The sequence below is a fragment of the Catharus ustulatus genome, chromosome 13 (genome assembly GCF_009819885.2).
Source record: "Catharus ustulatus isolate bCatUst1 chromosome 13, bCatUst1.pri.v2, whole genome shotgun sequence".
Classification (NCBI taxonomy): Eukaryota; Metazoa; Chordata; class Aves; order Passeriformes; family Turdidae; genus Catharus; species Catharus ustulatus.
This window is the reverse complement of record NC_046233.1, coordinates 2,473,522-2,761,879: the sequence shown is the minus strand read 5'-3', so window position 1 is coordinate 2,761,879 and position 288,358 is coordinate 2,473,522. Positions and strand designations below refer to the sequence as shown.

At 42.8% G+C, this 288,358-nt stretch overlaps 1 protein-coding gene across 8 annotated transcripts; it reads left to right on the top strand.

The window, feature by feature from the left end:
- The first annotated feature begins 89,343 nt into the window (after positions 1–89,343).
- CHL1 (cell adhesion molecule L1 like) lies at positions 89,344–224,576 on the top strand. 8 transcript variants are annotated; one of them, XM_033071976.2, is made up of 30 exons: positions 89,344–89,619; positions 89,879–89,955; positions 122,025–122,105; positions 163,561–163,750; positions 165,628–165,733; positions 167,303–167,493; positions 175,186–175,308; positions 175,979–176,149; positions 177,980–178,027; positions 179,806–179,926; positions 182,691–182,875; positions 188,679–188,810; positions 189,443–189,580; positions 191,236–191,347; positions 192,016–192,182; positions 193,610–193,775; positions 194,938–195,062; positions 197,147–197,248; positions 197,457–197,654; positions 198,835–198,905; positions 201,775–201,997; positions 203,186–203,301; positions 203,458–203,662; positions 203,879–204,001; positions 205,943–206,122; positions 212,874–213,035; positions 213,651–213,782; positions 214,530–214,602; positions 216,513–216,669; positions 224,367–224,576. In XM_033071976.2, the coding sequence occupies exons 4-30, from the start codon at positions 163,660–163,662 to the stop codon at positions 224,424–224,426; spliced, it is 3,678 nt and encodes a 1,225-aa protein (XP_032927867.1). In that variant the 5' UTR covers positions 89,344–89,619; positions 89,879–89,955; positions 122,025–122,105; positions 163,561–163,659; the 3' UTR covers positions 224,427–224,576. The 8 variants fall into 8 exon arrangements, with proteins under 8 accessions (XP_032927867.1, XP_032927868.1, XP_032927872.1 ...); XM_033071977.2 differs by lacking the exon at positions 224,367–224,576 and adding an exon at positions 122,384–122,545 and having other exon boundaries at positions 89,345–89,619; positions 216,513–221,463; XM_033071981.2 differs by lacking the exon at positions 224,367–224,576 and adding an exon at positions 215,340–215,343 and having other exon boundaries at positions 89,345–89,619; positions 216,513–216,599.
- Positions 224,577–288,358: the final 63,782 nt, after the last annotated feature.

The window sequence follows — 288,358 nt, the reverse complement described above, 5'->3', positions numbered from 1 at the left end:
AAATAATTCATGGAGCAAAATTACTGTCCCAGAAAAAGGCAGTCTGTTTCATCAGCCCTTTCACACTTTATTGATTAACACATATAATTTTTTAATGTGCAACATCGCTGGAGTTTTGAAGAATGGGGAGTTTGTTGTTCTCTTTCACAGAATGCTCCAGCAAGGACTTCAGGAAAGCTGGGACAGCCATGAAAATATTCTTTCAGGCCAAGGAAAAATAAAACAGCTACAGTGGAAATGATGCTGTTATGGAAACATTTTAAGTTTCACCAGGTAATAAGAGAACAAATGTCAAATTATGGCGAAAGAATGATGATGAAGAAAATTGAATTATTTGAAGAGTTAAGTGCTGGATGTGCAGCCCCTGTAAATCCTCACTTTTTCTTTCCACTCAGCCTGATTTTTGCTGGTTGCAAATTTGCCCAGCTGAGGTGTAAAAGGGAAACAGGAAGAGGGATCTGTGATGGAAAATGGAGAGAACACTTTCAATTCCTGCATATTTTCAAGACTTAACAGGCATTTTAAGACTCTGTCCTTAAAATCTGCTTTAAGGCCAAGCCCCAATAAACCATCAGCTTCTGAACCTTGTTCCTAACTTGTCCCTTAAACCCCTGCTGTGGTTTTTGTTTTGTTTTGTTTTTTCCTACCACGTTTTTCAGTTTGTTTGAGGCTCTGAATTCCTGAAGAGGAAACTGCTCATCTTCAGAGTATTTGAATTTTTCTAATTTCTAGGCAGAGTTGAATTCCTGTTATTCCAGTGGATCCTCCCTGTCACCTCTGCTGTGGTTCCTCATCCCACAAATCCTCCTGGAAGGTTTTCTCCTCACCTGGCCCAAAATGTTCTTGATTTTTAATAGAGCCCGACTCCTTTGGGCTTCCTGGCACTGAGCACTGGGCAAGTTCTGAAAGAAAAAAAAATTTAAAAAATATATAACCTACTTCCAAAAGTCTGCATTGTGTGAGAAATTATGGCAATTGTTCTCCCAGGTGTTAATCAGCTCTTTTTGATGTGGTGGTTGGAACTTTTGTAAAGAGAAATTTCAAATATTTGACGGTGACTGCCAGCAGATTTGATACAAACCTGGTCAGGGATGAACTGAGTGTTTCACCCAGAAATAAAGGAAATTTTTTACAGGGAGCATTGAGTTTGTCAAATTTATAATGCAAAAATTAGATATATTTTGGGAGTGTCAGAAGAAGTGTTCCTAGAATTTTCAAAACCCAATCCATACCTGTTCTGGAGCTGTTTTAATTCAAAATTAGTATCCAAAATATCTATTGAAGGTTGTCAAGATTATCAACAAAAACCTTGGAAGGGCTAAAATGCTTTCCTCTGATCCAACATTAACTTTTATTCTTTCTTGCAGAATATTTTAGAACTTTTATTCTAATATAAATACAATAATGCTAAACACACCAATATTTCTTTACCAGTTATTTGAAATATTATAAATGTATATAAGTGTATAAATGCTTGAATTTGTGAAATTATTGTAGTGATTCCATTTTGATTGATGAACATGCAGAGCATGGATTCAGACCCTTTATTTTCCTAAAGGAAGAACACTGATAAATTTTAAAGACAGATTTAAAAACTGAGGGATTTTTCAGTTAAAAAAAAAAAAAAAAAAAAAAAAAAGAAAGATACTTTATGTATCATTCTTTGTATTTTTAAGCAGACACTAAACAGGGTTGTACTTTATTCCAGATGCATCTAGGCAAGTTTCCAGTTAGGTATTTATTTAGAAAAAAAGACATTTGATTTACAAGGCCTCCAGGATGTGTTCCACTTCATGAAAAGAAATTAATGTAATTTTGAAAGCTGAAGAAAATGGCTGTAATTGCAGTGTGCTTGTAATGGGATTCTTGTGACAAAGCAGCTGCCAGGTGATGCAGAACCCTGTGCAAAAAGACATTTTGTGAAATGCATGGTTCTGTTGTGCTGTGTGCTTTTACTCAATTCCCAACCCCAGCCCAGCCCTGAGTCTGGCAATAATAAAATTCTGCAGGAAAAGGAGCAGCAGTTGCACATGAGCCTTGTTGATGTTGCATTTATGACTCCATGATCTGTGAGGTTATAAACTTTTGGTGGTTTAGCTTGTTTGATTTGAAAAATGGGAGCAATATTTTTACTGCAGTTTTATTTTGTTCAAGCATGGTCTTGCAACGAGCTTCTGGAGCCTGCACTGAAAACATCAGTGTGTTTGTTAACTTTTACTAGAACTTGGTTTTTTACTTTGGCTTCTTAAAGCTTTTACTTACCAAAAGCACTGCAACTCATATTGACAATTACTGACTGACTTACTTCTGCTAAAACTTAAATTTACACCTCTGCTTCATGTGTAAGTAACTTAACATACTTTAATCCATCCAAAAACTTCAATTCAATCCCTACACCCTAATTTCTGTCTAAAAAAATAAATTAAAAAAAAATCTAATTCACTAACTCCACCAATGGTCCATTGGTTTATGGCTTTGTGATCACATCCTACCTCTCTCTCCCCCATAAAATTTGTTCCCTGACCAGCTGTGAGATTACTGGTTTAGGATCTCTATTATCCACATTATCCATTTATTATTGTAATGATGTCAGAGTTTAGGATCTCTATTATCCATTTATTCTTGCAGTGCTGTCAGGGTTTAGGATCTCTATTATCCACATTATCCATTTATTCTTGCAGTGATGTCAGGGTTTAGGATCTCTATTATCCACATTATCCATTTATGATTGCAGTGATGTCAGGGTTTAGGATCTCTATTATCCATTTATGATTGCAGTGGTGTCAGGGTTTAGGATCTCTATTATCCACATTATCCATTTATTCTTGCAGTGATGTCAGGTTTAATATCTCTATTATCCACATTATCAATTTATGATTGCAGTGGTGTCAGGGAGCTGCAGTTTGTGCCTCTGGAGCTTTTGGCAGTCATTCATTTCTGCACTGCAAATTTCTTTTCAATCATGCCAGGACAAGCAGCAGATGAAAGGTAAATATCTGTATTCCACTGCTGGACTGGCAGGAGCTCCCCTCCTGCTGCTGCTTTTTGGGATTAAGTGCTGGTTTATTCTATCCTGTTAAATAACTCAGAGTTAGAGGCAATTCTGAAGTGCTGTGGTGACTTTGATTACCTTGCAATAACCAGAAGTGCTCCAGATTTTGAAGAGCAGAAATTGGATGCTCTGCATAATTTTTCATTATTTCACTTAACTTTGATCAGGCTCTAAAGGTGGAATGAAATGCAAAGTGAATAAAATGCATGGAAGCATCAAATATTTCACGTTGTGATGCAGGTTTGGAACATTTGGGGTTTTTCTGAGGGTTCCCTGGCTGGGGAGCAGAGGCAGGATGGGCACAGAGCTCTCTGGGGTGGCTGCTGGGGAACCCTGCTGGGAATTCAGCCACACCTTCAACAATCCCCAGGATAATCTCAGCTTAAAAATGAATTTTTGGTACATGAATTTTGATCCAAAATACTGAATTCTATTGTTCCACTCACCAGAACACTGAGCCAGCCCAATTCATTAATGAACAAACAAATTTTTTCTTCTTTTTTTTCTTTAAAAAATTACTAATACTTGGAACCTGTTGATATTTCGTTGGCAAGTTCAAATATCAATCCATTTCTGCCAAGAGGTTTAACTTTGTTCTTATTCTGAAATTGGAAAATTTCTGCCCACATCTCAGCAAAATTTACTGCAAGTGAGTAAAACATTTTGGATCTTTAAAATGCTGCTTCAACTCAGACCTGAGTGGAAACAAGGAACTTTTTCTTCCTTCCAAATCTTGTGTTGTAATGACAGTAAGATGTACCCAGAGGATTTTTGGTTCAAAGAGGTTTTCCCTTCAAGTTTTGGATTGGTTTTGGGTTTAGCAAATATAAATGAATTTTTTCAAGGAGAAAAAAAAAGGAAAGTTACTTAAAGATGGGAAGAGAAGCATTATGGGACTGAGTTGGTGTGTTGTTTGAGAAATCATAATAATAATTGAAATTAGATATTTCTGCTGAAGAAGAACTGATTAAAAACCAACTATTGCACTTGATCAGATCCTAGAGTTTGACACAAAGTTGGCCAGAAATTCCCTCATTATAATGAGCATTATTCTCAAGAGATTCCTTCTGAGCTTTAAGAAAATGTAACAGGTATTTGAATATAATAACTAGTATGTTTAAAGAAGGGAGATTTGCTGGAATCTCTTGGTTAGAGCCTCAAGCAGCTTTATGAACTTTCTGTGAAAATCCTAATGGGGAATTCACTTGCTGGAGTTATGGGCCTTGATATTTTGAGTCAGTGATGACATCCAAAGTAAAAAAAAAGTTACTAATCCTTGGAATTTGGTTTAAAAAATCTATCAACATAACTAACAAGTAGTTATGGTTGTGTATTTTACCTTTGAGAATTTTTAAATGCTCCTGGTCATTCAAGGAGCAGCTGTTAATTGGGGTATGATTTACATAAAAGAAGAAAACTCGAGTTGTTGATTTATGTTGATAAAATCAGTTTTGGCAGCTGTTTTATTCCTTCTTTTGTCAGAAGTTTTGCTCACCACTTGTCACATGGAGACAGAGAGAGGACAATAAACATCTGTAAATGATGCTTTTTTGTAATTAAGTAATTCAGAAGGCCCCATTTGATTGAACTTCTAAGCTTGGGTTTTTTAGTTTTGTGTAGTTGTTGCTTTTTTTTAGTCTCAATGTGGTTTGACAAGATGAATTCTTACTTTGTAATTATGTCTGTGCTAAATTCATTTTCCACTGATCATAATTCTTGAGGGAAATCTACTGTGTCAGAAGGAGTTTTCTGGTTAACAGATATAACCAGAGCTTGCTTTGAAATGTGTGAAATGTTTCAGTCCAAAAACAAATTAAGAGCATTGTGATTGCATATTCAAGAAACTTCTCCAGCATCACATTTCATAAGGAGTTCTAGTTTGAAATCTACTGTCACTTGCAAAAGGAGATGTAAAAGAATGAGAAAACATCTCTGGCATCACACAATTATATCTAAATAACTAAATTTATCTTAAATACATGAAGATTATAGTTTGCAATCTGTCAGGGCTCGTCTCTGTAACTGAGGGACATATTTAGTTTCTGAAAAGCAAAAAGCTGGTAATGACCTGTTTTTTTACACCATCAGTGCTGAAGGTTTTTCTGGTCTGAATTTAAATTTTGATGTAATCAAGTCCTGTTCTTTTCTGAAAATCTGTGACTCTGCCACCCCTCAGCTGGGCTGGCTCTCTGGGCTTTCCTCTTCTCATCCTTCCTTCCACAATCATTTCCTCCCATCCCTCTCTGCTGGAGCCCTGTCCCAAATCTAATTCTTAAGAGCCTATCAAGGAGGGATTATTTTATATATTGATTTATGTATTGATGCTTATACATGAATATTTTAGCTGATACAAATGGGAAAGGATTACATCAATTTAATTTTCTCCCACCACCCCATTCATTCTTGATGCTCTTTAGAACGTGTCAAGCCAGCAAACATAATTCTTACATGGGTCAGAAACATCTCTAGAGCAGCTTCATGTCTGAAGCCCTGGATATAAAAATATTTGCTGCATTTGTGACCCAGGTGAGCAGCAGCAGCTCTGTCCTGGGCTGGGCTCCAGGACAGCTTTTCCAAGCCATTCCCAGCTCCCTGCAGAGCTCTCCTCACTTCTCCCCAGTGCTGGAAGCTCCCAGAGCTCTTTTGTCTTGAGCTGGCTGTGGTTTGGCAGAACATGTTTTATACCAGCTGTAAAGCCCTGTGGAGTGGTGCTAACCTGCTCAGCTGTCAGGGAACTCCTATTTCACAGGGCTTTTAGGTGGCCATAACTGCTGCTCCATCATTTATAAAATAGTGCTGGGGCTAGGGGCTGGTTATGCAGCTTATATATGGACTCAATATTTCCAGAGAGAGTGGCTGAGATATCAATGCCCTAACCATGCAAAATGACAGGACACCCATCATCATCTGGTTAATCCTCTGCTGATACTGTGGAATGTTGGCCTTTCTCACTGTCTGTGAAATCAGCAATCAAGAAAATCTCAGTTTTCCCCCCCCTCTGAATGAGACAGATCAATCAGTTCAAACTGAGGACAGCGTTCTGTACAGCAGAGAGAAAAGAAATGTTTGCAAACTAAATGGATGGCAAATTTCTCTGTGTTTTATAGTCCATCATAGCCCAAAATTGAAGTATTTATGGCTGGTGGTGGGGGAAGCAGCCAGGGAAGCAGAGTGCACATATTTCTGGGAAAGGGAACATAAAGAGCCTGCCTTGGAACACCAAATGCTTGTAGACACTTTATTTTTGAAGCTTTCAGCTCACACATTTTGAGATCCACTGTTTCATCACTGTGTGAACCAAAGAAGACTGTCAGTGTCTAGACTGCATCTACACAGTCGTGTGTCTCTTGATTAATGGCTGGAATCTGCAGATGAATTGCTGGGATTTTGTCCTTGAGAGCAGCAGGAGGAAGGTTGACAGCACTGAATGGTATTTCTTCCTGTTAGACACGTTCCTTGAAAAAACTGATCTTCTTCTGTAGTTACTGAAACAGTATTTCTCTTGATTTTATTGCCCATTTCTGCCTTTTCCTTGAATAAATGTGATCCTTTGCTGTGATCCCCTCAGCCAGGCAGAGCAATCCCACCAGCCATCAAATCCCCTGATTGGAATCTGGGACAAAAATCTCTCAAAAAACCCTGAAGATTTATTGAAGAATAAAATCCTTGAAGCTTCCAGCATATCAGAAACTGGCACTGCAATGGTAATGGTGGAATGGACAAAGATTGTGTTGCCTTTCCTAGCCCATAAATTTGTCCAAGGAATAAAGCCTTCCTTGCAAGCCTCAGTTAATCAGGGTTTTTTAAGCACTGTCTCAATATTCTGAGGGCTTTATTTCTTCAGGATGAATATAAATCATTCTCCCAATACAAGCAGATTTCAGTTAAATGTCACATTCAGATGAATTATAATGATCAGTGACAAAATACACGACAGGAAAAAAAGTCTGGAGAGGAAAATTCGTATAATGAATTGATTCCAGGCTTGTGTTTTGGAATTAGGTGGCCAAGTAGGAAAGAGGAAAGTTAATCTGTTCTTCATGATGGAATAACTGGTTTGATTCCAGGAAACCAGGGAAGGTGTAAATAAAAATCACTGAATTTCTAAGCATTTACATCAAGAGGAGGGCTGTCTTTGTAAATCTGCTACCACTAATATTAGTTAATATTTTTAGGGTTGGTTTGATTCAACCTTCTTAAGAAAAAAAAAAACAAAACAACAAAACAATTATAGTTGTTTTTTTCCTTGATAAAATTAACAGGCAGAGATCAGTAATGTTTAAGTATTGATTTTCACAATTGTGTAGCCAAAAACCTTTTCTGGATAAGAGATATTTCAGAGTACACATGGAAATACTCATCCATTTGGACTGAATTAAGAAGAAATAATTAATTTATAGCTCTTCCACTCTGGTCTTTTATTACTGAAATGTCACATTAAGAAACTTGTAAGTCATTGTGTTAAATACATGAAGCTGGAGGGAAAAATAGGAGTTGGTGGTTTCTCTGTGCTCCTCTGAGAACACCCCTGTGAGTAAAGCAATTGTAACACAATTGTAAAATCTTGTGCTGTCTTCAGCCAAGAATAGCTGCAGATACTTCCCCACATATATGAATTTGGTAAAATATATGAATAGGTAACAAAATATGGATAGAATGGTATCCATATTCCAGGGAGAGAACATTGTCCCACGTTTCAGACAGGAATATTTTATGAAATACTTACGATTTAATGGGAATCCACTAAAGGGGGTCAGGCAGAAAGCCACAGATATTTCTGCAGATGTTTTGGTGTCAAATATGACTCAGGAGGAGACCCAGGAAAGCTGCAGTTCTAACCAGAGCTCTCCTCTAATTTATAACATCTTTGTGGTGTCAATTCCCACCCAGCAAACAGTAATAATGCTCTCAGATGGAAGATTAATGAGCAGAATTCATGCACCACTGGGCTGGAAATGGGATGGAAACCTGGGGTTTGGGCACTGCAGTTACAGAAAGGAGAATAGCAAATGTTCTTGAGAATGTTGCAGTCTGACTTAGAAACTTTTACCAAAGTTGCTGCTTAAAAAAAAAATAAAATAAAAAAAATATTTCTACTCATGGATTATGTAAATTTTATTTTACTTAATTATGTGTGTGAATATGTGACAGTTGTGCACCAATGTCCTGCCAGGACTTTTTGCCTCCCAATCAAACATTAATGAAGCAAATCACTGCTCTGGAACTGCTTATCACATCTGCTTTTAAATATTTCAAATTAAAAATAGACTAGAAATGTATTTTCCATGCTTCCTAATGATGTTCTCCCTCATTGACTCTCGTTTGGAGTAGAAGTTTTGAGTGGGAATTTGAAAATTGTGCCATTTGGAGTTTTAAGGGTGAAATGCTGGAGGTGGGGACATTTCCACCTTGAGCTGCTCCTCTTACATTCCACTCATCTTTAAAAAAATACTCAAGTGGATGGTTGAGCATGCTCAGAATTTCTTAAACTTTTTTTAGCCTTTCTCTGCATATGGAGAGAGAATAAATAAGGAAACAAATTTTTCATTTGGTCTTAGAAAATGTGACCCTCCTCTTCTGGATCCATTTGGGTGCTGTCCAAGAGTTCCCAAGGCAGGAATTTCCTGGTTAATGGGGATGTTATGGACTCTGGGACTAACTTTGGCTAAATCTGGAATGCTCCCCAGCTCTGGGAAGGCAGAAATGTTTGTCCTTTATTGCATCACTTTTGTGGATAATATTCTGCATGGTGACAGCTTATTTTCTTTGGATTTTCGTTATAAATATTCTGTCAGAGATATTTAAGAATCTTATCAAGGTTCAGTGGGCTCCATAATCCCTTTATACTGGAATCATTGCTCAGTAATAACCAGACAAGCAATAAAGAAATCAATAGCTGCTCCAAAAGCACAGTCTGTGCTATGAAAATCTGCTTTTCCTTCTCATAACACTAATAAGGATGGTGGAGCTGATTTTGGTAGCTCTGTCCTGCCCATCAATCACAACTTTCTGTGCAAGACAAACTCACCACAAGCTGCACTGGGGCAGGAAGATGGGAAAGGGGAGTTGTGCTGGTGTAAACCCCTGTCTGTTTAATTTTTTACAACATTTGAATCAGCAGATTTGTTCTTTTTGCATGCAAATGGTTCTGCAGGATGAAAATCACTCACTGAGAGGTTGCACCTTGCTTTCAGCTGAATTAAAGAGCATTAAGTGAAAAAGATTGATCTTTTCTTTTCCAGCATCTCAAAGGCAGCAAGATCTCCACCTGCTCAGAGTTTAAATGGCTGCACAGATTTCTGCAGTGTCAAGAAAAGGAGTGAAGGAAATAAAAACTAACTAACTAACTAACTAACTAACTAACTAACTAACTAACTAACTAACTAACTAACTAACTAACTAACTAACTAAATAAATAAATAAATAAATAAATAAATAAATAAATAAATAAATAGGAACCTAAATCCCATGTCATTCCCACCTCCCATTCTCCCAATGCCCAACCTGGCCTTGGACATTCCAGGGATCTGTGCCAGCCCTGCCCACCCTGCCAGGGAACAATTCCCAATATCCAACCTAAACCTCTCCTCTTTACTTTAAAATATTTTCCCTCTGTCCTACTTAGAAGGCAGCAGGTTTTAAGGGCTACATAATTTTAACTGCTGAATAATGGAAGAAAAAGTCTGTTAATTTTTTTGCTATGTGTTGTTCTTAATCAAATTGATTTCTTGCTTGAAATATTAACCATTAATTTATGGTTAATACTGAGAGGGATAAAGTTTTTTCCCTTGTCAAAATAAAATTTGTTTCTAATAATAATGAGGTTGTCACTTTTCCTATTTTCTCTTTGCTTGCTCTCATGTTTCTCCAAAATTGATGTTTTCTGATTCTATTGTTAAATACAAAATTGAGCACACAAAAAAGAAAAATCAATCTCATTAATTACATGGCAGCTTTGTCCAGAATTCATTAACAATAATGTCTTATTTTCCAATGTGCATTCTACATGCATTATTTGCATTCACAGACATCCATCAACAAGGGGAGGCTGAGATGGGACATGGAATAAAATGATAGTGACCTTCTTATGGGTAACAGAATTCAGATAAATGGTGAAGTCACCAGTTCATGACAGATCTCAGGCTCTCAGTCCCAAACTGGAGATCCAAGCTTTGGCTTTGGGACAGAATTCCAAGGGCTCATTTAGAGAATTCCTGTTGGCATCCTTCAGACAAATCACCCTCAGCAAAGAATATTATACTTAATTTTTTTTTCTCTTTGTGGAGGTATTTTTTTTGTGTGGCTCTTTTTGATTTGGTTTTTGTTTTTTTTTTTTTTTTTTTGGTTGGTTTTTTTTGTAGGTTTGGTTTTTTGTAGGTTTGGTTTTTTGCATTGATTTTGACCTTTCCTTTAAACACACAGTACTTGATATTTTATTACATTTTTAATTTTTTGTGAAATCATGTGAATAGCGGTGGTAGACGTCCAAACCCATTTTCCAGGTGCCACAATCAGCAGGAGAGGAACCAACATTGCAATAAATAAAGTAAATTTGCACAGTAAATTTTCTGTCTCTGTTTTGGACAGAGTCAGAATGAACAGTCAGTGCCTGAATCTTGATATTTACAGACTTGGGAATTTTCTCAGGGGTGTTCTTGCAGATTTTCCTGATTCCAGGGTTATCCTGGAGCACATGAAGCTGCTGTGATCCCTTCCCAGGATCTCACCCTGAACTTTCTGAGTGCAGTGACAAAAATGCTCTGGCAGGTGAGAACTCAGTCAGAGGCTCCTCCCCACTGCTTCCAGGACCTGCAGCATGGATCCTCTGCTGGCTGGAACCATGAGTTTAAAAAAAACATAAATATTTGGGCCTTAGGTTTAAATATTCAAGGAATTCTTAGGCAAAGACCCAGGGTTTGTTTCCCCTTAGTGCAGATGCCAATATACTGGATTTTTATTCCCAGTATCCACTGTCCCCTTTTCCTGATTCTTACTGTTTACTATCCATCTTGTGTACTATTTAAATTAACACATGTTAAATGCATGTTAAAAATATTATCTTTATATTTTACCCAGATCTATGCAAGGAAAAGCAGAAATACTTTTGGTTCCATGTTGATGTGATTGTGACATAAATATTATGGACTCTGTCCCATCTTCAGAAACCAAATTCCATGGAAAACACTGAATTATATTTGGTAGAACTTTTTGTAAAACAGCTCCAGACACCACATTTTGTGAGCTTCCTTTAAAGTCTTTCTAGGAGGGCAAAATTCCTTCCTTCTTCTTGCAAAGATGAGATTTGAGTTACTAATGATAACAAATAGTCACTAATAATGGTCACACATGTCTTTTCTTCAAATGAGTCGTTTGGATTTCGAGACCTTCAAATTGTTTGATCTCTGATTTACCCAACAGCCACCAAGGTTAATGCTTAATAAAGTCAGATGCCCTTTTAATAATCACTTCATTAAAAGTGAGCAGCAAAAGGTACATTAAATTAAAGTGTTTGTGATATGGGATCAATTTGGTGGAATCCCAGAGGCCTCCCTGTGCCTCATAAAGAGCTCTCCACTTTGAACACATCCATAAGTGACCCATGGAGAATTTCTGTTCTCTTTAATTTGAGGAATTTAAATTGCTTTTATTGCCTCCAATGGTGGGAAGTACTGAATGAGGGATAAATTGTCCTGGAAAGGAATTAAGCTGTGGGTGTACAGCTTTAATAATTGATACCCTTGCAGCATTCAGAAAATGAGCTATTTGTAAATGGGAACAAAATTAATAATCCTATTCCTTAGGAAAAAATTTCCTTTTGCCTCCTATAAGTGGGTGGGATTTGTAGAGGCATGAATGAACATATTCTGGATTATTCATGAATTGAGGGGAAGGATAAAATCCTGATTTCTTGGCCCATTCTGAATCCTTGCACCTTATAATTATTTGGATGAGGCTCTAAAAGCTTTTAGTGCCCTGCTGTTTGCTGATTAGCTGCCTCCAGGTGTTACAGTAGTTTTGCTATTTAAAATAAATAGGAAGCAAAACTAAAAATATTTTTAATGTCTATGGTGATCTTGTGGTTGCTGGGTTTTTTTTAAAAAAAAGTAATTCAAAGATGCTTGTGAATGCTTAACAGAATTAATGGGTTTTCATAGCTCTATTCTCAATTAAAAATATGAGGATTTTTCCTTGTAGCTGCAGGTTCCTTCTCTTCTCTTCTCTTCTCTTCTCTTCTCTTCTCTTCTCTTCTCTTCTCTTCTCTTCTCTTCTCTTCTCTTCTCTTCTCTTCTCTTCTCTCCTCTCCTCTCCTCTCCTCTCCTCTCCTCTCCTCTCCTCTCCTCTCCTCTCCTCTCCTCTCCTCTCCTCTCCTCTCCTCTCCTCTCCTCTCCTCTCCTCTCCTCTCCTCTCCTCTCCTCTCCTCTCCTCTCCTCTCCTCTCCTCTCCTCTCCTCTCCTCTCCTCTCCTCTCCTCTCCTCTCCTCTCCTCTCCTCTCCTCTCCTCTCCTCTCCTCTCCTCTCCTCTCCTCTCCTCTCCTCTCCTCTCCTCTCCTCTCCTCTCCTCTCCTCTCCTCTCCTCTCCTCTCCTCTCCTCTCCTCTCCTCTCCTCTCCTCTCCTCCTTATTCCTGTAATTAAAATTATTCCAGGTTCTGGCCCATTTCTTTTGGATATTTCTCATTGCCAGACCTGAATAACCAGACCTTGCTTTGGCCTTTTACATTTTCCACTCCCTCAGTTATGACTGGGAGCTGTAATTTATCAAAGGCACAATGAGAGGTTATCAAAGTCTTGTTTCAGTAGAAGAAAGAGGAACATTACCCTCCAGAGATAAATCTTTCATTAAACTTTACAAAGACCTTAAGCAGTTTCTACCCTATTTATCTTCCCTGCCTTTCTTCTTCATGCTCCAGCTGCCAGTGTTTAGAAAGCAGCACAGGGCAGGGAGCCAAAACAGGAGCAGATTTCCCAGCCAAGTGGAGAAATTTCCCCTTCCACAGCACACATTTGACTTCATAATTAAAACTGCCTTAACTTCCAAAATTATTATTTTTCTGTGTCATGAGGCTGTCCTGTGCAAGACTGATATTTTTAGAATGCAGAGAATGTCAAAGAAAATATTCACAGAACACAAAAGATTGATTTGGTGAGGAATAAACTATTGTTTTTATTTGTCTTGTTTAGGAATTTAATGTCATTTGCCATTTTGTCAGGTTGATATTGGAATATTAAGGAATTGGATAAGGAATAACCTTCACTAGAACTTGTTCTACTCTGGCATCTTAAACCTTTTACTTACTAAAAACACTGCAGCTCTCACTGAAACTTACTGACTTACTTATTACTTATTTATCCTAAAACTCAAACTTACACCTAAACTTATACTCAAACTTATTCTTTTACTTAAACTCCCATTCTATGTGTGGGTGGTTTAACATGTTTCAGTCCATCCAAGGGTTTTATTTCAATTCCTGCACTCTGGTTTCTGCCTGGAGGATTCAGGCAGCCCTTGTCTCACTGACTCCAACACCAAAATGATGAAATATTTCATGGATCTGTATCTTACCCCTGTGTGGGCTCTGTAACAAGTGTCTGGAATTATATTTCGTTGATTAATTGGTTCTGTCATGAAGTTGTATGAAATTACATTTCTTTTCAAAGTCTCCTCCTTTTCTCTGTGAAACAGTGATTTATTTAATGGCTGTAATGTACCCAGGCCAAATCCATTTAATGTTGTTATATCTATATTGAAATCCCCTAATTTATTCATAAAAAAGGTATTCTCCCTTTTATTGAAGGATTTCAGTCAGAAGATAAGTGAAGCTTGACCTCTGCTACTGCAGTGAACCTTTTCAAAATGTTTAATAAAATTTAATATTTAAATATAGAAATATTTTGTTTTATTTTCCAAAAAAATTCATAAGGATCAATGAAGAACAATGGATATGAAGTTATTTTCAGTCCAAAATACCACATGAGGAATTCCAAAGGTCTGAGAAGGGAGGTTCAGGAACCTTTTAAAGTGAGAATTGTTCTGTGGGATTTCTCTGTGGTTTCCATTCTCCCCAAATTCAGTCCTGACCTTGCAGAACTCGAGCAGCCCTGGATTTGCTCAGGATTTCAGGGAGTTTGGGCAGGGCTGGGATTTTGGAGCTGTGTGAACTTTACCTCTGGTGACCCAGAGCCACAGGAGGGGTAAAATAATTCTGACTTTGTTTGCAAGCAGCAGCTGCAGAATGGTTGAGATGAAACCTCTCACTTCTCTTTTTTTTTTCCTTTTTTTTTTTTAAGTGACTTTAATACATTTTTATAGTGTCCTTGCATTAAAAAACCTTCCAAAATAACATTTCTGCCCTGACTCCTGCTCTCCCTGCTCTTGCCAGGATATTTCTGAGCTGGTTTTGGTGCCATTTAGACAAAAACATGTCATTGTGGGTTATTTATTTTCATTTCCTCCCCTAGCTTGCCAGGTTTCCTGGCCAATGCTCAACTCCTGAGTGGCACTGTAAAACCTTTTCTCTGTCAGTTGTTGCTGTGAGTGCTCCAGAGAGCCTCTCACCCCAAAGAGCAGGTAAAATTTGGGATATTTCTGGAGGTGCATCTGTCTGGGTGATCCCAGTGCCAGATTTAGGATTTTGGGAATGGGAGCTGAGACAACAGTGCTAAAATTTAATATACAGTGATGTGGTGTGGCTGTGCTGGTATTTGAATATTGTAAAAATCTGGAAAAAATTTAATTTGAAGAGGATTCAGTATGGAGGAGTGGTCCTTGTTGTGGGGGCAGAGGGCTGTAGTGGTTACAGCATCCTGGGAATTTTCATCCTGGAAAAATGATCAGCCTGTTTTTTTCCAGGAGAAGACACTCCTGATGGCAGCTCTGAGATCTGGATTTTGGGGAAGGTAACTCAGCTCCTGCCATCAGGGAATGGTGAATCTGGGATGGGGAGGGAGGCACAGAGTTCCACAGAGCCTGGCAGGGGATCTGTCAATAAAGGGAATTTCTGCAAATGGAAGGAAAACAATTATGGGAGATTTTGGGAGGTTTTTCTCCAAGTTTTCACCCATATAGTGCCTTGTTCCCAAACTCTTACAACAGCTCTAAGGTAAAGCAGGTTGTAGAAAACATTAAGAAATTTCTTTTTTAATAATTTCCCAGTACTTTACTATGGGAAGTTAGTGGCAGAGCAGCCCTGACTCCATCACAAGTCAAGAGCAGGGCTGTGAGTTTGCAGATTTTCCCCCAGGAGCCCAAAGGAGGAGGAATTCACCAAATCCAGCTTTGAGGCTGGGCTTTGTGGGAAGCTCCCGTTTATTTTCAAACATGAGGTGCTAACAGGGAGTGAAGCTTTGGCTCATTTCAGCCACTCCTTTCTGCAGCCACAGCTCCTTCCCTTAATGACTCCCAGACAAATGCAGCAGTTAATTAAAAATCTAAAGACATTAAGGGCAGTGCAATAATCCTGAGCCTGCTCTGAACCTTGTGCTGTGATGCTTTGCTTTAAAGTTTGCTACGTGGAAATATTTTTACTGTGGAATTGAATGTGTAAAGCTCAAATAAAGGAATAAGTCATCACTCCTCCAAGGAAGCCAACAAACTTTGTGTATCTTTTATTTTTTTTTCAATTGTAGTTTTTAAACTTAAGTCCTTTTTGTCTTGGTGCTGTTGCAGTGTAGAGTTCCCAAATAAGCTGAGAATAGTCTTGTGAATCTCTGATGAGACAGGCAGCTCTTTTATTTTTACCTGAAAGACAAAAAGGGCAGGAAGGCAGCAAAAACTTCAGCTGAGCTCAGAGAACAACTCGAAAGCTTCACATAATGAGCTGTTTAAATAATGTCACAGATTTTGCCATTGTCAAATTAGGCTATTTCTATTTTTTCATGCCTTATTTCACTTGTAGGTACCTAAAATATTGAAGGCTTCACTTACTGACGTCTTTTCATTGGGGAGGGGATTAACCTAAAATAGAGTGAAAGATCACAACAAGGTTGTGGAAGTTAAAGGTTACACAAGGGGGTGAAATTTCATTTACACCAACTAAACCTTCCTGACCTTTGAGGTCAATACGTTTATAGCTGGTTTATTCCACCTCACATGTTTTATTAAATAACAATGAGTGCTGGGATTTCAGACACCACAATTCCTCCTCCCTGCTTTGGTTGGCTGAGGTTTGTGAGAGAAGGACAAGGAGAATTCCCTTTATTTCCAGGATCACTCAGGAGGTGGAGACAAAGAACTAAAATTCCTCTTCTTGGCTCTGGGTATCTTGGTTTAAATCACCCGAACCCTGATTTTTATTTTGGGCTGCCTGGATTAAATCAAGCTGCTCTGGGGATGTGCAATTGTGGGGTTTGTTCTCCCTCTTGTGTTCATTCCCAACCCTCATTGCACTCAGAGCCAGGAAAAGTCATTTTTGAAGCTGTTCCTGCTCTAATTCTTCTTGTCACGGGTGAGAAAAATCGAGTCAAATTCTTGCTGAGTTACTTAAATTACTTTTCAAAACGAGATGTAGAAAACTTACAGGAGATTCTATTTCTCTGCTGAAGGAAAAGAGTGGAGAGCAGAAAGGGGAAGTTTCTCTCTTGTTAAGAATTTGCTCTCATAAAAATTTTCTGTCCATCCTTGTGTTTTTCATTTGGTTCCTGCACCACTAATGGTTTCTGGAAGTGAGAATTTACACAGCAAATGGAGTGCTCCACTGAGCAATGTGCTGGATGTCCAGAATTTGTGATGAATAAGATTCTCCCACATAGAATTACTTGCATAATTTCAAGTTATTTCAAGTTTACATTAATTATTTGGGATCTTTGAGAGCGCCATTTTATCCTCATGTATTTTCTTCTGTAAAATCTGGCACTGACCTGAATAATTCTGGAACTGCAGCCTGATTTTCTTAGGACAGGGGACATGGCAGTGATAATAATAAACAAAAAAAAAGATAAAATTAGTGGAAAAAGGCAGATATGACCATAAAGAATTCTCTGTAAATATTGACCAGGGTGTATGTAGTTCACTGCATTAAAATGAAACACAGCCCAAACCTTTTTCTGCTACCACTTTACTGACCCCAGCCTGTAAAATGCTCAGGGGTTGTTCAGGATCCCAGTTGATTCCCTCTGCTCTTTCCTTGAGTCAGAACATGAATTTCTGCACATCCTCTCATGTGTGCATTGCTTTTTCAAGCCTTGGAACATAATTCCTGTTTTTTCAGGTGGTGCAAATCCCATCAGGAGTGACAGCTGGTTGTACCCCGTGCCCCCCACGCTGGGTGACTTTTCCTGGAGTGATTTTCCTGCTCCCAAATCTGCAGCCTGGCAGCTCTCAGTGCTGGGTTTGATGCTACAGGTACCCAAGGCAGCTGGATTTTCACAAGATAATTGGGTGTTCAGATGCAGAGGTGAACTTGCAGACAGATGTGAGAAGTCCCAGCAGGTGCTTACCTGAATTCCTTCCCCCCTGACAGAGTTTGGGAACCTCCAGTACTGGAGTGATGGGAGAATGCAGCAGGAAAAGCCATGGAAGGGCAAAGAGGCAAAGCTAAAAAAGCAACCAGCTCATCAAGTTTTTATTAATTACATCTTTCAGGAAAGACTTGCCCTGCTGAATTAAAGAGAGATTTGATAAGTGCAGTGTAGGCAGCACGTGTGAGGGTGTTGGACGTTGAGGGGTCGGTAATTAATGATCCTGCATCATTAATGGGCTCCATCAGGATTGCAGGGATGGGCTTGCCTGGTTTGGCAGAGGACTGGAGCAGAGGAGGATGAGGAGGAGAAGGAGAAGGAGAAGGAGAAGGAGAAGGAGAAGGAGAAGGAGAAGGAGAAGGAGAAGGAGAAGGAGAAGGAGAAGGAGAAGGAGAAGGAGAAGGAGAAGGAGAAGGAGAAGGAGAAGGAGAAGGAGAAGGAGAAGAAGAAGAAGAAGAGCTTTTCCTGGTGAATCACCACTGCACTGAGGAACCTGCACTGTTCCACTCTGCAGGTGTGACACAAACCTGCATTTTCCCAGTCACAGAATCATGGAATGGTTTGGGTGGGAAGGGCCTTAGATCCCACCCAGTGCCACCCCTGCCATGGCAGGGACACCTCCCTCTGGTCCAACCTGGCCTTGGACATTCCAGGGATCCAGGGGCAGCCACAGCTGCTCTGGGAATTCCATCCCAGCCTCTCCCCACCCTCACAGACAAGAATTTCTCCTGCTGAAGTGACACACTGTGAGTTTTTAAAGATCTCAAAAACTCTGTTTAAGGCAAGTGGACATCAGAGTTTTATCAGAGTCCAACTTCCCAACAAATCCAACTCTTTACAGTATTTTCCTACAATTTCCATACATTTATCTTGGTTTGCTTTGTCCTCAAATATTCAATGTACTCTTCAAACTCCCAGTGACTCTCATCAGATTGCTTTGCAGGAGGAACTGAGGAACACACAGAATTATTTTGGGAAGGGAAATACTTTCTCTAATTGGTGCTGCAGAAGGGCCCAGGTTTATCAGCATATGCTTGCATTTGGGGAGTCTGAAGTGCTGCTTTAATTGGGAACTAATTTGACAAAGAAAAGGGCAGACACGTTGTCTAAATTAAGGAACAGAGAAATAAATATGCCTGAAACAAAGTCCTGGTGGTGTTTAAATTTAGTAGGAAATAAAGATATCCATCTCAGAATATTTCAAAGGTATTGCTGTGAAGTCCCAGCTGCATCACAGAAATAAAACACTTTGTCATAGCTGCACATCTCAACAGAGTGAGTTGCTCAGAATACAGAGGCTTCATAAATTGGATTTTTAGAAATAAAACATACTTGATTTAGAAATAAAAATTGCTATTGTGCCATTGCTGTGGAATATCTGCTTCTCTGGCTGCTTGCCAGGCACAGCCTGGATCTGAGCTCTGCTGGATGAGGAGATTGATATAAAATATATCCTCCCATCTCTACATTTACATGTGGAGGGGTGTGTTAGGGGGAACTTCTCAGAGAGTGATTGAATTATTCTGGTTTTGTCATTGATCATGTTGGTAACCAGAGCACACAAAAACTGAGGGTTTAATAGCTGGGTTTGGATCTCATTGGTATTTTATGTATTTGTTTTCCAGGCATCCAAGGCAAAAAGGATGAGAAGCAAAATTCAGAATAGTCCATAGGGCTGAGGTGAAATGTGGAGCAAGGCTGAGCCTGAGGCTGTGCTTGAATTCAGGATTCAGCCCCTCATGGCTCTGGAGTGGACAACCACACTCTTCCCTCTGTTTTTAAAACTCCCTGTATTTCTATGTTCACAAATCCTCCCACAAAGTTTCCTCAGCACTGATCTTCCCCCCATTTTCTCAGGAGGATGTTACCTCCTTTTTCTAGCCCTGATCTAGTACCAGAGGAAGAATTTTTAATTTGTTATTTAATGTGAAAAGTTAACTTGAAAAACTTGTTCTGATTCATCTTCTGTGTCCAAAGAAAGTCTCTAAAATGATCTAAAAGTAAAAATAATTTCCTTCTGCCTTTCCAGGTCTGGATTCATTACAGGAATTGATTGACTTTGAGTGGCTGTAGAGCTGCCAGTGCAGTCTATTAATATATTCACTCTGGAGAGGTCCTGCCCTCTGTTAAATAACCACTGCTGCCACTTGATGGGACCTGTGGCCTTGTCATGGGGAGCTAAAAGAGACCCTGGCAGAACAAATGTCAAATCAGCTCAGCAGCTGGGATGTAAATTGAGTTATTCCTCATAAATGATGCAGGTTCCAGCTGCCCAAATCAGCCTGTTCCTGCTTTTGTGGGGCCACTGCTTTTCCTGCAGGGATGTGTGGGAATCATTCCAGATTCTTGTGCTGTTGGAGATTTTGTGTGATGTCTTAATCCAGTCAGGAATAAGACCAGAACATGGAAATGAACTCCCAAGGGTGGTTGGCAGGGGACAGGAGGAGCTTGGCCACCTTGGAAATGCTCATGGGGTTGGGTTGATATTCAAGCTGCCATAAAGGTTTCCTCCACTCTAAGATCTGCAGAAAGGACTGAAAAAGTGGCTCACAAACCTTTCTTTTCCTCCAAAGCAAATGGCTGAGTGGGGTTCAGTCTCTTCTGCTGAGGCACAAAAGATGAGAGGAAATGGCCTCAAGTTGTGCCAGGTTCTCATTGATTTTTAGAAAAAGGGTTTTCACAGGAAGGTTGGGCAGGTATCAGAGTCAGGGAGGTGGTGGGGTCACCATCTCTGGAAGTGCTCAAGAGGCTTCGGAATGTGGCTCTGGGGACAAGGTTTAGGGGTGACTGTGGTGGTGCTGATGGACTCGATGATCTTGAAGGTCCCTTCCAACCTTGAGGATTCTGTGCTTGCTGCTCATGGTTATTTTGGAAGCTCAGTCATGGAAAATATCCTTAAATAATTCTGCATCAGTGCTGTGAATGCAGGGCATGACTGCTCAGAGCTGGCACAGGACCCCACAGCATTGCCCATTTTCCTTTTCCTTGTTTTCTAGAAAAGAAAGGTTTCAAATCTTCCAGCTCTTACAAACTTTAGGGAGAATGCAGACAGACACAGAATGCTTTGAACTCCCATAGAAGAAGGCTGTTAAAGTCAGCCTCTGTTATAAATTTATTCTGCTGTGGTGGCTGTGAATGTCCAAAGCCAGACTTGGACTAGATTTATGTGGAGTCATACATTATGCATCAGCTATTAAAAAAATAGAAAAAAAGAAAAAAAAAAGAAAGAAAAGGCTTTATGATTTAGCACTAAATTTTTAGAAAATAAAAATTCTGCTGAAAAAGGAGCTGTGCAACATTAAAAATGTCAGGCTTGTGATCAACACCTCCTCCTCCTCTCAGCTGTCTTTGATGCATTTCTGTTTGGCCTCATGCTGGTAGGGGTTGTTAAATTTACATTTCATGTCGGAGTCAAAAGTCAACTCCAAAAGCTGTGGAATTAGCATTTAATTATGAAACAGTTAGAAAAACCAAGATAAGTAGGATTTTGGTTTTAGTAAAATAAGAGCCTAAAATCAGTTTTTTTGTGAAAGGTTGATTCCCTGGGCTGTGTTGGAAAGGAGCTCAGCACCTGGAATTTCACTCTCCATGAACTCCACCAGGATCAGGGGGATGGAGCAGCTCTGCTGGGAGGAAAGGCTGGCACAGCTGGCATTGTTCACCTGCACAGGAGAAGCTTTGGGCTGAGCTCAGGGTGGCCTGGAAAGGGACACAGGAAAGATGGAGAGAGAGAATTGAGAAGGGATGGAGGGGCAGGACACAGGGAATGGCTTCAGACTGACAGAGAGTGGGTTTGGATGGGATTTTGGGCAGGAATTGTTCCCTGGCAGGGTGGGCAGGGCTGGTACAGGTGCCCAGAGCAACCCAAGGCCAGGTTGGACATTGGGGATGGGACACCCTGGGACAGTGGAAATGTCCCTGCCATGGGAATGGGATGGGATTTAAGCTCCTTCCCAACCCAAACCATTCCATGATTCTGAGATCTCTGAGTGTCTTTCCTAATAAAGATGTTTCATTTTAAATAAATGTTTGATAACATCATAAAAACTCCTTCCCAAACAGCAACAAGTGAAGATGCTCCAGACTTGGATCAGGTAATTCTTTAAGCACAAATGAAACCAAGACTACTCAAGCTGAACTTTAGGGCAGAGCTGGGAGCTGCAATGAGGTTTGGAAAGAGAAAAGTGCTGGGAGCTGCTGGAGCTTTGACTTGGAGAGCCTAGAAATAAATAGAAACCCATCAGTGCTATATTTCGTGTTTGACAGCACTAAAACTTAATTAAATGGTGTAATTTTCTTTTTAAATTACAAAACAGCCCATAAATTGGGTAATTGTAAAACATTTCCACCGTGCTGATTAGAAAACTGAATTCACAAAGGGATTTATTTTAAGCTGAAGGAAGAAAAGTGGAGAAGGGTGAGAGGACAGCAAATGTGAAATGTTTTGAGTGGGATGTGTGAGACTGAGCAGGTCCTGGTACCCCTGTGCTCTGTCAGCAGCACTTCCAGGGCTCTTGGATCTGCTGGGCACAGCTGGGTAAAAATGGTCTCACTGTAAACAGGGAAAACATGAAAAACTCACCTCAATTCTGCAAACAAACATCAAAACTCCAGGGTTTGCTTTGCCCCCACAAACACATCTGGAATTTTCTGGGCATTATCATCTCACAGTCCTTAAGGAACGAGCCACAGTCCTGTGGGCTGTTGTTTCATTTCTGGATGTGCTCCTCTGGATGACCAAGAAATACAAGGTTGAGGTGGGTCAGGCACCAAAGTGCAACTGTTCCCTTCAGTGACAGAACACAGCCTTGCTCCTGTGGGAATGCACAAAAACAACACAAACTACCTTTAAAAAGTTGGGTTTTTTCCTTGGTTTTGTTATTTTTCCTGTTTTTTTGGGGTTTTTGTGTTTTTGTTTTGTTTTGTTTTGTTTTTTCGGTTTTTTTGTTGGGTTTTTTTGTTGTGTTTTTGGTTTTGGTTTTGGTTTTTTGTTGTTTTTTTTTAGTAGACTTGAACACAAAGATCAGCACTTTATGTCATCTTCTTTGGATGATTTAGGTTCAGTACTAAAGCCTAAATCCCATTTTATAGACTCACCAGCCTGAGTCTCTGCTAACATCCAGGTGTCTCAAACTCAGCTGCCACAGCAGTTTCAGCCCTAATTTTCAAGGAAGGATGACCTGGGCCTGAAAAAAAGGGTTGAAACTTGTCTGGGAAAAAAAAAAATGATTAAAAATTGGTGTTGCTCATCTGTTCTGCATCTCATTTACTTACACTGTGCTCAGATGGGAACTTCAGGGGGTTCAAAATCTGATGAGCATCTGCACTTCAGGCAGCCCCTGACATCCAGATTTCCTTTGAAGCTCTGGGTTTTATCACTTTTACACTAAAAGGACATGATCCTGCCATCTTTTTTTCTGGAATTTTTAATATTTATGCAGCTTTGGGGTGAATTACAACTAAATAAATCCAGTTTATCTTTGTCTCAGATGTGCCTAACAGGGAGAAGGGTGAAAGTCTTATTTGGATTAATGTCCCACCAGTTTTGTGTGAGGGATATTTACTAATAATGTGTGCAAATACTGAGGAGAGTTTAAACAATTCATTGTGGAAATGACATGAAAAAAAAAAGAAAAAAAAAGAAAAATAACCTCAGTGTTATACTTTTCATTGGGAAGGTCTAGGAATTTTCTCTGCTCTTTGTTTAACATAAAGGAAAGTGATGTTGGATTTGTGACTGTCTAGAAACTTAAACTAATGAAAATAAAGCTGTAAAAAATTATGTTCCTCATATGTAGTTATTGGAAACCTTAACTAATTTCCAGTAGTTGTTGGAAAGTTATGCCACAGAGCAATTACTGCATATTTTAATGCTTGCTTCTAATTAATTTGTACAAAATATACTTTCTCAGCCTTTTTATTGGTGTGGCAAATTTACATTGCTTTTTTTTTTGCACCCTATATATTGCAGCTCATGTAATTACTGCTCCTCCTGCTGAGCAATTAGTGAGAAGGAGTCCCAAAATTAAACTAAACTGAGCTCCAGAGCTGCCTGTGAATTTCTGCTGGAGATCCTGAGCAGTGCCACACATGAAGACATCAAATCCTCCCTACTAAAACTGTAGGCTTCAGCTTTAGAGTTGCTAATCAATTTAATTGATTTAATAGGCTATTAATTGATTTAATAGGCTCTTAGTAGGCTACTTATCAGCATTCCCTAAGCAAGACTGGAGAGTCAAATCACTTCATTTTCTTTTAGTGCCCAAAGACTTTGAGCAGCTTGGATGGTTTTTACATCTTGCTGTGCACAAAAAATAAATCCATTTATTAGACAGATAAAAAATAGAGAGAGATTTTCGTTTCAACGTGTGTCTTTAAAGAGCTTGATTATTTTCCACATGTTTACCTTTCAGCTTTATGGTTCTGTTTTCCCCAGTTTACTGTCTGGTGCTTCACTGAGCATCTCGTGCAAGGGATTTTATGGATGCATAAAAGTAAAGCTGAACTACTTTGTTTGAACTTGTTATCTAAATACGAGCTGGCATCTCCTGGAAAATTTCAAAACCTTGCATTTAAAAACACATCTGTGAAAATCCTGGTAAATTTTATTCTCTTCTTGTGTTCCCTGAGTTTTGTGATGTGTGGAGAAGTCCAGGTCTCCTTTTGTTCCATCACATTATTCAATTTTCCAGCTGAAAGCCCCATCCCCATTTGTGATCCTGGGTTTCCACAGTGACATCCCAGATGGGGAATCGTTTTAAGGTGAAGTGTACATTCTGAAGAAAGATGAACTCCACACTCCACACTTGATTCTTCAGTGGTTTCAGCATAAAAAGAAATATTAAACCCCCAGAATATTTTAAGGCAGAGCTGCCCAGCTTTTCCTGGCTTCCTATGAGGAATTCTGCATCTCTGTCTCATGAGTCAGCCCAGCCTGGGTATCAATTTAATAAAATGCAGTTTATTGTTTGTTAAAACCAAGCTGTTATTTTAAAATTAAAGTTGTCTATTCATTCTTAAAGATGTGTTAAAAATGCCACCTTTATTTCAGAGCAAAGCCATGTATGAAAGTAAATTTAATTTTTTTAACATTAGTTTTTCAGTGATGGTCACTGACAGTGGATTTTGCTTTTGCAGATTCAGGAATATCAGGAATATCCCTGCACAGCAGGAAGTGGCTGTCACAGAAATTTGGGATAAAGACCCTGGGGATGTGTTGATTCAATCTTCTTGTCCAGGTTTATTGCTATTTGATTTAGCTCCACCTGGGGAGGTGAAGGTGTTCACACCTATTCCTTGCCTTGGGAGGTTTTTATTTGTGGAGATTGGTCTGCCTGTACATTAAAAATTCCCCATTCTGGCTCACCCCAAACCAGCCCAGAGTGTCTCAGTGGCTGACAGAAGCAATGGGAATGTTTTCATTTAAACCCCCTTTGATGGAAATTTGGGATTTTCCCCTTCCCAGTGAAATACAAAATACAGCAGTCAGTTCAGCATGGAGTGATAATAAAAAAAAAAAGTATAATCAGCCAAATATTGCTGCTGCTCTGGAAGAGGAGAGCAGAGGGACACAGACACTGCAGGGACCCAAACCTGGAGCAGCTTTTTGTCAGGGCCAGCCCTGGGCTCTCCCGAGACAAACCCAATGAAATTGCCCTACTGGAACAGAAAATTGTTTTGTTATTGCCCCAGTTCTCTCTGACAAACTGCTCTGTCTAATGAAAAGGATCTGCTTTCTCACTTAGGAGGGAAGTATTAATAACTCTAATTGCCAATTATTAGCAATTTTACACGATGCTGAGCACATAAGTACATTTTCTAACAGTCTGTAAAGAAGGACAGCATTACAGATAATAACAACACTAACTGTTTTCAGGCTGGAAAAGAGGATTTTTACAGAAATATTTGAGTATTTCACATATGGTTGTACTGGGATGTGGAATGAGACCAGCATTGGCATTTTCAGGACAGAAAGTGAGAGGATTCATCTGGTACAACTAAAAATTCTCCCTTTAAGTTCTTTGCAGCCTCACACGATTCAAAGTTAAGACTTGAGTGTTGCCTGCTGCTCTTCTTGATAGAAGCAGTTGTACAGAAAAAAACTGCAGGTAAATAAGTAATAATCTTTATAAAAACAGTTTGGCACAAGAATTTCTGCAGGGTAATCCCTTCAAGAGTGTTTGTTCTTATCTGGGGATGTTCTGGTCTTATTTTGCACTGCCAGGTTCCAGTTTCTTCACAACAATTCTGTAATGAGGTTTTGCATATAAAAACTGATTTATTATTTTTTTTAAAGTGTGTTCTAGGTTGGATAAGAATTGTCCTTTTAAAAGTTCAGATATCTAGTTTTTACTAGAACTGCCTGGTTTTGTGATGGAGAAAGGAGACAGAGTAATAGGTGTGGATGTATACAGAGAATCATGGAATCATTAATGTAGAAAAGAAGCTGGTTCTGCTGCCACACTGCTCCTGATAGTCCATATTCATTTATTTTTCTATGTCACAGCAGCAAACTCCACAGAACAGCGTCCTCAGTGGATGTAGGCTCTGACAGAATTCTTTCCTAAATGGATTTGCCCTTGCAGGGAAGCAGGCATGGGGAATTCCTCTGGAAAGTCATGAGCACAAGAAGAAAGTGTTGTAATCAACACTGAACTTCTCTCCCACCAGGGAAGGTTTTTTATCTCCTGTTTTCATCCAGGGTGCTTCAGAACCCCTCATTTATCCTCCAAAAAACTCCTGCACACAAAGTTTTACACGGATCTGATCTCTGTTTTTGGAGAATTGTTCCCTTGGAGCAGAGCACAGAAGCACCAGCCCTGATGGGCTTTGAGAGCTGATAATGTGCAAAGGACACTTTACAGCACACTGTTGTGGCTGTAGCATCCTCAGAGAAAAATGTATTTTGCAACACTCACTCAAGTCGAGGAACATTTCAGGAAAGGCACTCGTGTTCAATCAGATGAATAATTTATTTTGTATGGAAGTGCTGTATTAACATCAGGCATTTCAAAGGGGCAGAAAGGAAATCAGAGCTGAGTGCCTGGTGAATTTAGCCATTCACATGTCCACAAGTACCTAAATGGATTACTCAGGAAAATCAGCACTGCTGCTCAGACAGATTGGCAATAAATTCTGTTTCATTGCACTGACTGGGATTTTAAGATTTCAAATGAAGACTGATTAAATCAAGTGAAATATGCACGTGAATTGTCATTATGTGGATGGATACACCTTACTCCATTAAAATTGGATTTTAGATTTGCTCCACGCTTTGTTTTGCAGCTCATTTTTTGATGACAGTTCATTCCTCCCACATCACATCATAAATTCAGCTGTGTTTTAGCTTTGGATGGAGCAGGGGTGTGTGTGTGGGGGGAAAACTTTGTTTCTCTTTTCCCCCAATTTCCCTGTGTCAGTATTTTACACAAGGTCAATAACAAGCTCCAGTGTGTTTACAATTACCAAGAGGATGGGATTTGTTATTGTGCCCTGACAAATGTGCTGATGCTTCCATTATTTATGGAGAGGAGATAAAAATCGTGCAACGTTCTGAGACAGAAGTAAGGTGTGTGTGGTTTATATCTGTATTTTTGATGAGTTCTCTTAATAGGCATTGGGCAATGCACGGACCTGTGACTGTGGGATGTAAATTTTTCTTTGCAGTAAAGCTGTCAAAGCTTTGTGAGTTTTTTTATGACTCACATTTATGCAACTTGGAAAAAAAAAAAAGAATTTGGCTTCCTGTAATATTTAAACCCAGAACTGATTGGTTTGTAATGGTTGTGGTTTCAAGAGGTGTGAAACTAAGACAAACATATCCACTTAGTTCTGAGGGCACTTTTAGGAAAATTTTATTGTGAGAATTGAATTTTTTTGTTGTTTTTAAAAAGGGACACAATTCAGTTTTTAAAATCTCCATTAATATCTGTATTCCTGTGGCCCTTGGTTCAGCTGGAATTGCTGAATTACACCACGAGCCTGTGGGATGAGGACAGGAACAGAATCCACATTTGGGCAAAGTTTTAGAGCAGCCACCCCAGCACAGCTGTGACAACTGTGACACAGGACTGTCCCCTCCTCTCCCTGCTGGGACAGGGTGGGATCAGCATTTATTAATAATAAATGGTTTGATTGGAAGGGACCATCCCCATCTCATTCTCCATTGCTTTTCCCTCATGGTGTGACACTTTATTGTGATCAAAAATTCTGTTGTTGGTATTTAGAGAAGCTTTGGGCAGCGACAGAGATGGCAAAGCAGTCAGATAACCAGAATATTGAGATTTTAGATCATTGCTGCCTTTGCTTTGGGTACAGTGAGTGTTTGGTTGAAGGGTGGAGGTTAAGATGAATTAAGCAGCAATTAATGATAGCACAGACCATGCATCAAAAGTACCTAAATTAATCTAAATAAGAGTCAGCATAATAAACAAGACTCCTTTGACTTGCTAACAGCTCTTAAAGAAAACAAATAAAACTCAGAAGAAAATCTGTAAATTACTCATCACTACAAAACTTTCTATCCAAATTCTGCTTTTGCTGAGCAGGGATGGGAAGGGCTCTTCAAAGACTGACACAGTTTCCATGCCTTTCACTCTAGGAAATGCTATTTATTATTAAAAGCCTTTTTTGTTAGTGTAGCAGCAAAAAGGAAAAGCAAATATTCACTTTAATGAAGTTCATTACAAGTCTCTCGTACATGGAAAAGTTAGTGACAAACTGCCAGAGGTTATAAATATCTGTTTATAAATATTTAAAAAAAATCAGTCATTCAAGCATCTCCTTGTCATCAGCAAAGCAAACTCTTTAAATTTACAAAAGCAATTCCTGTAATAAAACGATGGTTCAGAGCTGCCATGAGTTCCTGCTGGTGATTTGTCACTTTGTGCTGACTCAGGCAGGGCAGTGCTGCTGCTGCCATTCCCTGGGATGCAAATCTGGCCTCATTCCAGGGAGAAGGAACATTTGCAATGAATATTCCTCACTCCTGGGCAAGCAGAGACTGCCTGGGACTGGAAATGAGGAGTTTTATCCTGCTTGGCTTTGTGGTGAATGAGGTGCCAAGTGAGCCCTGCAAATCCCAGGGCTAGCAAACAGTTTGGTACATCAGGAGTGAAGTGGAATGACAAAATAACAACTTGGGAGAGAAAAATCCTTTTTAAATTTTTTTTAAAATTTTTTTAATTTTTTTTTTTTTCTTTTTCCCTGCCCCTTTATTGCCATAGTGAATTTTACGTGATTTCAGGAAAACAAGGGAATTACCATTGCTGTAAAAAGTGCATTGAAATAGAATCAAGAATTCCACTTCCTATTTCTCACCCCCAGAACTCCCGTGGCAGCCTCTGCAGTTTCCTCAGACGGACTTGAAGCAATATTGCCATGAGAGCAATTTAAAAACTCAGATATGTGAGTGTAGAACCAGAAAACATCTGTCCTACAGTGCTGGATTTGCACAAGTTACTGCTTGGGGCTCAATCAAATTAAATCATGCAGTCACCTGAGTCATCCCTAAAGAAACCTGGGAATTGTAGTGCCAAAATAATGCTGCTGGAATCTGCCATGTGCAGCTGCCAGAATTACAGGGTTGTTCTGCTCACAGAATATCCCAGCATGGAGCTGAGCCTCCCACCCTTCTGGGAAATTTGTGACCACAAAGTTGCTCCAAAGCTCCTGGTTCCAGCTCTTGGGGCTCTTCCCCCAAAACTGGAAAGTGATGTCATTATTCTGCTTCTGCAGAAACCCTTTAACAAATCCAGCCTTGCCACAAAACCAAAGTTACCAAAATAGAATGAAATCTTGGGAATATTCCTCAGTGTTAGGGAAATTTTCTTTAAAAAAAAAAAAGTCCCTAGTGTTGTTAAGAAGATGGGATAACTCCAAATATATGGATTAAACCTTCAGGTTTAGATATGGAGGGATTGGTACAAATTTACAAACAATAAAAATATCCTCACATTTCACATCCTCACCCTGAGTTTTTGGTGTTATTTTAATTTACCTGCTTTGCTCCTGTTTTCAGTTCACACTCAGATGTGTTTGGGGTTTCTTTTTCACTTTTTAATGCAAGGGGACCTCTGGATGCTCTATAAAAAATGAGAGAGTAATAGGAAAAAAATAATATCTGTTTGCTGAGCTTGGGAAGGACAGGACTGGTAAAACAAGGGAGGATAAAGGTAAAATGCAGCAAATCTGATGTCCCAAGTCCAACAAAACGAGGTGGAAGCTGTGCCTTCCATTCCATTCGTGCTGCCAGAGTGGCTCTAAAGCCTTTCCTAAAGAAAATAAATGGAAATTCCTGGTGAATACAGGAATTAGGTGCACACAGAATACAAAATTTATGAAAAAAAGTGGGGATTTTATAAAAACCTGTATTGGGCAGTTCTTCAGCAGCAGAATCATTTCCTCCTGGCATCACAAGAGGGCACTCAGCAATTGCATTTCAGCATTTTCTGCCACATTCTGCATTTTCTGCCACATTCTGCATTTTCAGACACATTCTGCTTTTCCCTCCTTCAAAATAAAAGACAACACTCGGCTCCACACAAAGGTTCCTCGTGCGTCACGACAGGATTTGCTGCTGATAAATAATCCTCAGCAGAAATGCAAAATAAATGCTGTGTATAAACAGTGCTGCAATGTGGCACTTGGGGGAGTGAAGGAAGTTTTAATTCCGAATAACAGGTATTGATTTGTGTCTGATCACAGACTGGATGCTCTTGGGTCTTGGGAATGCTTTCCAAACATTGCTGCAGCTCATTCTCTGTGGGGGAAAAAAAATAAAATAAAATGTGGTAGAAAAGGGGATTTTCAGGGTTTGGAAATGAGGAATGTGTCGAGGAAAGAGGTGGGAGAGGCAACCTGGCTTTGGTGCTCCAAAAACCACTGAGCTCCAGCCCTGCCCCTGCAAGTGCAAACACTTACACAGAAACATTTAAAAATAAATACAAATAGTTAAAGAGAAACATTTAAGAATAAATAGAAACAGTTAAATAGAAACACTTAAGAAGAAATACAGTTAAATACATACATTTAAATATCAACGCAAACACTTAAATAGAAACATTTAAGAACAAAAACAGTTAAGTAGAAACATTTAAGAATAAATAGAAACTGTTAAATAGAAACATTTAAGAATAAATACAGTTACATATATACATTTAAATATCAATGCAAACACTTAAATAGAAACATTTAAGAACAAAAACAGTTAAATAGAAACATTTAAGAATAAATACAAATAGTTAAATAGAAACATTTAAGAATAAATAGAAACAGTTAAATAGAAACATTTAAGAATAAATGCAGTTAAATATATACATTTAAATATCAATGCAAACACTTAAATAGAAACATTTAAGAACAAAAACAGTTAAATAGAAACATTTAAGAATAAATAGAAACAGTTCAATAGAAACATTTAAGAATAAATACAGTTACATATATACATTTAAATATCAATGCAAACAGTTAAATAGAAACATTTAAGAACAAAAACAGTTAAATAGAAACATTTAAGAATAAATAGAAACAGTTAAATCGAAACATTTAAGAATAAATACAGTTAAATATATACATTTAAATATCAGTGCAAACAGTTAAATAGAAACATTTAAGAATAAATACAAGCAGTTAAACATTGAAGAATAAGTACAAACAGTAAAATGGAAGTATTTAAGAAGAAGTGCAGTTAAATATAAGCATTTTAGTATCCATACAATCAGTTAAATGTAAGTATTTAAGAAAAAAATGCAAATACATGCAGTTAAATATATACATTTAAATACAAATAAAAAGAATTGAATATGACCCAAAGAGCAAAACCCCCAGCTCTGTGCTGGTGCTCTGTGTTTTCCCTTCTACCCAAGGGCCATGGAATCACAGAACCCCTGATGATGGAAAAGTTATCCAGGATCACTGAGTGGTCCAAGAGGAAAGAGATGGGAATGAAGCCGTCAGGACAAAGTTTGGGTCTCAGTGTGTGTTTGGAGCTGTGTGTAAATTGTTGTGGCAGCATTTGTGGTGGGTGTGGAGCTCTCCAGACACCCCCAGCTCTGGAAGCCTCTCAGGGAATCCAGGAGAGGTGTCCAAAGGACAGGACAGAGGATCCTGTGGGACACTGGAGCTGTGCTGAGGCAGCTCCCAGAAATGCTGTGGCAGGACTCATCAAAAATTGCTCGGATGAACCAATTAATCTCGTTGAGATTGCCTTTACAGGGATTTTTTTGCAGGTAAATTATTTATTGGAGCACAGGCTGAGCTTTGCCTGAGCCCTGCTGTGCTCTCAGCTCTGAGCAGGGCTCCACTTTGAGGTTTTGCATTTCTCCACATCCTTTTTCCAGCTAAGCATTTGGTACTGAAGCATTTGGAGCTTTCTTATCTCTGGTTCCACGTGCCATGAGCTCTCCTGTTTAAATGAAGCCCCTCTGTTTTCATCAGAGGCTTTCCCAGTGCCCTGGCATCCTCTGCCATCCTCCTTCCAAGGGGAGTCCTGGGCAATTCCAGGTGCTCCAAGTGCTTCTTCCCTCTGTGCTATCATCAGGAAACAGAAGGTTCTTAGCTGATAAATAAAAGGTTGTGAAATTCTTGGCTGTTCAAGCCAAAAGCCAGACACAGCAAATCTACACCTGCCTCTGAGCCTGGCTTAGGATCCTTAGGGTGGTGGCTTTGCTTTAAAGCAAAGCTGGAGTCACAAACACAGATTTTTCTTACAGGGATGTTTTCTCCTTTTGTTAAAAGCCCATCATTCCAAATCAGAATTCAAACTTTATCACAAGAAGCCTGTTTACAGAAATTCCATCCTTCAGAGGAGTGTATTCTAAAAGGACAGATTTTCTGGGCAATATTCAGAAAGTACTAAAAGCCTGACCCTAGAAATGAGTGTTAGTGTTTTCCTTCCTGTGCCATTCCTATTGCTTTCAAATCAGCTGTACTCATAAAAGGATGTGGTTTCTCTTTTTAGGAAAGAAAGGGGAGCAAGAAGTTTATTTACACTGAATCATGTTAATGACTTAAAACATTTAATGTCCTTAAATGATCTGAAGTATTCTAGATCTGAGTTGTTTGAAGTCCCAGGTTTGTGCAATCCCCAAACCCACAAAACTTTGATGCCCTGCACAGCTGCAGCATCACAGATGGATGAATATACAAAAGATGTTGGAACTGTAAGGGCATGAACCACAGAAAACTTGCTCAACAAGAGTGCAGAGAACAGTGGGTCCTGTTGAGAGCAGAAATCCTGTGGTTACAGCGTGGAAATGCCAGAGCTGTGATGGGTTCAGTCACGTTGGGTCACTCCATTCTGATGGAGGATGTGTCATTTTCTTCAGGAAGGGAGCAAAAGGCCAGCCAAATGTTCAGGGAAAAGAACAATTCCCAGTGCTGAGTCATTTTGTGTCAGTTCTGAGAGCAAACACTGTGCTGGGTTTGTAGGTTTTGTTCAGCAGAGCATCAAACACAGGCACCAAAGGGCAGAGCTGGGGAAACACAAAGGTAAAAAATCAGGTGGGGAGCTGCCAGGGAAGGACTCATCCTTTTGAAACCACAATTCTGTGAGTGAGCTCTGCTGTGATTTTTAACTGGAAAAAATGAGAAATAAAAGGCAAACATCTGAATTGGCCAGAGGAATATTGCACAGCAGGTCTGCTGTAGTTTGTTTGGGAGATTTCTTTGTGACAGGGGAGAAACCTCAGTTGGTGACAAATGTGATTTTCCTGGGAAAAGCTTTAGTAAGAAGATGGTGAGAATGTGAGGAGAAAGAAAAAATCTAAATGGATGGTTTGCACCTCTTGGTATCTCTCCATATCCCAGATCCCAAGTGTTTGGCATGAAAAGTCTTTAAAGTTTGGAGTGTTCGCTTCACCCATGGCCTGTAACCCTCCAGGAGGAGATTTCCCTTCTCATGCAGCAGCTCATCAGTCCCTCAACTCTCTCCAGTTCCCAAAGCTGATTTCCCTGGCTGTTATAGCTAATAATAAATAAAGGAGGGCAAGAACATTGACTGGGGGAAAAGCTTTATGGAAAATTCTCATTTAGGCATCTGTGCCTGTCTCTTCCATGTGGGTTGGAGCTGCTAAAAACAAGGACATAGAAAACTAATTCCACCACACACTGATGAAATTTCCTTTAGCTTTCCTAGGGATCTTGCCCAGATTTGACTTCTCTTGCTCTAATTAGAGGCTGAGGTCTCCCAGCACTTGTTACACCTGCAATTATTGCCTGATGCTGCAATCTGGCAACTTTGGGCAGAGCTGTGGGAGCTGCTGCAGAAGGTTCCTACCAGCCTGAACAAGGACACCCAAAAAATAGATACCCAAAAGACTTTCCTACTCAAAATAACAGATAAACAGAGTGTTAGATTGATTTAATAATTGCTGCTGGTAACTCGGTGATCCTGCTGTTAAATACAACCTGGGAATGTTTCATGCCTTCAATAATCAGATTTTTTTGATGTATTTCTGGTACCTTCTGCAGGTTGTAGGAACCTGGCTTTAGGGCTGCAGGCTCCAAGGCTTTGGAGCTGTTTCCAGTGAGTAAATGGTGGGTAATTTAAAGGAATATTTGCAATTAGAATCCTCTCATTATGTTGTGTTTTACATCCCCAGTAACAAATTCCAGCCATTGCAGCAATGAACAAGCTCACAGCAGCATTTCCTAATAAAGATCAGGGAAATGAAGATGACAATTGCTTCCCATTTTTCCTGCATCCTGGCACGATGTGAAAACTCACAGTAATTTCACTGCATAGAAATCTAATTAATCAATAGATTGGAATTGCAGTTGCAGCAGCTACTAAAGTAGGGCTCAGGATTAATTTTTTCAGCTCAGAGATTCAAGCAGCCTTTCTCTTTAATTCTGCTGCGTATTTCAGCACACAAAGTGCTGCATCTAAATGGGAACTGGATTATTTAATTATTCAAGTTGATTAAGGTGGGTAATTAAATGCTACCACTAATATATTATGTACTTTACATTTTATTTCCATTAAAAGTGATTTTTAAGTACAAACTAAAAGGATTATTTGAGTTTCCAAATCCACTTTTCTCCTGCTTTTTCTGAATTGCCTGATTGCTCATCTCCCAGTATTTCCAACTTTGAACCAAGAATCAGAACAAACATTTATGGAAACCAACACAAATGCCCACATTTGCAGTTACTTTTTTTAGTAATTCTTTCACTCTGGCATTTTAATTCCACCTTTTCCAGCTGCCTAAAACATTGTGAGCAAATGATCCTCAGCAAGGCACTCTTAATTTTATAATTCATGTAATCATCTTTTTATGTGCCAATTTCTCTTTGGGTTTGGTTGGGGGTTTTTTGGGTGTTGTTTATTTTTGTGGTGTTTGTGTTTGGTTTTGGGCTTTTTGTTTGGTTGATTTTTGTTCATTTGTTTTGGGGTTTGGGGATTTTAGTTTTTGGGGTTTCTTGGTTTTGGGTTTTTTTGTGGGGTTTTTGTTTGGTTGGTTGGTTGGTTTTGTTTGGGGTTTTTTTGCATTTTGGGTTTTGGTTTTTGTGGATTTTTTTGGTTGTTGGCATTTGGTTTGGCTTTTTTTCCCCCTTCAATTTCTGCTTTCAGAGCAGGACAATGGAATTGTCCAAGGCCAGGCTGGATTGATCTTGAAGCAGCCTGGGATAGTGGAAGGGTGGAACCAGGTGTAGCTTTGGCTTTATCTGGTTTTTGATGTTTTTTCTCTTCCTCAGCTCTTTGAGCAAGGCACCAGGCCTGAGGGATGAAGTTTCAGAGAGGTTTCTGCATCTCTCTTCCCTCTGGAAGTTGGGAACAACCAGATAAATTTGAGCAACTTCCAGCCAGTGAGTCTCCCTGGCCACCAGAGGCTCAGGCTGTTTTGTAAAGACAGCACAAAATTGGGATGTGAAAATATTGCAAAGATTCCTCGTGTCTTGTATGTAGGGCAGTGAAATCCCTCCATTTTAAAAAAAACAGCATTTATAAAAAAAAAAAAAATATATATATATATAGAAAAACAGACTGGGATGGGGGGAGTGTTACACAGGGTTAGGAACAGTCCCTGCATCTGCTGTGGTCACATCTCCGTGCTGATGTTTCCTCCTGAGATTTTCCTGCTCTGGCACACAGCAGTGTGGTTTCCATGCAGGTCATTATGAACTCTTGGCATGTGGCACTCAGGATCTGTTTTGGGAAGAACATGGCAAGCTGGGTGCTTTAATAGAAGGCTGTGCTGCCTCAGGATTTCAGCTTTTATATTTTCATGTATTTGTAATCCTGCAGTTCTTTAGTGTGTCACTCCAAACTCCACATTCAGTGCTGGTGCTGCTCTCCCATTCTGTCAGACACAGCAATTCCTCTCCAGGCTGGGAATCAAGGACACCTCACTGCCTCAAAACAAAAGTGAGTTGGGGAAGCAAACTTGGGGTAAATTATTTCATTACCTGAAGATAAAATTGGAAGATTAACCCCCAAAATGCAAATGGACCAAACTTATAAAAGTGTGAAATCCCATGACCCATCATCCTTTTTTGAGTGCAGCCCTTGGGGGGGCTTTATCTGCCCAAAATGCACCCTTCAATAAATATAACTGGTTTTTTATTCCTTTATTTTTTACCTGGCCTCTGTTTTTAGGCAGTCCCAACAGCTACAGGACAGGATCCAGACCCTTCCCCAGGCTGAGCACCCAGCACAGAGCTCTCCCTGCTGCCTGCAGGGTGTTTGCTCTCATTGTGCAGGGCTCACCCCCTGGCTGACAGAAGCCCTGCTGACAGAATGGGCCCCATCCAAGTTTCAGGGCGGATCTCTTGAGCATGAATCGAGTTTCTGTTTGAATTTTGGCCCTCTGCGAAGCTGGCTGCTCATTTTGCTAAGGCAAACCCAGAATACTAAACAGGTAATTAATTTCTGTTCTTTGCCAGGAGTCAAAAGGCAGTGTTCCCCAGACATTGAGGACTGGTGAGGATTTTCATGAAGCTGAGCATTTAAAAAATATACAAGTAACTCATGGTAGAATTTGTATGCAAATAACATCACCAAGCATCACTGATATCCACAATTTATTTTATTAGCGCCTGTGTTTTTCTTCTGGCGTATTTAAAAATGCTCTTTGTGGTGCAGTTGTGTTTGTTAAGAGGTTACAAAGCTCTTTAATGAGGTTGGGGTGTCTGGCTCACTCCTACAGCAGTTTCCTTCTTGCAAATAGAAAGGAGTGAGGCAGGCAGGATGAGAAGGCACTGCCTCCAGGGATGGATGAGACCTCAACAACAGGAAGATGAACCAAGGCATTGCAGACTGCCCCAAAAACACCCCCATGATCTCATCCTGTTTGCTCTTGGCTGTGATTTTCTGTTGAAGGAGGCAGAGGGGAGGGGCTGTGGCCAAGCAGAAGAACAGAACAGAAGAAATGTCCCCAGCTGAGAGAGAAATCCAGGGAGCTCCAGGAAAGCTGGGCAGTAAAGGAAACCCTTGGAAGCAGAGCAGGAATTCTTGAGCTCTGTGATGAGAGAAATCTCAGGCTGGCTCAGGCCAAGGCTGTGAGCTGGAAGTTCTTTGCTGTTCCCAGCAAAGGGGTGGAGAGGAGCAAATAAAGATAAATCACCTTGTTACGTGCCAGAGTGTGCAGTTAAGGACTACTCTGAAATGGGAAATTAAAAACCCCAGGCTGAAGGAACACACAACACTGAAAAACTCATTAGGAGCTGTCCTGAGAGGAGCTCAGCTCTGATTCCTCCCCGATCTGGTTTTGCCAATAAAGCTTCCTGAACATCTGCCTGCTCCTCACCATCTGAGCTGCCACAGATCCCACCAGGCGTGGGGATTTGAGAGGATAACACAGATTTGGAAGCCCTGGACCTGCACGTGCCCAACTTTTTGCAATATTTTTCTGAGCTGACAAGACAAAGCCATTCCAGAGGGTCGGTAAAAAAAGGAGTTTTTACAGGAAAATCATAACTAGGAGAACTCAGACTTGCTTGGCTTCTCAGTTTAGGTTCCAGGCTGCTGTTTCTGAGGATGTGTTTCCACGTGCTCAACACTCAGGATGGTTTTGACATCCTCCAAGTGTATGTGGGTATTTTTAGGACCGTATTCTTTATCCAAAAAAATGCTCCAGTAGACATTTGTAGGCACCCCAGCAAAAACTGCAGCCAAAAAAGAAGCAAAGGCACTGCTGCAAGGCAGCATCACTCCAACCCCATGTGTTCAGGAAGCACAGCAGAATTTAAGCCAAACCCAGCTTATCTCTCACCATTTTTAAGCACTAAATGTCAGGAGAGCTTGGCAGCTGTCAATAGAAAGCATTTCCCCCTTCACAGTGGCCATTATCTGAGCTTTATGCACATTAAATTATTTATTAATTTGCCTTAATAGAAAGAAGATTGTCTTTTTAAACCCCCACTAAATATCTGATGGAATATATAAATTGAATTATGTCCGATATTGATCTGATCTTGTGTATATATACTGACTTCCAGTCACTTAAAATTAATATAATTGACTATAGAAGTGCCAGGCACGTTCCTGGAAGGCAGATTAATGATCTGGTGAAGTGATCAAGCACTTAGTGGCTTTTGGCTGATAAATCATTTCAGCTCCTTGATACGTAGGGCATTTAATTATGGTCATTTAACCACTGTTGACTGTTGTGCCACTGTGTAAACTAAAGCAATCAAAACATTAACTTGAGTGTGGGGTTGGAAATTATTGCAGTTCCTGTATGAGCAATGCTGCCAGTTAAACTGGGACAAATTTTGCTTTTTGAAGAAGTCTCAATTCAGAGAAGTTATTTCTTAATTAGCTATTAGTTTCAGAGGAATATGAAATATTTTTACCTATTTCTCTGCCCACAAAGCAGAGATGCAGGGGTATGAATTGTGCAATCACAAGCCCTGGAAAGGTTCAGAAAAGGCACCTGGGACATGGTTCACTGCTGGATTTGGCAGTGCTGGGTTCATGGTTGAACTTGATGATCTTAGAGGGCTTTTCCAGCCTTCAGGATTCTGTGTTTATATAAAATCAGGAATGGAATAAATGCATCCTGCCCCACTGGAGCAGCTGGGAGGAAAAAATTCCCTGGGGATCCCACATCAGATCTCCTGCATTGCAACTAAACCAGCTGTTCTCTGGCTGCTCAGGTGGGAATTTGGGAATGTTCCAATATTTTCCTAATATTCTTCTTTGGCAGGGTCCCTTGCAGTGAGGAACCTTGCAGTAGAACCACAGGCTAATCAGTTTTAGCCCAGAAACCTGAAGCCCCAAACAAGATTCTTTTCTCCCTGCTGGAAATCTCTTTTATCTGCAGAGCAGAGCTGGCAGCAGGTTTGGCTCTTCCCTAGGGAGAACCTCCCTGTGCTGGAGAGAGAAAATCCTCCTTCCTCCCTGATTTCTGTGTTCATGCTTGGGAAAATTGCCTGCCTGCTTAATTTTACTGTTTTCTTTCTGCTAATCTCCACCTTGGAAGGACTTTAAGGGGTTCAGAGGATTGGCAGAGATTGGTACCAGGCTGAGCCACACAGGCTCTGATTCTTGGTGTGTTTTAATAATAAATGAGATGAAACAGGGCTGGTGGCTGCAGCAGCAGTTTGGGGGGTCAGGGGGAACTTGGGATGCAGAACCCACCTGATCCCCTTGCCAGGGCTTTCCCTGGCCCCAACAACCTGGGTGTGCAATTACTGGGTGGAAGGGTTTAGGTGAGCTTTAAAATCTCTTTGTGCCCAAATCATTGCTGTTGTGCCACGTTTGGGGTTTTGGAGGGAAGCTCAGAGAATTGTTGAGATCAAGGGAGATTTTTTGTTCCCCCACAAACCACAGAGGCACTGCTGGAACTCCTTTTGAGACCAGACAAGGTGATGTCATTCTGCCCGGGTTTTGGGGGGGATTGTTTGTTTTGATGGGGTAACCAAGGTGCCAGTGGGAGGCTTTTCCCAGCTCCTCAGTTCCCTGTGGGAGCCAGGGCTGGCTCTGGCTGCTCACTCAGGATTTCCTGATGGCCCTGGTGCCTCCATGCAGCCACTGCCAGGCTCCTCAGTGTCCCTTTGTGTGCAGTGGTGGCCTGGGGTGACCTCAGCAGTGGCACTGGGCTGGCCCTGGCTGTCACATCAGGGGGAGTAAGGGCTGCTCCTCCCCAGCCCGTGCTCATGGGGCTCCTCTCCTTGGGAAAGCAAACCCTGAGAGGCTGCAGTGGGTTCTCAAAGCACCCACTCATTAAACTAGGCTTATTAATTAATTATTAACCTAGCAGATTTAGTTTTCTATTTTCATGATCTATTCTGAGTGAAAAGATAATAGAAATAGAAATAGAAATAGAAATGGAAATAGAAATAGAAATAATATAAATATAAATATAAATATAAATATAAATATAAATATAAATATAAATATAAATATAAATATAAATATAAATATAAATATAAATTAAATATAAATATAAATATAAATATAAATATAAATGTAGCTATACATGTAGATATAAATGTAGATATAAAATATAAATAACAATAATAAAAATATAAATAATATAAATATAAATATAAATATAAGTATAAATATAAATATAAAATATAAATATAAATATAAATATAAATATAAATATAAATATAAATATAAATATAAATATAAGTATAAATATAAATATAAATATAAATATAAATATAAATATATAATATAAATATAAATATGCCAAAGAGGCAATGCCATCAGAGCTCTCTGGACTTTGTGAGTCCAAAGCTGCTGAGGTTGGCCAGGATGTTTGGAGAGAGGCTGAGCAGTGAGGCCTCAGAATGAGTTTATTTGGTGATGTCTTGCCCATGAAATCCTGGGTTTCTTTGCTAACCTTTTGCCGTTTGCTAACCTTTTACCGTTTAGAAATGAGCACTTAGCACTTGGGTCCTGGTGTCACCAAGGTTATCTCTGACCCTTCTGGGTCCCCACAAAGATCTCCCTGTTGGAGTTAATGTGCTGAATTAAGGATTACAAATTACAATTAAACATTTGATGAGGGGGGAAACATCTCAGATCTTGGGGTGCGCTGAAATCAAGGCAGCCAGACAGGAATGAGGGGCTCTGTTGCTTTTGTGCTGCTTTAGGCCAGCCTTTGATGGCTTCTCCTCAATGGACGGGGGATTCCTGCTGTAAGCAGGGGAGGAGCTGCAAAAAGAGCGTGACTTTTGCTAAAATGTCATTGCAAGCTGTTGCTGGAGCAGGAATGAGGGAAAACAAGGCTGTGGTGTGTTCTTTGTTCTGTGCCAGCACAGCTCCCAGAGCCTGAGCAGGATTTCAGCCCTGCTGCAGTGACATTTGGAAATGAGAGCATGGCAAGGCCTGGGCTTGGCCAGCATAAAATGCTCTTTTTTAGGGTGGGAGATTAAAAAAAAAACAAACAAAAAAACAAAAAAACTGGCTTAATGGAAAAGGAGAATCAATCTGGGGAGGGGGTGGAAAATATAAAAAGGTTTAAGAAGCAAGACAATTTGGAAAGAGCAGAGCACGAATGCCAAATCACACAGGAGAAAGGGTCTTGCAGAGGTAGAATGAGAAGGGCTGGGAGGGAAGGGACAGGGAGAGGGGGAAACAGTTCTGGAATGGCACAGAGGCTTAGAAAGCTAAAATGAAAACAAAAGGCCAAGGGGGAACATTCACATGGATATAAGGAAGAATGAATGGCTGTAAGGCATTTGAAGAATGCCTCTTACAGGCTCTGAACTGAGGATCCTTTTAAATTTGTTTGTTATGAATTTTACCCCATGTCCTGTTTTGCTCTTTGGTACGAGGCTGTTGTGTGGAAAGTGCAGCCCCCATTCCAGGGAGTGCCATTATTCCCTGGGATTTTATTCCCTGGGATTTCATGGATCTTAGCACTGCTTAATGTCCCCTTGCATTCTGCTGAGGGAGTGACAGATTGACTGGGGGTGACTTTGACCTCCTGTTTGTGCACCAGGTCCCTCTGAGCTGTAACAAGGACAAACTCTTCATCTGAAAATTTTAAAATTGCGATTTGCAGACCGAGAGGAACAGCAGAAACAAACCCTGTCCCAGCAGCAGCTGCTCAGGGCTGGGGGCAGAGGTGAGCTATCACCTTTGTTTTTCCCTGCCCACCTCCTCCTGCCTAATGAGGCAGCAGCTCTTTGTGAGCACTGAGCTGCTCAGGCAGAGCTGGAGTGTGCTGAGAGCTGCCTCTGTGCAGGAGCATTGTCAGCAGGGCTGGGGAGGAATGCCAGCACATCCAGCCTGAGCCAGGGTGGGTCTGAGCCCTGGGGAACAGCCCTGGGCTCCAGCAGGTCCCACCTTGGGGGAAACACCTGAGGCTCCTCTGTCACTGCTCTCAGAGGGGTTCTCAGAGGGGTTTGCAGCCTTTCCTGTCAGAGGAGAGGGGCCAGGCATGGACACATGGAGTGATGCAGTGATGTCCTGCAGGTTTGGTTATTCTCAGAGGGGTTCTCAGAGGGGTTTGCAGCTTTTCCCATCAGAGGAGAGGGGCCAGGCATGGACACAGGGAGTGATGCAGTGATGTCCTGCAGGTTTGGCTGCTCTCAGAGGGGTTCTCAGAGGGGTTTTCAGCCTTTCCCATCAGAGCAGAGGGGCCAGGCATGGACACAGGGAGTGATGCAGTGATGTCCTGCAGGTTTGGCTGCTCTCAGAGGGGTTCTCAGAGGGGTTTTCAGCCTTTCCCATCAGAGGAGAGGGGCAGGTGAGCCAGGCAAAGACACAGGAAATGTTCATGGAGTGATGCAGTGATGTCCTGCAGGTTTGGCTCCTCTCAGAGGGGTTTGCAGAGGGGTTTGCAGCCTTTCCCATCAGAGGAGAGGGGCCAGGTGAGCCAGGCATGGACACAGGGAGTGTCCCTGGAGTGACACGGTGATCTCCTGCAGGTTTGGCTGCTCTCAGACTGGTTTACAGCTTTTCCCATCAGAGGAGAGGGCCAGGGGAGGCAGGCATGGACAGAAGGAGTGTCCATGGAGTGATGCAGTGATGCAGTGATCTCCTGCAGGTCTGGCTCCTCTCAGAGGAGTTTGCAGAGGGGTTTGCAGCCTTTCCCATCAGAGAGGGGCCAGGTGAGCCAGGCATGGACACAGGGAGAGTCCCTGGAGTGATGCAGTGATGTCCTGCAGGTTTGGCTGCTCTCAGAGGGGTTTGCAGCTTTTCCCATCAGAGAGGGGCCAGGCGAGCCAGGCATGGACACAGTGAGTGTCCCTGCAGTGATCTCCTGCAGGTTTGGCTGCTCTGTCCATTCTTGGGCAGCCCTTGGTGCTGCTGTGCTGGAAGGACATGGGGCACAGCTTCAGGGAGCCCTGCACCACTTCTCCATCCTCCCATTGTCCCGTGGTGGGGAGTGGAAATTTAGATAGAAATGGAATTCTTGACATTTTTCTGTCTTAGTGGGGATGGGAAGACATCTCTTCCAACACTATATATTAATAAAACAAAGGCTTTGACTGGCAATATAATTATAGCCTGGGTTGGTTATTGAGTTATTGCATTTTCTGTCATCATTTGATGTTTACTTACAGGAGCTGGATGTGCCTGCAGTGGCTGGGAGATTCTGTAACCAGCTCTGGCAGTTTCATCCCAGAGCTTTACACATTCACCCAACAATAGAGTGATTTCATTAAATGTGGGGTTTAAGTAAACCTCCAATCTGAAATTCGTCTGCTCTGACATTAGAACCGTGCAAAAACGAGACACATGGAAAACAGCAGATGAGATTGGGCTATTAAGAATAATTAATAAGGAATTTAATTGACAATTACTTAGCAAGAGTGATATTTGGCTTTCAAAGGCCATCTACATTTACGGTGCTACACAGAACAATAAAAAGAAGCAATCTGTTTTAGGGAATGAACATAAAGCAGGGGGAAATGCAAATTCTGGGGTCTTTTATCCTGGGGCAGTGCCCCTGGAGCAGAGCAGGTACACATGGAGGTGCACACACAGCTTCACAAGGCATCTCCTAATTGTTTCCTGCGTTTTGATCCTTTTGGGAGAGTAGGCAGAGCTTTTCGAGCCGGTGTTATTTACATATAAAAGATTCATCTGTTGTGTTAACAGGGCTGTGGAGTGTGAGCGTTTACCCACGGGCAGGTGACTCAGAGCCGTGGATAAATTCACTTTTCTATTCAATCCCTGTTACTTTGTGATGCCTGGGAGTATTTTTCATGTCTTTTTTTTCCCTGTTCGTAGTTTGAACACTGATCTCCTACGCTCTCCTTTGTTCCCATGCTCACATTATTAACACTTCCTCACCCTTTAGGCTTTCCCCCCCACTTTGTGAAGCCTTTAGAAAGGAAAGGGGCTAGAAATGAACACATTAGCAAAAGAATCTGCAATGGAATGAATGAAAAAGCAGCACCATAAGGAATCAGTAACTAATGAGTAGGAAGTAGTGTACAGTATGTCATTCATTTAGCCCTCCCTGCTCAGGGTAGCAGCAGATGGTGCCCTGAGGGACTTGGATGTTCCCATCCATGCTCCAACACTGCTAAAGAGGTGAGATGAGAAAAGGAGACGAGATGGATCACACCAATCAGCCCAGCAGAAAAATGATTATGATTACATAACTAATGACCCAGGGAATTAGACAATATCAAAAATAGGAAGGATGCCAATTTGTGCAGTGACACATCTGAGCAGCCAAAGCAGTGTGGGGGCTGTGGAGTGAGACTTGTGTGGTTCAGGAAGAAAGGGGGGCTCCTCATCAAGCCTTCAAAAATATTCCTTTTATTTGACAGCACTTTTCTCTGGATGCTGAGAAAACTCCACCACTGGGTATTGCAATGATTCTGACTAAGTCATGCACTTACACGTTCTCTTTTTGCCATATTTAGCTCAGCTGGAAACTTGTTAGAAGCTGGTTTTGCTGCTCCAGTTTTGTTAAACAGCTTTCCTGTAGGACTGTGCAGGGATTTCAGATCCTGCTGAGGAGTGAGGAGCTGCTGGGACTGTGAGCCATGGAAGTGTCCTCTGTAGGACCAGCAGAGCTCCTGGCACAGACCCTAAAAGGATGGAATCATGACCCTATAGAAAACTGAAACATCCCACACTGAAATATTCCAGGGGAAGGAATATTGCATGGAATTTGAATTTACTCTGGAGAAGCTTTTGTTTAGCTCATCTCCCTCCCCATTTCTGATCTATCATCTTCTCCAATGTATTGATTTGTTAATTGAAATGTCTGGATTGAGCCTGCTAACTCTTGCAGTGTGTGCTGTAATCCTGATTCCAGGATCCTGATGGTTGGTGCATATGTGCCTGCCAGCTACTCACATTGAAAAAGCTGATTTTGTTGTCCCACAGCTCAGAGGTCTGGCTACAAAACGTGGAGCAGCCCAAAAATGATACGAAATGCAGCTTTTTGCCATCTGCTGGAAAATGTTAATGAGCTGATGATCTCATCCTCTGTTTTAGACAGGTGTCCACATCCCCAAAAATGTGATGAGAAATGACATCTTTGTTGACAGTCTCATCAGATTAATTGGACTTCAGGAGTGAGCTAATTCTCACATCAAGAGGCTTGAGAACATACTGTGGGAGCTGTGTGAAGAACCTTGAACTCCTGCTTCTTGTGCTGTGCCAGATCATAGCAGCTTTGATGGCTGGATTAGGAAATCAATACCCACACATTCTCATGCTAATCCCTCCAGGGACCCTCATTAAACACCCCTCAGAGCAGTGTGTGCAGTCAGGAGCTGCAGCAGGGTCACGTTTCATTGGGGTGCTTCCAAACAGTTCCACATCAATGGGTTAAAATGGTAAAATGTATATTAAACTCCCCAAACCATGAATTTGGGCATTTGATGGTGTTGAAAGCACGAGGAAGGGTCAGGTTTTGGTGTGATGGGGAGAAACTCTGAGCAGTGATTGGGATCTGCTGGGTCAGGGGTTCACTCCTCTGCTGCAGGAGATATCCCTGCCTGGAAAACCTTCCAGGAGGTGCTCAAGTGCCACTTGAAAAATAATTAGAATTTTTCTCCTCTTGGGACACAGTTCTGTAACCTTTCCCCAATAATGGGGAAGAAGCTGACATCTAATTTCAGAATGAATATATTCCTGGCTAATTGATATTTTTTTTCTCTATTTTTTAGCTCACAAATCCTTTCCTCCTCACTGGGTGCATTTACAAACAGGAATATCTACTCTAAATAGATGGAGACTCCTCTCTAAGGCTGGACTGCCACACTTTTAATGTTGTCTCATTAAAACATTCCTGACCTTTGCCCATCTCTGTATTCCTTTTATTTTTTGCACCAATTCCTGCAGGCTTTCAGGCTTTTGAGCATCAGGGTGATGCAGTGACATCACTTTTCACATCACCATCATCCACCAGCCTCCATTCCTTGCCTTGCACAAAACTCCCAGTGCTGTTTTGGGACCATCCTGCCAGGACAAGTGTTCTGCTGGTGTTACATTTGCCTGAGGGAAAGTGGGGGGAAAATTATAATTAAAAAAAAAAAAAATCACTGAAATATCCTGAGTAAGCTCATTTCTGTTTTACTCATCGGACTTGATTTTCTGTAAGAAGTTGCTGACCCTGTAATTAAATAAATGGAATTACTTTTGTTTGATGCCATTCTGGAATTCACAGCAGTGATTCAAATCACTTAAATATTTAAATATTTTGTAAAGAAGAAATAAAGCAGCAGCAGCATTTCAGATTGGATATTTTAACCCCTCAAAACATTTTTGTGGACATAATAGTGTGTATGATACTGAATGTATCAGTTTTACTCCATAAATTCCTTGTTTTTAAAATTTTATTTTTTAAAAAATATCTCTGTGGATAAAGACAGCACTTTCACAGCTCACCTGAAGTACTGAGGTCCCCAAATGTGATAATCTGATTTTTTTTTAAGATTATTGACTGAAAAGAGCCAGTGGGGCTGCAGTTACCTCTGTTTAATGCTTTGTCTGGTGAATTACTTCCTACAGGATAATGACTATTGCAAGTCCCAGCTGAATGAAAAAAACAGGATTTAAATGTTTTGGGATTCCAGCAGAAAAGGGAAGGACAGCAGAAAGATTTAGATGTTTTCATTCTCCTTCTTTATCCCATCTCATGCTTGTGTTCATTGCTTGAAATCCATGGTCAGCCAACAGGAGTGATGGCAGAGGTTTTGGATTTGGGAGGATTTTTGGTTGGTTTGAGGGTTTCTTTTGGTTTGTTTTTTTGGTGGGGGTTTGGGAGGATTTTTTGGTGTGTTTGTTTTGGGAATTTTTGTGTATTTTAACTGAAATATTATAATGACTCATTATTCTAATTACTCTAACCACTAAAAAACCATTATCTATCTATTTAGAAAAAAAAAGCAGGTTATCCCAACACACAAAACATCTACAACTACAGTAATATTTGTTTCCAGGTTTAGTGTTCTTTGTAGCTGGCTTCCCTCAGCTTTTCCTGATGATGAAGTAAGCTGATTTTCAATATGAAGATGAGCATACTTTAACTCTTTTCCTCCTCAATTGCTCCCATAACCTCGTTTTGCCCCATCCTGATTTGCTGCAGCTTTCACAAGTCCAGGGGCTGCTGTGCTCCTTTTTTTTCCCTGTAAAATCTCATTTTTCAGTTTCCCAGGTCACTGAGCCCTGCACTGGGAGCTTTGCTCCAGCAGGAGAAGCTCATCCTCATCCCTCCAGGATGCTGAAGTGGGGCTGTGTTATCACTTTGGACTTCAAATAAACATCTTACAGAGTTTCCCTGACTGTAAATTATAATTTTTTTCTTCATTTGATCTCCCTGCTCTTTCTGGATCCTCAAAGCAGGCCTTGCAAGGCTCTGTTTAATTGATTATTTGGCTGTTATCTGTTTCATCTTGCATGATTATCAAAGGCTTTCTGGGCTGGCTTTGGAAGTTTGTTAGCAGAGGGATCAGCTGGATCAATAGCACAGAACAGAGATGTTAATTGCTTTCTCTAAAGCTCACTTTTAGTCCCCCTTGTCAATCTTGCATATCAGGATGGCGTGAACTCTTGAGAGACTCTCCAAATATGCTGCAAATTCAAATTAATTTTGTTGTTATGTGTTGTATGTGCAAGATTTAGCCTCAACTGACACAACCTTTGAGAGAAAAGCTGGAGTCTCTGGGTTTTTTTCTGATATAAAACCAGATTTGGGTAATCAATGCTGTTGCATTCTGTGTCAGTGAAGTGTTGGCAGAATGTTGAATAGAAAATAGTTCCCTGTAATTCTACCCACTCCATTTGTACAGGTTTCACAAAATTGCTTTTGTAGGGTCAGAGTGGGTCAGGCTTGATGGGTGTGGAACTGGTCTGGCTCTGGGTTTAAAGTGACTTATTTCCATGAACAGGTAGAGATTTACACTTGTTCCCAACCTGATGGAAATGAAAACATCAGAACCTTTAGAAAAGCTCTCTTGGTTTGCAGACAAGTTAAAATTTGGAGGTTTAAATCAGATGTTAGGAAGGAATTGTTCCCTGTGAGGGTAGGCAGACCCTGGAATAGAATTCCCAGAGCAGCTGTGGCTGCCCCAAATCCCTGGAATGTCCCAGGCCAGGTTGGACATTGGGGTTGGAGCACCTGGGACAGTGGGAGGTGTCCCTGCCATGGATGGGGTGGAATCAGATGATCCTAAAAGTCCCTTCCAACCCAAACCACCCTGTGGTGCCACAACTCTACAGCCTTCCTGCATGGATTATGTCTGAGCCATTTTTAAAAGTATTAATTGTATATTTTTCATGTGACATGTGAGAGAAAAATGATACATAAAGTTTCTAGCAAGCTGCATGTAAATCATAAAAGCTCATTGTTATCACCAGTGAGGAGCATCCATTTATGAAAGAGATTGTTTAATTTATTTCATGTTTTACTTCATGTTATCACCAGTGAGGAGCATCCATTTATGAAAGAGATTATTTTATTTATTTCCTGTTTTATAAGGAGATATTTGTCTGGTGAGATAGCATAATTGGGAGTGAAAACCAGCACATTATTTCAGGGGCAGGTGACAGGATGACAGAGAATTACACATCATTACATGACACAGAAATTTGTGCAAATATTAATGCAGAAGCAGAGAAAAAATGGGAAAAGTTGAAGGGAGAATGTAGAGGAACAGACACTGGGTCAGGTCATGGCAGCTTTTAGTGTAGTGCCAGAAATGTTTTAATGTGTAGAGCAGAATCAAATGGTGGTGGAGTCAAAGGAGAGGAGCTGGAGAACAAGGATGGGACTGGTTTGGAGCTCTGGGGTTGCAGGAATTCTCTTTCTGTCTGAATCTCTCCCCCTTCACTGCCATTGCAGACTCAGCAGGAAGGAATTGAATTCTCAGAAGTTTTGTTACATTAAAAAGGATGGGCTGGTTATGCTGCAAACCTTATAGAAGCAATATTTTAACTGGAAATATTAAAGTATGGAATAGATCACAATAACAATAACACACAATAATACATTTCAATATGCAATTACAATATGTGATTAAATCCTTTGGGATGCTGGCCTGGATTGGGAAATGCCCAGAGTCTGATCTTGCCTTCCCCTAACAGACCTGGGAATATCAACACAGCCAACACTGTCTTTTTTATTTTGTGTTGTTTAACCAACTTATCTTTGTCTGGATCCACAACAAGGGGGAGCTTTTAAAGCCACATCATCTTCCCTGCCTTTCCCCCTTTTCTCAAGCCTAGGTTTGAATAGAAATGTGTAAATAATTGGTCAATAACAGGAGGAGGCACTTGTGGCAATCGTGAGAGGAGCCCTCAAGGTCAGATCTGGAGATCTCCTGTGAAGTTTGGGTTTTTTTCTCAGTTCCATCATTTTTCTCCACTCATTTTTTAACTGTTGTGGGGAAATGGCAGATTGAATGTGTTTATATCTATTTTGTGTGTGTGTTTGTGCAGCACAGGTTGGGCACACTGGAGACACATCAAAGGCAATGATTGATTTGTAGACGATGACCAAACATGTTTAAAACACTCCTTGTTCTTGTAAATGATAATTGTTCCTTTTTTTTATCTATCCAGAATAAATTACCCAGACACAAAGTGTCATTAAATGCTCCTCTTTTACAGCTTACCACTTCCCCATGTCCAAATTTCAATATTAACACTGTGTTCCTTTGTGAATTGAGCTTTTATTCATTATATTCCTTTTTAGACTAATAGTTATTATTATGCTGCTCATACTTTAGCTTCAGAGCTAATTATAGTCTTTGGCTCTCTCCTTCTGGAATATAGATACTGATATATATTAATGCCACGTACCTTGCTCTCCAGCCAGCACTTATTTCACAAGGATGCTGTGATTTTCTCTTACACTGACTAAAACATCCCAATTTTATTTTTTCTTCTTTTTTTGCATTATCATTTTGCCCTGCTGAAAGGCATTATCTGGGAGAAATCTCTGCAAAGAGAGATCACACCCCTCCCTGCCAGGGCTGGAAATCCCTTAATGCAGCCATGTACTGTCAACTCACACATAATGAAAATGTCAATAGTGCTCAGATTGGAGCAGTTTAAGGCACTGAAACAGATGTAGCTCCACACAACATAAATCTATTGAGCAGAGAGGGGGGGAGACTGCTTGGTCACACAGCCATTAAAAAATGAAAATAAAACCCGGCTTCTAACTGGAATTAGCCCTGAAAATCCTGCCAGCAAATAATGCAGAGTGGTGAAGTGTGGCTCACAGAGTGGTTGGGGTGGTGGATTCAGGGGGATCACAGGGAATGGGATCCCAGTTCCTGCTCCCTGAATCCCCACTTCAGTCCTCAGCTTTCCTGCCCATAATACAGCAAAAAAAAAAAAAAAAAAAAAAAAAAAAAAAAAAAAAAAATTGATTCAACCTCCCCCTTGCTAAATCCTTTGCAGGCAGGGTGGGTGGGAGGCAATCAGACACAAAGAGCAGCTATGAAAGGCTTGGATAAAATGATGGAATCTCTTACACATTTCCCTTAGTGTCCATCCCTGAACCATGCAGGAAAACCTGAGCTCTTCCTTTCCTTTGGCATCCCTGAGTCTGGATTGGCTGCTTCAGATTTAGGTGGCTCTCAGTCAAGAAGCAAGGGCAACATCTGAATCCACTCAGGAAATTTAATATCCTTAAAACAGTGCTTTGAATTTTCATTTTTATTTCCTGTCAGGTCTTTTTAGATCAGTGTGAGTAATACACAGTTGGATAAGACCTGCAAAATAGTCACAAAATTACTTGAAAAGTGCTGTTTAATAATCAGTGGAAAAATAGCTCCCATGAAAGTGAGTGACCAAAAGGTCACACACATCCCAGGATTTATGAGCAGGGTGGTATTCACACAATTTATGCAATTTAGAAATTTCAGGGAGTACAGAGAAGACTCAGAGGATGGTGAAGTGGTTGGAAAATGTGCCTGTCAGTAGGAGCCTGCAGGTGCAAAGAGAATATTAACAATTCACCCAACGAGTCCCTGCCTTTCCCTGTGAGAACCCAAATGTGGATAATCAGCTCCTTCAAAAGTTACTGTGAGATGCTTGTCAGGAGAGAAAAAAGAGTCATAGTCTCAGCAGGCAATGAACCTTTTCAACTGCTGAATGTTTTTTTGTGGATTTTCTCTCTACAGCACTTTTCTTAAAGAAAATTATTCCACCTCCCATAAGATCTGCTTTGCTCCAGCAAGGATTTATTCAAAAAGCTTCCAGGACCAGTGAGAGCCTGTGAGGTAAAATTAATGGCTGAGTGTTGATATCAGCGAGGTTTCTGAATTACCTGTAGTCCTGGAGAACTTGACAGTGCTCCTGGAAATAGTTCAGGAAAGACTGGAGCAACATCCTTTAAATTGGATCTGAATAATGCTGAGGTGAGAGGCACTGTGGTACCTGGGTTTGCAGGGATTTTCTGGGCAGAGCAGAGCTGAGAGCAGCAGAGATCTCCTGAACCAAATCCCCCTCACCCCACAGCCTGGCATGCACTAAAAGGGAGCACTGAGCCCATTTTCCCATCCATTCATCATTTCCTCCCTGAAATCTAGGAGCTGTTTGTATTTACCTCCTCAGTGACTTATTCTGCATTCTTTATGATATTTATTTACCTTTGAAATCACTCTTAACTCAAAATCCCATTAATCCCATTCAAGGGCTGCCCGCTTTGTGTGGCATTGATATCCTGCAAGGACACCCAGCAAAGGACATGGGCAATACCTCTATTAATGGGAGATAATCTTATTAATGAGTGAAAAGAAATCAGCCTGCTGTTCAAAAAGATAACAATTGGAAGGGAAATTGTGCCACAAGGAAACGAAACAGCACTGGGAAGGTTTGCTTGTTGTCTGGAAATTCTCTTTTTGAAGAGTATTTACAGGACTGGGAGACGAAATGCCTACAGCACCCAATATTTCAGTGTTGTGGGTGGGATTTGTCCCTCTTAGGGCAGCATTGTTGTAAATTAGTCTTTGCCAGATGCTTTGTCTTGTGCCCTAAATTGCTGTAAAACCCATTAGGGTGTATAATGCACATAAAAGGGACAGAGGAGTTGCAGAATCACTGCGATAAGGGATTATGTGTTCCTTGATTGTTATCCATTAAACAAAAGGAATTTCATCATCCCACTCGGATCTTGCCTTAGATGCTGGTGTTTGAATCCTTAATGAAGATTAAAGGCTGGGGCTGCAATCTGCCGATGGAATTTCTCCTCTCTTACGTTATTGTTCATTAAATACCAGGCATTCCTTTGTGCTTCTGAAAAAAAAATACAAAAAAAAACCCCCAAAAATTACACAAAAAATAAAAAAAAAATTAAAAAAATAAAAAAGCTTCCAGGGAAGCACCTGGGATATTTTAAATCACCAATGATGGGCAGGGAGTGTCCTTGGCCCTGCCCTCACCCCACTGTCCCCCCCTCCAGAGGGACACAGTTTATTTATCAGCCCAGCAAAATGATGAATTTACTCTGAGATTCAAGGCTCCAGCCTGGCATGCACTGCATGGCTGTCTCTATATTGCAAATGCTTCATTGCAGCCTGGAGTTACTGGGGAATTACTGGGATTTCAATATTCCCCAAGAGTCAAGACAATATCACTGCTAACCCTGGGTGTGTGCACCATAAAACTGCAACCAAGCAAAAAAACTGCCTGTAGTATTTTATTTTTAGTGGGTTATTTTTATTATTTACACTCATGGTTTATTTATCTACTTGGTGTGGATTGCAGTAATACAAAATAAAATTTAAGAATAACTTTCAAAACTATTTCCCAGTACAATTTCTGTGCCTATTACCATTCTCCCATGAAAATCCATGTGAAATACACCCTGTTAAGAGTTTTGGTTCAGAGTTAAAAAGCTCAAACAATTGAATAGAAAACAAGCAACTGTGATCCATTTGCTCAGCTTTCCTTCCCTCAGCTCATTTTCACTTGAAGATCTGAAATTTCCTCCCTTACAGCCTTGGCACTGGGGTTGTTTAGCTCTGAGGGAATTTTATTTCGTGTCAGCAGCTGCTGAAGGTGTCACCAGCTGATTCTGAGCTGTCCCCACGCCAGCTGAGCTCCTGCAGATGGTGATGAAGAGGAGATGAAGAGGAGATGAAGAGGAGATGAAGGTCTGGCTCTTTTCAGGCTGTTTTTGAAGTCACTTCTTTTGGTAAAAAATTGATTCTGAAACTCGACAGGCTCGGATTTAATTTGTTCTGCAGACTGTGCCTCTCCTGTGCTCTGGTGATGGTGGAGAGCTGCATTTCCTTGTCTGGGGAGGAGAAACCTCTCCTAAACCCAGCCTGGGGGTGGCTGGCTCCACCAGGACAGGGGCAGTTCTGGGAATTGGGGAGAGAAGGATCCAGTTTGACTAAAGACACCTGGACAGACACTGATCCCATCCCCCTGGAGCCAGTGGGGGTTTCCTGGGCTCTTTTCCTCCTGAAATCCCTGCTCTGCTTGGGCTGAAGTGCAGATACCGAGTTTGACATCCTGGCTGGATGTGCTGGAGGAGGTGAAATCTGCTGTTACCTTTTCCTGTGGTTCACTTTTCCATGACTAAATTTTCCTTCTGTCTCTATTTTGTATTAGACCAATTTTAACTGTGCCCTCTCTGGGTACCTGTAGAGCCAGGTCTGACAGTGTCACCTGTGAGTCTGTGACACTGCTGCCTGTGATGATCTGGTGCCACTGAAATGGGAAGAAAATGTGAGGAGAATGCAGATTGAGCCACTTTCCTATTCTTTCAGGTAGAAAGCAGAAAATACCTCAGGGCTTTGTTGTTATTCTGTTTTTTCTGAGAGCAATATTCAGGGGAAGGTCTGCATCTGCTGAGCCCACCTCCTTTCCTCTCCCAGCTCAGAGCTCTGTTTCTTTGGGGAGACAACAAGAGTCTGAGGGTTGGTTTTATTATTAATTTAGAATCTCAGTGTGGTTTCTTTTCAAACAGAAAATCTCTCTCCATGCTGAATGATGCTGATGCATGCAGGGCTCAGAAAACAGCCCCGTGTCTTGTTTAGGCTTGGAAATTGGAAAAATGTCAAGATATGATGAGTGTGTAGATTTTCTGATTCTTTTTGTCGTGTAAGACCCTTGGAAGATGAGGTGTCGGAGCGATTTCATGCTGTGTGATATCATGTCATTGGCAGGGTCTCTTTGGTAATGGAATTTGGGTTTTTCAAAGTACAGAGGCTGCTAAATCAGCCTGCATGCAAAGCCAGGGTTTAGGGCTTGTAGTTGTGGCACTTCAATGAGAAGATTAAAAACTGATGTTAAAGGTAGTGCTGCTGCCTACAAGTGTCTCCCAGAGTACAAAAGTGTAGGACAGAATGGGCAACAGAGAAAAAATACCTTAGAAAGAAAATCTGGCAGCTTAGTATTTAAACCAACTCCATCTATAGCAGCAGGGTAAGATCTCTCACTCCACCTGAGTATCAGGAGGTAAAACTTGTGTCTACCCTTTATTTCATTTTGCTGCCTCTTAATTAAAAATCTTCTTTTTAATCCAAATGTAACCTTCCTCCGCTGATATTTAGTGGGTGTTCAGCTCCACAGCACCTAAGCTCCCATTCCCATTCCATGTTTGAGCTGTGTGAGTTTGTGCTGCCCTTGGGACCTGTTGCCACCCCCCTGCTCTGACCCCAAAGCAGGAATCTGTGGGAACCCAGGACATCCCTCTGTTTTCCATTGATGGTTCCAGATCCAGGCAGGGGCTCAGGAGCCTGGGCACAGAGCCCAGAACCCCTGTGCCTTGGATTTCTCTCTCTGGGAAAAACTACCACCCTTACATGAAGAATTACAAGTCACAAAAAATAAGTAGAATATAAGTTAGATTATTACAAGGTGAAAAAGTAGGTTTTTAAGATTGTTTCTAATAAGGGTCTGGGGTCAGGATGGAGGAACCTGGGTGTGTTCTGTCCTTCTTTCTCCTTCTTCCTGCATCCATCTTTTGGGTGATGTTGGCACTTTTAGATTGGTTTAGAGCAGAACCAGACTGTGCAATATAAGTGATAGGTATTGGAAGATAATTGTAAATAATGTTGATGTAGTTTATAGTATAAAAAGATAATCCCACCCCAGGGTGGGCAGTGCCTGGGGCTGAGCTGCTGAACAGACCTGGGCTGGGCAGGGAAAGAACTTTGAGATGAGATAAAATAAACACCTCTGGAAAAAACAGAAGAGTCTCCTGACTCTTTCTCTGGTGCTGGGGCTGGGACAAAGAGACTCTAAAACAGCACAGGGGGTGGGCTCAGGCTCTGGAGACACCACCAGCCACAGGAATCCTCACAGGCAAGCAGTGAAGGAAATTGCCATGCCCAGGAACACCAACACTGTTTTATTTTCATGGGGTTTCATTATTTTCATGTTTTATTTTCATGGGGTTTCACCTGAAGCAGGTCTGTGGCTCTTTCTGGTGATGCATGGCTTTTCCCTGGGGGTTGTTTTATTTTTTAATATTTGCTCATGCCCTGCAGATGGTTGTGGGGGCTTCCAAGGGGGTGGGCCAGGTGTTTTTCCTACACTCATGCAGAGCATCCACTGAGAGAGTTATTGCCTCACACAGCAAATGGATGAGGCTGGACTGATTTTTACACTCTGCAAATGAAACTGTGGGCTTTATTTGGGCTGGATTTCTAAGCTGAAATCCTTCATTCATCCTTGAATTGTGGTACTTAGATATTTCTGTAGAGAGCTGCAGCTGAGGTTTTCTAGCATATAAAATAACCCTTGAGGAATGATGGTACACAGTCCCCACCCCTGTGTGAGCAGATGAGAGGAAGAGGAAGAGGAAGAGGAAGAGGAAGAGGAAGAGGAAGAGGAAGAGGAAGAGGAAGAGGAAGAGGAAGGGGAAGGGGAAGAGGAAGGGGAAGGAGAAGGGGAAGAGGAAGAGGAAAGGGGAAGAGGAAGAGGAAGGGGAAGGGGAAGAGGAAGGGGAAGAGGAAGAGGAAGGGGAAGAGGAAGAGGAAGAGGAAGAGGAAGAGGAAGAGGAAGAGGAAGAGGAAGAGGAAGAGGAAGAGGAAGAGGAAGAGGAAGAGGAAGAGGAAGAGGAAGGAAAAAGTCTGAGATACAGAATATTTCTGTAAAATCCTGCAAAAAATATGCTGATCATAGGAATAATAGAGTATATTATTATTGTAATAGAGCATATTATTGTATTATCAATAGAGACTTTGTCACTCACACAGGAGCCTTCTCCCCTGGCCTGGGAGGGGACAGAGCCTGGGCAGGTTCCCTTCAGGAGCTGTGAGAACAGGAGAGAGCAGAGCCAGGGCAGCTTTGGGTCACAAAGAACAAAACACTGAAATCCTTGAGTTTCCTCTTCCCTCCAGCACTGCCTGTCCTTCCCCCTAACAATTTCTGACGGTCCCTGTCTGAGGAGAAGATCTTGGCAGCTGAAGGTCTTGCTGTCCCTTGGAGGCTGTGCTGGGAAGGGGGATGAGGAGGAGGGATGTGGTTCACTCGAGGTGCCCTAATGGGCACTCACAATCAGCTCTGAACGCATCAGTGCCCACAAATAGCCTGGCTGCCCTCATTCAGGGGCTGACAAAAACCACGGCCTCATTAACATCTGAGGGAGCTCCAGTGTGGAACTTTCCTTCAGATTTCGGGGGCTGAGTTGGGAAGTCTTTCCCTCTCCCACGCACACATCTGTTTGTGAGCTGGGGATGGATTTTTGGGAGGAGGGACACGAGGTTTGAATGCTTTAAGCACTTTTATTTGCCACTGAATTATCAAATTGACCTGAGCAGAGCTGGGATAACACCAGTTTTGTCACCATTGGGGTGGACATGACATATGAAAGGACACACCACATTTCAGAAGGCTAAAATCCTCTTTATTACAACAGCATGCTGTCCTTTATACCCTCTACAAAGTTTACACTTTAGTCACTGGTTACAGAAAATCAACATAATGTTCATTGGTGCAAAGCCATCAACACCTGTTTTTCACAAAACTTTTCTCAAAATACTCTTTCCAGCTGCAGGTTTCTTCTTACTTATCTTTTTCTCTCTTCTCTTCTCTTCTCTTCTCTTCTCTTCTCTTCTCTTCTCTTCTCTTCTCTTCTCTTCTCTTCTCTTCTCTTCTCTTCTCTTCTCTTCTCTTCTCTTCTCTTCCTCTTCCTCTTCCTCTTCCTCTTCCTCTTCCTCTTCCTCTTCCTCTTCCTCTTCCTCTTCTCTTTCTCCATACCAACAGCCTTGGTAAAATTCCTTTCAGCAATAAACCTTATCAATTAACTCTCCCTGGCTCACAGACCAGCTGTAACCCCTTTCCACCCAGTTTGAGGGAGCTGGTCCCATATTCCAGCTGCTGAACTCTGGGCCACAGCACTGAGCAAGGTACAGTGAGCTGGAATCTCAATTTGAAATGGCTGCACACAAGACAAGTTTAATTTAGTGGAAGAATGTGGATAACAAACTCGCCCTATTCACTGGCACTGAGATCCATGGGTTAGATGGATTTCATGTGTGACTAAATATTCATGTATGAATGGCAATGGTCTGAAATCAGAATCCTGCCCAGCATGGAGCTACATCTGAGTCCTCTCTGTAAATCTGAATTAAATAGGGAAAGCAGACATGCACTTGGGGAAAGTGCTTGTTCACAAATCAAGTTAAACATAAAAGCTGAATAAATGCTAAAAATTAGGTTTTGATGAGAAAGCTTTTATTTTTAACAAGGTCTGTGAGGAATTTTGGGGGTTGTGTTGCTGCTTTTTCCTGTAACAAAAGCGTTCACAAATTGAGGCAATTTTTTGAGCATGACCATTTATTTCAAATGAACGGATTAAAAAAGCTTTGGGAAAGCAGAAGGTGTGAGTTTAAATGCAGAATGTCAGAATTGCTGCTGTGAAATCTATAATTCAATCTTGCTTTATCATCCTAAGCAAAAGATGGATTTCTAGTAATGGATTGTCAATTTTAAACTGCGCTGTAGCTTTTTGTAATAAGCACAAGTAGCATCTTGTCAAGCAGACATGCAATATTTTCCCACATAAATATTTTCCCTTGCAGCATTCTGTCCTGGTGCCTGCATTTTTAACAAGAGACCACTCTTTGTCAGGGTATTTTCTCACATCACCCAACATGAGGGGTGAAGGACTGAGAGTAAAATGCTTTTGCAATTAAAATTATCCCGTTTCAGTTGAAATCGTCCTTATTGATGCAGGGCAGCCGCTCACCGTAATTTATTCAGCGATTTCTCTTTCTTTTGTACCTGAAGACAGGCCTTGCAAGTCAGAGGTTATAACCCTGCAAAAAGGAGCCAGTAATTACACCTGCCAGCATCTCCCCCTGGCCGCTGGCACAATCACCCATCAAGGATAATTGACAAGTAGCTAATAGGATAAGCTTTTGTTTCTTTGGGTTGTTTTCCCGTGTTTTCCCTCTGCTTAGCAAGGGGAAATCCATTAACTGGTGAGGAATGTGCTGGTGGGCACGCAAGGACTGAGTCCTTGAAGCCACAGGGAAGGGACAAACATCTTTAAGAGGGAGAAATAGATGTCTTTCATCTTCTCTTTGACATCTAAATTCCCAGCTCGCTGCCTGCCGGAGCTCAGCGCGTGTGGAGCTGCCCCAGAGGAGCTGCAGATGCCATATGGGCTCCACCTGAGCTGGGCTGGCCAACAGGTTTTCTCTGGGGCCAGCTCAACAAGGCACAGCTCAGGGGTTTTCATCCAAGGAGCCAACAAAGCAGTGGTGTCTGGGCAGTGGTGGGGCAGGAGGAGAGTTCTGAACCTCTGGGAAGCACAGAATTCATGCCCTGATAGCACAGGGTTAAAAATGTTTCTAAAATCATGGGAATTGTACACAACAGATTCAGGGGTGGAAAGAAAGGTTGGGTCTGGTAGGGCTGGGAAAGGGAACCAGGCCTGGGAATGAATGTTGAGCTTTGTCTTTATTGGATCATGTGAAACTGCACCTGTGGAATCATCATGTGATAAATAATATGATTGTTAAATGTGATAATTGTTTGGAAAATTGAATATATTTTTATTTTACTATAATAAGAATCATGAGAAGCAATGTAATGGTAACAAGAACCATGAGAAAGGATATTTGGGGACCTGATGGAAATCACAAGAATCCATGCTTGGATAAGATCAATGTATACAACAGAACAACATGAGTTTAGTAATTATTATATAGTTACATAATGAAAAGGGCATAAAAACCTGTCCCTCTGGAATCCATGTGCAGTCAGATTTGGGTTTGTACCCCTGATTCCCAGAGCTCTGCAATAAAATCACCTGCAGATACTCATTTGTGATGATGTATTTCTGCACTAACACTGGGACTGACCAGGCACAGCTCCTGCTTTGTTCAGGACTTTATGCTAAAACTTAGCCTGGACTTTAATATCTGTGACTGTGCCTTTGGAGACTGATGTGCTTTTACAATAAATAACCCTTTCAGCAACTACTATCAGCTTTAATAATTCAAAGATAACCCAGCACACAGGGTGCACTGAGAGCACCGAGGGGGATAACCCCACAGGGCAGCTCCAGCTCCTTGGATTGCCCAGCAGCATCTGCTCACAGCTTGGGCAGGGCACAGCACCCCCTGCTCGAGGCTGCCACAGAAAAGCTGTGAGTGCTGAGACCTGGGAAAGGGTAAAAAAGTCATGGGGAGAGGATCAATCACAGCTCAGGATGCCCAGTGGGATGTGGGGAATGAGGATCCCCAGCTGCACTTTGCGGGTTGCACACCAGCCTGAGCTGTGATGCTGCTCTGGTGTGTGCCAGCTCCTCCTCAGGCAGAGGGGTAACGGGCTCGTGGGTCTTTCCCCTCTCCAGGCCAGACTCACAGCAATTTCTCTGCATTTCAGTCAACTTTTAAAGATTAAACTGAACCCAAAATTCCCCAGGAAAGGGAGACCCTTGGAGGTCTGAGAGCAGCGTGAGTGCGGTGGGTGCTCAGTGTTTGCTCCAAACCCAGCCTGGACATGATTTTAACCCATTTTTCCAAATGATTCCCTTCCTGCATCTCCCCTCCCAGGCAGCTGGCAGTGCAGTGCAAGTGTGACATCCTTCATGTCCCTGTGACATCCTTGATCTCCCCCAGCTGCATTCACTGGAGGGCAGCGATGCTCTCAGATCCACTCCAGGGCTCTCCTAAGTGGCAAATTCCCCCTGTGCCTGTTCCCTGGGGATTTCAGGTTTGTTCCCTTGCAATCCTGCCCACACAGCTCCGTGCCTGTGTGCCAAGGTATGCTCACATTTCTGCAGGGATGGTATTAACTCACATTATTTGTGTTTAAAATATGCAAACCCGTTAAGTCGAATCACCTGCTGAATTTTGTTTCCAGACCAAATCTTGTTGCCTTTGAAAGAGCCCAAAAATTGGTTTTAAACAGCTCCTCTTAGTAAAAAAAATGAAATTATGAATAAGGATGTTTCAAACCCTTTAAACCATCTGGATGCTGCCAGCTTACCTATTGTGCCTTTAATTTAAAAGGAATGCTAAAATGAGTGCAAACACTGGAAATTATGGCTCTCTGTGGAATACTAATCCGTAATATTTGCATATTTCTGACATTTTGAAATTCCCCAGACTGTCATTGCTCCATGCTCCCGTCAGGGCAGTTTTGAGGACGTTCTGTGGTTATGAGTAAGGAATGAGAGCTGAGAGGAGCTCATCAGGGTGCTCTGTGTGACTTGGAGAGCCTCCTGTAATTTTGGGATTTGTCTGACTGAAATCAATACTCCATCCCTTATCATTTAGGGAGGCTGTAAGAACCATGCAGGAATGCAATGGAATTTTCTTTAACCATCCTCTTTCTGTGTCCTGTTTCACACTGGGAAGGACATTTATCCTACAGCCAGTTCCTAAAACCAAACACAGTCAGGATCAGGCTGCAGCTCTTCACAAAACACCTGGATAATATGGTCTGGAAACCATAAGGTGAGAATTTTTGGAACAACTTGAAATTTGTATTTAATGTTGGATTTTCCACAGTTTCTTCCGCCTCAGGTGACTTGACTAAAATGCTCTTCTCTGTGGATCACAGAAATATGGATTTTCTAAGAGGAGTCCAGGGTGGATCCTGGGAAGGATCATTCTGCAGTTCACTGTGAATGTGTTTTGAGGTGTCCATTTAATGTGTAACGAATTTGGGAACTGTGTTTTGGGGAGAAACCAGTGCTACCAGTCATGTTTGCTTCTCAGGTTGGCCCTGCTTGGCTGCACAGAGGAATCTTGCCTAAAAATCAAATCAAGAATAAATCAAATACACTGAATAAAAATCTGGAAATAGCTTTGCACAGATGTAAAACCAAAAGCAAAATGTGGTATTTTGGAGCTTACTCCAACACTAATTCCACCCTGCTGCAGGTATTCCTCATTTTACCCATTCATTTCCACTGCAGAATTACCCAGAACTTCTGCTGGGCTTTATCAGACCTCATCTCCATCACCCTCTCCACGAGCTCACAAGGATGTGACTCAAGAAATTAACGTTCTGATGCACTTCACCACACAATTGCCAGCCTTTATTTCCTTCCCATTAAAATCATTGGCTCAGTTTACAGCTGGCTTGGTTTTTAATCTGGTTTTTGCTATTCCTGTGGTAATGGAATCCATTCAATTAACACTCTGTTGGCTGCAGGGGAATACCAATCATTAAGCAATGCCTGTTTGCCCTGGCCAGGAATGGAGGAGGGGTTGCTTTTTGCTCTGTCAGGGGTAAAAATTTTGAAATTTGATGCTGTCAGGGCTTCATTTTTTTGAGGAATCCAGGTAATTATTTGGTTTCACTCGGCTGTTGGTGTGGGGAACCTCTGTGTGAGGATACTTGAGTGTAAAAGTGGCAGTTTGGCTTTGGGTTTGTATTTGGTGGTTTGGGTAGGGTTTGATTTTTTTTGGAGGGAGGGCATGTAATATATTGTTGGTTTTGGGTTTTTCCTGGTTGGTAGTGGGGTTGTTTTTTTGGTTCTTTTAGATTTTTGGTGGGGTTTTGGAGATTTTTTAAATTGAATAAACCTTATTTTGTAGAGCACTGGAGAAAATGTGTTTGAATTCTGCAGCCCTGCATTGTGAGGAGATGAATAGCATGAGAGAATAGAGCAGAAACCAGTGAACCTGAGGTAGACTTGAACTTTCTGGACTTCTTTTGTTGTAAGATTTCTTTTCATTCCCCTCTCACTTGTTGGCCAGTGCTCCTGAACTCGTAACAACCCCCTGAACAGGCTCTGTCAGCTCCTGGGGAAGCAGACCTTTCATGCTGCAAGCAAAATATTCACAGAATTTGACCAGGGTAGGAATTCTGCCTTCCCTAAGAGGGGAGAAATCCCAGGAGGGAAGAGCCAGCCCTGGGAGATGCCTGGAATTGGGGCAAAATTATTTGGGAATCACTGAGCATCCATCACACAACAAGTCTTCTCTGGCTGCCTCCACATCCTTCCCATACTTCAAAAATTATGAGGGTCATGGCCAATGTCCCTTTTCCATCTTTGATAGTTGTGTTTTGCAGAGAAAGCAGATCTAGGGGTTCAAATATTCTGGTATGCATTCATTCCATGGTTAGACTTGATCTCAGGGGTCGTTTCCAACTTAGGGATCCCATGGTTCCATGAAAACAGCAATAGGCTAGATAGGAATAAATGTATGTGGAATCCTATTTCAAATCACTGTTTTAGTAATCTTGTGGAAATTAAGATTTTTTTTTTTCCCTAGGGAAGAAAAAAACCAACAGACAAACTTAAGAAAATTGACAATGTAACGTAAAATGCAAAATAAGTTTTGTTTTCCCAAGTTCTGTTCTAGCCAGCCTCAATGCATAATTCACAGCAGTTTCACACTCAGCCCCATTACACAACTGGTGTGTGCTTCAGGAGGAAAACACACCAAATGTTTCCTATTTGCAAATCTCACAAAATCCGGGGTGATTTTCTGTTTCACCACAAAATAGGAGACCCACACTCCCATGGTCTTGAATTTTGTGGTTGGAATGTTTCATTGCCAGAGGGGAAAAGAAATAAAAAAAAAAGGCAAGCTGAACAGCCTGTTCAATTAAAATCAATGGAAATTTTCCCAGGGACTTCAGGGAAAGTGAACGTGGGCACCAGATCTGTGAAGATGGCTGGAAATGGTCCCTGGAGAGCTCCAAGGCAGCTTTGAACTGGATAGGAAATAAATGGGAAACCAAGTGCAAGTGGCTGCCAGTGGGGCTGTGATAAGGCAATGTGCAAACACTTCCTCTGATAGCCCTGGAATTAGCTGCAATTAAGTGGGATTTTGATAAGGAGCACATGGAATTTCCAGTTCATCGCCGTGAGCGACGCTTGTGCAAAATTCCTGCAGCAAGCTGAGTCCCTGCAGGAGCTTCCTGAGGCTGGCTGTGCGTACAAAGCCTGTGGAAATTCCAAACTTCCAAAAAGTGGAAGAAACTGGGGCATGCTGGAGTGAAATATTTGCCAAATTGGAGTTTAATGAGAGATTGGAAATGAGCAGGCATCGAAACCTCTGTGAGGAACAGAAAGAAGAAATGTGGAGGCTGGAGCATGGAGTGCCCCAAACCATCACCTTTCTCTTGTGGATGCTGTTTGAGGGCAATCCCTGAGCTCACCAAGGTCTATTTTGCTTTTATTTTAAGAATTATGCTCTGGTTCCCTTTGTGCAAACATCAAGGATAACAATCAGGTAGATGCTGGGGCATTTACACGCACCTTAAAGCTGAAACACATCATAAATGTGGTTCACACAGTAAATATGGTGCTAAAAGAAAAAGGGTTTTGTGTTTCTTCTCGCTGTCCCTTCATTTCTCCTCTTTCATTCTGTGATTTTGGGGTGGGTGAGGTGCTGTTTCACTCACTGCTTCAAAACCTGCTCTGTTTGCACATCCCTGCTTAGGCAGTGCCTAACTTAGGGGGTGGTGAGGAATCCCTTCAGGAATGCCCTAAAATACAGCCTTAATTAATTACTGTTCCAGCTGCATGGAAATGTGCCTGCCCCTGGCAGGCTGTGACAACTTTTAGAGAGAAGGAGAGACCCTGGAGAAGATGCTGAGCCTTCCTCAGAGAGGGAGAACATTCCAGGTGTTTCTTACACTTCCTTTACTCCCTGTGAAAAGTCACAATTTTCTTCAAAGATGCTGAGAAATTTATGGCCAACAACCCCAAAAATCTGGTGGTGTGGGGATGAGACCAGGCTGAGTGTGTGCAGTGGGAAATCCCAGCACTGAACCCAGCCACGCTTTACTTTGGATTTCTTTAGCATGAGATTAATATAAAATAATTCTAGAGAAGGAAAATCAGCCCCAGCACTTGGCATCCCAACAATTTGTACTGATAGCTCCAGGCTAACTATATTTTTTCTTGACAATTTATGCTGCTCAGCCCAAAGTAGGAGATATAATTTGTCTGTAGATTCATGGACAGAATGAAAAGTTGGCTTCCAACTGGATCTCAGGGCTCCACAGAAGGACTCTTGCTGTGGTCTGGTGCAATGTTGTTTTTTTATCATCAGATTTGAGCTCAAAACTCTTCATTATAGGCAGCATTACTTCAATTCCAATTTCAATGTTATTTATTGTTATTTGTAAAGCTATTATTTGGTGCACAACATTATTCCTTAGACAGTCAGCAGGTCTGAACATGAAAATGTTGAGATGCAAATTGCTGATATCTGGCACTGAATATGCATGTTTGAAACCAAACTCTGCTACTTGTGAATAATCATCACTCTTAGCTCTCAAATCTCCAACTGTTTAAAAGACAAAGTTCATTAAGTTAATTACAATTTCTTGATGGCAAATCATCTCGTTGGCAAAGTCATTCTCTATGGGAAAGCAGAAAAGCTGCAATGTAATCAGAGGCTGCTGCAGAAAGTGGTTAAAAAAGGCAAAATGATGGAAATTAGTGCATTTTTAAACTCAGGGCAAAGGCAGTGGGTGCCAATCCCAGGTTCTCTGTGTTTTTCCTTTTGTCAAACAATTGATTTTTGTGTATTGTTTTTAAGTCTACCACTACAATGGGTAATTCATCATCACTGGGAGATAGAAACTCAAGCAGTCTCCAAAAATAATTGAATTTTTCAGAAATTCTCTAAGGGGGTGAAAAATCCATAACAGCCATTAAATCCTGCTCTTTGTAGAAGGAATATGAAATATTACAATTATGTCCAAGAAGAGAAAAAAACCCTCTTTAATTCCAGTTGCTGAATCTAGCAGGAATAATTCTGTGTTTTGTTCTGCTGCTCTGCAGTTTCAATGGAATTTGAATGGAAAAATGTGATAACACATATCAAAAGATGTCATTTATAAGGGGAGAGAGGAAGCTGTTTAGGAATTCCAGGCTGCCAAATGCAGGAGATTACAGCCTTGATCTGGAGCAGTGCTGGGATCTGCACATCAATTGCTGCTCCATAAATGAGGAAAGGTTTGGTGCCTGCCCTGTTCTGGCATTTCTATGGGATCTTCCTTTTAACTCTGCCCAGCTCTAATTCCCAGGATTCACTGTGCAATTCCAGGCTGGGGGAAGGAGAAATATCCACCTTGGAAAAGGCAAAAACCACCAGCTCTTGGGAACATCACAGTGCAGGAACAGCACCAAGAGCACGAGTAGGATCCAGTTTTGGGATTTTATCAAGAAGATGTTTCAAGGCAAGTGTTATCAAAAAGGTTTCCAAAACACATGAGGGAATTAAGACAGCTTCTCCAAGATATTTTGTTCCTTTCCTCATAGCTGAGTTCCCATCCTCTTCAAAAATGGATCAAAATTCTATATAATTCTGGTGTTATCAGTAAGACTTGAGGTCCAGTGGTCATACCCTGAATATTTGCTATCCAGGAGGGAAATCAAAAATATCTGTGCTTCTAAAGGGCTCACAAAGATCAGGAGAAGGATCCACATTTTTGGAAATGGGCTGACACTGGCATGGGTTAAATGGGAAAGGAAGCAGATACTGAGGAGTAAACAGAGCTGTGGTAATTTATTACAAGCTGTTTTTTCTCTATACATAATAGCATGCTGTAAAGCAATAGATCATGTGAGATGAAGCCATAGCATGACAAGATGGATCATTTAAGATATTCAATGATGCTTTTCTGTGTACTGTTGTTATCCAAAGTCTATTAAAAAAGTATTGGACAGGATATTTTTTCCCATCACTCTTGTGGGCTTAGACCTGGCTTAGTAAATCCACTGCATCATTAGCTCCTGCCTGAGTTCAGCTTTTAGAACAGTTTACAGTTCTGAGACCATTTTATTGAAAATTGTCATTTTGTTGCTGTGTATTAGGGGAAAAAAACATTTGAGAGCAAAGAAAAGAAGTGCCTGTGTTGTGATATGGGATCCATACCCAGATCCAGTAGGAAAATGGAATTATTTGAGTTCAGGTACAACGATGTGATGTTGTGTTGGCTCTTGAGATGCTTCCCCTGGCTGCTGGGGGGGTTTGCTTTCTCCCAAAGAGGGTACAAACCCCAAACTGGATGTGGGGCAGGGGGGACATGATGCTGGAGTCTGCCCCAAGTGAAGGAGGAGCAGTTCCTTTTGGAGGGCTCTGACCATGCTCCAGGCTTAGCTCTCAGTGTGAACACACCTTTAAGGTAATAAATCACAGAATCCCAGTATGGCTTGGGTTGGAATCACCCATTCCACCCCTACCTCCCACTATCCCAGCCTGCTCCAACCTGGCCTTGGAGACTCCCAGGGATGGAGCCAGAATATGCCAGAATATTTATTTTTATTTAAACCCAGAGTTATTTCTGTGCTAGCCAGGAAAATATTCAGTGTGTCTGACATTATCTGTCAGATTTTATCCAAACCTGGCCCTAACAGTGACTCCCAGCTCTGGATTGAGGGACTGTCACAAAGGAAGGGTCACTGAGCTGCCACCCTCACCACCCCCCTCGGAGAAAGGGAAGAGTGACTGCCAGTAATACCCTTGGCTTTATGAAGTGGAAACATCTTTATTTAGAAAGGGCACTGGGATCATAAATTTGAGGCAGGGTTGATGGGGAGCTGGGCTATAACCCGAGGGGGGAAGCACTGCTCACTTCAGCCACCCAACACCAGCTGGGCTTGGATCCTCCACGGACAATCTGGGCTCTTCATTAAACTATGAACTCCATCTTTGCCTTTTCACAAATTATTTCAAGGGCTGTCTTGCGCTTTATTTTCCTGCTTCTTGTGTCTTGGGGTGTTTTGTGTTTCTGAGGTGCATTAAGAGAGGCAGGATTGTCTTCCACTGAGGAATTAGCTACCAGCCAGTGTTGAAAGGAGGATATAGGATTTCATGGACCAGCAGGCTGATGCGATGTGAAATCCTATTTTCTTATCATCCAAGTGTCTACAGAATTCCAACTTAATGTGCTTTACATTATAGGGTTGCCACCTGTTTATATTATCAGTAGTTTGAATATTTAAGCATGACACGCTCCATTTCCTACCAATTTGTCTGTATTTCCAGAGTGGATTCTCCCAGTGTTTCCACACTTAATTTTTTGTCTCCTTCCCCCCCCCAACAAAATGAGTATTGTGGCCTAGCATGACTACATTTCAATTTTCATTTAAAAATTCTATAGTTCACAGCACAGATTTAATTGCTCACACCCTTACCTGGTGTAAATCAACTCGAGCAGCATTAATCCTAACAAGATTTCTCACCAGCTGAGGGTCTGCTCCTGCGGATTTTCATGTCCTCAAAGCCGCAGAAGAGCAAATCTTCAAAAAGCATCTTTGAAGAAGGCTCTTTTTAGCTGAAAAATCACGTTTTGCCATCATGTGCACATTTGGGGAACATCATAAATCTCACGTGAGCAGCCCCCGGTTGCGGTGCATACATTGAAATATCTGAGGATGGCAGACACTGGAATATCTGAGGATGGCAAACACTGGAATATCTGAGGATGGCAAACACTGGAATATGTAAGGATGGCAGGGCACACCGGGTGGGTGGCTGGCTGTGAACACCCCAGCTCCTTGCATCATTCCTGCATCTGGACTAATAAATGGCAACTGCAGCTAATGGAGAACAATGAATCTTGGAACAAAGGGGGGAAATGGCGCATCTGCTGGAGGAAAGATGTGCCGAATACTGATGAGGAAAGAGATCTGGGAGTTGTTGGGGAAAATCTCTAAAGCATTCAGCTTAATGTGCAACTGCAGAGAAAAGGGCAAGCGGAGCGCTGGCTTGTAGTGCTGGGGGAAGGCAAAATAAATCAAAGCAGCTGCCTTTGTTTCCATCAGGCATTGTTTTGACATCACCCAAAGAGCTGAACTTTATTTGCTATTGGCCACTGTGGCTTCAGAAGAATGTGTTTCTTACTGGAGGGGATTTGCTGTGCACTAAAGTAAATTACCATCTTCTGCATTTCAAGATAACGCCGAGGAAGAAACAGAACTAAAATCAGCTCATTAAGAAGTAAAGCGACCACTCTGATTGGGGCAATTGTTGTCAGAGAAGAGCAGTCCACAACTTGACCTGAGGATCAACTTCAGGAAAAAGAGAGGATGTGGAAATATTACCTAAAACATGGTTAATTCAGACTGAGAAATAAGTGTTTTGTTGAAAATCTCATTTTGTGCAACTCTAAAACGATGTGTTATCACTACAAAGACAGCAAACGATAGAGCAAAATGTAACTGCTGGGGAATGAAAAGAGCAGAATAATGAACTCAGTGCTCTTATCTGCTTACCAGCATTTGGATTTTGTCATGTTTTAATTTTACAAGATTGCCAGACCAAAGGAGGGGCGATGCTTAACCCAAAACTTCCAGCAGAACCTGCAGCAGCTTTTGGGGGCCATTCTCTCAGCGTTGCCATCACAGCCCCTTGCATGGAGAAGTTGTTGATTCAGCCATAAATAATCCCTGCTGGTTGGAAACCTGGGCTGCAAAATTCCAGCTCAAATTTCACAGCACAGGGGATGTAAAATGAGACATAAAGGAGGTGTTTTAAACAATAATAATTTGTTCTATCTATGGGGACGATGGGGATATGGGAATCTAACACATTTTGTTATGGCCTCAAGTTCCACCAGGGGAATTTTAGATATTAGGAAAAATGTCTTCACTGAAAGGGTGAGCAGGCATTGAAACAGTCTGCCAGGGAAGTGGTGGAATCCCCATTCCTGGAGGGATTTAACAAATGTGTGGATGTGGTACTTGGGGCCATGGGTCAGTGCTGGCCTTGGCAGTGCTGGGGGGATAGAACAGCTGGATGTTAGAGGGCTTTTCCTGCTTTAATAATTCCTTTATTTTTGTTGGATTGGCAAAAAGATCTAGAATATTTATCATATTTTCTTCTTTATACACTTTGAGCTTTAAGTCCCTCCAAAACCCTCTCCATACAAAGAAAACTGAAGGTGTGGCAGGACAACAGCTCTGAGCAGCCTGGGTGGCTGAGCTGTGTTTGCAGTGACAGATGCCCTGATGTGTTCCCTCGTCCCTGGGCAACTTTTCACAGAATCCCAGAGTCACTGAGGTTGGAAAATCCCTCCAGGAGCATCGAGCCCAAGCTGTATTCCATCCCTGTGTTGAGAGATGAGTGTCACATCCATTCTTCCTTGGACACTCCAGGGATGGGGATCCTTCCTTGGACACTCCAGGGATGGGGATCCTTCCTTGGACACTCCAGGGATGGGGATCCAACCCTCCCTGGGCAGTCCCAATCCCTGATCCCCCTTTCCATGGGGAAATTCCTGCTGTGCCCACCCTGAGCCTGCCCTGCCCAGCCTGAGCTGTTCCCTCTCCTCCTGTCCTTGTTCCCAGATCCCAAATCCCCTCCAGCTGTCCCCACCTTGTGCAGAGCCACAAGGTCCCTCCTGATCCTCATTTTCCCATTTTCCATTTCTATCCAGCCCCAGAATCCCTCAGAACCTCTCAGCATCACCAACCACCCCCTTCTCACCTCCCTGTCTCTCCATTCCCTGTCTCAATTTCTGACTCTGATGTATTATTTTTCAGAATTACTCCAATTGAAGTCAAACAACGGGAATAAATTAGAGAAGAGTGGTGAGCTGAACAGTTTTCACTTTAACAGTATTTTAATAATCAGCAAAGTCACCCATGTATAGTAATGATAAATTGCTTTGCTACAGGCTAATATAAACTTTACAAGTATAATAAATATTTCTGCTTGGCCAAGAAAAGTGAAAAACTGGAAACTGCTTAAATATGTGCATCAGAATGAATGAAGATGAAAAACTGGGGAATATTTTAAAAATAGCTTATGTTTTTTGTAAATTAAATTTCAGCCTGCCTACAGAAACGGAGATTTGGGTCACTGATGTGTTTATGGTCCAGGTGAAACCAAGCAGATTTTGGTATCACATAGGTCCAAAACTTAGATTTATTTCTTTTCATGTTGCTGTTATTGAGATGGGATTACAAGATTCAGGGTTATTTAAAAGAAATATGTCCAGATTTTTCAGTTGGAGATTTGCTTGTGGCACACTGTGCTGTTGAATCAATAAAACCCACTTCTTTTTTTTTTTTTTTTTTCCCATAGGAGAGCTCTTTTTTTGGAGAGTTACAGATGTGATCCATATCAAAGACAGTATTTATTAGAGGCAGAATGAGATTTTGATAACAGCCCTGCAAAATTATTTGTTAGAAGTTCCCACTTCCCATCAGCAGCCAGGGGATGAAGGAATTTAATATTGGGTACCAGGAATAACCTGGTATGAAAATACAGGTGATAAAATGGTAACAAATTTTTGGGTCCTTTAATGCCATTTATGGTTGGTTGGAAGTTAAGGGGAGAAAATAAAAGGCTTCACCCCACTTGAAAATTGGGATTCCAAGCTGACTTCCAGCTGTTTTCAGTGCTTGTGACAGCAGCCTCTCACTCAATCCACAGAGGACATTTCCCAGCTTTATTCAGTTTTCTTTCCAAAGTTATTACATTTCTCTCCTGCTAGGAAACATCTAACTTCAGTCAGAGCATCCAGCTGCAACAGCCTGGTTCTCATCTGCCTCTTTTCCCCCTGGATGTTGTCAGTCACTTCCATCTCAGCAATCCTTCATCTCAGACATGTTTCATCCAGGCTTTCCCAATCCTTTAAAGAGATGCAGGTTTTTTATGACTTTAGAATAAATGCCAGGGCATTCCTGCATCTCCCTGTGTACATTTCCAACCTGTTTTTCTTTTCATCACCTCGTATTGATTTTTCCTGTGCATCTTTTGTTTTGCTTTGTTGGTACAAGTGGTGGATAGCAAAAAAAAAAAAAAAAAAGCTTTCCAGTTTCTGCTTCTGGTTTAATTTCTTCATCACCTTTTCCCTTCTTTCTCTTTGCATCCCAGCTCTGTCTCCACAGGAGTGACAAGGCACTGCTGAGGGTTGATGTCACCAGTATTTGCACTTCCTCTACGAGGGACAAATGTCACAGAAACAGGTGCAGAATAATCTTCTGCCAACACCATAATCCCCATTGTGAAAGATCTTTGCAAATTATAGCAAAGGATTTGTGTATTTTCCAGGTCTGGCCCTGGAGAAGAGTGGAATCATTCAGCTTATCCTCAGGACAAGGAGAGCTGGAAATCTGAATTGACCTTTGCATCTCAGCTGTAAGTTTGCAGTAAAATCTCGCTGATTGTCTCCTCCAATTTTGTTTTATATTTCCTTCTGTGTTCTTTGATACATGGGTATGACTGCTGGAAGTGCAATTCCTGTCAGGAATAAGCAGCATTCTGTCTTTGCCCAAATACAGGGAGGATGCTGGGCTGCAGGAGGGTTTTGGGTGCTCTTCTGCTTCACTGCCCTCTTCTCCTGACTTTTCAACTCTGCTGAAGAATTTCACTCATTTCTGATTTGTGTAAATGCTGAGGACAAAAATTATTCGCTGAGATGCAGCAGCTTTCTAATTCCTGTGTGGGTTTATAACAGATAAGACAGATCTGGGAGGATAAAAATGAGAGCAGGTTTGTGTGCTGGGGTCAGTGCTGGGAGGATGAAAATGAGAGCAGGTTTGTGTGTGGGGTCAGAGCTGGGAGGATGAAAATGAGAGCAGGTTTGTGTATGGGGTCAGTGCTGGGAGGATAAAAATGGGAGCAGGTTTGTGTGTGGGGTCAGTGCTGGGAGGTTAAAAATGGGAGCAGGTTTGTGTGTGGGGTCAGTGCTGGGAGGATGAAAACGAGAGCAGGTTTGTGTGTGGGGTCAGTGCTGGGAGGATAAAAATGGGAGCAGGTTTGTGTGTGGGGTCAGTGCTGGGAGGAGGAAAATGAGAGCAGGTTTGTGTGTGGGGTCAGAGCTGGTAAGTTAAAAATGAGAGCAGGTTTGTGTATGGGGTCAGTGCTGGGAGCAGAGCTGATCCCTTTCCCTGGCCCTTTTGGGGAGCCAGTTCTCTGTGTCTTTTGCAGCTCAAATCGACTTCAGTGCAGGAAGCAGCACATTCAGGAGCCCAATATCCAAATAAAGATGATTAAAGGGAGCACTGCAACCCATTCACTCCCTCATTTTGTAAGAGTACACACAGACCTGAACCTTGATTGCCAGGGATGCTCAAGAGGGACCTGCAGCCCTCTGACATTGTCTGTGCATGTCCTTGATGCTCTTGGGATCAAACCACTCCCTGCTCCTCCCTGGCAGCCTGGAGCTGCAGAGTGACCCAGGAGGTGCTGCCAGGTGTGGGGCAGTGCTGGTGACCTGATCCTGCCCTCCCAGCCAGGGGTCACAGCTCCCCCTGCTCCATGCCTGTGCAGGGAAAGCCACTGGTCACCCTTGGGGGATTTTGGTTTGGTACCAATTTGTGATGTGGTTTACCAAGAACACAAAATTTAGCCTTTTCTGTCAGCAAGAGGAAATGATTTTATGAAATTCTCACTTGGTATAAAACTCAGAGGACTAATTTTTTTCTTTATGTTGTCTCAGACAAGGAAGAATCCACGGATCCATTGCTCAGAAGGGAGGTGAGTTGTACCCTGCTCTCTCTAGAAAAGCCTCTGATGATTCTTCCAGTTGTTTTCCTGTTTGAAACACCCATTTTATTGCTCTGCTTGGCACAGCACAAGCTTTTCCTGACAGGGCAGGAAGAGATTCCCAGAAGAAGGAATTCACAATTTCCACCCATGCTGGGAACACCCCAGGTCCCTTCTCTGTTTGCACAGGGGAATGGTGCAGGCAGTGGGGATTAATTAGGATTGATTCCTGCTGTCTCAGTGGCACACATGGATTCTCCTATAATTGAGAGAGATTCCAGTGATGGAATTGAGCTGATTAGGCTGAACAAAGTAATGTTGCATCCACATGCATCCTGCCTCCTTGTAATTAGAATTGTTGGTCTTCCAAGAACAACTGGGAGTGGAACACCCAGAGCTAAAGGATTCTGTTATGTTTGGGAGCACAAAGCTCCTTCTCCAAGGTACTTCTGCTCTAAAAGGAAACTTAAAGGGGGGAACAGCAAGGGAGAGAAGGAGGTGAAGGAATTTTCTGAGATTATATCCCAGGATAGCTGCTGCGCTGGGTGGAATGGAAATATCCAGGATTTCTGGGTTTTTCTCACTGTGTTACATTCAAAGGCTTTAAGTCTGGAGTACAGGCAGCTTTTAATTTTATTTTTATGTCTCCCTATCTTTAAAAGCAAAACTAAATCTACTGGTTTGTAAAGGGGCATTGAAAGGATGTCAAACACCTGAGCAGGTGCATCCAGCCCTGAGTGATGTCACCTTTCTTTGAAAATCAGCAAATTGTCAGTGGATCCATGATGGAAACACACAAAAGCTGATATTTTATTTGCAATTTGCTATCTTGGAAGATTCTAGCAATTTTTATTTTTTTTTTCTTTTACCCTGAAGAGTGCTATCCTCAGTCCTGGACAGGTGAAATCTCATGGCAAACCTCCTTAAAACACAGATTTTTTTTCTTATTTTCTCCATGATTTATTGAGGTATTTGAAAGGTTTATGGCAAAAGGAGCTCTGCCATCCCACATTTACATAAGCTTCTTATGTCAGACAATACCTTTGTTTGTTCCTGAATACACCATGTATTTTTGCTCCATATTTAAATGTGTATTCACATCAGGGGATGATAAAAGCATTTGAAATTAAATGGTTCCTGAGTTAACCACAGCATCTTCTTTCAATTAGACCTTCATACATTATAATAATCCCTATTTTGAGATTATTCCACTATGTAAATGGGAGATTATAAGCAAGAATTCTGAGAAAACCCCTCTCCCCCACCCAATTAACAATTTATCCTCTGAATCTTTCAGTGTAACACCTTTCAACCCACTTGGATCCAGTTCTGCCTCTACCTCACTGAGTCTCACAAATGTTACACACTGATGAAACATTTCTGGGCACTGATTTTAAAACAGTTGGGTTTTGGCAAAATTTTTCAGTCCTCATCAGCACCTGGGATTCAAAATTCAGTCAGATGAAATATTAGAGGAAGATGTGTAATGAGCAGCTGAAGGAAGGGGATAAGGCTCCATGAGGATACTTCGATTTTATCAGTATTTTCTGGAAAATGCTCACAGCTGAATTTACCCTAAATACAAAAAGGTGTTTACATGCAATACCAGTCTGTGCATTTATTTTGGTTCAAGTCTGAGAGATACAGGCAAATATATGTATTTGTTAGAGATGCTGCTAAGTAGTCATGGCCCTTCAGAGCCCTGTGGAGGGGAAAAACACTCTGAGGATGTACATGATACTCTGCATCATCTTGGATTTCTGCTTTGCCAATTTATTTCTTTCATGCATCCAAACAGCTTTTGTTGGAGCAGCTGTAGACTGTCTCTGCATCTCCTGAGTGCTGGGTGTGCTGCAGAGGGAGGAACTGCCCTGCAGGAGAAAACAGCTCCAGCTGAGGCATGAGACTGGTCCAAGGTGGTGAGAGCCCCTCGTGGAGTCTGAGGGTGACTGGGAGTGAGGAGGAGTGGAGGAAGCAGCAGGAGCCACGGGGAGGGGATGAGACCTGGAGAGAGATTTTTGACATGGGCAGGCAGTGGTGGAAAACAGGGGATGGTTTAAAATCAAAGGGCAGGGATTTAGATTAGAGGTTAGGGGGAAATTCCTCCCTGGCACAGCTGAGCAGCCCTGGATCCCTGAAGTGTCCCAGGCCAGGCTGGACATTGGGGTTGGACAGTGGGAGTGTCCCTGCCATGATGTGGGACTGGATAATCCTTAAAGCCCTCCCAGCCCAAACCACTCTGGGATTCCCTGGCTCTGCTCTCTGCAGGTGTCTTGCTGACCCAAGGACTGGCTGGCTGTCCATGGCAGCTGCACAGGGACAGCAGGACATCCATCCCATGTCTCACAGGGACATTCTGGGAACGCCAGCTCACTCTGTGCACTCAGTGGCACGAGCAGCGATGGGACCACGAGACACTGCACATCATAAAACACCTCCTTCATCCTGTGCACAGCCCTGCTTCCCCAGCCCTTGGTGCTTTTTCTAAATATCTATTTAATGTCAGCTTCATTTGTTTTAATTCACTCCAATATTCCAAACCAGCAGCAGCTGAAACACCTATTTCTGCAATTAGTGCAATCTTGCTCCTGCATCACAATCTTTCCTCCAAGCTGCTGCCAGCTCTGAGCAGTGCACTTAGAAGAGAACTGGCTCTCAGCTGACTTCAGGGTAACTGGAAGTGATGAAACCCTCAGGAGCAAATACTGGCAGAAAAATACCCTGTAATTTAATTTTTAGGTGAGGGGACAGACAGTGGAATTCCAGATTTCACCTTTTCTGCACTGAAATCTGAGGTCTGGTGCAGTATTCAGTAATAAAAAGCTGCCTGTTCATCACAGGGCTTTGTTCTGTCACTGTGCCATAGTGACCCAGTGCTTTTCTTGTGGGCAAGTTCTTAGCTGACCACACCAAACCTTTGCATCTTCTCCAGCACTGCTCAAGGAAAAATCTTGTGTGTCCTGTAGGGAAGGACAATCTCTGCAGAGAAAGGTCTTCTCTTGGTTTTGTTTCGTGTCCCCAGGACAGCTCTGACACTGATAGCAATTCTGAAGGTCTGATGAATGGGGATTGATTTATTTGGGAAGCTTTGCCCACAGAGCCAGCTCTGCTGCTCATGGCACTCCTTCACAAGGGCTTTGTACCAGAAAGGGATTTTGGTTTCATCAACCCCAAGCAGTGCAGGGCAGCACAAAACCAACCTTGAAGAACCCAGCCTGACATCTAAAGAATTTGTGTCAGCTAAAAACCCAGGATCATTTCACAGAGCACAGTGTGGCAGAAGGAATGGTGTGCTCAGGGCACTGCAGCATCACCCAGTGCCTGGCCAGCCTGGCGTGGTGACACCTCCAGCCTGGCGTGGTGACACCTCCAGCCCTGGTGTGGTGACACTTCCAGCCCTGGTGTGGTGACACATCCAGCCCTGGTGTGGTGACACATCCAGCCCTGGTGTGGTGACACATCCAGCCTTGGTGTGGTGACACCTCCAGCCCTGGTGTGGTGGCACATCCAGCCCTGGCGTGGTGACACCTCCAGCCTGGCATGGTGGCACATCCAGCCCTGGCATGGTGACACCTCCAGCCCTGGCATGGTGACACCTCCAGCCCTGGTGTGGTGGCACATCCAGCCCTGGTGTGGTGACACCTCCAGCCCTGGTGTGGTGACACATCCAGCCCTGGCATGGTGGCACATCCAGCCCTGGCATGGTGACACATCCAGCCCTGGTGTGGTGACACTTCCAGCCCTGGCATAGTGACACATCCAGCCCTGGCATGGTGACACCTCCAGCCCTGGTGTGGTGACACCTCCAGCCTTGGTGTGGTGGCACATCCCCTGGGCTGCTCACATCCCCTCCCTCAGTGTGTGAGCTGTGCTGGTGGGTTCAGAGTTGTCACAGACACACAGATGAACACCAGTACCTCGTGTCAGCCCAGCCCAGAGCACACTGGTGCTCCCACTGCCATGGAGCAGCCCTGGCACCAGGAGAGGGCACCACCAGCCCTGACTCCCTCCCAGACTGGTCCAGGGCTGGGACAAGGATGGAATTTCCTCCAATCCTCCATTCCCAGTCCATCCACACCTCCCAGTCTGACTTGGACACGCTGTGGTTTCACCTAGCAGAGCTTGCAGCATCCTGAGCGAGATGGATTTTCCTGCAGGTGCTACTGAGTGCACAAATGCTCCTCTGGAGGCTGCCATTCCAGGCTGGCATTGATTGGGCATTGATTGGCAGCTCTAGCAGAGAGCTGAGGAGCTCCTTGGGAGGAGTGAGCTGCAGACAATCCTGCTCCTGCACAAAGGTGTGAGCTTCATCAGGGAAACAGCACTGGGAATTTCCCTGTCCTCTCTTCTCTGTCTGAATTGGCTTGAGATGGTTTTGCTCTCTGCTCAAACCTTGCAGTCTGATTTGCAGCCTTTGAACAGTCTGAGGCAAACTGTGCAGCTGAATAAAGAGGGAGGGAGCAGTGAGAGAACCAGGGGTGCTGGGGAGAGGCAAAGAGGAGCTGCTCCATGCAGGGACTGCAGAGAGGTGGGGTAGAAAGCCCTTGGGGACATTAATCATCTCTTTTGCCCTTTCTGCAATCAGACACATTTTCCTGGCCTGCTCACACCAGTCCATGTGTCTGCCAGCTGCCTCTTGCAAGCTCTGAAAGAACTCATTGAGTCTCTGAGAGAGCTGCCTTGGCTCACGGGCTCAGAACATCAGACTGACTCCACACAGGGCTGGAGCCCCAGAAAATCCACTCTGATCTGCCAAGCAGGGAACTGGAGACAGAGGTTTGGAGGAAGCCCAGATGAAATAACACACTTGGAATTATTATCTCCAGCCTTAGAGCACTGGGAGTTGTTGAATTTCCTCAGGTGTCCTTCTCCAAATCACCACTGTCACCCTGGAATGGGTTTACATTTTCAGGCCTTTGATCCTGCAATGTCAGGCAATGAATGAAATGAAATTTAAGAAAATGAAATTAATTGGAGAAACATCAGGAATGTCCTAACAAAATGTGCACCAGGTAAGGTTGGGTGTAATGAGGCATCCCCTCAGGCAAAACCTCTGGCACTGTTCAGCAGGGTGAAGCTGCTCATTCCTACAGGTGGGTGCAGAAATCCACACCAGCAGCTTTCCATGGATATGCCATCCAGGGAACACCTCTGTGATGGTGCTTGTGGCTCTCTGTGCTTATTTAATCCATCTCCAGGATAACATTCTCATCTTTATTCAGCTTTGAAGCTGCTCAGAGGGATTCCCTGTCTACCTGCCCTCCTGGCACATCCAGGATTTAGCTCAGCAGCCCTTGGACAGCCTGTTTCCATAACAACAGAGCAGGAAAACCTGACAAGCACTCGGTAGCTTCATGCAGGGCTGGTTGGGGTGGCCTCCAGAGGAGCATCAGGCTCCTGAACCCCCCCAGGCTGGGAGGAGACTCCAGAGAATTCCCTTCTCCTCCCACCTCCCTCCAGGGAAACTTCAATTCTGTCGAGGTGGGAGCTGGGATGAGCTCAGCTCTGACCCTCACATAAGGGGCTGAGGCCTTTCAGCTCTATCAGTTCATTTTTATCCATTATCCTTCTGCTGTGCATCCTCTTTCCCCCCTCTTCACTCAGTCCCCTGTGCAGATTCCAGGTACCTCCTGCTCCCTGGGGACCCTGAGCTGTGTTTAAGGAGCATCCAGGAGGTGTCTGGGAGCCCCAAGGACAAACTCTGGCCAGTGAGACCTTCAGAGTGCCATGGGCATCATGGAATCATGAATGGAATAGAATAGAATATAGAAAATAGAATAGAATAGAATAGAATAGAATAGAATAGAATAGAATAGAATAGAATAGAATAGAATAGAATAGAATAGAATATAGAATATGGAATATAAAATATAAAATATAGAATAGAATAGAATAGAATAGAATAGAATAGAATAGAATAGAATAGAATAGAATAGAATAGAATATAGAACATAGAATAGAATCCAATAGAATAGAATCCAATAGAATAGAATAGAATCCCAGCAGGGTGAAAAAAACCCCTTTAAGTCTATAAACGCACACTTGTATTGCCAACACCCCCCCATTCCTCTGTCATTGTTTGCACCAGCCCCTGCATGATTTCTGTATTTTTGGATCTTGTCTCAGGAGTGAGCACACAGCCCACAGAATGCTGAACTCGTGGTCATTACTGCAGCAGAAATAATAATAAATTATTCTGCAAGCAAAACAAATCCTGTGCAAATTGGACAGGGAAGATGCCACTCTAGCAGCTTTAATTTAAGGCAGTCTGGGGCTCTTCTCCTGGTTCAGAAGTGACTTGTTCCCTTAATGAGCAGGGGTCTCATTCTGATCTCTGTGTCCCAGTTTCACAGGGGTATCACTCCTCTGCTCATCAGCATCACTCCTGATTTATCCCAGCACTCAGAACATGCTCCTCTCTTACTCAGCTGTCCTTTTTTATTAATTCCTGCTTGTCTTTGCCCTCTCTGGCATCCATAACTCCGGAGGCACAAGTGAGAGCACTTACTCAGCACAGGTAAAAGGCAGCTGCCAATTAAATCCTGTAATTCATTGCCATTCCCAGCCCAGCCAGAGCCCTGGAGTGGGAGCAATCCATTTATCCTGTCCTTGGGTCACACTCCAAGCCAATAACCTCATCAGTGTAAACACCCTTAAGCTTCCTTATCCTCTTCATCACACTTTAATCCATATTTTACTTTCTCTTGCCTTTTGCATGCTGAACTTGCAATTTCTCCATGGCCTTGCACAATTTATCCCACTGACTTTGCAGACACCCCACAGAGTGAGTGCAAATCTCTGGCTTCCCACTTTTCCACCTAATCATTTTCTTTGGTGGACCAAAAAATAGATTTTCTGGGAGCCACATGAGCAAAGTTTCCCTGGTCATGAAGTGAACCAATGCTTAGGCAAAGATAATAATTTATCTTGAAGGATAAACACTTGCCATAAAGGTGTTGGGAAAATATTGTATTTCACCTCTCAGAGCAGTTTCTAACGAGCTGATACACAACATATTTTAAAGAGAAAACACAGTTCTTATCTAAGACCACTCCATTTTGAGCTATATTGGTCAATTAATATATTAGGAACCATCATAGGTGCCCCCAGGGGTTATCTTGGCTTTATTCCAGCAGAATTCAAACCCAGCCTTGGCTGAGTTGTCTGTGACCACATCTAGGCCTGGTTTAAAAGAGGTTTTGTCACAGCCCTCAAAACCTTCTCAGCCATAAATTTGCTGCAGCTTGCTCAGTGTTTTAAGTTCAAAAAGCATCTTTTAATGAGAAAACATGAGTCAAAACACTGAAGTGTAAATATTTCTCACTGGTTTTTCTTTTTATTTTCTTCCCCAGCGCATGAATCACTGGCAGCATTCACACCTCCAACCATTGCTTTGAATATTTCAGGGATTTTTGTTTTTTAATTTGAAGGCATAATTTAAAAAAAAAAAAATCATTCTCTCTCAGCTGCTCGTGGTAAACACAACTTCCTATCCCATTTCACATTTCAATGTGGAATATTAAAAGTGTTAGAGTGTTTCAGGTAATTCTTCTTTTTAAATACATAACCTGTGTGGAAATTGGAGTATATTTATAACTGTTTAGAGCTTTTTAACCAGCAGTGCTAATATTTAATTGAAATTTAAATAACATTAAACAGCAAATCATTCTCTGATGAATTTCTTGTGCCATCAACACCTTTGCACACGTGGTGACACTTTTACAGGCCATGCTAAAGCATCACCTAAGGATGGCACAGTGGGGGAAAAAATCCATCTGGGGTGGATTTACATCTCCATTCTGGCAGCAGAAGAAGCTGAAACAGCCCCAGATTTTGCCAGCTCATTGGTGTTTCTTGCTTTGAGAGCTCGGAGCTGTGCCAGAGAGCAGCGGTGACAGAGAAATTAAATTCTGCCCATCTGGAAACAGCAATCCAGGCTGTTTCCCATTGACCTCACAAGATTAATTGCCACTTGATAGCCTTTATATTCTAATTTTCCACCTAAGGGCCCTGTGGTGTTTCAGCTGCTGGGCCTGCAGAAATGCATCTTGGTGTGGAATTAAAACTTGTATGAGTGAAACAATTCAGAGCAGAGGGAGCTGCTTATTTTGAGGTCTTGTTTTGTCTTTTCATCCCTGATTACTCAACTTTGGAGAGACAGGTTGGCTTACAAGGATTTCCTCTCCCAGTGGTTTGTGTCAGGGCTTTTTGGCTTTACTTTTGCTGCAGCTGCATTATTTAACATCCTTCTCTTTATTTTCAGTCAGTTCAAGCTCTTGGCAATAAGGGTGGAGAACAAATTGATTTTCAAGAAATATATGAGGTTACATGACTGACTATTGCAAGAAGAGAAAATGCAGTCCCTTAGTCCCTTGCAAATTAGAAGATAATTAACAAGTGAAAGAGTTTTTTGCTTTAATTATAATTTGAAAGAAAATGGTAACTTCACCCTTCCAGCTCCCCCCACCAAGAAAATGTGTAAAGTTTTCTTACAGGGAAGGAAACTCATTTTAGCAAAGGTAAGAGAAACATCAACAGTATGAATTTCAGAGCTTCACAGAGGATTGGGTATGTCTGTCTGGAAACAATTCCTTTTGGGAAAGTTCCTTTGGTGCACTGGTGATTACTGTCATCCTGGGAAAATGATGCCTGGCTTACATTCCTGCCCAGAGGTTGGGTGTTGGCATGGGGATTTCTTTCTCTGCTGGTTCTCCAAGGGATGTGTGTGACTCCTCCAGTGTGGATTATCTGCAGGGCTGAGCCACAGACCTTGGAAATCTTGGTTCTGTCAGCAGGCAGAGAAATTTTTATTTATAGAAATATATAGAAATTTAATTTATAGATGATTGGATCTGCCACTTTTTAATCATCCCCCATTTGTGTTACACATGCATTTAGCACCAAAAATTAAAAAATGTCCTTTCTGCTGTGCATTTCACTACTCCAGTGTGTTTTACTGCCACAGAAACTCCTCAGAAAAGGCAGGTGGCAGAAGGACTGAGAGAGCAGATTCACCAAAGCTGAAATCTGGGAGCTGTCAGAGATGGTAGAGACACTCAGCAAAGGATCCAGGATGAATTTCCAGCTGATGGAAAGCGTCAGAGCCAGATTAACTTCAGCTCAGCTTGGACTTCATGGTAACTCTAAATCATGAAGTCAGAGTGTACCTTAGCAGGGATCTCAACACAGGATTTGACAGGGGATTTTGCTACAGCTGCAGCCACTTCAGAGGCAGCAAAGTCTCAGAACCAGTTTCCTTTTGCTGATTTGGATTAATGGGTTTCTTTTGAGGTCACCTTTGTGCATCCTTGGCTCATCCCAGGCTCCTCTTGGCCTGGATCTTGTGCTGAACTGGGCTTTCTGCCACTGCTGGGCATCAACCTTTGTGATCAACTGACTCAGGAACTTCTCATATTCTACATCCCTGAGTCAGTATTTTCTCCAGCTAAAAAGTATTTTAAAGAAAAATATCTGGTCTTGGGGTCATAATGGCCCATCACAAATTATGCTAAAAGGTTAATTAAACTCTCTGCTTTGAAAAGAAGTCACAAAATACAAAAGCAATAGAGACTTTTTATACCTATTCCATATTGTCTGCTCATTCAGTTATGGGTTGTGTAGCCCTCAAACAGATAAGATTAAACCTGTGGCTTTTAAATCCCTCTCAGATTTGTGTCCCACTCAGAGGGTAGGATCTCTGCAGGGATCCCAATCCCATTATTTGAATTCCTTGTCCTCGCTCCATCACATTTTCTGGATACTCTGGAAAAATCTCCTGCTTGCTCACCAAGGGTTAAAGTCACCCTGCACCACTTCGTTTGCTCTTAGATTTATCTGAAAGTTTTGGAAGTATTTATCTTTTTGATTTAAATATTGGGAAGAAAAAAAACCCAAAACACTAGACTGCCTGCACAGTCTATTGAAATTATTACTATTTATTATCATTATTTTAAAATATAATTCTGAATATTTGTGTAATCCCCTGCACTTTAAATCCTTACTTTCATTCTTGCCAGACTATCATTTTTGACTCACACTCATCATCTTGTCTTAGTGACATTTACAGTATTTACTGAGTGATTCTTATTTTTAATAAAATTTCTTGGTTTCCCATAACATGAATTTATATATTTGCATAAAAGGTTGAAGGATTTGCTTTTTTTAATAGTGTTTTCCTAATTATTCTATTTGATATTCCCATTGCTATATTTTTTTAATGTCTTGTCTGAAGGACACTGAGAAGGGATAAATCCTTTGTGTGCTCTGCAAGGTGAGAATTGCCAATTTTTTTTAAGAAGCCTCATGTTGTTGGTCAAGCTATCATTTCTCTTCTTACATAATAGTTTTGTATAACTGTTCACAGCCTGACTGTGCAAATAAAAAAAATTGCTTTAATATTGAATTATTTGTATGCTGTTGTTTCCTGAGCCCTCTAGACTTCCATAACTTTGTCTGTCTGGTGGAATTTAAAAGCAGTCTGCATTGTAATTGGAAAATGTGTATCACAGCTTGTAGTGTTTAGAGGCAAATTGTCTGGGCTGAAATTGCTGATGCAGGTGACCTATGGAACACCCTGAGAGCCACCAGTCCCATGAAAAAGGAACACAGGCAGCACCAACGGGTTCAGCAAACACCCAGCTGTTGTTTTGGGGTTTTTATATGGACTTTAATGCAGGTTATTGTAATAAAACTGCTCCATAAAAAATGGGAGAATACAAATGGCAGCATTAGCCAAGCCCACTGTCAGCCCCTGTCGTAGGAGATCATTTCCTCTTCTCTCATGAAAACCAAATGAAGCCCAAGGCAATCATCCTGTCCATGTGCCTCACGGTTTGGGAGGGGGTGCCTGGTAATTCTGATTTAGCTGCTCATGGTCAGAACTGTGATTGCTCGGTTTCAAGGGTAGCTACAATAATTCTGGAAATGTTTGTTGTTCTTGCCATCCAAACGGGTTTGATTCTCAGCTAAAAATGTGCCCAAACCATTTCTTTACAATCCTTGATTTTATTTTTTTGTGTTATACCAGCCTAGGCTTTTTGCTGTAGAAATTCTGTGGCATTTATGTCAGTTGACCTTGATAGGAAGAAAGAAAAGAAAAAAAATAAAAATATCACAAAGCATTTTATTCAGCAGTTGGTGAGCAATAGGTCACTGGAAAAACACGACAGTGGTCAAGGATTGTCCAGGCAAAGGCTCCACTCTGCACATCCCACCTCCACACTGGGCAGGGATCAGAACAACTGCAGGACCTCACTGCTGAGGTTTTGTCCAGTGAGCAGCAGCTTTTGTCCAGGAATAGGAAATCTTTATTGCTGGGCCCCTTTAATCTCTTCCACAAATGAACGAGATCGATGCCTTTGTCCTGACGTGAGTCACGATTCCGTTTCTCCAAATATTGCAGCTTCCTCCTCCTGGGCTTTGTGCCAGTCCTCACAGAGACCAAAGATGCATTTTCTCACAGCTGCTTTTGTGAGGTGCACTCACTTTTCCTTGGAAATGTCCTTGTTCCTTGTGGGAACCCAGCACATCCCTCTGGCTGCCCTGGATGGTTCCAGACCCAGGCAGGGCTCAGGAGCCTGGGCACAGAGCCCAGAACCCCTGTGCCTTGGATTTCAACCCCTGGGAAAAATTACCACCCTTACATGAAGAATTACAAGTCACAAAAAATAAGTAGAGTGTAAGTTAGATTATTACAAGGTGAAGAATTAGGTTTTTTAAGATTGTTTATAATAAGGGTCTGGGGTCAAGATGGGGGAATCTGTGCGTGCTCTGTCCTTCTTTCTCCTTCTTCCTGAATCCATCTTTTGGGTGATGTTGGCATTTTTGGATTGGTTTAGAGTAAAACTAGACTGTACAATATAAATGATAAATATTAGAAGATAATTGTAAATAATGTTTACGTAGCTTTTAGTATAAAAAGATAATCCCACCCCAGAGGCGGGCAGTGTGGTTGGAGCTAAGTAGCTAGTCAGGAAAAGAACTCTTAAATTAAATAAAATAAACCACCCCTAAAAACAACAAAAAACATCTCCTAACTCTTTCTCCAATGCTCAAGCTAAAACACAAAAGCTCTAAAACATACACAAGTAATCAACTCCATTCCCAAAAACACCACCACCCACAGTTCCTCTGCTCTGCCATCCTGCCCTGGCAGCTGTGGCTGCCCCTGCATCCCTGGAATTGTCCAAGGCTGGGCTGGAGCTCCCTGGGACAGTGGGGCTGTCCCTGCCTTGGACTGGATGAGCTCTAAGTCCCCTCCAACCCAAACCACTCTGGAACTCTATGGAAAATCAGGAATATTCTGTTGTGGCATCACTGGAGTCTAAACCATCCTTCCATAAATCCTGCAACAAAAGTGAGGACCAGTTTTGGCCCAGCTTGTGTCCAGGGAACCTTCAGTTATTTTCTGCTGAATGAAAAGTTCTCCAGAGCTCAGTCTCTGTCCTGCAGCAGAGCACAAACTTGTGTGGAGCTTTGTGATCCAGCTGGGAATTAAACCCAAATCCCCATCTCCAGCTGAGCTCTCTCATCTCCTGCTGTGCCTGTTTTTCAAGGAACAGAGACCACAACCTCCTTTTTTGATGGAAACATATGGAAATGTGTGGTTTGCCATAGGATACACCAGCCAGCCCACTCTGAATTGTTTTCCATCCTGATCTTTGGACCTGAACCCCCTGCCTAAATGATCTTTCAGATGCACTGTTACATTCATGCTCTTAAGTGTTGTGAGATTGTTTGGGGTTTTTTTGGATTTATTTGTTTTCAACTTAAACCTTGTTTCTTTCTTTCTTTCAAAAGGACTGTAGGAAACAAACTGGACAACAAGAACCAAATATTTCCCTGAATTTGAGCCCAAATCTCTCGGTGTTTGCACAGCAGACAGGCAGCTCACTGCATTTTGGTGTCAGATTTGTTGTTCCAGATTAGATCAATTGTCTGGCTGCAGTAGCAAACCCCCCTTGTAATGCACTTAGTCAGTTGTGAAATCATGGACTCAGTGGTGGGAAAACCAGAAAATTCTCCATAACCCCTCCGAGCAATCAATTTATGCCCTGAAGCATGAGATTTGATTACCATTGTTATTATCTTAGCTTGCATAGTTACAAATGTTATTAGCAGTCATAAAATTATCCAGCCTTAAAAAAAAAATCAGATTAGGGAAGGAAAAAATCCCAACATTTCACTCCAAGTTCTTTAAAGCCTGAATTCCTGGGATTGCTTGGAACTGCAAAAAGTGGTAGTTCCTTTAATTCACTTTAATTTTGCTGTGCTTTGATCACATGGATTTCTCCTGGACCCTTGTTAGGAGGGGATAGATGAGCATTTTCTGGCACGTCTGGAGCTTCTCTCTGGTCCAGACCCATCCAACTTCCAGCATTTCAAAGCAAAGTGTTGATGAGGTGTGTTTATAACCGGATCACTCAGATCTGTGATTAATAAACCATAAGTATCTGCGTTTTCTCTTCTCATCTGTGTTTTTCCTTTTATGATTCAAATCTTTTCCTGTGAACTCCAAGCTCCTAAAGCAGCTCAGTGCTTCTCAAGCTGCATCTCAGCTGGTATAACTTAAATCCTCTAAAAATTCAAAAGTCAAGGAAAATGCTGCAAAATGTTGCAGTGGGGCATCATTTCAAAATTTAGATGGCATCATGTCAATTATTTTAGCCACTTAATTTGTCCAGGACCAAACCAGATTCCCAGAAGCTTATCCCTTTTTTCTTTTTTTTTTAGTCCATATCAAATTGTGAAATTGTGGTTCTTGATATCCAAATACATTCCCATTTTTGCATATCTACCTATTCAGAAAATTGCAGCATCTTTATTGACGAGCTCTGCTGATGGGATATGTGCTGGCAATTACAACAAAATTAATTTCCTGCACAGAAAATCTGGCCAATCTGTTCTTTTGTCCAGAGTATTTCATGTGTTTTAAATGGCTTTTAGAGTAGGATTGGGAACCTTCTGAGCCTGCTATCAGACTCTGGAGCTGGGTTTAGAATGGTGGCCGTGTCTTGAAGGAGAACATTCAGGGAATCAGGTAACAAGTTAGATTTGGGATTGGTAAAACACACCCACTGTTCATTCTCACTCCTTCAGACAATGCCTGAAATAAATATTGAGGGTTTTTTTCACACTTGATTTCAGTCAATATTATGCATTTAATGTGTATTTTAAATATGTGATCAGTACCAGCCTAGAGGGAATTAATTGCTCCCAGTGTTTCCAGCAGTGTTGCTCTCTCATCCTCACATCAAGCAGAGGGTCTGATGAAAAGGGCCCTTGGTTTTCAGCAGGAAATCCCAAAATAAAGAGCAGTTTTGTGAGACACAGAGAGGACCACACTGAGCTTCTCTGTCCTTATTTCTGTTTGGTGCAGACTTAAGTGTGATGACATTTGCCCCATTTCATTGCCCAGTGAAACGTGAAGCACGATTGATTATGTCTATTTACACTTCACTTAAGGCAAACCTTAAGCAAACCCTATTCTCCAATAGATTTAGTTAGTGCCATGTTGTTATTATTAACAGGAACACATTTTATTCTGCAAGTGTGGAGCAGCCCTGGGGGAGCTGCTGCACTTGGGCTGTGCCATCAGCTGCTTCCTAGCAGAAGAAAAACTTTGTGCACAATCCTGTGTGAAAAATTAAAACCATTTAATGCTCTCCATATTCAGGTTAAACCTGAACGTGGGAGAAGACCTTGGGAAAATCAGATTGACAGAGAGGATTTAAAAGCTGGGAGATGAAGGTCTAAGGGGTGGCTGCATTTTCCCTCTGTGGCACAGGGATGCAGGGGTGGGCAGCCTGGGAAGAGGATTTGGCAGCAGCCCTGCCTCAAGCAGGAAATCATTAAATTGGTGCCTCCTTTCTTTCTGCCAGAGCCCTGCAAAAAATCAACCTGGGAACTCCTGGTGCTGCCCAGGCATCCCGGGTGGGGCTCAGGGCTGGCTGGGGAGGGTGAGAGTCACTGGCCCCGTTTTTCACTGCCAGGAGGGCAATGCCAGCTCTGCCTGGCTCTCCCTGCCTTTCCCATCCCTTATCTCTGCTCCCAGACAAGCAGCTCCCACCCTCAGCATTTCCAGTCATTGCCAAGGCTCCAGTGAATCCCCAAACCTTTGGATTGGAGTGAATCTCCCATGGCTCGTTGGTGCTGGCTCAAATGGGTTTTCTATCCAGGGCAGCCCTCAGACATTCCTCTGGAGCTGCCTCCTTGTCCATTTATTTCCCGAGTTTCCGCTCACAGGGCACAGGTCTGTTGCTTAGCTGTTGGTTGCTTTGGAAAGCAATGTGCTGTAAATATAACATTTTACTGTCTCTGGGTGGAACAGGGGCTCAATTCAGGGTCTGGAGTGGAGGGCAGCATCCAAAGGGAGGATTCCCAGTCCTCTGTGCCTGCTCTGGGCTGGGTGTTTGCCACACAGAAATCTGCCCAACTTCAGAGCTTGCTCAGCAGCTTTCCATGCATTTATATTGGTGCCAGTTCACTTAGGCCTAGTTTAAAATAGAAATTCTGTTAATTGCCTGACTCTGCATGACTGCAAACTTACCGTTGTTTTAACTGTTTTGCATTTACTCAACAAATATATTGAACTATTCTGCCCTTTTCCCTTCCACTTTTCAGATCTTTTTCCTTTTACTGCCATCTTTATAATGCCTTTCCTTAAATTTAATTATTTACTTCCCATCCAAAAGGCCAGCTCATCTACTTAAATCTGCTGGAGACAAACAGCACCAGTTGGCCAGTACATGCACAAATTCCAATTGCCACTGTCCCAAAAATCTTTAACCCAAATGCTAACAATCCCAGGGAGTGCCACTGGATTCGGTAGGGTGGGTTTATGGCTCAGTGTCCCTGAATGTTACTCTGTGATTATTGTTCATTGCATTAGGCAAGGCTCAGAGGAAAGCAAAGCCCCCAAAGGTCAGCAGAGACAGAATCGTCTGAGCAGTGCGAGCCCTCCTGGAAATGATGATGTGTGACCATCCCCACCGCTCGGGATGGAGTGCTTAAGACAATGACTGGCAGATTTGTGATGAGTGTCTTCACCAATAATTTAAAAATTCAGCCTGTTCCACGCAGGGCTCAGGGAATGAAGCAGCCTGGGCAGAGTCCGGGCGCTCAAGCACGCACGGGAAGCTGAGCTGGTTCTGTGGGCATGTACAGCACATGCAGCAGAAATCACACAGGGGGTCATTGGCCAAAAATACGAAAACTAAAAAAAACCCTACAACCAAAAAAAAAACCCAAAAAACCCCAAAAAACCCATAAAAAACACCAAAAAACAAAACAAAACAAACCCCAATAGCCAAAAAAAAAAAAAAAAAAAAAAAGAAAAGAAAAGAAAAGAAAAGAAAAGAAAAGAAAAGAAAAGAAAAGAAAAGAAAAGAAAAGAAACAAAAAAACCAACCAACCAAAAAACCCCAAACAAAACAATTAAAAAACCAAAAACAAACCAAGAAAAGGATGGTTTGGTGTTGGGATGATTGGGTACGTGAGGGTTTAGTAGGGGAGAGGGAGAAGGGCTAAACCCAGTTGTGGTTTTCCCAATCTTCATCCTTTCCCCTGAAAAGCAGCGACAGTTCTGTACCCGAGAGAGGGCTGAGCCCGGGCGGGGACCGGGCGCCTCCTGCTCCCGGCGGGTTTGCCGGAGCATCCCTGGCTCCTGCCGGGAGCATCGCTCCCTCTCCGGCCATTCCCTTCCCCTCCTCCCGTCCTGTTCTGGGCTGGCCAACACTGCGGGCTCCTCTCTGGCACCTGCCCGGCTGCGGGACGGGCTGGGAGCAGCCGGGAGCTCCTCTCTCCTCCTTTTCCCTCCTCTCCTCGCTCCCCGCATCCCTCCGGCTCCGGCGCATCCCCGCAGCAGCGGGGCCGGAGCAGCCGAGGGGGCTCGGTTCGGGCAGGTGGGAGCCGGGGCGGTTCGGGAGCGGTTCGGGGGTGGCCGTGGGCCCGGGGAGGCTGCGGGGATGGCGGGGCTCGTTGCCATGGCTCCCTGCAAGCTCCGCCGGAGGAGATAGCCATGCCAGTCACGGAGGGACCCTCTCCCTCCTCGTGGGTGTGGAGCGGGGCTGGCTTTGGGGTGGTTGCGCTGGGTTTTTCCGCTCCCCCCCCTCCTTCCCTCCCCTCCTCACCCCCTCCTTTTTTTTTTTTTTCGGGGTGGAGCGATTATTTCGGAGCGCCGGGACGGGGCTGCGGAGCTGCGGCCGCCGCCGGGACCCCTCCGCCCGCCCGGGCTCAAGGTACGGGGGGGACACCGGGGAGGAGACCAGGGGGTGTCCCGGTTCGCCCTGCCTGCCTCCCAAAGCGCCTTTAATTCATTATTATCGCTCCGGTTTCAAAGCTGGTTTTGCTGCTCTGCCGGCACCGCACCTGGTCCGGCAGCGGCGGCGCCCAGCGATGGGGACGGGGAGAGGGCTCAGCTCGGGGGGTCCCGGGGGGTTCCAGGGGGGTTCCAGGGGTCCTGGGGAGCTGCTCCGGACCCTTCTCCCCACCCCGGGGCCGGGCGGGTCCCGCACTCGGCTCCCTGGGTGGACGAGCTGCTGCACGCCGAAAGTTTCGGGGAGCGGAGCCCTGCGGAGCCGGGGGGTGCGGGGACAGAGCCGGGGGACAGGGGACAGAGCCGGGGGACAGAGCCGGGGGACAGGTGACAGAGCCATGATCCGGGGGACAGAGCCAGGGGACAGGGGATAGGGGATAGAGACAGGGGACAGGGGACAGAGCCAGGGGATAGGGGACAGAGCCAGGGGATAGGGGACAGAGCCAGGGGATAGGGGATAGAGCCATGATCTGAGGACAGGGGACAGAACCAGGGGACAGAGCCATGGCCAGGGGACAGGGGACAGAATCATGGTCCGGGGGACAGAACCAGGGGACAGGGGACGGAGACAGGGGATGGGGGACAGAGCCAGGGGACAGGGAACAGGGGACAGAGCCGGGGGACAGGGGATAGGGGATAGAGCCAGGGGACAGGGGACAGGGGACAGAGCCGGGGGACAGGGGATAGGGGATAGAGCCAGGGGACAGGGGACAGAACCAGGGGACAGAGCCATGGCCAGGGGACAGGGGATAGAGCCAGGGGATAGAGCCATGATCTGGGGACAGGGGATAGAGCCATGGTCCGGAGGACAGAGCCATGGGACAGGAGACAGGGGACAGGGGACAAAACCATGGCCAGGGGACAGAGCCATGATCTGGGGATAGGGGACAGGGGACAGAGCCATGGAAAGGGGACAGAGCCTTGATCTGGGGACAGGGAGCAGGGGACAGAGCCATGGTCCTGGGGACAGAGCCTTGCTCGGGGGACAGAGCCATGGCAAGGGGACAGAGCCATGGAAAGGGGACAGAGCCTTGATCTGGGGACAGGGAGCAGGGGACAGAGCCATGGTCCTGGGGACAGAGCCATGGCAAGGGGACAGAGCCATGGTCCTGGGGACAGAGCCATGGCAAGGGGACAGAACCATGGTCCGGGGGACAGAGCCATGGCAAGGGGACAGAGCCATGGCAAGGGGACAGAGCCCCGGACAGAGGCAGTGCCTGCTGGGCAATCCCGTGTTGCTTTAGGTGGGCTCAAGTTTGCGACCCCCAATGTCCTGCATCAGTGGCGAGCGCTTGTTTCTGCTTTCCAAATGATTCTGGAGAGGATTTTTGGGTGGTTTTGGTGCAGCACCTAAACAATTCCCGAAGTCCCCAGGTTTTCTGTTATTTTCTCTGGCTGGGGAAGCGATGTGCCGGTGCTGCCCTGCAGGAGAGCTGCTGGAATCTCTGAAGCTGTGCTGTGTGTTACTGATTTGTGCAGCACGATCAGAGCATCCCTGAGCCTGGCAAGGCAACCCGAGGAGATTTCCAGTAGTCACACACAGCAAATGTACGTGGGCTTTTCATCTCTCACTTCCATCATTGGATACTCATTTTGGGGTAGAAAGGGATAAGCTGTATTTTGTTGGATTATGTGCAGGTATTCAGCACCACCTGGGAATACTTTTGCTTGAAACGTGGTTTTGGAAAATTTCAGCAGAGCGGTGACAGGTGGCATTTCTGTGCTGCTGCCAAGGGTTTGTGTGGTGTGAGTGGGTTGCTATGTGCTGTGTAGCTCCCCAAATCCCATTCCATAAGCAGTAAATATTAAATATTACGATTTTAGACTCAGGTCTGAGGAAAGGAGAGGAGGTGAAAAAGCAGTACTTTAAATAAATATGTAATTTTTTGCCATTTATGAGCATGAAATGTTACCTTGCTGAAGCTGTGCTTGCCATCCTCTGGCCATTGCTTGCCACGTGCCTCTGCTTATCTTTTAATGTGAATATCAGAGTGCACAACTCTGTGTTAACACTTCTCTCCTCTTAAAAGTAATACATTTTCTTTGTCTTTCCAAAAACCCCCAAGCCAAATAAACCCCTGTCTCAATGGGTCATTACAATTTAGGAGATTCTGGGTCGCCAGTTTTTGGTCCTCTCTTAGGCTGAGCTTTTGCTGTCAGTGAGTCTGGCTTGCAGAAGAGCTACAAGTCCAGACCATGTGATATTAAAATAAGATGCACAGGATAGGACACTGAGATTTCCAGAAGGTAATTTCTTTAGAAATATTGCCCAGTGTATGTGAAATTATCGTTAAATATCTTTAGTAAAAAAGCACCTGCCAGCAATCAAGAAGTTGAAATTTTGCCATATGCAGCACACAGCTTGGAAATCAATTTGTTTTTAAACTCTTCCTGTTTATTATTGATTTTTATCAAAATAGGGATGGGATGAATCTTGAATATGAGGCTGAAATAAGGAGCCTGTACTTCAGCAATATACATTTAACTCAGTGAGTGCAATTATTGTGGGCTTTTAGTGTGAGTTAGTTCAGTAATTAAACTTCATGAATGAAAACATAACAATCCACTTCTTTACCCCAAGAAATCCAACAGATAAGCCTTCATTTAAATGAAAGATTGCATTCTTCACAGCTTGGATGTGTACCTCGAGTGGCTTGGACTGGAGCCACCTTGTTTGCCAGTAAAAATTTACTTTATTGTGTCTATTTGGGAGAAAAAAACGGAACAAAAAGGAATCTGTTCTTTGCATAAAACGATGTTGGGGACAGTTGCTTCTGTGATAAGAAAGGATCTGCTCCTTCCCCCAGTGGGAGAGGACAGGGACTACTTTAAATACTACTAATTAGTTCAGTTTATCTTGCACGCACTACAACGCTGTAGTTAGTTAATTATAGCTTTTCCCATTAACTGTGTGTTAAGAACAATGAATTAACGTATCAGACAGATCAAAAGAACATCTACAAAGTTTATCTTAGAGGAAAGAAAGTGTTGTTTTGTGTCAGGAAGTCCCCCTGGCTTTCCCAAGGCACAGATTTTGTTGGAATTCCTGAGCTGGTGCTTCAGAGCCCTATGAATGACTTGAATTGATCACAAACAAGTGACACTGGAGCTCTTGGTTGCTTAGCAACCCACTAAGATGCCACAATTTCTTTTGGTATATTTGTCCAGTAAAGTAGAAATTCAGTTTTGTTACAGATCATGGGTTCTTTGCTAGCACAAAGCCCACCCTATAACAACCCTAAATCACGGAGAATGAAAATTGATGTCCCAGCACAGAGGGTGGGAGCAGCAGGGGTATGAAGACAGAGCAGGAATCTTGTAACCACATTCTGCTGGTGATGTGCTCAGTGTTTTATAACAAGTTGCAATTGTTCTTTCTTGGTTAGACTCCTAAAAACCCCAAATCATTCATGGGACAAGTTCTATCAAAGAAATTCATCTAGCAGGTGTTGTTTGAATGGTTTCCCTCGTGCTGTCATGAGCTGTGAGATCCTGCAAGGTCTGTGGGGTTCCCCCATGCTCCACTTTGAAATCCAAGCTGGAATGTGTGGTTTGGTTGTGATTTGTCTCAATTATCATGGGATAATTCAGGGCTGGGGAGCTCTGCTGGGTTCTCCTCACAGCAGACACTGGGTCCCTACCAGATCTTTTTGTGTAAGGGAACAGCAGGTTTAGTACTCAAAGAGCAGAGGGAAGATAAATGTTGTCATGGTTATCTACCTGAAGTTGGATTCAATGAATTCTATTTTCACTGAACTCTGTTTTGTTCCCCTGGCTCCTGTGCTGCACATTAGTCCTGGGAGGGAATCCTGCATCATCCCATCCTCCCTGTGCTTCTGTTGGGTGACAGGGACAGGCACCAGCAGGGTGAGTTTGGGCTGGACCTGAGCCTGGCTATTCCAGGAGCTCCCTCTGTGCCCTTCAGCTGCTCATGGGCTTTTCATTCGTGGCCTCCTGAGCTGGAGCAAAGCCTGGCACTGCCTGTGGGTGCACTGGGGCTCCCAGCTTTGCTCTCCTTATCCCCACCCTTTGCTCTTATAGACAAATCCTCATCCTGCTAAAACTGTGCCTGGGAGGGCTGGGAGATCTGCAGGCTGGCATGGCAATCATTCTGCTTAAATAGCAGTGGCTTTCTGAAGGGTTTCTTCTCTCTGGATGAGAAAAAGGAATCCAGGTGCTTCTCTTTAAAGAACTTGAGTACTGGATAATTTATGGTGTATGGCTCTAGAGGGGATGTTGTAGCAGAGCCCAGGAGCTGCTAAACCCACACTGAACCAAATCCCAGCTCGTTGTCACTGTTCCTAGGCTGAGATTATTGCAGTTCATCATCTGTGTACTTGCCATTAATTGCCTCTCTAGGCTCAGACAGAATTAGGTGAAGAGCTTAGGTGAAGACCTGTGAGCTTGGCTTACTTTACTGTGGTTTTTTTTCCCTGTTGTTTCTGTGTAACAAAGTCAATGCTCAAAACTCAAGGTTGTTGTATTTAGTTTTGGGGTTTTTTTTCCTAGCTACTCTCTTCTATCTGTTTTATTCATTGATTTCTCTAAGTGCATTTGCATTCCCAGATGCTGATTAGTGATTGCCTCTGCACAATAAACAGATGAAGGTGCTTGGTAATATTTGGGATTTTTAATAATCAGGTTTCTCCTCCCAGCATGTCCAGGCCCCCTGCATGAAGCACACAGTGTGTGATGGCTCTGCTGATGGTGTTTGCTGGGGTTTCAGCACTCCCTGGCAGATGTTTCCTTCTTCCTTCATTGCACCTGGACAGACAAAAATTTTAAAAAATGCAGATGGAGAACAGTTTATCATTAAAAGTAGTGTTTGTTGTCACAGCTTAACTGGCTTGTGGTTTTCAGTGTGATTTCCAAATGCAAATCCTGTTCCATGTAAGAAGGACAAAAATTATTTTGCTTTCTTTATTAGGGCTTCTCTTCATATTTTCTTTGGACTCTTGCTAGTCTTTTCTACATGAAGAAAATTACCAGCTTGGGGTGGTTTTCTCCTTTTGTTTGTTTTTTCTCCCTTTGACAGACAGAGTTAAATCAGAGGTGTGGTAGGATGTGACTGAGGTTAAGGGAGGGTGAAGAGGAGCTTGGGAGGACAGGGACCAACCTGCTTGGATCCTTCCCCATCTCTGGCACAGCAGAATTGAGATGTCTGGATGCTGCCCTGAGCCTGGGCAGGGCTGTTTGTGTCACAGTGCAGCTTTTGGGGTTTGTTCACAGCCTGGGGCAGCTGCAGAGGGGTGACCTCAGACAGGCACTGTCCCCGTGCCAAAAGCAGAGCTCCCAGTGTCCCTGCAGCCAGGGAGCTGTGGAGAGGTGACACCTGCCAGGATCTTCATCCTCAGTGCAGCACCAAGGGAATTTGCATGGCTCTGGGAGTGCTCTGGGTCCCCAGCCTGGCCCTGTGTCACTGTCCCCTGCCTGGTGATGCTGCACTCACCTCCTCCTCCTCATCCTCCTCCTCCTCAGAGCATCAAAAGCAGCACCTGGGCTGCTCATTCCTGTTCCTGAGAGGGCTTTGAAGGTGGGATGGAGCCACATGAAGGGCTCTGATGGCTGGGGAGTCTCTGTGCCCTCCTGGAGAACACAAAGTGTGACTACAAACAAGCCAGGCAGTGAGAGCACAAGGCTGCAGTCCCCAAGAACTCCAAACATGCCAGCGAGCCAAAGCCCTCTGACCTCTCCATGCAGCTTAGTGAGATGATTTTAGTACTTTCAGAAGTCTCATTTCAAGCTTTTATTTTTTGGGAGGCCCATGGGATGACTCTGCAAGGTTTAAGTCACTATTCAGAACAGCAGTGTGGCTGGAATGAATGGGAAAGGCAGAAATCTACTCAGAGGATCAGGAAAAAAAAAAATAAAGGCAGAATTGGGCCCATCCACCTTTCAGTGCATGTCTGCTTTGGTGACTTTTGGAGTGTGACACAAGCAATTCCCTGTCAGCCTTCCCTGCTGGCTGACACAGAAGAGGTGGCTTTGAATGCTGCCTGCTGTGCTTGTGTGGCACTTGAAAGCAGAGAGGGCTGCCTTGAAGGAGAGCATTCCCACAGCTTTAAAGGATATTTGAAAAATGCAGCGCTATGTCCTGTCACGTGTTGTTCCAGCATTAAACCCGATGGAAACCTGGAACAATGTCTCAGTAAAAAATGCCTGGTGCCAGTGTGCATCCCCAGTGCTTCAGATAAAATTAGTTCTGATGAAAGATTGCTTTGTTGATATGGAAATTGAAATTATTATTGTGGGCCAGATTTTGTTTTTCTGTTAGAAAACCCCCCAATAATGCTTTCAGCTAAAGGAGTGATTAACTCAATGGAATTTTGCTCACAGAATGCACCATTATTTTTGCAGTTTATTGAAATCAGAGAATGGTTAATAAGAAGAGATTGTCTGTAGGTCTAGAAGCACCCACATGTTTTTCCCAAGGCTGATCTCATGGTTTGTGTGTCCATCACTAAAATCCTTCCCTCTGGGGCAGTTTGTGTTGGTTGTTTCAGGTCTGTATGTGCTCTTGCATCCATGCTTGTTCATCTCATTTTGTTGATTTTACTTTGTTAGGAAAATACTCCAGATCACAATCTCTTGCTGAGTTCAGTGAACTTATTACCTACAATTTGAGTTATTGTTTAAGTATTTTACTGAATGGCACAGTGGTTTATTTTTCACAGGTTATTCTTTCATATCACTCCACCAATGACTCTGTTCCAGTAAAATTTCATTGAGAGGATAGATTTTAGAGGATTTTTTTGTAAGTCAGAGGAGATCCTCTCTGATTTTTATTTATTTTTTTTTTATTCTCACTTTTACAGGAATAAGCTTTGCTTTGAGTTCTGCCAATGCATTGGCCAAAACTGCAATAATATTGGTCATTACCATCCACATTCCTTTGAGATAAATATTCCTTTTGTTGCATCTGGGAAGAAGAAAATGACAGAGAACTGAACTACTGCTATCTGCCAGTGGCAGATTTTATTGAACATATTTTCAGGATAAACCATGGTGACTTCCAGGCAAAGCACTGGTGAAGTCATGGCTCTGCTGAAATGGATGCTCAAACTCCCAGTGACCTCAGCAGAGTCAGGTTTTTGTCCCAGGAGCGATGAAAATCTAATTTACAGCCTAAGCAGTCTGAGGAGGAGGTGTAATGGCTCAGTCCTGACTGATACAAATGAGGGTGATTGAGTTACCCTGGCTTGGCCATCTGGGATTTTGGAATGCACGTGGGCTCTGCAGGCAGCAGAGTTGGGAGCTCTGTGACTCCAGTGCCACATCCCTGTGTGGTGTTTTTGACTGAGAACAAACAAGCAATGTGGATATTGCTGTTCCTGAGCCCCACAAATGCCAGCTATGGCGTGCAGGGTGAGGAGGAGCAGTGATTAAAGCTGTACAGAGCTAAGCCATACCTGCTCCACTAAACTGGCAGGGATAGCCCAGAAATCCACAGTAACTGCTCAGGGTTTAGCACCTGCATGACAAATGCACCTTTCTGTTATTGACTGCGTGAGGCTGGACTTAAGCTTCCACCTAAATCTGGGATTTTTATGATCTCAGCTGAGCCTGGGGAATTGCAGCTCCCTGCAGTGCTCACCCTGATTTTTGGCTAATTCCTGTCCAGACAGTGCTGGGGGAGGCTCAGGCTTGTCTTTTCAGCTCTGCATTATATCCCAGGGAATTGCTGGAGATGGAGCTGTTTGGGCTGTTGTACAGCACAAAGCTTTATTAAAGGTGAAGTGCAGTCGGTGTGGTGGTACCAGGAGGTAATCACAGGGTGACAGAGTGGCTTGGGTGGGAAGGGACATTAAAAATCATCTCATCCCTCCCCCTGCCATGTGCAGGGACACCTTCCACTGTCCCAAGGAGCCCCAAACCCTGTCCAGCCTGGCCTTGGGACCCAGGGGCAGCCCCAGCTGTGGCTGTGCCTCCTCATCCTCACCCTTCCCCATATCCCATCCAAACCTGCTGCTTCAGTTTGAAACCATTCCCCCTTGCTCTGTCACTACATGCCTTTGTAAACAGTCCCTCTCTATCTTTTTGTAATAGTTGTTTGGTGCTGCAGCCCCTAAAGAAAAGGGAATTTCTCCCATTTCCTTCCCTGAGAGCAGGATGCTGCCTTTTGGAGCACTGTACCTCATTATCCTGCCAGAGCAGCACATTTTCCCTGTCAGCCATTCCCCCTGTCAGCCATCCCTGTGCAGTGAAACCTCACAGAATTCCAGCTGCATAGCAAGAGGAAAAATTCATCTTTGGTGCATTAAATTATGCCTCGGTGTTTATTAAAAAAAAAAAAAAAAATAAAAACAACCATGAAAACCACAACAGGCAGCAAACCTGGAGGGTTATTCACAATCTTATAATGTGTACCACGAAAAAAATGGGAATAATCTTTGCATTCAGCAGATAAGCAGCATCCTCCCTACAAACCTATTCCACTGTGATCCTGCACAATGTATGCTGAGCTTGCCTGTGCACAGAGCTCCCTGAAATGGGTGGTTAGACCAAATCTTTTATCCCTGGGTAGGATATAGTCAGGAATGTTGTGTCTTTTCCCTGCTAATTACATAATGCAATCACTGAAAAGAATAATGCATGCAAAGTTTGGATGCTCAGGCAATGACAATCCATTTAACCATTTATAGCTTTATGTGTTTTATAATCCCTGAACCCAAACATCCCCAGAGAGGGAACGCGCCCTTAAAAATTTTAGGCCTTTAAATTAAGTGAATTTAAATTCGCTCATTTGCATATTTTCCCTTTCTTTGTTCTGCCTGAATGAGATATTGCTCCAGTAATTGAACTGTAATTCCAGCACAGGTAAATGATGTCAGACAGGCGAGATTGCGGGCGCTGCCTGCGCCGCTAATCCGGCAATTTGCAGCACACCTTGGAGAGGAGAGCCTGTCCAGTCCACTTAGGATCACCCAGCGTGGGGCTGCCTCTTGAAACTTCAATCAGTCTCTGGTGCTAAATGTGCTCCTGGAGCAGGGGCTCGAAGGGGGAGGGAATTCCTGGGAATCTTCTCACTGAGCTGGTGTCGTACAGAATTCCGGAGGGGTTTGGGTTGGAAGCGAGCTTGAAGATCATCTTGTTGTAGCCAAGCCCCAATGTCCAGCCTGGCCTTGGACACTGCCAGGGATCCAGGGGCAGCCACAGCTTCTCTGGACATCCTTTGTCAGAGCCTGCCCACCCCAAAAAGGAACAATTCCTTCCTGATACCTCACCTAAATTTCCCACTTTCCATTTGAACCCATTACTCCTCATCCTATCCCTCCAGTTCTTGATGGAGTACATAGATGTATCAAAGCTGGATTCTCCTAAAAATAAAATTTTACAGCTAAAACAGAGCATTGAAGCTTCTGAAAGAGTTTTCATGAGCAGGCTGTGGCCGTGGCTCTTTGGTGTGTGTTGGATTTGGCATCTCTGCACCTGTGTGACCACTGAACTGGGATGGTGGGCAGGAGTGTGGGAGGGAGAGGTGAACTGTCAATACCTGCTGGGAAGAGTCTTGGTTATGATCTTTGGGAAAGATTGGGTGATCCAGGGATGGTTTTGGCTCCATTATCCTGTGTATCTCCTGCAGGAATACAGGAGAAGCCCATGTGCCAAGGGGGGAGGCAGAAGAGGTAATAGATGATTGTCTGGAGAGCTTGGCAGCACTCCCAGAAAATAATGGGAAAGTTGATAGAGGGCTGAATTAAAATAGAGTTAAAGAATAAAGATAATTTAGGCCTCTCTGGAAAGGGAGGAGTTACAGATTTGATAAATGAGGATAACAGGTTTGTGTCAGAGTTTCCTGGTGTTAACTGTGAAATCTCAGTTAAAACCAAACAATCCCAACCAAGCTGGTGTGTGGAGTTAGCAGCAATCTTGTTCCATAGAATCAGGGAATGGTTTGGGTTGGAAGGGACCCTAAATCCCATCCATGCCAGCCCTGCCATGGCAGGGACACCTCCCTCTGTCCCAGGCTGCTCCAAGCCCCATCCAGCCTGGCTTTGGACACTTCAGGGATCCAAGGGCAGCCCAGCAGGCTGAAGGACAAATGGATGCTTTCACACAGGGATTTTATCTGAATCCCTGAGAGTGCTGGAAAGCCAGGGTCAGTTTTGGTGTCAACAGCTGAAAGAAAGGGTTTACAAACCTGGAGAGTCAAGGAAATAACCACAATATTGATTTGAAGAGTGGAGGAAATTCCCTGCAGTGAGAGATTTAGAGCTCAATCTGCTTAGCTCATCAAAAAGAGGATTGAGAGGGGACTTGATTACAGGGACAAGTATTTTCATGGGGAAAGCATATCCAGCTTTTTAATCAAGAAGAGAAAAGAAAAACCAGATCCAATAGCTCCAAGCTGGAGCCAGATATTTTAAAATTAGATATTAAAGACAATTTTTTTAAATCTGTGATTAACCACTGTAATGAACTGTGATGTGTTCAGATGGGGACTGGATACCTCGTGTGACACAATCAAACATGAGATGATATGATTTGCAGAGGATAGGAAAAAACACAACAGAATGTGCAGCACAGAAAGGTGCAAAGGCCTTAAAATCTGTGAGTGTTGAAAGGGCAGTAGAAGGAAAAAAGGGAGGAACTTACATGGGAAGCACAAAAAGGAGGAACAGAAGCACTGGAAGGACAAAGAAAGGAGTTTCAGAGCTTCTGTTTCAGAGTATGGAGCATATGTGTGAGCAAAGTGAGTTTTGGCATTGGGAGCACCTTGGGTGTTGGCAGAGCTGGAGTCATCTGTTTCCCAGTCAAAACAGCAATTTTGGATTCTGGGCTTTGCTAATGATGATAAAGAAACCTCCCATTTGTGCTCTGGGCGTTTGGCAGTGCTGTGGTGCTGAGGGGAGAGGATGGTGCTGCCAGGAGCTGGGATGGACCTGGGTGGGATCCCCAGGAGAGCTCTGCCACCTTCCCCTGGAGCAAGGGCATGGCCTGTGTCCCCAAGTATTGGTGTAATGTCCTTTGTCCTGTGTCCCCAGGCTCTGTGTGATGTCCTGTGTCCCCAGGCTCTGTGTGATGTCCTGTGTCTCCAGGCACTGGTGTCATGTCCCATTCCAGCTGTCACTGGGGTCTCTTGTGTGCCCCCTGCTTTTCTGGCACCAGTGTTACACGTACAAGTGTTAAAAGAAATTAAGAACGTCATACTTCTACCACTGGACAAAATTTTCAGGATGGTGCCTTGAGAGATTCCCTGGAGCAGAGGCTGGGCAGAGTTAAAGGAATAAAGCAGGGATTTATTTAAAAACTTCACAGGATTCACCTTGGGCAGTGCCAGAGCCTGGCCAGGGCTGCACCCAGGATGGACCCTGAGTCAGGAGTTTCACACTTTTATCAGTTCTGTTCCATTCCCATTTTGGGTTCATTGTCCCATTCCAGCTCCAGCTCTGCAGTCCCACCCTCCCAGATTCTCTCCTCCGTTCCCTGTTTGCACTTTTTGGGGCTGGAGCTGCAGTGTGTCCTTGGTTCTGGGCTGGGAAAGGATTGTTGTGTGTGCCTGAGCTGGGAGAGAGCCCGGAACACTTTGTGTGGAGTTCAGAGTCACCAATGCAGTGCACAATCTGGGAAATATGAAATCTAAAACTGAAGGCATCAAGGAAATCCTGCAGAGAGATCTCAGTGGTCTCAGGATTTTTGATGTGTTCTCTCTCCAAGTTCGTCCTCTTGAAGTTGTTTCACCAGAGCAGTGACTGAGATTTCTTTTTTTCCAAGAAACAAAACTCTATTACAGCTGCTTACAGTGCCTAATAATGAGATAATAATTAACTTAAACCTAATACTGTGTTTTTTCTGTGGTGCAGTGGTTCAGTCATGACTCTGCTCCAGGTAACTTTGATGCTGTTTTTTTTTTTTTTCCTGTGGATCTTCATCTATAAAAACTGAAACAGATGCCTTCAAGACTGTCAGGAATTTTGCTATCATGGGAGCTCTTTAGCCAGGACTGGAGATCACTTTTCCAGAAAAATTACCAAAACTCTTCTTTACCTCCACAGCAGAGAATATTCAGTCATGGTTATGTGGAGGAAAATCACTCACACGTGCTCTTCTTTTACAGCCCCATCCCAAAGGTGTTACCTTTGTTTAGAACATTTCCTGCATTGTTTATGGACTGGAAGAGAGTCACTATTTCAGCATCTTTTTTTGTGGAAATAGGAACATTTTCTTTGGACTATTTAACAAAACCATGAACTCTCTGTGATCAATTAGAGCTCCAATTTCCTGCAGCTCTGTTCCTGCCTTGCATGGCCTTGGCCAGTTTGCACTGCCAGCAAACCCAGTGTAGAACTGGGCTGGTTATGGCCATGTTCTCCTTGGGACTGGGAAAGCTGATAAATGGGAATAAACTGATTTATTGGGGGGAAAAATATGAAGCAAAGGATGTCTGTGTGTGTTACCTGTAAGGATTGGCTGGGTGGGCAGTAATTATTCCAAATTCCTGTTGGGATGCATCGACCTTGGTGATGGTTTTATCTCTCAGTGGACGTCCCAATAATTGTCTTTGCCTAAGGATGCCCTGGAAGCTGCTCTCAAATGAGAGCAGTCCTTCAGCATTTAACTCCTGACACTGTGACAGCCATTAGGAGCACAGAGAGGTAGGAATTACCCTATTCAATCCGATTAAAGATCCAATTAAGTTGGAATCCTCTCTCTGTTAGTAACAAATACCACATGACTCAACACCCTGGGAAAAAACCCAAACCTTCCTCCTTCCTTCCCTGAACTCTCATCACAATCAAGGAGCAAACTGTCCCTTAAAAAATTATTTTTAAATTTTACTTTATTATTTTATTTTATTTTATTTTATTTTATTTTATTTTATTTTATTTTATTTTATTTTATTTTATTTTATTTTATTTTATTTTATTGTATTTTACTGTATTTTATTGAATTTTATTGTGTTTTATTTTTTAGTTGAATTTAGTTTAGTTTCCCTTCTTCCCAAGCACTTCCAGTTTGGCTTCCATCCTGAAACTTGAGATCAATAGCCCTTATCAATTCTTCTTCTGCCTTGGGAAAGTATGATTATTAGCTTGCAATTCCTAATCATTCTCCTAATCATCCTGCCCTTTGTATCAATAACTTTGTTGTGTCAGACAGGTGGCCAAGTTAATGATGGTGATTTTCTGTCCTGTTCTAAACTTGCTGTGTCTGAATTCCAGTGTGATCATTGCAGGGGCTGTTTGACCTTGTTTCACCTGTTTTCATAAATACTCATTCCTTGAAACACTTCATCTGTGCATGAAATCCTGAGGATTCTTCTCATTCCTTTCTTAAAGGGACTTCTAATATTTTCCTTTTTTTTTTTTCCTCTTTTAATCTTTTATACATCTCTATTTTTTAAATTCAGTTCTACTTGGTGTCAAAGGCAAAAATAAATCAGCAGCACATCTAAATTGCTATTAAATATTATTAATAATTCTTTTAGTCCTTTCTAAGGCATTCTGTACAAAATCCTCATCTCACTTGTGTCTTGAGCACCTTGGGCTGCTGAGCAGATGTTTCCTATTGAAGTGATTTTTATTCATTTTTGTGGAAAGCAAGCAATCCAATTGAAACCCTCTTCTCTTCAGCCTCCTGAAGGCCAGGGGCTATTTGGTGAATTTAACTCCAGTTACATCAAATGAAACAAATCCATTCTGACCCTTGAGGAAACCTCATGTTTTAGATCATAGGTTGCTTCTAAATATAGGGATGGGAAATTAATGTCTCCCTGGGTGGATGATCCTTAACTGTCTCCTGCAAGGCTTTTCCAGTTTCCTTTCAACTCAGTGGCCTGGTCATTTCTGAACAGGCTGAAATTTAAGTGGATAAAGAGTTTAAAAATATATATTTATGTTTTTATATATGTGTGTGTGTGCACAGTTGGTTAAATTATTATATTTGTATGGTTGTGGACAGAATTGTTTAACCATGGTGGCAGTACATGGAAAATAAAATTATTTGGGAGATATATCTGTCTATATATCTATATACCTATTTATCTATGTATCTATATATCTATATCTATATATCTATATATCATCTATATATAGACATATCTATATATATTTATATATCATCTATCTGTCTATCTATCTATCTATCTATCTATCATCTACATATCTATATATTTACATATCTATATATCTATCTGTATCCTTATTTTTGTTTCAAAACCAGTTTGTGCAACAGGCAGTAGCTTTAGCCCTGGGCTTTTGAACCTGATATTACATTTATCTTCCCTGAAAATAATGAGAGTACAGCAACATCTGCTGTGCCTGAAAAGGAAACAAACACAAGTGAAGCAGCTGAATATGGAGCATATGAAATGTTTGGATTTATTCCTGAGCTATGAACTTTGAAATTTGATATTACACACCTAGATGGTGTTTTCATGAGTGTCCCCATACAAGTGCATTTATAGCTTTTATTTATAAATAAAGGTAAATGGGTTTTTGCCTTGTGTGGCTGCATGAGGAGTGCTGGAAAGCTCATACACTAATGTTTATTTCTTCCTAACAATTAATAATTAGGTGTTACCTGAGAGGTGGTTCACATTCCTTCTATTTTGGGATATTGTTTTATTTGGGTGCTTTTCTCTGAGGAACAACTTCATCCTGTTTTTGGCACTGGCAGTCTCAGTGGCAGATGTTATGACTCAGAGCAGACAAGAAGATTCAGATTTATATTTCCTTCTTTTTTTTTTTTTTTTTTTTCCCCCTAAGTGACTTGCCCCCAGGCATTTTTTGACAGGGAGGATATAATTTCAAATTAAATGTGAATGTGGAGACTTTCCAAAGCTCCAAATTGCAGAGATTTCTCAGCATGGCTCAAGGAGAAATAAAACTCTCCAATGCTGATGGGCTGCTGTGATGGGAGGGGGCAGCTCTGGTACCAAAATCAAATTTGGGCACAAGAGAAGCCCTGTCCATCACTGAGCTGCCTTCACTCCACTCTTTTAACAACTCCTGAGAACCTCAGAGCACAGCTGGATTTTCCCTTCTGCATTTCCCCTCTCACCTCCAGATGGTGACTGCTGATTTAACACCTTCATCAGCTGAGTGCCTGATTTTAACAGGAAGATTTTGGTGTCCAAGCGGCATTGCAGAGGGCCAGGAAGGGCTTTTTGGTGTTTGCCAAGGTGTTTGCTCTCATTTTGGATAGAAGCAATGAAGAAAGGATGTTGTTCTTAGTTGTGGTGAGGTTTTTTCAGCTTTTTCAGGAAATTGGTGTCTGTGATTCATATGTCTTTTGAAGAATAAAACAAACCTTAACACTCCAGATCTAAAACATGTGAAAGGATGTCCCAAGTTTAAGAGCAGAACTTTCTTCCTGATGAAACAGAGCACGGAGGAACCTCCCTATTCTTGCCTAAATCCCCAGGTTTGTGTCCCAGCCCTGACAAAGTCAGGTTTGCACTGTCTGGAGCTGCTCCTCTTTGTGTGGGCTCTGCCTGGCTGAGGTCATTTCCTCACCTTTATTCTCCTTTTCACCTTTTGTTCCAGCATTTGGGCTGTGTTTCATCTCTTGCTCTGCTCCTGTCCCCAGCACTGCTGGCTCTCAGGAGGTTCTGCAGCCCCTGGAACTTTCCCAGCCAGGATGTTTTGGGTCAGTGTGCTTTGATGCTGATCAAGGACTGCTTCCAGTGTGGGATACCAGCACATCCCTCTGGATACCCTGGATGGTTCCAGACCCAGGCAGGGGCTCAGGAGCCTGGGCACAGAGCCCAGAACCCCTGTGCCTTGGATTTCAACCCCTGGGAAAAATTACTACTCTTACATGAAGAATTACAAGTCACAAAAAATAAGTGGAGTGTAAGTTAGATTATTACAAGGTGAAAAAGTAGGTTTTTAAGATTGTTTATAATAAGGGTCTGGGGTCAGGATGGAGGAACCTGGGTGTGTTCTGTCCTTCTTTCTCCTTCTTCCTGCATCCATCTTCTGGGTGATGTTGGCACTTTTAGATTGGTTTAGAGCAGAACCAGACTGTGCAATGTAAGTGACAGGTGTTGGAAGATAACTGTAAATAATGTTTCTGTAGTTTATAGTATAAAAAGATAATCCCAGCCCAGGGTGGGCAGTGTGCCTGGGGCTGAGCTGCTGAACAGACCTGGGCTGGGCAGGGAAAGAACTTTGAGATGAGATAAAATAAACACCTCTGGAAACAACAGAAGAGCCTCCTGACTCTTTCTCTGGTGCTGGGGCTGGGACACAGAGACTCTAAAACAGCACAGGGGGTGGGCTCAGGGAACAGAGACACCACTGACCACAACTTCCATCAGGGATCTGCTCATCCACACATCTCTTGGAAACCATGGAATTGCAGAATTGTGTGTGCAGGCAGGATCTGCCCCCTGCACCAAAATCTCTCCCTCTGGAACACCTTTTGTGAGACATAACCATGAATTTCCTTGTTCAGGAAGTTTTTCCTTCAGTGCTGAGGATCCAGCCTGGGAAAGGAGCTAGAGCCAAACTCGGGGAGCTTTAACCCATAATAAATCCGATGTCCTGGGGGAGAAGGGAGATTAAAGAGCCCCAATTCTCCAGGAGATTGTCACTTGGCTAATGATGATCGTAGCCCATGGCAGTGGGGGATGATAGGGCTGATACTTAGCAGGGGTTGTGAACCAATTAGTCTGCTCAACAAAATACCTGCTCCACTGGGGGCAAATGTTAGGAATATTTATAGGGCTGGCTCTGCAGCCAGCTAATCAAAACTGGAGGGAGCTCCTTAAGAGCCTGTCCCTGAGATTACACAGCTGACAGATAAACAAATGTTTGCCCATGTAAATATTAGGACTCAAAGACTGTATTTGAACTCTTCCTGTGTTTCCTGGTGGTGTAAAATCAATTAGGGGTGGTTAAAGCCCGCTGGAGTGCCCTGCCCTGTGGGGAGCAGGCTCTGATGGAGGCAGGTCCTGCTGGCTTCTCCCAGCTTGGCTTTTGGGGTGTCCCATGCTCCAGGTGGGGATGTCACCTCAGGAATTCAGCGTTATTAACTGCTTAATGCTTCAGCCCTGTTCTATTAACTCCTTAACCCATTAACCCCTGAACCTGCTGTTTTTCCAAAGCATGACACTATTGGAAATAAATACTGCTCTCATTACTGCTGTCCAGCACCTTGGCAGAGACTTGGGCCTTGCATAAAGTCTAATAATAGAGCTGGAGAGAAAATAATCCATCTTAATTTACAGGCTGGCTTAAATGTTTCCAAGGGTTTCTCTATTGGCTTGTTTATTTATTTGCACTTCATTTCAAATTGGGAGGGTTTTTTCCTTCTGATCTCAGGCCTCAGTTGCAGAAACACTTCTTAAAACAGACAGGAGTAAAAAAAAATCCACAGGCTTCCCTGGAAAGCTTTTTGAAAGCTGAGAGCATTGATTGCTCAGATTGAAGGCATAAATGTGGTTATACATGTCTTTACAGAGAATCTGCAAATAGCAGAGCAGCTCCTAACCCTCCTGCTCAGCTCCTCACCAGAATATTCTGCCCTGCTGATTTCCAGCTGTTATTTTACAGCAAGTGTATTTTGAAATACAACCATTCTGGGTTTGTGGGTCGAGGTGGTTTTCTCCAGTTTATTTGAAAAATCACATGTTAAACTGGGGCATTTATTGCACTTGGCAAGCTCCACACTAGGTCTTTACTTAAAGAAAAATCAAATTTTAATAAAAGCCAGGTTGGAGATTGTTCTGGCGAGCACAATGTGATTTTATTTTTTTTATGATTATTATGGTTTTTTACACCTCCCTGTGTGTAAAAGCTTTCTTTGTGCTGCTGCTATTCTGCCTGTAAATGGCTTTAAGTGCCATGGGTTTTAATATACAGATGTTCCTTCTGATGGCTCCTGTATATTGAAAATGACATAATGTCTTTTTTGAGCCTGGAAAGCACTATTCTCATTGGTCCTGGTAATAGTGTTAATAATGCTCTTTATTTGTAGGTTTTTTTCGGTTCTTTTTTTTTTTTTTGCTTCTTTTTTGTTCATGTGGGTATCAGAGATGCAACACACTGGCACTTAAATGGGGTAAAAATGATCTTTGGGAGAGGACAGTCCAAGTCCATGGAGACTCTCCAGGGATCTCATTAAAGCATTCTTTCCTAATCCAGTGTAGTGCAATATCAGCTCCCTGAATCCCCAGTGTGGCTCTCTGATAGGTTAGTTTACACAGAATTAATTGTCTAATTTTGCAAACAACCAGTACAGAGCACATTGATTTCTATTTATTTATTTATTTAGCTGTCTGTTTTTAATCTGGTGCGTTGCTCTTGTGGATTCTGCTTTGTATTTCAGGGTAGATTTTACAACCAATCTCTACTCACACCAGTTTGTCATAGCCCACATCACATAGGAATCATTATTTATTTTTATCAGTCTTCTTTTTGTCCTTATAAGAATTGCTGGTAATTTAAGCAATAATCTTGTGGGAAAAAAAAACAAAAAACAAAAAACAAACAAGTACCAAGAGATTTCAGAAAAGCAAATTCAGATTGTTTAAGGTTTCAGTGGTTTAGATGCTCCAGAGACCAATCCTGAGTGATGAATTTGGATTTTCCTTGTCCTCAGAGCTCACCTGGCTGCTCTGGTGGCACTGGAATAGCACAGGGAAAATGAGCCTTGCCCAGAACAAAGGACCAGCAAGAGGAAATCAGTTGATACAGAAGCACAAAAAACATACATTTGAATAAAATGTCATGGACTGGGCTGTGAATTTGGTTTGAGCAGGTTTTTAAATATATTTGGGGGATATATTTTAAGGTAAAGTTCTTGAAATGTAACTTGCACACAGAGGATTTTTGCATTAGAACCAGAGGATTATTCAGATTGACAAAGACCTTTAAGATCAAGTTGAACTTGCTACCTGTGGTTTTAAACCACATGAGAAAGATGGATTTACTCACAGTATCCCTCAGCTTGCTTTGGCCTGGCTGGCTGCTAAAAACCTGCTCCAAACTTCTCCAGCCTGGCTGCTCCTTCTGCTGCCCTCAGGAGAGAAATCCCTTTCCCTTTCCCTTTCCCTTTCCCTTTCCCTTTCCCTTTCCCTTTCCCTTTCCCTTTCCCTTTCCCTTTCCCTTTCCCTTTCCCTTTCCCTTTCCCTTCCCCTTTCCCTTTCCCTTTCCCTTTCCCTTCCCAAGGGAGATTAGGGCAGTAGGTGTTGTGATTCAGAAAATGAGTTAATCAACACCAGGATTTCATCTTTCATTTCTCATTTACACACACAAAATATTTTCCAGTGGAAACTACAATTTCTTGTGTAAGAATTATTTTGGACGATGTTCTCTATGTTCCCTCCTTTTCCAGCATGTCTAGGATGGTGAATAGAAAAGAAGTCAGGGTAAGTTTGCTTTGCCATCTCATTTATTGTCCTTTTAGCTCTTGTTTCTATTAAAGAAATTCAGGAGCAGTGTATTTATATTGCCACAGCTGTTCCCAACTCCTTTTGCAACAGGGATTGCACCTCCCTGTTACGCATTGGGTCTGAAAAATAAAAAAGGTAAATGGGGTTTCTCCATCACCCCCAAAGTTCCCAGGAGCTGCAGGCTGGGCCTGAGCAGAGCTGAGGCTGTTCGCTGTTGGGAGGGAATGTGGCAGGTCCTGTCTGGCCCTGTGACAGGGATGTGACAGCCAGCACAGCCCCCAGAGCTGTGTCCCATCCTGGCCCCATGGGCAGCGCGCGCGTCCTCCTGTCAGCTGTTATCTGACATCACACACCAAACAACACTTAAGGCAGGTCTCTTCCCATTAAAAGATGAATTCCCAACACAGTTGGAGTCTCTGGGGTCTTTGTCACTGACTCCAGCTCCCACCTCATGGCTCCATGGGAGGAGGAAGAATAAATTGCTGTCGGTGCCGTGCAGGGGAAAGGATAATTAGCAGTCAGTCATGAGCTGCCATCGTGGCTGATGAATAATAGAACTGAGTACAAGTGAAACCTTGCCTTCCAAGTGGGTAAAGTGATTTTAGCAGATTAACATGAGTGTAGGCAGCCAAGAAATATGGCACGAAAACCAAGTGTGAGAGGAGTTCTAGACAGAAGACATCAACTTTTCCGTCTGTCTGGTGTCCAAAACATGCTGTGGATTTTTATGTAAATACTGCACCAGGAAGTTGTTGGGGATGAAGACAAAGTCTTGTGTAACTAGGATTTGTTTCTTCTCTATTTTTTGTGGAAGTGGGTTGATGTTCTCATGAGAGAGATTTCAATGAACTCTCCTCCCTTTTTGCTTTTTGTCAAAAATACCTTTGGGACTTGTTAGAGGAGCTGCTTTGTGAGGTGTTCAAGACCAGGTTGGATGGGGATTGAAGCAACCTGCTCTAGAGGAAGGTGTCCTTGCCTGTGGCAGATGAACTTTAAGGTTCCTTCCAAACAAAACCATTCTGTGATGGCACGAGGATGATGGACCAGTTTTACGGTTTTATTGGGAACCCTGGTTTGGAAACTCATTCCTAACCAAAAGATGGTGAGACCAGCTGGTGCAGCCAACTTGTGGGACAAAGGTGCTGGATTTGCAGATCTGCTACCTCTGAGCAAAGCAAGCAACAATTAAAGCAGAAGAAAGGCAGCCCAGTGTGGTTTTAATCATTAGTCTCAGTTTGTCGTTGGTCCTAACGCTGCGTGAAGCTTTGTGAGAGCATAAAGGCAGCTCTGTAATGCTGAGCCTTTTAACCAGCCCTGTTTGTGGATTGTGATTGGCAAAGCCATTGACTTCATATTCTTTCATGTTCTTTCTGTTCCCTCCTGTTTTGATGTTATCCTGCAGTCATCTTAGCTGCGTATTAAACAAGAGACTACTTCAATATAAAATGATCAAAGGGCCGGGGGAACACAGGGCCATAAAGAATATATGGAGAGCTCAGGGAGAATGGTGAGTTGAATTTAAAGGCTTTTTCAAGCTGCTTAATTCCTGCTTAGATTTCTGGTGTCACCAATAGGCAACAGTCCCTTTCTTTAAATCTTTTACTAAGGATTGACTGGCAGAACCGCTGTTTTACATGGGGTTTAAAGAGTAAAAGGCCACCCTGAAGGTCAAACCCTAGGAGATTTCCTCTAAGAGCTCATTGATTCTCCTAGATTTTTGACTTGGAGATAGACCACTCCTTCCTAGATCTGCAGCTTGCATACAAGTGCCTCAGTATGTGCCAGCACAGAAGGCAGGAGCCAAAGTGTAAGGGCAGGAAAAAAAAAATGAGAGAGAAAGATGCTGTGGGGCAGACAGACAATGATCTCAGTCTTGTATCATTCAAACTGGTGACATTATTAGCTACTGGTCCATGAAGAAAAGGGCAGTATTATTTTATCTGTCTCAGAAATGGATTATGTTAACAATGAAATTGGGCAGGATAAAGATTTATGGCCCCATCCTCAGCTTGAGTAAACAGGCAGAGGACCTGAGTGTGTGGGGATGGAAAAGCTGGGATGGAAATGCTGGGGGTCTGGTTTTCCTCACACACACAGACACAAATTCAAGGGTGCTGTGACTGCACAGGCAAGTCACTGTCTCTTTTTTATACCAAAAAAAAAATCAGATGAGCATGTTTTGCCTCTCTAACCTCATTAAAGTGTTGGCTTTTTGAGCTGCCCAGTGCTGTGGCAGTGATTAGCAAAAGCCTACCCCATAAGCAAACTCTGTATTTGTGCTATTACCTACTCCTGTGATATTTCAATCTGATTCATTAGAGAAATTAGCATTTTTATGGACTAATTAGGGCAAAATGTTGCCCGTACTCATCCTGATATGCAGAGATTTTTCACATAACAAAGCCACACAGCAGTGAAACATGATTCCACCCCCCCAAAAAAGAAAAATGATTATTCTAATTAACATAGAATATTCAGGAGATTCGAACTTAAAACCAGGAATTAAGAGAAAGTGAGATTGCTGCACTACTGGCAATTTGTCCAGTCTTTTTGAATTTAAAATTGCAGCTCTCTTTCAGCTATTTTGGTTCTTGAGGTATAAAAATATTTTAAAAGCTGTCAGTCAGTCACTCTATTTTTTGTGACAGTTGCAAAATGCAGGGTAATGAGAATGAATAGTAATGAGTGCATTATTCAGCAGCTATAAATACCAATTGATTTCCACTGTAAGTTTATATATTTCAGTCAACATGCATTTTTGACCTTATTTTTTTCTTCTCTTTAAAACCAGGCTCAGGTTTTATTAGACTGTAGCTAACAATCATTCAAACATGTCTTGGTTTCCCTAATGAACCACTTGCTTTTGAAGTTTAATTCTAAATCTGCCTGTGTGTCACTTGCTCCTGCTCACGTTTTCTGTTTGCCAGGAGGGTAAGAATGGGTGTCTGGGACTAAACATCTGAGGTTGGCTCTTTGCAGGGGAGTGTTTTTTTGGTTTTTTTTCTGAGGGGGTGGAGTAGCATTATTTTAATCAATGCAGACATCTCCTGTTATATTTTGATAATGATGCTGCTTTGCAGAGGCTCAGAGCAGTGAGCCCCTCATTCTGGGCTGCTGTGGAGAAGGCAAAAATCTCCACCTTGCATCGAAAAGTTCAATTAGGGCTTCTGGTGTCTGGGGAGAGTGATCAGCCTTTAATTGGCTCTGGCTGACTGGATTTCAGGCCATGCTGCTCCTCACCTGCAGTTGGATACTTCTCAAGCATGTCTGGAATTTTGTATTGCGTTGGAAGTGTTGCACAAAGTCAGAATAATTATTTAAAATCCAACTCTGCAGTGAATGCACTCTGATAAGCACAAGTGAAGGAGAAGCCAGTAACATTGTGGAGGAATATAAGTAGGAAGGGACTTTTGGAGGTTGAATGTTGGCATGACTTTGTTGGGTTGAAAACAGGAATCAGGCTTCTCTCTCCTTGCTGGACAAACTCAATTTTCCCAGCTCTCCTCCTAAGTTATGTTCTGTATTTCCCTCATCATCCTGACACATTCTGCTGAATTTTTTTGCCCCAGTCTCCAGTTCTGGTGTCATCTCATTGCTCCCATGCTCCCACTGTCCAAGCTGATAATTAAGAGGTTAAACAGATTGTAGTGAGGAAGATTTGCTCCACAAATTGGGATTGAGGTGGGAGCCACTAGGCAGTGGGATGTGGGGGTGTGTTTCCTTCTTGCCCATCTAGAGGATAGATATGACAGTTCCCTTTTCCAGAAGGATCCACCAGTTGCCCCAACACTTCAAGGACACAGAGAGCAGCCTCAGGATGATGGCAGTGTGTCTCCTGCACACCCACAGACCTAATCACACCCACAGCCTGACCAGGTGGTTTCCTAGCAAAGGCTCCTTCTATTCTATTCTATTCTATTCTATTCTATTCTATTCTATTCTATTCTATTCTATTCTATTCTATTCTATTCTATTCTATTCTATTCTATTCTATTCTATTCTATTCTATTCTATTCTATTCCATTCCATTCCATTCCATTCCATTCCATTCTATTCTATTCCATTCTATTCTGTATTGTACAATACATTGTACATGTTGTATATCAGACTTTCCACACATACTTCAGCACCTGCAGCCTGAGATGAGGCCTTGCCAGGGAAGACTGAGGCAAAACCTCCAGTGGGTGCTCATCCCTCCCCTGTGCCCCTGTCAGGGTTTTGGTGACACGTTCACCATGACTCACATGGCCCTGGTTGTTTCCTGCAGCTTGGGTGAACCTTTCTAACCACTGTCCCTTGCCACCTTCAGCTCCACTGGGGATTTGATTTGCCTTTGCTCATTTTATCCCTGCAGTTTGGGCCAGGTTTTTGTTTTTCTGCTCTCCTGGACAGTCCCCTCTTCCCCTTCTGTTTACTTTCTGTGCTGGAGCTCAGTCAGGGGTCCATGTCCAGCCAAGTCATCCTTCTGCCACGTCTGCTCCACCTCCCCCCATCAGGGTGGGCTGTTTTTATTTGAGGAGGTTTTCCATGGAGATCATGGAGCTTTCCATGCCCCCAGGGCCGTCAGCCATGGCTTTACAGCCCCCATCTCCCTGAGCAAGCCAAACTGAATTTCAGTGTTGTCAGGAAATCTCAGTGGCTGGAGCATCACCATTGCTGTATTTTGTGAAGGCTGACTCAAGCTTTGTCCACTCCCAGTTCCCAACTGGGTGATGGGCAGCAAACCCAGCAGTATCCTCCTTGGTGGCCTCTCATTCTGACCTCCAAGAATTAACTCCCAACAAACCTGTTTCACACCATAAAGTTCCTAAGAAATAATTCTGACTGACTGACCTCTTCTGAGGAAAATTCTGTTGTCTTGGCATTGTTTAAAACTCCTTTTAATCCTATAGAATTCCTTTTCCAGTAGAAACATGTATTTTTTTTCCTCATAGGAAAAAAAAACACAATTATTTGACTCCAAATACTTGGAGTACCATAATAAATGAAGCATTTCTTGATGACCTTTCTTGCTGAGGGATTGCTGGTGTGAAGTCTTTGTGCATATCTGTGGGCAGGAGTTAATAGCACACTTCAAGCCTCGAGTGCCAGAGTAAAGCACTCCTTGAATTGATGCTTTTTTTGTTGCATTTTCCTCCTTGTGCTTTCAGCAGTTCAGAAGTTGGGATGCTCAAATTGCCCATCTTGACCTCAGTTGTCTCCTATGTTAATAAAACTCCCTGTGCTGCTCCTTAGGCCATTAACTGGGACTCGGAAGTTTTATTTCTGGCTCTGCAATTATCCCACTGCTGTAATTTCCTTATCTGGAGTGGGGATAAATAACAAAGCTCTCCTTCTTCGCACAAGGCTCGGAGATTTGAGGATGAAAAATGCTATATAAGGGTTCAGTGTTGTTATGGGAACAAATATCACTTTGTTTGCATGGCTTGACCATCTTAACAAGCAAGCAGAGAGCTGATGACCAAATCAAGATAAGAATTGAACAAATGAGGGATAATGAGCAACTTCAGACTGTCAACTTCATTTTTTCCTTCTGCTTGAAAGTAATCCACTTTTATGTCTGTCTGTAGAGGATTTTTTAGTCTGTGAATCATTTGCCAGTTGGGTATAGAAATCATTTAGTTTGCATTTTTCATGATTTGCTTATCATTTTAGATGCCAAATAAGTTACTTATTAGTTTGTATGATCATTAGCAATCTCAGCATAGAATCACATATTATAAGGTTAAGTTTCCAATTTTGATGTTGGACAATTTTCAAGTGCATTTAAAGGGCATTTCCTGGAGAAAAAAAAAGTGAAAATTATGCTTTAACAGTGAACTATCTTTATAACAGAAAAAAAATTGTCCTTCATTAAAACTGTGCTCTAAATCTGTTATGAAAAGGGCAGCAGAAAACTGATCATTTAAAAAATATTTTCAAGCTTCTTTGCCTGTTATTTTCACTCTGTGCCATGGATTAGGTCATTCTGGTCTTTCAGAGTTCATGCTCATGACAGCTTGTGTGGGATTGACTTCTGGGTTGTAGAGTGGAAAAAAAACCAGCTCAATTTGCATAAAAATTTTAACCAGGAAACATAAGGAAATGGTTTGTCAGGTGGGGTAAATAAATGTAACTGCAAAAACCTACACTGATTTATTTGAGTTGAAGACAATTGCCTTCAAACTGAGGGAAGGTTTAGATGGGATTTTGGGCAGGAATTGTTCCCTGTGAGGGTGGGCAGGGCTGGCACAGGTGCCCAGAGCTGCCCCTGGATCCCTGGAATGTCCCAGGCCAGGCTGGACATTGGGGCTTGGACCCTGGGACAGTGGGAGGTGTCGCTGCCATGGATGGGTGTGGGACTGGATGGGATTTGAGGTCCCTTCCAACCCAAATCTTTTTGGGGATTCTGTTTCTCTATGCTGAGAGTTGCTCCAGAGTTCCTGAGAACGACCATGGGTTTGAGTGTGAATAGCTGAAAAATTAGTTTTTTGAAGATTTTATAGCTTCAAAACCACAGAGCAAAGTTTTCTGGCTGTTTTCATTCCTGAAACCCCAACACTGATAAAATTCCACGGGTTCCATGGAGAACAGTGGATATTTCTCAGCTGGTGTGCAGACACTCAGGATTCTGCCTTTCCCCTTGGAGAAACCCTTTTGTCAGCCCAGGTGCTGTTGGGTTGGTGATGTGACACAGGTCTGAGCATCAGGAGGTTGTTAAACCAGTGTGAATGCTGCCTGGACCCCAGGGACATTAAATACAGAATCATTCTGATAACAGGCAGGTGCTAAGTGTGCCAGATTTTACCCCAAAGTGCTCCCAGGCTGCTGGTGCTGTCGGTTTTGCTCACTGACTTTTATGGACTGCCAGGATTTATTGACCCAGCAGGGGAACAGTGCCAGAGGTGATTCTGCCCCAGTCCCAGGTTCCCTTAAGGGGCAATAAGAGCACCTGGTGTGCACTGTAAATCTGAGCTCAACTCGTGTGTGTCGTGTGCTGAACGCTCACTGCTGGTGTGAACATGAAACCTGGGTGATTCTGCACAGACCTTGACATTTTCTGTAGGGAAAAAAAATGGCTCTGCTGTCCCTGGGTAATGACAGGGCTCAGAGAGAGGCTGTGCAGCAGTCAGCCTTTGCATGGCTGCTGGAGCCAACGTGATTTTCTGCTGGTAACTATTCTAACAGCTTTTAATGCCCTACATCCATGTTATTAGTTCACCTCCTGAGTGATGGACTGGCAGAGAGCTGTAACATTCCCTGTGCCTGGGTAATTGAGGACCCAAATCTGGCTCAATGGACTTGATTTACAAAAATGTGTTCATGGCTCCCTTCTTTTACTGGTGCAGTAAATCACAGGAATTGTCAGCCAGCATCATGGGATGGCCCAGACAGCTGTGATTAGTATTGCAAGGCTCTCTTCATATTCTGATAGCATTTCCAGTAATAAATAAACAGGTATTTGAGCAACTCATAGCACTGTGCTTGGAGTAATTATCAGCCACCTTATTCTATATGTGCCACAGAGTAGAAACATATTTTTATTAATTTCTTTTTCCTGGTGGGAAAAGTTGAAATATGGGCAAAGCATGTCTACTAAACTAGACTTCTTAATTTTATTCCTGTAAAATTAATGTCTCCTACTGTTGCTAAAACGAAAATAATCATATTATTTACAGAACAGAAGAATGCTTGTGATGACTCTTCTCAGCACACTCCATCTTTGCTGGGTTGTATTCAAAATGCACATGGGTAAAATTATGTAGAGAATGTTTGTTTCTTTATTAAAGAGTTTCTTTTCTCTCTTGCTGTTCTTTTTCTCAACTCATATAAATTTTATGTACTTGGTGTTAGTCAGCAGACATCACTGTAAATACTCCCCTTAGCACATTTGCATTGATGTGGGATCCATAAGCTGTAAGGACCTTGACCTTTTGCTGGGAAAGTTTATCCACTTCATCCCGTGCTATTTTCCAAGCTGGTAAAAAAAAAGGAAAATAAAATCTTTTTATTGCTTGACAGAACCCCCTCCTTGAAAACTCTTCAGCTGTTATCGTGCACAAGTGCAGCTCACACTGCAGCTGACACCTCACTGTGTGCTGGAGCTGGAGGGGACAGTGCCCAGCCCTGGGGGCTGGGATTTAGGTCCTCTCATCCCTTTGCCACCCACACACCCCTGAAATGGGATCAGCCTTGGTGGTGTGCACTGGGAGCAGAGCCAGGGCAGGTTTGGTGTGCAGAGCACAGTGCTGGGGGAGCAGGCTGGCTTCAGGGGCAACAGAGCAGTGCCAGGGCTCCATCCTGGCAGCACCCCCCTCCTTTGATGCCATTCTTCTTTCTCAGGTCCTCTGGGACAAATCTGTAAATTACCTTCCTCTGTGTTGCAGGGATCTGCAGCAGGCACAATTCAAGTAGCATTTAAATATTTATTTGTCATTTCCAGAGCATTATCTGAGCCTGACTGGCAGGTTTTTTTACTTTGTCATTTGTGTATCTGTTCGGGAGCAATGCACGGATGGAATGTGAAGGTGACATTGCAGCAGGGACTGCTCATCCCTCTTTGTTTGCTCCTCCTGTGCCATCCGGGGATGCAGGAGCCTGGGAAGCTGCTGGTGCCATCTGTGGCATGGCCAGAGCAGTGGGTGATGCCAGCCCTGCTCCTGGCTCTGCTCAGACACTGAGCAGAATGGAATCACAGAATGGCTGAAAGAGACCTAAAAACCATCTCATTCCAAGCCTCCTTCCATAGGCAGGGACACTTTACAGAACTCCACAAATCCCCAGCGTTTCCCCCACCTCACATCCAACACTCCTGCACTGGTGCTGCAGCTTCCCAGGGAGCTCATCCAGGATTTTGGCCAAGACTCTTCTGTAACATGAAGGGAAAGTTCTGACTCAGGGGCCTCTGTTCCAGGTGTTCCCACCTGGGGAAGGGACACTGAGCAGCCCCAGCTGGACACTGGGATGTCACACACCATCTCTGTGCCCTGCTGGCTGTACCCAGGCACTGAGCTGGACACTGAGATGTCTCACAGCATCTCTGTGCCCTACTGGCTGTACCCAGGCACTGAGCATCCCCAGCTGGACACTGGGATGTCTCACAGCATCCCTGTGCCCTGCTGGGTGTACCCAGGCACTGAGCTGGACACTGGGATGTCTCACAGCATCCCTTGCCCTGCTGCCTCTGCCCTTGCTGTGGCACACAGAGCTCCCTGTGACCAGCAGAGCCTGGAATGAGCTGCATTCCCTCATGAGGAGTCTGCCAGCTCCCTCTGACCTTTGGGGAGCTGAAAGCCAGAGTGACTGTGCTTGAGGAACATCAGAGCAATAAAACCCCACTGCAGCACTGGGAGTCCAGACACGCAGACACTTTGCCCATACCCACAGAGAAAAAGATTGGGTTGTAATTTCTCAGCTTTAAAAATCCCAACAGATTTACCATACCAGGGCACCTATCTCTGATTCAGGCCACAAGGTTTTTGGACAGTCATAAATCCCAGTGAGGAAGGGTGAAGGTTTTTCCCTGGTAGTACTCAATGAAAATCCAACAGCAGGCTCAGTTCAGTGCAGACTGGAGACAGGTTTTCTCATTTAGACAGACCTGGTTTTAGTTATTCCTCTGGGAAACAAGCCCCGTGGTCAAATTTTAAACTTTAGGAACTTGCTGCAGCCAGAGAACCCCAGAGCTGCCAGTGCCTGGTTGTTCCACAGGAGGAATGATCCCTTCCCTCCCCCAGGTGGGAACAGCTGGAACAGAGCCCTCTGAGTCACAATTTTCCCTTCATGTTACAGAAGAATTTTGGCCAAAATCCTGGATGAGCTCCCTGGGGAGCTGCAGATCAGTGCAGGAGTGTTGGATGTGAGGTGGGGGAGATCCTGGGATTTGTGGAGTTCTGTGAGGTGTCCCTGCCCATGAGGGAGTGTTGGATGAGATGTTTTTAGGTCTCTTTCAGCCATTCTTTGGGTCCATGATTCCCTGGCAGCCCCAAAGCAGGCTCTGAGCTCAGGCTGCTGTGAGTGCACCTGAGCACAGGAATCAGCTCTGCCCTGCTCTGCCTTTGTCATGGGAAATATTCCCAGTGGTTTTGGGGAGCAGGGAATTCTTATTGTTTAGACTCAGCCTGAAACCACAAGAACTGCTATAAATTGGCTGGCTCTAATAAACCCGCTGCTGTAAATCAGCTGATGGATACTTGTATAAATTTTGTATTTTTTTCCCCCAAGTTTTCCTACACTTTTCACTGGAAATGTTTTTGAGATAAACCCTTTCCTTCAATCTGACAGCTTTTTTTTTGCCCATCCTTTGTCCATAAAGCCCACTAATAATTTCTCCAGGAAATGCCATTAAGATTTTCTTTCAGCAAAAGTGAGCAGCCCTTCAGAAATCCTTTATCAGGTCTGGTTTTTCCTGTTGTGGTTTGCCTCTTGCTTTTCTTTTTATTTTTTCCCATGGATAGCTGTAATTTAAAGCTTACAAGATCGATAAGTCCAAGATGCACAGCATAAATGGGAGAAGCAGACAAACAACTGGCAAAGATAGGAGACAGCTGATGAAAATGAATTCAGCTATAAAGCATTTGAGTTACTGTTCTCTGCTGTGATTTCTGAGAGAGATTAAGAAATAGGAGGAGGGGGAGATACAAATCATCATTCCCTCCTCCCTCAGAATCTCAGGTTGAAATAGTGTTGGAATTTCTTTTTTTTTCCACAATGTCTCTAAATAAACAGGAGATTTTTTTTAATTTTTTTATTATTTGGAGGAGAGCTTTTAATCAATTGCAGGAGAATTGGTTTAATACAGAGCTAACTGGGGGAAGTGCAATGGCAGGAAGTCTGGACCTGATGTAATAACAGCATCTTGTCTTGAGCTCCCTGAATCCAGCCCTGTGCTAAACTGAAATCCTGAAAATGGCCTCTGTTTGTGGCAGAAGGATTTTTCCACTCAGCTCTGCAGCCCTGGTGATTGTGGTGGGGCTGGGCTGGGCTTTGCTCTGTTTTCCAGCCTGGGCATGTCTTGCAAAGCTTGGCCCAGGCTGGCACAGCTCAGTTGGGCTGTGCCCAGCTGGCACAGGCTGTGGCTCAGGCAATTTGCATTTGGCATTACAAATTGCAGTCACATTGCTTTGGGCAGGGGGGGCTCTGAAAGGACGAGGGCAGTGCCAGCAGAGAGCAAACACTGCTGGGCTAAAGCCTCAATAGAAGTCAAGGAGGATTAAGGTGCAGCTCAAAGTAGAATTAGGGTTCCTAAATCACCACAGAGCTTTAGAAGATGTTTTCTGTTCACATCAAAACCGTAATTTATCGACAGAGGGGTCACACTGTGCTAGTGAGTCGTGTTTCTGTGAAACTGCAAACTTGTGTTGATGGGGAGATTCTTGCAAATGTTCCCTCTGTGCCCATGGCCACAGAAACTCCTGCAAGGCTGAAGATGTGTGTGGCAATAAGCACTGACATTTTATATATTTGCATCTGTGTGTGCTGAAGTTGTCTCTGTTTACCCCAAAAGATCAGGGGCACTTTGCAATATGAATTAAACGTTCTAGGATCCAGCTGCACGTGGGCACTTTGGGAGAGGGATTGGCCCTGGCCATGGGGAAATAAGTCTGTCTGCACCTGGTGAAATGAGAGCAGATAAAGAGATTATCAGGGAGTGACGAGAAAGAAAATAGGTTAGCTGAATTCCTCTTTATCACTTCTTCTCCCTCAAGACGTCTCGCTGAATATCTTGTCATTCATACTGAGAGGCTGGAAAGAAAATCACTTTTAAAGGTGACCCCCAGAGGTGAAACCAGACCAAAGTGGTGCCCCTGTGCTTCTGTTGCTCCTGGCTGACACAGGAATCAGTCTGGCTGTAACATTTGGGAGAGAGGAAAAGTGGGATTAGAGCTCCAAAGTGGGATTAGAGCTCCAAAGTCTTTTCCATGCTCCCAGCACACAGTGGAGCATCCTGTGAGCCAGCTGCAGGTGGGAATGTCAGAATCAATGGCAGAAGTGTGTCTGTCCTTGTAGTGAAGGTACAGAAATGCAGTTTTGGTCAATGTGTTTAAAACAGGTGGAATGTATTGGAAAAAAACCCAAACAAACAGTTAAGGGATTTGTTCCTCTTGGATGTGCTTTTCTTCCTGGAGTGTTTTTTATTTCTTTTCCTTTAAAAAAAGGTGACTGTTGAAAATCACTTTGAAACCTGTTTCATGTTAGGAGAACAATAATGTAGGTGGTGATTGATAAGATTTATTGTTTCTGGGTTCGTGTTATCTTGTGATTCTGAGGAAAGCTGAACCTTATCTGTTTGGTGCTGGATAAACACTTACCAGACTTCAGAGAGCTTGTGCTGTGAGCAGACAAGAAAGGCAAAGGAAGAGAGGGAGGGGAAATGTGCAGGAAAGTGCCTCGTTCCAAGGCCAAACAACAGGTTTGGAATAAAAATCAGATCTCACTCCAGCCCATTTTTTTCTATTCCATGGGGTATGCTGCTTCTGTTATTCAAATGTGGAGAAACCTCTCCTCCTCCAGGTGAATGAAGGGCAGGGAGAATGGGATCAGACAGAAACTCAGCATACAGGGAAAAAAAAAACAAACCAAAGGAATTGCACTGATAAAGGTGCTGGTTTTAGATAAATTCAACATATGACATGCCATTACTCAAATCCCAACTCTGTCTTTATTTCTAGATGCAGTAAAGTGGGGAGAAGGATTCTGATGTAAAACTACGACCTGGCCATGCACTGATGAGGAAACAGCCACATGTTCTGGTTAGAAATACATAATTTTCTTTTCAATTAAAGATTTCTGTTTTGGATGTCGATTTTATTTGCCTCTGAAAGCCATTGTAACCATTTGTTTGATATAATTTCTATCTGGAAAAAGCTCTTTATAAAGCACAGACACGTGTGTGTGTGTGTGTTTGTGCATGTAGGTGTGCTCTGGAATGATTCCCTGGGATTTTAATTCCCTGGAGGGTGTGGGCATGGCTTTCAGAGCCTGACAGCTCCGAGGTCAGATGGAGCTTGTTTGTCTTCTCTTTTTGCAGCTCAAGCAAACATTGCTTATTGTGTGTGGAGCTGAGCCCTAAGCCAGGCTTTATCCTGTTGTAGCAACTAATTGGTGAGGAAATCGTGATTTTACATTTAAAAAAGCCCCCTCAGTTCTGGAGAAAAAGGTGCTGTGACCATTCTACCCTGATTATTTCAAGGTCAGTGTCCCCTTCCACCCCAGCTGCTGGTGGCCATCAGGGCAGGGAGGGCTGGAGGGATTTCCTTGCATTTCCTAAAAGTTGAAGAGAAATGGCAGAAGAGCAGGGCCTTTGTGGTGGCACTGCCAAGCACTGCTCAGCAGGGAAAAAAGGCTCCAAAGCCCTGCAGTTATTTATGGCTTGGACCTCTCCAGGACAGTTTGTTTCCAGGGGACTTTAGTGCCCAGGGACCCTTCCTGTAGGGAGATGTGCCTGGAGGAAATAATCCCACTGCCAAGGGGGTTCTGTCTGTTTATTTAACTATTTTTAAATCCTATTCAAAAAAAAACAACAACAAAAAAAAAAAAAAAAAAAAAAAAAGGAAAAAAAAAACCTTCTGTAACTCTCTTTTCTTTCTGTGTGTGGCTGCTGAAAAGGGAGTCTTGGCTACCAATATATGCATTTCCCATGAACTTAAATTAACAGGAACTTCAAGGTGGAAGCTTTGTCTATAATGGGATTTATTTCCTTTTGAGCTGCCATCTTTTAGGATTTTGTGTTCTCCTCGCTCACTACTGTAGAGAGCAGGTTTCTTATGTATCTGCTGCTGAATTGCATTTTGGGAACTTTTGTGATCTGTAAAAATCAGAATTATGAAGTTATGGACAAAATACAGTTTGTCTGAATAGAGTTTAAAATGTTTTAGGATTTTTAAAAAATTATTTTCTTATACCCACTGATAAATGGATTTTTTTCAATTACAACCAGTGATTGTTCCAAGCAGAAAATAATTTACTGATTTCTGATTAACCCCAGCTAATCAGGCAGGCAGTGGGGTCCAGCTGCTGTGTAGGTCCAGATCTCCATCAAATCTGGTTTTATTTCCATTTATCTCATTGTGGAAACAGCTCTGACTGAAAAGCTGACTTCCTTGTGTGTTTGGGAGTTAGCTGATCAACCTTCCCTCCTTGCAGAGCATCCAGCTGGAAAGGCCTCCAAGGAAAGATGGGTGGGTTTGGGGTTTGAATGAAAAAGAAGAAAGATTTATTCTGCTTTTCTTGAGGGGACTCTTCTTGCACACCTCCAGAACCTTTTCCTACCTTTTATTCCCAGCCCTTCTCCTGAAGGATTTACTTTTTTTCTTAGGGGACAATCTTTGTTGTTTCTTCTTGCACACCTCCAGAACCTTCTCCTACCTTTTATCTTTTCTTCTTGCACACCTCCAGAACCTTCTCCTGTATTTCATCTTTTCTTCTTGAACACCTCCAGAACCTTCTCCTATATTTTATCCCCAACCCTTCTACTGAAGGATTTACTCTGCTTTTCTTGGGGGACAATCTGTGTTTGTTGTTTCTTCTTGCACACCTCCAGAACCTTCTCTTGTCTTTTTTCTTCTTGCACATCTCCACAACCTTCTCCTACCTTTCATCTTTCTTTCTTGCACACTTCGAGAACCTTCTCCTATATTTTATATTTCCTCCTTGCACACCTCCAGAACCTTCTCCTCCTTTTATCCCCAGCCCCTCTGTGGCAGGGTGTCCCATGGGCTGAGCTGTTCCATTTCCAGGGAGGAGCACTGGGAATGCAGGCACAACATTCCAAGTGCAGGCTTGAGCAGTTTCTGGAATCACAGAATCATTTAGGCTGGAAAACACCTTTAGGGCCATCAAACCCAGCTGCCTGCTGAGGCCACACTAACCCATGTCCCCATGTCCCCAAGTGCCACATCCTCGTGGTTTTTGGATACCAAGGAAGTCCTGAAGTGCTGCAGCCCTTAGAGCTGGAGCTTGGCTGTGGATGTTTGCAGTTTGGAATATTTCCTGCCTTTGGATCCCAGCTCAAGCCACCCACTCGTGTGGTTTTGTGCTGCTTCCTCTCTGGCTGAGCTGTTTCTTGGGGCTGGGATCAGCCTTGTGACCTCCCTGCCCTGCATGACCAGAGAATGAACCCAGAGCCATTCACATGGGGCTCCAGACTGGAGTTAATCTGTGCTGCCCCACAAATAACTGCATTTACACACAGGGGCTTTTATTTATGCATTTCTCCTCTTTGTCAGAGAGAGGAATTGTAATTAAGATTTCATTATGTGATGAACTCCCTATATTTAGAGCACTGCTGGTGAATCTATTACCTTTTAAAAGATATTTGGCAGTGGGAAAGTTGGGAATCGTTCATTTTCATTGAAAATTCAGGGCATGATATGTGAAGCTGTGTTTATGAGGAGAGTACATGCTCCTGTCATTTTATACTTGCTTAAAAGCTACATAAGTGGTAGAGGAGGCTCCCATCCTGAGGAGAAGAAAGGGCTCATTAAAAAGATTAGCTCATAGAGAACAAATTAAACTTCAGTGCCCTGCATAAAGATTATAATAACTGTAATAATAAATGAATTAATAATGCATTAAAAGAGAATTCCTTCAGTCAGCTTGTCACACACTTATCCTTGAAAATTGACTTCAGCAAGGAGTGTCACAAGAGCTAATGACCTTAACTGATGGATTTGGGATTTTTCCACACTCCAAAATCCACTCAAACCCATATTTCTGTATTTTTAACAGTTCGTTTTCTGGATAGAGATGGAATAAGTTGGGCCATTTGGTGCTGCAAGCTGGGTAGGGGAAACTCTAGTTTTAACCCCAGGTAATCAGAATTGGTAAATCCTGAGCCCCTGGAAGGGGAAAATTGGCAATCCAGTGCTGGAGGCTGCACAAGAGGTGAACATCTTGGGCTGATGTGGGGTACAACATTTATGTGGAACTTACAGAGAGTAGGTGTAGATCAAATATTTGGAAGAAATTCCTCCCTGAGGGTGGGGAGGCCCTGGCAGGGTACCCAGAGCAGCCCCTGGATGGATGGGGCTAATAAATCTAGGCCAGGTTGGATGGGGCTAATAAAAATAACTAATAAAAATAAATTTCAAGGTTTTGTTCCCACTGTTATAAATATGAAATTATCAGGGTTTAGGAATTAATTACCAAGTTCAGCACTGAAATAAGAGGCATCCATGGGATTTTATTGAGGAATTGTAGGTGCTGAGGCACCTCTCAACAGCAGAAAAGTGAGAGTTTGGGGATTTCTGCTGTCTCCTCTGGGTAAGGGCTGAGTTTCTAATGGCTATTGCACTGGGGAAAATTGAATTAAGGGAATTGATTATCCAGACATAGTAAACCAAAGCTGGTTGTAAAATGCATCTTTAAGCACCTGGGTACCTTTGAAATGAATCCATTATTCACTCCTGAAACCCAAACCTGCTCCTCTAAGCCCAGGCACTGCTGAAGAGGGAGTCTGTGGTTCTTTTTCAGAATCTTGAAAGAATTGAGGCTGGAAGGGACTGGAAAAAGGAATCTGTTGGTTCCAGAGATTACAGGGAACACTTGCCCTGTTCCTACAAAATCATGGAATGGTTTGGGTTTGAAGGGATCTCAAATCTCATCTCATCCCAACCCCTGCCATGGGTTGGAACATTTTCCACCAGCCCAGATTGCTCAGTTTATAATGATTATGTCACACTGGTGCTTCTCTGTGCCCCCAGTTACACTGCAAACAGGTATTTGTAGGTGTTGCTTTAACACTCAGCTCTGCCTGTGAAAGACATGAAAGCAAATTCCTTCTGGGATGCCTTTTTTTTTTTTAATTTGAAAATAATTGAAAATTCATCTCTAGTGTTTTGTTACTTTTATTGGAAGGGTATTTTTAATAAAAAAGTCTCTTTCAGTATAAAAAGGACAACATCAATGGGGTTCTTATCAATGCTGTGCATCATGTTAATACCAGAGCCAACAATGAGTTGTGCAGGTATTATACCAGAACAAAGGAAATTATTGCAGGGATTTTATCAGAGAATATGTTGAGTTTGCTTGTCAAGCCATGCAATATGTGCTCTGCTTTATTTGCTGGCTGGTGTCAGAGCAGCTGAACAGTTGCTGGAGTTTGCACAGGGATTCTTTTCTCTCCCTGAACTGGTTTGCTTTGGCACAATATTTGATCCACGCTGGGAAAATAGTGAGATATCAAATCAAAGTGATGCATTAATACCTGGAATTGTTACAGCTCAGAGGATTGCTGCCTCTGCCTCATTTGAAGTGGTCACTTGAGGTGCTGGAAGTGCAATCCCCTTTTCCAGCCTTCCCAGCAATAAAGACTCAGCAGGGTGCTGGGTTTTGGAGCAGAGCAGAGAGAGCTCGGGGCTGGCAGTGGAGAATGGGGAAAGCTCAGTCCTGCTTGCTGGGCTGGATCTGCTCCTCTAAACCTTCATTAATCTGCTCCTCCAAACCTCCAAACCTCCCTGGATCTGCTCCTCCAAAATTCCATGAATCTGCTCCTCCCTGCTCTGCTCCTCCAAACTTTCCTGCTCTGCTCCTCCAACCCTCCATGGATCTGCTCTTCCAAACTTCCCTTAATCTGCTCCTCCAAAACTCCCTGGCTCTGCTCCTCCAAAAACCCCCTGACCCTGCTCCTCCAAACCTCCCTGCTCTGCTCCTCCAAACTTTCCTGCTCTGCTCCTCCAAACCTCCCTTAATCTGCTCCTCCAAACCTCCCTTAATCTGCTCCTCCAAAACTCCAAACCTCCCTGCTCTTCTCCTCCAAACCCCCCTGGATCTACTCCTCCAAAACTCCCTGACCCTGCTCCTCCAAAACTCCCTGACCCTGCTCCTCCAACCCTCCATGGATCTGCTCCTCCAAACCTCCCTGGATCTGCTCCTCCAAAACTCCCTGCTCTGCTCCTCCAAAACTCCCTGGCTCTGCTCCTCCAAACCTCCCTGGATCTGCTCCTCCAAAACTCCAAACCTCCCTGCCCTGCTCCTCCAAAAACCCCCTGACCCTGTTCCTTCAACCCTCCAAACGTCCCTGGCTCTGCTCCTCCAACCCTCCATGGATCTGACTCTGCTTCTCCAAACCTCCCTGCTCTGCTCTCAGCAGCACAATGCTGAGGTGTTCTTAAATTTCCAGTAATGAGGCTGGGCTCATTAGCACTCTCATCAAATGGCTTTCAGTTGCTATCAGTGTGACTTGGATTTGAATTGATGACCTTGAGATAAAAGGCTTTTTATTCTATTACCCATCTCCTGAGCCATCAAGTCTTTAATATGCCGTGTAAAATCAGTTTTCAGATGGTATTTCTTTTATATAACGTCGTCATTTGTTACTAATGATGTCTGATTTTGGGTGCTACAAGCTATAATTGTGCACAATAGTACTTCAGTTATTCCTATTATTTCAGATTTATCTGCTGTATTACCAGATACTTGTAGACACAGAGAAAATAGATTGGTAATAGAGTGTAATCCAGTTTTATATAAACGAGTTAATAAAATCACATAAAAATACAAAGTTAAATTCAGCATCAGCAAAGCTCATGTGTTACTTCAATAAACTGAAATATAAAATTCTACTTTGATGCTGAAATAAGCTTTACTGCAAAATGCTATATGGGACCAGCAAATGTATGGAAAATTAAGGACAAATGAGTAAGAATATGTAATGCAAACATCACAGTGAAGGAAGTTTGTTGCATGTCACCCTTTTCCTCCTGAAGGCTTTTTCCTGAGGATAATATGGAGAAGATCAAGTTAAAAACCCAATGTACACAGGAGTGTTAGCAGTGTAACAAGGGAACTTTTCCTGCTCTGGTTTTGTGTCACTGTGTTTGTTTGGAAAAGACAAACCTGGCAGCACTGGGGTGAGGAGGAGCCTTTAGGGAGGGATGCTTTGGGAACTCTCAGGTATGGACAACTCATTGTCCATGGCTCATCTGGCTTGGAGGTATCCAATATGAATTTGGAAAGGATTGCAATCCAAGACTGATGCTGCAACCAAATTAAATGGTTTTGTTCCAGAGGAGGTAATAGCATTTCTATAAGATGTTATTTATAATAGCATTTCTATGAGATATTATTTATAATAGCTTTTCTATAAGATTATATTTATTGGGTTTTGATGCTAAAAAAAATAAGGGGTAGGATGCAAATCTGGCCCACATTTGAAGGGGTGAACCAGCTGAGCCCTCTGCATCCCCTGCCCAGCACAGGTGGTCGTGTCAAGGTCATTTTGGGAGCTCCAGCAATGGGTCACAGCATTATCTTGGAGATAAAGTATGGAAATTATTAACTGTACAGCTCAGCCAGCTTTCCATACGCTCTGTCCTTAATTTCCCTCTCAGTGAATTAAGGCAGCCACTGGTGGTGCTCCCAAAGTACAACTGATTGGAGCCTTCTTAATTAAACCCTGTCATGTGTTGGAATATTGCTGCCATGTCCCTTTCCCAGCTCTCTCTTGATGGAGAGAGCAAACATCCTCCTTTCTAGGTCATGTTTTCTGAATCTCACATGGATAATTACCTCCTGTGTCCTGTGCTTAACATCTGGTGATATTTCCCCAAACACCACTTGTGTCTGGCAGCAGCCTCTCCTTGCTGACTCACGCTTGGGTTTTATCCTTTCCAACCTCTGTTCCCACTGCCTGTCTGAAAAAAAAAAAATTTTAAAGCTTGCCCTTGGTTATTCCCAAAATAAGTAGCACTGAATATATTTTTATTAAATTTTTTATGTTATTTCAGATAGTTTTTCACCATAAGTGTTGTCCTTTAGTGTCCTGGTGAATCCCTCCCAATGTGACTCATGAAAATATGGGGCCAAGTCAAAAACCTGTGGGGCCTCAGTTTGGAAGTGGAAAGACAAAAAATAATCTTTGAGTGTGTTTATTGTCAGTGTAAACTCACAAGTTGTTGAATGGACCTTGCTGTGACAAACATACTCTGTTTGTCTATTCAAACTGTATCACATCCTATTCCCTCCCATGATTGGGTAATTATCCTGATTTTTTTAAAAAAGGAAAGATAGGGTTGACATGACTAGAACTTCACATCTTGGCGGTTTCTTCTCACTTTATATTCCTGGAGACCCTTACAATTTAATTGTTGATTCATTTGTTCCTGGGTCTTCCAGTGATCTGAATTTATGGAGACCTCCTTTTTCCCACTTGTAAAAAATAACTGTTCTGTTTAACCATCTTTTACCCTCAGTCATTCCCAGAGAGTGCTAAAAACTAATTCCTGCCTATTTAAAGAGAACTTCAGCAGGTCCAGAAGTATTTCGAAAGGAATTTAATCCTTAGTGATTTATGCAGTTGTACCTTACCCACACAGTCCTCAGCTCTCTGCTCAGCTTGTGGCTCAAGTCTAAGTTAAATGAATTCTCTTAAGGGTCTGGTCACTGTAAAATATCTTTTTTGGGGAAGAAAGAGTTAAAAAAGATGTATAAAATGCCAACTTTCTGTGATTTGCAGTTCTTTCCCAGGTAGATAACGAACTAATGTTGCCCTTTACCTTTAAAATCCCTTTTTGCAGGCAAGGTAGGAAGAAGGGACCTTGTCACCAAAAGTAAAAGGTTCTTTTGTAAGTGACCATCTTTTTTTTTTTTTTTATTAATCATGGCTAATTCAACTACAGAAGGGTTAGAAAGGATTTATATGAATGGCTTCTTATTGCTTAATTAGTCTTCATTAATTGGATTGGAAGACCTGAAGATGCACATTTGTGCATTACCCACCCAGCCACGATAACCAGACAGCTTTATTATTATTATTATTATTATTATTATTATTATTATTATTATTATTACTACTATTATTATTACTATTATTATTACTATTATTATTAATACTATTATTATATTATTATTAATAGTAATATTAATATTATTATTATCTCAGCTCCAGGTCAGCCTCTCTGAGTGGAGCAAACCCAGTTTAACAGCAGCAGCAGGAGGTGCAGGAATTGTTTTGGGACAGCCCAAACATCCAACACAGAGGATTTAGAGGGGTGGGAAGGGTTAAACTGGAAATCTCGCCCATCTTGGTGTGCACTGGGATTTTGGTAACACTGTGAAAGGTATATTGGAATAATAAATGCATAGCAAATATGATAAATGTATTAAAAAAGAGTGGTAAATTGCAGCCTGTTTTTTTTTTTTTTTTTATGTCTCAATAGTTAATTCCAAGTCCTGCCCCTGCAGATTTGGAGCATTAATGTATTTCATTCTGCTATGAAGAATATTCCTCTTTTCTGCAATGCCACCTACCACTTAGGGATTTCTGAGACAGATGTGATATTAAAGTACCTTCAGTCCTGTGCTTTGGAATAAAAGAAATAATTTAAAAGCAAAAAACAACACAGTGCCCTTCAGAAAATGGAAATATAAATTCATTTTCTGAAAGTGACTGAGCTACTATTGAATTATTTTCTGGATTCATTATTTGACAGAATTGAATAAGAAAATGCCAGAGAGTGGAAAGTGATTAAAAATGTAAGAATTAATAGCAAAAAGTAGATAAGCAAATGCTATGTGACGTAGGGAGGATTACAGAATAAATTTACCAATGACATTTATTTTGGAAGCCAGTTCAGATAAAGAACAGCCCTAACAAAGTCAGTGGGGCAAACCCAGAAATGTTGGCTAAGAATAGGAAATAGGTTCTGGGCAAACTGGTTTTGGGGGAGGCATTGTTATTTTCAAGGATGCTTCATGCCTGTGTTAGAGAAATGCTTATTTTTCTTAATTCTTTCATGAAATCCTGCAGATTAATGATGCAAAAAAGGCTTTTTGATCATCTGTTGAGCTGCTGTGTCCCTACAGGGTGGTTGTTTTCATTAACCAACAGCTCTACAATGCAGATTTATGTTAAAAAGTTAATAATAACCCTAGAGCACAAAATAACAGGGAAAGCAATTCTCTGCAGGTAATTAAAAATCGAGCCTTTCTGACAAAACAAAATATCCTGTAACCTGTGAGCCCAAAAGGCTGGCTTGGTTTGCTGCTGCCTGGCATCCCCATCCCTGCACTGGGCAGAGCTGGAGCCTTCCCCAGGAGTTACTCCAGGGTTACTCACAGCCACAGCCTGCCTCAGCTGCCAGCAGATGGGCTGAGATTTGCCACTCAGCTGCTCTCAAACAGAGTTTGCAGTGTCTTTTTTTGCAGTGTCTTTTCTCTCAGTGGAAGCACTGGCTGGAGTTTGTTCCTTTTGCAGCTCCCCTGCTTGCCAGTGGTGGAGGGGTTTGGGTAGCTGGGACAGGCAGGTGTAAAGAGCCTCATTTCCTCAATAGGCTGTCCCTGAAAAAAAATTTCTTTTTTTCTTTTTTTTTTTTTCCCTTTGCCAAGGAAAAAAAACCAACACAGTTCTCAGGAATCCATGACAATCCATAATTTTGACATTTTGACATGATAACCTTTATCCCCCCAGTCAAGATGTGCAGTTTTTGCCAAACCCCTGCTCATCACACAGGATTTCCATCTCTCTCTGAAGGGTTTATGTTTGAGTTTTTATCTCCAAGAGTGTTGGTGAGTTCCTGGTAAGGGGTGTTTTTGGGTGTTTTTGGGGTCTCCCAGCACCTCTGGGTGCTGCTGTCTTGTCCCCAGGGCTGGTGGGTGAGGATGGGTCAGTCCCCAGAGATTGAATAATTCAACATTTTTTCAGTAAAACTCTGAAAGCCCAGCCTGGCATTGAATAAATGATAATTTCACCCTGAAGATGCTATCAGAGACATTTTTACATTTTAAAACCAGCGTTTTGGGAAGGAGTGGCTTTACCAAACCTTTCTGTATTGTAGCCTTGCCAAGGCACTCGTGGAACACCAAAAGAACACATTCAGAAAGGACTGGCAAAACTTTCAGCTTGTTACTTGCTTTGCAATGAAGAGCAGCTCTTGATGCCTCTCATTAAAGGATTTCTTCAGCCAAGGGGCTGGAACACAGACATTTGTCTCCCTCAGAGCTGATAATGCTTTTGACAGATTTTTTTTTTAAATCCCCATCATGATCTGTAGCCTTTGGGCTCCCTGAGGATGGCTGGCAATGGCCAGCCCTGAAACTTTATTTTCCTTTCTTGCAGGAAGGATGGAAGGTCAGTGAGAGAAGGTTTCCTGGTGTCAGGATTAACCTGAGCTTGGCTTTCTTGTGGCACTGGTTCTGTTCAAAGCACTGTCCCACCTGCAGGACAGGTGAGCTGGAATTCAGAGCTGGGTCTGGATCCCACAGGAGGCAAGGTCCAAGGGTTGGATGCTGGTGATGGAGGATTTTAGGGAGAAATACATCAGGAAAGGATCGTGTCTTAAAGGAGCTGGGATTTTTCTGTGTGTGTGAAAGGGAGTGTGCTGCTGTAGAGTGGTAGAACTGCAAAGAACAGAAATTTTCAATCTTCAAATATCAAATTAACATCACTGATTCTTTTCCTTGCTGTGAGTTAAGTGTCCTTTCCAGATTCCCAGACGTGTATCTATGTGTAGAAAGAATAAATATTGTGTTCCATGTGCTCAGGTGGGAGCTCTGATCCTTAGGGACTGCTCCATTACTGGGTGGACATTTAGGAATATTATTTTGGTATTAATCTCTCCAGACTCTCATCACTTCTCTGAGAAGTGTAACATAAGGAATTAGCTTAATTAATGATTAGGGATTGTTAATTTGTAACTGTTTCTGTGGAGGAGGTTGTCCAGTTCCCTGCTGAATTGTCCAAATTAACGACCTGGATATTATTTACTTGTTTTACAGCAAAATACGGAACCAGATCCCTTTCATCCCTCTTCCCTTGGGTTTGGATGAATCATCAGATTTCTCTGACTCAGTTGGGTTGGGCTTTTTTTGTCTCCCAGTCTGCCACATTCACCCATCTGCAATCTTTGAAAAGATGGATAAAAGTGTTTGCAGCTTTGATCTCACCAGGAGCTGCAGAGGAGCAGCAGGGTGATGCAGCAAAGGCAGGTGCACTCTGACTTCTGCTGGGAAATTCAGAATAATCCAGAATGAAGATGAAGAAATATTTAGTGATGATCTAAGAGAAATTATGTGAGAGGCCTTCATAGCTTAGGATGGACTTGTTGGCAGTGATCTTAACTGTTGATTATTTACACACTAATTACTCAGAGTTTCAGGGTACTTTCAGTAATTTGGCTGCATAAAATTTATGGATAAGTTGATCTTAACAGAACCTTCCCAGAAAATTAAGGCAGATGTTGGGGACAGGATGCTGGTAATTGTAAAAAAAAAACAGAACAAACAAACAAACAAATTTTTGGAAAAGTTTCAGATAGCTCTGAGAGTCAGAGATGAGCAGAATTGAGGAATTCATTTAAAAAAATTAAAATATCATTATGTCTTTCTTGGCCAAGTTCAGCTGACTCCCTTTAAGAGGAATTAATTGAGATGAGGCAGAAAGACAAACTCAGATATTTTGGGATCACCCTTTGCAAGCGCCACACAGAGCAAAATCTGGTGCTAAACGTTTTTCCCCTGATAAATGTGGTTCTCTGCCATCTGATCTGTATTTCCAGCTCAGATGTGTCACCCTGCAAATTGCAAAACTCGGGATTAAGAAATGTGCCTTGAAAATGTGCCAGCCCAGCTCCTTAAAAGGCTCCCAGCAGAGATGAGTCAGTGCTCAGATGGCCACTCAGTGCCTCTGCAGAGCATTTCAGTTTAAACCCCTGGGATCCCTGGGGAAGCTGCTCTGGGGACAGAGGCAGCACAAATCCTGGAGGAGAGGAGGTGCCACCAACCCAGGAGAGGTCCCAGAGCAGTGAGGAGGAGGAGGAGGAGTGCAGAGGAAGGTCTGGAATTTCTGCCCTGGTGATGGTTGGTGATGTCCCCAAAAGGGGCAGAGATGTGAGGCATTGCCTGTCATGGTGTGCAGGGCAGGGTTGGGAGCTGTGCTGGTGTCACTGCACTCTGGGGAGATGTTGGTGCTCTGTCCCCACAGGACTGAGCTGGTTTTTTTTGGTTTTATCTGTCTGACCACCTTCCCTTGGTCTCCTTGCTGTTGTGCAGCTCAGAGCTTTGGTTATTGCACATCTGTGTAAGGTCAGGATTTTTGTCTATAAAGGCAGGATTTCTGAACTCCACTCTTAGCCCAGATGTTTTGTGGGTTTTGTTGTTGCTGTTGTGATTATTGTTTTTATTTTTCTTTTCTTCTGTCTCTTAACAAACCCTGCTTGCTCAATGTCTCAGCTGTGCCCAGTGTCCCCTCGGAGCTGCTGGGCAGAGCTGAGACATCTCAGATTATTCTCCTTTAAACACATCTAAAACAACCTTTACTAGAACAATTCCTTTACCTTTTGTGCCTTCTGGGCCACGGAGGAATGAGATTTTTCGCCAGATCTTTGCTGACCACATGCACCATGAGTGCATTTCTGATTCATTCGAGCTTTGAAAATCTCACATTCAGGTGCTTTGTGGGGACCTTTCAGAAAACTCTGACTTCCTCTGCTGGAAATCAGATTCTGTTCAGCACTGCTTGGATTTTAGAGTGTCCTGCCCCAGCCATTTGGAAGGCTGAACAGTCCCAGCTGGCAGAGGAGGTGCAGTCCCCAGGGCTGAGCAGGAGCTCCCACTAATGAGCTCCAGATTCGGAGCTCTGGGATCTGCCAGGTTTTGCCTGGCTGATTTTTATTTATTTATTTTTTTAATTATTATTTCTTTTTGGCTCCATCTGAGGGAAAGCAGCTTCTTTTTGTCTGTGTAATAAATGGGGACAGCTGAAAAAAAATCTTCAGTGCCCTTCCAGGTTCTGAAGATTTATCCAAAGTGTGCTGGAGTTTCTTGCAGTTCCTTCAGGAGGTGAGAGTGAAACTCTGCTGGAATCTCTTGCTAATTTTGATTTACCTTAGTGGTGATTCTGCCTTTGGCTCTATGTGGACAGTAAGGAAATGGTAATTATTTTTTCAGACATACTTGTAGGGATAAAAGTTTCTGAATTTCATCAGGAAAAAGTAGTGATAGGACAAGGGGAAATGCCTTAGACGTTCTATATCCTTTTTTGTATCTTGTTGATTTTTGTTTCTTTTCTGTTTCTTCTCTAGTGTTATTTTTTTGTTTCCTTTTTACTTCTTTTTTGTTTCCCTTTCTTTTTTTTTTTTTTTTTTTCTGTTTTTGCTACAAAATCGCAGGTTTCCCTAATCCTGCCCTAATCCACCAGAATTTTTAATTCATTTACTTTTCTCCTTTGACAACTGCATTTTTAGCCACTCCATCTTATTCCCAAGTTTTGTTCTTCCTCCTCCCTCCAAGCTTTGCTCCAGCAGAACTTCCCAGCCCACCCAGAGCATCTCTGCTTTATAATTACTTTACATTTCTTTATGGCTTCTCTTTAGGCAGGGGAATTGCATAAGTTAATGTGAATAATACTAATTATTTGGAATCTGTCAGAGCACGGCTGATGATGAATAATGCAGGCACTGCTCTGCTGCTGGATGCAGTTGTTGGGGATTTTTTGCCTTTTTCTCCTCATCACCTGCCTTGAAGTATTGTGACATTGGATGACACAGATAAACCTGGGTTCTGTCATTGAGGTTTATTTTAATGAGCCTGGAAAATGCTCTGTTTAGTGTGTTCTCGTGGTTTAAATGGGGTTTAATTAGTCCTTCAGTTTTCCTTTCTGCTCACTCCTCTGCTGACATTTCTCCAAAGGAATAACAGGATAAATATTCTCCACAGGAATATCAGTAGGATGAAGGTTCAGAATGCCCCACACTGGCATGTTTAGGTTTTCATATTAATGATGATATTTTGTGCATTAGATCAATGAAATTCTCCCATCTATCTGTGGAAGGCCTGGCAGATACCACTGAGGAGGGAAGTTTAGTGCCTCTGGATTTGACTTCTCTAATAGAATTCACTTTATTTTCCATGAGCATTGGGATGATTGGGATTTTTTCCACTCCTGCTTCCACAAAACAAGCTCTAATTCACCTTGTACAGGCTTTTGTAGCTGCAAAAAAAAAGAAATTTGATGAAAGCAGTGACTGCAGCCGTGGGTTCCTCACCCCCTTACTCACACTCTGCCCAGAATCCACAGAATATTTACAGGGAAAGTTCTGCTGGGGTGGGACCTTCTTTCCCCCCCAGTTTGCCAGCAGAGCTGCTGCCTGCCAGGCTAAAGAAAAGTCATTTATGAGTGGTGGGTGAGGAATTTGTGAATATTCAGCTCATCTGTCTGAGCTGCCACCGAGCTCTGAGAACCCTGTCCACAACTGTCCCAACAGATATCTGCAGCCTGGATCCCCTTCAGGCACCCAAACTTAAGAATTTAACAGTATTTTTATTTTTTCTTTTTTCTTTTTTTTTTATTTTTTTTCTCTTTTCTTTTTTCTTTTTCTTTTTCTTTTTCTTTTTCTTTTTCTTTTTCTTTTTCTTTGTCTTTTTTTTTGTCTTTTTCTTTTTCTTTGTCTTTTTCTTTGTCTTTTCTTTTTCTTTGTCTTTTCTTTTTTTATTTTTCTTTTTTTCTTTTTTTTTTTTTTTCTTTTTCCTCCTATCCCCTCCCTCTTTTTTCCCCTCCTTTGGCTGTTTAATATTAAAATGCTGAGCAGGGATGCTCCAGCTCAGAGGGACTGTTAATTCTCAGGAGCAGCACCTTGGGGCTGCCCAGATTTGCTGTGGCAGGATGGAAAGCTCAGCCTCATACTCAGAACTGATTCCTGGATGGGAACCCAGCTCTTCCCCAGAAGGGAAGGTTGGGAGGATGCTCCTGCAGCTCCAGAAAGGTGATTTTATTCTGTCTTAGACTTGGAAATAAATCTGGATTTATCTTTGGTTTAGCCAGCTTTCTCAGAGTGTTTGGGAGTAGTAGAAAAAAAAAAAAAAGAAAATTCTAGCTGTGGTTTTCCTCCTCACTTGCAGGTGCAAAGGCTGTGGAAAAGGACTAGGAAAAAAAATTGTCTGTTTGTTGATTTTTCCTATAGGAGAATCCTTTGAAATGTAGCAACCCAACCTCCCAAAGTCACAATTCCCACTCAGGGATGATGTCTGTGATGTCCTTTGCACTAAAAACCACCTTGGTGTTCCCAGAACATAAAGAACTCAAAATGTATTTATTGACTGGCTTGAATGCAAAGAATCTTTAAATGAGAAAGGAAGGAAGGAAGGAAGGAAGGAAGGAAGGAAGGAAGGAAGGAAGGAAGGAAGGAAGGAAGAAAGGAAGGAAGGAAGGAAGGAAGGAAGGAAGGAAGGAAGAAAGAAAGAAAGAAAGAAAGAAAGAAAGAAAGAAAGAAAGAAAAGAAAAAAAGAAAGAAGCCAATTTTCCCAGCAGAAACATTTATGGTGGGAAGAAATAGTTTGAAAAATTTAATTTTTTTAGCTTGAGGCCAAACAGAGTAATCACATATAGGGTGAATCAGATGGATTCCATGTACAGAATGCTGGGAAATCTGCTTTGAAGCATTAATCAACACTTTCATGTTATGATTTTTAGCTTTGTAATTACAATCATGTAGTATTTACCCAGTATGAATACTTACATTGCAGGGATTTGTTATCAAATTGGATGTGGGGCTTAATTTAGATTAAATTCAGGAACTCTGTGTCTGGAAATCACTCAGTACTTTGTGCCTGGTAGGCAAAAAAGTGCAGAGCAAAAATGTGAGAAGGAGGAGAGGAAATAAACACCCCAACTGCAGAGACAACAATACACTGATTTTTCTCTTTTAATTAACAGAAAGGTTCAGGTATGAGAATAGAAACAAATCAGTAAAAATGTAAATTCATTGCAAATCAAAGGTGCACTGAATACCCCAAGCAGAGTCCTGTGGAAGCTGGGTTCAGGATCTGATTATTGTGAGCCTGAGCCTAAGAAATAAGCATGAAATATTAATTAGGCTCCTGGTATCTGGTGAAATAAAGGTGCTTAAGAAATGGAATTGAACCAGATTTAGATGAAACATTTCAAACTATTTTGTGCAATAGGCTAACACAAATATTGACTCCCTGGTCCATTAATAAATGGAATTATTAGGGATTAGTTTGAACTGGAGAACCCAAGATTGAACAGGTGGGACCAGCAGCACTTGTGTCCCTGCCCTGGAGCTCTCCAGGGAAGCCTTTGGTCCAATTAGTCCCTAATCTTTGATAATGTGCTCTGCAGAGGCTGCTGGGGCTGAGGGCTCTGGGCAGGGATGGGATGTGCAAACAGATCTGCTCTGGATGTGGTAAATGGGTGAGGGGCAGCAGGGAGGGTGAAACCTGGGCTGGCAGAGCTCTGGGAATCAGATGTGACACCCACACATACCCAGGGCTTGGCTGTCCCCAGGCTGAGACCTGCACTCCCCAGGGATGGAGGGGTTTTGGTTTTGGGGTCCTGGTGCAGTGAGAGAGGGGAAAGCACCCGAGGAGTGAGGAACAGGGGGGTTTGGACTGCAGGGGAGTTTCCATCCTCACCACCTTAGCAGTGGCACTACAAATTAGTGGCTTGTTTCTTTTTAATTTTGCTTTCACTCAGAGTTAGGATTGAATGTATGAGAGACAAATTTCTGTATTCAGACTTAGTTATTTATTAATTTTTATCTATAGTTCAGAGAGTTCTATAGTACTTCTAATTAACAAGCTAAAATCAAGAAAATGGGGTATTTTGCTAGTCACAAGGTCTTTTAATTGATCTAATTACATTTATATTATTTATACTTTTGACTTAGTAACTACTTGTGACTTGCACTGTAGTGTTTTTTATTTAATAAAAACTGCCATCTGAAATTATGAAGAAGGAGCAAGAAGTAAGACGTTACTGCCCAAGAGCTTCCATTTTGTTTTATATCTATTACTACATTTTAAAACCCTAAAGTCCAAACTTTTCACTATGTGATATTACACACTTTTATTCAAACTACACACGAGTGACTTTATCACTCAAATTTGGATCCCTTCTCTAAAGCCTTAAGTCAAAAACTTTGTTCCTTTAGAAATTGCTGAATACCCTGGGCATTTTCTCTTATTACTTGGGGTTTGTACAGTTAAATTTGTGATTTTTACAGGATCACAGGTGCTGTCAAACCTCTTAAACCTCCTTGTCACAGTTGTGGGCTGGTACAAGGCTGATTGCAGCACCCTGTTGTTTGTAATTAAAAGCTTGAATTTCCTGGCAAATTTGGAATAAATGCACCTCAAAATAAGGCTTAAATAGCACCCTAAGGCTATCTTAAATGCATTAAACAGTGCCTTAAGGCTATCTTAAATACCCTAAACAGTGCCTTAAGGCTCTGATGCAGTGTGCTGTTCCTAGAACAGACCTGTGCTCCGTGGGAACTCCAGGATTACATTCCTTGCACACAGGTCCCATGCTGAGAGCAGTGTGAACACTGCAGCTGTCCAAGGGATGGAAGACAAGGTGCTGCACGACACAGGAAAGTTCAGTGAGATCACATCAGGTCTGCCAAAGCAGAATTTGAATTTCTGCCTCCTGTCCAAGACCATCTCCTTCATTAAAGACAGCACAGAGCTTGGGGAAGGGCTGCAGTGGCAGGGGCAGATTTGGGGTTTGTAATCCACACCATGCTGCCCTGAGCTGCTGTCCCACCTTCACCAAGCTCTCACAGAGTGCAGAGCAGTGCTCTCAGCTGCCCATTCCTGCCTTGCTTTTGGCCCAGCAATTTTCCTCCTGCACCACAGATAGCATTAAGAACCACCGGCCCAATTTCTCCTTTCATTATGGATGACAAAATAAAACATTAATAGGTTTTTTAATACGAACTGGGAGTTAAATATTCATTATTTCTTATTACTTCAATGTCACTAAGCCTTTGATGTGACTCAAAAACTCTTCTCCCTGCTCTCCACTTGTACCCTTTACCCAAAACCCACGAGGGTTTTGCTCGTGGCTCATTCCAGGCTCAGAGCTGTCCCTGATGTGCTGATGGATGGGATCTGGGGTGAATCCTGAGCAGTGCCTGGCTGCTGGGGCAGCTTTGGGGTTCCCTTGTCCCTAAAGCCACAGAACTGTGCCATGCCTTGGCTTGGAGGGACCCTAAATCCCACCCAGTGCCATCCCTGTCACCTCCCACTGACCCTGGCTGCTCCAACCTGTGTTTAAAATCCATGGAATATTGAGGAATGGCTGTGTTAGGAGGGTAAAAAAGGGGCACTGGGAGTGCCAGGGGATGTCATATCCATGATAAAACAGCTGCCCAGGCGAGAGGGATTTTTGCATTTTGTTTCTTGGAGCTCTTCATGGCCTCTCTTGCACCTTCAGAGCCCTGTTGTGTGTCTGGATTGCTGTTTTACTCCTTTAGAATCCCAAATCAGCTTTCATGCAAATTGCTATCCTGAATTTTCCCCTTCAGATGTAACATTTTTCTGCTGTGGTGTGCTCATAGAATGACAGAATTATTTGGGTTGTGGGGACCTGAAGATCTGTTTCAATCCCCATCCATGGCAGGGACACTTCACTGTCCCAGGAGCTCCAGCCCCAGTGTCCAGCCTGGGCTGGGACATTTCCAGGGATCCAGGGGCAGCCACAGCTGCTCTGGGCACCCTCAGGGCCTCCCCACCCTCTCAATATGAATATTTTCTTAATATCCAATCTAGCCCTGCCCTTTCTCAGTTTGAATCCATCCCCTTGTGCTGTCCCCACATGTTCTTGCAAATAATCCCATTTGTTTCTAAGTGACTGTGTTCAAATGTTGACTGCCTGCTGTCCTTTAATACCAAATATTTTCCAGAAAAATGGCACTTAAATCCCATAGGAATTTCTGTGGCAGTTTCCCCAGAACAGGAGCAGAATCTCTAGAACTGTGTGTGAAATATTTGTGTCTTACCCTTGCTCAGAGTTGAGTTCACACCAAGATGCCACAATTATCAGTTGTGTGTGGTGTTAGTTCTGCTGAGGGAAATAAGCAGCAATTTGAAAATTAGTATTGAAAAGGGGTTTTTAAGATGGAGAAAAAGGTGTAAAAGCTGATTGTATTTATTAAGTATAACCAGAAATTATGTGTATTTTTTATAGATTCTTGTCATGGAAATTGCATCCTATGGGTCTGGGCATTTTCAAGTGCAAAGTTCCTCACAGGCAGGTGAAAGAGAATTCTTTATCAGAGACATGATCTCCCCTGAAGGAAACTGCACATTCTGCTTTCTGTGTGATTAAATATTTTGCAAAATGATTTAATTTAAAGTTGAATTTGAAAGCAAACTGTCAGGTTTGTGCAAAGGTGCAGCAGACACCTGGGGAGGTGAGAGTAGTGAAAAAAAAAAAAAAAAAAAAACACAACAGAGGTTGAACAAGTGAAATTTCTGACACAAATGCTGATTTCTCACTCCTGGGTGTTGTTTACAACCAGGAGCAGGGCATTGATGAAAAAAATAATACAATAAATTAATAGATAATCAAGTGTTAATAATTGAAATGAACTTGGCAATGAGTGTTTTTAATATTTAAACATTATTCTGATAGATGAGAATGAATCACAGCATTGCCTGTCTGTCTGGAGGGATGCTGGGGAGAAATTCAGGTCTGTTCCTTGACACAGCAAATCTGAAACCCACTTGAAGTCAGCTGATGTTTGTGCTTCAGAAGAGGTTCAACACTTATTTCCAATGGGTTATCTCAATTTTTACAAGCATTCAGGGAAAATAACATCAATATCTGCAATGAAATGCATTTGAAAGGAGTTGGGGGTTGCTTTTGGTAGGTTTTTTGGAGTTTTTTTTTGGTTTTTTGGGTTTTTGTTGTTTGGTTGGTTGGGGGTTTTTTTGTTTGTTTGGTTTGTTTGGGGCTTTTTTGGCTTTTTGTTTTTTTTGTTGTTGTTTTTGGTTTGGTTGGGTTTTTTTTTGTTTGGTTGATTGGGTTTTTTGGGGTTTTTTTTAGCTTTTTTTGTTTTTTGGTGGAGTTTTTTTGTTACTGTTTGTTTGGTTGGTTGGGGTTTTTTTTAGGATTTTTTTTTTTTTTGAGTATTCAGAGGATGTTGCTTTTACATTGCTGCTTCAGGTACCAGGGCAGCAGCAGAGCCTGTCCTTGGCTGTGACCCCAGGAGGTTTTGAGGTGCCCTGCCCATGCTCCAGCTCTGCTGGGCCAGGCTCAGGTGTCTCTGCTGCTGATCCATGGCAGTGCATGGAATATCCTCCCAGCTCTGGCTGTTTGTGCCAGGGTGAGCCAGGCTGGCAGTGACACTGAAATCTGAAAGGAAAGAAAAGCAAACCTGCATCAAATTTTTCCTTCAGGTGTAGGAATGGAATAGCTGAAAGATGAATTTCCAAAGTGATGACTCTTGATTATTCCAGTTATTTCTCCAAAGGCTCTTCAGCACATGTTCATTTGAAATTAGTTTTCTGGCAGTATTTCAGTTCTATAAATTGCTTCAACTAACACTGCAATAAAAAACTGGAGGATTGGAATGTTGTTATGTATTTTATTCATCAAACCTGAATGCAGGTGTTAGAATTCCTCACTGGCCTGGATTTTTGCTAAAGGCAAAATTCGATTGGAAAATTCAATAGGTACCAGGTCACCAAAGGAAGCAGAGCATAAACTACACGAGATTATCTTGGAATAAGGAGTAAAGAAGATTCTGGATTTATGCATGCATGACATTTCCAGATAATTTTAACCTCATAAATTCATAGCCCTTAATATATTTCAGTTTTGAAACTCAATGGTTTTCCAACTCCTTAGGAAAACCTGTTTCTGTTGTCCTTGTCCCCTTTGTCCAGTTCACCTTTCAACTCTAAATGCAATAATTTATTGGCAGCACTTTGGATTGCAGTAGTTGCTGCTTTATTCAGTGGCTCTGTAAAATGGGCTGGGATAAAAATTTGGACTCAGGAGAGAATCCAGAGGTTTTTGTCCACCTCATGGGGAGCAGCTCTACACTCCTTGGAGAGTTGCTCTTGAAATATTTATAGAAAGAGGTGATTGAAATAGTTTGGGAATGTGGAGTGTGGCAAAGGGGGAAGGGATCTGAATCTCTGGAAAAAAATTCTTTATGAAATGATATGCAGTTTTGTGTTCCTTCTTTTCCCTCCTGACCTGTTTTAATCTTGTTTTAATTTTGTTTTAATTTGGCTTTTTGGTTGGAGGGATGTGTGGTAGTGGAAGTGAGTGTTTGTCAGACAATAAACTGTAATGACAGTGATTAACATTCACAAAAGGAAATTCAGGTGGGAGAAAGCTCAGCAAGTCTAATAAACGCTTCCACAGGAGGATCTGCCTCTCAGGTTCTTGAGGGGAAACACACAAACCACAAAAAGAAAACCCAAAACCCACTCTGGGATTTTCAGATTGCCCCGGGGATTGGGCTCACAGGTTGCTGGTGGTGTTAATGTGAGCAGAGCATCCAAATCCTGATTTCCAGGACACATTATTTCTTAATTATTATTATTTTATTACCATCTATAAATAATTTCTCTTTTCCCCCCCTCCAAAACCAGGTTCCTATTTGTTTTCCTTTTTTCCTTTTCTTGTTGTCACTCTAATGGGCTGTCTCAGCTCCACAGCCATCAGAAATCTTAGCTTGATGAGGCTGCTATGAAACATGTAAAGATTTAAATTATAAACTCAGAGGGAGGAAACCAGTGATGCATGATCAGTTGAAAGTTTTAAACATAATAGTCGTATTTTTCATCTGCATGTACAGAAATGGCTTATGTCAACTGTAATGTGATTTTTAATACATATTAATAGAGTCTGTTGCAGTGTGGATGGTTTGAACACCTTTTGGCAGATGGCTGTGGTATTAGAGAATGCACAGTATAAATCAGTCATTTAGGGAAAGAAAACAATGCTGGGGTGCTCACACTGACTCTGCTCAGAGCTGCAGCTCCAGCACATCACTCCTGCCACCAGAAAGATCAGCAGGGAAATGAAATAAATGAACAGATAAATTCCTGAGTCAGAAAGGAGCTCCCTGTTCTTACAGCTTGTTCACATCCCTGCTGTGTCTCTGTCCCTTAGCTCCTGTCCCTGCAGAGGTCAGAGGGTGCCAAGGCAGGGCTGGGGCTCAGCTCATGCCCAGCAGGGCTGGAGTGGAGGTTCAGTGTGCTGGATGGGAGGGATGGAGCAGCTCTGCTGGCAGGAAAGGATTGAGAACTGGCATTGCTCAGCCTGGAGAAGGCTTTGGGATGTCCTAAATGTGCCTTTCAGTGCCTGAATGGGCTCCAAGAGAGCTGGAGAAGGACTTTTGCAAGGGCCTGAAGGGGCAGGAATTGCTTCAGTCTGAAAGAGAGAAGGTTTAGATGGGACATTAGGAAGAAATCTTCCTGGGGAAGATTTCCTGTGGCTGCCCCTGGATCCCTGGAATGTCCAAGGGCAGGTTGGACATTGGAGCTGGAGCACCTGGGACAGTGGAAGTGTCAAACAAGGTGCATTTAAGGTCCCTCCCAGCCCAAACCCTCCTGTGATTCTCTCTGGAAGGCACTCACCAGTGTCTCAAAACTGATGTAAGATGTGACAGGAGCTGATGGCTGAGCATCATCTCCTTTTCATTTCGTGCTGTTCCAAGAACAGAATTAGCCAGTGATGAATCCCTGGGTCCTGTAAGTGTATTCCACTTTCCAGGTAGTGGCCTGACAAATGGCAGGGGTTTTGTAGGAAATCACTTCAGCAAACGCTGAAGGGCACTCATCTCTGAGCCAGAGTGCAGCAGCTGCTTGGGCAATTTATTGCTGTGCTCAAATTCCTTGTTTGTAATCACTGTGCCTGGGAACCCTGGCATGGCTGGGAGAGCCTGGAAAGAGATATTTCAAAGCAATCTGCATTTTCTGCCTTGGAAATCTTCAGAGCCATGGGGAATGAGAATTCCTTGAGTTTCCAACAGGAGAGGCAGTGGCTTTTGGCTCCTGCTGGATCAGGATGATTGTCAGGGTGCTCAATGAGCTTTGTGCAGAGAAGAGCTTTGAGAACCTGTGTGCAGTGAGAGCTCCCTGTGCTGGCTGGGCACGCTGCTCCACAGGCAGCCTTGGCTTGGAAGGGACCCTAAATCCCACCCAGTGCCATCCCTGTCACCTCCCACTGTCCCTGGCTGCTCCAACCTGTGTTTAAAATCCATGGAATATTGAGGTATGGCTGTGTTAGGAGGGTAAAAAAGGGGCACTGAGAGTGCCAGGGGATGTCATGTCCATGATAAAACAGCAGCCCAGGTGAGAGGGATTTTTGCATTTTGTTTCTTGGAGCTCTTCATGTCCTGTCTTGCACCTTCAGAGCCCTGTTGTGTGTCTGGATTGCTGAGCCTTGGAGCATCTCAGTGTTCCCAGACACCCACCTGCAATTAGGGCTGATCATCAATACTTGGAGCTCACCCCTTTGAATGTTGCTCCATGGCAAAGCCAAAGTGGAAATGAATTCTAGAGTGGATTGAGGAAAGCCTTAAAATCAGAAAGGTTTTGGGAAAGCTGCAAAAAGAGACAGAACTGCAGTTAGAGCTAAGCAGAAAGCATAAGAGATGTCAGCAGAAAAGTTATAGGAGATGTAGAAAGCAAGGACAAATAAAACAATGGTCTGTGTATTAAAGCTTGGCTAGAATAACTCTCTAAGCTGCAGAAAATTATATCCAGCAAGGTATTAGGAAGGTCTAAGCTTAATAATGGAGATCTGTGCATTGTATTTTAAGGCTTACAAGCAGGTGTTGTATTCAAAATAAGCAAGCATTGTTTTAACTAAAGGTACATGTACTTACAGTGGTTGGATGGAACTGCTGTCAATATGTTTTTGCTTTTTGTGATTGGCCAAAATACTTTCAAAGTGCACTCTAACATGACATTCTATGATTGCTGCCGAGGATGTGAGCTGCTGGCATATTCCCATTGTCCTAACCATGAAATGAGACTGAGGAAAATAGGGAGGAAAATAAAAATAATAATAAAGCAGCTGGAGACACGTTCCACAGCAGTCCCATCCCATTTGTGATTCTGTACACAAACCCGTGGCCAGCATTAGGGATCACAAAGTGTGAGCAAACTGCCTCTTTTCACTGGGAAGAGAGCTGTGCCCCAGACCTTTGGAAGGAGCTTTGTGGGGTGAGGTGGTGGCTGGTGTGAGTGCACAGTGTGAGGCTGACAGGTTGGCACTGTGCTCTGACATGTCGTGTCAGGGAGCCCAAAAGAGCTCCAGCTCTTTGCTGGAGGTGCAGCCACTGCAGATGGAGTGAGATGTAATTTACTGAGCTGCTTGTTAATTCTGAGAGGTGAGGAAATCTCCTGGGCATGTAATTACTACAAATGTTTGCTTGACTCTACCACATGGCTTGACATTATACTCCTCAAGTTTGTGCCTCGCTGAAATGACGCTGTTAGGCAGCAAAATATTAAAGAAGTATGGATGAGACTAAAGGCATTTTAAAAATGCTTTCTCTGCCTTGGAATTACAAGCATTCATCCCATCTCCTGCTGATTACACACTTTGTAATAGCTATTGTTTCCACGGCTGGGGTTTAATTTTCCCCATCATGTTGGCAGCGCTGGTGATCTCAATAACAATCCTCCCAGCAAGGCCAGCAGGGAGCAGCCTGAGTGACAGATATTTGAAGCCTTTTTGTGGTTCAGGATTAGTGAAAGGTTCCCAGGCAGACCTGTTGGAGTGGGTGATGTGTGGGATCCTGGCTCTGTCACCTGTGGGGGAGCTGGGGTGGCTTTGGGGTCAGGTTGGTGTCACTCCTCCCTGCAGGTGACACTTCAGCCTGTGATCCCTGTGGAGCCTGGGGCAGAGAAGTGCCAGATTTCCAATGAAATTAAATCCACACTCACTGCTCATGGCTGAATTGCTGCTCAGGGGCTTTGCAGTGAATGACACAGACCAGCCCCAAAGTGCTGATTCGTGTTTGAGCCAAACATTTTGGGGGGTAGGGGTCAGCAGCAGGTGCTGGGTGAGGCTCTGGGACGTGATCTGCAGCACCATTTCCATCTGCACAGCAATCACAGAATCACTGAGCTTGGAAAAACCCTCCAGGATCATCCAGTCCAGGCTGTGCCCCATCCCCACCTTGCCCCCAGCCCAGACACCTGCAGGGATGGGGATCCAAACCTCCCTGGGCAGCCCCTGCCAATGCTTCTAACGACAGATGAGCCACACTTTGCACCAGTCTGGACGTTTTCTGGAGTCCTGGATTGTCCCTTTGGACAGGGGGAAGTGGTGCTGGAGACAACATCCAGCTCCTGAGATGGTTTCTCCTCACCTGCAGATTCCTTCCAGCAGCCCTGGAGCTGATTTTGCAGTGAGAGCCACTCCCAGACGCTTGGGATGCCCAAACTTGTCCTGGATTATAGAAGTTTAAAGTATTTGTTGAAAACACCGATTTCTTTGAGTGTGAAAGTGTTTTCCCTTGTGCCAAACAAGCTTCTGTGAGCCCATTTCAACATTAGCCAAGCTGGGAATGAAAACAGCTTTCCCTCCAGTAAAGCCAAAGTTGCAGAATTAGAAATGCTGTTATTACAAAAGAAAAGCAGAAAAAAATTAGCAAACAGAAACTTCGTGTGCACCTGGATTAGGAGCTGCTGAAGGTGTTACCTCCAAAGAGGAATCTTGTTTGTCTTTGGTGAGTTCAGTGCTGGGATTTTGGAGAGGTCTCTTGGGAGTGGAAGCCCACCTGGAGATTTCACTCTTTATTTTTTAATTTTCATAATGTAAGAAGCACTTTAGAACAGCTCTCTCTCTGATTCCTGCACTGATTCAGGGGATCTGGGTGTGTTTTTATTTACCTGCCTGGTGCCCAGGAGAGTGCCAGTGACCTTGGTTTGTGGTGAATGGATCTGAGGGAATGGGGACACTGCTGTGTTCTGCTCCTCTCAGGAAACACACAGCATTGCAGTTCTTTGCTGATGTTTATAAACATGTAAATCACATTAATAAATCCCCCCAGAAGGATTTTCCTGAGATATTTAACTGGCCCAGCCCTGTTTTTCTTCACCAGTTGCTTCTGTTACTGGAGAGGCAGCGAGCTGTTGTGGTGCATGAGTGGAATTTGACAGGTTTCCCATGGAAACAGAAGATCAGATTTTTATTTCTTCTTTTCCAGCGAAGCTGATGTCAGTCAGGAGCATCTGTGCTGTCCTCAGAGGATACAGCCCAGTGCAGACTGGAGTGAGGGAGGGCTGAGCCCTCCTGTGCCCTGAATAATTTGTAGTCTTTTCTGCCTTATTTTATCTTATTTATATATATTTTTAAAAATTGCTTGGTGAGATGATCCTAGTATTTCTTTTTGAAATAAATTCCCGCTGTGGCTCCAGCCTGGGGAGTTCAGGCAGGTTTGAAATACTCTCAAATGCAGATTTTGCTGCTTTGCTCTCTGATCCCCCCAGACTTCCATTGCCACTGCAGGGTCCCCAGTTCCCTGCTCAGAGCTTTGAGACCCAGATCTTTCATTTCTTCCCCGAGTCCCTGTGCTGCCTGTCTCTGCACAGCACTGATCCCAGCTCAGCTGCACTCCCAGATTTTGCCAGAACCATCCCTCTCCCAGGATCTGTTCCCTCCTCATGGATGTGGAACAGCAGCTGCTGCTGCCCCAGCCTCGTTTGGTGCCTGCTCTCATCTCCTTATGTGCTCCTCTTGCTGAAACCTCCCTCTCTCCATCTCCATTTCACACTGCTCATCCTGTGCTGCTGCTGCTCAGCACTTTTATCCCTTCAGCCTCATGGAACCATGGAGTGGTTTGGGGTTGGAAGGGATTTAAAAGCTCATCCATCCATCCATGGCAGGGACAGCTCCCACTGTCCCAGGAGCTCCAGCTCCAATATCCAACCTGGAACTGAACATTCCAGGGATCCAGGGGCAGCCCCAGCTGTGCCATCCCTGCCCATCCTCACATCCTTTATTTCTTCCTCATTTCTGCATGGAGGGGGACCCTGAGTGTCTGTACCAGCTGTTGAAACAGCTTTGCTCAAAAATCAATGCATTTTTTGTTCCCCTTTTCTACCTCCAGTGCCAAGCTGGCTCTAATGAAGAGTTGTGTTGTTGTTATTTTTTTTTTCACACTAACTTGGCTCTGCTGTTTCCAGTATGGAAATAGGTGGGAATCTCAGTCACACCTGGACCAGGTGAAAATGAGTCAGGGCACATCTGCTTTATGAAAATCAGTTGGAGCTTTTCCCCAAGCAAGTCAAGCCTTTACTGGCACTGGGTCAAGCCAGTTGCCTTTAATGCTGTTCCCAGGGTTACCTGCTGGGAGGAACAGAGGGAACAATTCTGTGCACACCAATGGCAGAGTAAATCCAATTTTTTCCTCATCCTGGCTGGAAAATACCATAAAGCATCCCAGAGGCATTGCTGGACCTGCTTGCTGACTAGGAAGAAATTCTGGGAGCAGCAAATGTGTAAGAAATCTGTTTGAAATTATTTCTCAAGAATTCTCTCATTCACATCATGAAATTCACCTCCATTTCCTGCCTCTGTGTGAACTGCTTGGTATGGGTTCTGATATCATTTACCTGATCTACTCTGTAACTGGTGGGAGAGAAGGAAAAAAAAACAACACAACCCCAAAAATCTCTTTATGAAGTGCTCTGCCAATTTACCATGCCATAAAAGAGATATGACATAGTTAGCACTAACGTTTAATTATGTAAATGACATAATTTAATAATCATTATTAAATCCCAGCAAGCTTTATTTCTTTTCCTTATTGTTGATGGTTGTCCTTGATAGGAAAATGTCGTGATGCCTATCATAAAAAATTAATTTTTGTGGGGATTTCACACCATTGCAGGGCTTGCAGTGCAGGCAGAGGCGGAGGCTGATTCCCCTTATCTTTGCAAGAACAAATGTTGTCCACAAGGAGAGCAGGGAGGGGAGAGAAAACTCTCACAGCAGCAAATATTTAATTAAAAAAGCTACTTGGGCCAACTAGTTGTGGCAGCAGCTGCTTAAACAGAGATCTGTCCTCTAAATAACTTCAGCTAAATAAAGGGAGGAAAATGAGAGCGGAGGGGAAAGCTCCAAGGGTTTGTGCTGTAATTGCAGGAGTGGGTTTCATTTTTTCAGTTTTGCCCTTTGGTGTCTTCAGTAGCCATGAGCTCCTTCCCTGCCTGTCTGGAAGAGAAGGATGCTTCAAGCTCTGGCAGTTCTGCAGAGAGGAGAGTGCAAGAAAGCCAAAGCATCCCCTGCAGCCTGGATTTGAGGTGTGCAGGGTCTCATGAGGAAGGCTTTTCTGCCATGTAGAATAAAACAGAGTTTGGTAGGTGCAGAATTAGCTCTTTTGTAGCCTCAGGGAGCTGTCCCAGCCATGGGGAGTTTTCTGCATTCAATATCAGACTCCTGGAGTTCCCTTTGCACCTTGATCTGCCACATTGGGACCTGCACTTCTAAGGGCTCCTGCCATTTATTTAACATGAACTGTTATTATAATAACACAATCCCATTTTTAGGGAGCACCTCAGAGCATCCCACAGGCTCCCAGCTGCAGCTCAGTGCCACAGTAAATGTGATTTGGCTGGGCTGGGCAGGATAAGGAATGTGAGGTGTCAGGAGAGCTCTTTGAAATGCTCAGATCCATCAGGAGTGGATCCAGCAGTCTTTTCTCTTTCTGGGGACATTTCTTCTTGCAGGGAAGCATGAAGGAGCAGCAGTGAAGTCAGAGGTGTTTGAGAGACAAATGTGTGGAAGGCTCTGTGCAAAACTGACTCCTCTGATATTTTTAGGGGTTTTTAGCCACTTTCTGCTTTGTCTTTAGAACAAACATAATTCGTTTATGAGATAATTATTAGAGTTTATCCATGGTGTTACACAAATGAGATATAAACAATTGGACCACCAGTATTGCCAATTTCTTCTTTATATTTTTTTTAAGAAGTCAGAGCAAAGTCTGTGGTGCTGTGGAAGCTCTGAATGGAGTCTGTAACATCTGTAACACAAATTTCTTGCATGTGGCATAGGAATCACTTCTCCCACTGTGAAATCATTGATTAGAGCCACACTTGGGGCAAAAAGCCACCCTTATTCTGAAGAGCTTGGTGGTGTGGACACAGTGGGAGTGAAATCCTGGTTCTGCCTGCTTGACATTGAACTTCCCCTTGCAGCTGTACGTAGCTTCAGCAGGATTTAATAGTTCAGGCAGAACGTCCCACTCCTGATATTTACTTGCTGTACTTCTAATTTGGCTTTATTTACTTTAATTTCCACCAAGGTGGAGTTTTTTTTCCATAACTGGGTAATGGTGGGTTTGTGCTCAGTGCTCAGAAAGTCAAGAGGAACCAGCAGCAGCTCCAGCTTTTGAAACAAAGATTCTGGATTCAGTGGTGGGGTTTAGGTGAGTGGATTTTGCTGTTGCCATGGAGAGCAAAAACCCAAACTAAAGGAAAATCAGGCACCTAAATTACCCTCTGGTTATTGGGCACTTCCTCTGGGCTATTTCTAAACCTTCTTGTGGCCTTGGGAGATTCTTCACCACCCCTCAAGGGCAGAGGGAATAGATTTAGTTTTGCCCAATTTCCTTCAAAACATTTTTTTCCCTGGGTGCTGGGTAAGCAGGTAAATCACATTTTTCCAAGCAATCACATTTTTCCAAGCAATGATATTTTTCCAAACAATCACATTTTTCCAAGGCTGTTTGAACAGTGTGTTTTGCTGCCTGTGTTGCTTCCTCATTGTTTCCTTCTCAGCCACCTAGCTGGAGTCAAATTGTATCTCTGAAGATCAACTGTGCCTTGAAATGCACCCCAGGCTTGTGATGTGCCTGATGAAACTTCTCCTGTGATCACCTGCAGGCACTGCAGCCCCTGGCAGCTCCTCTGCATCCTGCCAGGGCTCAGAGGGATGATGGATTGCATCCTGAGGAGGCTGGAGCAGAATTACAGAGTCTCTTCCCTTTCTTTCACAGCCACAGTAGATATATTCAATGTATTGTCAGCCAGCTGTCTTCAGTGTGGTTGATGGATGTTTTGATTTAGTGCCTTGGGAAAAAAAAAATAAAAAAAGGTATTAATGGAGAAAAGCAACTGTTGCAGCTAGAAAATCATTGGTATTTGGAGTGTTTTGAATGATGCTTTTTCCTGACAATGGTAAAACTACCAGAGCAAGTGTAGAAAATTGCTGCTGTGCTCAGAAATAATCCTCACCTTATCAACAACTTGATTTCCCTGAAAGCTTTGCCAAAAAACATTTCCATTAACAGAAGCCATAGGAACAAAATGATGACCAGATAAATTGCAGCATTATGTTACTAAGGAGAATGTCACTCCTGGTATGATTCTGAGCTCTTTCCTCCCCAGAGATCCTGACAAAAATTGGTCCCATCTTCCTCATGAGTCTCTAAGAATGAGCTCCCAAAAAATGCAGGTGAAACAAGAGAGTCTCCCCTGGGTGGGCTGGGCTGCTGAGTGTGAGCTTTTATTTTGGTTTTTGGGGGTTTGGTTGAGCTGGGAATTCTTAATGGAAAAAAGAAATTGTAGTAGATTCCAGGTGAAATCAAAGAAAGTAGAAAATCAGAATCAGGATGAATTATCTCTAGTGCCATCCTGTTTGCTCAGGTCCTGAGATTCCTGATGCACAAACTGGGCCAAATCCTACAATTCTTGCCATAAACCAATTCCTGTGGTGGCACTGCCTTGGCAGGCTGTCAGTGCCACTGGATTCTCCTGTGGAATCAGACCAAGATTCCCACCCTGAGAGATGCTGCTCCCTGTGCAGACAGGCACATCAGCATTTCAGAGTTCTGTGGGTGCCTCCTGGACCCTTAAACACTTCCCTGCAGTGTCTGTGTGAAATCACATTTCACTTGATTTTTATTTGTTTTTCCTAAGTAATCCCTTGTATCTCTGGCAATGTAGAAAATGCTGGAAGCTTAATGGCCTTGACTTATTGGGAGAAGTGTGGGAGATTCTGCAGGAAGCTGAAAGGGCTGATCTCTGTTGTCACACAGGAGGAGAATCAGAGGCAGGCAGGGCTTGCTGTGAGCTCCCCGTGCTCACCAGTCACTGGCTGCAATTTAAATTAGGAACACTCAGGGTCCCAGTGACTTTCCCTGCTGCTGTGCTGGGGTGCAGGGTAAAACTGAGAGAGGAGATCTGCTGCAGTTTGGGGTCAGTTTTTCTTGGGGTTTAGGATTTTGTGTGTGAAGTCCACCAGGATTTTTTCTCTTGAATACACTGAGCATCTCCCAAGTTCTTGGGGCAGAGGAGCTCTGTGAGTGTGCATTTTTCCTGGCACAGGGAGCTCAGATTTGGGGGTTTTGATACCTGACAGTGTTGTACATCATGGCTGAGCTCTGCTGCCTGGGATGCAGCAGGAAAAAAGATCCTCAGTGGATGGAGTGGGACTAAGAGCTGCTTTCTGCTGTTTGTAGAGGTGATTCACCTGCAGTTAAATCCCCTTTTCTCCTGTTTCTGTTGTCACCTCGATACCAGCACAGGGATCCTTCCAGCAGACACAAACCCAGTGAGAATCTCCAAGCCCAAGTGGAGCCCTCAGTGCCCTGCAGTGGTTCCTGCCTTTGCCAGGTGATTTTCCTGGCACTGGGATGGTTCCTGTGCCTGGCATGGAGCCCATCAGGGGCTGGGTGTGCAAATTTTCCCCCTCCTTCAGTACCTGAGAAGTGCAGGGCTCCTCCCATGGCAGAATCCCTTTGGCTGTGCCTTGGCACTGAGTCCTGTGCTGTTCTCCCCGAGCTTTCTGCTGAGTGAACAATCTCAGAGCTCTGCCTGGCACATCCCTGCCCACGTTCCCCAGCCTGCAGAGCTCTCCTGGCTTTGTGTGTGCCAAGGATGGCTCAGAATGGCTGTGCCATGTGCTGGGCTCCAGGAGAGCCTTTCAAGGTGAGGCAGGGCTGCCTCAAGGAGGTGTTGCTTTGCTTTAACTCCTGTTTGTTTGTATTAACAGGAGAAAGCATGTGATTTCCCCCATTATTATGTGTTTTGAAAGAGGCAGGATGAGCGTGCAGAAGCAGCAGGCACCTTTGCAAATTCGTGTTGAAATTTCAGAGAATTTGCATCACCTCTGCTGACAGAGGCTGTCATTAGCAGTCTCATCTGAGCACAAACTGCAGCTCCTTTCCTTTCCTTTCCTTTCCTTTCCTTTCCTTTCCTTTCCTTTTCCTTTTCCTTTTCCTTTTCCTTTTCCTTTTCCTTTTCCTTTTCCTTTTCCTTTTCCTTTTCCTTTTCCTTTTCCTTTTCCTTTTCCTTTTCCTTTTCCTTCTCCTTCTCCTTCTCCTTCTCCTTCTCCTTCTCCTTCTCCTTCTCCTTCTCCTTTCCTTTTCCTTTCCTTTCCTTTCCTTTACTTTCTTTCCTTTTTCTGCTGCTGTCCTCTGCTTTCTGCTTCATGCTTGACCTATGAGCTGAAATGCTAATGGCTGTTGAGAATCTCAATTAATATCAAACTAGTTTCAGCCAGAAATGTGCTAAACTCGTTTAGGAGCTGTAGCATCTCAAGGAAATGCAGAATGGCAAAAGCCTCAGACAGCAGCTGAATTTTTAGCAGGCTGTGCTTTCAGGTGTGTCTGCAGAGCTCGGGTCTGGGCTGGTTTGTGAGCAGCAGGGAGGACAGTGGTCACTGTGTGTTTGTAGATTGTGACATTCCTCTGCTACAGCGTTGTCTCCTCGTGCTGGAATAATTTCTGTGCTTCCATGGGCTGAAAAAGGAATGGTGTGTGGCCAAAGCTTCAGGTGGAGGGGATAAACCAGACACACATGGGGGGATTAGGCTGCTCTTACATCTGTAAATGTGCATTTGTAAAGCCAGACCCTGATTTTATGGTGACTTGTACAGGAATTATGCAAAGTACACTTTACAGTGTAGTGAAGGAATACAGTCTAAAATTTCAGCATGGTATTTTTAATTCCATTCTAAATGCCTTAGAAACTTGCTAATTAAATACTTGTGGGTTTCTCAGAAGTCTGCACAACATCTCCAAAAGTAATTTGTGCTGCAGGATGTGGTACATACACCTCGAGCACACTACATTAAATCCAGATTTCCCCTGAAAGAGAGGTTGGTGCTACAGTAGAACTGGAAGAAGGCTCAAAGGAGATGAATGTGAAAATATGAATTAATTCCCATTCAAGAAAGTACTGTGTCTAGAGACCTAAATTTGTCTGTCATGGGAGCTGCTGTAGTGGCCCAGTGCTCAGAGCTGCCCAGTTAACTCAGTCCAAAAATGAACTGGAGAAGTTTTATGTGCAGTGAGGATGGGCAGGGAAGCAATTAATTAAAAGAAAAAAAGATACTTAAACTTCTGGAAGAGAGGCTGTTGCTATTAAAGAGCAGATCTGGCCCAGAAACTCCCCAGGCAGCTGCAGGAGGACAGAGAATTTCTGTTCTTCCTCAGAGAGCCACTGTGGGGTCACCTGGTGTCCCATTCCCTGGTGTCCCATCCCCTGCTGTCCCATCCCTTTCTGTCCCATTCCCTGTGTCCCATTCCCTGGTGTCCCATCCCTTTCTGTCCCATTCCCTGTTTCCCATCCCCTGGTGTCCCATTCCCTGCTGTCCCATCCCCTGATGTCCCATCCCCTGTGTCCCATCCCCTGTGTCCCATCCCCTGATGTCCCATTCCCTGTGTCCCATTCCCTGTATCCCATTCCCTGTATCCCATTCCCTGCTGTCCCATTCCCTGCTGTCCCATTCCCTGGTGTCCCATTCCCTGTGTCCCATCCCCTGGTGTCCCATTCCCTGTGTCCCATCCCCTGTGTCCCATTCCCTGTGTCCCATCCCCTGCTGTCCCATCCCCTGTGTCCCATCCCCTGTGTCCCATCCCCTGTGTCCCATTCCCTGTGTCCCATTCCCTGTATCCCATCCCCTGTATCCCATTCCCTGCTGTCCCATCCCCTGCTGTTCTGTTCAGCTCAGTACAGATGCTGGAGTTTACTCCCATATTTAAAACATCCATAAGAAGGGAATTTGGCTGCAGGTTTGTGTGCTCCTGCTGGAAGCAGTGGCTGGTTATCTCAGTTTTCTGGGATTGCCATGTCACAAATGCCATCACTAAAATGAGGTGCCCAGGCACAGTTCATGTTCATTCCTTTGGCCATGGAGAGGTTAAAGCAGGTGTTGATTTCCACCCTGGGTTTTCCTGGGAGTTTTTACTGCAAGTGCTGCTCAGGGTGTTTGGAGGTTCCAGCAGAGCAGCTCTGATGGGGCAGGCAAACCCGGACTCCTGAGCACCTTGGCAGGTTACAAATCACATTTCTTCAGCTTCCCATCCCTGTGTGTGTGCAAACACCACGCAAAGCTTTGAGACTTGTGCTCCTTGTGCTCAGTGCTTCAGCTGCCAGATGGACAAAACCAATTAAATCAGCTCTCCCAGGTGCTGGGCCGTTATGTGGGCACAGGGGTGACCAGGAGAAATCATTTATTGCTGGCTTTTAAACCATTTCAGAGCATAGGGTGTGATCTGATGAGACTTGAGGGCATTGCACTTCAGGATTTTGTTGGGAGCAGCTGGGAGCAGATAAGGGAGTATTTGATAGATATTTGATAGAAATATTTGATATATATTTAATATATATCAAATATATATTTTATACATATTTTTATATATGTTTGATATATATATTTTATTTATTTGATATATATATTTGATATAAATATTTGAGATACATACTTGATATATATTTAATATATATCATATATATTTGAGACATGTATTTCATATCTATATTTGATATATATTTTATTTATTTGATATATATATTTGACATATATATTTTATATATTCGATATATGTATTTGATATGTATATTTGACTTATTTGATATATATATTTGATATGTATATTTGATATATATTTAATATATATTTGATTTATTTGATATATGTACATATATTTTATATATATATTTGATATATATATTTTATACGTCTATATTTATTTGATATGTATATATTTGATTTAATTGATATGCATATGTGAGATATATATATATATATATTTGATAAGGGAGTATTTGTGAGAATGCTGGTGCTGGCTGCTTTTTCCTGGGCTCACAGCCTTGGATTCCAAGATGCTCGTGCTCCTCTTGCTTCCCCTCAGGGTAGATCTCCAACAGAAACACCAAAAGCTGAATTTCCACAGTGTGAGCACAGGCATCAGACCGAGCCCTTGGTCACAGCCAGGGGACAGGGGACAGCACCATCTGTCACCTGCCCAGCCCACGGCTGACCTGCTCCCCCAGACAGCCAGGACCTGGCAGGCTGCCTCCCAAATCCCTTCTTTATTCCTTAAAACTTTGGCACAGGGAAATGAATTCTATTGTGCTCGTTGTTGAATTGAATGTTTTATTGCTGCACTGAGCTGCAGCCTGGCGTACGTATTTCTTTTTTAATTATGTTCATTCCATTTTTAGAGTGGTTTTTCAGTTTGGGAACTGAAAGACTGATGGATTACAAAATTGGGAAGGTGCAATAGTTGCAATCATAGCTGAAACACATAAATTTTGTGAAATAATGCTGAAGTTGTGTAACTACACTGAAAACTTTTCCTTTAGATGTGCTGTCCAATAATGTTTATGAAATCCTTGGCAAGATAAATAATGCATGGACTTTTCTCACTAAACCTCCTGAGAGTGGAATTGCATCTGAAACAGAAATATCTCCGTGTCTGTTGTGTGCTGCAGCGTGTTTGGAAATACTTTACCACGGAAGGAAGAGCAGCTTTCTGACTTGGGTGATTATTTTAATCACCTCCAGCATATGCATCATGGGCTGCTGTTTTAGCAAGTGATGATATCCCAAAAGAGGTGGCTTGGGAAGAGTCAAGTGAAGGTTATCCTCTCCCTGGTACTGACACTGGGATGTCAAAAAGCTTTTAGGGGAAAACAATGGGTGACATTGACACCTGAACTAAAATGGGGTCTTGATTTACCAAAATATGAGTATTGGTCTAATAGCCATAGTCAACTGTGATGGACAAAAGCCTCTCTAACAATTTAAAGTTACACAGTGAATGTTTATTCAGCGCTGGGCAGCAGTGTGAGGTAACCCTCTAACACACACTGCACAATCACAGCTGGTCACAGAGTCTGTTTATTGACAAAAGGTTCAAACAAATCCATATTCATAATACCAGCCCCTCCCATCCCTGCTTCCCATGGTAATTAGCTGGAATGGCAATTAAGCAGCGTGGTTGGCTCCTTGAATTAAGTCTGGGCTCGTTTTTGTGGGGAGGGGTCTTAAGAGGAGGAAGTAAGGTGAGTCTTCCTCACCCTGACCTTTTCTATCAATGACAATACAAATGGCTTTTGGGGCAGCTCCAGTTTTGCAAAGAATGAGTTTCTGGTTGCAATTGTTTGTGTTTTTTGGACCTACCTACCAGTTTCATCCTTTCCCATTGCAAGCAGAGCTGAGCAAACATAAATTGACTGGCAAACAATTATTGAAGTTTCAGGTGACTATCTCAAACTCAGTTTCCTCTAACTTTTAACTAAAATCCCAATTTTTTTGAGATGAGTGTTTCAGTCTTTATGAACATTCCCTCTCTTTTCCATATTCTTGAGTGACTCTGCACATTGGGGGATTCCCAGGGGGAATTCAGATCCCTGGCTGCACGGAACCTGGTGCTGGAGCAGCCCATCCATAGCAGGGGAGCAGCAGAGATCTCCACCTCTTCCAGCTAATTGGTGAATTTGGGAGCTCCTTGAGGTGTTTTAAAGCTCAGAGGTGATGGATTCATTCTGGGAGCTGCTGGAGGCTGCCATCCCTCTTCTGGGAACACTTTGGAGCCCATTTCCTCACCTGGTGAATTTTCCACCCCCCTTGCTGGAAGGCTTTGCAGTGGAGCCCCTATGCTCTGCAGCACTGAACTCATCTTTTCCTACATTAACAATTCCATGTGGAATCATTAAACAACCAAATTTTTTTTTTTTCCTGCCAGAAAGCATTTTTTTTTCCCAGAGTTTTTTTCCTGTTTTTCCATAACTGGGGTCACACGGGAGGCTGCAATTTCTAATTACAAATATTTACCAGTCCATGTCACTGAGAAATTAAACCTGGTTCTAGCTAATGAAAAGCTTAGCCAAGGGATGCACCAGTGTTAAGCTGTGGGGATCCATTACTTTCCTCAAGATTTGTGCTGTACAGGACTTAAACAAGGAATATTTGGAGAGAGAATCAAAGAGCTGAGGTTGAGGCCATATTTAGTACTGCATTATCATTTCTCTTGGAAGTGGTAGACCAGTAATCTGGGGATTTTGGCTGTCATCCTGCTACTATTTATGAGCAATTTTAATGCAGCAATTACATGTAGGGAAAATTGTTCACTAGGCTGATGAGATAAATGGAAATTTAATCTTTTTTTCTCGTTTGGTTGTCCAATATTTTTATGACATCCTTCTGGAAGCAAGGGGATATAATAAAAAATCTGGAACTCTGTTGCTCCTTGGAAATACTGATAGTTTGAAAGATTTGCTCAGTGTAAGTTAAAGGCAGCTCATTAAACAAACAAATGAGCTGTCCTTAGAGCAATCAGTATTTACTATTAACTGAACAGCACAGTAAATAATGAATTGCAGGTAAGGAACTACAGATAAGTATTTGCAGTGAATTCAAATTACTTGACTTAAGCCTGAGGCAGAGAAAAGCAAATAGAAAGAGAGAAAGAGAAGGAGGAGGGGGAAAGAGGAGGGAGAGGAGGGGTTGCAAATGTAACATTTGTTGTAGAAATCCATGTTCATTTGTTGTGCAGAAGAAAGGTTTTCTTGGATGCCCCCATCCCTGGTGCAAATGAGAACAAAGGAGGATGTGGAATTCCTGGGAAAAAGAAGAGAAGGCTTGGGGGAGACCTTATAATTCTTTTTTTCCAGTACCTGAAGGGGGGTTGCAAGAAGGCTGGAGAGGGATTTTGGACAAGGGATGGAGGGGCAGGACACAGGGAATGGCTTCAAACTGACAGAGAGTGGGTTTAGATGGGATTTTGGGCAGGAATTGTTCCCTGTGAGGGTGGGCAGGGCTGGCAGAGGGTGCTCAGAGCAGCTGTGGCTGCCCCTGGACCCCTGAAATGTCCCAGGTTGGACACTGGGGCTGGAGCACCTGGGACAGTGGGAGCTGTCCCTGCCATGGATGGGGACAAGATGATTTTTAAGGCCCTTTGCACCCAAACCATCCTGTAATTCTGTGAAAAGCAGGGCTCTGGGCCTGACCCAGCTCACAGAGCAGGGCTGCTGTTTTTCCCAAGGTCAGGATTTTGCCCTGGCACTCTCCCACCACAGGGACAGAGCTGAGCTTTGGCACCAGCGAGACCCAAACCTGCCCAGGGCTGCCAAGAGCCTGCACAGCTCCCTCAGCCATCTCTCCAAATTACTGAGGCAGAGAAATTGTTCATTTGCTAGGAACTGGCACAGGTTGAGAAGTTTGGGTTTGGAGTTTAATCATGGTTGGAGTGAGGGATTGTGCTGCCTGGAGTTTGGGTGGGTGGCTGTGTCTGAAGCCAGGATGGATGGGCTGCCTGGGGAGTGTTGCTCATTAGGGAAGGGGCTTGGAGTGATTTGGGTGCTGGAGGTGAGAGGGATTTAATCAACATCTCTGCAGTTTTACCTGGTGGGACAGCCACCTAAACACTAAAGCTTGGCAGCCCTGCCCAAAAGTCACCCTAGAAAGGTGAAGGGGTTGGCCCAGGTGTGTGCAGGGAGGATGTGCCTGGGCAGGGCACAGGAGGGACACTGGGTGGGCACACCAGGGATGGTGTGTGAGGTGTTGGCATCCTCTGACCTCTGCCACAGGCTGGAAATGGGCTCTGCTGCTCCAGCAGGGACAGCAGACACAGGAGAGGAGCTTCTCCTGCTGGGAGGGTGGCACAAGGGAAATGTCTCTGCAGTGACCCTGTGCAAACCCCTGGGGATGAGCCAGCCCAGCTGCAGGGAGGTTTCCAGGAGGAATTCTCTGCTGGATGTGCACAAGTCCATCACTGCTGGTCCCCCTGTGCTGGCTGCTTCCAAATGCTGGTGCTGTCAGCCCCCAGCATTAGTATTCAAGCCAGGGAACAGGAGTGAGGTGCTAGACAGGCCAGCTAATTACAGCAGCCTGCAGAGGCAAGTCGGGCTGTGCCACATGATGAAGGACATCCTGCTTGCTTGGAACGTTGCTGCTTTGCTCTGGCACTTCATTAAAAAAAAATAACAAAAAAAAATAAGGTGTGAGCTAATTGGTTTGGTTAAGGAACCGAGCAGTGCTCTTGTTTTTCCTTGGATTTAATCTGAATTTATACAGTGCTTTGTGACACTCATCTAAAACCAAATTTGCTGTGACCTTAGCAAGCTGCAGAGTTGCTGTAATCCCAGCTCCCCTGCCTCTGGCTGCCACCCTGACCTGCCTGCCCCTGTCCCCAGAGCTGTCAGCAGATGGGGGAGAGGAGGCTCTCTGTGCCACCAGCACACCATCTGCAGGCAGCGAGGCTGCTCGGCTTTTTATGAGCCTAAATTGCAATTCTGCGTGCAGGGGGTTCTCTGTCAGAGCATCTGTTTCACTGCCTCTGACACAGATCTGTGCCAGGAGCAGGTGAGCAGGGGGACAGCCCCCTCCTGCAGTGACAGCAGCCATCAGGTGGCTGCTGGCTGCGTGTCCTGTGTGTCCCCTGTGCTGTCACACAGCCCAGGTTGGGCAGGCTGAGCTTTGGAAAGCTCCACTGCTCACAAGTCAGAGCCAGGAGAACTCAAACTGAAGGAAGATCGAGTGCCACAAGCAGAACTGCTGGTGTTGCCTGTTCTGGCTGATTTACACCCAGGAGAGCTGAGCCTGTCCCCTGTCCCTGTCCCCTGCAGTGCCCTTTGCAGAATGGGACACTAAGCAGATTAGGCAGCTTCTTCCATCAGCAAATACTCAGGGCCTAAGATACTTAAAAGACATCTGGTTTTTAGCCTCATTTCTAAACAAATGAGGCTTATGTGATTATGGTGTCTGTCGCTTGCCCCTCGTTGGCCAATTCCAATCCTCGCCGGGGATTTTGGTCTCCCAGATGTGAACTTGCAGGAAGTTTCTGTGAGCTGGTGGCTGTGTGAGCAGAATTCATCCTGGAGGGAGGGTGAGCAGCACAGCCTGTGCTCATCTTGGAGTGGATGTGAGAGGGGGAAAGGGAATTCTGTTTGTAGGGAAAAGCAGCCATGAGGAGAGAAGCCCCATGGGCTGGAGGGTGTGGGCAGTGTGGTGAGCCCTGTGCTGGGCGAGCACAGCCATCCACAGAGCCACCTCCTGCTGTCCCCACGTGCCAACTGCTCCTGTGATCCCAGGATTGCCTTTCTGATCCCGGGATTAACGGGGTGGGATGTGCAAAGATATGAGAGCAGTGTGAGAGGCAGCTCAGCCAGGCAGGGATTGCCCTGGTGCAGCTCTGCCTGTGGAGCTGGACTGGTCAGTCCATGTCACTCCTGCACAGTACCTCCTCTTCTAAAGTTCTTTCAAAGTTATCCTGACAACTGAGCTCTGAATTCTCCCGAGGCTGATGTCCTCAGCACTGCTGGAGGGTGCCCAGGTGAGCTCAGCTTGTGCTGGTTGATAATTCACTCAGGTACCGTGGATGGAGATGGTGACTGGAATCCTCTGAACACTGATTCACTTTTGCAGAATCCAGAGTGTTTTGGGTTGGAAGGGATCTTAAAAATCATCATCTCCCACCCCTGCCATGGCAGGGACATTTCCACTGTCCCAGATGCTCCAACCTGGCCTGGGACATTCCAGGGATCCAGGGGCAGCCACAGCTGTGCCAGCCCTGCCCACCCTGCCAGGGAGGAATTCCTTCCTGGTTTTTGATCTCAGTCAGAATTCTCTCCTTTATTTCTCTGAGAATTTCACTGAAATGCTCATTAGAGCTGTCTGTGTCTCCTTTCTGCAGCTGCAGGTTTTTGCCTTGTGGTTCAGAAGCTGAGGATGTCTAATGGAATGTGTAAAACCCACCTAGAGTAGTTCTGGGACTGTGGGGGAAAAGCGAAGGTTTCTGGTTGCTAATAATGAACTAAATGAGATTGTGTCCTTCTTTGAGCATAAATGAAAGATAAAAGACAGATGAGATTTATGAACAAGGTCATTAGTGTACCAAATTTCTCTCATTAGATCTGTTACATTACTTTCCAACTTACACAAGTCTCATTAGAAAAATTTATGAACTGGAATGATTACAAATATACCATATTCTAAACCATCCCTACTTTTAATTGCCAAACAGTAAAAAAAATAATTATACTTCTGTGCTACAACTGAGCTGTATTTTGTGCATGTGGTTTTTTTTTGTTAGAATTTACATAGAGGTTGTTCTTGAAGCCAGGGGATGTGGCTAGAAGAAAATGGACCATTTAGTGCAATTTAGCAGCAAACCTGAAATATTGCTTTAATTTTATAACCTTTTCAGACCCAGGCTGATATTGCAGGGCTAATATTGTGTTTGTTCTCCTCACCAGACTCCCACTTTCACATCCCTGTGCCTGATTTGAAGTGACAGTGAGCGGAACCATAAGGTATCTCTCACTCTGTTTGGACTCCTTGTTTACAGAAGAGTGATGGAGATGCTATTAAGCACAAAAGGCATCACCATATGCCTGTTTTTCTTTGTATTGAGTTTGGCAGCAGCTATTGAAATACCACTATCAGGTGAGTTGTAGCTATTTGCTGTGCACTTTGCTGTTTTGTTTGGTATTCCTTTGCAGCTCCCCCCGAAGGAAAAAAAAATATTAAATCCTCCTTTCCAGTTGTGTTCCATTTGGAGTTTAATCTCGCCACAATGTGGCCTTTGGGAAATTCAGGTCTGATCAAAAACTAAGCTGTCCTGTTTGAGCCTGTTTAAAAGGAGCAGTAAAGTTGTCTAACACATCTCTGTGGTGTTTGCCATCCAACACAAGGCTTAGCTCCGAGGGTTTGGGTTTGTCCTTCACTCCAGCTCCTCATTTTTGGCTCTGAGTCCCACTGAAGCTTGTTTGATGTGCATAAATCCCTCCTTCCTTGTGGGGCAAGCTGCCATTCCAGCAGGGAAAGGAGCAGGTGGATGTCTCAGGGCAAATGTTGCTCCCCAGAGAAGGATTTCACACTCTGTGTCCTGCCCTGGGGAGCAGCTCCTGCATCCCTCGCCGGCTGGGATGAATTCAAACTGCTTGTTTTACACGGATCATGAGCTTCCAGGACATGTGTAAAATACAGGATGAGGCTCTCAGGGAGCAATCCAAGGGAAGCCAGAGGACCCCTCTGCCTGGAGTACAGCCCAGACCTCCTCAGCTTTGCATTTTTCAGACATAAAATGGGCCAGGAGGGTTGAAAACTGCATTTTGCTTTGTTGTTTTGGTTGCAAAAAGGAAAAACAAAACAAAACAAAAACCTCAAAACTCAAAAATATTAATGTTTATGAATTATGGCGGGGAAAAATAAAGAAATAAACCTAAGGAATAATAAATGTAGGCTCTTTTCAGGATCTCAAAGTAGGACATCCTGTGGATCTGCCATGAGCTCTTAGCACTCTGGAGCCTGCCAATAGCCCTGGCTGCAAAGAGGAAGCCAACCAAGCAGGTTTATAGGATATTTTTGTAAAATTATCCAAATTTGCATTGGGAAGCAGAGGGTTGGTTTGTTTTTTTTGTTTTTTTTTTTTGTTTTTTTTTTTTTTTTTTCCAGGAAGGAATTGCAGTGGCTCCTTGTGTTTCAATAAAGCCAAAGTGGAGCTGTGATTGTAAAGCACAGGGAACTCTCTGGGCATCCACTGCTTTTGTGAACCTACCCCAGGGAACCACCTAACCCTTAATTAGCTGTAATGAAGCATTTTATACTATAATAAAAAGTTATTTCTGATCAGTGGAGCTGGTGGGCTTGGAAGTGTTCAGCTTGTGTGACAAGACACTGAATTTCACTCCAGCCTTGAGCTCCCTGGACTTAAAGCAGCACCCAAAGATCATTTTAATTCTCTTCCTGGCTGTTTATAACAATGGGGTGATCCTATTATCCCAGCTCCAGCGCAGGGAGCATTCTCCTTCCTCTGTTACACAGGCTTTTGTAAGGTTTAATTCCCTCAGAAGAAGCGAGGAGCCGGTGCAGCCTCGGTGCGTGACCACGCAGCTGCACCCTGGGGCAGGCATTAAACCAGCCTTGCACTCCGTGGCTTTTCCTGCTCATTTTATCCAGGATGGAGGCAGCAGTTTGCTCCTTCATGTGTGTGCATCTGTGTCTGGATTAAACCCAGTTACTGACTTCACCTAGGAATAAATTTGCCAGGGCACAGCCCCGTGCTTTGGCTCTGGTTCTGGCTCTGGCGTGGTCCCAGCTCTGCCCTGGGTGGGTTTGGAGGGGGGTGAGGGTGGCACTGTCCCTCTGCCAGGCCTTTCTTTGGTCCCTGATCAGAGGGCATTGTCCCTGCCAGGGAGGTGATGATTCTCTTCTCCCCACTTTCTGCAGGAATAATGCAATCCTGCCATTGTCCCTCTGCGCTCCAGGGGAGCCCAGTTTGGCTGGAGCAATGTTTTAACCCAATTCCTCTTTGTGTTCAGTTTCCCAGCTTCCAACCATCACAGAGCAATCCCACACCCAGGTTGCCTACCCCTTTGATGAGGACTTCACCATTAAATGTGAAGCCAGAGGAAACCCCCAGCCCACGTGAGTACTGGAGCAGCAAACAGAGGCTGAGCTTGCTTTTAACCTTTGCCAAACATTGCTGTGTCTGTCAGGAGCTGCTGCACAAAAACCTGCTCATCATCCTCAGTGGGGTCAAGGTTTGGTTTTCCATCCAGGCCATTCAGCTTTTGTTGCTCCATCACTTCCCCTCACCCTGTCAATAGATATCAGCGTGGTTTTCCTTGCTGGGGGATGTTTCATCTCTCTGGCACGTGCCAAATTCACCCCATGGTTTTAAAAAAAATAAACAACAAATCTTGTCTGGGTTGTGCTGGAAAAGATGAGCTGTGTAATCAAAGGGCCCAGCTGTTCCACTACAACCCTAAAAAGTATTCAAACACCACATGAGCATTCTATCAGATACCTTGTCTGCACCTAGCATCAGCAGGGCTGTGGTGATGCTACAGAAAGACACAGAAGGAGTTATTCAGGTAAATATCCAAAGATAAACTCTGTGCATTTTGCACCAGTGTGAAAGAAAGATTTTGAATGAAAATATGATTAACAAGAGTGCAATAATAACCCAGTAAAAACTCCTCCTGAGGCTTTCACCACTGAATGGTGTTTGGGCTAAATTAATAGCTGGTTTGAATGTCATTTTTTCTCTTTAATCCTTCCCTTCTCCTTTCTATGCAATACAATTCAAACTATAAAAGGCATTCTTTTATTTAGATCAAGACAATTTGGTAATTTTTAATTGAGCTCTGAATGGGGATTTGTAGCATGATAACAAATTCCCTTTGTTCCACTGTTTGTCAGTGAGTCAATGAAAAGTTTCCTGGTGTATTTAAATGATGTGGTAGTGCCTGTAAAGTGGGGGGATCCCACATTCCTTCCATCCTGGAGCCAGGATCCCATATTCCATCCATCCTGGAGCAAGGCAGTTTTGCCAAGACCAGTGAAGTGCCCAAACAACAGTTTTGTTGGCATTATTTCTCTTGAAACAAAAAAAAAAAAAAAAATAAAGGTACATCTGCCACTAAATGCAGTCATTTCCAGCTGTCTGGAAAATCAGTTCAGGCAAATTTCAATGCATCTGAGAATTGCAGGTACAGGAGCTGTGACAATTCCTTCAGCACTCATCAAAATCACCTCCAAGAAACACCAAACTACAAATGGTTCTATGGCAAGGAGGAACCCAAAGGAATCATCTCAGATTCTTCTGGTTCAGCCCTGGTGGAGGGTGGGAGAAGCTCTTGTGGATCTTTGCCTTTCCAAAGCAGCAGTTCCAGCACAGACCTTTGCAGACCCCCAGGTCCTGGCAGGGTGTGCCTCTCCCAGCTGCTCTGTCTGTCACTGTCCTTGCTGCAAGCTCTGTGCTCCTGTCTCCTGTCACAGCCAGCTGGCCAAAAGGGTGAGGAAGGAGAGATGTGCCTGAGAGGCAGCACGAGGCAGGGGAGCACAGTGCTCATTCTGCCTCTCAGCTCTCTCCTCTTACATCCAGTTTTTCTTTTATTTTCATAAAACACTCTTGGTCCCCCATTTACCCCTGGTTAACACCAAAATGCTCTCCTGGTGCCTGCCCACTGTAACATTTATTTTATTTTTCAGCTTTAACTGGACTAAGGATGGAAAACCATTTGATTTATCATCTGACCCAAGGATAGTTGCATCTAACAACTCTGGAACTTTTGTGATCCAAAACCGGGGAATCATCAACAATTTCCAAGGGAAATATCGCTGCTTTGCATCCAACCTGCTGGGAACTGCCATGTCAGAGGAAATTGAGCTGATTGTTCCAAGTAAGGGCTTTGCTTTTGGTTTGAATTTGTAATTATTACTTTTATTATTAAGATGAGAACGGCCTTTCCTCACAATAAATGGGAAAGAACTGCTCACTAAGGTGGTGCCTGGTAAAACATGAGTTGTTTGTTGTTCAGTGGACATTCAAGAAAAAAGTTGTATTTTCTCCTTGGAGTGATTTAATTTAATTCCTGGTTTTGAGGACAGAAACCAAATCTGGATGCAGGATTTCAGACCACTGAACTATCAACTCCCACAGGTTATTACTGCAAAATAGCAATGGATGCAAATGTTTGAAAGCTCCAGGGGAAGTGATTTGATCAGCTGTGAGTTCATTAATCTGATGTCAGCAGCATTCAGAGTTTGGGATAAATACTGATGGGGAGAAGAGCAAAGCCCTGGAACTGAATGGAAAACAAGCTCAAAAATAAAGCAGGGAAAATTACTGATACTAGAAATTTGTGTTTCCAGTATTAGCACGGAGGAAGGGCAGAGGGGGAAATGAGGCATTAAGGACCAGGTTTGTAGGAGTGGGATGAAATTTATGGATAGAATCAAAGGATCATCAAGGCTGACAAAAAACTCTTAAAATCATGGAGTGCAGCCCTTAACCCAGCCCAGCCAGGTCCAACATTCAACCACATCCCAAAGCTGAAACAACAGTTTTGTACCAATCCATTGAATCATAGTTTGGAGTATGAGCACACACTTTGGTTCTAAATTCAGGATTGAAACACACAGAATGAGAAGAGGAAAATCAGAAGCAGAACCTTCCCAGTGGGAGTGGAAAGGACAAGAAACTTCCCCAGCTCCATGGTGGAGCAGGATGAGAACCTGAAGGAGGTTTTATGATCAGTTCAGTGGCAGAGGTGGAGAAAAGCAGTGGGTTTTTTCAGATTAGATCCTGCATTTCCAAGCTCCTATGGTATTTTGTTATCAAATATCTGACAGCTCCATGCTCAGGTGGAATCCACGTGGCAGGGGATGCACTCACAGCCCTCTCAGCCCCTCAGTGACAGCAGATGCCTGCTTTGGTACAAAAAAAGTCACCTTGGCACATCAGGGCAGATGAAATGGGCTATGAGAAACGTGAACAAACATTTTTGTGCTGTCTTCAGCACAGGAAACAATCCTGAGAAGCATTCAGGGCTGGGAGAGCCGTGGTGCTGTGAGCACATGGAAAACAGGACATTGCAAGGGCTGGGAGGGTTCCTGGGAGGGACCTGCTGGGGATGCCATGTAAATGGGTTTTATGAGTGCTCCTCATGAAAGACATGCTTTATTTTCCTTTTGCCCAGATTTATGGATTTCTTTTTCCCTTGGGAAATCTGTGCCATGTTGCAACGTGCTGCACAGTAATCCCTGATGCCAGAGCTTGGTGTTTGGGGAGGAATTAGCAGATTTCCAGGTGTTGCTCTGTGGTTTAGTCTCCACCACCTTGCAGCTGTTTTAAGGGAAAGGCTTTCCAGAACAGAGGAGAACTGCAGAAAGCTTTAGGACAGTAAGCTGAGGTTTATTGAACAGTTGACTGCACAGGTAGGACAGGACAGCTGATGGCAGCTGGAATTTCAAACAAGAGTGATGCAGTTAAAATTCAGACAGGACATAGCTTTTCACTGTGGGGTTAATACAACTTCTCTTCAAAATATCTCAAACTCACTACATATGAGAGAAATTAAAGTGCTCAGTGTCATGTTTGTACCTCCAGCAGCAGAATATTCAGATATTCCATTGCTGCTGAACTAAAAAAGATGCTTAAGATGGAAAACAAGGAGTTGATGTCTGTATTTGGGATTATTGAATCTGTATTCAGAGATTTTTTTTGCTTTGAATGAAAAACAGTCTAGAGTAGCTTAAGTAGATATTAAATATATTGGGAGTGGATGGCAACAAATTCATGGAGAGGTTACAAACGTGGTTGTTATCAAAAGCAAGAGGAATTTTAGTGCTAATATATGCAAAGTCCTAAACCCAGCAAAAACATACGTGGTACAGATAATTAGAGGGATTTCTCCATTTCACACATCTTTTAAAGCACATTTGCTGTTATTGGAACTCTTCTGCCATCAGTTCTTTCATTTATGGGTGCAGTGTAGAAGCTGCAAATTAAATCAGGATTCAGAGAGGAGTAGAAGCACCTTTGATTCTCTAAAGTGCTGGATGCTCTACAGGTGTGCACAGAGCTGCTGTGAGTCAGGTCCTGCCCCAGAGGGGCTGGGGATGAATTCCCTGCATTGACCCCAGGTTTGGAAGCAGGGGCTGGTACATGTGAGGTCCCCCTGTGCATCCATGGTGCAGAGGTGTGTGTGGCTTTGCTTTTTGGTCCCTGGTGGTGTTTACCAGGACCAGAGAGTGCTAATATCATTTAACTGTCTCTCACAAAGTTCACATTTAGCCAGCAGAGAAAGACTTGATTAGTTCCACAAGAATCTTTATTTCATGCCAAGGGAGTCAGGCAGGATTCTCTCTCAGAACAAAGGGCAGACACCCATATTTATAGGTTCAGGGGGGATTCAAACTACAACTAATAAAAGTTTATACAAAGAACAGCATCCAATCTAAGTGAGAAGTTCTAAAGGTGAACTGACCAATTACACAAACTAATTTCTAACCAATTATCTTCTAAAGTGTTAGAATGTGACCAAATTCTTAAGGAATTTGGTTCAACCTTGGTATATAGGATTCCTTATCTATTATAGCAAGTTCCAGGGGCCAGGAGAAGATGGCTTTGGAGGAATTGTATCATGCACAGTGGCAGAGCTGTGCCAGTGCATTCAGGTCAGATGTAAAGCTCCTTGGCAAAGTCAAGGGAAGAAAACCCCAGCCAGGCAGAGCAGGGCAGTTCCTTTCATAAATTACATTTCCACTGCAGAAGCAGAATGCTGGGTCTGTAAGGCTGCTGCTGAAAAGGAGAACAAAAGACTGTTTACTCACAGTAGTCATTCCAGGGAAGCAATAGAAATGTCAGCAGAAATGATCATTAAATCTCACCTACATAATGGAAATACCCCAGCTCCCCTATGTGGGGTGACATTAAGGAGAGGGGGAAGAATGGGCTCTGAGGGTCTCGAAGTGTTTGCAGCACTAACAAAAGCCAGATTGTTACAAGATACATTCAGCATGAAGATGAATTTAAATGGTGAGAACACAGACTTCAGCTCCCCTCCTCCAGCATTTCGGGAATCTGCTGCTTGAATTAGTGAGCAGGCCCAATGCCAGAGGAAGGAGAAGAAGCACAGTTTAAACTTCTTTAATTAACTGTGCTGTAAAAGACTCTTCATGGCAGACTGAGTTAAGATTTATGCTCGGTATTTCTAAAGCTGCTGCTCCAAAAGACCAGAGATCTGAGGATGGAAATATTGGCTGAATGTGAAATCTTCCCCTGGCTGTGCTCTGCCAGTGATGCTAGTGCAAGAATTCCCAAAGAAAGCCAGACCTGAGTTAATATTCAAACACCCAGGTGTGAATATCCTGAAATCAGTAAAAGATTCTGAGCTGATAGTGAAGTAGGAAGCCTCAGTTTTGTGAAGGCTTTGGTGTAGCCTTTATGGAAGAGAAAACAAAAAAGAGAAATTCACTGAGACTTTGCAGGTGATGGGAATGAAATTTAACCCTCTTGCCTCCAGTGACCTGCACCTGTAACAGCTTTTCTGGCCACCTAAATCATTGGGCTGGCTCTGATTCTTGCCTGTGGCCATCACTTTGAAGAAGGTAACAGAGATTTAGACAGAAAAAAGCTGTCACTGATTCCATTCCACATCCTCAGGAGAGACTGGAGTCCCAGCCACGCTTTGCTAACTTTTTCAATTTAAGGCAGCAATTAAAAAAATCCATAAACAAGCAGGGTCATATCTCATAAACAGTTCAAAGGCTGCAATGGAAATTACAGATTTAACTACTACTCCTGCTCCATGGATCAGAATATCAATTGAGGCACGGAGATGAGCCCTGGAAACTTCCCAAGCTTCACTCAGTGCAGCTCAACTTCAGAGATTGCAAGTTGGGGTTAAGATTCCTGAAAATGTTGGGCTGTTTGCTGTACAAAATACAGATCTGCATGAAAACTCAAAATTTAAAACTAATTTAAGTGCCTAAGGAGCTGAAAATTATAGAAATTTCTTGACTGTTTCTGTTTTGCCTCACTTTTACATCCTTTAAGGGTTTATTTGCAAGGGAAAATATGGAACTATCCAGGATGGATCAGGTTAAGCTCTCCTTTATCCCAGGGTATCTTCAGTAGAATCCACAGGGAAGGTTATAAAACCAGATCTGGGTTACAGTGATGCTTTTCTATGATAATTTCACATTGTATTTGCTAACTGCTGATTTACCACCCTGAATTCACTCCCATTTTACACCTGATATTGGCAGAAACCAGACACTAGGATCTGAAGGACAGGTTATCTAGAGAGATTCTTTTCCTCTGTTCAATTTTCTCAACACTTGACCCCAAAACATGTAAAATACCCCATGGAGTGGGCTCCATTCTCACATAAACTGGAATTAATTGCCATAATTGATACAGGTTTGGTGTGAAGTCACTGTAATCAGCAGTAGGACAAAAACTGATCTCTAGGACCCCTGAGTAAATCTGGAGCAGTGTTGGGGTCTCTGTTTCTGCTAAACTCAAATTAAGCCTTTCTGTTGCACTCTATTGGTCTCCCTCCTGTTTGCTTAAGTTGAGAAAATGCATTTTCTGAAGGGATAAGGAGGAGAGACTCAGGATGCTCTCTGGATTTTCTCCCAGCCCCCCAAATTTGCCAGTGGTGCTTCAGCCTGGTCTCAAGCACAGCTCAGTCATTAAACTTTGAGTCACCCCAGGGATTAAGCAGATCCTGGCTCCTTGCACAAATGACCCTGGCCACTGATAATCTGCCATTTCCATGGTTCACAGACTGTCACAGCAATTCAATTCTGGTTTTTGAGTGCAGCCTTGTCAGGAAAAAAACCCTTGGTCAGTGAAGCCTTTCCCAGGAGAATCTGAAGAGCTGTCCCAGAGGGATTTTAGGAGGTTCTCCATAGCTGGAGTTGGCAGTGAAGTTTCCATCTTCCCCACAGCTGTTGCACTCTCAGCCCATGATCTGAGTGTGCTGAGAGCCCTCCTGGCCTTTCTCAGAGCCCCTGAACCCCTCTGCTCTCCCTGGGCTGTGGCTGTGTGGGGAGCACCCCTGGAGCTGTGCTGGAATCCCTGTCCCCTCTCATCCCATCCATGGAATAATGACCTCACAGTTCAGTGCTGTCACTGAGAAACATCAGCTGGATCTCTCAGTGTGCTGCACTGAGACCTCTGTACAACATCAAACACTTCCATGGCACCATTTATTTTGTGTGATGCTGTGGAGCTCAGCTCAGCTCAGATAGTTTCTGTGATCGGCCACGAGTCAGTGGTGATTGATTCTGGAATAGCCTCTAATTTTTGCAGGAGCTCTGCAAAAAAAACCAAAATATTACCTGCATAGACATCCTGAAGATTGATGTGCAAAAGGCAAAGTCTAATGTGACAGAAGCTTTTTATTTTTAATAAATCTGAATTCAGAAGCAAGTATTTTTTCTAGTACTTGAGACCAGTGGGACCCCAGAATAAAAATTATGCTTGTCAGAAGGTTTGGCTCAGGAATTTATCATGAGTTTTCATCTCTTGTAAAGCTTCAAGGATTAAACTATTCAAATTTATCCGTTATGAGGATGAAAATCAAAGTTTTTCAATGCTTTTCATGGTGAACTAAGCAAAAAAAAAGCCAGCATGGAAAGACCCAAATGCCCTGATCACCTGTGGTGCAAGTACTTGTTGGAGGTGGAGGACATTTGGGGTCAAATTGCTGCTTCCCCCAGTGAAGTCCAGCTGCCAACATCTGGCCCCCATGTTGGAGATGAATGTTTGTGCTGCCAGCTAATGACACCAGGACTGTGGCTTGTCACTGTGTCCTGGTGGGACTCAGTACATTTCTGTATAATTCTGTAATTACTGGCCACAGAAATCCCCTGGGAAGCCCAGTGGTTATGGCACCCAGCTGGGATATCACAAACCCAGATTTAGTTCTGCTAAATGAGGCAAAAAATGGGTTTGAACAAGGGGTTCCAATGTTCTAAATAAGTGGTTCCATATTAGCCCATTTGCTGATCTCATTAGTTTGGTCAGAAATCCCTTACCCTTCACCTGATCCAGCTTATCTAAAGTTTTGTTGTGAGTGACGTGCTTTGGGGAATAAATAAGCTTTAGATCAAGAAATTGGCTTTTTCTTGCTGGAAAATATTCCAGCTCTGCAGTCAGCAGATGTATTTCCCAGGGCTGGAGGAGTGCAGGTTACTGGAGGTACTGGATATGAATATGCAGCTCTTTTTTTTTAACCTGAAATTTCACCTACAGGGTGGGTGATGCTCATTAGCTGCATTTTGCCTCTCCTAAGAATTCCTAACCTATTAATAACCCTCCTGGAGATAAAATCTCTGCAGAGTCTGCATCCAGGCAATCAGCACTGGAGTGATTGCTTCTTTTCATGTTTACTAATCCTGAGAAGGGTCCTCAGAGTCCTGTCCCTGCATTTCTCCCCCTCTGCTTTCCTGCCCTGGGATGCTGCAGATTCCCTGCTGGAGCACTGATGTCTCAAGGTGTGGAGCTGCTCTCAGAGGTGATGTTTGCTCTGCACAGCCAGGACCTTCTGCATCCTTTGCACTTTAATTGCTGCTCATTTTGCTGCTTGCTGCTGGTCTGAAGTGAAACTTTGGCCAGTTTGGGCTTGCCTGAAATGAAAGCAGGAGGCGACGTCAGCTCAAAGCTCCTTCAAGGAGTGGCTCCATTCTGCAGCCTGGTTTCTCTGTGATCATCTCCCAGCTGAGCTCCTTTGTCTGGGGTGGGCTCCAGTTTCCCACATGAGCTCCAGTGGCATTTTGGGCATCCCAATTTGCCCAGGTGTGCCAAGCACGGATCAGGCTTTGAACAAAACGCTGGCACCAGGTGCTGTGGGTGGTGAGACACTGATCCATTCACAGTTTAATCTGTGTTTAAACCCAGCCAGAACAGCCCTGGGAGCTTTGTGCCAAGCCTGTCCCTGCACCCTGAGCCTGCAGGAATCCATGGCTGGGATTCCCAGCCTTCCTCTTCTGGAGATGGAGAGGAGCTGGGACAGCTCCAGGCACAAACCTGGTGTCTGCCCTCACCTGCAGAACCCTGAGAATTGTATTTTGTCTGAGCTTCCCAGAACATTCCACAGTGCCAGGCTGGTTTCTGATCTCCTGGGAGCAGCTGGGGCTCTGTCAGGGCTCAGCCCTCCATGCCAGGCTTGTCCTTGGGGACCCTGTGGCCTTGAGTGGTCCCTTGCAGACAGCACAAAGGAGCTAAAGAAAGTGTCTGAAAGGAGCTGTGTTAAAATGAAGCCAAAGCAAAGCACAGGACATCACAAACAAGTGTTAAACATCCCCATTCAGTGCCTGGATTTGGATAGGATGCTCCAAGAACGCTGTGAATGAAGGGATTCCTGTTCTGAGTGTCCCATAGTGCAGGGGTTTCCTGCTCTGGGTAAAACTCATCATTACTCTGTGCCTCTGTGTAAATTAAAATCGGTATTAAAGGCACAGAATGCAAAGGATGATGTTAAAGTAAGTATTTTATTAAAACTGGATTAAGGAGAAGGCAAAAGGCAAAATTTCAAAAGGTACCAATAAAAGAGGAACTAATTTGCTTTTTTGTGCAGGTATACCAAAATTCCCCAAAGAGAAAATCGAGCCTCTGGATGTGGAGCACGGAGATTCTGTGATCCTGCACTGCAACCCCCCCAAAGGCATCCCCCCTCTGCACATCTACTGGATGAACATTGGTGAGTAAATTATTTTTGCACAATTCATGCAAGGGAGCTCAAAGTATTTGTCTTTCAGAGCAGTTTCATTGCAGAGTCATCATGGATAGGAATTAGAATTGTAATTGTGCTTGGGAGAAATATCTGGATATTGAAGAACAAAATTTAAAAGTGGAGGATGGAGACCTGGTTTTACATGACCCAAATTTGAATTGTTGAGTGAATTGACACAGTATCTCATTAAATATGAGATATCAAATTTTTAAATTGGTCAGTCTGCCTGTGATGAGGAGTCCTGGATTCAGAGGAGAGAGGATATCACAGGTCAATGTTATTTCTATCAGCATTGTTTTCCTCTTTCCATAAACTGATGATTGATTTATGTTACTAAAGGAAAAATAATTCACCAGGTTGCTATCATGAGTTCCTTGTGGGTTTCTGTCCATTATCTTGCATTGTTTGTGTTCTGCAGGAATTTTTGGCTTTTGGGAAGCAAAATAACTCTGTTTTTAATGATCAATTTTTCCTTATCAGCTATATAGGCTTATATTATTCTATAAAAAATATTTTTATCACTAACCCATTGTGGCTGGATTTCCCACCTCTTTTCCTTCAGACTTTCCTTCTGTGTGTGTATCTGGCAGGCAGCACACAGGGCAGCACCCACCTCACAGTTCCTTTTCCTTGCCAGATTTGCAGCACATCCCACAGGACGAGAGGGTCTCCATGAGCCTCAAGGGAGATCTCTACTTTGCCAACGTGGAGGAGAGCGACAGCAGGAGTGACTATTGCTGCTTTGCTGCCTTCCCCAGGCTCAGGACCATCGTGCAGAAGATGCCCATGACGCTGAAGGTGTCGCGCTGTGAGTGTGGGGCTGAGCCCTGAGCTCTGATCCCTGATCCCTGATCCCTGAGCTCTGATCCCTGAGATCTCTCTTTGCTGTTGGTTTCTGAGCTCCCCAGGCAGCAGTGCATGCACATGTGTGCCCTGCCTCTCCCAGCAATCTTGCTGAGTTTGTTTCCTGCGTTGTTAAGCTCATTTTTGGGGTTGGATTTCACTGAGAAAAGCTGCTTGCTCTGGTCTCTGCTCCAGGTGTTGCAAGGTATTGTTTGCTTCTGTCCCATCTGGGCTGCCACAAACTGATTCCTTGGGGTGGCTGCCTAGAACAGAGGTTAGAGAAGATTAGGAGAATAAAATGGGTATTTATTGAATATACAAGATAGACCTTGGGCAGTCAGAAGGCTCCAAGGATGGACACCCAAGATAAACAATAGTCCACGAGTTTTCCAGACAATTATAAGTTTGGTTAATTTACATATCAGGGGTTAATACTCCAGTTACAGCTTCAGGTAATTAATTAATTTACCCCAATTTGCTCCCCCAGATCATTTTTGTTTCCATCTCTGGGGGCCTGAGGCAGTGAGGTGTCCTTGATTCCCAGCCTGGAGAGGAATTGTTGTGTCTGCCCAAAATAAGAGAACAGTAGCTAGCACTGAATGTGGAGTTTAGAGTTACACTAAAACAGTACAGGATTAGAAAAATATAAAAGCTAAAATCTCAAGATGTCACAATCAGCCCCCAAAGTCCCTTGTCCCTGCTCCTGCTGTCCCCACAGTGAAAGCCAAGGATGCATTAGGGAAATCTGCTCTTGGGTCCAGCAGGACCCCAAGGATGGGACTTCACTGGTTTTGGGGATTTTGTGGCCACCTCTTCGCTGGACATGGCCTGGATTGGTCCAGCTGCAGCAGTGAGGATGGAGGGATGATGTTTCCAAGTTTTTCCAGGCAGCCTGGAGCATCAGAAACACAAGAGGTGTTTCCAGTTCCTTGATGAAATGATGTGTAGGGAATACAAGATTTCAGTTGTTCATTAAAACTTCAGATCTTTCAGGCTTACACAGCCCAGAAAACCAAAGAAAATTTTGTCTTCATGGATGAAACCTTCATGTTTGATATGTGATTTTTGAGAGTTTTCTTGTTGGGATAAAAAGATAAAGGATTAATTGTGTCTTTGTGTGTTTAATGCTTGCTTAGACCGTATCTCAGGCTAATAATTGTGAGAAAAACATCCAAATTAAAGGTTGCTCTCCATGGCTTTTCAAATAGGTTCAGTCCCCCACACATGCACACAGAGATTAGAGAAAAACAAGATGGGTTTTGGCTGCTGGTAGCCCTGGAAGTGGCCCAAAAACCCACTTCAGTGTGTCCATCTTGTCACCAAAGCCACAGGACTCGGGCCAGGAAAAGATGAGAGGCGTGAACTGAAAGGATTCTGTAACTCAGCTTGACATTGCCCACCCCACTGAGTGCCAAGTGCTGGAGAGGGACTGCATTAAAAATAAATAGAACAGAAATAAGCAGTAAGAAACAAGAGAATGGGTACATTTTATAACATTTCTCTTTGTGGATACTTAGTGATGTTTATTGCAGTAGATAGCAAGGATGAAATGCTGATTATATCACCCATGAGGTATTTCTCAGAATAACACAAATCTTTAAAGCATTTTCATTGTATTTCCAAAACTCTGTTGCTCATCTGTTGCTTTCCTTTATATTTTTCATTTTTCCTTTCTTTTGGGGCAGAAATTGGAGGGTGGGGAGGGGCATGGTTTTGTTTTGGTTGGATTTATGGTTTCTTTTGATTCTGTCTCAACCCTGCATGTTTGTTTGGTTGTCATTTTTATTTATTTCAGTAAAGCATGCTAATGACTCAGGCTCACCTAACGCTGCTGTTACTAAGGGTGAGTTGAATGCATCTGTTTTCAGCCTTTGAACTGAGACTCCACCAGCTGAGGTGAAATGGGAGCTGCTCAAAAACACATCACAAAAGCCTCTTGATTGTGATGGGATGGATTCAAGTGGTCCAGGGAGCACAATCGGCTCATCTTGTCTTTTCTGAGAGCAATCTGCAGGGTTTTTAATAAAAAAGGGCAGCTTTTTACTTGAGAAAGGATCATTCATGGCTTGTAAGGAGGTGGAAGTGAGGACATTGATGTCCTGGGTTTCTCATGTTATCAGCTCAGAGCAGGAGCCAGAGCTGGATGCTCCAAATCCTTCCCTGGCAGTTAAGGGGGCTCTGGGATGAGACAGCCAGGGTCTGACACCACAAATTCCTGTCCCAGGGCTCACCCTGGGGCTGCTCTGCTGCAGGACAAGCTCAGGGGGTGGATTTGTGGAGTTTGGGTGCCCTGTGTTGGCTGTGCCATCACCTCACCTCGGTGGAGCTGCCCTGTGTGTCACCAGCACAGGGGATCCTGCAGCAAAGCACAAATCCTGTGGATCCCCAGATCCCACTGCTCTGCCTCTCTGAGGAGCAGATCCTGGAAATGTCCTGCTCTCCATGCAGGCTGCAATTCTCCACCTGCTTCCTTTTGTTTCAAATAGATGAAATTTAGAGTTGGTAGCTCTTGATTCTTCATTTCCTTGATTAAATGGCTTTTAGAATTTTTTTTTTTTTTTTTTAATGCCCAATTTTAACCTCCTCTATGAGTTTTTTTGGGTTTTTTTTTTTGCCAGACAAGCACTGAGGTTTCTGAAAAGGGAGTTATCCTGGAGTGCTTTGGATGGATAACTCAGAGCACTCCTCACTGCTCTGACTTTGCCCATGGAGCTGAGCCCTGGAGCAGGACAGGCAGGGCTGTGCACTGTGCCTGCCCCTCCAGAAGCAGATTTTCCCTGGAAGGGATGGCTGAACTCATGCTGGGAAGGGGACCTGGCTGCCTTTGGCAGCAGGAGGTGGAGGGCAGATGGAAATGTGTGAGTGTGACCAGAGGCACCAGCATGTTCAGCACTTGTGACTCTGATCTGCACAAAGCAAGGGGAAATTAAAATTAAAAATGAGAAAATGGTTCAGGGAGATCTATGTGGTCTTTTACCAAATCATCCTTAACTGGCTATTTTTTAAGAACTAGCACCATTTGGGGACTGATTCATTAGTGTGCTAATTGTTATGATAGTGATAACTGGGCAGCCACTGAACCCTGCATTTTTCATCCTAAAACCCTTGTTTGACAGGCTGGAACAAATGGGCTGCTGGAATCAAATGCAGGTCAATCTTCTTTTATTATTTTTACAGTCTTCCTTGCAAATCATATCTCCATTACTGTAGATTTAATAATTGGAAGCAGGAGGGACAATTCTGGAGATGCTCAGGCAGGAAAGGTGAGGTTGCACCTGAGGTTTAAAAGATGATGGAGCCAGTGCAGAGGAAAAGTGCTGAGAAAAATGGTGTGGACACAAAGATCAGGAATTGGGGTAATAGGAAGGACCAGTGCCTGGAAAACAGGATATAAAACTGTAGGAAAAGGAGTTTTCCATCACTGCTGCCTGTTGATATCACTGTGCCTCCCTCCTGAATGTTAGCAGGGGAAATAAAGGCTCCTGGATTAACCTCAGAGTGGATAAATAAAAAATAAAATGCACAAATCGATGTCAGAAACCTGGCAGCAGTGATGTTTGTGGCATTATTGAAGAATATCCGAGATTTCCCACCTAATTTCTGTTTTATTTTATCTTTCAGCAAATTTTCTCAAGGAAAGGAAACCCAAACTGCTGATCCCTCCTGAATCTGCTGGCAGTAGCTCATCAGTCACTGTCATCAAGGGAGGTGTCCTGCTCCTCGAGTGCATTGCTGAAGGGCTGTGAGTAATGAAACTGCTGAGCAAACTTAATCACCTTTGGAGGTAGAAATGAGCAGAGAAAAAGGGATGTTACAAATTATGCACTAGTTTTAAATGGAGCTCCTGTGCAGAGCTTTTTGTAGCTGTGAAGCAGCACAGGGTGCATGAACAGTGGTGTATTGGTTATTGCTGTAGCTTGTAAACAAGTAATTAAAACCTCAGTGTGGTAAGTATGGAATATTTTTTACTGTTGTATTAAAAAATTGAATTTTTTTCAGTATGATGTTGAGAAACTAGATAATGTCAGCATCAGCTTCAGTGCTTTTGTTCATAACCTGTAACTCTTTTTTCCTGGTTTTGCCAATTCAGTTTTTCTTCAATGCTCAAAATTTAATCATAATTTTCTATCCTCACAGGGAAGAGTTTTTTTCCTTCTGAATCCCCTCAAACCTTCTCTCACTTTGAAGCCATTCCCCCATGTCCTGTCACTCCAAATTCTTCTAAATAATCTCTCTCCACCTTGCTGACTCCCTTTAGGTAGTGAAAGGATTAATATAGGGAAAGGTTAAAATAACTGCTTTGTGGTGGGAAATCAGGACAAAATAAGGGTAAGTAAGGAAAGGGAAATAAATGTTGAGTGTCCCCCTCCCAGGGAGCTGTGATTCCCTTCCCAGCCCTGTGGCTGCTCCAGCCCAGCCCTGCTTTGCTCCTCCAGTTTCCCACTTTGTCCAAGTGCCTGGCAGTGCAAAAGCTGAGCTGCAGCAGAGACAGAGAATGTGTGCACCCACCAAACCCCAGTGAAAGTGTTAGCTAGAAACACATCATCACAGGTGATTATGTGCAGGTGCTTTTATTGCAGAGCTCTGGGAATCAGGGTACAAACCCAAATCTGACTCCACATGGATTGCAGAGGGACAGGTTTTTATACCCTGTTCATTATGTAACTATATAATAATTATTAAACCCATATTGTTCTATTGTATACATTGATCTTACCCAAGCATGGATTCTTGTGATTTCCATCAGGTCCCCAAACATCCTTTCTCATGATTCTTGTCACCATTGCATTGCTTCTCATGTTTCTTATTGTGATCAAACAATAATATATTCAATTTACCAAATTATTACATTTAACAATCATATTATTTATCACATGATGATTCCACAGGTGCAGTTTCACATGATCCAATAAAGACAAAACCCAACATTCATCCCCAGCTCTGGTTCCCTTTCCCAGCCTTACCAGACCCAACCTTTCTTTCCACCCCTGAATCTGTTGTGTACAATTCCCATGATTTTAGAAACATTTTTAACCCTGTGCTATGAAAAGCACAGACCCTTCTGGTTTGGCTGGGACAGAGCTTTGTGTAGAGCAGAGCTTTAAATCTGGGCTGGAGCTGCAGCCTCTGCTTCACAGGGAGATAATTCCTATTAAATTCTCTGCAATTGTATTCCCTCCATAAAATCCCAAAGTCAGGATATTTATCTGCCTGCACATGTTCAGGGCATTTTGTTTTTCCATATGGGCTTGAAAGGGCATTGCTGGTGGAAGCTGGCAGGGAGTGGAGTTGGCATTCCCAAAAAGAGGTGAATTACTTGTCTCTGTTGGAGTCACTCCAGGTATCTGCAGTGAGTTTTGCTTCCCCGTTGCAAAATTCCTTCTCTAATTCACTCCCCATCAAGGGAATCTGCCAGCCCACAAACCTCCCCAAAGCCACAACTCTGATTTTAGAGGGTTTTCAAGGTGTTTTAATAGGGAAATCACCTTGGAAATACTCAAATATGAATTTTGATATGCAAGCATGAATGTCAGATACAAAATGAGAAAGTCAGAAAAATCTTTCTGTCTCTTTGGAAAAAGGTAAAAAGAAAGAAATATTTTTGTTTCACTCAAAATTTTCCAGGACACTCTTTAGAAAATTAATTTTTTTGAACAATTTTTATTTTTTTTTAAAGCAGTCACTTTTGAAAGACCACAAAGTATTTCTTTGGCTTATCACCAAGAACAACTGCTTCAAAAATGCCACTTTTCGAGTAAAACATCACTTTTCTTTGCTAAAACTCCCGTTTTCAGCAGAAAAATGATCAGCCATGCCAATCCATCCTGCCAAATGTCCACAGACCATGGAAGTGGATTGCAAGGAGCTCAGAGTGCAGAGCAGGGGATGAAGGACATTTCCAATCTGTCCTTTTTTAAAGCTTTGCACCCTGAGCAGTGGCAGTGTCAGGAGGGAGCTGGCTTGGGGACAGGGATGAGGGAGCAGTGGGGTGTTTGCTGTGCTCAGAGCTGGGGGAACAGCAGGATTTGGGGCTCTGTGCCTCCTTTGGGCACAGATGGGCACAGCAGGAGCAGCTCTGGCGCTGTCCCACCTGTCCTGTGCAGTGCTGGGGTCACCAACACCTCCTGTCCCCAGTTCTGTCACTTCTGGCTCGTTCTGAGGATGGGAAGAGCATTTCCAAGAGGTAACCATTCCAGGGGAGTGTGGCCCTGCTGGGCTGTGCCCAGGATGGAATGAGCCTCAGCCCCTTTCCTGCTGGCCAAGACACATCCAGGCTTTGCCCTGGTGGAAATCCCACTCACAGGAGTGGTGCAGAACAAGGAGCAGCAGAGCAGCTTTGCAGTATAACCCTTAGCTAGCCACAGAATTTTCAGTTTTTAAAGCTCAAAATCCTCTAAAAAAACCTCCCAAACCCTGGGGGTAACTCCAGCAGCTCTGCCATGTCAGCATCACAGCAGCTTTTTGTGTTCAACTCAAAATCTTCTTTTTTTTGCCTTTGTTCTCAGCCCAACTCCTCATCTCAGCTGGGTCAAGGTCACAGAAAACATGCCCAAGGATGAGCCAGAGACAGAGAATTTTGGGAAGACCCTGAAGATTGACAAAGTGACAGCAGCTGATGAGGGGACATACCAGTGCACAGCCAGCAACGCCCTGGGCAGGACCAGGCACCAGTTCCATGTGCACGTGGAAGGTTCTCAGTACTCTTTACTAAAATTTGGGATAAAAAGGGTGGGAATGGGAAGTGGAGGAGGCTCTTTCTTAATGTGATTCAAGCAACTCCACCAGTTTATGCAATCCTCTTGGATTTGGGAAGTTTTGCACGAAGTAGCACCTCTAAAACAGCAACAAAAATATAAATAATGCTTTTTTAATTTATTTTTTTTTCCCTGAACCATGAAGGCCTGGGAACAATATAAATATGTGAGCAGGTTCAATACTCTAAAGATGGGAGGGAGTCAAGCAGAGATATTGATGAAATGTCTTGCACTAAGCTGAAGGTCAGACAAAAAGATCTAATTATTCTTTTTGCTCTTTAAAAGTGTGGAAATGGCTGTGCTGGGCTGGATCAGAGGGATATTTAGCTCAAGTCTTTCTTTGGTTTGCACCAGAAGTGGGCTCTTAGGGAGGGCTGTGAAAATTCAGTGAGCAGCCAAGGCACCACCCCTTGCCTCCTTCACCTGTTCCTCTGCTGTGATTTTTGTGTGGGCACAACCTGAGCTGGGAGGGTTTTCTCCAATCCATGGAAAGGATCATAAAACATGAAACAAAGTTCAAGGATGCTTTCTACTAATTTTTAGCAGTTAGGTAATGGAAATATGACCTTTTCTGTCACCTTTTTCCCTTCTCCTCCTCCCAGACCCTGAGGTGTGCATCAGGGATTGCCCTTTCCCAGCAGAGCTCTGAGGAGTTGTTACAGAGCCAAGAGCTCTCCCTGCCCCTTTCTCTGCCCATAAACAGCTACAAGCTGAGAATCAGCTCAAAAACTTGCTGAAAACATTTGCCTGATGAAAAACGGTCCAACCTCTGTGCTGCACTTAAAAAATAAAATAAATCCCTGGCAGCTTTCCCCTGTTAGAATCTTCCAAGTGCTTCATTTTCATCATCCCTCTGTGGTCACTGGATTTCTGATGGGAGAAAAGCACTTTGAGCTCCCTGCTCTGTTTTTGCTCAGCAGCTGAGGAAAAGATTTTTCCTCTGATGAGTCTTCTCCTTTTTCTCAACCCAACCTTGTCCCCTCTTCCCCTTGCTGGGATGTGGCAGAGGAGGATCCCAGGGCATGGCAAGCTCTCAGCTGTGGTGGAGGGGGAGTGCTGACTCCTAGAAATCCTTCCAGATGGTTTGGAGCATCTCTGCTGTAGCAGAATATTTTAACAATCTGGCTATGATTTTCTCGGCTGCAAAAATCGATTTCCTTCAAAGGAATTGCAGGAGCTGCAAAAACTAAAATACCAGAGAAATAACATTAATTTAGCAGTTTAGAATATTGACCTTCTTCTCCCACGGTTTCCAGAGGAAGGAAAACTTCCTGGCAAAGTTATTCCTGCTTATTAACAAGCAAATGCTTAGAGAAAGAGAAAAGAAGGAAATAATCCCACTGCAGCCATCACAGTGTGAAAAATCCTTTTCCAATTGCTGTTAAATCCATTTTCCATGTGTGTAACTAATGGTGGCTCCTGTCAGCAGCAGGGATTCTTCCTGTTAGGAGTCACCTCACACCCAAGGTACCAAGGTAAACCTGAGCTGTCTTCTCCAATTTCTGAGCAGCAAATGTGGCTGTCATTAATCAGAGATGGACACTTCATCACTCCTGCAGCAGCTCCTGAGCACACCCAAGGGCACATCCTGAGCATTCATTTCAGGGGGATTCAGGGAGCTTGTGCTGCCTTTGGGCTCCTCACACCTGACAGGTTCCTCTCACAGGATGCATGCAGGGAGAAGAAAATTAAATATGGGAGAAGAAGTATCTGCTGTTAACCTTCAGCCATCCTCAGTGGAGTGCTGGGGTGTAAATCTGGATTTTTCTGTCGCTGTGCCACATTTTCTGGTCTTCTTTCTGGTGTTTGAGGATCTCAAACCAACAGCCCACCCTTCTAAATACCAGTTTTAATGATATTTGCATGCAGCCCACTTGCTAATCCTACCGAGTGTGAGGGCAAAGATTCAGGCAATCATTACCAAGCACATGAAAATATTCAGCAAGCAAATTGCTTGGCTGTTTGAGCATTTTAATCTCTCTTTGCAAAGGGAGATGTAGACTGGAATACCTGAGCAGACACGAAAACCCTACTGTTGTTATTAAAATGAGAGAGAATTTTTAATTTTTTTTTAATAGCAAAGCAAGCCCACAAATTGTTTTGACTTCAAGTGTTTATTTGGTTGTTGTTTGTAGTTCACAGAACCCGACAGAAAATGAACATATAACCCCCAAATCTTGCAGGATTATAATGATCTAAAGTTACTTTGATCTCCATTGAGGCTCCTAGGTGGGGTTTAATAGAAATAATTGTTACAATATAATGATTAATTATAGTAATAATGTAATAGCTGAGGGCCTTTGCAGTTATGTCTCGTAATACTTTTATTACTCAGCCAGAGCAAAAGAAAAGAGATTAAATTAATGGGAAGCAGAAGCAGAACTGGATGTTTTAATCAGGCTCAAACTTTCTGTTCCACTGGAGAATCCAGCAGGGATGCAGAGCCCAAGGAGGTAACAGCAGCTGCTGCTGGCCCTGGAGTGGGATGGATTCCTGCCTTTGGGAGGAGAATTTGAAGCCAACTTGACAAATTGGGAAAGTGGTGTGGGATAAAAGGATGGGCTCCAGTGAGCAGGAGTGCAGTGCAGTTCTCAGCAGGCAGCTCTAATTGGCTCCAGCATCCCAGCCTGGGAAATGCCTGGTTGGGATTGCTGGGAGAATCCTCTGCATGGCAAGGGGAACGTTGATGGCAGTGTTAGTCTGGCAGAAAAGGCAAAAATCATCCTGGAAAACAGAAAGGAAAATGTTATAAGAGACTACTGAGAAGTGAGAAGGGCTCACCTAAAGCAAGCAGGTTTACAGCTTCACCTTCTTCAGGAGATGTCAGAATGCAGCAGGGGTGGTCACAGAGCTCAAAATCGTGGTATTTGGGTAAAAAAAATATAGATACCTGTAATTTAGGAGAAATTACACCTGGGGAATGCACAACAGCCTTCAGGGGAACGGAAGCTTCTCCACAAAGTTCCCTGGGGGTGGTGATGGAAGATGGGGAGAGTTAAACTGCAGCCAGGCAGAAGCTGGTTGGATGTCCCAAATTTATTCTACTCATGGGGAAAACACAGTGGGAGAGGCTGAGGGGAAGGTTTGGATCCTTTGTGGGTGCTTTAGATGCAGATGATCCTGCTCTGCTGGAGATGCCCATTTTAGATCACTTTTCATTTCTGGATCTGTCAGGATTTCCTATGAAGACATAAATCATTCAGGACAAGCAAATTGATAACTCTTACCAGGGAGAATGAATGATGCAGTGAAATATTTGCCATTCCAGATTAACTATTTGATAATCCAACCCCTGGATCTTGTAGTTGCTAAAAAAGATGTGTATATTTTGGTATGTTTTGTATACTTTCAGCAGTATAGCACATCTACCATGTGGAAAAGAGTTTCTCTAGCCTTTCTGTGAAACTGCATTTCACACCTGGCAAAATCTCATTGCCTCTGACTTCACAGCCTCTTCACTTCCCTGGAGCACCCAGAGCAATTGCAGTGCTGAGAAAGGAAAGCAGTGACATCAGATATCAGCTCAAATATGTGCCCAGAGTGTGGGCACAGCTGGCGATAGGAGGGGATCCTTCTCAGCCTGTGCCTGCAAATCCTGTCCCCGTTGGTGGCAGATTTAGAGGAAAAATCCCAAACCAACAATTTAATCAGGACTGCTACAAACCTTTTCACCTCCCTCCCTTTGATTCATCTTTTCCTGATGAAATCACGGTTTATATGAGAGAGAAGGGAAAAAGATCTGCAAAACCAAAATATTGTGGTGCTTGCAGGATTTTTCCCTGGAGCCAAATACCAGGAAGCTGCGGTAATGTCACTGTGGGATGGGAAGCAGCACTGGGTGAGGATGGTGGTAGAAGAATCCCTGCTGTGTGAAGGAAATGGGATGATTTCATCATTTTAAATAAGCTTTAGTGGCTTGAGTTTGGCTTCAGTCTTTATATGTTCATTAAACCATTCCTGGGTGCTCCCCTGTGGGATGCTGGTCTGGGTGTGCAGATTCATCACACTTTAGGGGAGTTTTTTAAAAAAACATCCCTATGAATGTGAGCAGTGATGTTTTGCTTCAGCATATCTCACTGATAACATCTGTTGCTGTATTACCAGGCAACAGCTCTGCTAATCTTCAGAGCCTTTTAGGAGCATTAACGAATGAATCCTCACGTTTTCCCTCCATCAGCTCACCTTTTTAACAGGGAAAGGGGCCCGTGATCTTCCCTGCACTTGCAGAAGAGGCATTGTCATGTCTGCTGTTAAAATCCCTAAGTTTGATGCCATTCAAGGGGAAATGATGAATTCCAGGCTGTGTTTTGGGTTGAGGCTGCCCACGAAGGGCTCAGAGACCTGTGTTCAGTCAGTGAATTAATGAGATAAATCCTCTTTTTCTCCCTTTCATTCCTTCCCTCGTTATGGATGTCTATTCCCAAGGAGCTTTGGGTACCTGATGCTCAGGCTCTGCTCTGCAGAGGGGAATTTTCCCAGATCTTCCCTGGAATAGCTGGGAAGGAGAGCACAGAGAACGCAGCAGCACACGGCTGCTCCTCTACCACCACCCTGTGGGCACCCAAAGCTCTCAGCCCAGTGCTGAGAGAATGTTTTACCATTCCCAGATGTGCTATGGACCAGCCTCTGGTCTGAATACACGATGGAAAAACAGGAAATGGAGGGGATGGTGCATTTCTACAGCACAGGGAGAGGGGCAGTGCACCAGCCCTGTCCTGGAGCTCTGTCAGCTCCCAGGAAAGGTGATGGGAGCCAATGCTCGTGCCTAGGGAGGGGGATTTGGGCTGGATGGATATTCACACCTTGCTGAATAGCCTCACCTTAATTCATAAATCACACTCACATGTGTGGAAATGCTGATCCATTCCCTCCTTCCCAGCCTCTCCCCTCCTGTCCATTCCTGCCCCTGCCTGGCACTCACCAAGCCTGCAGGACAGGGTTGGCACATGCTGGTGCATATTTTATTTTATATTATTTTTTAAATATTTATTTTATAAAGAAATTTTGCCTTTCCTTGACATGGAGAATACAAGGAATCCAGCTCAGCAGTGGGATGGGCTGTGAGCAGGGCTGGGAAGTGTTGGTGGCGTTTGCCATCTCCTGGAGAATCCCAGCAACAGCAGAGGAACACCTTGGGCTGTGGCTGTGATGCCTCAGCATTTCAGCTTGTATATTTTCATGTATTTGTAATCCTGCAGTTCTTTAGTGTGTCACTCCAAACTCCATATTCAGTGCTGGTGCTGCTCTCCCATTCTGTCAGACACAACAATTCCTCTCCAGGCTGGGAATCAAGGACACCTCACTGCCTCAGGGCCCAGAGATGGAAACAAAAGTGAATTTGGGGGAATAAACTTGGGGTAAATGATGAACTTGGGGTAGCTTACTTGGAGTAAATGGTGAACTGACCAATTACACAAACTAATTTCTAGCCAATTATCTTCCAAAGTGATAGGAGAGGGACCAAATTCTTAAAGAATTAATTACCTGGAGCTGTAATTGGAAGATTAATACCCAATCTGCAAATGGCCCAAACTTATAAAAGTGTGAAAACCCATGAACCATCATCCATTTTTAGGTGCACTAAAATGTAGACATTTTTGTCTGCCCTAAATATACCTATAAATATACCTAAATATACCTTCAATAAATAGAACAGCTTTTTATTCCCTTAATTCTGTCTGCCCTCTATTTTTAAGCCCAATAAGTCACCAAATTCTCCCTGCTCTGTCTCTTTCCCAGAGCCTCCTCAGTGGCTGAAGAAGCCCCAGGGAGGGGTTTTCAGCGTGGGGACAAACCTGGTGCTGCTGTGCGAGGCCATCGGGAACCCCGAGCCCAGCATCCAGTGGAAGCTCAATGGGATGCCCATCGATGGTAGGTGCAGGGGCCAGGGCTTCCTGCCTGAACCTCCCACTTTGAGGGGACCCAAAAGTCCCAGCACGCTGAGTGATTGTGTGGTTTGGCACCTCTTTGGACATGAATTGTTTATTGACTTAAATAAACTAATGTTTAAATAGGATTCTTGAAGAGGGTGGTGGTGAACAATGCCCACGTGGAGCAGTGGTACCTCTGCCTCACCTGTAACCCTCCCATCTTTTGGGGATCTGGGACAGCCATGGAAATTCCATAGCTCTGGATTCTTGGCAGCTTCCCAGGTGCTTTGGACAGCTCCTGCATGATTCTGAGCAACCCAAGTGGCTGGGGAGCACTGGTGTAGCATCATTATTATTATTATTATTATTATTATTATTATTATTATTATTATTACTATTACTATTATAATTATTATTACTGTTATTTTAGAAGGTCTTTGTGGGGAATTTGGTGCTCTGGAGCACTTTCCTCAGGCCACAGGACTGGCAAAGGCAGAGCCCTGGAACTCACCAGCTGTTGGGCAAATCTTGGCTGGATCCTCAAGATGTTCTTTGGCTTCCAAGCAGCGAGGAGAGCCTGGGAGCTCCAGGCTTGGTGCTCCTCCATTCCTGACACACTCTGGTGTTTTCCAGGCAGGACCTTCCGAGGGAGAATCTCCACCAGGGAGATCAGCCTGACCAACCTGCAGCTGCAGGACAGCGCGGTGTTCCAGTGCGAGGCCACCAACAAGCACGGCACCATCCTGGCCAGCGCCAACGTCAACGTGCTCAGTGAGTGCCGGGCTTGGGACTCTGCACCTCCTCACTGGGGGCTTGGCTCAGTCTCTTCTGCCTTCCCTCAGAGCCAGCATTAACAAATACACGATTGTGAGCTGGTTTTCTGTCTCTGGTAGGGGTTTTACCAGGACTTGAGGGTGCTGATATCAATCAGCGACTCCTCAGCAGAGAAAGCCTTGTGAGATGTTCCACAAGAATTTTTATTTCATGGGAAGGATGGTCTAGCAGGGATCCCTGAGGACAAAGGGGAGATATTGATAAATTCAAGGATAATTGAGATTACAACCAATAGAAAGTTATACAAGAACAGCATCCAGTCTAAGCCAAAAGTTCTAAAGTCGAACTGACCAATTACACAAACTAATTTCTAGCCAATTATCTTCCAAAGTGATAGGAGAGTGACCAAATTCTTAAGGAATTCAGCTCAGCCTTGGTATCTAGGAGGCTTTATCTATTAAACTAAATGCCAGGGGCCAGGGGCAGATGGTTTTTGGGGAATTGTATCATCCACACATGGTGAAAATGGATTTTTTTGTGTTCGGGCTTGGTTGTTTATTAAATCTTATCAGCAGCATTTGTAACTACCTGCTGGAAGTGAGGAAAATGGAGACAGATCCAGCTGCTACAAGGTTTCTTAAAGCCAAACAGTCCAATAGAGAATTAACACCTATATTATTTATACTTTTGACCCAATAACTAAATTCCCATGACCCTCAGTGTGACACTGACTGACCAACCAGAAATTACTGCCTGAAACCATGAAGAAGAAGGAAGATGAGCACCAAAAGAGTCAACACCCAAATCCTCCATCTTGTCCTATACTTATTACTAAACTATAAAAACTTAAAATTTAAAACCCTTCACCATGTGAAAGCACACACTTCTGTTTAACCACACACTTGTGATTTTAACTCCATCACTCAAATTTGGAGCTTTCTCCAAGGCCTAAAGCAATGTTCTGCAGGGGTCAGTGCCAGACAGCACAGAAAACTCAAAAACCCCAGGTTTGTGGGATCCAGCGTGGGCTGTCCCCTCCCAGAGATCACATCCAGAAACCTCAGGCTGAATCCTCACAGCAGCCTGGGGCTTGTCACCATCTCATGGTTCCTTTGCACTCACCCCGGATTTTAAGAAATGCTGTCCAAGTTTGTGCCACAGGTTTTGTCATGGGCAGTGTTATGTGCTTAGCACAGACGCTCCAGCTTTGATATATTTTAAAAACATGGTTGTGGTTGGGCTCAAAAAACGTGAATTCAAACACAGTGAAACCACTGGGGACTGAACTGTGACCACAACGATGGTTTTGAATTATTGAGTGTATTTTTAATCTTTGATTTCACTTGTGATGCTCAGTCTATTCTTTGAAGAAAGGGAGTGAGGGGAATTTATTTAATAAAAAAACATCTCCGAAGGCAGCAGAACTGGGTCTGTTTTCTCTCCTGGATGTTTCAATTTCTGACATGTCCAGCAGTAAACCCCTGCTATCTGTGACAGCTCAGCTGCTCAGTGCAGCCCTTTCAAAGAAATGTGAAATTCCCATTAAACACCTCAGCCTCTCACCCTGCCTGGGAAAGGGGAGGATGCAGGGTCAATATTTATATTCTTAGCTTTGAAATGCAGTGCTGCTCACCTTGCATTCTCTCCTGCAGATATTGCCCCCCTGATACTGACCCCAGATGGGGAGAATTACGCCACAGTCATGGGGTACAGCGCCTTCCTGCACTGTGACGTCTTTGCCTCACCTGCAGCAGATGTCAGATGGTAAGATACTGAGAATTGGGGTTTTTTTTCATGTGAGACAAGTTTCTGCAGGCTTCCCCAAGTTTGAAAAGTCTGCTAGTTGATATTTCTATGGAGTTCAGAGTAGAAATTCGCAGCAAAACTGTATATAATTTAATTTTTCTGTGTTTAAGTGCACTTTTAAGAATTCTGAAGAACTGGCTCGGAGAAAGAGTTCCTGGAAGTCTTTGTTTGAGACAAATGCCAGGCTATACATTAAACAAAACCATGCTGTTCATAGCCAGATCCTGCTGCAGCTTCATCAGTTTAATGCTGACAACTCTTCAAGTTTGGACACATTACTGAGATGGAAACGCAGTGACTCACAGAACACTTTTACCTGGACATGCTTCCGTAGGGCTGGGAATCACAGCATTGTCACAGCAGGTGACAGGTGCAATAAAATTGCAGGTGGCAGCTGTAGATTAAAGACAGAATATTTTAGGGAACATTTTAGACTCATCCCTGTGGGTTTGGTGTGCAGGACTCTGAAGTCCCTTTATGATTTGCTGTGTGTGGATAAAGTGTCTCACTAATCCCAACTTTAATTGCTCAGGGGCAGAGCTGAGTCCCCAGAATTCCCCTGCAATAACCCCTAACCATGAACTAACACTTCCTGCAGTAACCCAGCCTGTTTTTACCATCTTTAGGACCAAGGATGACAGCATGGAGCCCCTTTCAACCTTTCGCTACGACTCAAACAAGAACGGCACCCTGGAGATCAGGGACACCAGGAAGGAGGATTCGGGATCCTACATCTGCTGGGCTGCAAATTCTGTGGGGAAAAGAGCAATCACTGCCAACCTGGATATAAGGGGTGAGAGCAGAAACAAAACTTGCCCAGCTGCTAAGGTTTTATGTCTGTAATTTTTCAGGAAGTGGCAAATATTCAGTCCAGGATAGATTTATTCTGTGACTTTAGGAATTCTCTGGAATTGTCTCTTTTCAGCTGGATCTCTCCATACTCACACATGGTGCTCATTTTCTTCTGGATGCTTGCAGAAGCTGCACAAACCACCAAAATTATGCATTTACACATTGTCTTGAAAGGATTTTCCCTCCTTTTTGTCACTGCCCTGTTACACTCAGGGCTGACCCTTGGGAGCCTTCCCTGTGCTCTTGGGCTTGGTGGGGTCCTTGTTGATCCAGAAATGTCCCTGGGATTTAGGGATTCCCTTCCCTAATTTTTTTCTTTCCCATCTGTTGATCAGAAGGCACATCCCAAACTGGATTAACTCCACAGTGGTCACCAAACACATCACAGGACTTTGCACTGGGCTTTTGCCTGTTTGTTGATAAATATTTTTAAAGAGAGAAAAAAAAAAAAAAAAGTGTTTACTTGTAAATTTTGGATCCACCCCTTGTGCTGCAGCTCTGTTTTAAGGGATTTGTGTGGTTGGTTGGCAGGAGGGGTTTTCCCACAGGTGGCATTTAGTGGTTATTTTTTTTTACAAATTTATTAGGATTTAGGGCTTGCCAATAAAAAAACCCCAAAAGCTTTAAATACTCAATTAGCAAAGCTCTCTGATGTAGGGTTGCTGTGACAAACTTGAGGAAAAAGCTCACTCTTTGTGCTCCATTTCCACCCACTCCCTGACTTTGGGAATTTTACAGTGATAATAAACATTAAAATGTACAATGAAATTCTCACAGAGCAACATTTCACTGCAGAAATAAATTCAGCTAAGTGCTTTCTTCTTACTTATTCATCTCTTTCTGCATTCAGATTGCAGTCAATTAAAAGAACAAATTTGATTGCAATAATTTTTTCTCACTTGACTTTAATAAGCTTCTAATTTTTCTTGGATCATTGCCAAAGCTTATTTCAAATGGCAATTAGACATAAAAATCATATTCAAGCCTTTTATTTTTTTATCATCCATTTCATGACAGGCTGCTAACAAGGATTTTCACTTGCAACTTTTTTTTGGTGGATATTTTTGTGGATTTTTTTTTTCTGGAGCTCTTTGGTTTGGAGCGAACTAAAAAACATTTCAAGATAAAAAATGTTTGAAGGTGAAGAAAATGTTTCAAGATAAAAAAATGAAATCCTGTCAAGTATCTTTTTCAAATCCCACCATCCTTCACTTGAATTGTTTGTACATATAACAAAAAAAAAAAAAGGAAAAAAAAAGATCTGATTGTTCCTCCTGAGGTTGATTTGTGTAGATGAAATGCTTGGTGAAAATTTGATGTAATAGCCCCTCTCTCACCTAATCAGAGTGTTTTCCTGTGATCAATCAGATGCTACAAAACTTGTTGTTACTCCGAAGAACCCCCGAGTGCTGAAATCACATTCAATTTTATTGAAATGCCAGGCTGAGTATGACTCCCACTTGAAACACAGTTTTAAATTATCCTGGAGGAAGGATGGAGATGAACTGCCAGTCAACAGCACAGAAGGTGGCAGGTGAGTGGGGAAGGAACAAGGCTGCTCTTGATCTCAGCTGCATAATCTGGTGTGGGGCTGGGGCTGGAGTTTCATTAAACATGAGCCTTAATAGCCTGAAATGCAAATTTTTGTCTGCAAAGGATTCTTCATGTGACATGTGAATGGATCTGCATTTTATACACATCTATATAAATGCAGCAATGTGAGTTTTGAGCCAAATGGGTTTGGGGTTTATTAACTCTGCCACCATCACAGCAGAATATAAAGTTATGTGTTAATATATACATAATTCATAGATATATTTTTATGTATAATATAAATGTTGGTCCAACCCAAAACACAACCCTGACCCCAGTGCAGGTTGTTTCTCCACTTCAGTGGAACCAGTATTTTCTTATAGTTTGCACTTATTTGACCAAAACAAAGTCTTTGCAATGTTGAAGTGATGATAAACAGGTTTCAGGGATTCTGCCATGAATTTTTCCTATATTTGAGTTTAGGATTTGCAGGTCCAGGCTGAATTTTGCCTTCTTTTGGGTTTCCATTGATGTCAAGGGGCTGGAGCTCAGCTTTTATTCCATAGAGAGGTGCCACAGGGGGCAATCAGATGTCTTTATTAATTACCACAGGAGAGAGATGTTTTCCCAAATACTGGAGAGGCTGAGAATCCTCTGATCCCTCGTAGGATGGTGAGGCAGTGCCATGGAAATTCCATGTCTACCATGGATCCCGTGGCCCTGGATTCTTGGCAGCTTCCCTGGTGCTTTGGACACGACACAAGTGCCTGGGAAATGCTCAGTTTCCCTCAGTCTCTCAAAAACTCCATCACAAACCCCATGTATTTGTCTCATTAATGATTTGCCAAAATCCTGTGTCCCAGACGCTCACCCCGTGCATCCCAACGTGGATCTTTCCAGAGCAGGATTGACAGGGCAGCCTTCAGCCACGGAGGCTAAATTGCCACAAAATACAAATAATAATCCTCACCATGGTGCAGAGCAGAGCCACAGTGACATTTTCATGTCACAGGCCCAGTGTGCAGCTATTTAATGAAGATGTCCCGTGCCAAGTTCTTTTATGAACAATTTTCCAGCGAAGGACGTCTGTGCGTCGTACTCATCTAATAAAATTTTCTCATCCTAATTACCTGTTTTTTGTTGTTTTTAATTGTGCCCTGCAGGATAATTCTGGACAGGGACACCCTGTTCATATCCAGCGTGCTCCTGGAGGATCAGGGGGTTTACACGTGTGTGGCCAGCACTGCCCTGGACACGGCCGAGGCTGAGGCGCAGCTCATTGTTCTGGGTAAGGTCCATTTTTTCCAACTTTAGTGTGGAAAGAGCTCCTTGCAGCAGGAATCACCACTGCAGCACTTCTGCTTCTTTGCTTCTTTTCTCAGAGCCTCAATAACCCAATTTCACACAGCCTCTCCCTCCTTAAGCTCAGCTCTGCTGTCCCTTATCTCGATGCTGACACAAACTCGATTTATTTTCATCTTTGGTGCAGTAAGATGAGGCAGAATTTTTGCCTCAGTTCAGTGGCTGCAGGAGCTGCCCAGGCTGGAAGGTGTAAGAGCTGAGAATGGTTCTGCTGCTGCTTTGAAGTCCTTGGCCAATCCTTCACTTTACTGAAGGTTAAACAAGCATTTTTTGAAGGCCATCAGGTCAATATTTGGATGTGCAACTCCTCAGGAGATGAGTGTGAGGTAATCACCTAAAAGGAATTAATTCTGCCTGTGAAAATGAGCACAAATGATTGTCCAGGGGCAAAGAGCAGAGCCTTGACCCCCTGGGTGTGAGGCTTGGCATCCTCACCACCTGCATCCCTCCTGAAGGAGCACTTGGAATTAAGAGGATGAACTTGTGCAGTGCTGCAGCCAAAATTCTGCTTTGTAGTCACAACTTTGGCCAGCCTGGTCCAGGTGAAGGTGTCCCTGCCCAAGGCAGGGGGCTGGAATTAGATAATCCTTAAGGTTCTTTCCAACTCAAACCATTCTGTGATTTTATGATTCTCTGACAGCTTTGTATCATTTTAATTACTTTTTTTTTGCTTCATTTTGCATTTTTATTTATTGCTGGCAGTGATTGCAGCAAGAAATAAGTCAATCTGCCCTTCAAGATGTTTTTCCACTTTAAAGGAGTGATATTTTTCAGTAAATAGTAAATTAGGAAGATGCTGAGCACATTATTTATGGTGCTGTGTCCTTCAGTGCTGTATAATTCAAAATGTTTGTAGACAATTCGTTACTTCACTTATGAAAATTTCATAAAACACTTTATTCCTCTGTAAAAAGGTACTTTGCAGAAGAAGCAAAAACAGTTTTCTGCTCTTTTCCCATGTTTATTGTATATGAGAAAGGTCTTGGGGAATTAACAACATCTCTTATTTTCCAAATAAAAAATCAGGTTTTTGCAATCAAGGACTTGTGGGCTGACTGAAGAATGAAATGGAGACATCAGATTAGGGGCAACTAAGAGTAAAATTAATATTCAGTTAGAATAATTCTAAGTATTTGCTGTGTGTTTAATGAACAGGTAGAGGGGTGAGAATATTTGTGATGTACCATCACCATCTTTAAATTAATATATTGAATTTTAACCAGCTGTGCTCCAAGGATAGAACAGCAACATGCCTGCAGATTAAACTGTGCTTTTCTGATCTTTTTCCCAGGTACAAGAGAAAGAGGGAGAGAAATGCAAAGAAAAGAAAAAATATCCAAATATAAAATTTTTAACTTCTTGATGTACCCTGAGATGAGAACTTAGTATTGTAATTTTTTAAAAATCAGTATGAACACAGTGGATTTTTTTCACAATGACAAAGAAAGTCATGATGGTGGAAGTCACTTTTTTTTTTTTTTCTGTAAGAAATGACTTTGTCAGTCAAAAGTTTAGTCAGGCATTGAAAAAGCATTAGTTGAGCTGGCAGGTAGTGATTTTCCCAGCTCTCCATTAATGTAGATCCCCATGGGTGGGATAATGAACATTCTCCTTCCACTCACACCCTCAAGGGCCAAGTTCAGGAGCTCCAGAGCTGAGGCTTCTCCCACTCTGATTTCTCCCAGGTAAATCCAAGGGATGCTGGCACAACATCCTGCCCAGAGCAGTGTCAACACCCATTAATGATTAAACACATCTGGGGGTTGATTTGGAAAGAAAAATCTGTTGCTGCAAGCACAGTGGTGCAGGTAGAGGGAGATGAACTCGAGAAGGATTTTGTGTTTATGAGGGAAAAATCAGCAGAAGATTGAGGATCTTTCAAAGACTTCCACAGTCTGTGCATCCTGAAACCAGGAGGTGTTTCCCCACCATCCTCACAGCCCTCTGGAAAAGGCCAGGACAAACAGAAGCACCTTGCTGTGCCCCTGACACTTCTCCTTTATTTCTCAGATGTTCCTGACCCACCAGAAGACCTCCAGCTCTCGGAAAACCAAAACCGGAGCGTTCGACTCTCCTGGAAAGCTGGGGCCACCCACAACAGCCCTGTTAATGGTAGGAAGGGGTTTCCAGCCTCACTTTTAGGGCTGTTCAGAATTCTGGCACGTGCTGGTTGTCACAGGACACAAACCCTGCTGACAGATTGAGTCACTTTAACTACACCAGCCCGTTTGCTCTAAGTTCATTTCCACCCGCGCTGTTCACACTAAGTTGCTTTTTAAACTTTTTTTTCCCTATTTTTTGTGTCTCTTTTCCTACTCAGAGTCAATAATCGAGTTTGAAGAGAACCACTGGGAGCCAGGGACGTGGCAGGAGCTCAGCAGAGTGCCAGGGAATGACAGCACAGCGCTGCTGTCCCTGGCCCCCTACGGGAATTACCAATTCCGCGTGGTGTCCGTCAACGCCGTGGGCAGGAGCCAGCCCAGCAAACCTTCCCTGCGCTATGCCACCCCTCCAGCTGGTAAACCTGGCTCTGCTGTCATAAATAGAACCATTTTCTCTCCTTTTTTTGGAATATCTGTGCCCTCCCCTGCTCCAGAGGGCGTGGAGAAATCTGGGTGGTTTGCACTGCTCAGTGGCAGCCTCAAGGGTTATTAAAAATAGGTTATTAAAAATAGGTTATTAAAAATGGTGAGAATTGCCCCCAGCTGGGTCAGTGGACTGAAATAACCCTCAGTAATTTTGGTGGGGCAGGTGACCATTAAAACTGAGTGTATTAACTAAAGCAGTGCATTTTCAGAGAGGTAAAATCAGCTGGAGGATCTCTCGTGATGTTCTGATATTCGTGATCTTGCCATATTCTGCTATTTCAGATATTAATGAGATGGGTGCCCTGCTGGGATGAATTCTTCAGTGATTGGTAAAAAAAGAGCAGCCCAGCAGTTGCACATCAAATTCCAGGCATTGCTTTGAGCATTTGATGTGCAGTTAGAACAAATCTAAATTTTAATGATCCAACTTGCTGCTCTGCATAAAATCCCTGAGGATGCCAAAGGGAGGAGGCCACGCTGCTGGGTTTCCCTACACCTCCAGCACCTCACTCTGCTGATTTCCCACCCTTTGAAGACCTTCATGGACAAACAGTTCCTGGAGAAGGGCTGGGTTTACAGGGAGCCTTCCAAGAGCACCAGGCTTGTCAAAAATCTCCATTTACAGAGCATTCACTGGGGCAGAAAATGTTGTCTCCCTGAAAGTCATTTTAGAGGCCAAGTATTCTGCACAGCATTTGCACTCCTTGGCATTTTCTCTCTTTTTTCCCCCTGTTTACACCAATTTCAGGTCTTTCTTCAATTTTCCTGCTGTGTGTGTACCTCTAATGATGCACCTTCTGTTTGCTATCCCCACAGGGAGAAAAATCTCTTCCTCATAATTCCCCCACATCTGGTGCTTTCAAATCCAAAAACCACAGTTCCCTGTTAGCTGGTGGCTCCAACCAACAGGGGCACTTAGGAATCCAAACTGCATAAATTAGGAATCCAAACTCTTTGGGTCCCATCAGCTTGGCTGATCCAAGTCATTCATCTCATGGACGTTTTTTGTTTAAGTGTCTGCCACTAACAGGGGAATTTCCCATCCTTTTTGGCATTTAAATGGAAATAAATGGGATGTGCAAACTGACCTTGTCACCTGTGTGGTTTCAGCTCCAGATAAAAACCCAGAGAATATCCGAGTTGAAGCTTCTGAGCCCAACGAAATGGTGATGAAATGGGAGGTAAGGCAAGATTAGCAAATCCTATAGGAATGATCCTTTATTCTTCTGAAAAGTGCATTTGACTTAAATGTATTCTGGATTTTCAGCCCCAGTATAATTTTTGTTTCAAAAGACTGTTTTTTATGTCTGAATTTACAGGATATTTTAAAAAAAGAAAAAAGGAAACAAACTTAATTCCTCTAAAATATAGTGAGAATTTGCCAAAATCTGCTCTTCTCTGCTTCTTGTATGCAAGAAACTGCTTCAAATAATTGTGATCTTACCCTGCTCTGCAATTGAAATTACCAGCCAGGCCCAGGGAGAGGATGGGTGGCTCATGGGTTTTGCCCTTCCAACCTGGATGTTTAAAAAAACCACAGATCCCTTGTCCAAGAGAATGTGAGCTTGAATTTTTACACCAAGGACTAAAGGCATGTGGATAAACCTCTAAGGCCTGTGATGTACATCAAAGGAATTATGTAAAAGTCTTGAGGATGGTTTCCAGACTTCAAATTTCCTGTGTTTTAAGCCTCGAGCTTCTGTGCCAGCAGTTGAGTTATGTATTCCTTCATTTAGCACAAATATCCACAACTGTGGAAGGAAGCAGGTTTTTGTTGAGGCTGGAATTACACACAATCTGCATGAGATTTGCTCCTCAATCTGCTGCTCCCAGTGAAGAACAATAAATGTTTCCCCAGTGGGAAGTTGTGGTTTGGGGTATAATTGCATCCAAAAGGAGGTGGCCCTGAAGATCCATGGGCTTGGATTTGAATGGGATTTTTAGCCCAGGGTCAGGGGAGACAATTCTGCCTCTCAGAAAATGTTGGATTTGATCTTGGAGATAATTTCCAACTTTAATGATTCAATGAAACACAGAGTTTTAGTACCCAGTATGTTTACTGGGAAATACTGGGATGGCAAACACGTCTTTGAGCACCAGGAACTTCATAATCACTGCTCAGACAGGGCAAAAGTGGAAGTGAAAGCTGAGCCTGAAAGGAGAGAATGGGATGGAAAGGCTTGGTTAAATCTTGTTGAATCATTAAAATGTTGTTAAACAGGATTTTCATTTATTTATGGCATTTCCTGTGTGCTTTTCAGGAACTGCTGGGCACTGCACATGCTGTTTCTGACAGACAAAGGCTGCAGAATGATGTTAATCTGCCTAGTTTGGATTAAGAGGCCAGCTGAGCTTTAGTGACTGGGATTTTCAGCCAAGGATTTGCAGGTTTAGGGGAGATCAAAATAAGAGTCAAGCAGTGCTGCACTCTAGTTCTATATAAGAAATCATTTTTTAGGAGGATTTTTTTTTTACTTCTCCAGCTTCTCTTGCAAATCCCATTCCTGGGATCTTTGCTGGGGAGGGGGTGCCTGTGATAAAGCTGCTCAGTCTCCCAATTCCTTTGCCACAGACATCCCAAAAGTCCTCACAGCAGAGCAGATCACTGGGAATCTTTGCAGATCCCCCAAATTTGGGTCTCCCTGTGCATGAGAATCATCAGAGGGGAATCACTTTCTACTGGTATTTGATGCAATTTCCTCTCAGACCTCTTGGATACAAACCAGTTGTTACATATTTCATATTTGCCCATATTTAAATATTATTAAAAGCAGCCTATATGGTGGGAAACACCCACAGCTGTTTCAGTGTGTAGCTTTTTTGGTAGGATAGGTGATTATTTAACTTTCTCAATTAAAGTAGTGCATTTTCAGAGAAATAAACTCAACTTGAAGATGTCTCATGACAAGCTATTACTATACACCTCCTAATATTTTATAAATTCATGTTAATTAGCTGGAAACCCTGCTGGGATGAATTCTCCACCTGATTGGTAAAAGCAGAGTGGCCCAGCAGTTGCACATTAAATGTCCAGGCGTAATTTCCAGCATTTGGTGTGTAGTTAGAACAAATCTAAATTTTAATGACCCAACTCGCTGTGCTACATAAAATTCTAGGATAAAATGCAAATTTTATCTCTGCTAAAAGGCACACACAGCCTTATGCCAAACTGTGCAATTCAGTTGTGCTGAAGGCGTGTGGTTTTACCTCACACAGGAAAACCTGTGACAAAACAAAACTTGATGTGTGTAGGAGGGCAGAAATACAGCTCCTAGCAATTAATCTGGATTTTAGTTCAAGCCTTTCACCCTCCTTTCTCTTGAAGTCATGATGTTGTTGTTCCAACCATCCTCAAGTTAAAATGACAAAAGCAAAAAGTCAAAGCTTGGGGGTTTTGCCCCTTTTCTCTCCCAGTGTTGTAACACACATTCCAAAATTTTCCCCTGTTGGTTTTGGGACATTTTTTCTTTTATTTTATATTTTCATATATATATATATATATCTACAAACAACAGGACAGATCTGCTGGAGCTGTCTCAAAGCTTTTATTCCATTACAGCCATCATCTCATTTTACAGAACTAAACAAGGGAGATGGAAACAGCTTTAGCTGCTTGCAACAGCAGACAAGTTGTTCTTAGTTACAGGGTCTTCTAAAAGATTTTTAGTCAGTAAGATAAAATATTAAAATATTAAATACTGACAAGCATTTGTTCTAGCCAGTTAGTAAACTTACACGTACCTCTTGCTTTTAACAGTACTTGTAATGGTTTAAAATGATGGATAAAATTTCATTATTAAGCTTACATAATTCTACTATTTTGCTTAACATATTTTCTAAAGCTTATCTCTACACAGCACATAGCTCAATTTTTCAATAGCAAATTTTTCAATTTGCACCCCCAAATTTTTTGCATTTCTTCACTCTGAGATTTGCTGTCCCACAGCTTTTTGAGAGTCTTGTACTTTTCTATTTCCTACATCCCCCTCCCCTCGGTGCTGTTCTGTGGTTACAGCACAGGCAGACAAGATCTCTCTTGACTTTCCCCAGCCCCTGAAGCCCCTGGAGAGGAACGGACCAGGGCTGGAGTACAGAGTGAGCTGGAGGCAGCAGGGCGTGGAGACCGACTGGAACGAGGAGCTGGTGAAGAAGCACTGGCTGAGCGTGCGGAACGTGCCCACCTTCGTGCCCTACGAGATCAAAGTCCAGGCTGTGAATAATTTAGGCTCTGGCCCAGAACCAAACATCACCATTGGATATTCAGGAGAGGATGGTGAGTGGCTGGGAGTTTCCTGTGCTGCAGAATGCTGGGTGTGGAGTGATGGATGAGGCAGCCCAGAGCTGCTGGAATGCCAGTGCTCAGCCTGATGAGATCCACGAGCCATGGACGTGACCCGTGCTGGTGCCTGGATGCCAGCCTGCTGGAGTGTGAGGGTTTTTTGGAAAGGTCACTTGTGCTCTCATTAATCTCAGTTGTTGGCTTAGTCTGGGTACTTGTTTGAAGGCCACAGTCCATGAGAAGTCTATGAAGTGTGTAGCAGTTGTGTTGTACTTGGTAGGGAAAAAAATCTTTGGGTTCTCTGAGGCTTGACCCAACAGTTTAACGCTGTCAGAAGTTAAATACTCCGACAATTAGGGACAAACTCGCAGGCATTGGGTGTTTGAGTGAATTTACAGACAATGCCACGTTCCCATAGGAGCTGGTGTTACCTTGTCCATGAGTTCCTGAAGAATGTGTCATCTTCTCCAGCCTGGGTTTTTGGCCCATGGTTCCCCATGGCTCCCAGCTGGAATTTCAGTGCTGGAAGTGGACTCAGTGATGGTCAGACAGGACAATCCCCACTGCCCACCCAGAGGTGGGAACAGGAAGGTCTGGTGGTGCAGAAAAGCTGGTGAATAATGAGAACAAGAAGAAAGAAACTCCACACCATGTTTATTTTCTTTGTCTCTCTGTGATGAGTCTAATTTTACATCTATCAGTGGAAAATCTTCCTCGCAATTCAGTTGCCAATGGATCAAGGTCTCCTTTTTTCAGGCACTGTAATAGCTCTCTGTGTTATGCAGTGATTAAAATCCTACTGTTTAATGAGCTTAGTTGTAAAATGAAATTGATTATAAAAAAAACCTTTATGATTGCCTTCTTGAGTGCCGTATTAATCATTTCTTTTATTCTTCGCACTGCTGTAAGCATTGTTTGAAACAGGAAATCATAAATACTGGTGGAGAAATTCATGTGTCCCAGTGCACATGTATCCCAACCCTCAGCAGAAAAACACAGAAAAATAATGTTTATTGGCCCATTCCACGCACTGGATGCAGGTGGAATGGCTTTTTACTTGCCTGCAGTGAGATTGCATGAAGTGGTACAGCTGGAGCTGGAAAGCCAAGCCCTGGAGCTGTGAACAATATGAATCTGAGCTCTTGGAAGTGTTTTTAACACCTGGGACTTTTGTTTTTACAGTTCCAGATGCTGCTCCTTCGGGCGTGTCGGTGGAGGTTGTGAACAGCACCCTGGTCAAAGTTTTCTGGTTTGGGATACCAAGGGACCGAGTTCGTGGGCACTTAAGAGGCTACAAGGTTACAAATTTCTCTATAAATATTTGTACATAATTGAGTAAATTATTAAATGAGTCCCAGATTGCAATCTCTCATTTTTGGGAAGGTGAGAGAGATCACAGTTGTGCTCATCTCCACACAACATGATTTGTTATAGAAATCCCAATCTCCTCACAGGTCAACTGGTGGAAATCAAAAAGCCTGCTGGATGGGAAGAGGCATCACCCAGAGAAACACTTCCTGACGTTTGTAGGAGACAAGAACTCTGGGATGATTCCTGGTCTGGACCCCTTCAGTGAATTCCACTTGACAGTTTTGGCTTTCAACTCCAGAGGAGACGGCCCTGAGAGCTCTGCCGTGGTGTTTGAAACTCCAGAAGGAGGTAAGACAAGAGGAAAGACATAAACTGAAACTGTCCTTGGGACAAGGTGAGTTGATTCCCTTATTTAAGATGATAATAAAAACTCCTCTATTCATAGAACCCTTCGCCTGAAAGGGGAGCTGTGGGTGTTGAGCTAAATTATATCCTCATTTAATAATAATTTGTAGGGACAGACTTGTTCACTCTCCTCTGAAAACTCATCCCTGTGTCTTCCAGTCCCTGAACAACCACGTTTTCTCAGGATCCAGAGCTTTGACAAGGACTCAGTCACTCTGTCCTGGGGACTTCCCAAGAAGCCCAATGGCCACCTCACTGGCTACATTCTGCAGTACCAGATAAGTACGTGCCTCGTTTGCTTTGAGTTCAGAATTGAAGCAGGATAAGTTAAGGAAAACTCCCAGATGTGATGTGCACAGGGGCTGCAGAGGGCAGGCTGCAGTCAGCTCCCAGAGCTGAAAGTTTTCCATGGAATTCTTGCCATGAAAGCTCCCATTACAGCCATTCCCTGTCCCACATTTATGGGCTGATTCAATGATTTCATATTGGCACTACCTAATGTAGTGGCTAAAAAGACCCATAAATTGTAGGTGCACTTTACTGGAGTGAAACTCATTTTAAACAAATTGAATTGTGAAGAGAGCACTCTATGAAGCCACATTAATGTAGATCTGCACATTATGTCAGGGAGCTTCTCCCACCCTAAGGTGCCTCAGCAGAAACAGAAACACCTGAGTCATGGTGTTGAGTAATCACACTGAAAACAACCAAATACCAGGGGATTTTTTTTCTTTCTGGCCTAGGAAAGAAATAAGAAACAAAGACAACCTCAGACAAGGCCCAGTAGTTAGCCCAGACTGCCATAAACCAGTTATGTGGTGTGGTGATAATTCAGTGTATTTTATGTGTTCTTTAAGGGTGGAAAAGGATGAGTCTGTGCCCTATTTATATATTAAAAAATGACCCATGTACTTTACACTTCTCTCTGCTGATGGCAGAACTGCTCAGATGCTTTAGCATCTGGATCTTCCCTTTGTTTTTGCTGATTATGGGCAGAGAATGGATCTATTCACAGAATGCCAGTCTGGTTCCATTGGGAAGGGACCACAGGGTCATCTGGGTCATCCCACAGCACAGGAGTGTGTCCAGATGGCTCTGGAATATCACCAGAGAGGGAGACTCCAGCCCCTCTCTGCTCTCTGTTCCAGTGCTCAGTCACTTCTTCCTTATGTCCAGGTGGAACTTCCTGGGCATGTTCCTGTCTATTGCTGGGACCACCAAGTACAACTTCCCTTCAGATATTCCTGTATTTTTATAAAATCCTCTCTCAATTTTCTCACAATCCCGCCTTCAGCTGCCAGCTCTGAGGAGCCAGAGCAGCTCACAGCACACCAACCACCCTCTAGGCTGCCGGTAAAAGTTTGCAGATGTTTGGAAGCCAAGCAGGGAGCAATTAATAGATATTTAATGATCTAGGAGACAGCCATTCTTACCTCCCACTCAGGCTGTGCGTATGTGAAATCAGAGAGCTGTTTGAGCTCAGTGATAGCTCACTGAGCCTTTGGGAGATGGACATGGAGGACATAAATCCCATTTAACACCAGCAAAAAGGGCACAAACTTCACACCCACCCAACCTTCCTCCTCCCCTCTCCTGCCCAGTGCTCCCTCCTGGATATGCTCAGGACACATTTTCATGCCTCTGACCTCTTGGAACCCTGGAAACTGAGAATTTTAGGCATTCTGTGCTGATGGGCATTGACCCCTAGTAAAACACTGCTTTTGACTTGAGGCTGTGGAGAAGGCTTCCAAAATTGAATGATAGAACTGGGATCACAGGTGTGTAGTTTGAATAGAAGTGTGTGGTATCATATGGTGGAAAATTTAGAATTTAAGGGTTTAGGGTTATAAAGCAAGATGGAAGTTTTAGGGTGCAGGTTTTGTTCCCCTTCTTCTTCATGGGTCTGGGTGATCTTCTTTAATTGGATAGAAAAACCCACATTGCGAACCATGGGTGGTTGGTTATTGGGCTAAAAGTAAAAATAATTATGTGTCCATTCTTAATTGGACAGTTTGGCCTTAAAAGGCCTTCAAGAGAGCGAGATATATCTCCATTTTTAGCTCATCAGCTTGTGGTACTATGGAACTCACATTTTGCAAGAATGTAACATAGATAAGAATGAACAAACCTCTGAGTCCCAACAAGAAATGCCACGTCGAGCTTTTAACGCTGACTCTGGCAGAAAAAGAAGATAAAACTGACCGAGGCGCTCTTCCCTTGCAGTCAACGAGACGCGCGAGGTGGGCGCCGTGAGCGACGTGAGCGTCAGCAACCGCTCGGTGCTGAGCTGGCGCCTGGCGGGGCTCAGCCCCAGCACCAAGTACAAGTTCTACATCAAGGCCTGCACGGCCAAGGGCTGCGGCAAGGCGGCCACTGAGGAGGGGCTGACGCTGGCCCAAGGCGGTAAGTTCGCCAAATGCAGTTTGGTGGGGAGGAGCACTGAGAAAGTGTTTCCCTGAGCGGGAAAGTGTTGAGTAAAACCTTACAAAATCAGGGCCTCACTATGCTTGTGAAACAATGTCTCAGGCCTGCTACTTTGGCTGCAGAGAAAAGGGACTCTGGGAAAGTGGCTCAGTTGGAAAATATTGTGTATAGGTAAAACCGTACAAAATCAGGGCCTCATTACCCTTGTGAAACCATGGCTCAGGCCTACTACTTTGGATAAGTATAAAAGGATTCTGGGAAAGTGGCTCAGCTGGAAAATGTTGTGTATAGGTAGAACCTTACAAATTAAGGGTCTTGATATCCTTGTAAAATCATGGCTCGGGCCTGCTATTTCAATTAAGTAGAAAAGGACTCTACAAAAGTGACTCAGCTAAAAAATGTTGTGTATAGGTAAAACCTTAAAAATCAGGGCCTCTTCACACTTGAGAAATCATGGCCCAGGCCTGCTATTTTGGCTAAGTAGAAAAAGGGTTCTACGAAAGTGGCTCAGCTAAAAAATGTTGTGTATAGATAAAACCTTAAAAATCAGGGCCTCCTTACCCTTGTAAAATCATGGCTCAGGCCTGCTATTTCAGCTAAGTAGAAAAGGAGAATGGGAAAGCGACTCAGATGAAAAATGTTGTGTATGTATAGGTAAAACCTTCCAAAAAAATCAGGACATTGATACCCTTTTACAAGGCATCAAGGTATTTACAATCATGACCCAGGCCTGCTACTTTGACTAAGTAGAAAAAGGATTCTACAAAAGTGACTCAGCTGAAAAATGTTGTGTATAGGTAAAATGTTACAAAATAAGGGTCTCGATTCCCTTGTAAAATCATGGCTCAGGCCTGCTACTTGGGCTAAGTAGAAGAGGAAAATGGGAAAGCGACTCAGCTGAAAAATGTTGTGTATAGGTAAAACCTTACGAAATAAGGGTCTCCTTACCCTTGTGAAGCCATGGCCCAGGCTTGCTACTTTGGCTAAGTAGAAAGCTCTGGGAATGGGACTTGGCTGAATGGGAGGTAGGAAAACAAGTTTTATCACCATGACTGCTCCCATCGTGGCTCATGGTGGTTAGTTGAAGTACATTTGTTGTGCTCTGATGGAATGCAGGTGATAACGGCCTGACTGCTGAAAAAAATCTGGTTTTTGCAATAAAGAGCTCTCCTTTTTACCTGCCTGAATCTCGGCATTGCTTTGCTTCAAACAGAAAAATCCACTGGGAATAATCCAGGCTTGACATTTCCTTTGTAATTAGGGGAAATAAGTTTGTTTTCCTTGCCATGAGAGCAGTCAATGGAGTTTCTAATGTGGCCATGGTGCTCTTCAGGGAAGCAGAGCTCATCTGTTTCATTTTGCTATGCAGTCCTGTTTCTGTTCCCACCCATCAACTCCTTGAGCCATGCTGGAAAAAGTGAATTGCATTCAGGCCTGAACAGAAAATTGAAGATGCAGATAATCTGTTCTCAGTAATATTATAAAAAGAAATTCTGCCCATGCATGAAGATGGGGAACTGCCAGCAACATTAAGGTCAGCTGTTTGACATGGCAAATCCAGATAAACATCAAGTTGACTGCATTTGCTCCATTATTTATGATTATTTTATCAGAGAGCAGGAGTGAGCATGTGTGTGCCACTTACACCCTGTGCTGAAACACTGATGTTCAGTGATTTACAGGAGAATCCCAAGCACTCTGTGATAGCTCATCCTTCACTTTCAGCTGAAATGAAATAAAATGTACTGTGCTCAGCAAGTCTGAGAACTCCACAGTACTGAGGAGCAGCTCCTTGCTATTAATCAGAAACCATTGCTGTGCACTTACCCCAGGGAAGGAGAAAGAGAATGTGATAAGCAAAAGAGTCCTGGCTGCAACATTTTTAGCAAAGATAACAGTGTGCAGCAATGTTGATGTAAAATAGAAAAATGACCCATGTGCTATTGGACTTCTAAGCTGCAGAATTCTTTTCAGTTACTGGTAAAACAGGTAAAAAGTGTTTTAAACCTTCATGTCCCAGTTCCAGATCCAGTCAGCAGCTGCCATTTGTTTTCCCAAGCAGTAAAACTCCTTCTCAACTCTCTTGGCCTCCAGTCTCACTGTAGGATACAGGTACTCACTTGGTAGCAACTATTAATCACCATGATCTAAAATTTATTCCTCATTGAGAAAATAAAAACTTTTTTTTTTTTTTCTCCAAGATAAAAATACCCCGTTTCCCCTCATCAGTTGCCTTTTCTGGCATTCATTGGGCAACCAGAATAATGACTTTTGACTCCTTGAAATAACCTTGTCATGGTTTAGAGACATTGCATTCATTTTGTTCTCATTCCCTACTTTCCTAATCTCTGTTTCTGCAGTAGCAACACCTGATTCTTGTGCAATACTCTTAGACTAGAGTGGTACAATTAATGAAAGCTGCAAGGGTTCAGTTCTATGATTCATGTGTGCTCCTTGCTGCTTCTCAAGCCACCCTAAATTAGGGCACTGCATCTGTCACTGAGATGCCATTAGAGTTCTGTGTCATTATTTGCTGGCTAAATTGCTCAGATATTTTTCACCTAAACATGATAGGCTGAAAAAAAAAGAAAAAAAAAAATCACTCTTTTCAGTGACCCCCTTGGGGTTTTAAGCTGTGATTTGGGGAGTGAGGCAATTGCTCAAAATTAAAACAATCTCTCTTTTTGAAGGAGGGGAGTGATTTCAGAAGTCAAAGTTTATAATTTCAAATGACCCACGTAAATGACAGATATAAAACGTGGTGCCCTCTGAAATGAAACTCCGTGATGGAGCACTCCACATTTCTTTGGGGGTTGATTCAGTGATTCTATAACCACTCTGTTCCAGTTTAATAATAAACCCATAAAGATCTCGTCGTTCATTTTAAGACTTTGGAAACTTCCACTGCTGCAATTCTGCCTTTGCCACGGGTATTTCAGAATTTCACAATGCAATCTGCCAGGAAAGTGGAGATGTTGAGGTGGCAGCTCAGGATTCATTCACTTTTTTTTTTTACTTGATCTCCATCATTACTGCTGCTTTAATTTATTTGCAGTTATCCTTGCTACTCTTGTCTGGAATTAGAAAGAAAAGGGAATTTCCTTATTTAATATGTGTGAGGATTTGTGTAGCACCACTGAAAAAAAAAATTTACAGAGAAAATTACTCAGATATGAAACCCTGACAGGCAACCTAAGATCTTTATCATTTCTTGATAAAATGATTCTTGGACCTGAGCAAAAGGGAATTTGGATTGTACTGCAAAACAAATAATAGCTTAATTTCTGTGGTTTCATTCCACAGAAGAGTGTATGTTGTCTTTAGAAAATTACTGTAATGTCTGTCTCATATTTTAAGGCAGTATGTCTTAAATGACCTCCAAACTAATTAATTTTCCCCTTGAAAATGTCAATTTCCCCAAGATCATTAGCCCTCAGAAACAAAACACAAAATAAGGTTCTTCCAGAAGTGAAAAGATTTAATTTAATGTAGCAGCCCTTCTTTAACACAAAGCTCCTTTTCATCTTGTCACCAGTGCTGCTCGGGGATTACCAAACACCTATTACATGTTGAGAATTATCATTGTGTGTCCAGAAATCCGAGCATTAATGAGAAATTCATCCACATGAAGCCACACAGTTGTAGGTTTATTCTCCAGAGAAGCCAGGAAATAAAAGTTCACCAGTTTCATCATATTGCAGTGGCCATTGGCACATAATTCCCAAAGACTTTTGGAAAATCTGAGGGAGAGGGTGCAGGGCAACCATTTGGAACAAGACATGTGGGTTTAGCTCTCTTTTGCCATGGGCACAGGGGAAAAGGAATAATAAAATACCTTTCCTATATATAACCACTGGTGCTGTTAGCAGCAAACCCTATTTGCTCACAGTCAAGAAAATCTAATGAAATCTGTGAATATTTCTTGATCATCACCTCACCTACAAATTTTTATTGAGACAGGTTTGCTAATCTCTGTAGTCTAAAATAATCCAAATTGAACATGAATTACCTTCTCCACTGAAAAGCCCTGAAAATGAAGGATACTTGTGCTGCATATTTATACATTTTTAATAGCCAGGCAGCAGGGGAAAATTAATGGAAGTTCAACTTTGCATTTATTGCAGCAGATGTATTTAGACAGGTATGGTTATAAATTAAGATGCTGTTCACAATTAGTATTTAGCACTCAGACTGCCAGATTGTTTTCTTTTTTTATATGAGTATATTTTATAACAGATGTGCTAACTTTTGGAGAACACTCTGGAAAATCTTTGGGGGTGGTTTCTATTGTTTTTCCCTTTATACCATAAGCTTCTGTAAAAAATGTGTGTTCTGCTCTCCTCATAAATCTTGGAGCCCGGTAGGAATATTGTAAAATTGCAGTTCAGTGTTTAATGTTCATGCAAGTCCCATGGTGTGGCTGATAAATAGTGGGGGAAGATGAGAAGTGCTGGTGATATGCCTTTATTACTAATGCTCCTTCTCCCTTATTGGAGATTAAAAACCTGACCCAACTGCTTTCAATTTTCTGCAGCTAATTCCTGCAGCTTTCAGGATGTTCCTGGCCTTCCAGAATGTGCAGCTTTGCCTTATCTGTGTATCTTTGCTTTTATTTTTCAGGAGGCCACACTGCTTTTTCTATTCCAGCAGCAAACCCACCCCCACTAGCAAAGCTTTCTCCTCTTCCTCCCCTTGTTGGCCACACAGACCAGCAGGAAATGGCATTAAAAAAAAACAAACCTCATAATCACCCAGCACTGGACTCCTGAGTTTTAAAGGGAAAAAAGAGTGTTTTGGGACAGGAGATGATAAATGGAGAGCTGTTGGTAAATCCCCAGTGCCAGGTTAGGCTGGGCTCATCCTCATCCCAAGGTGTCCATCCCAGCCCTGAGCTGCTCCATGTGCCAGGCCAGGGCAGCAGCAGCATCAGGCAGAGCTGAGCAAGAAGTGAACAGAAAAAGAGATTTATTTTTTTTTCAGCCATCTCATCTCCCTCTTTCTGCTTCTCTAAAGTGCTGCTGGTTCAGAAACAGGCTGCTACAAGCTGGGAATAAATAGGGGGCAGAGAGGGACTGGAAATGTTGGTTTATGAATATGCAACCCAAACCACCTGCCAGGAGCTCAAGGTTTAGGATTTGCTTCCCAGGAATTCAGGAGAAATTCCTCCTTAGGAGGCTGGTGGTATGAGCACTTTGGATCATGTGGTTGTCATGTCATGCACAAGAGTTACCTGATATTTCACAGACTTTGGGTTGAAGGTTTATGTTCATTCCTGTCCCTTTATGGACAATATTCTCATTTTTTTCTGATGCCTTGATTTTAGAGCACATAATTAAAATGTACCTGTGGTGTCCTGGTGCTTAATTTGCGGTTTGATTAAAAACTATAGCTGGCTTTCACATACTTCATTTAGCAAAAATTACCCATAGATGGATTAATTTATGCTAATGAGCTGTGCTTCAGTATCAGCAGTGTTTCAGCTGGATGTTTCTCTCTGGGTCTCAGTGGTCTGCTCATTTAACTGCTTATTGTAATACATGGAGAGTTGCCTTGAAAAACTTATCCTGAACTGCTGCTTTGACTGTGCTTGGATTTATCTTAATCTCTTTTTTCTTTTTTTTCCCTTCAGCTGTCAACTCAGCCTTAATCTCCAGCAGCTTCTTGCTTTGCTTATTTACTAGTTGAAGTATTAATGAGCATTGTTCCCCTGTCAGTGCTAATTGGCAGAGTAGTTTGCAGATTATACTTTGTGCTCGAGCCTTAGTTTAGATGGCTTTGGACAAAACAGGCAAATCAGGCAATTGAGAACAATTCCAGAATTATTTTTATTAATTGCAGCCCCCCCAGATTTCTCTCCTACCATCGAGGACAAGGACACTCCTGTGTTGTAAGAGATCCCTCCATGTCACACACAGTTCTGAATTTGCTGAGCAGGCTGCTCACGTCCAGGCAGTGATTGTCAACTGCTGTAATGTCCTTTTTTCTGCTTTCCAAAAAAGCTGCTCTGAAAAATCTTATTTAATGCCCACAATCTGAATGCACACGGGGTTACAGGAGATGTTTTTGCAACTAACAAGGTTCCATAACCAGAACTACTGGAATTTACTTCTCCTAATCAAATATTAAACTCATCAGCAACACTTAAACACCTAAATATCCATTTACAGGCAAATTGGTGAGCTGTTTGCAAACCAGTGCTTTGTGCAGGCATTGTGGAATTTAAAAGGACACAGAAAATCTCTGCCAGGAGAGGAGCAAGCACAAATCCCACTGTTAATTTTTTTTTCTGGGAGACATGTAAGGATCCATATCCAGCTAACAAGCTGTCTGTGCCTCCCTGCTGAGTTCAGTTCAATGGGAGAAGCATCAAGCCCCAGATTATCCATACAAAGCAAGCCTGTTTGCAAGTTGTAATTTTTTAAGCACGCATTAGTTAAAGCAGATCCATAATCCCCCATCAATATTAACTTTCATCCTGGGAGATGAACAAACCCCTTCCTAAACATCAGGATTTTACTCCAGTCCGCTGTTGATTTCATCCGACAGAACATTAAAAATCAAAGGGAATGTTCAGGTTTTTTTTTTTTTTGCTTTGGAAAATCAGATTGCCTGATGCCAAATGTTTAAAATGACGTGTTGTACTTGTCTGTTCTTTGTGACTGTGCATTTCCTAGGCTTTTTGTCCATGAATGCCATTAACCCCTCTGCCTTGACTGTGTGCATTCCGTAGGTAAAGGGAGCGGCAGGATTTCAGACGCAGTAAAGCCCACCCCAAAGTTTCAGCCCAGCGAGGCCCTTGAGCCTGGCACTGAGTACACAATCCGCCTAGTGACTAAGAACTGGGTGGATAACAATAGCATTTTTGAAGATGTAATTGAGACCAGGGGGAGAGGTGAGACACGAAGCCCTTGGAGGTGCTGAACGTTTGTGTTTCCGCGCGCATCGATGTTGAGGCTCCATCCTGTGCAGTGTGAGCGTCCCAAACTCATCCTTCCGTGCTCTGGGGTTGAGGTTGGCCCTTGCAGTTGAATCCCATGGCAGCACAAACACATCCCAGGCTCTGGGCTGTGCTTTACAACAGCCTGGAACAATCCCAGATTTTACAAACCTGTGAGAGGGCAGCTGTGACCAAACCCATCAGAGGCCAGTTTGGTGATCTGCACGTGCTGGGGGCACTTTTACCTCTCTCTCTCTTTCACAAAACTGCTTCTGCATGAGAGGCTTAACAACTCTGTGCTCAGCTTTCCTGTGTGGTGCTAATCCTGTGAGTCAACTGCTTCTCAGAGCCACCTTGCCAAGTGTCTGTGTTGTCCCTTGTCACCTGCACGCTCCCCTCCATCCCAAACGTCACACTCTGGACACATTCCTGCCTCACATCGAAGCTGAACACCATCAGTAGTGATAGACTGATTCCATTAAGCTCCAGAGAGGAATGTGATGTGCTCCTGTTGTTGTGGGGTGCTGTGATTAATTTTGTCCCTTTTTGCTCCTCTCCCATGTCCCCAAGCCTACGCTGGCATTTACGAGGGGATTTCCACCCAGGGCTGGTTCATCGGGCTGATGTGCGCCATCGCCCTGCTCACCCTGCTGCTGCTAACCATTTGCTTTGTCAGGAGAAATAAAGGAGGCAAATATTCAGGTAAATGGATTTATATTGTCCTTTCCCTATGTTCACATGTTAATAACCAACATCCTTCAGAGGTTTCTCTCTGGGGGCCGCACGGCCGCGAGCACAAACATCCAATTAGGGTTTGTAGCTTTTGATAAATGTCCACAGAAGGGATTTTAATGAATGTAAGTGGGGCTGTGCTGTGTGCTGGTCACAGAGCCTGCAAAGCCCAGCACTCCTGGAATATTCCAGCATTTAATCCAGCAAGATCCTTGCTGGCAGGACTCCCTGCCCGCTTTCCACCTGGGAATGCTGCTGGACACACGGACAGAACTTCCACAGGCAGATGGACAGTGGAATATTTTTAAATAAAAATTACCTCTGTCATTTTCCAAGCAGTGAGTAAGGATTTAGGTAAATGCATTGAAGTAGAAATCTGCTTGCCCAAGGAGGTGGTGGATGCTCCATTTATGGAAACATCCAGTGCCAGGTTGGACAGGGTTTGGAGCAGCCTGGGAAGTGTCCCTGCCCATGCCAGGGGTGGCACTGGATGGGATTTAAGGTCCCTTCCAACCCAAACCATTCCCTAATTCTATAAATACTTGCTTATAATAAATTAGGGAATGGTCCCAAACTCTTGGAAGCTCACAGGCTGTGTCCAGCCAGCTCCAGGCCAGGCTGGAGGTGATTGCAGAAGCTTTTCCCATTGCCCCTGGGAAAAGAAAAATCCATGGCAGAACACAACACAGAGATCTGTCCTTTATTTTATTTGCACAGTGAAAGAAAAAGAAGATTTGCATCCAGATCCAGAAGCTCAATCAATAAAAGATGAAATCTTTGGGGAATATAGGTAAATAGGACCTGCTTTCACCAGCCTTTGTGTTTCTTGGGGTTTTCTTTGTTTCCAAATGCCATCATTATTCGGGACATTTTTATGGCATGCAATTAATGCTGTTTTTCATTTTCAAGGCAAACCACATAGGAGTGGATAAGAGTAGGAATATAAAGGTATATCCAGTGTATTTCAATCCATCCAAGCTGGGATGTAAGGAAATGTTGATGTATTGGTGGTTATTTTTCACTTTTTTATTTTATTTTTTAAATTAGCATTGTATGAATAATGTAAATATATATGATAATTTGGGGTGCTGCTGAAAAGCCCACTGAAGTCAATAGATTGAATTCTATGTCTTCAGTGGATTTTTGAAACTCAGACCCAAATCATGTAATAAGGGGAATGGTCATTTTGGGGAAGAAAACAAAGAAAAGTTTGGAATGTGGTAAAAAATACTAAAAAAAAAAAGTCTCTCTACAGAATTCCCTGTAGGAGAATCAAAATAACCACTTTGGCTGCTTTAAAATAACTAACACTTCTAGCAATGTGTAATTGTGATATGTAGGAAAATCCATAATTGTAAGAACCATGCTGGAAAACTGGTATTGCTGCCCTTAAGGGCATAAAATTGCTGTTGAAATCCCACTTATATATACTACATTATTTGTACTGGAGTAGGGCTTTTTTTTTTTTTTCTGCATAATTTCATCTTTATTTAATTTTTAATGCTTTCTAATGGGACAAATATTTAGAAAGGTAAGAAAGCCCTGAGGTTAATAACTTTGACCCCCCCTCCTTTCCCCCTGAAATCCAAACTTGTCTTTTTTTCTGAGGAGAAATGCCCTGTGCAGAAAAGTAGTGATTTTTTTTTTCTGTGTTGTTTATGCACAAATTGAGTCCATCCTGAAGAAATGAAGCTCAGGTTCATTTCTCTGTCCTCCCTTAGATAAAATTGCCAAAGATTTGACACTGAGTTGGCATCAGCAGCAAGGGCTGTACTTGACTAATTATGTCCCAAATCCAGAGGCCTAATTTTAGATTTTTAATATAATTTAATGTTTTCCCAGTCACCCCAGATGTCCTGTTCAGGCTGTTCTTGTTCCTTTTCTATGGTGCCATCAGGAGGAATGGCCAGCAAAATTCCACTTTTTTTCCCAGAATTTTGATGTTGGGCCTGTCCTTTGTCATGGAATTTTTGCTGAACAGAGACTTCAGATGCAGACATGGATTCTGCTTTGTTTTTTCTCAGTTCTTCCCCTTTTTCCTGGATTTTTCACTGTACAGAGACTTCAGTTGCAGACATGGATTCTGCTTTTGTTTTTGCTGGTTCCTCCCCTTTTGCAGAGACAAACTCCAGTGAGATAAACTCTGGTAAAATAAAATAACAGCAGAAAATAAAGGGAAAAGCCCCTGTATTGGTCATTTAAACTCAAAGAGATGCTCCTAAAGCAGTGAGATGTGACCCACTGATGTGATGTGATGTGTGGTCATCCATGCACCTCAAAAAGAAAATTAAATAATTAGGCCCTGAACGTTTTGTAACATAAACAGGCCAGTGTTTTGTGAAATGAAAAGTCTCTCTGTGAGGTTCCAAGGACTGGACATCAGCCCTGGTGGCTGGAACAGACCCCTCCAATCCTCTCCAGCATCCCCTTTTCCTTCCCCTTCCCTTTCTGTCCATTCTTTCTGCCCAAGGCAAAAAGGGAGAAAAACCCAACTAGTTGGGTATTGATAATTCCAACGAATTTGTGGGAATAATGACAAAATCCAGCGGGAGGGATCTCAGATGTGTGAGGAGCACCAGGGCAGGGCTCAGATCATCCTCACTGCACCACCCACATCCCTCACTCTTCCCTCCCCAAGCCAAGAGCAGCTCCCCTCCAGTGGAAGGCGGATTTTTGGAAAGGCATCTCTTTATTTTGTAGTGACAGCGATGAAAAGCCGCTGAAAGGCAGCCTCCAGTCACTTAACGGGGACATTAAAGCCACTGGAAGTGCTGATAGTCTGGTAGATTATGGAGAAGGGGAGCATGGCATGTTCAATGAAGATGGTTCATTTATTGGAGCTTATTCTGGATCTAAGGAAAAAGGATCAGTGGAAAGCACTGGGAGCTCTACGGCAACTTTTCCTCTCCACGCCTAAAATGATTTAATTGTGATATTTATCCTGGTTAGCTCTCCACAGTTCCCAGGTGTGCCCGGGAGCAGGGTGCCAGGTGAGCCAGTCAGGAAAATCCTGACATCCAGGTAATACAAAAACGAGTCACTGCCACTAAAAGGTGATTTTTCCATCCTAATTTCTATGTGTTTTCTCCTCAATAAAACAGAATAATTCTTTATTCTACATGATGTGTTAATCTGAGCAAACCAGAGTTTCTCAGTGTCTTTACCTGCTGCTCCAGGTGTTTCTTGGGCTTGGAATATGTTTCTCTGTGTATTATTTTTGCCCTGTATGGCTGTTGTCACAGGTCTGTGTGTAAAATTAATTCCCTCATGGCCTTGGTTATGGCACCAACAAAAAACAGGTTATTCTGCAAAGTGACACAACAAGGAAAATTAGAATTCCAAATACCAGAGAAATATATTCTATATATTGTATATTTTTTCCTAAAGAATTAAACCCCTTTGTGTATAATATTAAAAAAAAAAACTGTTTTAGTGGTTACAGGTGACTTCAATACCAATACTTAGAAATGCAGCTTTACCCACAGGAGAGTGTGGGTGAGGCTGCTGCCCAGTAGCTGGCACTATTTCCTTAAATAAGTTAAGCTGCAGCTTTTCCTGTGGCAAGGCAAAACAGGGTTCCCATCCACCATCACTCGAGATATTTTTCATTTTTCCCAGCTGCAAGCTGCATTTCTAAGCAAACTCCTTGGTGTCTGTCTCATATCTGTATATTTGTGAGCTAGCCAGCATTTCATGGAGACGTTGTACATATGATATTAATATTGACACAAGTCCAGAGCAGCCTGGTTTTATTTTGAACTGAGACATGTTGCTAGCATGGGTCTGTATAGCTGTGTAGGAATGAGTAGAATTGCTTCTCAGTATGGATTTGGACCAGCAAAATTAGATTTCAGAAGGAGCTGTGTGTATAGGAATCATCCAAACCTCACACTATTCAAGCATCACCTGAACTAGACCTACCTGACTTTCAAGAGTTCATTTCTTTTCAGCCTATTCTCTGTTAAATAAACAAAAAAACAGAAGCAAAAGAGAAAATATTATGGTAGAGTTTGTTTTCCTGTTTTGTTGACTGAATGCTGGTTTAAATCTGGTTCTTTGCCTCTCCAACACTAACTCAGCCGAGCTGTACAGCACATTTTTTTGGTCTTTTTGTATTGGAATCTCCTGAATCTCTTTTTTAATAGCATTTGTATTTTTGAATCTGCTTGTTTGAGTAGAGCATCAACGTGGCTTCATTTCTTCTGTCCCTCCCATTAGAAAAGTTTTTCAGCAGTTCCTGCAGGAGGAATAGATCCTAAAAGCCGTTTGGCACCCTGATAGCAATTAGGCAAATATCCCCAAATGGCCCCTCCATGATTTCAGTGGGAGAAAGAGAGGAAGCAAGAATTACTCACATGGTTCTGAGTTTCCAGCAAGGGCTCCAGTTAAGCCCAGGGAAATGCAGATTTTTCCCAGTGGGAAGGTTGTTGATCCCACAGCTCCCCCCAGGCTGGGGCTGCTCCTCAGCAGTTTCTGGAAGCCTTTGGTGCTCAAGCTTCTGCTTATCTGTGCCTATTTTTGGGTTTTAATTGGAGCTTTTAAGGGCTTTTTATGTATCCTCTATTTGGGAAAAGCAAATCCCAAAGAGCCACCCCAAAAGACCCATTCAGGCTGTGCCTGTGAGTATAAAATGGTGAGTGGAAATCTGCCCTCAATCAAAAATTATCCCATATCAGTGACCCACATTATTCACTTTTTGTTACTGATAAAGTTCTATTTTATGTATTTCACTCAATCCTAACACAGAAAACTCCAAAAACCTTTTAATTTGGGGGGAAAAAAAAGTAGTTTTCCGAAGAATGGAGTTTACAATTAGAGAAATGTGAAAATTGGCAACTCATCAACAGAGACATTTCCCAGCAGCATCTTTATCTGCTGACTCGTGTCTGCTGCAGCCCAAGCCAGATAAAATCTAAGAACTGATTAGCCTTGTGACAACCTGCTGCTTGCTTTGGGCTGGTTTGCATGGATTTCCTTTGGCAATCATCTGCACTGATCACAGGTCTTTGGAAATTCGGGAATAAAATTGGGATGGGCTCCTCCAAATGCTCCCTTTGGGCTGGGGATGCTGCACACACCCCATCACATTTTGGGTCACTGCAGATAATCAGGCCCCAGAAAATACCTTTTAAACAATGTTAGATTTCTCTGTTGGGTTTCAGACCATGTTAGTGAGTGTCAAATGATCCAATAAAGGATCTGAACCCCCCCAGGATCCCCCCAGAGCTGTTTGTGATGTGCTGCTCAGCCATGCTGGGGGCTCTGCTTTTTTCCACCCAGATTTTAATTCACAGCCTTAAACTTTAACGTTGGTGTTCCACAATGCCTCAGGATCTAAAAATCAAACAGGGAGGGAAAGGATGTGCAATGGAAACCTGGATTTTTGAGGAATATGCCCAATGAATATTGAACAAGTGGCTCAAACTCCCAGGAAATCTCACTCACCTGAGCTGTTTTTAATTCCCCAATCATTTATTTTCTTTTTGTCCCTGCACTGGCATTTTATTTTCTGTTGAAAAGGTACCCTGGAAAGTGCAGGATAATGATTTTTTGTAGAGATTTTATTTTTTTCTTTTCAAAAGTAAATGAACAGAGCAAGCTGAGGTTTTCCTGAGGAGTTTTTTTGTCATTGCAAGGAGCTGGGCTGTGTTTTTGCCATGGTCTGTGACAGGTGAGAGGAAGTGTGAGCATGCAGCTCAATAAAAGTGTCACTGCACTGCAGTTTACAGAACTTCCTGAGCTGGAAGGGATCCACAAGGTCATCAAAGTCCAACTTCTGCCCCTGCACAGGACAGCCCCAAAAATCACACCTTGCTCTGAAATAGTGCATTAAATAGTAAATCTTTGTATTGACTTGTTTGGGACTTTTTTGGATTTATTTTTATTCTTTCTTTGGCAGGAGTGTTTATTAAAATTAGCTGCTGGAAATCCGTGGTGATTTCATTAATTAACACCTAGCAGGGAATTCCAGCCTGCCTGCTGGGAGGAGGGAGTCCAGCCATGGGAGCAGAACAGGGAATTACTAATTATTAATTATTAATTATTAATTATCCCATGCCAGGGCTTCGGTTCCATTTGGTTCTGACACATTTTGCCTCAGTACAAGTGTGAGAGGGGAAATGGCAATTTCAGATTTGATATCCAGGCCAAGCCAGGATGTAATTCCAGCCATCAGCCATCCAGGCATTTCCCTGGCCCCACAGATCCAGTCTGGGATTTAAGCAGCCTCTGGAAGAAAAGAGGGATGGGCCTTGCTGAAAAAGCTGTGCATAAGATGAAACAAATAAAATTAGCTCTTCCTAAATCATGGGGGGAAAAAAAAACCCTGTGTCCTTTCTCCCAAGGGAGTAGTTTAGATTCCCAGAGCAGCATAATATTGGTTTGGTGTGGATTAATTTTTCTCTCATATACATATATATATCTATATATACACACACATATATACAAATATATTATCAAGAACCTGCAGGAACAGCCCCAGCTTCCCTCTCTGGAAAAATTAGGGAATCCAGTCTCCAGAAACCCCCATTGCTCTGCACTCTGTAGGATAAAAATACAGAAAATAAAAATACAGAAAATAAAAATACAGAACTGAGCATCAAAGCCCTGCTGGGGCTGGATCTTCAGCAAGAGCAGAATTAGGAATCAAATCAGAAATTACTTTCCCCCTCTGGATAAAATCTTGTGTTCATGTATAAAAAAATTTTAAAACCTTCATTGTAACTCATATCTTAAATTGATCTAATTAGCAATCATTTAGTGATTGATATTTGTTCTGCTGTGCCATGTCACACAAATTCCAGTGAGCAGCTCTTTTCCTGGTAACTGCTGCCATTGACTGAGAGGCTCCAATCCAGTGCACCAGAGGTTTTCATCAAAGCTTTCAGGCCAATGTTCATTTTTGACATGAAAATAGTAGCACAATCTTTCTATAATAAAATAAAAAAAAAAAAAAAAATTAAAAAAAAAGGGAAAAGGATGGAGTTTTTAAACAGTGATTCCACATTTTGTAAAGAAAAGTTAGAATAGCATTCACTGCTCCTTGAGCTTTTGAGAGGAAACCTCAGTGCCATTTTTCACAGCCATTATTTTGCAGATGAGAAGTGCATTTAGGTTATTGTGCTTACCTGGAAGAACAGATAGGAAAAAAGGAAATTCTCCACGGAGAATTCCCTTTGTTTGCCAATGGATCACACCCTCAGCTGCATCTCTGTCAGTGTGCATGACAAAAAATAAAGGTACAAACCACAGCTGGAGTAGCAGGAGATGTTTACATTGCAGCTCTGGATCTCTCATGTCAAATCTCAAGTGATCTGCACTGATTTGTTCTGTTTTCAGGCAGGAGCCCCTCGGGGGCTTTGAGCCAAAGCATTCTGTCTGTTCATTTTTTTATTATTATGGTTCTGACTTTAAACAAGAGACTTTGTAATTTCATGAGAAAAAGATCAAAGCAAATGTGGTGTCACCATCACAATGTTACTTTTTTGGGAGCTAAATGTTAGTGTGCATTGATTAAAGTTTAGAGGAACGTGTTGTACTGTAGTTGCTGTTTGTACCACGCAGATGTGCACGTATGGTTTGAAAAGATATTTTCATTTTACATGAAATACAACTTTGCTAATAAAAGTTTGACTTGATGTAATCTTCAAAAGCCTTGGCTGCAATCAGCAAGTTTCTTTTGTTTGATTTGGGTTTTTTTGGTTTTTTTTTTTCACTTGACACTGTTTATTTGCTGGGAATCTGATTTAACTGTGACTCACAGCCCCCTCTAAGCTGTGACCTGTGGGGATTTTTTTTTAGTTTCACACCAAGGTTGAGCTGCCCTTGGTTTTCACTGAGATTTTTGGACACTGTGGATCATCAGCCCTCTAAGTGTGACACCAAAGCAGGATGAAGCTGACCTGCAAACAGCCTGAACTCAAATTCCTCACTGATTCCATGGGATCCTCTCCTGGCCCAAACCATCACCTTATTTATTGTTAGCATTTCTCACAGGCTTTATTCACCCTGCTACCAGCACAAAACCTCCCAGCACACAGAGCTCCTACTCATTTCCATTAAAGATCACCAGAATATTGATAATCTTATAAATATCTAGGCACACACAAACCAAATAATACCTTTTTCTGGCATCTATATGTATTAATTTAATAGGAATTTAGCAAATGGGCTTTGTTTGCAAAGAAAAATGCCTTGGTTGTTTTGTTAGTCCCTCTTCCCATCACCAACACTGTTCTAGGATTAATTCTGCTCTGTCTGTCCATGGGGAGGTTCTGCAGGTGAACACAAATTCATCCCCCTGATACCTGGAACACTCAGGACTCATTAAATGGACAGCAGGACAAATCCATGGCAGTGGATATTGCTGAAAAAAAAATCCATTTTTCAATGTATTTAACAGGAATCTGAAAGATCTGGTTGATGCTCAAGTGTGCTGAGCATCACCCTTGATGCTGGTGTGGCTTCTGAGTGTATTTCATTGAAATATTTTGTGCTGTTCTGAGTGTTTTTCACTGTATTTCAGTGAAAGAAATTCTCCTTTTTTTTACCACATGTTTTTAGCTGCTTCACTTCAGCAGGAAGGCTTCAGGGCTTTTTTAATGCATTCTTCACCTGCAAGAAGTGAATGCCCTCAGTGGGAATGCAGCCTGTGCTAACAGGCATTCACCTTTCAGGAAGGCATCAAGGGCATCCCAAGAAGGTTTTATTATAATTCATATCCTGGAATAATGAGATTTACACTTTTCTCAATGGCATAATGGAGAGGAGAAAGTCCCACAATCATGTGCTTCACTGGAGTGAGAATAAAGGTGCTGCTGCCACCAGCAGGTGTGTGGGAGCAGAACTCACAGAAGTTTAAGGATAAAATGTGGGATTTATTTTCCTCTAAGAGGCAATTTATATGAAACATGAATTTAAAAAAAAATACTTCTGGATTATTTAAAATGAGTGAAGTAACAACTTCCACTGGTGCAGGAACTCTGGTTAATTATGCATAATTGTTGAAAATATTTGTATTTTGTTTTTGGGACAAGTTGTCATTATTAGACCTGTTTTGGGGGCAGACCTTTCCTTCTGATGCTCAAACATTTCACTCTGTTCTTCAGTCTCACAAGGAAATGTCACCACTTTTCCATTTCAGCCTCTGTTAATCAGCTGGGAATGCAGAGGAGTCCCCCAGTCACCCCCAGGGAAACAGCAGCAGCCTCACTGCTGAAAGACCTGAGCTCTGCACATTCCTGAGCCTCATTGAACAGGACTTTGGGGTTGTTTTTTCCGTGCTTGAAGCTCACATGATGTGGCTAAAGCCACCCAGGAGAGCTGCCCCACCCCACGCCCTGGATGTAGAAATGGGCATTTCTGTAAAAAAAAAAAAAAAAATATTTTAATTTCTTTTTTTCTGTAGAGTTTGTACTTCTATGCTTCATATCCCTCCCAGCCCAGGGATTTCAGCATGTTCTTGTTTGGAACATTTGGGCAGGAATATCTCAAACCAGAAAAAACAGGCAGCACTACCCCAAGTTCGGGTGGTTTTTATTTTTCTTTACGGGTGTTTTTGGGTTTATTTTTCTTTTACCACCTGGTATTTGTTTGGGAGCCCCAAAACTTGTTGCACCACTTTTATTGACTTAAAACTCTAAAAATCGATGTTTTTTGGGAACTGTGCTTCACCTGGGATGGGGGTGAGAAGCAGGGATGTGAGGAGGAGTGGCTGGGTCATTCCCAATCGCTCCTCCTGCAGAAAAGCAGCTACAGGAGCCACCTCTTTGCTAATCATCCAAACCAGCTTTTCCTTCCACTGTGGGATGGAATCACCTTCGTGGCTGAGAGGTGAGTTTCCCTCAGCTCTGCACTGCTGTCACAGCTCCAGATGTGGGAACAGCAGCCCAGCTGTGGCTCCCACCCCTTCCCTGGGCTGGGGGTGGAGCTGGAGCCCCAGGGAAAGCTGCAGCAGGTGAGAAGAACCAGTGGGAAGAAGAGTTTGTGCTGCTTTTCCTGGAGGAGAACATCAGAAGATTTTACTGAGGAGATTTGGGGGCTGGTTTGCTGCACCAGGGCTGGTTTTTCCCATTTTTCCCTTGGATGATGGGGCTGCTCTGCTCTTTTTCATCTGTTTGTCCCTAAGGCAGCCAGGCTGCCTGTCCTGTGCAAGGTTTGTTTTCTTCCCCCTCCTGAGTATCAGATTTATCTGTGTTGATCCCTCAACTCCTCCATTCCTGGCCCTGGAAAAGTTCCAGCCTGTTTTGGATCTGTGCTGTGCTGAGGTTTCTCCTTCTCCATGCATATTTCTTCTCACCTGCAACCTCCCTCATCTCTTTGGGAAAATTGTGTTTCATTGACAGCAGCACTTGGGATTTTGAATTTAGCATGGACCGAGGTGTCTGAGCTTCCAGCCATTTTGTACCTATTTTTGGGTTTTTTTGTTGTTTTTTTTTGTTTGTTTGTTTTGGTTTTTTTGTTGTTGTTGTTGGTGTTTTTTTTTTTTTTTTTTTAAGAAGAACACAACAATTTGTCCCAAGAAGTTCATTTATTGGAGCTTATTCTGGATCTAAGGAAAAAGGATCAGTGGAAAGCACTGGGAGCTCTACAGCAACTTTTCCTCTCCACGCCTAAAATGATTTAATTGTGATATTTATCCTGGTTAGCTCTCCACAGCTCCCAGGTGTGCCCAGGAGCAGGGTGCCAGGTGAGCCAGTCAGGAAAATCCTGACATCCAGGTAATACAAAAACGAGTTACGGCCACTAAAAGCTGATTTTTCCATCCTATGTGTTTTCTTCTCAATAAAACAGAATAATTCTTTATTCTACACGATGTGTTAGCCAGAGTTTCTCAGTGTCTTTACCTGCTGCTCCAGGTGTTTCTTGGGCTTGGAATGTGCTCCCATTTGCTCCTCTGGGTGACGAAGAGAAGATCTGGGCAGGAATTCAGCCCTCCCCTGGTATGGGGAGCTGCCTGAGGCTGGTCCTGGGCTGGGATTTAACCTGGGGATTGCTGCTGCTGCTCCCCCAGTGCATCTCTGCAGCTGCCTGGGCACAGGAGGCTGCTGCTGTTTTGGAAGGAATTCTTTTTATGATTATTTATTAAATAATGAAAAGCATAAATGCAGTTTCTAATAAAAATCACCTCACTATGTGTAAGCCTTTATGACTTCAGGCAGTCGCTGTTCCGAGCATTTATTTTCCTCTAAGTGGCAATTTATATGAAACATGCATTAAAAAAAAATATTCCTGGACTATTTAAAATGAGCGTGGAGTAACAACTTCCAGTGGTGCAGGAGCTCTGGTTAATTATTTATAATTTTGAAAAGTACATTTTCCAAGCTCAGCATGGAGCCCAGAGGCCACTAAGTAAATAAATTTACATAAAATGCAGTGAAATCAGATCATTTGACACAGTAATTCACCTAATTTAAAAAATTTAAAAAAAAAAATTCTTGAGGAAAAATAGTTGCTGCAGAGAGGAGTGTGAGCAGAGGGATGTGGAAGTGGCAGTGACAAGTGGAGTGGGAATAGCTCTGAAATATTTAACTGAGAGATGGGGGAACACCATGGGAGCTGCTAAAGCCACTCGTTGTCATTGTCTCATCAGGATGAGGAGGAAATTGTCTCCTTAAAATATTTCCTTTGCTTCACTTCCCACAACCATCAGCTGTCGAGAACTTTCAGTTTATTGATTTGTTTCCTGGAAAATATTTACTGAAAACTCAAAAAACTCTTCACATTTTAGGGCATTTTATGACTCCAAGGCTGCAGATTATTTCTTATCCCAGGTTTTCTCCATTTTTCTGCTTGTTGTTTTCCTCTGCTGGGCTCAGCCACTCTCCCTGCCCAGGTTTCACTCCCCCAGGGCACAGAATCTCTTTGGCTTTACCTGGATCCAACATTTCTGAACTTCCCAGCTCCTGGAGACCCAGAATGACAGAATTCAGAATAAGAGGAAGAATTTGAGTGTTGTGCTTTCAGATTATTTCAATAAGGAAAAAATGTAAGTACAGCTTACCTCAAGGAATAAAGGTCACCAGGTTTAGTCTGATTTATTGAGAGTTTCACATTGCAGATCACACTTTTAAAAAAGAAATAGTTACAAAACCACTTCCTTTTGACAACATAATGCCATGGGGGATGGAAGAAGAATATGCTAATTCTTTAAATATTCAGGATTGTTACTCTCTCATTGACTCTGCCTTTCAAAACTGAGCATTTAGGTATTTGAAAAGCCCATATTTGGACACATTTTGGCAAACCTCATAAAAAATTCACATTTATCAGTCCTACTTTATCTGAGTTTAAATGTTTTCACGTCTCTCCTTGCCAAATATTAATCTTTTCTCAGATCTGTTGAAGTTTGCAATTGAGGAAACTTCAGCTCCATGGGCTCGATTCATCAGCCACTTCTCAGCTCCCATTGTACCTGGAGCTTTCTGTCAGCCTGAGACAGAGCTGAACCCATTTCTTCTTCTGATCAGATAATAACTGCAAAGGAGGGATGGATTTTGCTGCTGCTGAAAATGCAGACTAATTCTTGCCATAATTATCAAGTCTTTAACTGGTAATTGCACACTGTTCCCATCTATCTGCTGTCAGATTTATTTCTGTAATAGACCTCCTGGTCTAGGAATTAGAGACAGCCTTTGATTATTGGTTCAATTAGTCTTAAATCAGCATGAGTTTTTCTTTCTTTTTTTTTTTTTTTTTTTAGGATATTTAGCTCTCCAGCTGTCAAAGGAAGTATAAATACGTCACTAAATATTTCCCACCTTTATCACTATTAGCACCTGCTGGTCTCATTTTATTCAGTTTGTACAGATAGATTGAGGAGGGTTTTGCTGAGAAAGGATTGGCTTTGTGCTTTTTATTACTTTTAACCTCTAGGGACACCTTTTTGGGGACAAGGGAATGGTTTTTCTGTGGTGGTATTGAGCTGCTCCATCCCCAGTGCTCCCCATCCCATCAGTGATCCCCTGATGTGTTTGTGAGGAGTTCATGAATGGCACCAAAGCTTGAGGCAAGTGGTGGAAGCAGCCCAAGTCATCTCTGAGAGTTGGCCTTCAGTCAATCCCTTCATTAGATTATTAAAATATCATAAGGAATCAGGGAATTCAGAATTCCCCCTCTCTAACTTCACCACTGCATCAGAATTGCCAAATACATGTTTTTTGTTTTTTTCCTTTTCCCTTGTACAAAACAACAAGCTTAGCTGCTTCCCTGAGACTATTCATTTTCACCACATCAGGAACTTATTAATTCTTGATGAGAATTCAAGCATTAATCAATTCTTGATTGAATTCTCCCCAGAGGGAAAGAGGAGAAACTGGGCCAGATTTGCCTTTTGGCTGCTTGGAGTTCTGACTGAGCACACATGGTGCAGTGGGATAATCAGTCTGCTCCATATCAAACACATCTCCAGAGCTGATGGAGCACTCTGAAGACAAACTCCCTGTACAGGAGAGGAAAAAGGGGTCAGAGACCCTTTCCTTTGTAAAAATGCTTTAAAACCTTAAGGCAAAAGTGATTTATAAGTGTTGCTGATATTTTCTCCTTCATGCCAGGAAAAAAATGAAACCCAAACATATCATCCTATGAAAAATGCATCAAAACAACCCAGGAAAACGGTGTTGCTGGAGGAGAGAAGGATTCATGGAGGTCTCAGGCAGTGGCAGTGCAATCCCAGACTGGTTTGGGTTGGAAAGGACCTTAAATCCCATCTCATTCCCACCCTGCCATGGCAGGGACACTTCCCCTGTCCCAGGCTGCTCCAACCCCATCCAGCCTGGCTTTGGACACTTCCAGGGATCCAGGGGCTGCCTGAACAGTTCCAGGAGCCTCTTCAGTGTGTGGAACCTTCAAGGCCAGTCTCCCCTCCCAGCTCAGCCATTCCAGAACAACCCAGCTGCTCCCTGAGCTCAGCCTTTGAGGATGGACTGGAGCAGCTCAGCTTCTTCTTCCTCCCTCCTTCAGGCTGCTGCAGCTGAAAATTCCTTTCATTTGTCTTCCTTCCAGCCTTGAAAGCCAGCCTGCTGTGCTTTGAAGGGCTGGTGCTGGGGGCAGAGCCCTCCCTGTGCTGTGACCCCACTCCCAGGCTGGCTGAAGGGTGGGAGGGATGCAGGAACCCCCAGATCCAGGGGAAAGGCAGGTTCAGGGAGATGGCAGCTGGGATAAGGGCTGAGAGGTTGGGCACTGCCTCGGGGTTTGAGCAGAGAGCTGAGCTCACACAAGGTCCAGCTGCTGGGTAGGCACACGTCTGGAGCAGTTTTGGGGATCTGGAGCAGCTTTTGAGCTGATTTTACTCTGATTTTCAGATTTCTGAGTTGTAGAAGTGGCTGCCCCAGGTTTTGAGCTGCTTTACTCTGATTTTCAGGTTTCTGAATAGTACAAGAGAACCCCTGGCTGCCCTGGGAGAAGCAGAGGGTTGGGATCAGCTTTATCCTCAGTGCTGGAGGGTGGGGAAGGATCAGAGCTGGAGGAGAGGAACCAGAGGGCTCAGGGAGGCACAGCTGCCCACAGCTGCCCACAGCTGCCCACAGCTCCATCCTGGCTGGTTTGGGGCTGGAAGCAGCAGAATTCTCTGCTGTTGTTGGAGCTTTTGCCATGCTGGGGCATCACCAGCAGTGCCAGGCTCTGGTGACACCACGGTGACGATGATGATGGGTTCTGTAGAGGGCAGTGGCAACACAGGCTCTGGTTTCAGCTGTGAATGGGTTCAGGGGATTTAAATGGGTAAAAAGAAGGAAATATTCAAATTTTCTCTTCAAAGACACTTCATGCTCAAAGTGTTAAGGAAAATGCCCTGGCACTGATGGCATAAATGGGATTGGGGGTCTATGGATTGCTGTCCTGCCTCCTAGGGAAAGAGAGAACCTCTATTTCAACCAGTCTCAGCAGGCCAGGAAGGGTAGAAAATAGCTTTAAAAGGTCAGGAAGGGAATAAGGGAGTACTTAAAAGAAGATATCAGCAATGAAAGGGAGATTTATCAATTCTAGTGACCTGTATAAACAGATGAGAGGAGTTGTAGCTGGTCACTTAAAACCATGTAAATTTAATTAAATTGGTATTGCTTGCAGGAAAGAGAGTATTGAATGTAACAATTAGTGGCTCTCTGTGCTCTTTTGGGAGCAGCAGGTAGGAAGCAGGCCCAGGGAAATGGCACTTGGAGCAGCCTGCAGTGCCCTTGTCAGTCCCAGGCAATTAATACAAATTAATACAAATGAGCATTCCAGGTCAGCTTTCTACAGGTGAAATACAGGGTGGGGCACTTGGCCATGGCTGCTGGGAAATAAACCCCACAGGATGTTCTTTACTTTGGTTTTGCAGGGTGGAAGGACCATGGGATTTTTGGGAAGCCAACACAGAAGGTCTAGAGCAGCTGGTGGGGGATTGCCCTGAGTGTTTCCTAAAAACTGTGGCTGATATTTTCCTAAGTCAAGGTGCATCACATCCAGCAGGATGGAGCTCTAGGTTAGATCCCATTGCCACAGCAAGAGAGTGATTGATCAATGCATGGAAAATCAGTTGGCTGCCTGCTTTGACTGTGTCTGGTTTATGCTAATGGGAAAAAAAAATAAATAAAATCTCTATTTATTTACTGGTCTCCAATTTCACAATGAGGAAAACAACTCCCTGAATTCCTCCACCCCTCTCCTGTGCCTGGCAAAATGCTCTGTAAAAGGCAAGTGGGGTGATCAGGAGGAATGGGAGTGAGGAGTTGGGTAAGACTGAAAAAATGTATGACCAGTGAGCTTAAACTTATTTCACAACGTTCTCTCAGTGTGATAGGAGGGAACAGAAGTGCACCAGCCCATTTTCAGGTGGATCCAGGGCTGCTGGTGCCTCTGTCCTCTCCCTGGGAGGCAGGAGGGTGATACAGTAATTTCACGATTATAAGCCGCACCTGATTATAAGCCGCACATTACAATACAGAGTGTGATAAAAGGTTTCTGTTCTATCACCATCTGTTGAGGGTGGGGGCAGTGATCCTGATCTCTGTGGGAGATATTCTGCTAATGGGCATCCATTGAAGCCAGGCAGGGCATTGTTCTTTATCTTTTCACACCCCATCCTTCCTCCAGCCAGTCATTTTCTGCTCATGGCCATTGAGTCCCACTGTGGCACTGATAAAATTACTGCATCCCATTGGGAGTTGCTCCAGCCAGGGGGAAGAGCCCAACATTTCTTACCAAGATAAAAACAGAGGTTTTGGGACACTAAGGGAGCCCCTTTCTCCACTGGACTCCAGAGGAAAACCGGATTTCTCCACATCCCCACTGGAGCTTTAGAGGGAAACTGCACCTTGTACAGGAGCACTGCTCCAGCTGAGCCACATCTGTCACTGCAGGAGGATGCAGCCACCATGGGATGGGACTGCTGCCAACACCCTGCCTGACGGGTGTCAGGCTGTACTCTGACTGTGTCAGGGTTTGGGGTTTGTTCTTTGTAGTGCTGTATTTCTATTTAAATTTCCCTCGAAAAGAACTGCTATTCCTAATTCCCATATTTTTGCCTGAAAACCCCTTGATTTCAAAATTATAATAATTTGGAGGGAGGGGGTTTACATTCTCCATTTCAAAGAGAAGCTCCATGCCTTTCTCAGCAGACTCCTGTCCTCCAAACTAAAACAGCAACTTTTCATTCTTTGTCCATATATCAGCCACACCTGATTATAAGCTGCACTTCGGGTTCGGACCAAAATTTTAGTCAAAATGGTGCGGCTTATAATCGTGAAATTACTGTAATTTATCTCCCAGCAGTGATTAAGAGGCAGTTAAACAGCAGCTCCTCTCATCAGACTCTGTTAAATCACTAAGTCTGCCTAACTGGCACCTAAAATTTTAAGAGCCATCTGAGCTACTCTCTGGATCGTTAATGTTTATTTTTAATAAGTCCTGGCTCGCAGAAGTTCCAACAGGCTGGGAGAAAGCTCGTGCTCTGCCATTCTTTAAAGAGGGTAAATGGGCTGACCTGAGTAATTACAGGGCTGTCAGATGAGAGTTCAATCAATGAGTGTTTGATGGCACCAAATGTGAGCTCATCCATCCAGGGGGGATGCAGGGAGCTGGTGCAGGCAGGAGATCTCATCCTGAGGAGAGAACAGAGCAGCAGGAGAATACTGAGGGAGCTGGGGAGAATCCCTGAATCCCTCCCTCTGGCACAGGGCAGCTCCTCGAGGGGATGCTGCTGGCCTGGTTTTGTGTTTGCAGCTCTTGGGACTTCAGGGATAATTCACCAGAATGATGAAAGATTCTGTAGCCCACCATACAAAACTGGAGTCTGCTTAAGCCACAGAGTAAAGGTTTTATTCATTTTATTTTCCCTTCAAAAACTCATGAGCTTCATGATTTTAAAGCAGCCACCAAGACCTTGTGCTGCCTCTGTATTTTTACAGATTATTTTCTTATTGAATTGACAAAATTAGTGACAACAATCTCTGCCCTGTTTTTCCCCTTTAATTGGCTGTTGGATCTTCTGGATGAAATTGCTGTTGGATTTTAGAGACTTGGATTGTGCATTACCAATCCAATTTGCAAGTTAATGTTGGGTTTGTAAATTGTTTGTTTTTCAAAAGAAATTGCTAATGCCTTTATAAAAAAAAAAAAAGACATTAAAATCCTGTAGTCCAGTAGGAACTGAGTGTGGAATGGCTTCTGGAGCCTGCTGGATCTTCTTGGGTACTCCCACCCTGATCTCCCACCAGGATCAAGGAAATGTAGAAATAAATGGTGTTATGGGAATAAAGCTGCTTTTGACAAATTTCCCTGTTTAAACCCTATATTTTTAAAGTACAGCTTGACTTTGTGTTTAAGTTAAGATCTGCTTTTCAGGGTTTAAACGACAGCTTCTGTTTGGAATTGAGATCCATCTTTTGGAAGATGAAACATAAATGAAGTCCATCAAATCATTCACTAGGGGAAAATCCCAGGCTGCAATGTTTGCAGTACAACTTTCCCTCTCCATTTTCCCGTTCTCCCCCAGGTTAAGTCTTTAACCTTTCATTTCACTCCTCAGCAGGTGAAATTTGATATTGATATTTCTCACAAACTAGGCCAATATTTATTTCCTAGACCTAGCTAGGAGTAAAAATCACTTTGTGAGGTGGAAGTCCCTCGGAGCAGCAGAGAACCAGGTGGAATGTGGATTTCTGAATGAGGGAATGGCTCCTCAGGGCTTTGCAAACCCTCTCCTCTCTCCCTGCTGCGCTGGGCTTGCATCTGCCGCAGCCTCTAGAATACATTGGTCTCCAAAAATTCACTTTTCACACCCTCCTTTGACTCTTTCTTTCCCTCCCTTCCAAATTCCAGTTTTTCCCCTCTCCAGGGTAATAATCCTTTGAAGCTTCCTCACTTTATTCAGAGCAGGGTTATTGAAATATTTATTGTGTTCCTTCACGTGTAAAAATTCTCTGAGGAGGGTTCCAGGGATTAGGGGTCTGCTCTGGCTCCTCCTCCTGCTGGTAAATCAATTCCTGCTCATTTCAAGTGAATGAGCCTGATTATCAATATCACCAGCAAGTAAATGGAATTCTATTGATTGGGGTGGAGCAAAGTCAGATTTCTAAGTTAACTTTTAATCCACAGGACCCAACTCAATGGGATACAACTGGCAGGATAACATCACTTTCAAATCCAAATCCATTATCAAACACCTTTCTTCTTTTTTCTGACTGCTCACCACCCTACAAATCTATTTTAATGTTTTTCTTGGTGTGGCTCTGTAGCTCTGTAGTGTTAAAATTAAGAAAACAAGCATTCTTTTAATTATCTAACAGTGGTTGGTTTGTTGGCTTGGTTTCTTAATGAGTGTTTCTTTGTTCTTATCACTAAAGAAACCTCTGCCAAAAGTCAGTGCCTTTGCAACTGCAGCATTTTCCAATGAGAGCAGCAACATTCAGGGTTATTTTTGGAGAGGATGTTGTCAAATAACGGCCACCTTGGGTAACTGTGGACAAAAAAAATATTCTCTGATCAGCTGGCAGATTATCCTGTTTCCAAGTCCTAAAAAAGAGAAAATGTACTCTTTAACCCTTAATATTTCCAAATGTGATTTCCACAACCAGGCAAATGCAGGAACAGTGAGCACACATCACACTTGTTGTGAATTTATGGAACTTTTGTGAAACATATGGAAAGCACTTTTTATAGGGTTTCTAATGAAGTCTTTGTTATTGAAATATTTTGAGCGCGGTCAGGTTGTCTTTTGTTGGTGTTTGTGCTACAATGCATTTGCTGACAAATGGCTGTGAATTCCAAGGAGCTGTAATTTTATTTAAGAGTTCTGGTTTCCACTTGAATGACTTGGGAGGAAATTATCAGGAACTTCATGTGGAGCTTTCATCATGCAACCCATTTATAGTTTTGTTTATTTCGGGTTCTATTTATCCTCATAGTGAATTACAACCCGAGAAATGAATAAAATATAATTATTTCACAGGGAGTATTGATCATCAGGAAGGGATTTCTAAGGAATGTCAATCCTGCAGCATCTCTGTGTCACTGCCTGGGGAACTGTGACATTTTGGAGCTGTAAATTGGAGAACAGGGGAGGAGGATTGTCTGTCCTGGCCACCAGCAGCATGTCCCACCACAGGTCCTCTGCTGCTGGCTGGGATGGGTTGGGGGTCTCTGCTGTGCTGCAGTGATCAAACTCATGATCTACTTCAGTGAGGAAAAAAATGAGAAAGAAATGTGGCATTAAAAAGAGCAAAGACTCCCAAGGCTGGGATCTGCAGATCAAAGCACACCCAGGGACATGAGCTCAGCTCAAAGGCTCCAGCCACAGCTGTCATTTATCCATGAATATATTCCTTCTATTCTCTATAAATCCCTTTCTATATTCCTTCTCTACTAATTATTTCTGTTGTCCTTGTTTTCCCTAGGAGGTTGGTGGTCATTATTTCATGGTGGTCATAATTTCATGATGGTCATTATTTCATGATGGTCATTATTTCATGGTGGTCATTATTTCATGATGGTCATTATTTCATGGTGGTCATTATTTCATGGTGGTCATTATTTCATGGTCCTGCTCCAGTTATTATAAATTGATGGCACATTTTCATGTTCCTCCCAGAAGAATTCCAGTCAGGATTCCTGTCCTGCAATTCCTGTTTGTGGCCAACACAACAGCAGTGAGGGAGAAAGAGTGGAGGCAGCTTTATTTGTTGGGTTTCAGTCCAGTCACTTCCCCAAGTTTTGTTCTCCAGCATCCCATGGAGGCTGTGGCACGAAAAAATAATGACACCAGCTGAATTTTGGAGTGTTTCACCTCTGTGTTCAGAGAGGATTTGCAGCCCAGGACACAGATTCCAATCCATGCTCCCATGAAAATTGGAGGTATTTTTGGAGAGCCTTTTCCTGCTTGCCCTGGAGGCTGAAGCTTTTGGGGTGTTTTTTTTTTTGCTGCCTGTGGGTGGTTGGACTGATCCTGCTGTCTCCTGGTTGTGAGACACTGGAAGCTGATCCAAAACCATTTGGGTCACTCTAATCTTCTAAAAACACCTCATATCTGTCCAGCAATATCTTCAGGACAACCCTTGGGTTTTTGCATGGTGCAGAGGTGTCACCACGAGGCCCAGCAATAATCTTTATATGGGATTCAGAACCCCCAGATGTCAGGCAGGGAGGAAGTATCAGTTGTGTGTTGCCAGCCTCCTGTTTCCAAGAGTTAACTGAGACCTGCAAAAGGAAATATTATTGATTAGCTTTCAGGGTAAAAAATTAGCTATGTTTGCCCAGATATGTTCAGCATCATTGTATATTGACTAAATGTATGAAAGATAGATAAGATACAACCGTGATAGGCACATCTTGTCTGAGGCAATGGCCTTCATTAAGTTGATTATTAAGTGAACATATTAACACTGAGTCCTGCAGCCCCTCTGCATCCCTGTGTGAGCAGCAGCATTTCAATCTTGTATTCACTGAGCTCCAATTCCAGTTTGCCAGTGGTACAACCTTCAGGATAACATTTTCCATGCTCTTCTGAGAGACAGGGAACACAGGAGGAATGGAAACACCACCCCAAGCAATTTGGACTACCTGTTCTTTCACTTTAATAATTAAGTTCATTTTCACCATTGGTTGGAAAAATTGGAAAATCACTTTATTTTCCAGATAACCTAATTCTTCTGCTATTTGCAGGGTACTGCCTGAGATCCAAAAATGAACATTTAAGCAGCAGGGATGTTGTCACTGAAAGAAAAACAGGGATGTGCTCACCGTGTGTTGGATTTGCTGTGCTGCACTGAGGCTGCCTGGGCCAGCTCCATTTATTCCAGACTTTGTGTGGAACTTGGCTAGTTGCTGTGATGAATTAAGGGGCCAAGAAGATGAGTGCTTTAATCATAATTGCCTGTTCAAGAGCCAAACTTCAAGGCAAGGATTTAATATCTTTAAGTGCAAGAGATAATAATAATAATGGTAAAAGTTACATTGTAAGGAGTAATTTCAGTTTCTAAAATAAGTCTCTGGAATAATACTCTACCAAGTAATTTGTGTAGCTACATAAATATTCCCTGTGTTCCTTAAACCAGCTCTTTTTTTTTCTTCAAGTCTGCAAATTACCCTTTTATGAGATGCTGTACAAACTAACTACTATATCTATTCAGAGTATGATAATATCTCCTTGCCTTTGAATGAAATATTTGGCCCTTGAGGATATGCCAGTAGCTCTCCTCACAAAATACCTGGAAATTGAATAAGATCTGCAGCTTTATTATGTACATATAATACTGGAACCTGTGGGATTATATGTAGTAACCTTATTTACAGAACCAGGAGATGTATTTGCAGAATATATTTCAGGCTGGGACAGCTCAGTAACAAGTTTATAACATTCTTTGCTTATGTGGATTGATCTCAGAGAAATGCCAAAGGTCTTAGCTCAGAAAAAGGACAAGGGTCCCCAGGACAATCTGAGTATTTATAGTGCAACATTTCAGAGTGGCAGGAAGATTATCTTCACCTGGCACAATAACAATAAATCAGTCTCTAAATCCTTTTGGCTCAAAATGCAAATGCAGATTTTCTCTTACAAGAAAAGCTCCTGGGTGGTGTGTCCACAGATACTCTTCTTTTGGCACTGGAATGAATTCTCAGGTATGAGAAACAGCATTAGTGACCTCATACTGGTGCAAATACTTTAATTTCTTCCCCCCTGAAGCAGGACTTGCTCTGGTGAAGAAGCTTTTCCCAAAAATATGTGAATTTCCCAACATGAACTCCACTCTTTGGAAGAAAAGGAGGGGAAAAAAATCATACTCTCCAAACAAGAAATTCACTGTGAGTGAATTCCAAACTCTTATTTTTAGGAGGGATCTGGGAAAATGTAGAAACATTCCCTTGTCAGAAGGATGCACCTCAGCTTCCTTCTTGACCAAACATGAACAAGTTAGGGTGTGCAAAGCACTGTTGTGGTTTTAGGCATGATGCCAAAGACCTTTATAGAAACTTCTGAGAAGTCAAAACACAGGGCACACCAGCTTTATCTGAGCAGAAGGAAAACAGAGGTTTCCAAACTCTTTTTTCCCCCAATCCTCGTAGCAGTTCCTTCACAGATAAATAATTCCATTACACTGCTGTTTGAAACATGCAAGCAGGATCACTGTGGTGGTTTAGTCATTCTCTTTTTCTTTGCTAAGCTGTTCTTTACAGGCCTTTTGAGGCACTGGAACCGAATCCATGTCCAATCAAACTGATCAGCATTTTGGGGCATGACTTTTCAATCACAGCGTGGTGTTCAGTCATTTAACGTGACTTTATACAACAGAGCTGTTTGGATTATTCCCTAAAGATTATCTGCAGGATCTTCAGGAGCACTTTGGATGCTCAGAAGTTCAGCACTCTATATATTCTCATCACTTTCCTGCTGGTTCTGTAATGTTTCCAAAGTGTGAGTGTTGGGTTCAGTAACAGAAGAGTTTGCAGTTTCCTTCACTGACACAGCAATGCTGTCTAAGGTGAAATTAAAATAGACTTCACTTATTTGTGGAATTAATTATTCAAATGTGCTCAGCAATCACTCACATCAGCTCTCTGTGCTGTTTCTCCCCTCGTGCAAACACCACCAAAACAATGAGAGGTGCTGCTGGGTTGCTTTGCATTAGTGATGGCCAAACCTCCCCCTGCCTCTTGTTTTATTTAAAATGTGCCTTTCATGGGTTATTCAGTGCAGTGCATTTGGGGGGACAAAATAAATCCTGGTTCATTTGCATCAGCATCTAAACCTGCACATATCAGTCTAAAAATAATAGGGTTGGGACTATAATTTTCATTTGGCTCTTTCTGGATGTCTGGGTTAGGCTTAACTCATTTGATTGGATTTTGGGGTTAGGCCTGATTGGGTTTCTGGCTCTCCATGGCTGGGGTGATTTAGGAGGAGCCCTGTGGAGTCATCAGGGGGTGCCTCCAAGAGTCATGGAATGGTTTGGGTGGGAGGGACCTTAAATCCCATCCCCTCGTCCATGGCAGGGACACCTCCACTATCCCAGGTGCTCCAGCCCCAAAGTCCAACCTGGCCTTGGACATTCCAGGGATCCAGGGGCAGCCCAGCTGCTCTGGGCACCTGTGCCAGCCCTGCCCACCCTGCCAGGGAACAATTCCTGCCCAAAATCCCATCCAAACCCACTCTCTGTCAGTCTGAAGCCATTCCCTGTGTCCTGTCCCTCCATCCCTTCTCAATTCTCTCTCTCCATCTTTCCTGTGTCCCTTTCCAGGCCACCCTGAGCTCAGCCCAAAGCTTCTCCTGTGCAGGTGAACAATGCCAGCTGTGCCAGCCTTTCCTCCCAGCAGAGCTGCTCCATCCTCTGCTCACCCTGGAGCCTCCTCTGGGCTCTCTGCAGCAGCTCCAGCTCCTCCTGTGCTGGGCAGGGCTGGGGCAGCTCTGCAGGTGGGGTCTCACCTGAGAGGGGCACAACCCCCCTTTCCTGCTGGGACCAGCCCAGGATTTTGGGGGGTTCTGGGGTCATCACCCACAGCTGGGGCAGGAAGATGAGCAAAAGAAACCTCACCAGACTTTCCTGAGATTCAGCCTTGTTAAGAATATGTGGAATTAATTTTACCAAAAATTGCATCTTCATCACTGTGGCTTCATTTGAGAGCAAGTGTCTGTGTGTGAGCACAGCCTAAAATTGAGGAATTTGGGAGTGGATGTGAAGCGGGACGTGTAGGAAACTCTCTTCTGTAAAGGAGCAGGTTAAAGGTCTGAAATTGTGGTTTGTTTGTTCTGTTTTTTTGGTTTTTTTCCAAAAGAGATGATCTTTGAAATCTTTCCCATCAGCTCTCTCCACATTCCAATTTCAGGTTTATAACACCCCTCACTGTGCACGTCTTGGCAGGAAACTTGCCCATCTTGCAGAGCCTTGCGTGAATAATTCATGGCAGTGTCATGCTGATTCTCAAAAGGATGGAGCATTTCTTTGGAGAAAGAGTTTAATAAGATTCTCCCAAACAACACAAACTATAACTTTGGATGAATTTTATGGGGTAGCAGCTCTCAAAAGGTTTTGCATGATCAAGGATTTAATGAACTGAAACCCCAAACATATGGTAGCCCCTTCTACCTATTTGTATCCTGGGCTGAAGCATGGAGATGAAGCTGCTTAATTGGAGTCAGAAACTTGAATTTATCACATCTGAAGGCACAGGGAAAAGTTTTAATAAACAGGATAATAAATTTGGCTTCTTCTATTTACTTCTTATTTGAGTGATATTATATGACAATGATGGAGAATGAAACAGCTTTTAATCTTTTTTTTTCCCAAGCCAACAACGAATAGACTCCTGCAAAAATAAAATTCTCCCACTGCAGTGTCCCTGAAATTGTGTCCAACCAGGTGTCATTTAACCCAGCAGAGAGAGGAATTGAGGCATTTGCAATCTTTGCAAAGAAGGGTGAGTTCCACAACAAATTATGGATGTCTGGACCTTCCTGAGGCTGAGGGTGTTTTCTTTGTTGGTTTTTCCTTTTGAAGGCAACTTCTAAGCAGACCTTGGTGATCTAAAGATTGGTCTGAAATGGGAAATCCCTTGAAATATTCCAAAATTATTGGGTTTTTTCCCCTTTTCCCAGGTATTTTAGAATTTTCCAGTTCTTAGTGGGTGCTACTCTGCCAGGAAAAAAAATAACAGCAAAGCCCAAGAACCAGTCAGTGTATTTAAAACACATCACATCAGTCTTGGTGTTTGCAGGAACATATTTTAGGGCAGCTAAAAATTGGGATAAATGTTTGGTGTTGTTCTGAGAATGGAGACCATGGGAATGCTGGAGAAGGAAAACTCCCAAGGGAAATGTGGTGGTATAGAATTGGTTCTCATTATTGAGCTCTCTGGTTTAGGAAAGGATGGGGAGCCTTTTCTCCCAATTTTTTCCAGCAGTTCTGGAGCCAGCTGCCCAGGGAGCTGCAGAGCTCCATCCTTGCAGATTTTCAGAATTTAATTAGAAAAAGTCACACTTTACTTAACCCAGCAAGGAAGAGCTTTACTTTGAATGGGAAATTGTGATCTCCTGAAGTCCCTTCCAGCCGATTTCTGTGAGTCCATGGGATTTTAATGGCAAGAGTATTTAGGATTTCAGTGAGACTTTGCATGGAAAGGATCCCAGAGGCAGGAGCAGGGTATAAATTAAATCTCCATGGATTTCAGTGCCCAGATTCCTGAGAGCTGCCTGGATCACCAGCCTGGCTGTGCACATGTGCCTGCTCCCCTCCTCCAGGACCAGCCTTTTTCTGCTCAAACCCTGTGACTCAGACTCCAAACCCTGCACTTTCATCCCTGCTGAAATGCATTCCTACATGGATCCTGGTCCTGGCAGTGCCTTCCAGGGAGCTCATTTAAAGATTATATTGGGATTGGTGGTTTTCAGTGCTGAAGTTATTTTCTTAATCAGATCTTAGAGAACCCCTTAAACCAGCTGATTTTTTTTTTTCTTTCTCCTAGTTGTCATTTAGTTGAAATTAATATCATAATTGTTTTCTCTGGAGAGTCTGCAACTTTGTGCACCTCGTTTAGGGAGAGAAATATGGATGATGGGTGACTAATGATGCTTAGTTAGGCGTTTTTTAAATATAAATCCAGAATCTGTCAATCCTCTCTGTCAGAGAGAGAAGCGCTCCTGTTTTCACACAGTATCTTCCTTCAGGGGATTCTGTCTTGGGAAGCGCTGTAACAGGCAGGAGTGGATGGGATTTGACTTTTTTGGCACTTTTCACCCTTTCCTTTGCAAACACCCCTCCAGTTTTCCCATAACATTTGTGGGGGCTCAGAGTTCCCTGCTGCCAAAGAGAGAACGTCTTGCAGTGACATTGCCCACTGCAAGCCAAGTCCTTGTCCTTCAATTTTATAAACAAGGATGATAAAAGTTGGACAAATGATATCTTTAGCCTGAGGAACTCGGTTTAGCTGTATTGAGCAGGATGTTGCTATTTGGATTTAAATTAACTGGATGTGTCTGGGTGGTTTAGACAAGGTGGGCTGGTTTTCCACTCTCCTCTGCCTCCTTTGCCACCTGCTTGCTACTCAGTTCTTTCTTTTAACCTATGAGTAGTCTGGTGATTGATTAACTCAGTTCAGATTCTCTGCCTGCAAGGTTCAAAAGGACACATTCTCATTTTACTCATAATACAATATTTTATTTCCTTCCTATTGACTCCTCACTCTTCAAATGTTCATTCCTTACCTTTTCTCTTCTGGTGAGCAGTCTTGTTTCCTGCTGTTGACAAAGAAAAGGAAACACTTTGTTTTCCAAGCCTTCCTAAGGGTTGACCTCCCCTCTTTTTAAAATTAGTTGTGTGCTGCAAGGTGCAGGGAGCAGAGGGTGGAGCAGGGCAGGGGGCAATCAGCCTGGATCCAAACAGAAAAATTCATGACCTAAATGATGCATCTCCCTCCAGATGTCAGAGCAGCAAATAAATGTTTCATAAACTTTGTTTTCCAGGTCAGCTCCGCCATGATTTTATGGTGGTGGTTTAACCCTTCATGTTTAGGGGAGGCAGCACAAGGAGCAGAAAATGTTCCTGGACATCTCTGCTCCTGGGAGGAGTTGTGGCATTAATGCCTCCAGCCAGGAAAAACAATGTGCAAGACTGATGCCATAATTCAAGGATGAGGAATATCATCACATGGATTGACTGTGTAGAAAAATCAGAGGAAATGGTTTCCCAACCCCATGAAAATACATCAATAGCAGGTTCAGCTCCCTGGGGCAAGAACAGAGCTGGCTGGTCCTACAGGAGCCACACCAGCCCCAGGGGGGTCCAGGACACCTCTGCCCACCCAGGAAAGCTTCTGTGTGTGCAGTGGGATGGAGGGAAGTGGGTGGTGATGATGCATTACAGAACTCTGTAATTCTGTTTGTAGGATGAACACTTTTCCATCCTCACAGCTGTAGAAGCAGTGGGGGCTTTATTTGCAGGTGAAGAACAGCTGTTAGGGCTGCTGCACACCCTCAGAGCTCTGATCCATGTGCCAGCCCTGTGCTGCTGATCAGAGGGCTGGCACCCAGGCTCTGCTCTCTGTGAGACTCATCCCTGTGCTCCCAATCTGTGATTCTCCATGGGGCTGGAACCTCTTTGGGCAACCTGGGCTGGCTGTGCCTGTCCTCAGGCTGCCTTTGGGCTGCACACCCTGCACTGCTCACCAGGACACTGAGAGCCAGCCAACCCAGCTAACGAGTGGCAGAATTGATGTGCTCGTGGGCCATCCAACACTGGAGATTTATGGTGCTCTCCCTTCCCTCTGTGCTGCTGCTGCTGCTTTACAATCAGAGGGAAGCTGGCTTTACAAACTCTGCTGCCCATGTTGGCCTGGAGTTGCCAAACTTGTGGCTGTCTTTGTGCCAGCAGCGGCTGTGTTTAAATGTTAGCTCCCGAAAGCGCCGCGGAACCAGCGCTGATGCTGACATTTCACTCAGGGAAGGGCAGGGATCAGCGAGGGACAGGCACAGCCAGGAGCTTAATTAGCATGGAAGCACAGGAAAGAAGTGGCATGTTGTACAGAAGAGCTCGGTGAGAGGCTGTTTGCTGCGTTTTCCTGAGGTTTCTCAGGATGTGCTATTGGGAGCTGCTGGCTGAGTTCCTGCTGGGGACAGCCAGGACACTCAGAGCCCGCTGTGGGTGTCCCTGTATCCCCACAAGTGTAGGATCTGTTTCTCCAGCTGTGTTTTGGTGAGTTTTCCCTGTAGAGATGCTCCAGGAGGTCAGTGATGCACTTGGCACAGAGACTTGTCCCTCATCCCAGTGCCCTTTGTTATAAGTGTATAACATTTATTAGCTTTTCACAACTATTAAAATAAATGCTATATGTATAATGTTAAAATAGCTTTTCTGTATAAATATAAATTCTTTTCTTCTAATAACAAAAGTTAAACATAAGTTTTTTTTAAAAAGTCTACTTAAACTACCTACCTAGTTAAAATAACAACCTGTGAACATGTGATAAAAGTCAGTGTTTAAACCCAGGGTGCTATCAACTTTCCAGTTGAATTAATTTTTTTTCTCCTTTTGTAAATGGTGATTTTTTGTAGATTGGTTTTGGTTTTTTTTTTTGTTTTGGTTTTTTTTTTTTGTTTTTTTTTTAGGTTTTGGGTACTTGTAAGTTAATCCAATCTTCATCGTTTTCTGTGACTTTTTCCAGTTGTGACATCACTCAATTGCAGGTAAGAAGTGCTGAAAGCAAGTTAGGGACCATTTCTTTATGAATCCATGGGCTGGTTTTACTCTCCTGAAGAATTTCCTCACTCTTGGAGCAGCCAAGTCTCATGGCAGGAGCTGCCTGCAGTTTATCTCAATGTACAGCTGCAACATGAACATGTAAAACACTTTTTCATAATGCATTAAAAACTTGATCAAAAAGGAGAAAGAGGTGAAGCTTAGCAGCAACCAGAGGGGATTTGATTTCTGATATGAAACAAATTATTTCTGATATGGAGACGTTTACATTTCCAGGCAATATGGTCAGGAGAGGTTGTTGCTAAATGTCCCTGCTGCCTGTATTTCCTTGGAAAGATGGTGTTGAGGGCACAGAACCCTTCAAGGTTCCTCCCTGGGTGTGAATCCCATTTCAGTGGGTTTGAGCTGGGTGCTGCAGTGGAGCTGCCAGAGCCAGGCACTGAGCAGCAGAGGGCACTGATCTAACAGGAGTGGGAGAAAAATCATCATTTCACTTCAGCACAGTCTAAATGGCCCCAAGATTAATCTGTTAATATCCTCTCATTCCTTTCCCTCCTATATCAGTGTTAATTGCCAAACAAGTGACAACTTTCCCCAGTATATTATACTGGTCCATTATACACTGCTGCTGCAGATATGGTTATTTGCAAATTTGCTACAGACTCCTCCACGAACTCCAGAGGGTTTTATGTTGCTCTTGTATGTATGAATACAAATAAATAGAGGCTGCAGTTCCATCTATATCAAATTTAATCTGCATGCTGTTCAAAGCAGTCTAAATATTAAAACCAGATTATTGGAGTTTTCCACGGGAATAATTTTATTTTTCAGAGTTTCCTTTCAAATCAACTCATCTCTTCCTTTGGGTTGGTTTGCCTCCAAAAAGATGCATTCTTCTCAGATTACAGTATTTTTGTTGGCTCTGCACTCACCAGTGTATTTAAGGAATGGTTTATACCTGTTGTCAGCTGAGCTGATAAATGCACTCACCACGCAGACTTGGCATAAATAGCCATCGTAAACCTGGCTGCACAAAATGCAGAGTGCAATCCAAAGGGAAAGGGCAGCATAGTGTGCTGGGGTGAGAAGGTGAAATCCAAAGGGAAAGGGCAGCATGGATGTGCTGGGGTGAAGTGTAAAATCCAAAGGTAAAGGACAGCATGGGTGTGCTGGGGAAGGAGAAGTGTGCAATCCAAAGGGAAAGGGCAGAATGTGTGCTGGGGTGAAATGTAAAATCCAAAGGAAAGGACAGCATGGGTGTGCTGGGTGAAGGAGAAGGGTGAAATCCAAAGGAAAGGGCAGCATGGGTGTGCTGGGGTGAAAAAGTTTAAAATCCAAAGGAGAGGACAGCATGGTGTGCTGGGGTGAAGTGTGCAATCCAAAGGGAAAGGGCAGCATGGGATGTGTGGGGTGAAGGAGAAGGGTCCAATCCTAAGGAAAGGGCAGCATGGGTGTGTGGGTGAAGGAGAAGGGTGCAATCCAAAGGAAAAGGGCAGCATGGGTGTGTGGGTGAAGGAGAAGGGTCCAATCCAAAGGAAAGGGCAGCATGGGTGTGTGGGTGAAGGAGAAGTGTGAAATCCAAAGGAAAGGGCAGCATGGGTGTGTGGGTGAAGGAGAAGCAGACAGGGGCAGGGGCTGCTGCTGGTGATGCCAGCCCGGGGCAGAGCAGAGCCCAGGGCTGGGGGCAGAGGCTGGCAGCAGCACTGATGGAGCCTGGCATGTCTGCAAATTGCTCTGACAGCCAGGCCCTGATAAAATTTTAATTTGAGGAATGAACCTGCGCTAAACTTCGCGAGTCAAGCCCTGCAGCTCGCGACTTTTTGCGGAGATAAATGAAAATGGACTTGAGGAGTCTGACAGCAGCCGGTGGGCACGGCCCCGTCTCGTGTCTGACAGAGAGCCCTGGCCTGTGTCACGGAATTGGGGTCAGTAAATAAATATCAGCTGCTGTAAGCACCTCTGCAGTGTCACAGCATTATTAAAAGGTGAGCAAAGGACACTTGTGCAGAGGTAGCCCTGAGGTCTGGCCGCCTACCAATGGTGGTTTATTGTCTGTGCTGTGTGAGGCTAACTGAGAGCATGGTGTCAGCTGTAACTGTACCCTGCAGAGCTTCCTGACTGGGCTGCTGCCTTGCTTTTGGGAGAGTTTTTAGTGGAAAAATATCCTGGGACTGTAGGTGCATTTTGGTAGTTACTGAATGTCAGGGATCAAGCCAGGAGAGGGATCTTACTCTGTTTGAGATGAAAACCCAAAACTAAATCCAAATGAAGATGCTGAAGTGGGACCACTAAAGACAATCCCAATCACAATTAAAAAGGGAAAATAATCTTGAATATCTGGGAAGGGCTTACCCCACCTCCCAAAACATGCTAAAAGCAACACTGAGAAATTCCTGTCTGAATACAGGTCACACTGCTAGCAGGCAGCAAGCAACTGTCAGCTTCAACAGAATAATGCCAAATTAGTGCTCCCCAGATGAAAACAATGCCCACTTAACATGTTCAAATATATTCTTTTGGAATATGGGTGTAGCACCTTCCCAGTTGAAGCTTTGTGAGCACTAACTTCTTTTCAAAATAAAATATTCATGTTACATGACCATTTCTTTAAATTATTTTATGTATTATGTAAACTGCTTTAAATGTAATTTTTGGGCCAAATTTTTCCATCTTTTCCTCCACTGGGTGCTGTTCTATCCCTTCAATCTGGATTTTGTGTTTAATTACATTTTATATGTGGCTTAGCAGAGTCCATTGACAGGGAACTTGTTCATGACCCTGGATGTGAGCAGAATCTGGCTTTGGTTCAGCCTGAGAGGCAGCAGGTCAGGCTTTAGGACATGGTGCCTTCTGATTTGTTTGTTTGATTTAGTCTTGTTCAGCAAATACCAAAACATTTCTTCCACAGAGTTAGGTCAGTCAGAGTGGGTTGCCCAGAAAATCCCTGATTTTAAGCAGTTTTAGTTTGTTCCTGGCACAGGGAGGCAGCCCAGGATTTTCTGCTGCTGCAGCTGCTCTTGGGCTCTGGTTCCATCCCTGAATTGCTTCCCAGCTTGGTCCCACTGCAGGCTGGGCTGGCCTTGCCCAAAGTGTGTGTGAGACCCCTCCTGAGATGGATTTCCATATTTTATTAGTGTGAGTGAAGCAGGGAGCCCAGCTTAGAGTGCCTGAGCAGGAACATTAATGTAGACACTGCACAAAATCCCGAAGAACAGAGATACATGGGAGGTTTAGCAGAATCCTGGGATGGTTTGGGGTGGGAAGGACCTTAAACCCATCTCATTCACCCTTCCACTAGCCCAGGTGGTTCCAACCCCATCCAGCCTTGAAATATCCTCTACTGCAGAAAGAGAAACAACATTCTGTATGTCAGAATCCAAAAGCAAGAAAAAAAAAATCTTTATTATATCCAAAAAGCAGAGAAGAGCTTTGGTGTTTCAGGTATGGGAGCCCATCCTGGTGGAAACACCAGGTTGAAACACCCTCACAACGTCTGAAAGGAAGGTGAAAAAGGAGAAAAAGGAGGGAAAAGGCATTTTACAGCACCTGCAGGAATGTCACTAAGTTGGCAATGTGAGGGAGATGCCCAAAGAGCTCTCATTGCTGGGAGCTCAATGGGCAGGTTTGGGGTCCATTTTTAATGGTCAGTGCAGAAAATTTACCAATTCTTACTGTAAGAGATTTCCTAAAAAAAATAACTTAGTTTTCCTTGCCAGCCCTACTGTCATTTCCAGAAAACAAAGATACAGCCAGGAATAATTGCTTTAAGCCTTAGTTTTGAGTGGAATTTTTTTTTTCCTTCTGCCAAACAAATAGAAAAAGCAGTTGGACTGGTTAACATATACTCCTATTCTAAGAGGAAAAAAAATCCAATAGAGATGAAGATAACTTTCATTTCTGTCAGCAAAGAAAAATATATATTTGATCCAATCTACACTAAACTTTTCTTTGCCGTTCTTGAGAAATAAAAATGAAAAAAGAAAAATCTATATATCACATTCTTGGCCAACATTTGATGACATTCCCCTTCAGTTTTCCTTCTGTTTTCTTACTAACTACAACAAGAAAGGGAGAATGTAAGTTATGTAGCAGTAAAGGGTAGAGCAGCAGAGTTTCCCAGGCACCTCATTTTACATTTGCTTTGACATCAAGTGGAGAATAACTGAGCCACAACCTTTACTACAATAATTGGATTTTGCCAATCAGGAAAAGCTTGTTACATTTGTGTCCTCTGAGAAATAATACTCTTTTTAGGCTGAGTTTTATAGACGTCCACTCTCTGTAACCTTAGAGGGATGTGATGTGCAGGCTGGGTCCTTCCCTGATTGTCTCTCATGGTTCTGTCCGATACTGGGGCTTGGTTTACCCCCAGCACAGCCTCAGATCATTTTGTGAGACATGGCTTGGAACACAGGCTAATTTTAGAGCAGGCTCCTCTGTCTTCTTATTTGCTCCTTTTTTGCTGCTGTTTTTTCAGGTTTCGCCCTTTGTGCAATTTCCTTGAAGAATCATAGGAAAATAGAATTAATTATAAAATCTGCATGGATATTGCACCTGGAAATGCCCAGTCAGGTCAGAGCCCAAGGATGAGTGAGCTTTGTCAGCTGGAGATGGGAAATTCCTTAATTTTAGCATCTCAGGTGTTTTGAAGTTGCCCTGTGGTGTTTCTCTCCATCACATCTGAGCTCCCCCAATCCAAAAATTGCTTAATTTCATGCATCTCATTAAACATGTGAGTAATTTCCTAGATTTCATTAGTACTACCTAGAACTTTACTGTAAACATTGATGATCATGCACAGGTTTGTCATGGATGGCTTTTGTTAATTCTCCAACCTATGCTTGAAGCTGAAATGAAGCAAATATTGAAAAGAATATAAAGATTTTCTACTTCAGAATTTTTTGTGATACACAAATTCCAAAATATTTGTGTCTATTGGGATGTTGCTTCAGTACTGTGTACATGTGAGTACATCAGCAGTGAAAAGATAAATGTGAATTTTTAAAATATTCTATTATGATTTTTTTATAGTGTAAAAGAAGGAACAGGAGCAATTGCACATGAGTGTCACCTGTGGTGAACCATTCCTGACCCCAAGAGATTGGCATTTCAGCATCACCAGGATTATTTATCCTGTGAGGAATATTAGATTTGATAAAAGGATTAGATATTAAGAAGAAATTGTTGTGAGGGTGGGGAGCCCTGGCACAGAGCACACACCTGGAAGTGTCCAAGGCCAGGTTGGACATTGGGGCTTGGAAGAACCTGGGACGGTGCAAAGTGGGAGGGATTGGATGAGTTTTGGTTTTTTTTCCAACCAAATCTATAACATAATGTGATCTGAACCTGTTTTATTTAAACATAACCAGTGTGAAAGTGGTAAAACACCATTTTAGGAGAGGGAGATGGATATTAAGTTAAAGTGCCTGGTACTCAGAATCAATTTGGATTTACTTCAAACTTTGCATAACCTTCTCCTCAGAGTTATACAAATGTCTTGATAGACTCATTAAAATCTGGAAAATGGGAGAGAAAAATCTCAAGATATGAGACTCCTGAATGAGTGGAAATAAAAATCTCTAACTGAAGTGTGAAATGAGAGTGGATCAGTGAGAATTTTAAGTTTCAATTTCTTTCACTGGTTGGCTTTATCACCCACTGTGACTTCAGCACTTTGATGGAGCAGAAAGTACACGTTACAACCTATTTATTCCAATTTATTTTGCAGGCTCTTCCCTTTGGGTGTGCTCTCATTCTGCTTGTGGAGCTCAGGGTGAAGACCCCCATGGTGTCTTTGAGAGAAGAGCCAACACCATGAATCCATGAGAAATAATTATTTTTGAGCTCTCCTTTCATTACTTTGGTGGCCAGAGGAGAGATTCTGATTGGGGATCCTTAACAAGCTCAAAGTCCCTCTCCTCCTCCTAGAAACAGATCTCAAATGCAATTTAACTCATCAGGGGATGTGCATGGAGTTGTTTTCCAGAATGTTCTGAGCTCCACATCTTGTATTTCATGTTCCTGTCTCCCTCCAAACAGCACAACTGGCAGCATTTTATTTACTCTCACAAACCACAATTGTTTTTTTCATATTTGCTGTTCCACTGTGCTTAAAACGTGGCTCCTGTCCCTAAGGATAGCTTGAAATATGATTTTTATTCTGACAGTAGTTGGGTTTTTTTTTGGTTGAGACTCCCATTTACACCCCAAATTGATGGAGAAAAATAGAGATTTTCTTTATCATGATGGTACAGTATAAAACAAATTGCTTCAGATTATGATTCCCTCCAGTTTAAATTGTTCCATTGTTTAGACTGGAGCTGGCTGACAGATTCTTCATTTATCTTTCTTGGCTAACACAGCCCTGGACAGATTTGAGGCATTAGGCTGGGGCTGGTCTGTCAACCCTGACCTTGTGCCACATTAGCTCCTTGCAAAGCTGACACTCTTCATTTCTCAGCCCTACATTTTGTTCTCAGCTCTCTGAGCCAGGATTAGCCACAACTGCTGGTGAAATTTGTATGGGCAGGTATCAAAAGCCATCATGCAGGGTTTTCTTTTTCACACTCCCTCTTTTCACCAAATTGTATTCTAAATCAGAAACAAAAATCTCATCATTCACACCTCATAACAAAATTTAATCACTTTTTGTCTTAACTCTGATTTATTCTATAGACTTTATCTGGCTTAAAATCAACCTTTACATTTGAAATCTGGGCCATCAAAATTAACAATGAATTCTTGTTACTCAGTTATATGTGAAGGACATCCTGGTGGTTTATTCTAAAAATTAGCTTGGGTCGACTTAATCTGTAGGTTTCATTTTAGGAAGGGAAGCAACTTTGGAGCTGAAAGCTGAGGAAGTTGTTGACTTCAGGCTGAATTGTGAAAGTACTTCCATGAGTGCTTGGAGTTTATTCCACATTCACTTTAAATTGGATAAAACTAACTCCTGTTCCAAAGCCTCCTGGAGAGGCAGCCAGCATGGTCTCATCTGTTTTTGGTTTTTTGGGTTTTTTTTTCACCAGGAAGGTGGCCTCCCTTCTTCACAACAATTTCTTGCAAACTTTGCATGTTCAAAGGCTGAGCCTCATCTTTTGCTCCTAATGGGAATTAATAACCCCAGGAAGTTCCAACAGCAGTTGTCTCTTCAGAAGAATGATGGTGTGACTCACTGAAATTTTCCTGTTTGGTTTTCTTGCAGGGAAACCATGGGGAAGGAAAAAAAAAATCCACATTATTCAAGAAACAAACAAATAAACCAAATTCACGATGACCCTGCTCACAGGGAATCCCAGACTGGCTCATCTTTTTTAACTCACAAACCTTAAAAAAAAAATCTTGGCCTGGGAAGGTCTCAGGTGAATTGTGCAAACTGAAAGCATTTGGGAATCAGCTGCTCCCTCCAACACAAAAATGTTGATGGCAAATCTCATCCCAGCAGGGAGGATTTTCCATGGCTCAGCCCTGGGATGAGGAGCAGCTCGTGGAGCAGAGGGAGGTCTGAGCACCCTGAGCTCAGCCCTGAGCCCACACTCAGCCTTTGGCTGCCAGATGTTCTGGTTTTAATGGTGAATCACAGCTGCAGCCCTGAAAATGCAGAATTTCACTCTCCCAGCTCTGCTACCCTTCCTCATGTCTCATTTTCACTCTGCAGATTATTTTCAGGTCCTTATATATATATATATATTTTTTTTTTTTTTAAGCTAGTTCTTTCCTTTTGTTTTATCATGTGTTGTTAGAGATCTCTGTGAGCCATGGAATTCTGTGTGGTTGTTCAAGCGAAACTTAAAACAGTTGAAGTCGAAGATATTTCAATATGTTTGAATATTACAGAATATAGCCCTAAATCAATCAAGTTGAAAACTGTGAGAAACTTAAATCAGCCACGTAGGAGGCCCTGGAGGTTTTTTCTCTCCCCAGGATAAATGTTGTGTTTCACATGGTGACAGACACCCAAAATGCAAATAAGGCTCCCCTCCTAAATTTGGATTGTTGTTCCACAGATTATTTACCTTTACGGTTCTTCATCTCTAAATGGGTAAAGAACCAAAATATTGCTTTTGGTGAACCCCAAATAACAAAGGAAGGTCAGAGCTGGTCAGGAGAGCTCTGGGTGGAACCAGGGAGCAGCTGGTGGTTTGCAGGAGCCCAAAATCAGAGTGACTGTCAGAGCACACAAGGGCTGGGCATGTCCAGAGCTGGAGTTTCTCATGACTGTTCCCCTCCTGGGAGGATAAAATGTTGATCTTTATCATGTCTGAGCTATCTGCATCATCTCCTTCCCTGGCTGCTGAGCTTTCTGAACAAATCCTGCAGCACAGGCACAACAAATTCTATTTTCTGTCTTGTTTTGGGAGAGATCCATCTCACCCAGCACTGCAGGTTTTGGAGAATGTCACACCCACCAACTTTTTGTCTTCAGTGGAGCCTGGACTTCATCCCTCATGCTGGAGCAGGAGGAAGCTGTGAGTGTCTGACAGAATCATGGAAAATTAAAGGGTTGGAATGGGCTCTGGAGATTATTTAGTCCCAACACCAATGGGCAGGGACCACAGCAAGAAGTGAGAATGATAATTCCTCTCAGGAGCACTTCACATCTTCTTTTCCCTAACTCAAAACTAGATAATATATTAATTGTTATTGCCTTTTTATGTCAAATAAAACACAGATGAGGCTATACAACATTTCACTTATTTCTGATCCTACAGCAATGATAATTTATGTCAAGGGCTATGAATTTCCAGGCCACAGGAAAAAGCATGAAATAAATATTTCCTAAAATGCTTTAATATGAGAGCTAATACTTCTAATATGTGTGCCTTGTAACTTGGTTTAGTCTAAACTGAGAGTTAATTGGATTGTCATACTTACATGGGTAAGTATTCAAACATGTCTAAGCTACACAAAACCTCCTGGAAAGAGAGACAGGCAGTGTCAGAGCAAAATCAAACCCAAACTTTTAAGCCTGTTTGCACAGCAAGCTCAATAAGCATTTTGCTGATCTGCTTGAAACCTGGACAATTTAAATGCCATAATTCTCTTTGTCAATGCTCAGGCAAGTTCTGGTATGAGTGGAAAACCTAAAAATATGAGGTTTTTTTGGTTTTGGTTTTGGTTTTTTTTTTTAATAAAGCATATTAAAATGGGTGGCATGAAACTGAATTATTTCAACTGGAATGTACACTCTGGGGAAAAGCAAGATCTTGAATATTCACATTACAGCTCATTGAAAAGGCAATGGGCTATGCAACAAGATTGACAACAAAAGGAAAAATGATGAGGAAAATTGCCTTACTTATCTGCTAGAGTGCTCTTGACTGCCAACTGTAATTTTATGGTTCATTATATAAAAAAATACCATTAATGTTAGTACTTGTGTATCATAATCATGAGAAGAAGGGAAAAAGTTCATTGAAATGTGCTCCATTTTTAATCAAGACACTGTAATTGTGTGTTTTTCAGGCATCATCAATTTCCATCAATTTTACTGCTGCACAAATAATGTGCTGCTATAGTTCTTCCACAGGTCAATTCCTGCATGAGGTGCATTGACTGCAGGGATGTAAACTGTAAATAAACAGTGTCATCATTTATCTTCTCTGATATTACTTGATACAGCAACAGCTTCACGTTGGTAAGGGGAGCAAATGGAAGGGCTGGGTTTGAATTGCGTGGTGCATCACAAACAGACTTTAGATTTTGTTATATAAATGTTGTTAGATGAAATGGCAGGCAGCAGCCAATATTAGCATCACAGAGCCAGTGTCACACAGCAAATGTGTCTGTCAGTTTAGCTGGGTGTTTTTGGGAGCTCTGAAAATCAGATTGGGTGAAATTGTCTGAAGCTGCAGCAGTGCTGGGACGTGTCTGTCCCCATCCCGCTGGGCTGGCCAGCTCAGAACAGATCTGGCCATGGAGAATGTGGGCTCTGACCCCAAAGGGAAGGGAAGGGAAGGTGTCAGAACCCATCTCTTTTTGGAAAGGGAGCTCAGAGCCAGCTCTGAGTGCACAGAAAAGGTTTGTGCTCCTGTTTTCTGGATTAACGTTGGTGTTATCCCATGGGATGTCAGGGAACAAATCTGCAGCAGAACCTCAATCCCAGAGTGACCCCAGAGCAGAGGAGAGGCTTTCCCAAGGATTTCCTTCTTGGTACAAGACAGATGATTCCCAGATGATGTTTTCCTACATGGAGGATGCTCAGACTTTCTTTATTCCAGAGTTTGTGGTCGAGACTGACCTTGGGTAAAAGCTGCTCTTTCCTCTTGGGAATGTGCTCTGTTTTGAGGCCTGGATAAATTAAATTTTGTTTACAAAATTGAAGTTTAAACCAAGTCACAGCTGGGCAACCAAGTGCAAAAAGTTCATTTAGGTGTGCTATCAGTGCTTTTGAGAGCTCTTTTGTCTACTGATGCAGAATATTGATAAAAATTGATGATCTTTGTGGGCAACCTTTGTGATGTCTGATCCTTAATCCCACTGAGCACATCCCCTTCTTAAAGAATGAATCCTGGAATCACAGAATCACAGAATGGGTTGGATTGGAAGACACTTTGAAGTTCTTCTCATTCCACCTTGCACTAGCCCAGGGCCAGAATTGCCACCAGGGTTTGTCCTGCTCACCCTTTTAATCCAGTATGAGACTGGGATTCTAACCCAAATTAACTGGGATTTTTATCCCAGTCTGAGGTTTCTTGCAGAGAAATCTCCATGAGAATGGAGCAGGTTGTTGCTCCCCATGAGAGCACCCCTGGCACACCCCACAGCCAGGAATAAACACATTTTCTCTCTGCTCTGCCTCTTTTGAAAGTTCCCTGTTAAATAAAGCTCAGTACACTGGACAGGGCTGGTGCTGAGTAGCTCATGTTAGGGCAAACAGCTCATAAAAGTGGCATGATTTGGATGATATATTCATGTATTATTTCATCTGTGTTAGTGCCAGACACTATTGGATTCGTGGAGCTTTAATTATAAATTACTTGATAAAATAAGGTCAGCTGTCAAAAGCCCATCCAGTGTCTGAGGCACTCCAAGTTTTGTTGAGGGGGGAGAAAAAAAGCAGTTTATTTTATTCCTGAAGAGCCTGGGGGAGTGGAGGATGGTGAGACTGAAGCTGAGGGGATTTCCTGAGGCTGACAATCCCAGCACTTTGGCAAGGCAGCACCATCCAGGGCCCTGGGAACAACCTGCTGCCAGCTGCAGCTCTCCTGAGCTGAGCAACAGGGCTGAAATCGCTGAAATAATGCAGATATTCCAGCTAAATGCCACCACACACCCCACTTGGAGTGGGATCCTCCTGCAGAGGATGCTGAGTGGGAATGCTGGAGCAGCCTCTGCTTCCTCCTGCCCCCAGCAGAAGGGAATGTCTGGGATAACACTTTGCAAATCTGCCTGGAAAAACATGGCATTATTCATAGTGTGTGATTAGTCTTGCACGCTTTCCTTGTTATAAATATGTAACACATGCTCCAGTGCAGAATGTGATAATGTATTCCAACATGATCTTTATTGCTGATATTTAAAAACCTGTTCCTGAGTATGCACAGTTTAAATTTCACATGAATGTACATCTCCCATTTTTCCTGGTTTAAAGCATAAAGTCTCTCAGGCGAAATGTAGGTTTTATGTCAATCCATTTTTACCCCTCTCCTCAGCTCGTTTGTCTACAGTTAAATATTTTCTTCATCTTCCACAGGAAAATATGAATTATTCTAAAGCACCAAGTGCTGCAGTGTGTGTGCATCTGTGTTTGTTGGGAAGTCAAAACACAAACAGTGGAGAAGATATCCTCATTTGTTTTCCATTCCAGTTTTTAAGTGATATGTTAGGAAGCAATCATAATAAAGAGGAGCTGAAGGAGCCAAAGAAATTATTTCTCAGTGAGACAGCAGCCTGCTGTTATCTCTAATCTAAGAGGCACTGGATAGAGGTCATCTTCTGATCAATGAAGGGAATTTCACTTTATGGTGCTGCAAGCAGACACAGAATGGTACAATCAAGTGCTTTCTAAGAGAAAACAGAGAGGAGGGGAGCACCATTACAAAAATAAACAGATTTATTGCTGCACACAGCCTGTTTTACAGATGTAGCAAGAGGATGTGACACTCCTTCAGCACCCTGGATATTCAGAGTATTGCCAAGACCTGAAATCACTTTACCTGCCCAGGACAGTCCTCTGGACAAACAGAGTTAACCACGTTCAAAATTGTCCCTCCTAAAGCAAAAGCAATTTAGATTTCAAGCTGAACACTTCAGCATGGGGTGTAATGTGACTTTCAGGAATTTTGAACAAGGATTGCTGACAGCTTTTGTTCCACAGACTCTACACTTTTCAGGGCCTGGCTCTCTGCTTTGCCCATATTTTACTTTTCAACAGGAATTTGACTCAATCAGGTCTTACAGCACTGTCTGAAATGATTTTGGATCTCTAAATAACACGGATTTCAAGGCCTGATCAAAATGTTTGCTACTGAAGTTTTATAGTTTGGCGTACTAAGCATGAACCTGTCATGGTACTTGAGCAAGAATTGGATGTGTGGTGCAGGAAACCCTTAAAACTGTGGCTGCTGCTTGCTTTTTTTTTTTTTTTTTTTTTCCCAGACCTTGCAAAATCAATGGAAAGGTAACGAGGGCCCTTGCTGTCAGCATGGATTAATCTGGAATTCCCTGGCATCTTCAGATCCTTGTGCATCAAGACACGAGTTTATATCAAAAGTTTGAACAGTGGCTCAAAGTGCTCAGGAGTTCAAAAAAATGACAAGAGCCAGCGAACTAAAACGCCTCCAATTTCTATGGTTTGCAAACTTCAAAAAGTGTGATTGTGCTGGGAGGCTTTGATCTCAATATTACTTTTTTATTTCCTTTGAAGTCCAAAGCAAAGGGCCACTGCAACGGGATCTGGAGGTGCTGAGTGTTAATTCCCTATAGCCATGTTTAGGGTACAGCATATTAGCTATTGACCACTGGATGCTAAAGAATGTAACCATAATAGAGAGGATTTTCTCATTACAGGAGGTTTCACACTCAGCAGTGTTGATGCAGTTTGAGTTTTCTCAATAAAAAGTCACCAACACTCAGGACCTCAGGAAGGCATTTTTTAGAATATCCCACATTTTAATAATCAGCTGTTACAGCTAAGCAGGAGCTGGAATTCTGCCCAAATTATCCAGCAAGCAGCAGCATGTGTTAATTTTGGAGCTGGTGAGGGAACCCTCCAAGGGGGAGGTTGGTGAGGGGCTGGAAACTCTGCCTGCTCCTGAGATGGGAACTGAACTCTGTAAATTGGCACCAGCCTTTGAACAGCAGAACTGGAAAGGGAAAATGGAAAGGGCTGCATTTATATGGCTTGTAAAATATTCATTTGTGTGCTGTGCTCGAGGAGAATCGATCTCTGGAGAGCAGGAGGTTTCTTCATCTCAGTCACATTGCATTAGAGGGAAGAGCTGAGTGGGGTGAGATGTTGTGGGGACAGAGATGGGGCCAAAGAGAGCCAGCCCTGAGCTCTGGGTGGGGCAGGGGACATCAGGGCAAGAGGAGAGGGATGTGAACTCATCCCTGTGCCTCGGGGCTTTGATTCCACTCAGTGCAAATTGAATTTTTTTGTGCATCTGGTCTTCAGTAGCTCATTTTTTTCTGCTGAATTATATCAAGGTTAAAGAGGGAGGCAGTGGTTCATCCCTTCAGTGCCCAGGTACGTGCTGGGATTCCTGTGCAGGGCCAGCAGTTGGGTTTTGATGCTCCTTGTGGGTTCCTTCCAGTTCAGAACATGTAATGACTGTGAAAATGAATCTATTCAGGTTTTGTTTTGCCCCTCCACAGTTCCCTGTTGCTCACAGATGCTGGATGTACTGCCATATTCCAAGTGATGGGATCTGGGCAGCTGCATTGACTTTCTTGCTGTGGCCTCTTGAAATCACTTCTTGAACAGTTTCTTCATGAGTTGGGGAAATTTCCATCCCCTGGTTTCCATCCTCCAAACCTGCCAGAGCCCCAGGCAGGGCTGTGCAGACAATGTGAGATGTGTGGGCAGGCACAGCTGGGTTTGCCAGTGACCAGTGGTTTTTCCAGTCAAAATACCCTTTAAAGATTTTAGGTGAAGCATTCTGTTGTGAACGGGATTCTTTCACAATTTTTCTGACGTTAAGAACTCATAAAGATTTTTAACCACAGACTTTTACATAGTTAAACTGAGAAATTGCCTCTCTAATGTTTTCAGCTACTCCTGACAATAATGTCTTTACCTCAGGAGCAGAGCATTCATGCTGATGTCAATAAAGCAGTGGTTTTGACAGCAGTTTTATACATCAGCATAGATCTGGAGTGCTGAATATTACCTGTGTTATCAATTGGCTAACACTTTCCACAAGAGACATGTCTCTTTAGAAAGCTGTTCCTTTTATGAGTGTCATCAGCTCCTGTCAGCCTGGCGCCGCTGGCTTTGACTGGGTTTGAAGTTTTTGTTGTTGTTTAAATTTGTGATAACATAAGTGAGCGCTTTGTGAGGAATGGGTGTTGAGAAATGTGTTCTGTTCACATATAAACGGCTTCATTCAGCTGCTTTTTGTGAAAGCTCTGAGATCTGTGGAGGAAAATTCTTAAGTAATGGAGTGATTTGCTGTGCTTTTGGTGCTAAAACAGCACAGGTGCAGCTCACTCAGGCAGTGACTTATTGCAGCTCTGAGAATCTCCCAGGTTAAAAGCTCTGGGGTTTAAAGCTTTGTGCAGAATCTCCTTTGGATTTTGGACAAGCCAAGGGCAGACAGGCCCTGGGAGCACAGGGAATGTACAAGTGAATTATCTCATCCCAACAAGGAAGGCTTTATTAGCAAGCACCAGGAATATTTGTTTTTCCATGTTAAGCAAAAAGAAAACCAAACCGATTTTGATATTTCCAACAGCACAAATTGGTGTGGATTCACAATTTATGGATGCAGAAAGAGCACAGGCTTGCTAATAAACTTCATTTTTTCACTGTTGGTGAAAGGAGCACCAACAAAACCAGATGTAACATCTGGCACAGCTCAGCACCAGCTCCTGTCCGTGGCTGCTGGTCCAGAGTCCAGACCACACTCCTGGAGAAGAACAAGGAGGCATCAGCCATGATTCTGACGGCACTGAATCTTCCCAAAATCATCACTGCCAGCTCCTAAGGGCCTGGAATCAACACAGAACCCCAGAATAACAGGAGGGAGGGACCTTAAATCCCACCCAGTCCCACATCCATCCAAGGCAGGGACACCTCCAACTGTCCCATTGCTCCAGCCCTGTGGGATTCCAGGACATCCCTCTGGGTGCCCTGGGTGGTTTGAGACCCAGGCAGGGGCTCAGGAGCCTGGGCACAGAGCCCAGAACCCCTGTGCCTTGGATTTCAACCCCTGGGAAAAACTACCACCCTTACATGAACAATTACAAGTCACAAAAAATAAGTAGAGTGTAAGTTAGATTATTACAAGGTGAAAAAGTAGGTTTTTAAGATTGTTTATAATAAGGGTCTGGGGTCAGGATGGAGGAACCTGGGTGTGTTCTGTCCTTTCTCCTTCTTCCTGCATCCATCTTCTGGGTGATGTTGGCATTTTTAGATTGGTTTAGAGCAGAACCAGACTGTGCAATATAAGTGATAGGTACTGGAAGATAATTGTAAATAATGTTGATGTAGTTTATAGTATAAAAAGATAATCCCAGCCCAGGGTGGGCAGTGCCTGGGGCTGAGCTGCTGAACGGACCTGGGCTGGGCAGGGAAAGAACTTTGAGATGAGATAAAATAAACACCTCTGGAAACAACAGAAGAGTCTCCTGACTCTCTCTCTGATGCTGGGGCTGGGACACAGAGACTCTAAAACAGCACAGGGGGTGGGCTCAGGCTCCAGAGACACCCCTGACCACAGCCCCAGTGTCCAACCTGGCCTGGGACATTCCAGGGATCCAGGAGCAGCCACAGCTCCTCTGGGCACCCTCAGGGCCTCCCCACCCTCCCAGGGAATAATTCCTTCCCAATATTTAATGTATTGTACCAACACACTGAAATGGAACATGGGTGGAGAGCAGGGAGCAGCTGCTTCCATTATGGGAGGCCTCTTTCTGAATATTTACATCTGAGATATAAATCACCTCTAACGCATCACTCAGTGTAATAGGTTCCTGTAATTAAATGAGAGCTTTATTGAATAAATTGCACACTGTTAATTACACGTGTAAGACTCTCTGGCAATTCCTTTGACTTTATTGCAGATAAAACAATGACCTTGTCTGTTTTCACAGTGCTTGATAATTTAAGAAGATGGAAGAAGTGTTAATTGTGAGTTGGCCAAGAAGTCTTTAAAATGCTTTAATAGCTTTAATAGTATTAATTCAATATTGAGATAAGATTATTCCTTGTGCTTCCTGTGTACTCACAGTGCCAGGCACTGCTCCTCTCACCTCTGGAACTCTGGGGTGGGGAACAAAAACCAGGAAAATGTTGATTTAGTCTATAATATCCCCAAATTGATTTTTCTAGATGGAGTGGAGAGTCAGGAATTACCTGCATCAAATCAGCAAGAATTTTATGCAAATGAATGCAGAATTAGAATAACAGAGTGCAACTTCATGACATTGGCCTTATTTTTTGTATATTAGTCAATAGTTGCTAAGTTTACAATTTTCCCTTTCCTTTGGCATCTTTATTTGTAATTAAGATATTTATACATGCACACAAGTACAAACTCACCCATTGGACACTGAAATTCAATCCCAGCGAGGTTTTATTTTTATTTACTGCTTCCTCCAATAAATGCACATCTTTCAAATCTCTGCAGAGCTGCATCGATTCCTGAAGTATCATCTCCCAGTTTATTGAGTACAAGTGGTGACTGATTGTCCCCTGACACTTCAGCAAGAACTCAAATATACAAGAAACAAGTTTTAAACAGGCTGTAACAGGCTGTGACTTTATTAGGACACCACCACATCTGGGGAGTTTTTTGGGATGGTTGAGAATTTCTTGATAATTTTGTTTTTGTCCCCCTCCACTGGAAAAAAGAAACCTGCTGATTTGCCCAAATCCAAGTTGTTTGCTAAGCAGAATTGGATTCAACAGATGCAATTAAGAAGAAAAAGAAGCCAGAGCAGTAGCAGGTTGACACTGTTAACAGGAGATTGTGCTTTTCCTTGTGATGGCAATTTTTCAACATTTTAATGAACTTCCACTTGAAAAAAAAAAAAAAAAAAAAAAAAAGAGAAACTTGAAACCAATTAATTTGAGTGACCTGATAAAAGAAAAAAAAAAAAGAAAAAAAACAACACCAAAAAAGCAGGGGGAGTGCTGGTGGGTGGCAATGTGAGATCACAGCTTTGCACCCTGTCTCGTACAGAACTTCTGCAAACTGCTGAAAACCTGGGGGGGAACCAAGCTCAATCCACACTCAGTGGGGAACTTCCTTGCTGCACTGCTGATAGCCTCCAAACTTAGAGAAAACTTGGGACTTTAAAGGCAAAGTCAGCATTAACAGCCTGCTTTTTCTCTTTTTTTGGTGTTTGCTTGTCTCCATCACCAGAGTCCAGCAAATTCCAGCCCATCCCAATCCTGTTTAGCTCTGCTGGGATCTTCCTGAGATTCTCCTTCTTGCCTCAATCCTATTGAACACCAGATTTTTGTGCTAAACAATATTGATTTCATGATTTCTAATCATGAATTTGCTTGAAAATGGTATTACTGCAACACCAGGGTCCTGTCAGATCAGTTTGAAATCACTCTGGCTCACAGAAAACACTTGAATTTAAAGTTTGAAACCATCTTCCATTTAAAAATAACATTTTAAAAAATTAATTTGCACCTGTGCTCAATAGGGCACGGGAAGAACAGCTAAGCTTTTCACCAGGGTTTGAAAACTACAGCAAATAACTTCTTCAGGCAGAGAAAAATAACCTAATAGCAGCTTGCTCTGGGAACTCACAGGATTTCTCTGTTCAACAGAGCAGGAAAATACATCTGCTTTGTATGAATACAGAAATGAGGAAATAATTCATCAAGCAAAAATACAGGTATTTCTTCAAGAATTTCCATTGCTGTGGAAATATTTTTTTTCTTTTCTGACAGAGTTTTGCTGCTCTGCTGTCTGATGGATTGATCTGAGATGGGAGAGGAAGTGCTGTCCTGCCTTTGATGGTAAAGAAAAGGCAAGAAAGAAAAACTGAGCATTAGGATGCCAAAATGTGTTTCATCTTCTTCAGTTCTGCCTCACAGAACTGCTCAGTCTCAAATCTCCCCCTTTGCAGAAATTATTGCTTTACTTTCTCTGCCTCCTTCCACAGGTTTTTCTATTTCTTCCTCAGTTTCCTCTATTTCCTGTGAATTTTGCAATTCCCAAGAGAGGAAAGTCCTGCTCCCTGAGGTTATCCAGGTTATCCCACCTTGGTGGGTGAGGACAAAACTTCTGCTTTGCTGTTGAGACTCTAAATTTCAGAGTTTTGAATTTAATTAGTGCATTTTTCCTCTCCACTTTGAGAGGAATATTGACCAGTTCTCTGTCCCAATATTATTCTTATTTTTCTGAGACCCTTTAATAGAAAATAATGATGCTTTTCTCTACATGCAGAGCTTTACCTATATGAATCTCCTTCCCCAATTACTTAAATTAATATCAAAATATCAACTGGAGGACCAGAGGTGTTTTTCCTTGATTGAGTTTCTACTTGTACGTCTCCCAAAGCAAATAAATCCAGCTTGGAATTGAATTAAAGGGGTTCACACCACCTTTTGTATTGGTTCATCCAATAGATATAAAATCCAATTTGGTTAATTCCATATAAAATATGTCAGTTGGAAACTTGTTTATGTATTCATCCAGTCCTGGATCTCTGTTATGAAACATGATTTTTTAAATTGAGAGCAATAACCTCCATGTTTTTTAAGCAAAATCTTCTTTATCCACAGGAGTTTTTTGAGAAGGAAAGGTTTTGGATGACAAAAGGTTTTTGATGGACAGCTGTCAATGGAGACATCCCAAGTCACTTAAAATCTAATATAAAAATTTTAATTTAATTTTAATATTTAATATTTTTTGTCTAATTTTACAGCTGGACTCTTCAGGCATCTCCAGAATTCAGGTTTCCAGCTCTGCTGAACTTCAGCTTGAGGAGGTTCTCTAAAGCCTACAGGAACCTCAGATTGCCAGTAGAGTCAGGAAAATAATAAGATTTCATTAATTTTAGGATTAAAAGCATGAGAAACCTGTTAAGTGAATTCTGATTGCCTCACTGTGGTCAAGCATAATTTTCCTGTTGCAGTTCTGAGAGTTGGAAGAAACACTAAACAAAATCAGAAAATAAAAAAATTAAAGCCTTGAGTTTAACAAAGTGGGGTGTGAAATACTTCCAGAATGCCAGGATTTCTGGCATTCCTCAGGTAAGGAAAACAATCCCTTTTCTCCCTGTTTTTATTCCAAGATCTCCATTTTTGGGTGGAATTCTCTGTTGTACAACAAACCACGAAATCTCAGCCAGCCACCAGCATTTCCCCCAGTTCAAATGCAAACCCATTCCCTGTATAAATATTTAATTATTTAAATATTTCACTTCAGCAGTGGCAGCACGGGCACCAAGGGCTGGTGGAATTTATCTGCATCATGAACAGAGGGGTGACAAATCCCAGCAATGGCTCAGAGGAAGGTCAGCACTCCCAAAATGACACTCAGCCTTCAGCTGGGGCCTTGCCCTCCAAAAGGAATGATTGGAGAGTCCCAAATTCCAGGCTGTGAAATTATTTAACCTCAGTTGGACTCAGTGGCACTGAACCCCTGAGCTTGCAGCTTGATTGCAGATCATAAATTGTGCCAAAGCAAATCCACCACCTAATTCCACAGGGATTGAGAGCAGCAATGGGAAATACAGACAGCTGGATTTATTTTTTTTTTTTCTTTTTTTTTAATTTCTTCTGGAAGGGAAAGGACATCATTGAAATAAAACCATTTCATTTTGTGCAAGTTTTGCTGAAAGTTTCAAAGCCCAGCTCTCTGATCCATGATTTCATGGGTTCTGCTGAAAAGATAACATCTTCCAAATGGGATTATTTTCCTGGATGAGGCAGGAAAGATCCAAACTTGAAATCTTTGAAAGATTTCCAAACTCTTGCTGTGAATCAAGCCAAAGCAAGACTCAAACCCACCAAGACCAGGTGCAGGCTGTGCTCAGAGCTGACAACACCAACAGGTCGGGAATGCTGCAGGGATAATCACAGCCAGGTAACTTTATTTATTTTTTTTTTTAAACCAGTATTGATTGTCTGAGTCTGCAGAAATGCTGCAATTGTGGCAGGAGAAAGCCTTGCTGATGTTCATGGACTGCAGGGTGCTGGGGTCAGGGAGCACCAAGGGTGCCCAGTGCACACTTTAATGAGGTCTGACATGGAAATTCAGCGTGACCTTGTGTTCTACAAGAGCAGGGATGGCGTGAGCTACATCAATAAAACCCAACAAAGTCCTTTTTCCAGCTGAAAGGAGTCTCTGACACCTGAGCTGCTATAAATATTCATTGGGAAAACAGACCAAATGGTACTGAGGGCTATTTTTGGTAGGGATAGGGGATGTGTTTGGGTTTATGCCACAAGAAACTAAACAACTGGGGATTTTTTTAATGGAAATGTAATATTAGAAGGAGTAGTCTAAAGAAGAGTTTCAAATGGGGGTGTAGGAGTCTTTCCACAAGCATTTGCTGAAGATATTTAAAGAGGCTGGGCACAAAAAATCCTGAACTGTTTTACAGTGCATGGGTGCAGGTCTTGATGAGATTATTTCACAAGCCCTGTTCTCCCTTTGAATTCTCATTTTCTTTTGTAATATCCTAGGATATTATCTGAAATAGGAGAAGAACTTCATCCTTTCTTAGGAAGAGTTCTCTGATTAGGGGAGAGCAGTCCTTGTTGCTTTGAAATAACATCTCCATAGTCAAAATATGGTAACACAATTTGGAATATGCTTGTATTTGGCTTTTGTTAGTTAGAATCTTGTTTTTCTATGGAAAGCCAAGATCAGGACCAAAGTTTATTAACTTCAGCTGTGATGAGCAGAGGATGGAGCAGCTCTGCTGGCACAGCTGGGATTGTTCACCTGCACAGGAGAAGATTTGGGGTGACCTCACTGTGACCTTCCAGGACCTGAAGGAGCTGCAGGAAAGATGGAGGGACAGGACACAGGGAATGGCTTCAAACTGACAGAGAGTGGGTTTAGGTGAGATATTTGGAATAAATCCCTCCCTGTGAGGGTGGGCAGGGCCTGGCCACCATCCCTGGAATGTCCCAGGCCAGGCTGGACACTGGTTTGGAGCAGTGGGACATGGGAGGGGTCCCTGCCATGGCAGGGCTGGCTCTGGGTGGGATTTATGATCCCTTCTCACTCAGGCTATTCTGCACTTGTATCAGTTCCACCTTTAGACACATCTGCATTTCTGGGTGATTCCATCCAGCTCATTCCAGCTGTGCTGCCCAGAGCTCTCCTCCCCCAGCTGCTCCCAGTTTGGGGCCATGGAAGTGGCACATCCCCAGCCCAGCAGAGGAGCCACTGCAGCCAAATGTAGGGCAAGCTCTGCTCTCCTGCTTATTAAACACCATTCATCACAGCACACTCCATGTGCCACAGCTGCATGTGGAAATGCTGCCATTTGTGTAGCAAAAAAAAAAAAAACCTCCTTAAACTAATTTTTAGACATTATTTTTAGCCTTTAGCTATTGAAGATGCAGGCATTGTTGTTTTAGGACCTTTTCAACATCTTCTGGCCACACTGAAATCAAGAATTTAAAAATATCTGCTTATTTTAAATGAAATTTATAACTGTCTTTCCTTAGCTCAGGAGCAGCCACAATTTGGCTTTATTTTTAATTTTGCTGCTTTGCCACCTTACAGCTGCGATTTTCTTCCATGCAGACAAATCTGATGGGAGCTTTGTGCGTGTGAATATTGTTGGCAGAAGTTCTTTGTTCCATCTTTATTAAAAACGGAATACCTGTATTTCTAATGCACTTAATGATGTGTAAATACATCAATACAGTTGCATAGTGTATTATAAATAAACATTTTATGTATAAATACATAAATCAATAAATACATAAATTTTTAAGTTATCAGAATTTTGCTTTTGGGATTGTATTTTTTCCAACACTTAGGGACATTTCTGGCCCATCATGTGCTGATTTATTTTTCCAGAAGGCCATGCAGTGTTTTTATGTCCCTCTGCTGCCTGGGTTGGTGCTGGGAGGGCACAGAAAGGTTGGAATGAGTAGATGTGGGAAGAATTATTTCATATTTTGTACTCAGACAACCCACAGTTGGAATTCTGACATCACTGCCCATGTGTTTTTAAGCCATTATGAATATGAAAAAACCCCAGATAAAATTAACATGACCTCCAGGTTTTCCCAAACATACAAAGTTGTTTTAAAGAGAACAGGTTTTCCCTAAGTTCACTGGAATTACAGGTTGGAATTTTATTAATACAAGCCCAAACCTTGATGTGATGGGTGGTGAATCCTGAGCACAGGATGGTGGGTGGTGAATCCTGAGCACAGGATGGTGGGTGGTGAATCCACAGCCCAGGATGATGGGTGGTGAATCCACAGGTTTGAGGAGAAGCTCTGCTGCCCCTCTTGCAGGTATCTTCATGCTGGGGAGATTCAGAAAAATTTCCTGGTGTAAAAGGTGTCAAGGATTGGAACAAACCACCCAGGGCAGTGGTGGAGTCCCCATCCCTGGAAATGTTCACAAACCATGTGGATGTGGCACTTGAGACAAGGATTAGGTTGATGGTTGGGCTGGATGAGTTTAGAGGTTTTTTCCACCCTTAATTATTCTCTGATTCTGTTCAAGGCTCAAGGGTTAATAATTTAAAAGATCCAACCCTTGATGATGTTCTTGTGTGTAGAATAAGCCCTAATTTACTGCTCAGACACAATGAAGAACAGAATCTCTAGAGACAGAGAAAGAGGGAATTTAGCCCTGAAAAAGGTGGAGAACAGAAGGGAAAATTAGTAAAGAAACAGGAGATGCAATCCAAGTTCAAATAAAATATCTCTGCTGGTGCTTCTCTTATTTGACAGTCTGTGCTGATCCCATGGATTCCTCACAGAAAAAGTTCCCAGTGATGCTCTAGAAGGTGAGTAAATGCATGTCAGGAGGAAAAATAACACTCCCATGCAAGGATGATTTAAGATTAATTTTTTCCCCCACTTCTGCATGAGATTGGATCTATTGTAACCTTCCTAAACCTTTGTTACCTTTGTAATTTAAACTGACACGTTAAATGCTAATGCAATTGATGGGGGTGAACAAGTGGTCAAGGAACAACCTGATCTGACTGCATAATGCATCAGAGAATTGCAAAAATATGCAGGTCAGATATAATTTTGACAGAAAATGGCTCGCTGCAAGGGTTTATGTTTCCCTGGATGGTCTTAAAAAGAGTTGGACTATGGTAAGTACCAGAGTGCTCGAAAAAAATACCAAGTTAAACTTGATGGAAAAAATCCAAGTTCTCAATATCCTCAGATTTCATTATCAGCTTTTATTGGAGCTGGGATAATAAGATTATAGAATTAAAAGAAAAGTTATACCCATTTTCTTCAGCTCAGCAGCCCTAATGTGCAGAAAGGAAGTGACACTCATTTCTCACCATAAATACAGCAAAAACTGCCTGGAAAATGAAGTCTGTGACCATGTGCAGGTCCTCACTGAAAATTCTGTTACTCAACAGGCACTGGGGCATGGCAGTAACCTTTAGGGCTGGGTAAAAAGAGAGTTTCTCATCAATTCATGCTGAAGTTGAAGACTTTTTATTTGGCATTGCATGGCTTGGAGTGAGGGTGTGAATCCTGGAGCAGCCAGGGAGGAACCTCGCTGTCCCTGGGGTAAAATGGGAAAATGGAGTGAGACAGCACAGAAAGGGCAAGGCACTCCTGCCCAGACCTCTTCATTTTCAGTTCAAGAACTTTCTGATATTATAAGTGCATAACATATTGTTGCCTTTTCACAACTATTAAAGTAAATGCTGTATGTATAATGTTAAAATAACTTTTCTGTATGAATATAAGTTTTTTCCTTTTCTTCTAATAGCAGAAGTTAAACATAATTTTTTAAAAAATAATATGCTTAAACTCCCCACCTAATTAAAATAACAGCCTGTAAATGTGTAATAAAAACTCTACAACTAACACAACAATTATCAACACTCACCAACTAGAAAAAACCAAAACCACCACCCAAATTAAAAAATAAATGAATAAAAAATAAAACCAAAAACCACGCATACTCTAAAAAAGCAAAGCCAAAAAGTAGCCATAAAAAAAAAATCAATAGTTCCCAAATTTTTTTACTATGCAAAAAACCTATAAATATACAACAAGTTAATATATTGTAAAGTGTATTTTAAAGAGTGTTCCCAAAGAACCGTGTACTCTTAGCAACTTGCCAAGCACCTGGCCCTTTTAACCCTTTACTTTATGTTTGTTTCCTATTGTCTTTTTATTAAACCTTTTAAATTTTACCAAAACAGTAAAACGTGTTTTTCACACTTCACTCCAGTCTGAGGACTACCAGATATTGGAAGTATCAGTTTTTCCCTGGACCCTTTCTGAGCAAGAATGACTTCAACATTTTTCAGCACTGGCATTATACCAGTGGATTTTGGTGCCATATTCCTTAAAAGAGTGTTAGGTTTTTTAACTCTGAAAACCCAGGAATCCCTCAGACTTCTTCCACTCCCCACTCCAAGAAGCCACCAGCAGGTGCTAAATAGACCAGAACAATGATAGCAAATAAAGATATTACCACTCCCTTCAAGAATTTGACTTATTTTCAATATTTTCCTGATTTGTTTACTGCTTCAGTGTGTTTTTTCCCCTCAGAGCAAATTTCAGGTTTGAATTTGTCCTCCTGCTTGCACAAACACTCACTGTATTCTTCATCTATATAAGTGTTTAGAAAGGAAAATTGAAATGTAAATTGACTCAGTGCTTTTAAAAACCTTAAAAAATAATAATTCAGTGCCTACTGTATGAAATGGAGCTCTCCTGGCTGCTTTAACCTGCTGAGCAGGTTAGCATAACATGAAATCAATTATTGTACTCGCCATATAAAAGCTGTCAGCTTTAATACTTAACTGCAGTATCTCCCCTGCATGTTTGATTTCCAATCATCATCCCTGTGAAGCTCCAGAAATGCAGGGACATAAGAAAGATTCCGGGCTAAGGAATTTATTGGACTACCCTGAGTTATAAAAGTGAAATCGGGAAAGAATAATAAAGCCAGCAAACACGGCTCCCTTTTTAATCAAACACTTCCCAGCCCCATAAAACAAAGCAGAGAACAAACTGCAGAACAAATATTGAATTTCTACTCTGGATTGTAATAATTGTGACACCATTTCTCTTATTTTTCAGCTTGTCTGGAAGCAGCTTTCGCTGGAATATTATTCCTGTTCTTTTCTGTCCTTTTCGTTGAATTTCTTCTTGGGTTGTTTTGGGGTTTGATCTTGGTTTCTCTGGGTTTTTTTTTTTTTTTGGTGGTTTTTCGTTTGTGGGGTTTTGTTTTGTTTTGGTTTGGTTTTTGTTTGATTGAGTTTTGGGGTTTTTGCTATTTTTTTGGGTTTTTTTGGGGTTTTTTTTGTTTTTTTGTTTGTTTTTGCTTTGGGGGTTTATTTTGGTTTTCTTGTGGCCTTTTCTGTTTTGGTTTGTTTGTTTTGAAGTTTTATCTGTTGGTTTGGGTTTTTTTCTTCATTTTTTGAGGTTTTGGGGGTTTGATGGGATTTTTTGGGGTTGTTTTTTCTTGGGGTTTTTTTAGGCTGGGACTTTTTCTACAGAGGGAGAATCAAATAGAAAAATGCTTTGACTTTCCCAGCTCTTCTACTGCTAAACTTTGTTCTATACTTATAACACACAATGCAAATAATTATTGATCTCTTTTCTGATCTGGGCTTTACTGTGTGACCTTGCTGTGGCTAAAATTGCAATTTTAGATGTTCCACCTGTAGTGGTGACCACAGGCAGCAAGTTTGTCACTTGAGAATCCTAAAAATGATGAATTAAGGACTGGGGAGTGCTGGTGCTGTGACAAGAGTGGGAATTGTTTGTAACAGAGCTGGGACAAAGGTGCTGGGAAAGGAGAATTGTGACACTGACCCATCCCTGCTGCATTTCTGTAGGGAAGGGGAAGGTTTGGGATTCTGGGAGGGGTGGGAATGCAGGAGATGGAGAGGCAGGATGCAGGGAATGGCTTCAAACCGCCAGGTGGGATGTAAAGAAGGAATTCCTGGCTGGGAGGGTGGGCAGGGCTGGCACAGGGTCCCAGATTTGCTGTGGCTGCCCCAAATCCCTGAATGTCCAAGGCCAGGTTGGACATTGGGGATGGGATTCCCTGGGACAGTGGAAATGTCCCTGCTATGGATGGGATTTGGGCTCTGTGTGGGATTTGGGGTCCCTGGGTGGATTGAGGGTCCAGTCTGGGATTTCTTCACTCTGAGCAAACTCACCTTGGATCCTTCCCTGTGACCCCCAAGCCCAAACACCAGGGCAGGATCCTCAGAGCCTCCTTTGCTCTCCTCTGTTTAAAGGATTCCAGAAGCAAAGCCCAAACCATCTGTAAGGTCTGGTTTGAAGCTCTGCCACCTGACAGCTTTGGGGGATTGCTCCCAGCAGCAGAAACATTGCCTGCCCATGGTCCAGAACAGCTTGGAACAAAGAGCTATAAAAGCAGGGAGCAGGAGACAGATTTATCTCGGTGTGCTTCAAGAAATGATGATCCTGAATTGATTCCTCTCTGAAATACAAACTCCATGTTTAGTTCTTCTGAAAAAGGGGGAAAAAAAGGAAAACCATAAAATAAAGCAGGATTTATCCTCAAGATCAACTCTCATTCTCTTTCAGAAATTACATTCCAGACAGTAAGTGATCATTATGTGCCAACAGGGCTGAGAATCTGATTTTAACTTTCAGGTAACATATTAGGGCCATAACCAAATCTGAGAACTATTATCATAGCCAAATGACTGTAATGCTTCAAGGCTGTAACAGTCATCACCTTTTTATCATTCAGATTACCAGCCAACCCTGAAACAATGAATTTCTTTAACATTATTCTCCCATAACCTTTAACTGTATGCATTATTTCAAACATCTGAAATAATCCTTTATATGACACAGTAGAATAATACTTTTGCCACTCACTGCACACTGGAATTTGTTAAGCTCAGAGTAGTGCAAAAACTCCAGTCTGTTCTGTCTGCCGTGGAAATACATTTATTTCAATTGTGCTGGAATGGTGTTTAAGTGATAAATAATTTGAAGGAACGCTGATAGGAAGCATAAGGTCCATAAAAGTCCAGAAATGCTGCTGCAGTTTTATCACCATTATAAAAGTGTCCTGCTTGCCTTGTTTTGGGAGGGCTTTACTTGGGCAGCACTCACATATTTCACGTGGAATGTACAGCATAAATATTCCAGGGGTTCATTACAGAGCTGTGTTTGTGATAAACCCTCCCAGAGTCCTTTCAGGAAATGTTTATTCTGTTCTGTCAAGTGGGTGCTAATGCCCCACACCAGCTCTCTCTTTGGCCATGCTGATAAATAATCCTGTGTAAGCTCTGGTGATTCTGTGCATAAACTCTCCTGTATCTGAGTTACTGCAGCTCCAGGCCCTGGATGAATCAGATTTATAAACACAGCACTGTGTTTCTTACCTGTGTTGGGGTGTATTATGATGGCAGAACTGGCATTTATCTGGACTCTTGGTGTAAAAAAGGTTTCCAGCCTCACAAGCAATGAAAATACAAAAATGAAAATAGAAAAGCAACTGCTTGAAATATTGCCAGGGAGAGGAGTCTTGAAAAACATCCCTCGAGGCTCCAGGGTGCAGAATATTTTGGATCAGGCCCTTGGAGAGCACAACCTCTAAAATGACAAATTTGAAGAATTAAATTGTGTCTTCTTCAGTGTCCTCACAAAACCAGGATGCCTCAGAAAGGTCTCAGCAATACAGAGCAACTACTTCCAAGAACTTGAAAATGTAGGCTTAGGAAAATCTGAATGTATTGAAATATTCCTCAACTGCTTTAAGGAAAAGGGATTCAGATACAAAGGATTCAGGCTCTGGGTAAGGGACAATTATTCTTGTGCTGAACAAGCAAAAAGATGTTGGACTTCAGGTCCAATTTTTCTGTGATTTCTTGTGTGACCTTTCACAAGCCACACATGGTCTGCCCAGGGAAACCAGAAAGTGATTTCTGCTGGCTTCAGTGGAGGGGAGAATAAGCTCCTAATTTCTCTTTGAATCAGTTTTCTCATTAGTAAATTACTGATCTCAGAGCTTAATGCTTCCAGTGCTCTTCAGTATCCTTGAAGGGGAAGTGATATTGGAGTGTTAACTGTCCTTGCTGCCAGCAGCCAGGGAGCAGAAAATCCAGATTAATAGGGACACTTTGGTGGCCATGGCCACCACGTGGAGCCCTGTTCTCCCCACCCCAGGAGAAAAATATTAAAAATTTCAGCTCAAGAGAATGCTACTTCCTCAGCATCTCCCTGGAATTTCCTGTAGGTTTTGTTTTATTTTAGGACAGATTTCCATTTGCTGTCATCTCAGCACTCCACTAAAACACTTATTTCACTCACAGATTTAATCAGCAAGTCCACACCCCCTAGATTGGAAATTTCTGGAGCTGAATCTTCCCTTTTTCCAGGATTTCAGGGCTGGCAATGTTTACACAGAGCTGCAAACCCCGAGCTCAAGGAGAGGTAAAAGTTGTTCCTGCTGGCAGAGCTCAGCCTCACACAGCAACCCCTGGCAGGGAGAGGTGACCATTCCAGGGGAGAACAAACCAAAGATTGACAGCAAATTTGCTGGTAATGTTTTATTTAAAAAAAAAAAAAAAAAAAAAAAAAAAAGGGTCAGTCCTGAACATTAAATCTGAGTGATAACATGGGTTTATTTTAATTTGCTCACCTGGATTTTCATTGATAATGTATGGATTGTGGAAAATTAAATAAACTCTATAAAAATGTGGAGTTGTCTATAGCTTGCAGCAGGATTTAGAAAATAACTGTAAAAACCCAGCTAGATTTCCTAGCCCTTTCTCCTGGATTAGTTTTAATCTATATTACTTGCATAAGAAAAAGAGTAACTTTTATACAGCTTCAGTGCCACCTGCTAGACCCAGGGGAGGATTTCAATAATTTGAACTGTGGGTTTTGATGCCAATATTTCAATTAAAGCCCTCAAAGCTCAGATGCCACCAAGCCCTGAAGTTCCAGGGTGCTCCATGGCCGTGTGGATGAGCCTGAGCCAGAGCCAGAATCCCCCAGCTGTGATTCCTGAAGGATCCTGAAGGACTTAATGGGAAAATGAAATTCCTTTCTCTGGATGGAATGGACCAGGTCACCATCAGGAACAGCTTCTTGGGGATCTTTCAAAGACGTTCATAAAAGCATAAATTATGAATTCCATAAATTCAGCTGCTAAAGTGTTCATAAACTCATTGGAGTAGGGGCAAAAAAAAATGTGGCTGCTTGAACCTGCAGTCCTTGTGAGAATCAGAAAAGTTGAGGCTGAAAAGACCTTCAAGAGCCTCAAGCCCAAGCCAAGGGATTGTTCCTTTTCAGTAAATTAAAACAGAAACATCCATCTCTGCTGCAGAGGATCACCTGACACGCCTGCTGATTTATTTAACTAATTTTTCACCCCATAATTCTTCCAATCTGTGTTCAAACCATCTCATGCTGCATTTCTTTGCTGAAGGTTACCAGGCTGGCAGAGCTGTGTCCTTCTGATGACAGATCTCTCTGCTGCTCTGTTTACCTGTCTTTCATCCATCCAAAGGCTCTCAGAGGTTTGGTTTTTTTTGTTCTCACCCCAAGGAGTTCAGGAATACCCCTCCTGCTCTGCCCCACCCAAACAGGAGGATTTTTGCATGGTAATAAATCCTTTCCCTTTTGTTATGTGAACTCCTGAGCTGGGGGTGTTGTCAGAACAGCTCTAATTGAGTAATTCAATAATTGCTCATGGGAACCATCTCAGGCTGGTACCAGTGGTCAGCAGCAGGGGCTCAGCCTCACCCTTTACTGTCCCAACAATGGGGCTGGATTCATTCCCAGCCCCAGCAGGCACCATCAGGAGGGCAGAAACCTTCTCGGGTTATTTGAAAAGCCATCAATTTTCCAAAGTGTGCTGAGCTGAATTAAAGCTTGTCCAAACTCCTCACCCTGGCCATATTTCTTGCCCATCACGTTGGAGATGTCAGCTGTTGTTTCACCACCTGTTAATCCGTCTGTGCTCGGGCTGTACATTGATTTATGAAGGTTCCTCTCTCCTGTTGCCTGCATGTGACCAGTGCAGCTGTTTTTTCATCATTCTTGTTGATTTTTTTTTTTTTTTTCATGCTGCATCCACCTATTAGTCACAAATTTAAGACAGGGAAATATGGAAATTTTTATTTCCACAGCATTCATTGAAGTTTTTCTGCCTCTTTTATCATGAAGTTGCATTGACAAAACAGCTCTGGTAGATATTTTAATTTACAATTTTCACCACCCACACCCACATTCACTGCTATCAAAAGTGAATTTTAACCACGAGTGATACATTAATGAACCTGATGATTTGTAATCATCAACAGCTCAGGTTATAAGGGATCTCCTGCTGGGGTTACACATCAACACAGACAGGAACAAGATTGCTTTGCTCATAGCCTGTGATACATTTAATAATTGTATTTCTATTTCTTTCCGAATTCTGGGAAACATTAGCCAGATAATGATGCCTTTTGATTACCAAGCTTGTTTCCTCTTTCAGAAAACAGCTTTGCACTGCAAGAATCACCTCAAAAGGGTTTTATTTTGTGGGCTGGTTTTGTTTGGGTTTTTTTTTTCTGTGTTATCTTTGTGCCTGAGTATTCCTGTTTTTTCAGTCCTGCTGCTCTGCTCCAATATGCTCCCAATATTTTTGTTTTTACTGCCTCATTTACCCTATGAAATAAAGATGCTTGTCATGTCATGAGGTAAGTATTTTCCCTAGAAATTGCTGTAAAACTTTGTATCAAACTGGACATTTCTATTGATTTTTGAATTGATATTTGCAGGTCTCTTTCTGCTTTCTTTTTAACAATTGACTTTTAGACCCCCACATTTCTTGAAAGAAATCTGGCTGTAAATTGCAGTGATCTTGACCTGCTCTTTTTCTCCTCTTATCCCTCAGAGCTTTGCTATTCTAATAGCTTTTCTTGTGCTCCTTGCAATTAGTTCACAGAAAATTAGAAGAGATAATGGTTAATGAACAACTGCCACTCACTGTCAGTGAAGTGCTGCAAAGGAAAAGGCACTTTCAGAAGTCAAAGAAATGAGAAAATATTACAGAGACAATGAGCATCCAGAGCTGGAGGAAGAACTGTGAGGAAAGAGAAATTTTCCTTGTTCAAGACTCTTTTGAGAATATCCATCCCATATCAAGCCCTGAGGAATTTTCATAACCCAGACATGCAGTGGAATGATTCCATGTCAGTTTAGGCCAGTGATATTTAAAAAATATCTTTCATAGGCTTGCCTTGGACCCTTTCCAAGATACACAAAAAACCCAATTATGATTATTAAACCCATGTAATATAAAGTATCAATATTGACACCCTTCTCACCGAGTGCCTACACTGAAGTTGTGGTGAGTGCTGAGAAAACCAATTTATTCTGACTTTCCCCTGCAGAGGAACCCACAGTGCCCACCTCATTAGGAGAATGATATTCCTTGTAGGATTTTTGTCTTCATTTCTCCAGGTGAGAGCAAAAAATCCCAGATTGGTTTGTGTTAGAAGGGACCTTAAAACCCATTTAGTCATCTCTAAATCTCTACAGTACCCATGAAACAGGGAGAATCTTTTATTCTGCTTTTCTTTTGGATCTAAACCCAATCACACCAAATTTAAAGTGATTACCTTCAGAATCTATCCCATCCAGGATAAACCCCTCCAGCAGGATATTTCCATTTCTTATTTCCCTAACCAAGCTTAGTCACAAACATCCCAGATGTGGTTCAGAGTGTTGTTTGTCCTCTTCCAGGAGAAAGATCAATTCTGTTGTGGAAACAGTGCTCAGCATGGGATTGCTTTAATCAATTTGAGCAGGCCTTGGTAAAACTATCTGCTAGTCTGCAATCCAGCAGCATCAAAGCTAATTAATACTTTAGTCAGCTTAATGAATGTATTAGTGGTTAATATTTGTGTATAAGCTCCTCATAACTCAATAATCCTATCCCATTTGCATTATTAATAGGACAGGTATGAGCTGATTGATCATAAAAACCATTAACTCAGATTTGTGCTGCCGTCAGTTCCCTCCAAGGAGGAGCAGGAATCACTGAGGACTGCAGGGAGCAGCCTCTGTAAAAGCCTTTCCAGGTTCCAGGTGAGAACTGAAGAGCTGCAGTGGAAAGTTGCATTTTAAACCAGACATGAGCTGATCTAGAAGGTGATGGGTGATGAACCCAAGGGCTGAGTGCTCTGGTTTAGGAGATGCCCACATTCTTCCAGGTCAAAGCTCCTCTACGAGGCAAGAGAAACAGCCAGGAAGAAGGAGGAGAAAGAGGGAGAGGCATAATCCACTCCACAAAACAATTTCCCTTCATTTCCCTTCCTGTCTTGCCCCACTCCTCACATAAAAGCCATGAGTGGGATTTTATTTATTGAAATGGAGCTGGAGGTTGGCTCAGGTGGGAGATGAGTAAATAAACCAAGCACTTCCAGCGCCTGCTAGAGAGGAACAATATTTTGCAATTTCCCTCCTACAGGCTTTGTGTCCTACAAAGAGAAATAAAAACGTGCTTCATCCTCTTCAGCAGCCTTGAAACAGCTTTTGCTTATTCACAGCCCCTCAGAACAGAGGCCAGCAAATCCTCTGGAAGGGGAAAGCGCCGTTCCAGCTGTGGGGAGCGTGCAGGCAGACGAATTCCATCAGAACAACAATAAAAAAAGAGATGAGGAAAAAAGCAGCTCGCTCCTTTGGAGACTCATCTTTTTAATGCACCATTTCCACAGGATCTTCTAATTGCTTCTTGTGGGATTGGAGAGTTTTCTCTCGCAGCCTCTCTTTGGAAATGTGTTACATTTCCTGGTACAATGTTCTTCTGCTTTTTATTTTAGGTTTGAAGAACTGTTTTCTTATCCTTTTTTTTTTTTTTTTTCCCTGAGATATTTTCCCCATCTCTCCCATTTCCATGTTGTTATTATCAGTGAAATTTAAGCTTCTGTGGTGCTGTGAAGCTGAATCCTCTTTTACTGCCACGCTTTCCTGAGTGGTGGGACAGCAGAGCCGCTGGTTAATCACTCCTGAAGTCCTACATGTGGCAGGGAGATGTGCTGTGAATTATCCAGCGAGCTGTACCTGCATGATTAACGAGAATCCATTCTCCACTCTGCGCTCCAGTGCCCCTCCAGTTGCAATTTCTTTGTTAGAACCGTGTACAAAGGGAAGGGAAGAGGAAAGGAGATGTGAAAACCTCAAAGAAAGGAGTTTGTAGCTAAAAAAAAAAAGGGGATAAGAGCAAGCAGCAATGCTTGCTGCCAGGGCTGGCCAGATGTTTGCTCATCTGTTCAGGCTCAGCTCTTTATTGTCAGCTGCCACACACAAGTGGCAGAGTTAGAGCTTAATAAGTAATTAGAACAGTGTGCCATGAAAATGAGAAGAACGAGGGAAACAATGTCGTTCACCTCTTGTATGATTTAGCTGGTTAAAAATATTTCTTATTTTGCATAGAGCTGAGCAAATCACTCATTATAAATAATGTATTAACCTAATTTCATCACTTTTACTCTGTGAAATGTTCCTGACTAGATTTATAATTATTCCTTCTTCAAAAGTACTGGTACCTGGAAGCAAATCAGCAGATATTTTATCTGCTCATGGTAATTCCATACAAACAGGTTGTGCTGCAAATTGAGAAAGTCTAATATTACCTCTCCAGGTAGCATTTGAGAAATATTTAGGAAACAGCTTCAGAGAAAATATTTATAGCTAAAATCTGTATGTTGGGAACATTCTGTGCACCTGAAGCTCACTGATGTGTGTTAGGAGAGTCATTGTGGAGGACTCAGGGCCAACTAAAAATTAAATATTTCTTAATATGCCAGTAAAATGATTGCTATCACTAGATCTGCTTAAATGAACAGAGCCCTAGCTGTGTGAGACAGACAATATCACCTCAGGTGTACAAATCATCCAGATATTGCACTGCTCCAGCACAAACTGTCAATCTTTAGCTAAACTTGTCTCTGAATCACAGCAAATCTTTTATTTCCCTTGATGCAATTCCTTTTTTTTTCCTTTGAAGATCTCTGTGCAGGGAGTTCAAACAGGGGAAACACCTCCTGAGGTAATGCAGGAAGAGAAAATATGCAAAGTGTGTGCAGATCTGTGGTTTGGAGCAGGAATTGCATTTCTGAACCTGGCTGCCCCCAGTCTAGGAAGGGCAACGAGAGTCAAGGGAGAATCAATAAATTTTGGGTAAGGCCTTGAAAGGAGACTTTTCAATGTGCATAATGAGTTTGGGGTGCAGAATTTTGGGATGTGTTGGGTTTGGGCCCCTGCTCCAGTCCATTGGAGCTGGGATTCTGCTTTTAGCATCTGGAAGGTGTCACCAACAGGAAATTTGTTCTGCATTTAATACTCACCCTGTTGGTTTAAGAAGTCTAGCTAAACCTCCATTAATTCCATGCAAGAATCAGATTTACTAAATGATCTGGTGGTCTATTTATTATCCTCTTGGTCTTAGTTCATAACTCTCAGGAATTCTAATTAAAGCAGGATGCAGGGACAGTTTACAAATATTTGTAGCTGTGGCTGCAGCCACTCCAAAAACACCAACACAAAAAGCAGATCTTGTTCACCCATTGCAAAATTATATTTTACTTTGTAATCAATAATCCACAAACAGATTTATTCTCTGACTACTTAGCAATCCTCAAACCAGCAATTTTTTCCTGGTTTAATGACTGAAAGAACTAAACTATATGAATAGATTTCCTTCTTTTTACTCTCTTGTGACATTGGACTGGCATTTGAGAATTATCATTAGAACTCTCTGGTGCTTTTAGAGCTGAACCCCAGGAAACTGGAAGATACAAAATCTATTTTCAGGATGGGATTGTGCATATCCTCTGCCATAATGCATGTAACAGAACACAGTGCCTGTGCCTGCACTGGCTGCTACAGGATACACTCCAACTCTCAGTCTATTTATTAAAGATCAATTTTTGTGATATCATTGATCCCCTGCACACTGGGATTGTCATCCTTGCTCGGGAGTAGCTGCAGGAGCAGCTGAAATTCAATCCTTTCTTCTCCATCCCTCTGTGGATTAAACCCTGGGACACATAATAGACACTCTCTGGGAAGATAATGTGCCACTGGCATTAGACAAAAAAATGACAATAATGAAGGAATATGTTGTTAAAAATGGTGAAGAATAGGAGCCCAATCATTTCCTGCTCTGTGCCCAGGAAGATACCAGGATAAACAGTCAGCCAATCTATTCAAGCACTCAGAAGATAAAGGATGATAAGAAAAGAACCAGCATGGATGTTCTGAGAACAAATCATATCAAGCTACCTTGTGCAGGGAGGTGATAGGGAAGGGAGGATGTGAGCAGGAGCTGTGGTGGGGGGTTAGTAACAAAGAGAAACAGAGAAAATCAGGAAAAATGAGCAGGAGCAGAACATTTGCAATGTGGAACAATTCTTCAAGGCTACTCCTCAGTAAATCCACAGCTGGAACATCTGGCTTGTCTTGGCCAAAATTGCAGAAAAAATGGAGCATGAGGAAAGCCTGGCAGGATGGAGCTGGGTTAATCTTGGGGGGGATGCTGAGGGAGGGGAAACATCTTCACATGTGGAAAGTTCTTTTAGAAGCTCCTCAATATCAGTTCTCCTCTGTCCTCTATGGGAGGAGGGCTGGGAAGGGTTCTGCCATCAGTGAGGGAGTGGGAGAATTTCCATTATGAAATTGTAAGGGAAATTTAGGTTAAACACCAGGGAAATGTCCAGCCCAAAGGCCAGACAGGTACTGGAGTCAATAAAGAGGGATCTGTGGAAGGTCAGGTTAAGCAGAGACCTGCCAGACACAATTTAAGGTTGGTTCATTTTATCTTGAGAGTAAAAAAATATGTGTGACTTCATTAAAAAATATTTTTCCCTTATCCCTGCTTTCTATGTTTCCATTTTCATTTTTTCCCCCTGACATCCAGCTTAAGCTGGGAGTAATTTAAATATTTGAAGCCAAATAATAAATCTGAACATTTTGGTGTTTTGTATTTTGTTAGGGGAAACTCAAGAGACTCCGTGTTTCTTGTTAGTTGTAAGGATCTCCTCAAACCCAACCTCAATTAAAGATACTGATCTTAATTTTCTTATTTTTGGAGCAATGGAGGCTCAGGTATGATCTTGCCCTGTTAATTCCATGGACTTTGCTCATTCTGCAGAGGCAGAGCCAAAGGTTTATTTAAATTAGATGCCCAGTAGCCAACAAATATTTGTTGCTGTTGTTTGTGAAGTCCTGCTCTCATGAGATCAGAGGCAACTTTTATATTTCCCTTTGTGGAATTAATTTTATGAGTTTTTCAGGCATGGTGTTGTTTCCTTGCTTATTGTGTGTTTTGCTTTTCAAGATTGTTTTCATCCAATTGTCCTTCTCTAGATTTACAGTGAAAACAACTGAGGACACTTTGTACATAACCCTTTCATCCAAAGTGATTGAAAAGTTCAGCTGAATATACTCACTGCATTTTTTAATTTTTTTTTACTTGTCATCCTTCACAGCTTCCCTTCTTTACATTCCACCTCCAAATATTGTTTTGTTTAAGGAGGAAAAAAAACCCATCCTGGTGACAATTTGCATAATATGTTAATGCTGATATGCATCCAGACATCTGGATGGCATTTTAATATCTCATTCTCATTCAGACAAGTAGGAACCACACAGATGGGAGAGACAATTTTAAGAGCATTGTTGTAAACAAATAAGGCAGCCAGGAAATCAAACACACTCCACGATGGGCTTGGTGTGTGAGGATGTGCTCAGGACATGTTGTGACTGCAGGAGCTGCAGCAAGAGGAGACTGCAGCACTGGGAATGGAGATTTGGGATCATTCCATGGGAGATTTGGGATCATTTTTTGGGAAATTCCTTTCCCAACCCAACCAAACTGGCAGCTCAGATCATCCTTGTGAGATGGAGTTTGGGGCTGTGCTGTGGGCAGAATGTGGGGTTTGGTTTAATCTTATTTTTAATTAGCAATTGAGATATCAACAATCCTGATTGCTTCAGGAAGGAGATCTGAAAAAGGGATTCTGCTCCTCATAACCATGGTATGTGAAATGCTGGTAGTGATTTTGTTAAAAATTCACCTCCATTCACCTGGGTAATTCCCTGCAGTCCCCTCCCATCTGGTTTGGAGCTCCCTGCAGGGCAGGAATGGCTCTGGACTGGAGCAGCCCCAGCCAGAGCTGACATTTGGGGAGTTTGTGCAGGAGCCATGAGCAGCCTTTGCTGCAGGTGGAGCTGACAGCTCAGCACAGGCTGCACATCGCTGCCTCTCTCAGGGCTGCACTGAAGCCACAAAATCACAGATTATTTCTGTAATCTGAGCCCCACAGGGATCACCCCAGTCCAGCTCCTGGCCCAGTGTCCAGCCCCAAGAATTGCTCCTATCTTTTCCAATAACACATAAATTGATTATTTTCCCCTTCACCTCTTAGCAGCTATGGCTACAGATCTCACTCAACTAAATTCCCAGAAGTTTTCAGGAATTCAGCTGTGCTCAGTGAAATGCATGATAGAAGAGTCCAGGACTCTTTCTTGATCTCTTGGAGGTAAAAAAATAAAATTTAAATTCTAGCCCTTCACTGTGGAATTGGACAGGGCTCTGAGCAGCCTGGTCTAGTGGAAGGTGTTCCTGCTCATGGCCTTTAAAGGTCCTTTCCAACCTAAACCATTCTATAATTTACATTATAAATAAATGAAAATATGAGAAAATCAATTAATTTTACATTACCAAAATAGTTATCTAAGCCTTTACTGGAATATTCCAGGTAGTGAAACATCAATGAACTATTTAGGGAACCAGTTAAAAATTTGTGCCTGGTTCAGTCTGGTTAACTGTAGACCAGGGGATCCTCTTGAATAAAAGAAAATGGGATTAGAAGCTCAGAGACAGGGTAATGACCTCAGAAAGCAGTTTAGCAAGGAACTTGTGAAAACAGCAGTTCCTAAAATAATTCTGCTTTTCCTCTCACCTCAAAGCTGCAGATTTGCATGTGGCAAATGCTAAGGAGGGGTGGGAGACAACTCACAGGAATGAGAGGCAGAGGTGATGGAAACAGAGAAAGGCCTTAATTTGTGTCTCAAATTTAGGAATAAAAACAAGACTGCAGCATAAAATAACCTGACAGGAGCCTTTCAGAGTGAATGGCGAATAAACCAATTTTCCTTCACGATTACAACCTGCTCCCTGTGTTGTAGTCATGATTCCAGGGACCATTCCACCAACCTGGGGATGATTTCTGCCACTGGATCTTCCTCTTTCCATGAGAAAAGTTTCTCTCATGCTCTGTCTCTCTCACTTTTCCTTGTCTCTGAGCCCAAATTCGGGTTCTGTGTCCAAGCTGTGAGCCAGGTAGCAGCAGATTGAAGCTGTCACCAGGATTGGGAGCAGGAGCTCCTGGTAGCAGAACTGGAATTTGGAATCTGGGCCAGGAAGTCTTCTAATGCAGCTGTGAAAACTTTATGTGCCACAGCTTAAGTTTGCCTTAAAATAATAATAGTTTAAAAAGAGAGTCAATAAAACTTTAATCCTAAGCATGCTAACGTTGACAAATTTAGTTAATGTCTGGCAGAAAAGGGAGGATAAAAATAGTCATTCAATTTTTAGTGTGCAAATTGTGAGATGGCAAACAGTGTTTGCTCTCCAAGAGGATTCTGCACTTTGTTCACACAATTGCATTTTTGTGATGGCTGGGACAGGCTAAAAGAAAATCAAGATCTAATTGTTCCTCCAAACCTGGTGATGATGGAGCTGCTGTGGCAACCAGAATGTCTGGGGAAAAACAAACAAACAAAAAAAAACCATTAATAACAAATGATTGTCTGATCACAGAGCGCTGGAAAGCAGGAAAACAATTAAATGATGAAGGGAATAGTCAGAAAAGAGGAGACAGAGGCTTTTAGAGCAGAGATCTGTCTAAGGCAGATGGGGCTGAGCAGGTCGTGCTCATTCCATGATCATTCCACCACCTTCCCTTCCCTGGAATTCCCCCTCCCTGAATTAAGGAAGCAGCTCATGGAACCCAAAGTTATTTTTGAGGTCAATCATTTTCCCAAATATCAATCTTCCACCAGAAGCCAGTGGTTTTATAGGATTGCAGGAGCTTTTGGTGAAAGGTTTCCATAAAATATGTATGAATTCATTGTATACACACAGCAAAAGGAGAACAGATATATCACAGCAGATCATATTTTTGTGTCATCTTTGGTGAGAAAATATAGATCAGTCAATTCTAAACTGTTTTCTGGGACTGGAACAGCACAAAAAGCACTGGGTACCTGATGCTGACACCACAGAAGAGTTATTGTCTAATGAGTTTTCTCCATTTGGATCTGTAACATACAATTCCACCTTGAGTGAAATTAAATTTGTTGTCTCCTATTCTTTATCAACATGTGGAAACCAGAAAAGCAGTTCCAGCTGAACAGTTTAAACCACAGCCACATTAAAGCCCTTCAGCTGAAAATTTACAACTTTTATGTGAAGAATGTGATGTCTTGTTCCTCAAGCCTGTTGCCAAAGCAAATGTCTTTTCAAAAACATTGCAATTTCTCCAAAATAATGAAGCTGCTCGTTCAGGCTGCATGATTAAATTTGAGGATTTGAAAGCAAGTGAACACAGAGTATTAAAGCAGCCAGTATTGATCTGCATTATGAGCATAATCCCCATTTCTGGAAGAGGTGCAGAGGAGCAATCACAGTGCCTGGAGATGACTTAAAGCTGTTCTTAATTTGTGCAGCCCTGGTTTGGGAGCAGAAGATCAGTCAGTAAATTGAGGGATCATGAGGGCTAATCTTTTAAAGGAATTTTTAAAATATTCTCAGGAACTTGGATCCTTGATTTCTGGAAAGCAGCTGTCAGTGCAGGTGTGTTCCACAGCAGCATCGTTTGGGCACAGTAAACTTTCTAGCAGTGATTTCAAAACCTACAATGTTGAAAAGAGGTTTAATTAAAAGGGAAGGGGCTCCTTTCAAGTTGTTGCAGACTTTAGATGCTTACCTTAATCAATTAAAAAAAGAAAGGTGGGATTGTCTCCTCCAACAGATCTTTTGGAGTTGCTGCAATACTCTGTGTCATTTTAGACTTAGGACAGCTCCTCATTCTAACCAGGAGAATAAAATTCCACAGAAAAAGATGCATCCCATTGTGTGCAGAGCTGGATGAAGGCAAAGAAGCATCAAAATGTTTCATTTCTCGCCTTCCCTTGAGCAAAGCTCTCAGAAATTCCGGGGTGTAAAACCAGGAAAGGCTTTGCAGCAAAGGGGGAGATGGAGTGAAAGGGAAGGGCTGGACTTTCCTGTGGGATTTAATTGTGCTGTTGGCTGTGGGAACCCAGCACAGCCCTGGGTGGTTCCAGACCCAGGCAGGGGCTCAGGAGCCTGGGCACAGAGCTCAGAACCCCTGTGCCTTGGATTCCAACCTCTGGGAAAAACTACCACCCTTACATGAAGAATTACAAGTCACAAAAAAATAAGTAGAGTATAAGTTAGATTATTACAAGGTGAAAAAGTAGGTTTTTAAGATTTTTTATTTTCAAAGTCAGGGATTACAACACTTCCCACCAATCTGTTTTCCATGTGTTCTTGGATTTCAGTGTGGAAAATCCTTGTTTTTTACAGAGAAGTTGACCAGAAAAGGCAGAATAGAGAGACACAGGCACAGCCCTGGAACTCCAGGGAAGGGGATCTGATTCTGCTAATCCTCTGTAATTCCTTTATTTTGTTTTGTGGACCACGTGGCAATGGCCCTGCTGCTCCTTTCTCCTCTATCATCTCATATTATAAATTTCCCTTCCATCCTTGATCTCCATGAAAAATAATCTGTGTCCTAAAATGGTATCAACTCCCAAACTGAAAGAACAGGGAGCACTCCTCAGCAATTTGCATCAAAAATTGTGGATAAAAATTGTGGATTCATCCTCTGTCCCTCCAGCTGGCAGGAGAGAGGAAAGGCTTTGTTTTTATCTGTGTCTTATGTACAGTATTCATAATTGAAATGGTAATTTTTAATGTTCTTGGCTGGTTTTTGTTCAGCAAGATCTGTTTTACCCTCCTGCCTTGGGAGGGGGATATCTTAATCATATTTATAGCACTTATAAAAGTCACTCAGACCTTATATTTTATGAGATCTGAGGCATGTCGTGAATTTCTACTGAGATTCCTCTTTTTTTCCCCCACACCCCACCAGGAGATAGGACTGCATTAAATTATCTGAAATTTAAATGCATTAGCTGTTAGCCAGGGCGAATTTTCATATAAATTAATACTGTTATTGTATTTTAATAAAGCCACAGCATTTATGGAATTATGCAGACATCAATTACTTGGAGGTATCTTGGAACAATTATTGACTTCATGCATCAGCTATTCCCTCCCTTCCAAACCAGTTGCACTCTTCAGGAACACCATCCATCAACAAGCCATAAACCACATTTCCAAAGCCTTCCAGCCCACCCCTGTCACAAAAAGCCCCCTGAGCCCACGACATCCTAATGCGTGGCTGTGTAATTAAAATTTTGACATATGCAAGGAGCTGTGAGATGGATAAAAGAGCCTGGGCTGCAAACAGAAGTTGAAAGGCTCCCAGCAGATGGCTGGGTGGTGGGAGAGGCACGGGCAGAGCCAAGAGATGACAAACAGATGGTTTGGGTGTGAAGGACAGGCTGGGGGAGCTGGGCAGGGGATGGGCGACAGCTCTGAGGGATTCTGCTTGGGGAGCAGGTTAAACATTTCACATGCTTCTATTGGCACTCCCAGAAATGTGCTGGTGGGAAACGGCCAATGCAGGCTAAGAGTAATAAAAATAATAATAATCAGCAGCAAGGCATTGCAGACAGGCTTGGGGAGGGAATTCTGCAGCTCTCACTTGAGGGAGAACACAGCCACTTCTACCCTGGGTGCTGTGTGTGGGCTGAGCTGTCTGAATTCAAACAGGAATATTCCAGATTGGGGCAAAAATCAGATTTGCCAACATTTCCAGGTGCCTGAAAAGCAGATTTAGCCGTGTTGGAAATGAGCTGGAGCTTGCAGGCTCCTTGCTTGTCCCTAAGTGTGGAGTTATTTGTGTGATGAGTGAGCTCAGCTCAGATTTAGGTGATTCTGCACCACAACCATGACTGAAAGATCAAATATTATGTTTTTCCTCTTTTTTTTTTTTTTTTTTTAACGATGGCAAGACTGAAATCACAATCACATTAAAATTACAATGCTGTCAACCCTATTCTTGAGTTCAGTTCCCTGTTACATTTTGACTCCTTCCAATTTCTCAGACAAGCTCAAAAACAGCATCAGCAGCTACAAAATGGAAGAATTTCTGCACAATAAAGGGCAAAAGATCCTTTTAAAAAGCCTAAATCAAATTTCCTAAGGACTATAAAGGTGCAGGGATTTTGAGGGTGCTCTGACCAAATTCTGTGGGAAAATTTGATCCAAGTAGTAAAAGGGAGACATTTATGAAAAATATTAAATCAATATTTATTCTTTCATCCTACTACAAAAATCTATTTACATTTGAAACAGCATTTCTGCTTATGAGAAGCAAATTGCTGCAAAGCAATTGTTACATGGGAAGCATTTTTTAGGCATAAGTAAGTTTTAGCTTGCAAAAACCCAACATAATTGTGAGTTTTGTGTAGGTCTTTGCTCAATATTGATAAGAAATTGTATTTTTACTAGTAGGGGAGCACTGGAGTGCTGATAAAACTGGTGCATTCTATAAAGGCTGGGAGTTTTTTCTCACAACTCTTTGAAAGATTGGCACAATCTGTTGCTCCAAGAATCCAACCAAAGTAGTAAAAATTCCTGAAAGCAACACCAGCTTGTCTTCATAAAGATAATTTGTATTTTCCTGCCTTACCAAGCCGAGGAGCTGTTCTAAGCCTGGCCTGGGAAGGAGGTTTAGATTTTTCAGGTTTAGATTTTCTCTCTGCTTTAACTCCATCTGCATCCACTTTGCTCGCTGAATAATCTGCTCAGTCCCTGCCAAATTTCTTTTCCTTGCTCTTTTGTGGCTGGCTGTGCCTGGTGGAGCCTGGCTCAGCATTTCTCAGGCTGTCCCCACTCCTCTGGGTGACAATCCCTGCTCCTGAAATCCTCCCTGATTTCCCCACTCCAAGCCCTGCTCTCCATCCCCCTGGCGCTCCAATCATGCAGCCTCATCCCCAGCACTGATCCATATTTTTTTTCCCAGCATGTTGGTAAATTTATCTCCTTTTTCTGCTTGGAGAGTTGCTGGGTATTGGAGCATTGGAGCTATAAATTATTCTCAGGATTAACTTATTTGACTATTTGACCTCTTCTCTTTTTTTTTTTTTTTTAAGAGACTGTCACTTGTTGTGCTTGTTTTTTGGTTTTTTGTTGTTTTTTTTTAAATCTCACTCCTGTATCTCTGGTTGTTCTCCTTGATTTTTTCTCTCTGCCCAGTATCACTGTCCAAAGGAGGTGAATTTTAGCAACACTGTTTGTGCTCTGACAGCTGAGGTTGTGTCAGAAAAATATTACAAACTACACCTTGCACAGTAGCCATAAATATTTGTTCTAAAAATCTTGTAGGATTTCGCTGAGGATATTATTTCAATAAATCTGGATGATATTTATATAAATACTTATTAATAATGTGCAAATAAAATATATTGATATATTCTCAAGGCCTAATAGAAACCACAGAAGCACAAATGTCTAACAGAAATAACAGCAGCACATAATAAATGTGAGTGCAGATTGGTGTTATTTGTGTGGGGGGATTGTTCTCATGTAAAAATGATATTTGAATATCAAACAGCCAGGCCTATTTGGGGGATATGTATTTTTCAATGTATTTAATATAATTATATAATTAACATTATATTTAGACATTTTATATATATATATGTACATGGAGTGTAAAATATAGGGTGTGTAAAATACAGGGTGTGTAAAATATAGGGTGTGTAAAGCATAAAATGTGTAAAATATAGGGTGTGTAAAATGTAGGGTGTAAAATACAGAGTGTGTAAAGCACAGGGTGCATAAAATGTAGGGGGTTTAAAGTACAGGGTGTGTATAATTTAGGGTGTAAAATACAGAGTGTAAAATACAGAGGATGTAAAATTTAGGGTGTGTAAAATACAGGGTGTGTAAAGCACAGTGTGTAAAATGTAGGGTGTGTAAAATGTAAGGAGTAAAGTACAGGGTGTGTAAAATACTAAGTGTGTAAAATGTAGGGTGTGTAAAATTTAGGGTGTAAAATACAGAGTGCAAAACACAAAGGATGTAAAATACAGCATGTGTAAAATGTAGGGTGTAAAATATAGGGTGTGTAAAATACAGAAGGTGTAAAATATAGGGTGTGTAAAGCACAGGATGTGTAAAGCACACAGTGTAAAATGTAAGGTGAAAAATACAGGGTGTGTAAAGTACAAAGTGTGTAAAATGTAGGGTGTGTAAAATACAGGGTGCATAAAATTTAGGGTGTAAAATACAGGGTATGTAAAGCACGGAGTGTGTAAAATGCAGGGTGTGTAAAATGTAAGGTGAAAAATACAGGGTGTGTAAAGCACAGAGTGTGTGAAGCACACAGTGTAAAATGTAGGGTGTATAAATACCGGGTGTGTAAAGTGTAGGGTGTAAAATACAGGTTGTGTAAAGCACAGAGTGTGTAAAATACAGGGTGTGTAAAATTTAGGGTGTAAAATACAGGGTGTGTAAAATGTAGAGTGGAAAATACAGGGTATGTAAAGCACAGAGTGAGTAAAATGCAGGGTGTGTAAAATGCAGGGTGTGTAAAGCACAGTGTAAAGTGTAGGGTGTAAAATTCAGGGTGTGTAAAATACAGGATGTGCATAATATAAGAGAAGATTTGTATCAAGACACAGAACGAGCTGAAAAGTTTGGGATTTGGGAAATCATCCCCCTTCATTTGGGAGAGAAAACCACAAAATCAGAGGGTGAGCCCCACTCACCCCCTGCAGCACCTCAGCTCTTCTCCATCCCCTCACCCAAAGGTCCAATTCTCCAATTCCAGCTGGATTTTGGCAGAGCTGCCTCCAAGGATCCGATTTTCTGACCCAGCTCAGCTTTGCTGCTCTGTTCTTGGCCTTCCCCAAAATTGTGCTGTTAAACTGTGCACAAACATTCATGTATGAACATATGTATAGGTCATTGTATATATATTTATGTAAATATATATATATATATATACATGCAGGTTGAGACTGCAAATACAGATTGAACCAAACCCAGTATATTTTAAAAGAGAACAGAAGCTTTTAGCAAATGAAGGTTAAAGAGATCAGGTTGTCAGTGGAACAGAAAAACTCCTGTTGAAAAGCAACTAAAGCAGGGCTAAGTACAAACATTGTGATCCGGTTTCTGATACACCATTAAAAATATTTTTAAAATATATTTAAAATTATTAAAAAATAAGGAGGAAACAGAACAACTTGTGGTGCTGACACTGAAACAAATGGAATGCGCAAACCCCACAAAGCACAGCTCTCCTCAGAGCAGAAACACATCATGGACAGAGGTTGTTGGACCATTCCATTTGTTGACAAAATTATCAAGATCAGAATCGTTAGGCTGAGTAAGGAGATGAGATTTACAAGAAAAA

Excerpts from the sequence above, each read along its gene's own strand:
- CHL1 (XM_033071976.2), top strand. The coding sequence starts at position 163,660 with ATGGAGATGCTATTAAGCACAAAAGGCATCACCATATGCCTGTTTTTC. Across the intron at positions 167,494-175,185 it reads AATTGAGCTGATTGTTCCAA|GTATACCAAAATTCCCCAAA; the intron begins GTAAGGGCTTTG and ends TTTTTTGTGCAG. Across the intron at positions 193,776-194,937 it reads AACAGCACAGAAGGTGGCAG|GATAATTCTGGACAGGGACA; the intron begins GTGAGTGGGGAA and ends TGTGCCCTGCAG.